This window comes from Microcebus murinus, chromosome 2 (assembly GCF_040939455.1).
Source record: "Microcebus murinus isolate Inina chromosome 2, M.murinus_Inina_mat1.0, whole genome shotgun sequence".
Lineage (NCBI taxonomy): Eukaryota > Metazoa > Chordata > Mammalia > Primates > Cheirogaleidae > Microcebus > Microcebus murinus.
This window is the reverse complement of record NC_134105.1, coordinates 31318740-31555000: the sequence shown is the minus strand read 5'-3', so window position 1 is coordinate 31555000 and position 236261 is coordinate 31318740. Positions and strand designations below refer to the sequence as shown.

Below are 236261 nucleotides of genomic sequence, written 5' to 3'. Positions count from 1 at the left end.
CGGCAGACGATGCCGTGCTCACGGACACAAACCCAGCAGGCACGGAGTGGGAGGGCTGGGCATAGGCGGCTGCTGCCACGTTAGACAGGAGGCCAAGGAAGGCCCTCCTGATCGGAGACCGGAAGGAACTGAGGGAGAAAGCCACCTAGGTATCTGGGTGAACCTTCTTCCTGGCGAGAGGAAGAAGCAAGCGTAAAGGCTTTGAGGTGGGAGCGAGCCTGGGCGTCCAAGAAGGCAGCCTGGAGGCTGGGGTGACCCAGGGCAGGGCCTAGGAGGGGGGGGGCAGCTGGGGCACGTTGTGAAGGGTCCTGGGGATGCCAGCTGCACTCATAAGTGGGACTGGAAGCCTCCAGAGGATTTGGAGGAGTGTCCTGAGGTCTGACCCAGGTGTTTTTTTATTTGTTTTTTAATGTTTTTCTGGTCTATGACCCCATCTTCGTGGACTGCGTGAGTTTGATGCTGACTGAACCATTCCCTACTTTGCTCTCTAGGATTCTGTGATGTCCCCCTTCCTGGACTTGCCACCTCCTTGACTGGTCATCACTTTTATGTCCTTGGCCTTGCTCTGAAAGTGTGGGTGCCCACCCTCATCTCTCCACAAGCGCTCCTTGAGTGATGGGATTTATCCGTGACCATCTTGGAGCCACCGGATGAGTGGATAAGTGTCAAACTCTAGGCGCCAGTCCCGTCTGCCTCCAGCACACTCTTCGGGGAGGCTCCAGGCACCTGACTCCACCCAGCGCTGACCAACAGCCCCTCCCCTCTTTGTGCGTTCTCTATTCCAGCAAATGACACCGTGTGCATCAAAATTCTGCAATCAGGCTAGACTTGTCCCCCTTCCTCATCCCTGAATCCAGCTAGTTGCCTGCATCTGTCAACTCCATTTTTGAAAACATCTCACATTTGACCCTCTTTCTTTTTTCTTTTTTTTTTTAGACAGATTCTCACTTTGTTGCCCAGGCTAGAGTGAGTGCTGTGGTGTCAGCCTAGCTCACAGCAACCTCAAACTCCTGGGCTCAAGCGATCCTGCTGCCTCAGCCTCCCGGTCTACAGGCATTTGCCACCATGCCCGGCTACTTTTTTCTATATATATTAGTTGGCCAATTAATTTCTTTCTATTTATAGTAGAGACGGGGTCTCACTCTTGCTCAGGCTGGTTTCAAACTCCTGACCTCGAGTGATTCGCCCACCTCGGCCTCCCAGAGTGCTAGGATTACAGGCGTGAGCCACCGTGCTCGGCCTTGACCCTCTTTCTTACCGCTGGGTTTCCAGTCCAGGCCTTACTTTCCTGGACTTTGGCAACAACATTCCAATGGGTCATTTCTTTTCTGATCAAATCCTTTTGCTGCAGAGTAATCTTTCTAAAATGAAAATCTCTCCTCTATTTAAAAATAATCCAGAGTCCGTATCCGCACCTCCTTGGCCCACACAGTGCAGAATTAAAGTGCAGGAGGACTGGACAGCTGCCCAGGGCCAGTCTGCAAAAGGTGCAAAAACACCACTGGGTGTCCACTCAAGGCGGTCCACTCACTGTTCCGCAGCACTCAGAACCTAACAACCTGCAGGGATGTGAGCAGCCCCTCCTCCGCCTGGAGCAACCACCCAGAGCAGGATTGAAGGGAGGAGCAGTTCCCAGGAAGACCGCTCCTTCCCCGGTCACAAGCCAGCCTCAGCCCTGAAGTGCCAGACACTGACCCTTCCACTGGAACCTCAGGACTAAGCCTGAGCCATCACGCTTGCTTGTGCACATGTGTCTCTACAAGGCCCAGCCAGCTGTCACCACCTATGAATTCTCCTTAGCTGTCTCAAGCTCCTAAATGGAGCCAGTACAGCTCCCTCACCAACCCTTCCACGGGGCCCTCTGGAACTCAGCCACAGCCTCTTCTCTGAATGTTCCTGTTCAGCTTCTTACTCTACCTCTAATCACACTCACCCCAGGACACTACTTTCCTTGGAGGCTGATTTGTTTTTTTCTCCCATACCCCAAATACCATGGTGCCTGGTGCTGGGCTGTCTCCTCCATCCACACCATTGCTAATTCTAAACCATTTCCTTCTAAGCCCTCAAAATCTCCTTCTTTGAAGCCTATGCCTTTGAAGTAAATTTTTTGTTTGTTGTTAGAACTGGGGTCTCACTCTGTCACCCAGGTGGCTGGAGTGCAACAGCATGATCACAGGTCACTGCAACCTCAACTCCTCCCACCTTAGCCTCCTGAGTAGCTGGGACTACAGGTGCATGTCACTAATTTTTAAAATATTTTGTATACACAGGGTCTTGCTATGTTGCCCAGGCTGGTCTTGAACTCTTGGGTTCAGGTGACCCTTCTGCCTCGGCCTCCCAAAGTGCTGGGATTACAGGTATGAGCCACCGCACCCAGCTAGAACTACATTCTAGCTCAGAGTAGTCCTTGAAGATTTTTTTTTTTTGAGACAGTCTCACTGTTGCCTGGGCTAGAGTGCTGTGGCGTCAGCCTAGCTCACAGCAACCTCAAACTCCTGGGCTCAAGTGATCCTTCTGCCTCAGCCTCCCAAGTAGCTGGGACTACAGGCATGTGCCACCATTCTTGGCAAATTTTTTCTATATATATTAGTTGGCCAATTAATTTATTTCTATTTTTAGTAGAGACGGGGTCTCGCTCTTGCTCAGGCTGGTCTCAGACTCCTGACCTTGAGCGATCTGCCCGCCTCAGCCTCCCAGAGAGCTAGGATTACAGGTGTGAGCCACTGCGCCCGGCCAGTCCTTAAAGATTTTAATTCCTGGGTCACCATCGTCATATTTTCCACACCCACCAACCACTTCTACACATCACTTGTGGCAATCTGAACAGCCACACATACTATAACTTACAACAATAAACTTGGGGCCGGGCGCCATGGCTCACGCCTGTAATCCTAGCACTCTGGGAGGCTGAGACAGCAGGATCACCTTGAGCCCAGGAGTTTGAGGTTGCTGTGAGCTAGGCGGACACCACAGCACTCTAGCCTAGGCAACAGAGTGAGACTCTGTCTCAAAAAAAAAAAAAGATAAAAGGCAGAGTTGCCAGATGAGGAAACCATGCTGCTGTTCCCACTCCAAAGCACAGCTGACAATGCCACCACCCCTCAGCCCCCACAGCAAGATGATTTCTGTGGTCTCCAAAGTCTCATGGTGGTGTATTTGATTGGTGTACCAGGCTTTAAACCTGCATCCTGGCTAGGCTTACAGAAACCTAGATTCTGCAATCCTTAAAAATAACCATTGAGTAACAAGTACTCAAAGAACTGGGCAACAGAACACAAGAAACACAAGAAAGATATATATACTGCATTTCAAAATGTGTATTAGTATTCTCTGCAACACTGGCAACAAGACTGCCTCTGGCCCCCGCCCCGCAAATTTCCTCCTTGATGTGTTTTCAAAATCACATTTTGTTAGGTACTTAACCAATATCATCAGCCTTCCCATTTCCATGTTCTGTCCCTATACTGATACTCAATTTAAAACTGGGATATGTCCCAATAAACTCATCAGTTAAAAAGTCACCAAGTTACGCCTGTAATCCTAGCACTCTGGGAGGCCGAGGCGGGCGGATTGCTCGAGGTCAAGAGTTCGAAACCAGCCTGAGCAAGAGCGAGACCCTGTCTCTACTATAAATAGAAAGAAATTAATTGGCCAACTAATATATATATATAAATATAAATTAGCCGGGCATGGTGGCACATGCCGGTAGTCCCAGCTACTCGGGAGGCTGAGGCAGAAGGATTACTTGAGCCCAGGAGTTTGAGGTTGCTGTGAGCTAGGCTGACAACACGGCACTCACTATAGCCTGGGCAACAAGCGAGACTCTGTCTCAAAAAAAAAAAAAAAAAAAGTCACCAAGTTGAAATGCAACTCATCCTGGCAGCACAGTCCAGTCTGACTATGGCTTTATTTTCCTATGATACAATGGTGTGAAAGTGATGTTCATTCACTAGTGTTCATTCACCTGGCGGTCCCCAACCCCCAGGCCATGCACCAGTGTTGGTCCACGGGCCTGCTAGGGGCTGGGGGAGGGGAGGAGCAAGGCTTTATCTGGGTTTGCCTTTGCTCCCTATTGCTCACATCACTGTGCGGCCTCTGCCTCCTGTCACACCAAGTGGCATTAGACTCTTATACCGTGTTTCCCCGAACATAAGACAGGGTCTTTTAATTTTCCTCAAGAAGACACTGTAGGGCTTATTTTCAGGAGATGTCATTTAAGTACGGTACAACAATCTATGTTTATTCAAATATAGTTAAGTCGTTTTCTTCTGGAACATCATAACTCTCCAAACCCCAAATTCCATCCTCGATTTCTTGCAACTCTATTTCCTTTAGAACTATTGCCCCCATTTCTCATGTCGAGCAACAGAGCTCTCATGGGGCAGATGAGAAGGGCTGCTCCTTTGTGACAAAATGCATGGGTTGTGCAGATATGCTGCGTAGCCACGCCATTCACTAGGTCTTATTTTCTGGGTAGGGCTTAAGTTGCGCAAATGTTTAGATATCCTGCTAGGGCTTATTTTATGGGTAGGTCTTATTTTCAGGGAAATACGGTAGGAGCACGACCCTACTGTGGACTGTGCCTGCAAGGGATCTAGGTTGTACACTCCTTGTCAGAGCCCAGTGCCTGACGACCTGGGGTGGAGCTGGTGACGGGGAAACAGCTGCAAGTGCAGATTGCCATTGGCAGAGAGGTTTGACTGCAGTTAACATGGTGCGCTTGGTCATCCCAGGACCACAACAACCACCCCTTGTCTGTGGAAGGATTATCTTCCATGAAGCCAGTCCCTGGTGCCAAAAGGGTCGGGGGACTGCTGCCATAACCCCATCTTACAGTCACAAATATAAGTCGAACTATTTTAATTCAGGGACCATCTATATCTGCAACCAGTAACAGTTTAGTCAGGCTTGGTGGTGGCTCCTGCCTGTAATCCCAGCATTTCAGGAGACTGAGATAGGAAAATCACTTGAGTACAGGAGTTCAAGACTAGCCTGAGTAACATTGCAAGACTCTGTCTCTACCAAAAAAATAAAAATCAACAGCAGTGTCACAGTCTTGCCAACACTGGGTATTTTCATAAAGCACCAGCAAGGAATGGGCTAACATTAATATACTTCTGTAGGATGAATATTTATACTATGCAGGACAAAAGATTTTCAAAAGTTTCTTATGAAGTTCTATTGCAAACAGTTGGCCCTAAATTTAAGTAAGGCCTTTTAAAACAGGTACCACTGCCTGGACTTTCATAGTGCTGCAGGACTCTTGAGGTGCCACTTCCATCTACACCACACCCCTATATTGTTTTGTTTCCCGTGTGCTCAGGATGATCCAGAATTGGTTTCTGGACAACAGCCACTTTCAACTAAATGACTGGATTATTTCACAAGTCAGGTCAAAGAACAACTAACAAAACATTAAGAGCCAGACCAGGCTTAGGCTGCAAGGTGTGGAAATCCTAAAGTCACAATTTCACCAGCCTCCCCATTGAGCTGCTTTCCCACGGGCATTCCTTATCTGTTACCATCTCTACCACATAAGGATCTGAGCCAATGTCTGCCAAGCAAACGGATCTGTGGAAGGTTCTACAACACTCTAAGGTTTGCATCCTCACTTGCCAGGGTGAAATAATTCTCCCAAGGTGATAGAACTAAGTGGAGCAAGGATTAGAATCCCTGTCAGTCTATTCTAGAACATGTGTTCTCCTCTCTTACAATGACTTACTGCAAAAGGAACCTATACTAAATGAAAAATGGCCCGAGAGTACATAGAGAGTATTATAGTACATAATTTTCTAAGTTTTAGTAGGAACCCACAGGCATGCAACTTAATAAAGGATTACGGGAAATTTTCCTTTGAGGGATAACCAGTGTCACCTATTTGCACACTAATTTAAGCTAAGGCTCCTAAACACCTAAGAATAAACTAAAACAAAAGTAGGCAGAAATATACACAAAGATAATTATTTAAGACCTTTATTAACAGGTGCTTGCAGTTTGTTGACTTTTTTCAAAAAATCAAGTTTGTGAACTTTTATTACAAATTAAAAATGAAGTTCTTAAAAATCTCAACTTGACCAGATATGAAACAATTTAAAAACCTTTAAAGGCATAGAGAAAAACCAGGCTTTTTTTAAAAAACACGTTTGTTATTACCAAAAAAGACATCTTTAGGTAAAAATAATAAAAACCCCATGCTGCATAGATAATGCAGATAGTTCTAGTTATCTGGTCAACGGGCAAAAAGCAAGCACTTAAGGTCTTCAGTTCCAATCTTTTCTTCATTTCTTATTGCTGGAATTTCATATTCATTTCTTGTTGGATGACTAAACTATAAAGAAAAAAAGAAATTAAAATTATCACACAGGACCCATTGCAATCTTCATGTAGTATATCACATGCTCCAGATCACATTAACCATGTATAGCTAGACATTAACAAATCTATTGGTCTCACCTAAGAGAGTGATTTACAACAGGAGTGGACACCATTGTGACATGAATAGCTAGCTACATGTGGGTTCTGGCTTGCCACCCAGAAACTAGTATAAAGGGGACAAAACCTCCCAAAGTACCACCAGCTGCAACAATTCTAGAGTTAGAGACAATTACTTGCCTCTCAGTATCATGTATAAAGCTGAATGCAAAGGAATCCCTTAATTTTTTAGAATTTATGGGCAACAAAAGTAAGTGAGCAAATAATAAGTTACGAGTAACAGGAACATAAATGTATCATTTGATCTGCCAGAGAACTATTAACCTACAGGTACTTTAACATACTTCTCAGAGGGAGGCTGCCCCCAGCTTACTGGTGAAATCACAGAATTCAATCAGAAAAGCTGACAAATAGTTCTAATATTCATGATTCTCCAGGTGTCAGAGAATTGGCTGAGAGATCAAATATGGCTCTGATAGTCAACATTCCTAAAATTGAATATTCAGGTAATTTTAAGACTAGAGTGGAAGACACTGAATAAAATGTCTTACTCTTTAACTGATAAACTACCCCTCCCCTTGAATAAAATTAGACACCCACCACTCAGGAATTCTAGGCTAAGGTCTGGAGGCCATCTCGGCATGCTTACCCGGACGATGGTAGAGATGGTAAGCCGGCATTTACTCAGCCCCGCCCTGCTCAGCCTCGGGAGCGGACGAATTCTCAGCTGGTGGATCGGCTGCTTTTGTCTCTTTGCCATCTTGTGGTTTAGGGTTTTCTGGGCGTCTGCGTCGGTAATTGAAGTTGCGGCGGTACCGACGTTGAGGCGGCTGCTGACCTTGGGTCTCATCTCCTTGATTCTCTTTATCCTCTTCATTGCCGTCCTCTCTGGGCTGTCTTTGGCGAGGAGGGCCCCTAGAATGAACGTTGTGTAAACTGAAGAATGATAAAACATTTTTGTTCTACACATCCAGTGTTAACATTCAGTTCATTCAACTAAATCACCATATCTGGCCATTCTCCACATCAAATGCTCTACAGGCAATTTAGCAAAAACAAAACTTGGTCCGTATTTTACAAATAGTAGGATGATTTTATATAAGGAGATGGGAGTATAAACTGGACAATGAGTACTTAACACTGGTTTTAACAAACTAATAAACTCCTGCCCACAGCATAATACAAAAGTAATCACAAAATACCTAATAGTGAAACTTAAGATCTTAAAATGGGCTTAATGGTAACCAGCTTTGAGAACAGTATATTAACTAACCTTTACCACAGATGAACACTTGCTAAAAATGCCCAAAATCAAAAACAAAGTAAAGATGCCCCCATACAAATAAAAGCACACAGCCATCATTTTATCATTAAGCAAATGCAAATTAAAACCACAATGATATACCTCTTCACTCCTACTAGAATGGTTATATGACAGAAAATAACCAGGGTTGGCCAGGATGTGGAAAAACTGGAACATTGCTGGGGAAATATAAAATGGCCCAGCTGCTTTGGAAAACAGTTTAGTAATTCCTAAAACGTTAAATCGTTACCATGATCCAACAATTCCATTCCTGGATCTACACCCAAGACATTATTCACAAAAACTTAATACATATTATGTGATTATTCACAATAGCCAAAAAGCGTGAACAAACCAACTGTCCATCAACTGAGGAATAAGCAAAATGTTGTACACCCATACCATGGAATGTAATTTGGCTATGAAAAGGAACCAAGTACTTCTAATGTGTTAGGACATGAAAAATCTTGAAAACATCATGTACTAAAGTGAAAAGAAGCCAGACACAAAAAAGCCATATATTGTATGATTCCCTTTATATGAAATGTCCACAATAAGTAAATTTATAAAGACACAAAGATTAATGGTGGCCAAGGACTGTGGTAGAGAGGAACAGGGAGTGACGACTAATACAGCTTTGATGGGCTGATGAAAATATTCTGGAATTACAGAGTGGTGGTGGTTGCACAACTTTGTGAATATACTAAAAGCCACTGAATTATACACATTTTTTTAAAAAAAGTTAAGTGATAGATCCCACCAAAATATTATTACCAATGAATGGCCTGAGATTAAAAGATAACCAAGACTTTAATCACCAAGATACTAGGACTTTTTTTCTTGCTGGTGCTTAGAATTGTCAGAATAATAATGTATTCTTGGCCTTTCCTCCAGTTATCATAGCACCCCAGAAAGCCCAGGAACAAGATTAATATCAGGGGTGTGGCCAGGCGCGGCGGCTCACTCCGGTAATCCTAGCACTCTGGGAGGCCGAGGCGGGCAGATTGCTCAAGGTCAGGAGTTCGAAACCAGCATGAGCAAGAGCAAGACCCTGTCTCTACCATAAACAGAAAGAAATTAATTGGCCAACTAATATATACATAGAAAAAATTAGCCGGGCATGGTGGCGCATGCCTGTAGTCCCAGCCACTCGGGAGGCTGAGGCAGCAGGATTGTCTGAGCCCAGGAGTTTGAGGTTGCTGTGAACTAGGCTGACGCCATGGCACTCACTCTAGCCTGGGCAACAAAGCGAGACTCTGTCTCAAAAAAAAAAAAAAAAAAATCAGGGGTGGGGCAAAGGCAATGTATGTAACCTAACATTTGTACCCCCATAATATGCTGAAATAATAAAAGATTAACATCCGGCCTTCTACATCTCTTGGTCATCATGGGCTCTAATTCACATTTATCTCTGTACATTCCATTTTTTACCTCCAAATCCCTCAGAACTGCCACAACCCATCTCCCATCTCATCTCCCTCTTCCCCTGACACTCTTTCCCCACATCTTTTGGAACTCGTGGTCAATCTTTAGCAAAACTGCTCTGGCTCTTCCTTCTCTTTAGTCCTCAAGTGTCCTAACTGCGGTTTCTAAGGCAATGATAGCCATGCTATTCTAAAAACTGCAGACTTTCAATTGTATGTTAGAGTCTGTCCTATTTCTATCTTTTTTCTGTTGCAGTTACAAGATCCCAGGTAAGAGTTTCTAAAAACCTAGGCTTTAAGATTGTTGCCCTCCTGTCCATTGTTTTCTATCCGGGTTTTTCTCAATTGTAAACATGACTCTAAAGTACACCTCTTCCTATTTTCCTAGATTATTCCTTCTTATTCTTCTGGGACTAATAGTCCAGTGATCTACCAAACTATTAATCTCATTCCCTCCTAACATTCTTCTCCCTTCTTTATCCAAGTGTAAAATCCATCATTAACAATATGATCAATCCCTACCCCAGTGTCTTCATTTGGATAAACCAATGCCACACAAATCCAACTCTGCTCAACTTGAGCCTGCTGCTCAAATGGCTGGAAAAATAGGTAAGCCAGGTAAACTCACTTCAAATTTCTAATTATTACCTCGTTACTTATACATTTCCCTTGTCTATTTCTCTTCTAGAGATAATTCCACATCTTTGCCACAAACTTCACAACACCTCCATCCCTCTTTTTCCTTTCCTTTTGACTCAACTGAGCAACCAAAGACTTCTGGCAAAGTCCCACTAACACATCTGTGTCCATATACTGGGGATCAGGCATCCTCAAACTATGGCCCGTGGGACACATGCTGGTGTTTTTGCCCGTTTGTTTTTACTTCAAAATAAGGTATTTCTGAAGTGTACATAGGAATTTGTTCATAGTTTTTCTTAAACTATAGTCCAGACCTCCAACAGTCTGAGGGACAGTGAATTGTCCTCCTGTTTAAAAAGTCTGAGGACCCCTGCTCTGGATGCTTACACATGGAAGTGCCCTCATTCCTAAAGGCCAACACCTCCACCTGTGGACAAAACTCCATCTCAGCTAAAGAATCAAGATACTTCCAGAAGTCACTTTCCTGCCATCAACTGTCCTTTTCTATTACATTTTTTTAGCCTACAAATATGCAAAAAAATCCTTTTGACCCCAGTTTCCCCTTACTACCATCTGTCTCCTTTTCAGCTAAACTCCTGCAAACTCCCTACTGATGTGATCCCTGTCTTAAGATGTCTTTCAATGTGCTCTTAAACCCACAACCAGGATTTCATCCACAATGCCATGCATCAGGAGTAGCATGCTTCATTCACTATTCATGTGGACAAAAGATTCTGCTGTTGGTACTCACAGACTTAAATGGACAGACTGCCATGAGAGCCTTTTTTAAAAAATGGTATTGTGGGCTAGGTGCAAGGGCTTATGCCTCTAGTCACAGCTACTTGGGAGGTGGAGGCAGGAGGATCACTTGAGCCCACACATTCAAGGCTACAGTGAGCTATGGCTGGGCCACTATACTCTAGCCTGGGTGACAGAGTTAAGACCCTATCTCAAAAAAACAGAAAATAGAAAAATAATCTATGTCTAGGTTTAAAACAGACTGAGCCACTGTCCAAAGTCAATAAAATCCAAAAATTTGTCAGCAAAGCTAATCTCCACTGGTCAGGGAAGAACCCATCAACCTCCAACATCCAGGACCAGGCTAATATCCTCTGGTGGTGAGTTAGAAACCTTTAATTGCAGTGTATTAGCTAGAACCTCAGCTCTGCTTTTTTAATAAATTAAAAACTTAGGAGAGGACAGTTACAAAGACACTGGCTGTTCTCAATATAAAAAATTCTCAATACACATATACTGATCTATATTATTCTATAAGAAATAGGGAACTCAACTAAGTTCCCTAGTTCTTATAGCTCCAATGACTGCTCCAACTTTGGTAAACTATATAAAAACTGCATGTAGGATCCCTCTTTCTTGTAGAGTCACAATCTATTTTGGAGGTTCTGAGCAACAAACTTGTTCCTTAAAAATTATTTGGGCATATTGGCCAGACACAGTGGCTCACGCCTGTAATCCTATCACCCTGGGAGGCTGAGGCGGGCAGATTGCTCAAGGTTAGGAGTTCGAAACCAGCCTGAGCAAGAGTGAGACCCTGTCTCTACTATAAATAGAAAAAAATTAATTGGCCAACTAAAAATATATAGAAAATATTAGCCAGGCTTGGTGTTGTGTGCCTGCAGTCCCAGCTACTCGGGAGGCTGAGGCAGAAGGATCGTTTGAGCCCAGGAGTTTGAGGTTGCTGTGAGCTAGACTGACACCACGGCACTCACCTGGGCAAGGGAGTGAGACTGTATAAAAAAAAAAAAAAAAAAAAAATCATATGAAGCTTGCTATGTAATATGTAAGTGGTCATCAGTTAAGTATTACTACATGGGTTTGATTCTTGAGTGCTACCTGTCAACTTTAAGGATAACAGGGAAAGACTGAATGCTTTGATCTAAGTCTCTTAAAGAAATAACTGTTACACCATTTTATCCTGTCACTGTGGTACTAGGAACATTGCCTCAAATGCACCTACCCCATAAGGCACTAAAATATGCTTGGCTCATGGAGCCTTTTCTCAATTACTCTAATAATTATCTTAATAGGCGTATTAGTTGTTTTATATCTTGGGATTGGGTCTCTTTCTAAAAAGAGAATTCTTAATGGTGTGATGATTTAATTCTGCAACTTTAGGGTGACCAAAAAACCCCAAAAGTACATAACTAAACTGAGAAGTAATAATGGAAAATTATGTCATCTCAGAGATAAAACTTACTATTGATTCTTTACTTATGCCATGGTGGGGTTCAGATACTCCTAATAAAAGATTATCTTTACCTTTCTCTCTCCCAAGGAAAAGTTTAAAAGATACGTGGTTTAAACTATTCTCTTACCTGTTTATGGACAGAAATTTTGAAATTCCATACCCTCATTACAAAGGAATACATAAAGTAGACCTCGTCTATTATGAGCTGTTTTAAACAAAGCCAAAGATACAAAAAACACATTCTCAAAGACAACTGACTTCAGGTTCAACTCTTAGGTATGTGATGAAGAAAGTATTGAAAGATAAATGGCTCAAAAACTGCAGGAGAAGCATGATGCTGTTGAGTCCTAACATATGTTTGAGGAACTTTTAATAGAAACAGGTTACTATGGTCCATACCTGCGGAATCGTGGTCTATAACCCCGATACATATTCTGTCTTACTGGTGGTCTACCTTGTTCTCCTGCACCCTGGTTGTCAGCACCCTGAAAAGACAATGGAAATCAAGCTTACTGGATCATTAACATAATAAAAACTCAAATGGACAAATAAAAAGTCTGAATACTAGAGTTAAATAAAAAACCACAACAAAATCCCCCACAAAAGTCCAATCATCTAGTAATTATGACTACGCTATAAATTATTGATCCTTTTGTTAGTTCTTATTAAGAATCAAGGTGTCTTCCATGATTTTAGTAAGAAGCTTCACTATAGGGGAAGAACTCCAGAAAATGGTTTAAAAATATAGTCCTATGAAAAGTTATCAGCTATTATTGATCCTTTTCCTTTTGGTGAAACTTACCTCCATCACTTCTCCCTGTACAGGAGGGTTGGAATACTGTGGTCGACGCCCATAGGGTCTCCGCATGTAGTAAGGTGGGAACCTTCGCCTGCGGTAGGGCCGGCGTTGTTGGGCCTGGCCTTCAGGAGCACTCTCCGATCCCTCATTCTTTTCCCCACTCTCACTGTTCTGGTAATTTTGCTGGTAATTGCGTGGAGGACCCCTGCGACGTGGATAGCGTCTATAATGGTTACGGTCTGCTGCATATTTACTGCCTTGAACTGGAATTCCACCAGGGCCTGTAACATTTGCTGCCTCCGCACCCTACAAAAGCCATTATATATTGACAGTGACAAAGGAAACCAGAACACATTCCACAAATTTCACACAATGCCACAGGAAAAAAAAAAGACAAGAAAAAGAAAAAAAGTGGGGGCAGGGGAGGTCTGCGTAGCCAGGGGTGCATAGGAATGACTAAGTATCACCTCCTCACTGTTCTGAAGAGATTGCTCTCTAACTGCAGCCAACACATTAGGCTTGATGCACCAGTGTTCATGTGGTCACCTGAACACATCCATCCACATTAGAGCCACCATCCTAACGGATGAGATCTCCAAAATATTTCCATACCGTAGTCAAACCTTTACACAAAAAGCATCCTCACCTTTTCTCCTTCAACAACATCAAACTCCACAGTCTCTCCATCTCCTACACTGCGAAGGTACTTCCTGGGGTTATTCTTCTTTATGGCAGTCTAGTAATATCACATTCCAAAAATAGATTAACAGGGGAGAATAATGTGCTTTTGCATTTAAAATGTACCAGAGTCAATATTATTTTAGCTTGGATATACACTTAAATCTTAAGATTTACTTTAAATAAGACCAAACTGTCAATAAATCTATGAATGCAGGGACCATGCTACCCCATCCTCAACCAAAATACTCCAATATTACAAGGCCCCAGCATTTTACTGCTATGTACAAAATTAAAACATGTAATTTAACACCTAAGGCAGACACAACAATGTATTTTTTAAAATGCTTTTTGCAAAAGCATCATATATGGCTTTGAACAAAATGAGGATATCCACCTATCCCCCAAAGACTGCACTTAATAGTAGAAGCTAGCCCCACACAGGGCCAGTTTAGATGACAGGCGAGTTTGGTTTACATGCTTCAAAGTTGACCAAACCAACTTTGTCCCTGTTACCATATCAAACTCAATTACAAATGTCAACCAAAATCCCTTCCGTTCTGTGATAATACTTCAATGGAATTGCAATTCACATATATTAACTATGTCATCCTTTAAATTATCTGATTGCACGGGACTGTTGGTTATTACCGCCCCAGAAATACAATAAATCTTAGAGATCTGTTACTTCTACTTCTCCAGACTGTTGAGGGCAGAGTAAAAGGGGAAGAGTAACACCTCACATTTTTATGTAATACTTACAAAGTTCTTTCACATATTACCTACTCAATCTCCTTATGGTAAAAGATATGAGGTATATTACTCCTTATTTAAAGATACAGGCTTTTAAAAAAATTATGTGACTTGCTGAAAAGTCACACAGATAATAAGTAGCACAGCAGGGACTTTTTCTAAACCTAGGTCTTGGGACTCCTAATCCCATGTTCATTCCACATCACAGCAATATCTGTTACAGGGTCATTCATGCATTTCCATTCCAGAGGCAGGGAAACCAACAAATCTGAGGCCAAATAAGCTAAGTTGCCCAGAACTGCAGTCTCTTTGATACATACACCACTAAGACCTGAGCAGCCAAAGTCCCAAGAAACAACTACTTGTTGAAACCACTTCCAAAATAAAGAGGAAAGCATATTGGTGACACCTTGTGAATCAGTACAACTGGGTGAGTCAAATAAATGATCTCATCTGTCATCTAAACTGTCACATAGTTTTCATACCTTTCATATATAGCCAACTATCAATTACCTGCAGTCATAGGGGATAGCATAAGTATGGATAATTAACAACCCAAAACTCTTATTTCAGTTAACACCTCTAACCCACTCACTCCCCACCACCCTTGAAGGTTGCCAACAGGCAGCAAGACAAGCCTTGCTGTCTCTTGTTCCTATGTCTACATATTCTTTCAAACATGAGAAGGAAAGTAAGGAACAAGTGAATTGTCTTTACCCAAACAAGAATACCAACTTTATATAGCAAACATTTGCTTTAAAATAACATTTTATCTTAGTAGTCTTGTATTTGTTTACATTGAGAATTTAAATGTTTTTACATTTACATTTGACCCTGGGATTATCTGATAGGGTTTTGGATGTATTAGAAATTGATCTGGCTTCCCCCTTGATTGTCACTGAATGCTGAATAGGACACTTCAGAGAGCTACAAAGCACCAACCTCAGACAGACCTTCCTAAGAAGCATGCTGTCATCCAAGCTCATATGCTTGAATAAACAGGTGAGTATGGAAATTGTCTTTAGGTCTTTTGATTTCTTGATTGTAGTATTAAAAATGTGGTTAAAAAGTTCTTAACATAATTTAATACAAGTTGATAGTATTTTTGTCTTATTTAAAAAAAAATTGTACATACATACAAATGTGTTTTTCCTACTCATTTCATCCCTTTGAGGCTGAGTAAGTCCAATGGAGCTTATATTATGTTCACTTGGCAGTGGCTTGCTTTAGCAATCTTAATTCCTTATCATCCATGCATTTGCAAAACACTGCCCTTAAATGACACTTGAAGAGAAAGTTCAGCATGTAGCACTTAACCCTATGTTATAGTTTTCTCCTCCCAAAACACTGGAAGGCAATCTAAAAATTATCTCATGAGTAATTATCAACTTTGCTGCACTCACTACCTTTCATTTAACCTTAAACTTGTGAGGATTTTTTTCATATTTCAAGCCAGCCAAAACTCTTCTAAGGTTTGGGGGGGATGAGGGGGTGAACCACTATCCATTCAAAGTGCTTTAGAATAGCAAGACTGATACACTCTTTTGCTAGTTCTCTAGTCTCCACTTCAATTACTGTTTTACGGCTCTGTCCGATTTCCCACGATTATGGTGATTTGTCCCTACAGGTAGCCCTAACAGCATCTGAAAACTTATTGCCAAAGTTAGTATTTATGCAGCATCAGTTCAAGTACAGAATCATAGAGGTTATTTGTTTATCTGAAATTAGGTAAGAAAATTTAGTGAAATGAGTAAACAAATTCAACATTTTACAAAGCTATAGCTATTAAGAAAATACCAATTTGAAACAGCTATTTTCTTTTTAACTGAAATCCAGTACAATGTATGTTTCAATGTATACACTTCAAGTATGCTACTACTCTTACTGTAAGAACTAAATTAACTAGTGGTTGGACTTAATAACCTTTTGTAAGGAACAATAGTTGAAAAGACACACCCCTTTCTTCTCACAAACCTTGAGTCAGAAGCTCAAATATCTACATAAGCACTCACCTGGTGTACAAATACATCTTCCTTGGTGTCATTCCTGCAAGACAGAACCAGGTTGAACAAGTTAGAAAATGGAACACATTTCATGTTGCCGAAGATTAAGAATACGCCTGATCGCTGGCACATCTTTTCCCCAGACTTTGATTGCTGACTAGCTACTAGGAAATCTGGAAAATAAACACACAAAACAAGCTACCATGATCTCTCCTTTAAAGACTAAAAACTAAGAAAGTGCGCCTATTGAGCCATAATTAAGAGGGCAGTAGTGACTAGTGATATATATTCTGCTACTCCTATTAAACATTAACAATGTTGCGGCACACCCCACTCTTGCCCTCTAGGGAGAACATGGTTACCAACAGGTAGGAATTACTTTCTCTTTTCACTCTTAACCATTTCCTCTTCGCCATTTCCAATTCCCAACTTTCCTTAAGGTTATTAACAAAACTCCCTTAGAATATGAAGCACAAAGTGAACCCTAATGTAAACTATGGACATTGGGCAATAATGTAAATTTGAATGTGAGAGAAGCCTAGGCAGTTATAAAAGGTACTCCAGAAGGCAAGACCAGAAATGATGATGGCCTGGATTAAGGGGACATGTATGACGGGAGATATTTGAGGTGTCCTTCTTGAGGCATAATGGCAAAAACTTGTGCATATAACTGCACCTTAAAAGTGAGGAGAATCATCTGAGGCTTTTTTTTTTTTTAGCTTGAAGACTGAGATTAAGGAGATGATACCAGGAGAAACACTTCTAGGCCTTTTAGTGTCTTGCCTGACAATGAACTAGACTGATGGGCTTACTATGAGCTTCTTGCTGATCTATGGAACAATGTACACACTAAAGGAACCTCACAAAATTAACTTTAATTCTGACTTAAAAGTTATAACTTGGACTATTTAATTTTTGTGAACAGGATAATTTTAAATCTTTTATGCTAGAGACAGGGTTGCTTTGCTGCCTGGGTTAGAATGCAGTGGCATCTTTTATAGTTCATTGCAACTTCAAACTCCTGGCCTCAAGTGATCCTCCTGCCTCAGCCTCCTTCATAGCTGGGACTATGTGCATGCATCACCATGCCCTGCTAATTTCTCTGTTTTTTGTAGAGATGGGGTGTTGCTATGTTGCTCACACTGGCCTCGAATGCATGGCCTCAAGCAATCCTCCCACCTCAGCTCCTCAATGTGTTAGGATTACAGTTGTGAGCCACTGTGCCAGCCTGGATTTTGAATTTTAAAACAGAACCTTGCAAAAGCTACTCAAAAGCAGCTGAATGAAAACTCATCTTTCGAGCTAGATGAATATTAACCCATCTGTCCATAGTTTCATAGGCACCACAGAAATAAATTACAGCCATCATTAATTAGATATAATAGTGATTTTCAACAGGAGTATAGGGCATTTAAAGTTGTTCCAAAGATGGAGAGTACTATTTGTATTAATGGAGGCGAGGACTTGCTAGATAAGTAAACTTGTTTACTATTTGAGTTTTGAATGTAGTATTTTTGTACTGTATTAATATGCATTTTCTTTAGGGTTGTAAAAGGAATATTAGAAAATTTACCAAAACAATTTATCTGGTCAGAACAATCTTTTAAAAAAGTAGTACAGGGTTGGCAATACACACAAAAGGTAACGTCAATGCCTCAAAAACAGCTTAAGGAGATATTTTGTGGGTACACAGATATATGGAGACCAACACAGGCTCACTGATGTCATGCCGGACAACAAAGTACTCATTTTGTTGACACTAAACCAGCCCAATATAGAGTTACCATGACCAAAGTGCATCTGGATTTCAGGAGGAAACTTGACAGCTCAAAAAAATGCAGTTTCCACCAAGACAGAATACTATGTTTTGGGCACATTAAATCAATCTAATTGCAACTTGTTAAAGGACTACCCAGAAATTCAAGGCACCACTAACAGGCCACCTGATTTTTTAGTCTTGATTCTACTATTAACAGCTATGGAACACAGGAAAGCTGCCTCATCTTTTTCATCACCTGCAAAAAGATTAGACATATAACAGCTTACATTACCGTGTTTTCCAAAAAATGAGACAAGGTCTTTTATTTTTCCTCAAGACGACACTCTAGGGCTTATTTTCAGGGGATGTGTTATTTTTTTAAGTACAACAATCTACATTTACTCAAATATAGTAAAAGTAAAATGGCAGCCACAGATTTTCTTCTTCCCCCTGGGGACACATAATAGCTAAAGTGAGTGTCCCACTCCTCACTTCACTGAGGAGACTTTCCCCTCAAAGCCTCAGCTTGCAGCACTCACAGAATGATGGCCGGGACCTGATGGGGGGGGGGAGACCTTATTGGTGGGGCTGCTGGTACCTTTCCAGTCACCTCTGGGATAGTAACTGTCACGATGGGGCATATGAGAAGGGCTACTCATCTTCTTTACCGCTCCAAGACGAAATGCATGGGTTGTGCAGATAAGCTGCGTAGCCATGCCCATCACTAGGTCTATTATGCTAACTGCTTCAAATACATTATCCAACCCCACATTCCACAAATTAGGGAACTGAAATACAATAGTAATTTGCTTAAAGTGGTAGACTTTGATTCTATAGGTCCTGGTCTTTGAAATGTGTACATTTTAGCTTTAGAGAGAGAGACTAGAGCATATGGTTTCTCCTATTTTAGGAGAGGGGCAAGAAGTAACAAGCATCCTTACTCCCCTGCAGTACTCAAAATTATTATATGCAATTAGACTAGGACTCTGCAAACACTTCTGGCAAGGGAGCAAACAGTAAATATTTAAGACTTTGTGGGCCAATAAAAGGTCTGTTGAATATCCCTCCTTCCCCTACTCAATAACCCTAAAAAAAAAAAAAAGTAAAATCTAGGCCATGCACAGTGGCTGGCGAAGTGTAATCCTAGCACTTTGAGAGGTTGGGAGGCTGAGGTGGGAGGACTGCTTGAGGCCAGGAGTTGAAGATCAGCTTGGGCAAGAGTGAGACCCTGACAACTAAAAACAGAAAAATTAGCTGGATGTGGTGGTGCATGTCAGTTGTCCAAGCTACTCAGGAGGTTGAGGCAAGAGGATCACTTGAGCCCAGGAGGTTGAAGTTGCAGTGAGCTAATGATCCTGCCACTGCACACCAGCCTGGGCAACAGAGCAAGACCCTGTCTCTTAAAAGAATCACATTATTTTAGAATTTGTGTGGTCACATATTCTGCTGCCTATGCTTCCCCCCCAATCCTAAACAATGATTTAAAAAGGTAATACCCATTCTTATCCTGCAGGCCACATATAAACAAAATAAAAAAGATTCTAAAGTGAGATATACACTGTTTTTTGAGACAGAGTCTGGCTTTGCTGCCCAGGCTAGAGTGAGTGCCATGGCGTCAGCCTAGCTCACAGCAACCTCAAAACTCCTGGGCTCAAGCAATCCTGTTGCCTCAGCCTCCCGAATAGCTGGGACTACAGGCATGCGCCACCACGCCCGACTAATTTATATATATATATATATATATATATATATATATATATATATATATTAGTTGGCCAATTAATTTCTATTTATAGTAGAGACAGGGTCTCGCTCTTGCTCAGGCTGATTTTGAACTCCTGACCTTGAGCAATCCGCCCTCCTCGGCCTCCCAGAGTGTTAGGATTACCAGCGAGAGCCACTCCACCTGGCCTAGATATATACTCTTCCTGGACTCAAAAAGAAATATAAAGAAATAAAAAAGTAAAAATAAAATAAAATAATTAAAGAATTTTTTAAAAAATAAAGTGAGATAAAGTCCAATGAGCAAGTCTTTTAATTTGTAAAGCTGACCTGCATGCTAAAAACCAGAACTTTCAGCAATCCTAAACTTCATAGAATGTAAAAAGTAGAAAGCTTTTCACATCTGCATAACTAGCAGTCAGCACAGAGAAGCGCCAGAGACATGCTAGAAACCATATAAGAAAAGCCTCTCAATGACTAATGACTAAGAATAGCCATCCTAAAAAATCATCTATAACTATGTGGACAACAACCAATTTGAAGATGACTAGGTCTATTTCAGAGATAGCATAACAGAGGGGGAACACAAATGCCAGAATCAGAAAACTTGGGTTCAAATCCCAACTCTGCCACTTACTAGCTATGCTTACTAGGCAAGTAAACAACATATTCGTACCTCAGAGTAACAATATGGATTCTTTAAAGGTTTTCTAAGGATTAAACGAATTAGTTCATTTAAGCAGTGACAACAGATCTTGGTATAAATACGTGCTAGGTACTTCTATTATCAATGTGAGAAGGAATCACCCATTAGTTATATATAGGTATGGAATCCCCACAGGGAGCCCCCCCCCCAATGGAAACTAAACTTGACAGGCATGACTAAGTATGTTTCTAAAGAGGAAATAGCTAAGGCTTTCCCTGGCTTGGTTTATTACATCTTTCTAGACCCTGGGTAATAAACTTAAATGCATACACAAGGCCAGGTGGGAAGGGCAGTCATCAAGATAACACAACTAAGTGTGACAGACTGTGGTTAAAAAGAAGAAAAAAAGAAATGTATGCACATCTAAAGGTAGTGATTATTCCAAGGGTCTTGACATCTAATAAAAAAAAAATAAAAAAAAATAAAGGTAGTGATTATCAACCCAAATTGCCATCAAAAAAAATAAATAAATAAAATAAAGGTAGTGATAATTCACAGGGCCAGCTGGTTTTTATTTATGTGGAAACACAGACCCCTCAAACTAGCTAAAGTTCAGATCTTAAAAATATGACAATCTAAATTATTTTTGGTGTTATCTCTTAAATCTTTAATGCTAGTAATTAATTCCAATTCTTTTAAAGACACTGTACCGTCCAGTCAAAACATCTTGGGGTAGGATTTAGCCAGTAGTTCACAAGTTTATGACCTCTATTTATTCCCTTTGCTCCCAATTCCTTGCTCACCTCAAAACTTCAGAATGATTAATTTAGGCTTTTAAGTCAGAATACAAAAATGTTCTTATTCTGGTCATTATAAAAGATGCGTGCATGTCCCATTGAAAAAAATAAATCATTGCCAAGCGATTCATGGTTATCTCTCATGGGTTTAGTAACTATGGATTAATCCTTAACAGCTAATAAAATCAAATATTAATGGGGGGGACTAATAAACCCCTCTAGTCACATAGTCCAATTATCTTTTTTACGGACACAGCATGCAAAGGAATAACTCAATGAGTTTCTCACAATTTCTAGATCACATAGTCTAACAAAATAAAGCAAAAAAAATTTTGCTATTTTAAAGCTTTGTGCTTCTTAGTTTCTCGAACACAATATAATCATCTGGGGAAACCCTTTAAAGAAATAATTTTAACAAGGCTGTAACAATTCACATAGGTGGTGTAATTTAGGCTGGAATAAATGTTTACAATTAAAATGTCTTTAAAGGCAGAAAATTTACATAAAATACCCCCAATTTTAATTGTAAAAATATCTTAAGTGCCTAGAACTAAGAGTTACAGCAGTCATCTCAAATCCTGCACTCTACCCTTTATACAGAAGCAGGGTAGGGCATGTTACCTCCCGTCTCCCTCTATCCCTCAGGAGAGCCAAGTGCCCCCAGCCTTTTATGTTATCTTATCTGTTCTACTACAGGAAGTATATATGCAACCCACTGCTAGCTTCCAAGCTGCATTTAAGCCCTACATTTTCCTTGATTAAGGCAAACCTCCCCTGATTTAATTGGAGTCAGATTTTTACAGTATCTTATTAAAAAGTCACAATCATTAAAGTGACCAGTTTAGAGACATAAAGCACACTTAACCAGTTAATTTGACTAAATAGAGGTTAGGATAGTCCAAACAAGGATGATCAAAAGCCAATTTACATTTAACTTGCCCTGGAGGATGACCAACTGAGTCCAAGTCAGAAGACAGATATTCAACAAATGGCATCTCATGGAATACTTATAAAATATAAAGAATTACTTTTTATCACCATAAAACTCACTTCAAAAAATGTTATAACCTAATGTCCACTTAACAAAATACAGTATAGCAAAGTACATGCTAAAATTTCTTAAATACAAACCACTCTATCCACTGAAGAAGCTTCAAGCTACAGTCGCCTCTCATATGTATAGAGTTGCCTTATTACAGTGGGTCAAGGATTAAAAGCAATGATTTTGAAGGTTTGACCCAAACCATGAAGCGGAAATTCTTGTTAAAAATGTACTGAGACCTAACAAATTCAAAGCTTTGTAGGAGGAACTAAAGAGCTTGCCATTTGCAACATTCTTCCACAGTAAGCACACTTCAATTTGAAAGCTATTGGTTTAAGAATCAGAACTAAGATGGAAATATTAACTAAACTAAATCACTAATTCAGATAACTTAAAAAGCTCCCAGTAAACCAATCATATACAGGCACCAAACCATACCCTTCCTTCCTCACTAGTAACCCACCATCAAAAACATTGATCAGAAATGTAGCTCTGGCCTATAAGGAAGGCAAACAGACAACTGGAATATCCTAAGGATTTTTGAAAGAAACAAAATGTTTCCCTACAATTGCAAATGAGAACAGATCATCAAATGCCTATAAATCTCTGGCTTTGCATGTTTCCACAATACTGTACAGCTGATCAATGAATGGTTCTTTTATCAGTCAATTATGTCTGTCTTTAAGCTTCATCTCACCCATTTGTTGTCCATTTCACAAGTATTAAGTGTTCTCTTTTAATCACCTGTTTAACATCTCCAAAAGAAAAGACTTAGAAGAGAAAAATGCTCAAATTGTACCAAGTATTCTACCTGTAAGGGCAAGATTGCTATTGGCATGCGTAAGCCGTGCTCTACACCCATGTAACTGTACTACTAGCCTTGGCAGCCATCTTGAAAATGATGCCTGGCTCACAAGGGAACCCATGGAGAGTACAGTGAGTACACTGCACGTTATCACCACTATTGAACAATTTAATGAATAATTCCTAAAGATGCTGTTTGTAGCTTTACCTTCAAATAAGAGGAACAATGTTAAATTTCCTGGGGCTATGGCCACTCTTATAAACTATAGCCAGGGCTTTAATAAAATTGATTTAACCAGTATGATTTGGGGACGAGGAAGTGGGAGAATACTGAGGAAGGGAAAGGACCGTTTTTTCAGATATATCATTTTCTCTATAAGCAAATGATAACAGCTCTCTGGTCAATATGAAATATATCCGACGTATTAAGACAGTATATTTGAAACGTTAAACAAAGGCAATATTTAAGATTAATATGACAAAAGCTCACATACTTGACATGTCAAATCATGTTACCCCCAAAAGGTCAACATGTGTAAATAGCCTATGTTAATCAGCAGACCCAATAAAGTATAAAAGCATGACAAGAATGAAAACGCACTGGACTGTAGTTTCCCCAGCTTGTCATAACATTAAAGTATGGTTCATTCACTCCACTTGCCTTTTAAATTACTTTGTACCATAACTAAGCCTTTGAAATTAGCTTCAAATGAATACTTAGCTGGAAAACAAAGACAACCTCTAGTCCCAGTAATTCCTCCAAAGGAAACAAAATCACACCAATACAACTAGAGTAGCAACCGCCCTCGAACACGGCAGTGTACCTACACACTGCCCGAAACAATCCCAAGCCCCGCAAAGCCCCAGAGCGGCAAACGTGAGAAAATGGGGATGAAGGCTTCAGAGCCGGGCAGCTCACCTGTTGATGAAACCATATCCGTTTCTTACATTGAACCATTTTACTGTCCCCAAAACCTTCGTTGCTGGAAAACAAAGCAAAACAACCCACGATTACCAGACATCCCTTTTAAAACAGCCCGGCTTCTGCATCCGGTCCCTCGCACGCTGCCGGCCGCAGCCACCTGACAGCCTTTTCTCTCCAAAGCCCGTCTGCCGGGCCGCGCCGGGGCCACTACGACGCCCTCCCCGTACACGTGGGTGAATTCGAAGCCGCGGGGCGCCCCAGGGCAGGCCCGGGGCGCGGGACCAAGATGGGTGTGTGCGCAGGCTGCGGGCGGAGAGCACGTGAGGGAAGGGGAAGCCGCCCCGGCCCACTCCGGCCTGCGTAGGCGGCGCGCCGCGCCCTCGGGGCACACGCGGAAGGGAGCTGGGTGGGGGAGCCGGGAACAACGGCGTGCGGGCCCGAGCGCACGAGGCCGGCCGGCGGGGAGGGGACCCTGCCGCACACGCGGTCGGCGGCGCGCGGCCGCAGGGGGAGGGGCGCGCGGGCCCGCGGGGTCCACAGGGGGCGCGGGAGGTGGCGAGCGCGCGCCTGCTGGGCGGGCGGGCCCCCGCGAAGGCGAGTGGGGGGGCCGGGGGGAAGGGCAGCCGCGCCGTGGAGTCGGTGCCCGCCGGCCGCGCGCCCGCCGGCTCGCCCCGCTCGGGCTAACGGTTCCGCTGCCAGGCTTCCATACGGCCCCACCCCCGGCACTGCCCGGCCCTCACCGATGACCTTCTTGTCCCCGCCGGCAGGCGCCGCCGATGTAAGGCCGCCCGGGCCACCGCTCCCTGCGCCGCTGCCCGTGGTGCCGGGCTTGGTGTCGGCAGCGCTGAGGGCGGGGGCGGCGGGGGGGGCGGCGGGCGGCTGCTGGGTCTCGGCCTCGCTGCTCATAGTTGCGGTGATGGTGACTGGGGCCGGCTGCGGCAGCTGCGGCTCCTCCCGATGTGTGATGGTAACTAGGCCGGCGGCGGCGGTGGGGCTGCACAGGGCACTCTGGGGTCCGCTCTCCGCTCCCGCTACCGATCGAACTAGCGAGAATGGCGGGACAGGCGGGATAAGCCCGATGATCGACCCGCCCTCGGCATTGTTGACTGGCCAGCCTTGCTGTCAATCTCACCACCTGACCCCAATTCCTGGCCTATATTGGTTAATACTTTATCACTCCTCCAGTCTCATTGGCCCTTAGGCGGCTAATTCAGCCGACCTACAACCGTTCCTGCCTCCGCCGCCGCCATAGAGACCGGAACTAGAATTAGAGTAGTCACCACGAGAACCATAGAGTACCCGAGAGGACGAGCAGAGCGAACGTGACTTTCACGAGGCCGCTGCTCGGGCGGGCTTCAGGTTCAGGGTTGTGTCCCTGCTGAAGGAAAGGCACGACCAAACGCTGGGCAGGGATTACCTGGTCTGACCGGGGTTTAGAAGGGGGCCGGGCACCGTCTTAGCCCCTCGTGGAGAGAAAGCCTCCTCCCCTGTTCCACGCACGGTCCTTGTGATCTCAGATCATTACCACGGGCGTACAGTCGTCTTTTCTTTAACGAACATGTACTCGCAGCACAGCAAGATTTCTGCAATTGGCTTAAACGTAAGCGTTGGAAGAGCTTATGCTTTTGGCAGAGTAGTCACCCTGGAGGGACCACACAAACGCTCAGGCCGCTGGGCCCAGTACATTTGGGGCGGGGATGTGCTCTGTGGGGACCTGCCTTCCGATCCGTTTCACCAGGCATCTAAGAAATGTGTCTTCCTTAAGTATTCGCGTCTTTTTGTATTGGCCACAAATCAGGCATAATAGCAAATCACGTGTATTGAGCAAGGTAGACATTTCTCCCCCGCATTTTATCCCTACAACATCCATGTTAAATAGGGATTACTATCCACGTTTCACAAACGATAAAATTGAGGCTGCCACCTGATGTTTCTAAAATCCACCCACCTTCGTTTGCTCTTTAGTAAACGTCTACTATCGGTTGGTGATGGAATAGTCAATTTCTGCCTTCTGATGGAAGCAGAAATGTAAACAGCCAACACTCACTCCGGAGCTGCAAAAGCACAAAGCATTTTGGGAGTGGAATATGAAGATGGTGAAAAGCTAACAACTTTCCAAACACTGAAAGGTTTATGCAAAGGCATACAGGCAAAAAGAGATGGGATCTCGGGGGAAATGCAAGTAAAGTGTCCAGGAAGATTAGAATGAAGCATTGGATTGTAGAGGTAGGGAGGGTCAATTAGACATACTTAATTTGAAATTTATCCTAAGGGCAAGACATAGAAGGGCAATTTTAGATTTGAACGGAGAATGGGTTGTAGAGGGGCAAGGAATGGAAGTAGCGAAACCAGTTAGGAGGTTTGTGCGGTGTCCCTCACCCCTATAGGTACCGTCAATTCCACCTCCTAAAGTCCTTCCTGAGTCCTAAAAACTTTCTAAATGTCCATCTAGAGTCTCTTCATTCCTGCCACTATTCTAGGCCATCATCATCTATTGCTTGAGCAAGGGTGGGCAAACTTTTTCTGTAAGGGTGAAGTAGTAAATATTTTAAATTTGGCAGGCCATTTGGTTCTGTCTTACTACTTACAGCCTGAAAGAAGCTGTTAAGTGTGCCTGTTACAAAAAATCGTATTGACACTGACATGCATTTCACAGAATTTTTACATGCCACGAAATATTCTTTACATAGCTTCAAGTATTTAAACATTTAAAAACCATTCTTGTTCTTAGCTTACAAGCCATAGAAAAACAGGGAGTGTTGTTTTGCTGACCTGCAGTCTGGCTTAGAGCACTGCTGTGGCCTCTGAACCATACTCTCTACCTATTTCTTACTCTAATATTCCCCACCAAGATAGCCAGAATTTTTTTTATTTTTTTTGAGACAGAGTCTCACTCTGCTGCCTGGGCTAGAGTGACGTGGCATCAGCCTAGCTCACAGCAACCTCAAACTCCTGGGCTCAAGCAATCCTTCTCTCTCAGCCTCCCGAGTAGTTGGCACTACAGGCATGTGCCACCATGCCTGGCTAATTTTTTCTATATATATTTCTTAGTTGGCTAATTAATTTCTTTCTATTTTTGGTAGAGACAGGGTCTTACTCTTGCTCAGGCTGGTTTCCAACTCCTGACCTTAAGCGATCCTCCGCCTTGGCTTCCCAGAGTGCTAGGATTACACGTGTGAGACACTATGCCTAGCCTCGCCAGAAAGTTTTGAAAACATCTATCTGATCACAACATTGTCTTACTTAAAATCTTCCAGTGACTACCATTACCCTTAGGATAGTCCAGATTCTTTAATGTGGTTTACTGGACTCTGTATGACCTCTCTAAACTTACTTCTCTACTCTTGTTTTCACACTCCTTGTCTAATCTCCCAGATGCTCTTTCAGCCATTGCTTCCTTTGAACTATCTCATACTATCCTCTCAACTGGTAACACTTTTTCTTTTTCCCCTGTGCCTGCATAATTCTTTATCCTTTAGGTCCTGGCTCAGATGTTACTAGGTTAAGAGTCCCTGCCATACTAAGACACTGTATTGCTCTTATTAAATCTTCCCCACCAGACTGCAAGTTCCTTGAGCATCTAGCCATAATACCTTAAAGCATTTGTTAAATGAATAGCGTGGTGTAGAAAATGAATTGCAGAAGGTGGTACTGGAAGCAGAAAGGTCATCTGGGCAGTTGTGCCAGTAATCCACATAAAAAAGACTTCAGCAGCAATGTGCATGGAGAGTAGGTGGATTCCAAGAGCTGCTGTTCCAGCACCAGATGACTTTTGACTGTTAAAAGGGAAATCTTTACAGCTCTGCCAAAATTGAGGACATTTAAAAGCATGCCCTATAGGCTTGAGAGCTTTTTGTCCCAAAGCTGGGTTACAAAGACACTTAGAAATTGCAGCAGTGCCCTAAGGATAAGTGAGCAACCTCCTCACTGCTTTGAAGAGAAGGCTTCTCAAGCAGAAATACAGATTCTGCAACATTTGTCTTTAAAATGTTACTTTAAAAAGTATCATTACTTATTCATTCCATCACTTCATTCAGCTGTCTTCATGCTCAATGAGCATGAAGATGAGCTATTTAAAAAGGAAACTACTTTTCTTGTAGCCACATCTCTACCACTGCAGAGACTGGCCCTGAAGCACATGTTGAATCTCATCTACGGTTCAAAAGTGGGAGCTCTCCACTCCAGAGTTCTGCTAGTCTCATGCTGACCTGGGAGCTTGCACCACCCAGCCCTCCATGGTAACCACAGTACAGACAACTCCAATGATGTAAGGGGCAAGGAGATTCCCAAGCATCTCCTTTGTGAAATAACTCATCTTGTCCCCATCTCTAACAGAGTCTGGCCTAAGAACATAGTTCCCTCTTCTCAGAAAACCCTCCCTTACGGGTGATCTGGCCAATCCCAACCAATCTGTCAACACTTACCTCAAGTGTCGCCTCTTCCTCTCACCCCTAGTCTCTCTACTCTGCTCCCACAACACCTCTGTCACTCATTCATGCAACAAGTATTTTTTGTGCATTTATTACTGTCCCCCTAGGTGCTGGGGACACAGCAGTTAAAACAAAAACTGACAAAATTTTCTATCTTCATTAAGGGCTCATATTCTAATACCACCGTGCAATGAATCTATGCCTGTCTCCTGTCATTAGCACGGGCCACATCTTACTCATTTTCAGCTTCAGCCTAGGTCAGAGACTGACAGAATACAGGCTGGATGCCAGGTCAAACGGATTCAACTGAAGGAACAATCCATCACAAGAACATCAGCTCAGAACCACAGCTGTTCATCCTCTTTCCTGTCTCCTTATAATTCCAATCTGTCTAGTTACTTAATGTTCTCTCCTCTACTAGATCACAGTCCTTTCTCACATGTGTCCCCTGAAGCCTGTTTACCTGGCTAGAGAGAGTTGCAAATATCTACACTATAGGGCCCTTGCATATCTCACCATCTCCCTCGTCTCTGATACACTGAAATGACACTTTTAAGCAAGTCCTATTGTCATAGAATTCAGCTGTTTGCTACCTCTGCTGCTGCAGCGTGCTGCTGCCAGTAGTTGTGAGGCATCGCCAGCCACTGGACAGGAGAAAGTAATCTGCAATGGGAGAACATAGAAAATGCCTCCTGAAAGGAACATGAGCGAATTTTCTTCTTTCCTTTTCTAACAATGCGTTCAGTGGGGTCTTTCCTTTTAAAACTAACATTTTACAAGGCATGTTACTATTTATAAATTACCTTCATATCCATTCTCTTATTTAACTCTTTCGACAATGCTATGAGGCAAATAGATAGGTATTATTATTCCCTTTTACAAATGAGGAAACTGAGGCTTTGAAAGGGGGAGTGAACCTCTCAAGACCTCAACTGTTTAAATAAATGACCACAGATTGAAACCAAGATTTTTGACTAAATTATTCTCACTTCATCACGATCAAGACATATTCTACTAAATGGTCTCCCTCCCATCCCCAAGACATCCCAAGTTAGTGACACTTTTCCCACAGGCTCCATTCAGAACTAACCAAACTGAAACTACTGGGAACATCTTTGGAACAAATAGTATCATAAGACTCTGGGGTTTTGCTTTCTTTGCCCATTAGCTTGAACCTATGAGCAGCCTGCTACAACTGCTTGTAAGTCAGATGCATCAACTATACATAGTGAGGGCTTGGCTCTGGGCCAAGCTGTTCTCTGGGGAGTGCCAGTCCTCCTAGCTGAAGCTAGAAGGAGCCAGGGCTATCATTAAAATCATTTAAAAACAATACACATACCAAAACAAACAAACAAACCCACACATAAAAAACTTTATTTACAGTTGAAAGGTTAAATGCAGACAATCTTGGGTTCTGAATCTGTGCTACTTCCAGGGTCTCTTGATCAAATGGGCAGCAGCAGGCAGGGAAACAAACACAGGGGCCAGTCCAGATTATCTTACTCAAGAACATCTTCCAGAGCAATGGAAGGCCTACAATGGCAGAGACGGGAAGTCAGTGAGGAATGGGGAAATAAACAGCTCAGAGGAACTGGAAGGGAGCATCCCATGAGAGATGATGCTCCCAGCTATCCTCTCCACTCCTAATCCTGTTTTTCCAAAAGGGTAGAACAGGTTTGATTCTCACCAGAGATCAGACCTTTGGCTCCACAAGAACCAAGAAGAAAGAATCTAACATATATGACCAAGCATATTGTCTCTTTTATTATTTACCCTTCATAGTTCCATGTGGTATATATTATCTCTAATTATGTGAAGGAGCCAACTAGGGTTCCCAGGGGTTTAATGGTTTGACTAAGTTCATAGAGTTAGACAGTGGTGGGGGCATCCTGGTCTACCTGGCTCCAAAGCCTGTGTTCTTTTTGTTAGACTTCGATGGCTCTCTGTGAAGCTCAAAAACAAAGAGCAATCCATCTTCCTTTCAGGTTTTGATTCCAGGGGTAAAAAGAAAGGGAAGTCCACCCTCTGTTTATGGCTTTCAAGTTAGTTATACTAAAAGAACAGAGTGCATACACTCAGATACTGCTGTCCCCCTTCCCCTACCATCCCCCAAATGTGGCCACACCCTCCTCTAGAGTCCTGGTATCATAGTGCAGGCCCAGACAGAAGTTTAACTCTTGGCCCTAAAGCAAAATGTATACAAATGTATAAATGTACTTTGTGAATTGCATGGTGCATCAGGACCTAATACCTATTAGACTAGGCACTATGTTACTCAACATGGTCCTTCCTTCAAGGAGGTCTCAGTCCAAGGAAAAGCAGATGATACATTATGTTACATGCTGTAATGGAGAGATGAACCAAGTTCTGCCAGAGCACCCAGGTGGGAACCCCTGATTCAGCCTAGACCTGGGAGGAGGAGATGGAGGAACTAAGTAAGGATTTGCAAACTAATGTCAGCCACAGCTATGGCATACTCCTGAGACATGTTGGAAGGAATTAGGATTAGTTAAAATTACATATTAAACAGTATATATTTCTATTATAAGATACATGCTTAATGTAGAAAATTTAAGCATAAATAGGACAACATAAACTAAAAAGAAAGTCTGTTTGCTACCTCTACTCTGCAGAAGTAACTATTATTAACAGTGTGCTATATATTGCTTTAGAGATTTCTGAGACAGTTACTCAAAATAAATAGTACCATGCTGATACAATGTACTACTTCTTTTCCTTCCTTCTTCCTTCTTTTTTTTTTTTTTTTTTTTTTTTTTTTGAGATAGGGTCTAACTCTGTTGCCTGGGCAACAATGCAGTAACATCATCATAGCTCACAGCAACCTCAAACTCCTGGGCTCAAGTGATCCTCCTGCCTCAGCTTCCCAAGTAGCTGGGACTACAGGCATGCACTGACACACTCAGCTAATTTTTCTATGTTTTGTAGAGATAGGATCTTGCTATGTTGCCCAGACCTGTCTCAAACTCCTGGCCTCAAGTGATCCTCTTGCTTTGGCCTTCCAAAGTGTTAGGATTATAGGTGTGAGCCATCACACCCAGTCATGTACTAAATCTTTTTTTTTTTTTCATTTTTAAAATTTTTTTTATTTTTCTACCTGGTCTGTGTCCTACATGTACTAAATCTTGACTATGACTTAATTTACCTTAAAACTCTTGCCAACACATATAGATCTACTTCTTTCTTTCTTATCATTCAGGCTATATAGTATTCCACTGATGAGATATATGTGTATAAGACCTGGCTACAATGTAGGCAGCTTTGCCTTTGTACTGGATTGGAATGAAGCCAGACTCCCCTCCCTGGCCAGAGAATGAAGCCATTCTCCCCTCCCTGGCCTTTTCAGTGGCTCCTACTGGTCTGGTTCTTTTTGGAGGGTCAGGATCCTCTTTGAGAATCTCAGGAGCAAAATGGACTCTCTTTCCAGGGGGGAAATTACTTATTGCCTGAAGCTCATCCCCTGCTGTTGGGATAACATATGAACTGCTTAGCTTGGCACTAGCTCTCACAACTGGTCCTGGCCTCCCTCTAGCCATTTGTTTTTCATATTTTCCTTACTTGGCCATATTGCATTATTTGTAGCTTCTCCTACACTTTCTGCTGTTTCCTGCTTTTATGCCTTTGCACATGCTGTTCCCTCTGCCTGGAATGCCCTACCCAGATTTAGCCACTTGGCAAGTTCTATTATTTCTGTACTACACTAAAGCATCACCTCTTCTACAGTCTTCCCAAACTCCAGGCAGATCCAGGCATTCATACTTTCTTTACCTTGTTCTAAAACCTCCAATCCAGTGCTTTATTGTACTATAACTGTCAGTTTTCCCAAGACATTATTAAGTTCCTTGAAGGAAGGAACTGGGCTTTTCCAATCTGCAGTGTTATATGCAGCATGGGACATATCTTAATTAATTAGTGCTTAGTTGTAGAACAAATGGACGACCAGCCCAACTGCCACCAACATGTCTTTCATAATCTTCCCCTACAGGAATGTATCGCATCTACAAGTAATTCCAGAATGAGAGATAATGTTTCCTAAATCTTGGTCATTCAAATAGTATTCACAACTGTTACAACAGATATCATGCACAGGTACAATTTACTTTTCAACCTAATCTTTATTTAAACTTCAATATTACCTCATTGTAAGCTATAATAACTGTAAAATTATATAATGTGCTAATTATATATTTTTTTCTAAGATTCAAATATGCAGTTATTTATTTATTTTTAAGGGGGGGAAGGGGGGAGGTGTGTTCAGTTTCCTTGTTTTGTTTTTTTTTTTGAGACAAAGTCTCACTCTGTTGCCCGGGCTAGAGTGCCATGGCGTAAGCCTAGCTCACAGCAACCTCAAACTCCTGGGCTCAAGCGATCCTTCTGCCTCAGCCTCCTGAGTAGTTGGCACTACAGGCATGTGCCACCATGCCCAGCTAATTTTTTCTATGTATGTTTTTAGTTGGCCAATTAATTTCTTTCTATTTTTAGTAGAGATGGGGTCTCGCTCTTGCTCAGGCTAGTTTCAAACTCCTGACCTTGAGCAATCCTCCTGCCTAGGCCTCCCAGAGTGCTAGGATTACAGGCGTGAAGCACCACACCCAGTCCAAGATCCAAATATTTAAATAAGAGATAGTCATCCTAGCATTACCTAAAGTTGTGTCTCCCACAATTCTCTATTAAGAAGCACCTGAGGGGCCAGGTGCAGTGGCTCACACCTGTAATCACAGCACTCTGGGAGGCGAGGGGGAAGGATTGAGGCAAGGTTGGAGGATCTCTTGAGCTCAAGAGTTCTGACACAAGCCTGAGCAAGAGTGTCTGTACTAAAGATAGAAAAATTAGGCCAGGCACAGTGGCTCACACCTGTAATCTTAGCACTCTGGGAGGCCAAGGCATGAGGATCGCTCAACGTCAGGAGTTCAAAACCGGCCTGAGCATGAGAGAGACCCCCATCTCTACTAAAAATAGAAAGAAAATTAATTGGCCAACTAAAATATATAGAAAAAATTAGCCGGGCATGGTGGCACATGCCTGTAGTCCCAGCTGCTGAGGCAGGAGGATGGCTTGAGCCCAGGAGTTTGAGGTTGCCGTGAGCTAGGCTGATTCCACAGCACTCTAGCCCAGGCAACAGAGTGAGATTGTCTCACCAAAAAAAAAAGGCAGCACCTGAGATGCTTCTTCCCAATAGCATTTCTGGGTCTCACCCTAAACCCACTCAATCAAACACTCCAGGGTAAGGACCTGGAAATTAGTAGGTTTAACAAATGTCTCTATCTGTAGGCGAATTTGAGCAACAATGAACTGAGGAAAGCTCCCTACCACTTGGTACTGGTACCAGGCTTGGGGATCATACCAGTAGGGCAGCATATCAGACGAGCAGGGCTCTCATACCTAGTCCCTTTTCAAGAGTCTGAGTCTCATGGGGGGAGGAGGGGTATGAGCAATATATGTAACCTTAACACTTGTACCCCCATAATACGCTAAATAAATAAATAAAAAGAGTCTGAGTCTCAGACTTTCCAAGCAGAGGTCCCACCATCCCTCCCCCGCCATGTATATATAAGTAGAGAAGAACCCATTCCAGACCACAGCAGGAGAATCCTGAGGGTAGAAGTTCATTTATGCTATTCCTAATGAAATCCGTCATAAAAAGCTTTCCCAGGACCCACTGAGATAAGGCCAAGGTTTCTACATCTATAGTAGTGCAGAAATCTTCATTTTCACTAAAACTAAAGGAAGGCAAAACTCAGGAGCTTTAGAAGGAAGTGCTCCATGGGGAGGTACAGTAGATCAAGTGATCTCACCTATCTCATTCCCAGCTCCTTCATCTTATATTCCCAGTACCTGGGCATAAGGCCTCAAATGCATGATTAGGTGACAGCTTGATGTGAATGCAATAGATTCCTACTAGACCAGTGCCACCAAGAGATTATGTCCTCCTGGGTCTTTTCTCTGTTTAGAATATGGTGGATTCTCGATTAAAGGACAGACTCTTATTCTCTATATCCCTGCCTCTCAAAGTCAGCATCAGATCACCCGGGAGCTGATTAGAAATGAAAAATCTCAGCCCCTATCCAGACACTGAATCAGAACCAGCATTTATGGCCGGGCGTGGTGGCTCACGCCTGTAATCCTAGCTCTCTGGGAGGCCGAGGCGGGCAGATTGCTCGAGGTCAGGAGTTCGAAACCAGCCTGAGCAAGAGCGAGACCCCGTCTCTACTATAAATAGAAAGAAATTAATTGGCCAACTAATATATATACAAAAAATTAGCCGGGCATGGTGGCGAATACCTGTAGTCCCAGCTACTTGGGAGGCTGAGGCAGGAGGATTGCTTGAGCCAGGAGTTTGAGGTTGCTGTGAGCTCAGCTGACGCCACGGCACTCACTCTAGCCTGGGCAACAAAGCGAGACTCTGTCTCAAAAAAAAAAAAAAAAAAAATCCAGATCTCCTGGAGATTTATATGCACATTAAAGTAGAAGCACTGCTCATTAAAAACATCATGTAGAGTGGCTGTCAATGATAATTTTGCTCCCTGAAAATACTGAAGGAGATGAAACACTCCTGTAAGATTAGAGATGCCTGTAACTTTCTAGCTGGGAAGGAAAATGATGGGATAATACCACCTCCCCTTGTGGTTCAAGTTGGTGTTTGGGGGGAAAAATATTAATATCACCTCCCCTCCCTCCAGACCCCTGGCTCCCGGGGGAATTAATCTCCTCATTTCCTTACTTTCTCCCAAATCACATTATTCAGAAGCCCAAAGTGGGGATCCAACTTCAAAACCCCTTTTATGCCAGGCATGGTGGCTCACGCCTATAATCCTAGCACTCTGGGAGGCCAAGGCAGGAGGATCGCTCAAGGTCAGGAGTTTAAGACCAGCCTCAGCAATAGTGAGACCCTGTCTTTAAAAAATAAATAAATAAAATAAAACAAAATCCCTTTTATCCGACTGCCACCCAGATTCTCTAATACCTTAAAATCTATGATAGCGATCTTTGGTAAAATAAAATGCTATAATTCAAGTACAGTTCTCAGTTCAATATTTAGGCACAAGTATTTAATAAATGATAACTGCTTTTATTATAGTGTCCCTAAGTATTTGCCATGAAACTCAATTTTAAGCAAGTCAGGTTATGGAGAGTGAATTGTAGATACTTAAGTTCAGAGCTCACTGTCTAATACAGTAGCCACTAGCCACATGTGGCCCTTTAAATTTAATTTAAATAATATTAAAAATTTAGTCCTTCAGTTGCACCAGCCATATTTTAAGTGCTCAACTATGACATGTGACTGGTAGCTGCCATACTGGACTGTGCATATGTAGAACATTTCCATCATCACAGGACTACTAGACAGTCCTGGCCTAGAGGGCCTCTGGAATGCAAGATGGCCACCGAGGAATTTGTTCTGCTTGGGTTGCAGACTGAGAAGCGAGGGTTTCACAAGAGCAAGAGTTCACATAGCATTTGCTAAAAGTGGGGGAGGTGGGGAGGGTTGATGATCCCACCCTCAGAAATAAAACCTCCAATAAGGACTTCTTGGTAACTTTCTGTAAAGGACTCAGAAAAATATACAAAAGAGGTCCCAAACATAAAGATTTTCTACTTTATTTTTTAAAAAGCTTAGGGTGTCAAGTGGGCCTGAGGAGGGACCACTTGGCTGGATAAGAGAAGTCCATGTGCAGCTTCCAGCACACACTTGTGCATTCCTGCCTCAGCATTTGCTCAAACCAGTTACCAGCCTAAAATGCCTGACATTCTCCCTCTCTGCTAACTCATGTGATGAATTTTTACTGAATGCCTGTAAGTGCCAGATACTCTGAACACAAAGTCACAGATTAAGGTATGTGCAGTCATTAAAATGGTCTGGTATTTAATTGGATCTCCATTTGGAAAAAAGACAAGAGTTCCCTTTTAACACCATACAGAGAAATAGATTCTAGATAACTTTTTAAGTATACCAATAAAACTATTGAAATATTAGGAAAAAATACAGAAGACATCATGATCTGAGGTAGTAAAGACATTCTTAGGCTGGGGCACAGTGGCTCACACCTATAATCCCAGCACTTTGGGGGACAAGTCGGGAGGATCACTTGAGGCCAGATCACTTGAAACATGCCTAAGCAACATAGTGAGATCCCATCTCTACAAAACCCAGAAAAATTAGCTGGGCATGGTGGTGCATACCTGTAGTCCCAGCCACCCAGAAGGCTGAGGCAGGCGGATCACTTGAGCCCAGGAGTTTGAGGTTGCAGTGAGCTATGACGGTGTCCCTGTCTACCCCAGGTGACAGAGCAAGACCTTATCTCAAAGAAAAAAGACTTTATTAAATGAGAGAAACAGAAAAGCCATATGAGCAAAGTCTGATTATTTTGACCTCAACAAAATTTAAGACTTCTGTTTAACAAATATCACCAAACTTAAAGATAAACAACACAATACCAATTTTTTCTTAAAAAAAATATTCTGTAGAAAAGTCACAAAATATAAAGAACTAATATCCATAACGTGTAACTATTCAAATCATTGAGGAATTGGCAAAATAAACCATATGATACAAACGATTCACAGAACATTATATGGGGTGAGTATCCCTTACCCGAAATGCTTGGGACCAGGGGCATTTCTGATTTCACATTTTTCAGATTTTGGAATATTTGCATATAATGAGATATCTTAGGGATGGGACTCTAGTCTAAACACATAATTCATTTATGTTTCATACACTTCTTATACACATAGCTTGAAGGTAATTTTATACAATCATTTTAATAATTTTTTGCGTGAAACAAACTTTTGACTGTGACCCATCACATGAGGTCGGGTGTGGAATTTTCCAGTTGTGATGTTATGTTGGTGCTCAAAAAAGTTTCAGATTTTGGAGCATTTAGGATTGCAGATGTTCCGATTATGGATGCTCAACCTGTATCAGTTTTGTTCTGTTGTGATTTTTTAATACAAGGTAGTTTTACACGAACTAAGAAAGAAAAGTTTTCAAGGCATAATGCCAAATGGAAAATAAATGAATAATATAGTATGATCTCATGTAAGAAAAACAAAACCTCCCAAAATTAGACGGGCAGGGCAAAGAAAAGACGGACATACATCAAACTGATAAGGAAATGACTTCTAGGGAGGGGAGGGGAATTGGAGGTAGGGTCCTGTCAAGGGGGACTTTCATTTTTACTGTTTGCTATGAAAGTTTTCATGATGAGCATGTATTATGTTACTTGTGTAAATAAACATAAATAAATGAAATATGGGAAGGAACTTTCACTGGATCATGGTTTTTTTTTTAAAGCTACAAAAGTTACTTTTGGGACAAGTGGGAAAGTTCAAACATGTACTGTATGTTAGATATTACTGTGGTTATGTAGGATGTTCTTATTTTCAAAAGTTCCTTGCTGAAGCATTTAAGGGTGAAATGTCAAGAAGTGCAACTTTCAAATGGGAAACAAAGGGAAAGGAAGGAAGGAGGAAAGTAGGATAGGAGGAGGGAGGGAGGAAGGGAGGAAAGGAAGGAGGGAGGGAGAGAAGGCAAAGGGAGAGAAGGAAGAAGAGGAGCAGGAGAGAGGAAGAAAGGGAAAGGGAATGGGAACAGGAGGGAAGGGAAAGAAAAAAAAACAAATGTCATGGCAAAATAATAAAACAAGAATGTTAATCGTTAGTGAATCTAGGTGAAAGGTATATGGGTGTTCAATGTACTAATCTTCCAACTTTTCTGCAAGTTTGAAAAGACAAAAAGAAAAAACATCACTACCCCTCACCTAGCTAGGAATGATCAATTTCTCCTTTTAATGTTGTAACACTTAGCAATGTCACTAACATTACTAGTGATCACCTCTGAGAATGTGTCTTATTTCCCGTGAGCTCCTGAAAGGTAAACCCTCTTTTAACTCTTTGCCATCCTCTCCACAGCTAGCATGCTGCCCAGCACAGAGCAGGCAGTGGCAGGTATGAGCAGGAAGTGAGTCCATGCAGGCTGAGAGATATGAGGCTGGCAAATAAAAAGCCAGGGCCTGGAATTGCAGCCTAAGTTCTGATGAGAGGCTGGTCCCAGCAGAGTTACCCAGGCCTGCAGCCAGGTCTTTCTAGTGGGACTCCTGAATGGAACTGCCATCTGAGAGTCCTGTTACAAACTGTGTGAATGGTTTTCAGGTTGTTACTTTGTATACTACAAAGCAGTAGAAAAGTAAAGTGCTCTCATAACCCTTTCTCTCTTGATCCTTATAATGACCCTAAGAGACAGGTATTACAGAATCTCCATTTGATGGATGACAAATCTCCATTTGATGGATGACCCTAAGAGACAGGTATTACAGAATCTCCATTTGATGGAAACAGGCTCGGAGAAGGAAAGTAACTTCTTCAAGGTCACACAGAGAGGAAATGGGTTTAATCCTATGTCTTCAAGACTAAAGTTCTTTGCACTAGACCATGCTGCCTTCTCTGGGGGCTGACTCCTAACCAAATAGCAGAAAGACATACTTACCTGGTTCAGTCTCAGTTGGGACTACATCTCCCCACACTGTGAGATCACCACAGGAAGCTTGGGCTTATTGTTGGGGCCCGTGGGAACATTCTGGGAAAGAAAGCACAGTGGAGACTCATCCACTCAGGCACCTGGTCGTTCCCTCATGGACCTTTGCTTTACTGATGCCTGCCAGCCCTGTGCTAAGAACCCAGGACTCAGGACGGATATGAAAGTCCATGTCTTGGCAGACAGGTAAAGCACATAGCACAGAGCAAAGAGAAAATGCAAAATGCTTAGCAAACAGCAAACCTATGATACATAGCAATATAATAAGTTATAAGAGAGAGTTGGATAAAAAGTAGACGAGGCAACTAAATTTTAGCTGCTTAACCAGGTCAGGGAAGGATTCACAGAAGAAGGGATGTTTGAGCTAGGCCTGGAAGGATGAATGGGATCCTACCAGGAGGAAAAGAAAGAGCATTCCAGGCAAAGGAAACAGCATGCCCATTCTTAGCTATTATCTCATCAGACCCTCTTACTAACTTTAGGAACTAACTTTCTTTCCTCACAGGCAGGAAAGAGCAAGAGGCAGGGACATGTATGGCGTATTTAGAGAAGATCTAGCAGCCTGATGTGACTGGAACATGGAGGAAAGCAGTGAGTGGCAGGAGAAGGGTCCAGGGAGAGGTAGGCAGGGGACCAGATCATGGAGAATCTTGAATGCAATGCTGAGAATGTTATCAAGTAGGAAACAGGGTCATCAGAGGCCAAGCGTCAGCGTGGGCCAGACAGGCTAACTTATGGGGCCAAGAAAACAGGGGAGGCACGTGGTCTCCCCTCCCTATTCCTGAAGGAGTCTGTGTAACTGGAGGCAATGAAGATTAGGCCTAACAAACCGGAGCCCTTCTCCGCCTCCTCAACACTAGTCAGATGGCACCAGAACAGAATGGCTGAGAAAGAGGAAATCAAAGCAGGACTTACCTCAATTTTTCTCATCACTAGAAGTCCATCAATGATTTTTCCTATAGGAAGAGTATGACCTGGACTTTATTCTTCTTGTTTGCATAGCATTTTCCAGCTTCCAAAGCCCATTCTTAGCTATTATCTCATTAGACCTTTTTAGTAATTTTAGGAAACTGAAATTCAGTGGAGGTGCAAAGACATGCCCAAGGTCACAGGTAATAAGTAGCAGAATTAGGTCCCTAACCTAGGTCTGAGTGATTCCAAAACCTCACTGTATCATTTTGTCTCTGTGGCATTTGTTTAGTGCTAGCATCTGGATTTTCTCCCTGAACACATATTGCCCAAGTAGTTCCATACTACATCAAATGGCCCCTTTGTCCTCCCCTCTAGTTGTCTAACCACACATTCCCCATCTCCCCACCATCTCTACTTTCCCTACTACTACCAAGAGCAGTTACACATATTGAGTACTCTTGGCGAAGAGTTCGAAGACTAGCTTCTCTGAAGTCCCACCCTGGGTGAATGAGGCCTAGATGATGGGGTAGGACTAGGACTTACCAAACACTACGTGCTTCCCATCCAGCCAGTCGCACTTAGAGCAGGTAATAAAGAACTGACAACCATTTGTACTGGGACCGCTGTTTGCCTGATGGAAACCAAACATACCTGTAATAAGTTTCCCTGGCCATGTCAGATGAAGGGCAAGATTCCCAAAAAAGCCAGTACCCCTGATCCCCCCACGCTTTCTTTCAGCAAACCTGAGCACCTATGATGGGCCTAAACTAGGATCCAAGCATACAGAATGGACAGGACACAAAATCCCTGCTTTCAAAGAGCTAGATCCTCTAATAAATATAAGTTTCTCCTACAGTGTGAGTTTTTTTAATGGGAACAATTGTTTATGAGACATAATTTGCCGTAGTTAGTCCAAAACTGGTTAAAACTGGATTATACAAATTAGCTACCAGTTGGGAAAAGGCCTGCTTCCTTTTGTGTATCTGCTATAAGCTGTTTTGTCTGAATAGCTTTGTACTGTATCATAGCTATAGTAACAAAAATAATTTAAGAAGGTGGCTGAAGGCTGTCGGGCACGGTGGCTCACGCCTGTAATCCTAGCACTCTGGGAGGCCAAGGCGGGAGGATAGCTCAAGGTCAGGAGTTCAAAGCCAGACTGAGCAAGATCAAGACCCCGTCTCTACTAAAAATAAAACTAAATTAATTGGCCAACTAAAAATATATAGAAAAAATTAGCCAGACATGGTGGCGCATGCCTATAGTCCCAGCTACTTGGGAGGCTGAGGCAGGACTGCTTGAGCTCAGGAGTTTGAGGTTGCTATGAGTTAGGCTAACGCCACAAAAAAAAAAAAAAAAAAAAAAAAAAGAAGGTGGCTGAGTGCAGTGGCTGGCCGTAAACCCAGATTTTCGTACATCAAAAAAACCCAAGTTAAGTTTCAGCAGCACTGCCTTAAAACAGTGTCTGTGTAACTACGTACATATTTTATTGCATACTTCCCTTATTTTGGAAAAAAATGAGTAGAAAATGGAAAACTGAAAGTACTAATACTAAGGTAAATATGGGTATCGTAACATTAGTACTACTGAGACAAAACTGTCAACTATATTAGATAGGTCACTAGTCTTAATCAAATGCTGTTGGATTTGAGTTGTTTGACTCTGTGATCAATTGTAAAGGAAAGAAAAATGTTTATGAAGTACTGCAAATACATTAAAGACAATGTCTAGCTAGGTATAACTTCTAATTAGGGATTTTATTCAAGAATATTTTATACATAAAAGTAAGGACTGCCTGAGCTGGCCAGAGGAGGCCCATGCTTTGGAAAAAGGGATAGAATCCCCAGGTGCCCCAATTCATTCTATCTTTTTTTTTTTCTCTTTTTGCTACTCATGTATAATCATTTATTAGCAAGTGAGCTCACAAAATAGTCATACATGTTTTTATAGCTTGGGGACACTTCCTGCCCTTACGCACTCATTTGTTTATTCTACCCACTAGTATAGTATAGCTTATGAATGCAGAATAAGCTCTGGAGCCAGATGACCTAGCTTGAACTTCAGCCCCACCACTGCGTGACTTTAGCTTAGTCCCGTAACCTCTCTGTGCCTCAGTTTCCTTATTTGTGCCTATTTCAAAGGGATGTTGAGAATTAAAATGAATTAATGTATATAAGGAGCTTATTGAATAAGTGTTCAATACATGCCAGCAATTATTCTGAATATTATCCAGTCACTCATCAACATGTGCCCTGCAGCCTTGTCTGTTAGGTAGTAAGGCCAGTTCCTATCCTTGAAGAACTCGTGATTTAGTGGAAGATGGAAGCAAAAACAACAGTGCTGCAAGTATGTGACAGCACAGCTTAACCAGTGCCAGCCAGATGGGGATGGATAAAAGGGGCAGAGATCAGGGCTTCCTTCCATTTTCCTGACTCCTCCATGGATACTAACACTGTGGCATGCACATGAATGGCTCTAATCCTCACGGTGAAGACATGTGCCCACCTAAGCTGCCTCTGCGCCCTTTCCCTGCACTTGTCCAGCCTCGCTTTCCCAAAAGTAGGCTTGCTAGTCTCACCCCATTATTATGGCAGCCTCCTACATGGCATCTCTGCTCCAGACTTCCTATCCCCATCTGCCACTCACACTACAGCCAGGGTCTTCATTCTAAAACACAACATTGATCAACCCTGCTCAAAAAAAAGGCGTAGTATGGCTCTCCATAAACTGTGAAAGAAAGTCCACACACCTTGTCCTTATTCTGGCATTTAAAGCCCTTCAGGAGCTATGCCCACCTGCTTCTCCCACTGTCTGTACCAGCCACTCCTTCCCCATACACATTCTATGTTCTCATCACCTTGGTCACTTTCTGGTCCCTGAGTATGCCACCCTGCTATTTCATGGTTGCAGATCTCTGTATAGCCTGTTAGCTGGAGTTGAAGTGCTCTTTCTTCCTATGTCATCTGGTACAGAATTCCTCCAAGAACCCAAATGTCCCCTCCTCTGTGGTGGCTTCTCCAGCCCCTAGCAGCACACCCTCCTTCCCGTGGGCCCTCACACTCCTTTTACACCCACTGAGGTGCATTCACCTTAATACACTGGTGGCACACATTACACCACACTGGACTGGCTGTTTCACAGGTGGGTTTCCCCCATTAGATGTTAGGTGTCATGAGGGCAGGGATCATGTCTGTATCCTTATGCCTTACCATGAGGTGGGAAACACAGTGGCTGGGAACAAATCCTTCCTTGATGAATGTCTGACTGGCAAGCAGGCCAGAGAATGTGATGTGAATAGTGGGGCTGGGGAAGTGAGAGATGGAACACTGATGGAGGGAACTGGGTGATGGGAGTGGGGAATGAGAGGACTGGAGAGTGAGGGAAGCAACGGGGGTGGGAAAGGAGGAGAAGGTGGGATAAAGGGATCTAAGTGAGGAGGGGAGGGAGCCTGTGAAAGGGAGAGAGATGTGTGAGTGGGGTTTATAGTAGGGAGGGGTGCCGGGAATGGTGGGCAAGAGGTGAGTGAGCAGCCAGCAGGCAGTGCCAGTGGTCGGGTGCCCTGCGTGTCATGGTGAGTGGGGTGATGAGCAGGGACACTGGTCTTAAAAGCACAACTGGCTGTATTCGGAGCAGTAAGGCTGAATGCCCAGCTGCACATCCTGGTTCAAAAGGTAAGGAAGTACACATCAGAGCTCGGTTTTAGTTCCCCAGCCTGTTAGTGGGCCCTGCCCAACGAAATCAAATCAGACTGAGGAAGGAGGTGGTAGAGGTGAGTCCTAGGCCAAACAAGAGAAGAAAAGCATTTGCTTCCATCCTAAGAGAGAGCACTGGGCCTCACGAAGGGCCCAAAAACAGCTGGCTATAAGTCTAACTCAAAATCCTGATTGGATCTCACTTACCATGGAAAGCAGGCCTGGAGCAGAATGCCTAAGTTTAAAATTTTCATCTGCAAATGGTCCCCGGTAAATACTGGCAACTCCAGTACCATCTCCCTGAGGAGAAGAGAAGGGAAGTGTTAGTAATTCAGAGTGCCAGGCCCCCTGGAAAACAGAGGAAGACACTGTTACCCTAAAGCCTAGGTTTTTAAGTCTACTTTTACTCTTATTGGTCACCTTGGAAGCCACACCAATTTGACCCTACTGTGCAATCAAAGCAAGGCTCATGCAAGGTGCCTGCAGCCCACAAAGTCTGCCCAGGGCAGCTCACAGATTGGACAGAACAGGTCATAGCTGAGCCTCCAGAGAGATCGATTAAGACACAGGCAAAGTAGGGAACAGTAGCAGTACAGTGATTACATATATCGTCCTTGTCATTTACAAAGACTTTCATGCCTGCAGTCACATAAAAGTACCCCCCTTAAGTAACTACCACCCTACTCCCCCAAACATCTATGAGGGTAGGTGGGGTCTTGGCAGTCTGGTCTCTACAACACGATACTGCTCTCCTGGTATCTCCCAGCTTCTACCTTGGCTAATCTGGCAGAGCTGGAGCCTTTCCTTACCTAAAGTAAGGAAACTGACAGGGAAGGATGCCTGACTCACGCTGGGCCAATTAGAGTTCCTTCTCTGGGAATCTGGAAGTGGGATAGATGCTCTCTTTGAAGTTGAATTTGTATCATGTGAACCTAGAAGCTGGAGGTTACTTATTCTGCAAGGTAGGCTACAGAACAGAAAGAGAATGCAGCACAGATGTGCAGAGAGCACTCGAGAAACAGAGATAAAGAAATGCCTTGGTTCTACATGGCTTTCTAGTTCCTAGTTCTACTTCTTCCTTTGGCTCCATGAAACACCCAACTTATCACAAATTCCCAATCTCTGCTTACACTAGCTTTATCTAAATATTCTCTTTGCTCTTCCAACAACCCTATGGAATAAAGATTTTCATCTTTCCCAATTTTCAAGTGAGCAAACTGAAGTCTTGGTAATAAAACTTGACCAAGGCCATATTTTCAGTAACTTAAATAGAAGCCCTGGGATTTAAAGGTAATATTGAGGGGTATCAAAAAAATCAATCTCCCCATGCCAATTAGTAAAGAGAAAGAGTGCACATTAAAGAGAAGGTGCACAGTAGAAAGGGAAAACACTGACCTAGTGTAGAATCCAGGGTCCCTATTTTGGGGCAAAGACTACCAAAGGGGATTAATATTAATATAAGCCATGACAGAAAGGAAAACTATCTAAATTCAAATATTTACTTGGCTAAAAATTATCAAATAAAACCAAGTTTGTATAATGGAAAGATTTGGATTTGAGTTCAAGACCTATCCCTTGAAAGCAGGGAAAGTCATTTCCTATCTCTGAGCCTCAATTTCCTCATCTAGCAAAAGTGAGGATAAAGTCACCTACTCTTTTTTTTTTTTTGAGACAGAGTCTCGCTTTGTTGCCCAGGCTAGAGTGAGTGCCGTGGCGTCAGCCTAGCTCACAGCAACCTCAAACTCCTGGACTCAAGCAATCCTCCTGCCTCAGCCTCCCGAGTAACTGGGACTACAGGCATGCACTACCATGCCCGGCTACTTTTTTCTATATATATTAGTTGGCCATTTAATTTCTTTCTATTTATAGTAGAGACGGGGTCTCGCTCTTGCTCAGGTTGGTTTCGAACTCCTGAGTTTAAACGATCTGCCGGCCTCAGCCTCCCAGAGAGCTAGGATTACAGGCGTGAGCCTCCGCACCCGGCCAGTCACCTACTCTTTACATGAAGAGTAGGGAAAAATTTGTGAAGATTCAATTAGATAGTGCCTGTGAAACACACTTTGCAAATAATACAGTATTATATAAATAATCAAATAAGCTATTATATTATTAACTACTTCCACATAAGAAGGAAGAGAAAATAAGTTCATTTCCAATTTCCCAATGAACCCAAGGGACAGATCAGTTAACATGCCATTCTCTGTAATCACACTATCATTCTCCAGAAGGAAGAGTAGGGAAAATAATTAATTAGAATAAACAATGGAAAGCAACTTAAACCTTCAACTCTAATGGATTGATCAAATAAATTAACTGTCTATTCATAATGGAATATTATTTCTAGTTATTAGAAAGCATGTTTTAGAAGAAGATGTAATGATAAAGGAAGTATAGGCAATTAAGTACAAAAAATTAAAACATATGTATGATCTTAAGTCTGTTAAAAACACCAGCAGCTGCAAACCAGAATGCCAATAGTATTATTCCTTGGGAGATGAGATTGAGGGTGATTTATTTGGTGATTTATTTTCTTCTTTGCACTTTGCTTTTGTGACCAAAACAAAACAATAAAAACTATTAAACAAATAAATGAACAAATAAATATTCTTGGTCCAACTTTGGAAAGTCTCAAATCCTGCTTCCCCTGGCTCTTGCTCATTCTATAAGCTCTAAGCAATTCCTTCTGAAGGAGACTGAGCAACTATTGTTTAACTCTGGAGCTATCAACAAGTGATCGGATGTGCCTAGGTCAAAGACCAGTAAGAAGTTGGTCCTGCCCTTGAAAGACAATCAGACAATGTAGGAGCCTGTGGGAAGAAACTAAAGAAGGCAGAGGATAGCTTCTCAGCCCTTCTTACCAGCTAGCAAGCCCCACTACCATCAGTTGTGGACAGGTGTTGCAAACTTAAATGCCTACAGGAGCAGGCAACATAAATAAGTAATTTTTTGGTGACATTTCCCAGTTTTCCAATACCATGCATAAAACAAAACATATGTGAAAGCATGATTCAGCCTAAAACCTGCCACTCTGCAACCCTACATAGGATAGGAAAGAGGTCTTAAAAACTCATGCATGGGGGGGGGGGAATGGGCATTTATTGAAACCTTAAAATCTGTACCCCCATAATATGCCGAAATAAAAAAAAAAAAAACTCATGCATGTCACACTAAACAAACACGTGAAGGAAAACAAATGTCTCCCAGACCCAAGAAAATAGCAACATGACTAACCAAATGGTATTAATAAGAGTAATTAAATGGTATTAATAAGACCATGCACAGAAGTGAGTGGATAAGGACAAAAGCAGGTTAAAAGAAGAAAAAATGTGGCTTATTTAGCACCCTCCAAGGTTAGGATTGGGGGAAGGCTTGATATATGGGACACAGCCTACTCATAAGAAAGTCACAGTTAGCAGGTAAAAAACAATTCCATGGGGCTCTCCCAGTGAATACAGCAAACATCCCTCCAGAACTATCTACCTCTCTTGCTCTGATTCCTGGTCCAGTAATTAACTTTTGGTTAAAAACTCAGCTTTCCAGGCACTATGAAACCAGAAGTAAAACAAAAAATAGGACATAAGCATTTAGCTCACTGGAAAGAGACTTATATTCATTCAGTAAAAACAAATTGCATCGAGACCAGCCTGAGCAAGAGCGAGACCCCATCTCTACTAAAAATAGAAAGAAATTAATTGGCCAACTAAAAATACATAGAAAAAATTAGCCAGGCATGGCGGTGCATGCCTGACTCCCAGCTACTCGGGAAGCCGAGGCAGGAGGATTGCTTGAGCCCAGGAGTTTGAGGTTGCTGTGAGTTAGGCTGACGCCACAGCACTCTAGCCTGGGCAACACAGCGAGACTCTGTCTCAAAAAATAAAAATAAAAAAAACAAAAACAAAAAACAAATTGCAGCTAAATTCTAATTAAGTTTCATGTGACTAATTAGTGCAGGTCTGTCATAGACCATCTATATAGGTATGATGGGAAAGTCCGGTTTCTGGCCCAAAAAGGCTGAAGTTTGGACCATGGAAGTTAATGACTCAATTAAAGTGCTAATGTCTGTTATTGAGTGGTACAGTCAGTTGTATCCAGCAACTCTGAAGGACTGCCCCATCACCCCCAAACTTGACTACTGTTCTCAAGTCTCAAGACTGGATCCCTGTAATAAAAGTGCTAAGTCTGCTATCTAGTGATAGTCAGGAGTAGCCACCAACTCTAAAGGACTTCCCCACCCCCATAAAACATGGCTATTGTTTTCAAGCCTCAAGACTGGGTCCTTATAATGAAAACAACAGCAGTAGCAGCAATACCAACAAAAACTTAACCTATAGGTCTTTGATAGGAAAGGAATAGTACTTACATTAACAAAATCTCCACCCTGAATCATGAAATCCTTTATAACCCTGAAACAGACAGCAAAGAATCCTGAGAGAAGATTCTATGGTCTAAAAAAATTGACTTTGTCATTGTATAATAGTAATAGATTAACACTGATTGCAAAATATACTGTTTATTATTTTGGATTACAAAATGATTATCCTTTCCTGGAATGATTAGGCTGAAAGGATTATTAACCATGAAAAAGGGTTTCAATTATAAATAATGGTATTTTACTGTTGATCTAAGTGCATGATCTGGTACCTGAACAAGAACAGGAAGAAGGGGCTAAAATGCTGCAGGAAGAATTACCAAAATATTCACCAAAGCTGAAGGCAGGTCAAGGACTTGGTGGAAATTTGGGGTAAAAAGAACTACAGAGAATATATATAAAATGGACTGCTACACACATGAAGACTCAATAACTACTAGCTATTACCCCTAGGCAGGATCCTAATTTTCTTATCCTCAGTTTCCTTCCGTGTAGAAAATAGATAAGAACACATACCACCTCACAGGAGTATTGCTGAGAATGAGAGACCATAGCTCTAAAGCTCTTGATATAGTTATGTGCTAACATTGTTACTAACCATGTAACAGTGTGAGGCAATGAGGCAGATTCTATACTGAAATTAGACTGAGCAGTCTCACACTCCACTTCTAGTAGACCCAGGGAGTATGATTATCCTGAGACAATCATATATGGTCATTTTAGGAACTATTTAAAAATAACAACCAGTGGGATATATTATATGCACTTTAAGGACTACAACTATAGTTTTATTTAATCTATATTGAGACAAACAAGGGCATGAAAAGGACAGGGCATTGGAATGATAGTTTCTTTCTCTTTTAAATACATATAAAGAGTAAGTAGGAGACTATAAGTAGAGCTAAAACATTTAATAAACCCTCAAGTTAGTTATTGAGTCCACAAAAACATTTCTTCTCAAGATCTAAGAACTAGCCTCTGGTTTTATTTTCCTCTATAGAGCCTAATCCTACAAGTATTTCTGAAAGCTCCCAGGATGGCTTACCTGTGGAAGGTACTCCCTTTGTATCCTATTGGAACCCCATCTTTTCTATAACCAAAAAGAAAGAGACTTGGAATGATGACAGGCAATCATAGGCCTTTCAGTTACAACACACTAGAGCCAAAGGGGCTCTCCTAAAGATGGTCGACAGAAGAGACATAAAGAAGGCAAATGAACTAAGGATAGACCCCTGCCATATTACCTTCTAAAGCTATCACCAGCATTCAAGGCCTGTGGTTTCCCAATACTCTCACTACAGCCCCATGACATCCCTCAGAATAGGCAAAAAAGTCAAACACGTCTGAGACTGACCTGAATTCTCCAGTGCAGAACTGCCTGAAAGGGAAAAGAGTAAACGATTCAGTCACCGTGACATCACAGCTGTGAGCATCTCTAAGGAGGGAAGAGTACAGATACTGGAGCCAGCAAGCCCACCAATGGGCCAGCTAGATGTCCAGACACGCAGGCATACAAACTAACAGCATAAACTGATACGGGAATAATCAAAACGGTAACCATTCAGACAGAGCAATACCAGAGGAATAAGATCTGAAGGACAGTGGAGAGACAGAGGCAGATAGACGATTCGGAGGACTGACCGGGGCCCAGCTTCTAGCTCAGCTAATCCGGCAGAGCTGGAGCATTTCCTTACCTAAAGTTCTCCGCCGTTTTAGGCACGACGTCTGCAAATAACTCAATCTTCATGCGGCCAACTTCCTGCAAACAACCAGACATGGCTGCTCAGAAGGCCGAGCCCAAGACCGTGAAGACCTCACGGGGCAGAGAGCATGACTGGCTGACCCACCCCTCGTGCCGTGCCGCTGGGTATCTCCCACCTCCGCCCCCCCTAGCCTACCCTTTCATTCCACCCAGTTCCTCCTGAAGTAGGGCGCCAGGATGGCCAAGGCTCCTCCTCCTCCCTGCCCCTCGCCCAGCCGGTCGATAGGTTCTGGTGCAATTTCACTCCTGGCTTCCTGAGTCTGCTGTGTGGGTTGGCGAGTTCCGCCTGCCTAACCCCATACAGTTCCCGCTTGGCGCGGGTCTAGGTGCCGCCTGGTTCTCACCTGGCCACCGATGCTGACATCAAAGAACACCACGGGGTTGACGGGGCTTGAATTTGCCACCGCCATGGCTCGACCCGGAAGCAGAAGTAGGGAGCAGGCGGTTCCGGGGAACCTAAGCCCAGCCCCCATGAGAGGTGCCGGGGCGGGGGCGGAGGCGCGGTTTGTCCGCGGCGCAGGCGCAGTAGAAGCCGAGCGAGGCCACGCCACGCCCCCGGAACCATTCTCCCTTAGTGATGGGCGCCCGGGCTGCTACGGAGCTAGAGCTGGCAGCTGTGGACGAGGGAGTAAAGAGGAAAGCGTCGGCCTCTTTTTGCTGAAAGTCAATGGGCACCCCACTCTCAGGGCTGTACTAAGCGCAGTACAAATTAATCTTGCTCCGGCTAGGGCGTTAAGACTAGGCAGTACCCAAGGTCCTCATCAGCTCTTGCAGCTAAGCCTTCTGAACCATCACACGTGCTATTTCTTCTGCCCACTAGTCGGGGAGCCCCATGAATGCAGGAACTCTAGTTCATCTTCGCGTTTACAATAGGTTGGACATAAGGCTTGCTCAGTAAATACTTATCCCTTCTTTGAAGTCAGGACATTAGAATTTGTTTCTGTTCTGCCACAAGTTTTATCATCAATTTATTTCCCACAGAGCAGCTAAAGCTTTTAAAATAACTCTGTGCTTATTTAATAAATCACTCCTGGCTTCCCATAATTTAGAATTAAATCCAATTCCTTATATACAAAGCCCTATAGTGCAGTAATCTGGCCATCACGTTCTGGCCTCATCTTGTACCACTCTCCTTCGGTTATGCTCTGGCCTTTCTGTTCCTCGAGGTCATTAAGATCGCTACGCTCTTTAGGGCCTCAGCAATAGCAGGTACCTACGCCTAAAATACTTTTCTTCCAGACCTTAATGGGAGAGGGAGAAGGCATGATCCCTCTAGTTTATAGCTCAACCCAGATGTCACCTCCTCAGAGGCAACATTGCTCCCAATCTAAAGTAGCCCTTGGTCACTGGTTGGTTTTCTTCATGCCACTTATCATCCCAAATTATCTTATATGGTTTGTCTCCACCTCTCATTCCCTGCCCCCCACACATATACTCTACTAATAGCATATGAACTCCATGAAAGTAGAGACTTTAGGCCAGGCGCGGTGGCTCACGCCTGTAATCCTAGCACTCTGGGAGGCCGAGGCGGGCGGATTGCTCAAGGCCAGGAGTTCAAAACCAGCCTGAGCAAGAGTGAGACCCTGTCTCTACTATAAATAGAAAGAAATTAATTGGCCAACTGATATATATATATAAAATTAGCCGGGCATGGTAGCGCATGCCTGTAGTCCCAGCTACTCGGGAGGCTGAGGCAGAAGGATCGCTCGAGCCCAGAAGTTTGAGGTTGCTGTGAGCTAGGCTGACTCCACGGCACTCACTCTAGCCTGGACAACAAAGCGAGACTCTGTCTCAAAAAAAAAAAAAAAAAAGTAGAGACTTTAGTCTGTCTTATTTACAGCTATAGCTGCAGTGCCTACTAATGAATAGCACATTGTAGGTATTCAGTAAATACATTCAATGAACTTAGTGAAAGAAGGTAACCTTAGGCAAGGCACAGAGTAGGAGCATGCATTCAATATAATATCTATTATTTCCAAGGCCGAGCTCAGTGGCTTATGCCTGTAATACCAGCAGGTCGTTTGAGCTCAGGAGTTCCAGGTTACAGTGAGCTATGATTGTGCCACTTCACTCCAGCCTGGGTGATAGAGCAAGACCCTGTATCAAAAAAAAAAAAAAAAAAAAATCAGTGTGTCTCAATTTAAGGGGTCAGTTTTATTTCTGGTTACTTCTCCTCTCTTCTTGGCCTCTATATCTCCAACTAAAGAAAAAGAAGAAGAAAGAGGAGGAGGGGAATAAGGAGAGAAAGGAGGAAGGGGAAAGGAACAGCAGCAGTTGCCCTTCAGTATAGTTTTATACAAACTACTTTAGAATAAATCTTTAAAATTTATATTATCCAATGTTGATGAGGTTGTGGAAAAACTAGTACATTCAGAAACTGCTAGTGAAAATAAATAATAGCTAGAATTTATTAAGCGGTTACTAAGTGCTAAATACACGCTTCCTTTCATCTGGTTCTCATAACCTCTGGGATAGCTACTATTACTGCTCCAATTTTATGGATCAAGAAATTAGAGGAAGTTGAGTGACCTGAATATGGAAACAGATATTTTGGCACAGCCCTTTTTTAAAACAATGCAACAAATGATGTCCTAAAGCCATATTAACATTTATATCCTTTGACTTAGGCCAGTCTTGCAAATTTGTTTTCTGGAGTAATTCAAGAGAAGAACTACATGCATAAAGACCTTCATCACAACATAATCTTAAATAGTGAAAAGTGAAAACAACTCAAGTGTCAAATAAGAGGATGTTTAAGTAATTTATAGAACATCAACATAATATAATATCAGGTGGCTACTAAAAATGTTTTCATGGTATAATAAATTAAAAATCAGACTATGAAAATGAATACATAATATGGTAATAACCATTTAGAATATATGTACTTGAATAAGGACCAAAAGGGAATAACACTAAAATGAAAATGGTTATGTTAAGATTGTGGGAAAAACAGGCTGGGCAAGGTGGCTCATGCCTGTAATCCTAGCACTCTGGGAGGCCGAGGTGGGAGGATCACTGAAGGTCAGGGGTTCGAAACCAGCCTGAGCAAGAACGAGACCCCATCTCTACTAAAAATAGAAAGAAATTAATTGGTCAACTAAAAATACATAGAAAAAATTAGCCGGGCATGGTGGCACATGCCTGTAGTCCCAGCTACTCGGGAGGCTGAGGCAGAAGGATCGCTTGAGCCCAGGAGTCTGAGGTTGCTGTGAGCTAGGCTGATGCCATGGCACTCACTCTAACCTGGGCAACAAAGTGAGACTCTGTCTCAAAAAAAAAAAAAAAAAGAAAAGAAAAATACTCATGATAATGGGAAAGAATGCTGAATTAATATGTGTACTCTGCTGAAGACAGACCTAATTAAATCATTGAACTATAGTCAATATAGTGATCAGTACAAGGCATTTAAGGATACCAAACAAACTTGAGAAATCCATTTTTAGAACTGCTTTAATGAATTCATCAGCAATTTGGAAGACTCCTGGTTGATATGGAGTGGGGATCTATGGTAACTCTTCTCTGTGTCATGGTCCGCCTTTGTGTCCAAGCTTTAAGTTAGCCGCTTTGATCAGGATAGTTTTAGACATCAGTGATTTTATAGTTCTGACTTTTGGTCTTGTTCTTGTATGTTGTGTGTCTCTTTCAGAGAAGCCACATTTATGTATCCAGCCTCGGAATTTTGTGAACGGGAAAGAGACTCGGGGGACTTTGGGATTGGCGTTGTTTCTTCTGACTTGGGATCTTTAGCCTCTTGAAGACTTGCAACTGACTCTACCAAATCTGTTCCTGAAAAACTAAGAAAGGCCATGTGTGAGGACATTGTATAAATAGAAGTCTTGGTAGCAGTTTGGGGTTACAGGGATATGGCATCAATAGAATTTCAATTTTTTGCAACTGTCAAACACAAAGAACACCAAATAAAATTTACCTTAAGCCTATGTTCATGGATGATCTCCTACCTTAAATCAGGAGTCTATGGAGTATAGAGGTAAAGGAGTGGCAAGTAGAGAAGGGATTGGAGGAAGGTTCAGTATAAATGTCAAAAAAATTATCCCAAAATGCTATGCTTTCTCAAGCCAGCAGCTCAGGACCAGTTAGGTAGCCATGACTCTCAGAAATATAGATGATTGTTTTTGTTTTTTTTACTCTCTGCCAGAGCAAACATGGACAGATGATTGTCTTAACTTTACTAACCTGGAATATGGTAAAAGCAGTATTTTATTAAGTGCTTCAAATTCAGGAGTGTCACTAATTGTTTCCTAAAAGGAAAGAAAAGATGACTATTAAAAATTATAATGAAAAACCATTGCAATGAGATCCTAGAACTAATAGTGTATATATATATACACATATAAATATGTAAATAAATAAACATATTTACATATATATTTGTATTTTTATATAATATATATTTTATATGTCATATATTTATACATAAATAGATATAACACTTACTTATATTAATAGTATAAATAACAAAAAGCCTAAAAGGGATAGAATAAAAAGCTGGTTGGCCTCCCACCCATCAGTGTGTCTGGCTGTCTCTCTCTATATATACACATACACACACACACACACATCATCTATCTATCTATATGGTACTATATACACTATCTTCACCTTATCTTTACCTCACTTCTTTCCTTTGTTAAATATATTTTGGATATACTCTAGAAATGTCATATTCTTTTTTTTAAACAGCAGCTTTCTTGAGAAGTAACTCATATGCCATAAAGTTCTCCCTTTTAACATGTTCAATTCAGCACTTTTTACTGTATTCACACAGTTATGCAACCATCACTAAGTCTAGAACATTTTCATCACCCCCCTAAAAAAAGCCCATACCCATGAGCAATCACTTCCCATTTCTCCCTCATTCTAGTCTCTGGAAACCACTAATATACTTTCTGTCTTTACAGATTTTCTTATTCTGGAAATTTCATACATATGGAATCACATAACATGTATCCTTTCATGTCTGGCTTCTTTAGAGTGTTAGCATGTTTTCAAGGTTCATCCATGTTGTAGCAAATATCAGTACTTCATTTTTTTTTTTTTTTTTTTTTTGAGACAGAGTCTCGCTTATTGACCAGGCTAGAGTGAGTGCCGTGGCGTCAGCCTAGCTCACAGCAACCTCAAACTCCTGGGCTCAAGCAATCCTTCTGCCTCAGCCTCCCGAGTAGCTGGGACTACAGGCATGCGCCATCATGCCCGGCTAATTTTATATATATATTAGTTGGCCAATTAATTTCTTTCTATTTATAGTAGAGACGGGGTCTCGCTCTTGCTCAGGCTGGTTTCGAACTCCTGACCTCGAGCAATCCGCCCGCCTCAGCCTCCCAGAGTGCTAGGATTACAGGCGTGAGCCACCGCGCCCGGCAGTACTTCATTTTTATGGCTGAATAATATTCCATTGTTTGGATACAACACACTTTATCAGTTTTTCATGTGATGGAGAGTAGGTTGTTTCCACTTTTTAATTATTATGAATAATGCTGCTATGAATATTTATGCACAAGTTTCTGGTAGGACATATGTTTTTATTTCTCTTGGATATTGCTATGGTCTAAAGGGTTTTTAAAATTCTATATTTAATACTGATAAATTATAAGAGTATATATTTATGGGGTACAAAGTGATGCTATGATATATGTATGTAATGCAAAATTATTTAATCAAGCTAATTAACATATACATCACCTCATTACTTATCACATATTCCTCCTGTCTAATTAAAACAGTGTTTCCCTTTGACTAGACTGCCATGGACTTCTCAGAAATGCCTGACTCAAACCTGACCCCCGAGTCTTACATGCTCACTGAAGATAATTCTCGAGACAATTCAGTCTCATAACTTCTCTGAAACTTTAACAAGGAACCTTAGTAAATTGTCTATCAGCGCTGGCACCACTATCTGTTCCCTTCCACCAGAGGATTTACCCCAACCCCAACCACCGGCTAGAAGAGAAACAGTCACCCAGGCTATGAAAGGTGGCATTTTTATGCCTTACAGGAGAAGAGGAGTGAGGATTCTGTTATCTGAGCAGAAAAACAGGCTGGCAAGACTGCGATATATTATAATCAAGAAACTTCAGTGTGAAAGAGAGGAAGAAGAAGAAGACAACGACGACGACAACACTGGACTTGAGGAAACTCAGGGTAAATCAAGAAGTAAACCATTCAGATGTAGGTGTAATTTCTGCGTGCTTTACAAATAGGATCCTTCAGAAAATGCTAAAATAGGGATGTGATGATGACATCCTGCCCATTTTACCATGAACCTTATTCTTATGCTTTTCTTTTTTTGCTGGTAATTATATGAAGCAAGTTGAAAGCTTTGTTAGGATAGATTGTAGCAATAATCTTGAGAATTATATAATCTATAATAATCTATGATTTCTGATATCTGTTTCTTGTATCTTTTCCCTATTACCTTGATACTAGTAATTTATAAGGGATGTGTGTAGTTTGAATGTATTTGAATAACTTCGGTATACTTTAGCTTTACTTTTTGATTTTACCCAAAGAATCCCCAATAGGTCTGAAGTATTCCCATGTGTTTTAGTAACCTAAAGTCAGTGTGATAAAACTCAACATCAAGAATTTGCAGCCGTGACTTGTGGGAGAAGAATCTGAAGGAAACATTGGGTAGTTTGGGCTAGAGATTAATTGATTAGATTTTCTGGTTTTCAAAAATTGTAATGAAAGGAAATTTTGATGTGCTGTATTTTTACTTCCTAGTAGCAAATAAATGTGTGCCGAAGCAATAAAATTGACATTTGAGTACCTTTAAAAAAAAAAAAAATCCCCCCATCGCCTACTCTCTGGTAACCACCATTCTGTTTGTTTGTTTTAGATTCTACATATAAGTGAGAACATGTGGTGTTTGTCTTTCTGTACCAAGCTTATTTCACTAAGCATAATATACTCCAAGTTCATCAATGTTGTCACAAATGATAGAAGTTCATTCTTTTTAAAGGCTAAATAGTATTCCACTGTTTATATATATGACACTTTCTTTATCCATTGATCCAATGATAGACACTTAGGGTGATACCATAACTTGGCTATTGTGAATAATGCTTTAATAAACATGGGAGTGAAGATATCTCTTCAACATATGGATTTCAAATCCTTTGCATATATACCTAGAAGTGGGATTGCTGGATCACATAGTAATTCTATTTTTAGCTTTTTGAGGAACCTCCATATAGTAGTCCATAATGGCTATACTAATTTACATTCCAACCAACAGTGTACAAGAGTTCCCTTTTATCTACATCCTAACCAACATTTATTACCTTTCACCTTTTTAAAAAAATATTTTAAAACATTTTTTATCTTTTGTTCTTCTTTTTCTTATTGTTTACCACTATGATGAAACATGATGGGTATTTATCATCTTTTTGATAATTGCCATTATGACAGATGTGAGGTGATATCTCATTGTAGTTTTAATTTTCATTTCCCTAATGGTTAGTGATGTTGATCATTTTTTTCATATACCTCTTGGCTATTTGTATGTCTTCTTTTGAGAAATATCTATTCTTGTCCTTTGCCCATTTTTTTTTTTTTTTTTTGAGACAGAGTCTCATTCTGTTGTCCAGGCTAAGAGTGTCATGGTGTCAGCCTAGCTCACAGCAACCTCAGACTCCCATGCTCAAGTGATCCTCCTGCCTCAGCCTCCCGAGTAGCTAGGACTACAGGCATGCACCGCCATGCCCCACTAATTTTATATATATATATATATATTTTTTTTTTTTTTTTTTTTTTTAGTTGGCCAATTAATTTCTTTCTTTTTTTAGTAGAGATGGGGTGTCACTCTTGCTCAGGCTGGTTTTGAACTCCTGACCTTGAGTGATCCTCCCACCTCGGCCTCCCAGAGTGCTAGGATTATAGGCATGAGCCACCTTGCCTGGCCTTTGCCCATTTTTTTTTTTTTTTTTTTTTGAGACAGAGTCTCACTCTGTTGCCCAGGCTAGAGTGAGTGCCATGGCGTCAGCCTAGCTCACAGCAACCTCAAACTCCTGGGGTCAGGCAATCCTCCTGCCTCAGCCTCCCAAGTAGCTGGGACTACAGGCATGTGCCACCATGCCCGGCTAATTTTTTCTATATATATTAGTTGGCCAATTAATTTATTTCTATTGATAGTAGAGACAGGGTCTCACTCTTGCTCAGGCTGGTTTCGAACTCCTGACCTCGAGCGATCTGCCCGCCTCGGCCTCCCAGAGTGCTAGGATTACAGTCGTGAGCCACCGCGCCCGGCCCTCCATTTTTTAATTGGGTTGTTTTCTTGGTATTGAGTTGAGTTCCATGTAAATTTTGGAATTTAACCCCTTATCTGGTATATAGCTTACAAATATTTTCTCCCAATCTATAGGTTGCCTTTTCACTTTGTTTCCTTTGCTGTGCTGAAGCTTTTTAATTTGATGTACTCTCATTTGTCTATTTTTGTCTTTGTTGCCTGAGCTTTTAGGGTCAAATAAAAAATATCATTGCCCAGACCTATAATTTTACCTATGTTTTCTTCTAGTAGTTTTACAGTTGCAGGTCATATGTTTAAGTTTTTAATCCATTTTGAGTTGATTTTTGTACGTGATGGTAGATAAGTTTCCAATTTAATTCTTTTGCATGGCAGTTTTTTCAATACCCTTTATTGAAGAGATATTTTTTCCCCATTGTGGAGCCTTTGTTAAAAATCAATTGACTGTAAATGTGTGGGTTCATTTAGGGGCTCTTTATTCTGTTCCATTGGTCATTGTGTCTATTTTTATGTAAATACCATGCTGTTTTAATTACTATAGCTCTGTAATATAGTTTGACATCAGGTAGTGTGATACCTCCAGCTTTGTTCTTTCTGCTCAAGATTGCCTTGGCTATTCAGGGTTTTCTTGGTTCCATATAAATTTTAGGATTGTTTTTTCTATTTCTGTGAAAAATGACATTAGAATTTTGATAGATACTATATTGAATCTGTCAATTGCTTTGCGTAGTATGGATATTTTAATAATCTCAATTCTTCCATTCCATGACTATAGGATATCTTTTCATTTATTTGTGTCTTCTTTGATTTCTTTCATCAATGTTTTATAGTTTTCAGTGTATAGATCTTACACTTCCTTGATTAAATTTATTCTTATACTTAGATATTTTGTTTCTTTTGTAGCTATTATAAATGTGATTATTTCCTTGATTTCATTTTTGGATAGTTTGTTGTTAATGTATAGAAATACAACTGATTATTTTGTATTGATTTTGTATCCTGCAACTTTACTGTGTTTGGTTATTAGTTCTAACAGTTTTTTGGTGGAGTCTTTATGGTTTTCTATATATAATCATGTTATCAGCAAATAGAGACAATTTCACTTCTTCCTTTCCTGTTTGGATGCCTTTTATTTCTTTCTCTTGCCTAACTGCTCTAGCAGGGACTTTCAGTACTATATTGTATAGATGTGGTAAGAGTGGACATCCTTGTCTTGCTCCTGATCTTAGAGGAAAAGCTTTCAATTTTTGACCAATGAATAAAATGTTAGCTCTGGGCTTGTCAAATGCTTTTTCTACATCTAATGAGATAATCATATGGTTTTTATCCTTCATTCTGTTAATGTGGTATATTATATTTATAGATTTGCATGTAATGAACCATCCTTATATTCCTGGGATAAATCCAACTTTATCATGTTGGATGATCCTTTTAATGTGCTATTGAATTTGTTTTGCTAGTATTTTATTGAGGACTTTTGCATCTATGTTTATCAGGGATATTTGCCTGCAATTTTCTCCTCTTTCATTTCTGATTTTGAGTCCTCTCTCTCTCTCTCTCTTTTAAAATTTAAAATGTGTCATCCTTGCACAGGGGCCATGCTAATCTTTTCTATATTGTTCCAATTTTAGTATATGTGCTACAGAAGTGAGCACAAGTCTTTTTTTAGTCTAGCTAAGGGTTTGTCAACTTTGTTTATGTTTTTAAAAAAACAACTCTTAGTTTCATTTATTTTTTCTATTGTTTTTCTAGTCTCTATTTTATTTATTTCTATACTGATTTTTGTTATTTCCTTCTTTCTGACAACTTTGGGTTTAGTTTTTTCTTTCTCTAGTTCTTTGAAGTATAACATTAAATTGTTTATTTGAGATCTTTCTTCTTTTATGATATGGGCATTTGTTGCTATAAATTTCCCTCTTAGAACTGCTTTTGCTGCATCCTATAAGTTTTGGTATGTTGTATTTCCATTTTCATTTGTCTCAAAAAATGTTTTTATTATTTCCTTTTTGATTTCTTCTTTGACCCTCTGGTTGTTCAGGAGCACATTGTTTAATTTCCACATATTTGTGGATTTGCCATATTTTCCTCTCACTGATTTCTATTTTCATACCATTGTAATCAGAAAAGATAGTAGATATTATTTCAGTCCTCCTAACTTTATTCAAACTTATTTTGTGGCCTAACACATGATCTATCCTGGAGAATGTTCCATGTGTACTTGAGAAGAATGTATATTCTGATGCTTTGGGATGGAATTTTCCTATGTGTCTGTTAGGTCCATTTGGTCTGTAGTTAGTTCAAGTGCAATATTTCCTTATTAATTTTCTATCTTAATGATCTGACCATTAATGAAAGTAGAGTACTGAAGTCCCCTACTATGACTATATTACAATCCATCTCTCTGTTCAGATCCTTTAATATTTCCTTTATATATTACTGTTCTAATGTTGGGTACATATATGTTTACAATTGTTATGTCCTTTTAATGAATTGACCCCTTTATAATTATATAATGACCTTCTTTGTCTCTTTTTATAGTTTTTGAATTAAACTCTATTTTATCTAGCATATGTATAGCTACCCCTGCTCTCTTTTGGTTTCCACTCTTTTTCTTTTTAGAGACAGGGTCTTGTTCTTGCTCAGGCTAGTCTCAAACTGCTGAGCTTAAGCAATCCTCCTGTCTCAGCCTCCCAGAGTACTAGGATTATAGATGTGAGCCACCACACCTGGCCCTTTGGTTTCCATTTATATGGTCTTTTGTGACTGGCTTCTTTCACTTTGTACAATATTTTTAAGGTTCGTCTATGTTATAGCATAGGTCAATACTTCATTTCTTTTTATGACCAAATCATATTTCATTGTATGGATATACTGCATTTTATTTATCCATTCATTAGCTGATAGACATTTGGGTTATTTGTACCTTTTGGCTATTATGAATAATGCTATGAATATTTGTGCATAAGTTTTTGTGTGGAACAACCATCTTTTGAATGTCATTATTTCATTTTCCTAGATGAGAGAACTGGAAGATAAATCAACTTACCCTTATTCATATACTAGTAAAATGCTGAGCTAGGATTTAACACATAGAGTACAATTAGAAAACTTACCAATGACAGAAAGCCAGGTTTTAAAACAGCTTCCTGGAAAATGAGATATTTAGATTGAGTTTAAGGGACAGCAGGACCAGCCAAGGAAAACTTTGGGGAAAAGTAGTCATAGGAGAATGCATTCGAGGGAGAGGGCTTTCCTAGAAGAGCCTGGACCTGATGACAAGTAGGATCCAGGGACCTGGACAGTGTGGGACATATAGTGGAAAGAGGAATCAGTGAGGGATGAGATGGGTAGGACTGGCAGAGGCCAGGTCATAGAGAATATGACGACTGTCTAAAAATGTGGGTTCTATCCTGAAGACTACAGGAAGCCATTGTATAGTTTTGAGTCACATTCTCAAGTTGTATTTTTTTAAATGCCCCACTGGCTACAAACTCTAAGAACTAAAGGACTTTGAAAGGGAAAAGCTGGGAAGATGGAATAGGGGAGACAGTATGTGTTGTTCCAAGTAAGGGAAATGCATGATACAGAGGGAGAAAATTATAGAGCATTTCGGGAAACAGTGAGTAGACTGCCTTCATTTAATCAGGCTTGCTTGGTGTCAGAAAGGTATTTGGAATATGGAGAGTTCTTATGTGGCTTCAGTTTCTTCTGGCTTAGACATCAACAACTCTGGAAACCTTCCTTAACCACCTCAGGCAGGTTTAGGCATCACTCCTCTTGCTTCCACAGCACTCTGGGCCTACTGCCATTGTAAGAATTTATCGGAAGGTATGGCAGTGGCCAGTTATGTGACTGTCACTCTCACTCGGCTGAATTCTGTGAAGGCCGACTCTGTTTCTTGTTCATTTTCATATCCAAACTGTATGGGAAAGTTTGGGGCCTAGCACACTGTATGTGCTCAATAAATATTGGAGGGTATCGTTGTGGATCTCAAAGCTCTTGGTCCTAGCATATACTCAATTAAGTGTTCTAACTCAGCACTTGTAATACTATTGTACTTATTTACATATGTGTCTGTCCTTTTTTTACGAACTCTGTAGGCCTAGGGACTCTTTGTATTCCTAGGACCTAGGTCAGTTTCTGGAATTGATAAATATTTGTTGCATGAATGGTTAAGTAAAAGAGTGAATGACTACACAATTGAGAATAGCTGTAGCTCAAGAAAAAACATAAACTATAGGAAATCAGGCCACATATTCTGGCAGTTCTACTTTTGACAAAATTGGCAAAATAATTCACATAGCTTAGAAATAATCCCCTTTCTGCAAGCAAATAAGATGTAGGTCTTATAGCAACAGTGCTCAACAAGCAGGATGTATGGTAAAGTTTCTGGGAAAGAAATGTTTAGCAGGTGATATAAACCAGGAAAAAAAGTAAGCAGCCTCTACCTGGGATTCAGAATACAATTCTGTTCCCTGAAGTCCCTCTTGCTGATGTGCTTATCAGCCAGACTCTGGACCTTGTCTAGACCTATACTGTTATCTGCATCTCTCTGTATTTGGCTACTTTTCTGCTTGGTTTGGGGAATATAATTGCTTTTCTCTGTCTCAGACACTCTCTTAGGCTTGACTCCTTGCCAGACCAGATTAGCTTCACTCTACTTCTCTGAGCCCCAGATTTGCACATCTTTCAGATAAGGCTAGAATAATACATGGCCAACAGGGCTGTTGAAAATGAGGCATATATGTGAAAACATTTAACATTTATTCATTCTCAAATATCTATGGAGAACAGAGAACCTGTCCATAAATATTTGAAATATCACTCATACAGTGATATATGAGATACAATCTCTGACTTTCAGGATCTCACTGTTGAGCTAATGAGATAAAGGAAAACAGCACTGCAATACAGTGTGCTAAGGAAGAAGCTACAAGGTATACACAAATTGCTCTGGGCTGACACAGGAGGAGATAGTTTAACAGAAGTTGACCCAGTGAAGAGCAAAGCTGGTCAAGAGCAGACTTGGGGTCTGCTGCCCTGGTGTGCAGCCAAGGAGCCTCTTTGCCACAGCTGAGAGCAGGGAGGCAGCTATATGAAGATGAAGGGAAGAGGGAGCGCAGCAACCCTAGCAACCCAAACTTCAGATTAAAGACCCAGTAGGAAGTATACATCTTACCTCTCCTCTGCGAATCTGGATGCTCCTTATGATTCGCTCTAACAGGCCAATGTGCTGCATGAAACGGAGACTATTTTCCTGTAATTGTTTATTTTCTTTATCCAGGAAAAGTACTCTAGGAATGGCATAAATCAGTGGCATGACTAGAAATTTCTGTGTCATTACTCAAAACCCACCTCCCATTAGCTCTGGATCTTAGACCACTGTCCAGATTTTAGAAGCAAATTTGGCAGAATAATTCCCACCATATTCCAAGGCCACCTAAAAGTCAATAAGCTTCTGGGCTATACATGATTATTAAATACATGTGCAAGAGTATTCGAGGCACAGTGAAAAATTCAAGGAAGGATATGATCCCATTTAAAAATGGGACTGAAACAAGAGATTCTGTGTCCCTTCAAATATTGTAGCTACTTAATTAGTATCTGCTTCTGATTTCTCACATAAAAGTAAAAATAGTAGCAGCAGCAGAAGCCGCAACCATTTACTAAGTACTTACCATGTACTTAGGCAATGTAACCCACCTATATGGTAAGCACCTAAAACTTCTCATGTATTAGCTTATTTTTATTTATTTATATTTATTTTTCTTTTTAAGAAATTTTTAGGCCAGGCACAGTAGCTTACACCTAAAATCGTAGCACTCTGAGGCTGAGGTGAGAGGATTGCTTGAGCTCAGGAGTTTGAGACCAGCCTGAGCAACAGTGAGGCCCTGTTTCTACTAAACATAGAAAAATTAGCCAGGCATGGTGCCACATGCCTGTAGTCCCAGCTACTGGGGAGGCTGAGGCAAGAGGATAGCTTAGAGCCCAGGAGTTGGAGGTTGCTGTGAGCTAGGCTGATACTATGGCACTCTACTCGGTAACAGAGTAAGACTCTGTCTCAAAAAAAAATTTTTTTTTTAATTAAAAAAATTTAATGTTATTTTAAATTTTTATTTATTATTTATTTTTGTATTTATATTTTTATTTAAAATTTTAAAAATTTAATTTAATTTTTATGTATTTATTTTTATTAATTAATTTTATCTATCTATCTTTCTATCTATTTATTATTTTTTTTTTATTTTTTTGCTACAGGGTCTCACTTTGTTGCCCAGGCTAGAGTGCCATGGCATCAGCCCAACTCATAGCAAGCTTAAACTCCTGGGCTCAAGCAATCCTCCTGCCTCAGCCTCCCGAGTAGCTAGGACTGCAGGCATGCACCACCATGACCGGTTAATTTTTTCTATATATTTTTAGTTGGCCAATTAATTTCTTTCTATTTTTAGTAGAGACAGGGTCTCATTCTTGCTCAGGGTGGTTTCGAACTCCTGATCTTCAGCGATCCTCCCACCTCGGCCTCCCAGAGTGCTAGGATTACAGGCGTGAACCACCGCGCCTGGCCTCTATTTATTTATTTTGAGACGGAGTGCAGTGGCATCATTAGCTCACTGTAACCTCAAACTCCTGCGCTCAACCGATCTTCCTGCCTCAGCCTCCTGAGGGGCTAAGGACTATAGGCATATGCCATCATGCCTGACTCATTCCATAAAAAAGACATCTGCACTTGAATGTTTATAATTTTTCTATTTTTTGTAAAGATGGGATCTCACTCTTGCTCGTCCTGCCAAAGTGCTGGGATTACAGGCATGAGGCATCACACCCAGCCTATTAGCTCATTTAATCCTCACAGCAACCTCATGAAATATATACTGTTATGAAGTCTATTTTATAAATGAGGAAAGTGAGGCTCAGAGAAGAGAAGATAACTGGTTTAAAAACATAAAAATAGAAATTCATAGAGCTAGGATACCAACCCAGACCTTTCAGATTTCAAGTCTTAGCTCTAAACCACTATATAGACTCACTTTCCAGGACTACAGTTTATTTGGGAGACATGACAGTATAATAGTTTTTTGGTTTTTTTTTTGAGACAGAGTCTCACTTTGTTGCCCAGGCTAGAGTGAGTGCCGTGGCGTTAGCCTGGCTCACAGCAACCTCAAACTCCTGGGCTCAGCAATCCTACTGCCTCAGCCTCCCGAGTAGCTGGGACTACAGGCATGCGCCACCATGCCCGGCTAATTTTTTGTATATATATATTTTTAGTTGGCCAATTAATTTCTTTCTATTTTTGGTAGAGATGGGGTCTCGCTCAGGCTGGTTTTGAACTCCTGACCTTGAGCAATCTGCTCATCTCCGCCTCCCAAAGTGCTAGGATTATAGGCGTGAGCCACCGCGCCCGGCAGTATAATAGTTTTGATCAAAGATTTTTGTTTCAGTTTTGATTCTGCCACTGTGTGACCCTTAGCAAATTATAAATCTGAGCCTTATCTGTAAAATGAGGAACTACCTGGTGGAAGAAACTTACTCTAAGGAAAATATCTAAGTCTAATCCGGGTGACCAGATTGTGTCACCAGGAGAACAAGGCAGGAAGATAATTAATGTTCAGGCAAGGGTAATGAGTCAATTGTGTTGGGCCCCAATGGTCAGAAGCTATATGATTCGAGATGAGCAATGATTTATATGAGATATCTATGAGAGGGAGACGCAGACAGTAAAAGATAATCAGATTCTCCAAGCCTGTCCAGAGGACAGTGTGTCCAAGCAGTGGACAGGAGAGTTTCAGTCTGCTTGGCAACCTCTACCTAGACTGTGGTGCTGTGGTCTAGAGCCAGGCTGCTGAGGTCTACATGCTGCTCTGCCACTGACCAGGCTGGGTGAGTTCCCTAACCTCTCCAGACCTTTGCTTCATATCCATAAAATAAGGCTAGTAGTAATAATGGCTCCCTGCTGGGATTGGTGTCAGGATTAAATGAAGAGAGAGAGAGAGAGAGAGAGAGAGAGAGAGAGAGAGAGAGAGAGCGCGCGCGCATACGCCAGCACTTAGAACAGTGCTTTGCATATACTAAGTGCTCATACAAATGCTAATCATTATAGTTATTATTGGTGACATTACCTATTAAGATCAACCCACTCTCTTTGCTCTGATTCTTGCCCTAAGGAAACTTTGATTGTAATTAAGAAAACTTTTATTGTAATCCTACAAAGAAAAGAATGCTCAGGCTGGCTGATATATGAATTATTTTCTGTGTGTAATGTTAATATTTCACATTAAAAATTAATACACTGGTATCCTGTGAGTTTCCTGAATGTAAGTCACTTCTGCGAGCTTGATTCTCTCTTGGTCTGCCTTGATTCCATAGTTATCAAATGAGAAAAATGAGTGTCAGCACATACAAAAGTAACAGGCCAGGTCCTCAGTGAGGCAGTGCCACTATGAAAGAGCCTGTATAAATAGCCAACCAGCCTCCTCCATATTTTTCTCTCTAATTTCACAATTTTTGCCATTTGCATGATCTGCTGGAAACAGCAGACAGCAGAGCAAGAGTCATAGGATAGGCCACAAACTCAAAGGACAATCTCTTGAACCATTTCTTTGTTGAGAGAGAAACATCCTCTTTATGGAGTTCACTGGACCCCAGGCAGGACTACACCTACCTGCTCTGGATTGAAGATAGCATCCATTTGTTGCTGTGGATCAATTCTTCCTGCTCGGTGAGTTGCTCCAGAAGTTTCCTTTTCTCTAGAAGCAGGATATCATTTTGGGTAGTGATCTGGTCCTGGAATGCCTTTTCCTAGGAATTAGAAAGTCCCCTAATTATCAGAGCAGGAGAAAGAATTATAAATTTAAGAGCACCATCCTGTTTCTTAACTCTAACAGCAAATTTCCCTTGTTTCCTTTTTCATTCCTGTCCTCTAGTCTAGTTACACTTGTATGCTAACACTGTCAATTCATGATCTAATACCTAGATAGTTCCTCTATTTATTTTGGTTATTTTATGTCATGTATTTTGTTTGGACAGTTCATCATTCCTTTGCATTAACATTTAAAAATATATGAGCACTCAACTTCTAGTAAGATCCCAATGCTCTTATCTGTATTCTAATTCTATAGGTATCAAACCACCAACAAGTACAACTAAATTCTCTGAAACCCCATATTGAAAATTTTCCCATTTATTACATTTCCATCTGCTTTGTAACTATATTCTCTTTAAGGCAAAGGGAGGAAGATGAGAACATAGCCACCTCATTTGGCAATCACTGTCAGGAACTCAGTTGGCATGGCAAGTCAAACTTGTAAGCTGAGTGCTGAGACTATTCTTGCAGTGATGATATTGAAATGATTTCTAGCCTGACACCATGTTTTACTTTCTACCAGTGATTTTTCCCAAAAGCAGTAGCCACTGAAGTCACAGCTAAATGATAAATGAGTGCATTTTGTGAAAAAACACCAACATTTTTGTATTGAAAGAATCAGTAGATATTAGTAAATATCACTCTTGGTGAGGGGTTTAGAGCTCAAAGGTGTAGAACTGCCAGTGTCACTTCACTAATGACTTGTCAATGGTAACAGGCAAGTGCCTTCACTTTTTTGTGTTTGTTCCTCACCTGCCCATGGTGAGAGTGAGTGGGTGTGGGAGAATAACCACCTATGGCAGATGGGTGGCTCACAGGGTTAAGAGAGGCAACTTTAGATGTTTCTCTTTTTTTTTACACCCAAAAATCATGGCTTGTTGAAAGATGTTTCTTTTAAATAAGATATCAATGTAGATCGTTCAGAAAAGATGGTCCCATCTATTATTAAAGAAGTATAAGGACAGAGATTAGATTATGTTCTGAAACAAATCATTCCAGATTTTAAAGTCATTGTCCAGGACCCTGAAATGTCTAGTAATAGCCTCACCTGCTATTATTTAAAGATATTTAGGCTGGGTGCGGTGTCTCACGCCTGTAATCCTAGCACTCTGGGAGGCCAAGGTGGGTGGATAGCTCAAGGTCAAGAGTTCGAAACCAGCCTGAGCAAGAGCAAGACCCTGTCTCTACTAAAAATAGAAAGAAATTAATTGACCAACTAAAAATATATATGCAAAAAATTAGCCAGGCATGGTGGCACATGCCTGTAGTCCCAGCTACTCGGGTGGCTGAGGCAAGAGGATCACTTGAGCCTAGGAGTTGGAGGTTGCTGTGAGTGAGGCTGACACCACGGCACTCTAGCCCGGGTGACAGAGTGACTCTCTGCCTCAAAAAAATAATAATAAAAAAAAAATAAAGACATTTAATCAATAATGTGTTCATAAGAATTGAGAATAGAAGCAGCCATCCCACAGATAATATATTTTCTATACAGATAAAACTGGATTAGAAAGGATAGTAAATGGGGAAGGCTATTGATACCCTGTCCTTTGGAAATACCATATATTTTTGAACCAAAAAAAAAAAAAAAAATTCAGGACACTTGCTGTGATAATAGGATACAATATCCAGGAAAACCTAGTTTGGATGTTCACAACAGTTGGAAGACTCAGCTGGTTCACTATATAAAGAGAAAGTTGAAGGAATGAAGCCAAAGAAGTGGCATTATTTTTTGGAGAATTAGAAAGCAAGCCCAGCTTTTTAATGCTCAGGGATCTGGTTCATGGGCCCTAAAATAAAGAACCCCAAGGTTTGTGCCTCTGTGGCATTAAAAGCTCTCACATTAAAGCCTGGTGCAGAGCCTGGTAGTGGTGGCTCATGCCTGTAATCCTAGCACTCCAGGAGGCTGAGGAGGGAAGATCGCTTGAGCTCAGGAGTTTGAGCTCAGCCGGAACAAGAGCAAAATCCTGTCTCTACTAAAAATAGAAAAAATTAGCCAGGCATGTTGGCACATGCCTGTAGTCTCAGCTATTTGGAAGGCTGAGGCAGGAGTATTGCTTGAGCCCAGGAGTTTGAGGTTGCTGTGAGCTAGGCTGACGCCGCAGCATTCTACCCCTGGCAACAAAGAGAGACTCTGTCTCAAAAAAAAAAACCTACAAAAATTTGTATGTGCCAGGTAACACTTTAGGAATTTCATGTTGCCCAGGCTAGAGTGCTGTGGTGTCAGACACTATAGCTCACAGCAACCTCAAACTCCTGGGCTCAAACGATCCTTCTGCCTCAGCCTCTCCAGTAGCTGGGACTACAGGCACATACCACCATGCCTGGCTAATTTTTTTTCTATTTTTGGTGAAGATGGGGTCTTGCTCTTGCTTAGGCTGGTCTCAAACTCTTGAGCTCAAACAATCCACCTGTGACGGCCTCCCAGAGTGCTAGGATTATAGGCCTGAGCCACCTTGCCCAGCCAGAAATTTCATGTTTTAATCATTACAAAAGGTTTGTGTGTGTGAGGTAAAGATTATTTTCCTCCTTTTACAGATGAGGAAATGATACACAGAGCCTTGTCCAAGGTCACAGAACTATTAAGTGGCAGAGCTATAATTTGAATCTGAGTCTGTCTAAAGCCAAAGCTTATAGTGCCCTTCAACGGCAGTGAGCACAAGCTAATTTGGGATTGCCAGCATATTTCTTGGAGGCCTGTGGTTCTTTGGATAGGTGCATTAGTTTCCTGAAGCTGCTGTAACAAAGCACCATGAAATGGGAGGCTTAAAACACAGAAATGTATTTTCTCACAGTTCTCAGGGCTAGAAGTCTGAAATCAAGATGTTGTCAGATGTTCCTACCCCTGGCTCAGAGGGAAATTCTGTTCCATGCCTTTATTCTAGCTTCTAGTGATTGCCAGCAATCCTTGGTGTTCCTTGGCTTGTAGCTGCATCATTCCAACCTCTGCCTTTATCACCACAGGGCATTCTTTCCCTGTCTTTGTCTGTTTGTGTGTCTTCCCCTATTCCTAAAAGGACACTAGTTATACTGAATTTAGGATTCACCCTAATCCAAGATGACCCCATCTTAACCAATTACATCTGGAAAGTCCCTACATCTGGAAAGGTCACATTCTGAGGTTCCCGGTGGGCATGATTTTGGGGAGGACACGATTCAACCCAGTACATTCAGGAAGAAAGAAAGCATGCTTGTTGAAAGTGGGAGGCTGTTTTTGAGGACTAGAAGTAGCAGTCAGGCAGTATAAGAACTTTCTTGTACTGCAATGTAAAAGTAGGTTGCTGATATGTCTTGTGGGCCCATGAACCTGGATTGCTATTTTCTTCTGTATACTTCCATAGTCTTTCCTAGTTATAAGTCTAAGCTGGATCTGAATCTCTAACAAATTAGAGTTAGAGATTCAGATCTGAGTCTGACAAACTAATGACAGAATAGAGGGATACTGCAAAAATACAATTTATTTTTCCTATCTCACTACAGTTTATAATATCAAGAAGATTTTTTAGGCCAGGCATGGTAGCTCACACCTGTAATTCTAGCACTCTGGGAGGCTGAGGTGGGAGGATCGCTTGAAGCACTCAGGATTGCTTCTAGCACTCTGGGAGGCTGAGGTGGGAGGATCGCTTGAAGTTAGGAGTTTGAGACCAGCATGAACAAGAGTGAGACCCTATGTCTACTAAAAATAGAAAGAAATTAGCTGGACAACTAAAAATATATATATATGTAAATTAGCTGGGCATGGTGGCGCATGCCTTTAGTCCCAGCTACTCGGGAGGCTGAGGTAGGAAGATTACTTGAGCCCAGGAGTTTGAGGTTGCTGTGAGCCAGGCTGATGCCATGGCACTGTACTCAGGGCAACGGAGCCAGAGTCTCACTATGTTGCCCAGGCTGGAGTGCAGTGGCTATTTACAAGCACAATCATAGCACACTATAGTCTTGAACTCCCGGCCTCAAGTGATCCTCCTGCCTCAGCCATCTGAGTAGCTGGGACTGCAGGCATGTGCCATTGCACTTGGCTCAAAAGTATTTTTTAAAACTAAAAATACATTGTTAGTGACCCATCTGTTATAATTGTCAAAGGATTTAGTGTGTATAGTCTACGAATTCTTTACCTGATGTTCCAGGATATTCAAGGGAATGAATGAAATACATAAATGGTTTTAGTATCCTTGGCCCATATTGGTGGTACAATAAAAAATTTTTCAGGTGTAGAAATGAGTATTTTATGAGTGAGGACAGAGTTTCCAAAATTCTGAAATGGATTGGGGATCTTAAGAAAGAAGGGAAAACCTTATTGGCCTAGTCAGTGGCTCTCCACCTTGAATTTAAGTAGTTTAATAATCCCAAGACCGTTCTTTATCTGATTCCATTCATCTGTCTCATTTCCTTCTTATTCATACAGCAATAAGTCACAAGGGCAATAAGTCAAGCATAAAGAAGCTATGCATATAACACTCTGGGAGGCTGAGGCGGGCAGATTGCTCGAGGTCAGGAGTTCGAAACCAGCCTGAGCAAAAGTGAGACCCCATCTCTACTATAGATAGAAAGAAATTAATTGGCCAACTAATATATATATAGAAAAAATTAGTCAGGCATGGTGGCGCATGCCTGTAGTCCCAGCTACTTGGGAGGCTGAGGCAGGAGGATTGCTTGAGCCCAGGAGTTTGAGGTTGCTGTGAGCTAGACTGACGCCACGACACTCTCACTCTAGCCTGGGCAACAAAGTGAGACTCTGTTTCAAAAAAAAAAGAAAAGAAAAAAAGAAACCATGCATATTTAGAAAAAAGCTTGAAGGCACTAGTCAAGGATTGATAAAGGAGTAGGGATCACCTGTTTTCCCTACCATTTGTAAGTCACCCTGAAGTTTGAGGCAAAATTCAGGTAACAAAAAGCAGAAAGGAGTTCCTGGGGATAGTTTAGAAGTCTCTGCTGAAGGATGTTTAAGAAAGGCATTGTTTTCCCCAAACTTTTCCTGCTTTGTAAAAAAAGAAAAGGCATTTTTGGCCAGGTGCAGTGACTCATACTTGTAATCCCAGGACTTTGGGAGGCTGAGGTGGAAGGATCATTTGAGGCCAGGAGTTAGAGACCAGCCTGGGCAATATAGCGAGACCCCATCTCTACAAAAAATTTAAAAAATTATCCAGGCATGGTGGTGCACACCTGTAATCCTAGCTACTTGGGAGTCTGAGGCCAGAGGATTGCTTGAGACCAGGAGTTCAAGGCTTCAGTGAGCTATGATTGTGTCATGGCACTCTAGCCTGGCCACAGAGCAAGACCCTACCTCTTAAAAAAAAAAGCATGAAGGCAACACATGGATCATAAGTTGGCAGTACAGGATATTTTCAGTGTCCAATTTGGTTTAGCAACACTATGTGTCTTACATACACATTTTTTGGCAGGGCATAAAGAATTACGCATATTGAAAGATGGTGCAAAGAAAAGAAATGAAAACAAGGTCTATGAAGGGGCTACAGATAATTCTAAAAATGAGTGGGTCTTCTCTAAATGGCCAACCACTAACACCATTGGTGAATTCTTCACCTTTATTTTTGTTCTCACCTTTTCCACTTGTTGTTGCAGTGTTCCAATTTCTCTTTCAAGTTGTTCAATTCTCTCATCTCGTAGTTCCACTTCATGAGTTAAATGATCCTTGACTTTTCGAAGCTTGGCTTTGTGCTGGTGATGTCTCTCATTGTAGTTTCTATAAAAGTAAATTTTAGTATAGGCACACCTGAACACAGTTAAAATTTATTTTGCCTCCTCAATATGCACCTTTCTTGGGTTTCCTCTTCTTATTTAACTCAGTGAATACTTGTCTTGCCTTGAATCTTCTTGTCCCCACGTTGGGGAATGGACCAAGGATATCTCTCTACATAACACCAGCTTTTATCACTCCTAAGGACTCAAATATTTGGCTTACCTTGGTCTTGAACTGATGGTTGTGATACAGGTTTAGCATCTGAGTTTAGTTTAGGAAACTCTTTGACTTCTGTCCCCTGTCATCTAAATTCTTAATCCTGCCCCACTGATTCAGTCATTAATTTAAAATTCCCTAGTTCTTGGCTATACCCTTGGATAGTGATATACCCACTTCAATCTTATCTCATTTCCAAATGACTGGGTCTGCTCTTAATCCTTGCATTGAGTCCAACTTCTAAATGTCAATTTTATATAGGTCCCTGCTCAAGAATCTCATTCTGACATAAATCTAAGTTACCACCAATAGGCACATGAAAAGACACTTAATATATCAGCCATTTTGGCCGGGTGAGGTGGCTCATGCCTGTAATCCTAGCACTTTGGGAGGCCAAGGCGGGAGGATCGCTCGAGGTCAGGAGTTCGAAACCAGCCTGAGCAAGAGCAAGACCCTGTCTCTACTATAAATAGAAAGAAATTAATTGGCCAACTAATATATACAGAAAAAATTAGCTGGGCATGGTGGCGCATGCCTGTAGTCCCAGCTACTTGGGAGGCTGAGGCAGGATGATTGCTTGAGCCCAGGAGTTTGACATTGCTGTGATCTAGGCTGACGCCACAGCATTCACTCTAGCCTGGGCAACAAAGTGAGACTCTGTCTCAAAAAAAATAAAAATAAAAATAAAAATAAATTTAAAAAAAAAATATATATATATATCAACCATTTTAAAAATGCAAATCAAAAACACAATGAGACAGGCCCTAATGAAGAAGGCATAGGATGAAATATTTAAAAATTAAAAAAAAAGAAAGAAAAACACAATGAGAAACCACTTTACACCCAGTAGTGAGACAGAGCAGAGACCCCTGTTAGGAGTCTGCTGGGCCCCCCAAACATGGAAATAGAGGAAAAATCTTGAGTTCCTTTAAGGGAAATTCCAGGTACCTGCTAGCTTTGAAAAGTAAATGAGCAAAACCTGACAAGCAAGACCAGGGGTCCTCAAATTACGGCCCGCGGAGGACATTTATCCGGCCTGCCGCGTGTTTTTGCCGCGGCTGCCTGTCCTGCTTAGCAGCTGACTCGTCCGGGGCCCACGGTGCGCATGTGTGGAATGTGCGCCGCACTCTCCAACGGCCCTCCAACGGTCTGAGGGACGGTGAACTGGCCCCCTGTTTAAAAAGTTTGAGGACCCCTGAGCAAGACTATAGTAACAACAGTCTCCCAGCCTGAGCTGAGTCACAAGGTGTTTTGGTTCTCTATAAATACCAAAAGATAACACCTTAACATATATTCCTGAGTTGTTCTTCAGAAACCCCCACCACATGGAAAATGCTATCAGGTTGACCGCTGATAAGGAGGAGCTGAGGACTGAACTCTGGACACATTCTTTGTTCTAAATTTCTTCCTGAGGGGCCTGGAAGTCGCACCCACAGGAATCAAAGAATCTCTGAATCTACCTATAACCCATAAGCACCCGCTTCAAGATATCCTACCTTTCGGGGCCAAACCGATGTATAACCTCCTGTATTGGTTTACAATATTGCCTGAAATTTCTGCTTTCCTGAAATGTACCCCTTCTTTTAAAAATCCTTGCCTGTAAGCCATTGAGGAGTCTTAAGTGTTAGCTGCCTGCGCTTCTTGCTTGGCACCGTGTAATAAATGTCCCTTTTCTCCCACTGCAAATCTCAGGGTCAGTGTTTGGCTTTACTGTACTGTACTGTACAGGTGAGTTGACCTCAGTTTGGTTTGGTAACAATGGGCACTGGTGTGCCCAGTATAAGAACTACATTTTCTGGCTTTCCTTACAGCTAGATGAGGCCATCTAAGTTCTGGCCAACAGAATGTGAGTGAAAGTAGTGTGCCTTAAAAGAAAGTAGAATTCCTTGCCTTCCCCTCTTTCTTCTTCTTATTGGCTGGAATGTGGCTATGGTAGTGAACTATCTTGAACTATTAATATTTGGCTAAGGGTAACATGTTAAAGATGCTGGAGCAACAACAAGATAGAAGGAGCCCAAGCTTTTGACACATGGAGGTACCACCAGCAACCACTACGTAATATGAGACACATTCTTTTGCAGATTTTCACAACTACCACTGTGACTTAGATTATTTCTAAGAAAATATTTCCATCTCATAAATGTACTCATTTTCCTTTAACTAGGAATGGTTGGTAAAAGATATAACTGGGTTTCAGCATCCTCCAGTCCATAGCTTCAGAGATGTAAGATCCAGCAGTGTACAAACAACCTACCTGTTGTCCTCTGGGTTTCCCAGCTGTTCACAGTTGCTTTGATGTTTTGGCATCATTTAACACATTGACTTCCACACAAAAAATAACCAAAAAGTTTTCCTCGGGGCCACAGTGTTTTATTACAAAAATAGAATAAAAACTTTGAGTATAGTTTAAAGGTAAATATAAATAGAAAAATGAAATGTATTGACTTCTATTCGTTTAATCCACATTTTTAGAATTGTCAATATTAACTGTAACAATAAGATCATAGACAAGATTTTATATATGTTTCACGTGGCCCTGGGGTCAAAACTAGAATTAAATACAACTCTCATGGCAGTTAATATGTTAAAACACAAAATGTACTTCTGGGCCGGGCACTGTGGCTCACGCCTGTAATCCTAGCTCTTGGGAGGCCGAGGCGGGCGGATTGCTCAAGGTCATGAGTTCAAAACCAGCCTGAGCAAGAGCGAGACCCCGTCTCTACTATAAATAGAAAGAAATTAATTGGCCAACTGATATATATATAAAAAATTAGCCGGGCATGGTGGCGCATGCCTGTAGTCCCAGCTACTCCTCGGGAGGCTGAGGCAGAAGGATCACTTGAGCCCAGGAGTTTGAGGTTGCTGTGAGCTAGGCTGACGCCACGGCACTCACTCTAGCCTGGACAACAAAGCGAGACTCTGTCTCAAAAAAAAAAAAAAAAAAAATGTACTTCTGAAATTTCTTTTACTTATCCTGTACTGGAATATTACAACCCAAGTCTCTAGCTTCCCATGCCAGACAGCTGCTCTATTATTCTGCCATTTGGATAATTAAAAAATAAATGTGTTCTTTAAGAGGATAAGTTATAGAAAATTTGGGAAAATCTCTAACTCCCAATATGATCAGTACTATGATATTGTTGTATTTCCTTCTATTCCTTTTTATAAGTATCTTTTGTTTAAACATTGTCTACATTAAAATGTTACTTTACACTCTTTTATTATACCACAAGCATTTTCTCATGTGATCTAGTATTCATAGCCATCATCCTTTACAGCTATATTATGTCCCATTACGTGAATGTTCTAATACACTAGTTATAATAACTAGTCTCCTATTATTTGGTATTCAGGTTTCTCCCTGTAGTGTTATGCTTGGTTAAAAAGTATGTTGATGTAAGACAGCTGGAGAGAACTTAGAGCCTTTCCTTGTTGCTGGCTGGTTATTTGGCACAGCTATTGGTTTGGTCTGAAGTTCTGTTGGCCAATATCCCCAAAGAACCTGTAGATTTGCTATGTTTATTTGTGGCTTTTTTCTTCTTCTTTAAAAAAAATTTTTTTTAATTTCTCCACCTTCGAGGGAGCTTTTTGTTAACTATTAGTGTTATGAGACAGCACAATACTTATGTTCCAAAATTTAGGGACAGCCTTTAGCTGTGTTTAAGTATAACCAGATTGTTATTACTTTGATTTCAAAAAGGAAAGGAATTTGTTGCTCTGAAAAAGTGGTTGGGAAAACATGTAAACAATAAGCATTGTCTGTAAAGGTCAAGACAGGGATTAGGGGAATGAAAACAAAAATGAATTTAGAGTTTTGACAATTCCTTCCTTTTTCTTTCCTAAATCTGTCATTTTCAACCCTGGATGCACATTAGAATCACATGAGTTGGGTAGTACTAAGAGCAAGAAAAAAAAAAAAAAATAGAATCACATGAGGACGCTTTTAGAAAAATACTGATCTACAGGCCCTGTGTCCACAGGTTTTGATTTAATTCATCTATACTGGAGCCCAGGCATGTACACCCAGAGTAAGGATCCACTGCCCTAAAAGGCTGTGTACAAATAACATAGAAAATATTGAGCCTCACTGGCCATCAAACAAATTCAAAATAAAGTGACGAGCAATTTCTGACAATAAGTACACATGAAAATAATAGAGTACGTTGAGCAAAAGAAGTCAAACATAAAAGGTTACATGCAGTATGATTCCATTTAGATGAAATTCTAGGAGAGGCAGAAGTCAGAAAAGTGGCTGCCTGGAGGGAGGTGGGGGGAGCAGGAGGGTGGAACAGGAAGGAGAGGACGTGAAGGGATAATGAGAATGTTCTGTATCTTGATTGGGGGTGGTGGTATTGTGGGCACATATATTTATCAAAATTCATCCACTTGTACATTTAAAAAATCTTTGCATTTATTATATGCAAATTATACTTCAATTAAAACATAGAATATTGGGGTAAATTTCATCAGAGATCCCTCTCCATCAATAATATTATCCAGCACTAATGAGGATGTGGTAAAATTGCTACTCTTATATAATGATGGCAGAACAATTTGGTAGGATACTTCCAAATGTTTGTCAACACTTTTTAAGATCCATAGTTCTAACTCAGGCAAATCACCAAGAAAAAAAATCAAACAACTCCATTAAAAAGTGGGCAAAGGACACGAACAGAAACTTTTCAAAAGAAGATAGACTAATGGCAAACAAACATATGAAAAAATGTTCAACATCTCTAATCATCAGGGAAATGCAAATCAAAACCACAATGAAATATCACTTAACTCCAGTGAGAATGGCCTTTATCAAAAAGTCCCAAAACAACAAATGTTGGTGTGGATGTGGGGACATAGGACCATTCATACACTGCTGGTGGGACTACAACCTAGTGAAATTCTATAGAAAGTAGTATGGAGGTACCTGAAAGAACTAAAGTAGAACTACCATTTGATCCAGCAATCTCACTACTGGGTATTTACCCAGGAAAAAAAGACATTCTATAATAAAACATCTGCACTTGAATGTTCATAGCAGCACAATTCATAATTGCAGATGTGGAAACAGCCCAAGTGCCCATCAATACATGAGTGGATTAATAAAATGTGGTATATCTATACCACGGAGTACTACTCAACCATAAAAAAAATGGTGCACTAATACCTCTTCTTTTTTTTTTGAGACAGAGTCTCGCTTTGTTGCCTAGGATAGAGTGCCCTGGCGTCAGCCTCGCTCACACAACCTCCAACTCCTGGGCTCAAGCGATCCTGCTGCCTCAGCCTCCCGAATAGCTGGGACTACAGGCATGCGCCACCATGCCTGGCTAATTTCCTATTAGAAAATTTTCTATTTAGACAGAGTCTCGCTGTGTTGCCCAGGCTAGAGTGCCATGGTGTCAGCCTAGCTCACAGCAACCTCAGACTCCTGGACTCAAGCAATCTTCCAGCTTCAGCCTCCCGAGTAGCTGGGACTACAGGCATGAGCCACCATGCCAGGCTAATTTATATATATGTGTTTTTTTTTGTTGTTTTTTTTTAGTTGGCCAATTAATTTGTTTCTACTTTTAGTAGAGATGGGGTCTCGCTCTTGCTCAGGCTGGTCTCGAACTCCTGAGCTCAAATGATCTGCCTGCCTCAGCTTCCCAGAGTGCTAGGATTACAGGCGTGAGCCACCGTGCCCAGCCAAAATGGTGAACTAATACCTCTTGTATTACCCTGGATGGAGTTGGAGCCCATTCTTCTAAGTGAAGTATCATAAGAATGGAAAAACAAACACCACAGGTACTAACTGGTACTAATGGATCAACACTTGCGTGCACACATGGAAATAACATTCATCAGGGATTGGGCCCTCTTGAAAGGTTACTTCAGTGGGCACCCCACTATTTAGCCCTGGAGCAGGCTCAGCAAGAAATAATTACTAGTTTTCTTCCAAAGGGAACTTGTTTTTCTTTACCTCACATGGACATCGAGCTGCTTCAAAAATTGCCCATATTCTTCATGTAGAGCTTCCTTTTCTTGCTGTAACCCAGACAACTTCTCTGACAATTCCTTATTGCTCTGGATATGCTGAAAAACATTAAAAAATAATGAGAATACTCTGTGTTGGCAAAGGTATAATGTTAGGAAATGTAAATTGGCAAAGCCTTTCTGCTGAAACAAGCTTCTGACTGTAATCACTCTAGCTTCTGAGATCACAATAGCTTCATGGGATTTTTGTACTTACAGATTTCCTGAAAGCCAGTAGCTATTTTTCTTTACTTTTGCTCCCCAAGCCTTCCTAATAATTTTGTAAACCTTGAATTCACTATATTAAAAATATTCCAGCTTGGGTACATAAAGAAAAAGCTGTCTCCTGCTTAAGCCTGACAAAGTATTAGAAGTGGCTGCAGTGAATAGAAACTCAAAGTTGGCTATCTGACCTGGTGAGATTGGAAGGTGGTACTTATCACAAGTACTAGCAATCCATGTCAAAAGTGTTGATTATATCATCACGGATAGTTGCTGGTAATGAAGTGCTTTGGAAGATCACCTGACTGATGCAAAGAATGTTATAGTAGAAGTGAGAATAAGGATTGTGAGGTGGGCTAGCCACATCTACATTGATGAGCTTAGAAGAAAATGTCTGACTTGGGGATTTAATTACTGGAACAAGGTACAGAGAACCAGAGAGCTTCTGTGAGTGCCCAAAAAGAACTCTTGTAGCCAAAAGGCCAGTGTGCCCCCAAACCAAATCCCAAATATCATCAAGTGGACTGCAGAATTACAGCACTAAGTGATTTCATAGTCTTGCCAGGTCTCTCATGTGAAAAACAGGGCTTTGAGAACGCATGAAAACCTGCGCATTGGGAATGAAGACATCTGAGGGACTCCAATGATGTCGAGCTCCCTGGGGCTCTGAATTTCACTGAGCCTCTCTTGCCAGCATAAGCAGTCCTTCCTCTGCTGTCTAAGGAGAGGGATCTTGAGGATTCTGCATTGCTTTCAACTGAGGCAGTTACCGTGTAAGGGGAAGTCTATTGTCCTCAAGACCCAACTCTCTACTACCACTTCTCATTGCCTCCAATCCTATAACCACAGTTGGATCCACCTCAGGCAGTGGGGGGTTGAGTGTAGGGACTGACCTAGGGACTGTCACATTGAAAGAATGGCAAGATTTTGCCAACTTAAATTGGCAGAATCCCTAGGAGTATATATAGGAATGTATTTGTAGGGAATTATACTCGGGAGGAAGGAATACACAGTTGACCCTTGAACAACATGTGGGTTAGGGGTGCTGACCCCCACGCAGTTGAAAATCTGCATATAACTTTTGACTCCCCATAAATGTAACTACTAATAGCTTACTGTTGTCTGGAAGCCTCACCAATAATATAAACAGTCTATTAATACATATTTTGTATGTTATATATATTATATACTGTATTCTAACAGTAAAGGTAGAGAAAAATTCAGAAAATCATAAGGAAAAGGAAATATATTTACTATTCATTAATTGGAAGTGGATCATCATAAAGGTCTTCATCCTCATCATCTTCACGTTGAGTAGGCTGAGGAAAAGGAGGGGTTGGTCTTGCCGTCTCAGGGGTGGCAGAGTTGGAAGAAGTGGAGGAGGTGGAAGGGGAGGCAGAAGAGGCAGGCACACTTGGTGTACCTTTACAAAAACACATGATAATTTCTGTCTGACTTTCTTGCTTTTTCATTTTTCTAAAAATGTTTCTATATAGTAACAATCCTTTCATTGTTTGCTATAGTGTCAGGGCCCATATCATAGAGAAGGCTCCATATGTTGTAAAAAAAGTCAAAAGCAGTCTTGCATAAGAGCCTTTCCACCAAATTGTCTAATGTCAATCTGTTTTCTTGCATTGCTTCTTCTATATTTTCTTCCTCATCATCTGACACTGGTTTGGAAGCACTCATCTCCATCAAGTCTTCTCCTGTTAATTCCTCAGGTATGGGTCTATTAGCTCTTGAATTTCTCTAAGATCTTTATCTTGAAACTCTTCACCTCCCCTCCCCCACCTTTTTTGCCATATCCATAATCTCTATCATGATTTCCTTGATTGATTCTGTCATAAATCCTGTAAAGTCATGCACAATATCTGGACACAGTTCTGTCCAATAGGAATTTATTGTTTCAGGCTTGATGGCTTTCATGGCTTTTTCTATAAAAATGATGGCACCTTCAATGGTGTAATCCTTCCAGACTTTCAAGATGTTCTATCAGTGTTCTCCCCAATATTGTTAACAATTCTCTCCATAGAATATCATGTGTAATGAGCCTTAAATGTCCTATTCATCCTCTGATCTGGGGCAAGTAGACTACTTCAGTGCCTTTGGTATTGAACTCAAGGGGTTCCGAGAGGCCAGGTGCATTGTACAATATCTAAAGAACTTTAAAAGGCAGTCTCTTACTGGCAAGGTACTTGTTGACTTCAGGGACAATAGAACCAATCCAGAATAAGGGTTCTCGTTGGCTAGGCCTTCTTCTTGTACGACCAAAAGACTGACAGTTGGTATTTATCTTTTGCCTTCAAGGCTCAGGGTTTAGCAGCTTTAGATTAGATAAGGGCCATCCTGATCATAAATCTACTGAATTTGCACAAAACAATAGAGCTCCTGCCTTAAATCCTGGTGATCACTTCTCTTTCTTACTAATAAATGTCCTTTGTGGCATTTTTTCCAGAATAGGGTACTTTTGTCTGCATTCAAAAACTGTTTAGGCAGATATCTTTTCTCCTTCAATGATTTTCTTTTCTTTTCTTTTCGTTTCTTTTTTTTTTTTTTTTTTGAGACAGAGTCTCACTTTGTTGCCCAGGCTAGAGTGAGTGCCATGGCATCAGCCTAGCTCACTGCAACCTCAAACTCCTGGGCTCAGGCAATCCTCCTGTCTCAGCCTCCCAAGTAGCTGGGACTACAGGCATGTGCCACCATGCCCGGCTAATTTTTTGTATATATATATTTTTTAGTTGTCCAATTAATTTCTTTCTATTTTTAGTAGAGACAGGGTCTTGCTCAGAGCTGGTTTTGAACTCCTGACCTTGAGTGATCCGCCCGCCTCAGCCTCCCAGAGTGCTAGGATTACAGGCATGAGCCACCGCGCCTGACCTACCTTCAATGATTTTCTTAACAGCATCTGGGAACTCTTCTGCCACCTCTTGGTCAGCAGAAACTGCTTCTCCTGTTATCTTGACATTTTTTAAGCCAAGCTTTTTCTAGAATTATCAAACCATCCTTTGCTGGCATGAAATTCTTCAGCTTTACATTCTTCACTTTCCTTTTGCTTTAAGTTGTCATATAATAACTTCTTTTTCTTGAACCATATTAGAGTCTATAGGTATGCCTTTTTTATAGCAAACCTGCACAGATATAAAAGCTGCATTTTCAATATGAGATAATAAAAAGGTATTTCATAGAGTGTGCAAGGTTTATGTGCCAACTGGCATAGTTACAGTGATGGCTTCATGAATTTCCTTTTCTTTATTTATAATGGTCCTTATGCTGGATTCATTTATCTTGAAATGGCATGCAACCACAGCTGCAGACCTCATCTATGGTATATATAAAGCAATTCAAGTTTTTCTTGTAATGTCATAATTTTTCTCTGCTTCTTGGGAGCAATTCCAGCATCACTTTGTATGGGTCTCTTGGTGTTATTATAGGTTTATGGTATTGCACTAAACATGATGAAAAATACTTGAGAACCACGAGAGATCACTTTTTACTTCAATATGCAATTTACTGGAGCAATGAACTGTTCATGTGGAGATGATTAGCATCACATAGTGTTTTAAGTGGATACTTGCAACACTTGAGCTCACTGCTATAGCAACAGGTGGTGGCTACAAAATTATTATAGTAGTACAGTACCTACTACACTTACTATGCAGTTATGATTTAATGCTGTATCTTTACTTTTGCAGTATTAAATGTAATTTCTCTTGACTGCAGATGGGGCCATGTACATCTGTGTTTGTGTGTATATTTTGATAAATGTTAACTTTTTATAATAGATTTGTGTATATTTTGTTAGTAAATGATAAAATAGACTGATATCTACATAGATTTCATGCATTCATGACATACCTTTTTCTTAACTTTTTTGACATTTCTAGGCTACAGGGTTCATCTGTGAGTTTTTTCAAATTATGGAAAATCTGCAGAAAGTTTCCCAATATATTCATATTTATTGAAAAACATCTGCATATAAGTTGGCTCATGCAGTTCAAACATGTTGTTCAAGGGTCAGCTGTAATGTTGAATAAGATGAATTTATTGATATGAATTCACTTATCAGAAATTCAGGATTTAATGTGTTTAGAATATCTAAGAATGACTTTGCTTGTTGGCTGACTGAAACTTGGACCCAACAGTAACCTATATTAAATGGCATTAAAGTGCCATACTTCTTTAGCATAAGGGGAAGGAGGAATCCAAAGCTTAAGTAGGTAGAAAATTTGGAGTGGATTTGTCATGGGTGACCTGCTCACCAACATTATAACCATGGAAATCCTAAAGGCACTCTCTTCAGCAAGGCTTTACCAAATACCCTGATGAGAAAGCACCAGATTCCTTGAAATGCTCTATAATGCTGAGGATAATGGTGGGAGGTGCCACTGTTGGAATGGCTCCCTGATTTTCATGCAGATGATGGTACCACAGAGTGTCAGAGGTCAAGTGGCAGTGCTTAACCCCCAGATACAAGGTGGTCATTGTTACTGTTATTGACAATAGGGCCAGATATAGAATCAAAGGATTTGACTCACAACAATCTGGTTGTAGTTAATTGATCACAATGATTGTAGAACTAAAATAGATGAGCAACTACTCTAAGTCTTCCTAGAGTTACATTTTTAAATAAATAAAACCCTTGGGTCTGGTAAACAGAGGTCCAATTTAAATGACAAGAATGGAAAGTAATGAATGGCTCTTCTTGCTCAATCCCTAGACCTGAGCCAGTTCATAGACACACAGTCCTTCGAATGATGAGCATGTTGGAGTTTTTTGTGTTTTTTTTTTTTTTCAGGAAAAACCCTGTGATACTGCCACAACTATGTGATTTTCTCCCAAACCTTCTGCAAAGAGACCTGTAGCCTTTTATCAAGGTCACTGGGCACTGGAGAAAGGGAATTATATAGACTTTTGGGGGATTACAGTACAGTGATTCTGACACTAATACTTTGGAACACAAAACAACATTGAGGGCCGGGCGCGGTGGCTCAAGCCTGTAATCCTAGCACTCTGGGAGGCTGAGGCGGGCGGATCACTCAAGGTCAGGAGTTTGAGATCAGCCTGAGCAAGAGTGAGACCCCCGTCTCCACTAAAAATAGAAAGAAACGAATTGGCCAACTAAAATATATATAGAAAAAATTAGCCGGGCATGGTGGTGCATGCCTGTAGTCCCAGCTACTTGGGAGGCTGAGGCAGGAGGATTGCTTGAGCCCAGGAGTTTGAGGTTGCTGTGAGCTAGGCTGCCGCCACGGCACTCTAGTCATGGCCAAAGAGTGAGACTCTGTCTCAAAACAAACCAAAACAAAACAAAAACCATGTTGTTTTGTGTTCCAAAGTGTTAGTGTAAGAATCACTGTACTATAATCCCCCAAAAGTCTATATAATTCCCTTTCTCCAGTGCCCAGTGACCTTGATAAAAGGCTGCAGGTCTCTTTGCGGAAGAGACCTGAAAATTTGCTTTGTCAGTCCATATTACTTTTGCCAGGACCACCATCTGTGGAATTACCAAATTCCTTGTTTCTTGTCATGATATACAACTCAACATTGTTTCTGACCAAGAAAATGAATTTACAGTAAGAGAAGTGAAACAATGACTTATGTATGTGATTCATTGGTCCTACTACATCCCATGAGGCAGAAAAAACTAGGCTGAAAAACAGTGAAATGGTCTGTTGAAGATTTAGCTCTGATGCTGTCTAGGTGGCAACACCTCATAGGGTTTAAGGTGCTATCTTTTTTTTTAGAGATGAGGTCTCACTCAGGCTGGAGTAGAGTGGCACGATCATAGCTCACTGTAGCCTCAAACTCTTGGGCTCAAGTAATCCTCCTGCCTCTGCCTCCCAAAGCCCTGGGATTATAGGCATGAGCCACCATGCCTGGCACGAGGTGCTGTCTTATAAGATGATGTATAAGCTTTTAACTGTGATTAATATATGATGTTGTTTCTCTCATAGCTAGAATATGGAAAAGAGACAAGGCATGAAAGTGAGAGTGGCTTCTCATGTCAATACCACTAGCAAATTGTGTGTTATTGTATTACTGGTGGTTAACTTCACCACTTTGATATTTGACAAAATTTCTAATACCAAAATCCTAAATTCAGTCTTTTTGACCTCAAACTGGCCTTTTTAAATATTAGAGCCACTGAAAGTCCAAGAGAGACATATTAGGCTTATTTGGCATATTAAAACAAATACAAGAAACAGGCCGGGCGCGGTGGCTCACGCCTGTAATCCTAGCTCTTGGGAGGCCGAGGCGGGCGGATTGCTCAAGGTCAGGAGTTCAAAACCAGCCTGAGCAAGAGCGAGACCCCGTCTCTACTATAAATAGAAAGAAATTAATTGGCCAACTGATATATATATAATAAAAAATTAGCCGGGCATGGTGGCTCATGCCTGTAGTCCTAGCTACTCGGGAGGCTGAGGCAGAAGGATCGCTCGAGCCCAGGAGTTTGAGGTTGCTGTGAGCTAGGCTGACGCCACGGCACTCACTCTAGCCTGGACAACAAAGCGAGACTCTGTCTCAAAAAAAATAAATAAATAAATAAATAAATAAATAAAACAAATACAAGAAACATTGAGAAACATTGTCAAATATGACAGGCTGGTCTTGAACTCCTGGCCTCAAGCAATCCTCCTGCACTGGCTTCCCAAAGTGGTAGGATTACAGGCATGGGCCACCTTGCAGGCCTCATTTTTTTTTTTTTTTATGCTCATTCATCAGATGAGGGTACGGCAGGGGATTGAGAACTGCCAAACTCTTCGCATGTAACAACTCCATCCAAACTTCTACTCTAAGAGACAACCCAACTGTAGCATGCCTTCAAGTAGCATAAGTCATGTCCCTATTATTCCCACCCACCCCCGGCCCCGTCCCCCAATTAAAATGCCTGCCTGAGAAAGCTCAATGTTGCCAGAATTTAGTTTGTTCTAGGCAACATCTGTTGATAGGCTCCAGACCTCTCTCTTTTTTTTGGGGGGGGGACAGATTCTCCCTTTGTTGCCCAGGCTAGAGTGAGTGCTGTGGCATCAGCCTAGCTCACAGCAACCTCAAACTCCTGGGCTAACCAATCCTTCTGCCTCAGCCTCCTGAGTAGCTGGGACTACATGCATACGCCACTATGCCCGGCTAATTTTTTCTATATATTTTTAGTTGGCCAATTAATTTCTTTCTATTTATAGTAGAGACGGGGTCTCGCTCTTGCTCAGGCTGGTTTGAACTCCTGACCTTGAGCAATCCATCTGCCCCGGCCTCCCAGAATGCTAGGATTACAAGCTCAGACCTCTCTTTCTTAAGAGCATTTACCGTGTTTCCCCGAAAATAAGACCTACCCATAAAATAAGCCCTAGCAGGATTTCTAAGCATTTGTGCAATATAAGCCCTTCTCTGAAAATAACACCTAGTGATGGGCGTGGCTACGCAGCATATCTGCACAACCCATGCATTTCCTTGCAGAGTGGTAAAGATGAGCAGCCCATCTCATCTGCCCCATGAGAGCTCTATTGCTAGACATGAGACATTGGGGCCAATGGTTCCAAAGGAAATAGAGTCGCAAGAAATTCAGGATGGAATTTGGGGTTTAGATAGTTATGATGATGTTCCAGAAGAAGACAACTTAACTATATTTTTATAAATGTAGACTGTTGTACTGTACTTAAAAAAAATAACACATCCCCTGAAGATAAGCCCTAGGGTGTCTTCTTGAGGAAAATAAATATAATACCCTGTCTTATTTTCGGGGAAACATGGTACTAAGTGCTTACAGTTATGAATTCTTCCTTCATCCCTTTAAGATGTATATGGGCCTCTATCTCCCAGACTTAGTGGGAGAATAGCACAGTATCTTAGATAAATCTGCCAGCTAGCAGACATCTCTGGCCTAATCTCATTTACCCTAATCAACCCTCTGTAGGTTTTCACTTCTTTGACTCTACTGAGCCCCATTCACTTTCTCACCTTCATTCTTCCTTTATTTTATTTTATTTTTTGAGACAGAGTCTTACTTTGTTGCCCAGGCTAGAGTGAGTGCTGTGGCATCAGCTTAGCTCACAGCAATCTCAATCTCCAGGGCTCAAGTGATCCTACTGCCTCAGCCTCCCTCAGCCTCCCGAGTAGCTGGGACTACAGGCATAGGACACCATGCCCGGCTAATTTTTTGTATATATATTTTTAGATGGTCAATTAATTTCTTTCTATTTTTAGTAGAGACAAGGTCTCACTCAGGCTGGTTTCAAACTCCTGACCTCGAGCAATCTGCCTGCCTTGGCCTCTCAGAGTGCTAGGATTACAGGCGTGAGCCACCACGCCTGGCCTCATTCTTCCTTTAAAATGCCCAATCACCTCTATACAAATGGAATGGAGCTCAGCTCTTTCCTTGACTGTAAATGATTACTAAATAAAATCTGCTTTTACTGTTTTAATTAAAGTTGCACTGTGCTTATCTTCCACAGGATCCAAAGAGAAGGGGGAGAATTCAGTCCATTTGCCTTCGCTAGCCCCAGGGCAAACCCTGAGTTGGCTCTAAGGAAGTTAGGCCTTTTGTAAAATCAAAACATCCACATCCTTACGAGAATTGTGCTGCCATAAACATTCGAGTGCAGATGTCTTTATTATAGAATTCATGAGTGGATTATTAAAATTTGGCATGTATACAATGGAATATTACTTAATTTAAAGAAATGACAGTGACCTAGCACCTCTTATATTTTCCTGAATAGAGCTTGAGCCCCTTATCCGAAGTGAGGTAACACAAGATCGGAAGAATAGGCTCCACATGTACTCGCCATCAAATTGGCACTAACTGATCAGCACTATGGTGCTCACACAGTGGTAATATTCCCCGGGGATTAGGGGATTGGGGGGTGGTAACCTCACAACTAATGAACATTGTGAGCATTGTAGAGGAGAAGGGCATGCCTCTAATCCTAGCTTAGGTGAGGCAAAGACATAAAACATAACCAAAATGTTTGTACCCTCATAATATCGTGAAACAAAAATAAAAAAATAAATATTTACTTCCAAAAAACCTCCAAAACATCCAAGCCCTTCCCCTTAGTCCTAGGCCCCCTGCCTTGATGGGCGAGCGACACCTAGAGGTGACAACCAAGTTGCTCACTCATTGAGTTAGGTAATGATAAACAAGGCCATGCAACAAACTCCTCGAGGGTATTTGAGCACTGAGTGTATTGAGTTAAGCTGACTATGTTCCTAATTAGTATTCACAGTGTAACCGGTGACCTCACTAAAACCATGTTCAGGGTGACAGGTCCTGGTTTAGGAGAGGCAGCACTGGTGCCACAGCGCCCCCAGGCTTCCAGGAGAGGGATTTACCCATTGAAGCTGTCTGCTTACATGCTGTTTGTTCTAAGGGTCCAGCTGGCTTCACTGGAGTGAAAAAGTCACTGCTGGGACTCTGCCTCTTGTCTCAAAAACAGAATCCACGAATCCCCTAGCCTGAGCGGCCCAGACAGCCGCGGCTGAGCGTTCACAAGCTCACTTCCGGTGTTGTGCTATAAACATGTTATTAATGTGTTCCAAAATTGTATGAGATTCCTAAAATTCTGACAGGTTTTGGTGTACGTTATCAATAATAATTACGGTTATGTTAAATTGTTATGTGACCAAAAACCCAAATTTCTTTGTCAATTGTCTCTTTAACCATGGCTATTCTAAGACTTTTGTCATCCAAAGGCAATTATCATTTTACTTTGATACTTTTCAAAAAAGCAGTTTTTAACTGCCTAGAGTCCAAAATTTGCTTCTTCAAGAAAATTTATGGAAAGGACTGATAGGTACTATTAAATAGAGGTGAAACTGGCTAGTGAGCAATAGCTCACGCCTGTAATCCTAGCACTCTGGGAGGCCGTAGGCGGAAGGATTGTTTGAGCTCAGGAGTTCGAGACTAGCCTGAGCAAGAGTGAGACCCCGTCTCTACTAAAAATAGAAATTAGATGGACAAATAAAAATATATTTATAAAAAAAATTAGCTGGGCATGGTGGCGCATGTCTGTAGTCCCAGCTACTCAGGAGGCTGAGGCAGAAGGATTGCTTGAGCCCAGGAGTTTGAGGTTGCTGTGAGCTAGGCTGATGCCCCAGCACTCTAGCCCAGGCAACAGAGTGATACTCAAAAAAAAAAAAAAAAAAAAAAAAAAAAAGAGATAAATACAGTTGAAACTGATAACTTTGGAGATCATATCATTTGGACTAAGAAAGCTTCCAAGACTTTAATTAAAAAGCTAGTGTATTCATGAAGATTGCTAACCCAACCTCAAACAGAACAAAACTTAATTATATGGTACTAAACTAATTTTTTAGTTTTTGTTTAAAACATTACTGATTCTTTTTCTGTTTTGTTTTCCAGGAGCCAAGAAAACATTTTTCTTCTTTTGAGCTATTTATAGCTTACACAAAATTGGTAAAGCATATTTTTGTGAGCAATTTGAAGAATTTTTTTTCTCTCTGCTTGATTTTTCTAGAATTTGTAAACTATATATAAGTATTGTTATTTTATTGTTTATTGTTATTTTATGACAATATAGTTATCTGTGTAAGTTCAATGAAAATTTATCTTCTTTTACAATATGACAGAATTGGAGACACTAGTTATTTTACCAAGGCTTTGACTGGATTGGCATATTTTCAGAAAGGCCTATGTTACAAAAAACTCTGCACTTGTCCCCGAGGCCACATCAGAAGAACAAGGACAAATGGTTTGAGGAGATGGAAAGGGAAGTTCACTAATTTGTAGGAAAATGAGGAGGTTGACAGACTCCTATGTCAAAGTACCAACATCCTGTTTCTGAACAGGTATACAGAACTTTTAAAGGGAGGGTTAGGCTGGGCGCGGTAGCTCACGCCTGTAATCCTAGCACTCTGGGAGGCCAAGGCGGGCAGATCACTCGAGGTCAGGAGTTCGAAATCAGCCTGAGCAAAAGTGAGACCCTGTCTCTGCTAAAAATATAAATAAATTAATTGGCCAACTAAAAATATATAGAAAAAATTAGCCAGGCATGGTGGCACATGCCTGTAGTCCCAGCTACTCAGGAGACTGAGGATCGCTTGAGCCCAGGAGTTTGAGGTTGCTGTCAGCTAGGCTGATGCCATAGCACTCTAGCCCAGGCAACAGAGTGAGACTCTGTCTCAATCAATCAATCAGTCAATAAATGGAGGGTTATCAGCTTCAGGCTATTGCTGTTCAACTATAGTTGATGGTTCTGATTCATCCCAGCTTTGGCTAAGACAATCTCATGACTTCCACCTAGACAATTCCCTTGAGCCATGTCCTATTGTACAAAGAGTAAAGGACACTCTTTGGCCCCTTCTGACCACTGGCCTTAGTCAGGGATGCAGGTTTTAATTCCCAAAGGAGCAAGGGAGGTTTAAGAGAGACAGAAAACATTTTTACCCTTTTTCAAGCCATTTCTCCTGTTATACCTAGACTGCTTTGAGGGATTAAGGTTGACTTACAGAGCCAATAAAAAGCCCTTTTTAAAAAAAAAAAAAAAAAAAAACTGATCTGGTACCTCATCTATGACATTTTGAGACCTGTGGTAAGCAAAGAATGTCACTTCTGACAGGTCCAGGAACCCCAAGTTACCTTGGGACCTCCATAAAAGAGGAATTTACCCAATTCATACTGGTACTGACAGGCACAGTTAAATCCTTGGCTTGGCTCGACAAGCTTTTAAGTCTAACCTGAGATTCCTTATGAAAAAGTTCCAGCAAAGCCAATTAAAAAAAAGGAAAGCTGATGTGGTCAGTAACCATTCTTGTTGCACTGTATGCAAATAACCAGGCCAAATATAATGAAACTAAAATTTATTTTGCAAATAAATTGGTCCTACTATGATTTGTCTTTAGTAGAAAAGAGAAATTGTAGACAGAAAATTATATTTCAGAAGAAATTATAGTAAACCCACCCATTATTAGATTCTAGCCTGAATCCTGAATTTTTTCCTGGCTACGAGTCTCCAAATAATGTTTTCAAATTTTTCTTCCATTTTTTTTTATTTCAGTATATTATTGGGGTACAGATTTTAAGGTTTCAATAAATGCCCATTTCTCCCCTCCCCCCACAAGTCTGAATATCCAGCATGACCATCCCCCAGATGGTGCACATCTCACTCATTATATATGTATATACCCGCCCCCCTCCCTTTTCTTCCATTTTTATGACTGGGACTCAGAGAAATTGCCACTACCTTTTCCTGAGGCCCTGCAGGTATACTTTGTGACATACAAACTCCAGGCGAGAAAAATAGGTCAGATTGCCACTGCCTATTTCCACTTTAACTGAAGATGATTTGAGTTTAACATCTAGACACCTCAGCAGGACGCCCTCCAAACTCTATGAACAGTCACAAATATTAACTTTGTTTTTCTTCTGTTTGAAAGCTCATCTGCAATGCCAGCTTCTAGGATGCGATAAAGCTGTTTAACGGAACTGATCTATTCATAGGACTAAAAGACTGACTAAAGAAGACATGGAACATTATGTTTAAATTTGCTCTTTTCCATTGATCCCATTTTTTTTTTTACTCCTTTGTATATCTCTAACAACCTCTAACTCAAATTTCTCCAAAGTTACCAGCTTTGCTTTTAATATATGAAACTTTTTAGTTTCAAAGTGTGCACTGCAGAAAATTAGAAATATTTTGCTGCAATATATGACATTTTGACATGCTGCACTGACTGAAAAAGCCTTAAGGTCTCTTTGACCTTCCCCTCTATCCTACCAAGGGGCACTCCCCGAAAAAATTAAAGTTTTTTTATATGCCTAAAGATCCAGACCCACCTAGTAGGACAACTGTTCTTTTCCTCTCCTCCCTGTAAGACCAGGTATGTGACTACACCTGAATATACTCTTTAAGAAGATAATGTCCTGCCTCTCAGACTAATTCAAATTCCACAGAGAACTATTTGCTAGTTACTCTTTGTTCTCCATCCATTCATGCTCCCTAGTAATCTTTTATTGCCAATCAACAGAATCCCTTTCCCCACCATCCCCATAACTTATTTTACCAGAAAGGCATATATGCTTCTAAACCCCATTTCAGAGTTGAATTTTCATTCTGAAGGCTCTTGTGTATACACGGTAAAGTAGTATCTTTTTCTCCAGTTAATCATTCTGCCTCATGTCAGTGATTTTTCAATGAACCTTTTGGGAGCCTACAGCGAGTTGGAAGTCTGAAACTACATTTCCCAGACTCCCCTGCTAGCAGGGTTCAAGTTTAGTTCCCACTAATGAGGAACTTGCACACAATTTGGAAACCCTGTGTGAAGTAAAAGCCATTGTTCTTGTGGTTTATATATATATATATATATATATATATATATATATATATATATATATATATATATATATTGGTCTTTGTTCTGGCACACTGCTCCTAAAACCTTGGAATCTCTGAAGTGGTAAGTGTCTTTCTGTATGCTAATGAGCAAATGGGTGGCTGGGAGCTCCTGGATAGCCAGGGGCTTGTGGGCTGGTTGCTGGGGGTTCTTGGGATGTGACTAGAGAGTTGGAACTTTCAGGCTCACCCAGAATTCCTGGGAGGGGAGACGGTTAAAGGTTGAGTTAATCAGTAAGAGCCAATGACTAAATCAATCATGCTTACATAATTAAGTCTTCACAAAACCCCAAAAGGACAGAGTTTGGAGAACCCCCAGACTGTTGAATATGTGGAGATGGTGGGAGGGTGGTGCGTTCAGAGAGGGGAAGGAAGCTCCACATCCCTTCATACATACTTTGCCCTGTGCATCTCTTCCATCTGGCTGTTCCTGAGTTGGCTCCTTTGATAATAAACCTGTAATCCAGTAAATAAACTGTTTCCTGAGTTCTATGAGCCATGCTAGCAAATGATCAAACTCCAGGGGGGAAATGTGGGAACATCTGTTTTATAGCTGGTTGGTCAGAAGCACTGGCAAAAACCTGGACTTGCAGTTGGCATCTGGAATGGGAGCAATCTTGTCTGACTGAGTCCTTACTCAGATAGCCATCATCTGGTGCTATGTCTAGGTAGATAATGTCAGAATGGACTTCAGTCTTTGGGTTGTCAATGGAAAAGAATTTAAAATAATTTAGAGGTTTATTCTGGGTCTGGAGAGCCATACCCAGGAGGCCTTAAGCAAGTGGTCCCGCCATAGTTAGATTACAGTTTGGTTTTATACATTTTTAAGTTAAGATAATGAAGTTTGTTAATCAGAGACAAGCTACAGGACATATACCAGACTCAAGTGGTCTGTTAAGTAAATTGATGACCTGCAGGTGTGCTTTAACCTTTGTCTTACATGGCCTTAGGTCCTAAGCCTAAGTCCTAAGGTCCTAATGATTTAGTGTCTTATTATTACAAAGAGTAACTCCAAAAGGGAGAGGGCATAACTAGGCGTGTCTGACCTCCCTTCTGCTCCTCGCTGGCAACTCAACTTTAAGGTTTTTCTGGTGTTCCATTGGCCAAGAGGGGGACCCTTCAGTCAGCTGGGGGGCTTAAGATTTTATTTTAGTTCACAGGACACCCAGTTGGTATCACAGAGAATTGGAGACTTGCTTAAAGTGGGGCAAAACCCCACACAACTGGTATCAGAAGTGAAGTATTTGGCCGGCCGCAGTGGCTCACACCTGTAATCCTAGCACTCTGGGAGGCCGAGGTGGGCGGATTGCTCAAGGTCAGGCGTTCGAAACCAGCCTGAGCAAGAGTGAGATCCTGTCTCTACTATAAATAGAAAGAAATTAATTGGCCGACTAATATATATAGTAAAAATTAGCCGGGCATGGTGGCACATGCCTGTAGTCCCAATCACTTGGGAGGCTGAGGCAGCAGGATTGCTTGAGCCCAGGAGTTTGAGGTTGCTGTGAGCTAGGCTGACACCAGGGCACTCACTCTAGCCTGGGCAACAAAGTAGCACTCTGAGAGTGGTTTTTTCTTAGAAAGAAAAAACAGATTTGTTTGTTTCCCCTAACAGTTCTCCTCTGCCACTAGCAGATAGATGAAAGGACAGACAGAAAATGAGACATTTGTAGAGACCTCTGGGAGAATTCCTGCAAATTCCTCACTTTGGTGTTGCAGGAGGTGGCTTCTCTGTGATTTCTGATCTTACGGATTTATTCAAAGCCAGCAGAAATCCTGACTTTCTACTCTCCCTCAGTCCCTTCCCTCTGTTTTGTAAGCATCGAATTCAATGTGTTAAATCTCTTATTGTTTGAAATACCTAGGGTAGATTCTGTTTTCCTGACCGAACCCTGGCTAAACTTTTTATGCAAAGTGGTAATCACTCAATGATTAACAGTAATAATAATTCCCTATTACTCAGGTTTATGACAAAAGGAAGACTGAGAAGCATATCTATTTACTTTCTTACCTCATCATATTTTCTTTTCTCATTTTCCAGTTGTGTAAGGAGGGTCTCTTGTTGCTGAATCCTGGATTGCTGCTGAGAACAGGTTATTTCCAGTAGATTTTCTTTATCTTGTAAGGTTCTCACTTGCCTGTGTAACTCATTTACGTTCTGATCCAGGAGTTCCCTGAGGGCAATTAATGTATATTAAATCATACTGTGATGCAAAACTTTGCAAATTAAAGCCAGACCTAAAATTTTCTTGCTATCCCAGGGATTTTTTGTTGTTCAATGAGGTATGGTATGCGGCCACAAGTTAAAGGGACAAACACAAGAACCTCCTTTGTAACAGATGCTTTTCTTAGTTCTCTCTCTCACTCATCAAAACAACCCTATGAAGAAGAAATAATTGTCCTTATTTCAGAGATGAAGAAGCTATAGCACAGAGAACAGTTAGGACAAGGTAGAGGTGGGGCTCTAATCTGAATCCCATATCTTTTCTTCCTCACTACTTTACTAGTTGAGCCCTTGATCTTCTGGATTCAATTTAAGGTTGTTAGTTACAAGCACTCTTTTTGTTGTTGTTTTTATTTATTGAGACAGAGTCTCACTGTGTTGCCTGGGCTAGAGTGTCGTAGTATCAGCCTAGCTCACAGCAACCTCAAACTCCTGGGCTCAAGTGATCCTCCTGCCTCAGCCTCTCAAGTAGCTGGGACTACAGGCACATGCTACCATGCCCAGCTAATTTTTTTCTATTTTTAGTTGTTTGGCTAATTTCTTTCTATTTATAGTAGGCACAGGGTCTCGCTCTTACTCAGGCTGGTCTTGAACTCCTGAGCTCAAGTAATCCTCCCGCCTCAGCCTCCCAGAGTGCTAGGATTGATTACAGGCATGAGCCACCACATCTGGCCTACAAGCAACATTGATATTAATGCACACGTGTTAATATTGCTATAGCTGAATCACGAATGAGCCTGCACTTGATGAAGAAATTCACCATTTCCAAAAGAGGGTGAAGGAACTCAGGAAATTTTACCCCCAAATATGGTACCCTAGCACACTTAGTATTTTGAATTAAAGGCTTTTAGAGATCAGCAGATGTTGGAAGAGGCTTTCACCTTACCTACATAAAGACTAGACCTACCCAGGAGAACAATTTATTCTCATCCCCATCCCTGAAATCTCATTATCTATCTGTATTCAGAAAAGAAGACTGAGGAATGTAACCACACCTGGACGGACCTTTTCACAAGATAATGATGGCTCCTTTAGACTTATTCAAATTCCAAGGAGAATCATTTACAAATTAATTTCTGTCCATTCATTCTTCCTATTGATTTACTGACCCTCAAAAGAATTGTCTACGTTCCCCATCTCCCCACTAACATATGGAAAAGGGTATATGAGCTTCTGTAACATACTCCAGTATTGGGTAATCACTCTGTGGTTTTCCCCAGTGTGCATTAACACAATTTTATTTGCCTTTTCTCTTGTTAATCTGCCTTTTGTCAATTAATTTTTCAGTGAAACTTCAGAGAGGGAAGGGAAAGTTTTCCCTTCACTCCTGCAAGGGCACTTAGCACTTTGCTCCTTGAGATTATATATAAATATATTTGGCTAGTCAAGGGAAGAGCAGTGGGAGTGGAGAAAGAACAAAGGATTAAGTAACTGGTGGTGATCAACTAGTTGTACACACCACTGCACTCCGACCACCCACTTTGTTCCTTCAGAGTCTACAGTTTGTGGAGGGAGTTTTCTGAGGATTTCAGACCAACATTGTCTGGACTTAGGAGATTCATCTTGAAGAACATGATGATAATGATGATGTACTGGTGGGCAAAATTCTCACCTACATGCTAGGGTAGTAAATATACTAACATTGGACAAATAAATTTGCTTTCTCTAACTTCAGTATTCTGAGAAACCAGTGAGTTATTGGGGGAAGATTTATACTTGAGACATGAGCTCATATCTTTCCATCTCTAGTTCTTCTCCTTATATTTCTTGGTTATAAGTCCAGGTTGTCCAAGCACTGGTATAGCTTATTTTCTGTCACTCAAGCCCATTTCTACACGAACATCCTCTCTTTCACCTAATTCACTGTTTTGTTTTGTTTTTGAGACAGAGTCTCACTCTGTTACCCAGGCTAGAGTCCCTTGGCATCAGCCTAGCTCACAGCAACCTCAAACTCCTGGGCTCAAGCAATCCTCCTGCTGCAGCCTCCCGAGTAGCTGGGACTCCAGGCATGCGCCACCATGTCCGGCTAATTTTTTGTATATATATTTTTAGTTGGTCAATTGATTTCTTTCTATTTTTAGTAGAGACGGGGTATCGCTCTTGCTCAGGCTGGTTTTGGACTCCTGATCTCCAGCAATCTGCCCGCCTCAGCCTCCCAGAGTGCTAGGATTACAGGCGTGAGCCACCACGACCAGCCTTGATTCACTGTTTATCTGAACAATTTCCTGCTATTATTGCCTACTTTTTTTTGGTTCCATTCTCAATTTCTGATCAAAGGACTAGACTTGGAAACAAAAAGGAAGTTTTACTCTGCAGAAACTAAAAAACCTTCAGTTATCTGCAGTAAAATTTGAGAGTTAAAAACTAGAATTGAAGGACAGGCGTGATGGTGGCTCACACCTGTAATCCTAGCACTCTGGGAGGCCGAGGCAGGAGGATCGCTCAAGGTCAGGAGTTCAAAACCAGCCTGAGCAAGAGCAAGACCCCGTCTCTACCAAAAATAGAAAGAAATTAATTGACCAACTAAAAATATATATAGAAAAAATTAGCCGGGCATGGTGGCTCATGCCTGTAGTCCCAGCTACTTGGGAGGCTGAGGCAGGATGATTGCTTAAGCCCAGGAGATTGAGGTTGCTGTGAGCCAGGCTGATGCCATGGCACTCAGTCTAGTCTGGGCAACAGAGTGAGACTCTGTCTCAAAAAAAAAAAAAAAATTCAAAATTCAGAAATATTGGCTGTTTGCCCTGGCTAAAATCTGATAATAAGAAATGTAAAAGGATCTTTTTAAAAGAGCCCTATATCAAAAGTTGATTTAGGGTGGGTGTGGTGGCTCACAACTGTAATCCTATCACTTAGATAGGCCAAAGTGGGAGGATTGCTTGAGGCAAGAGTTGGAGAGCAGCCTGGACAATAGCAAGACCTTGTCTTTACAAAAAAAACAGAAAAATTAGCCAGGCATGGTGGTATGTGCTTATAGTCCCAGCTACTCCTGAGGCTGAGACAGGAGGATCATTTGAGCCCAGTAGGTTGAGATTGCAGTGAGCTACAATGATGCCACTGCACTCTATCCAGGGAGGCAGAGTGAGACTCTGTCTCCAAAAATAAATAAATAGATAAAAGTTGACTTACTTTAAACTCATATTTAGCTATATATGTGTGTGTATGTGTATATATACATATATATATGTATGTATATATAGGTTTGTTTTGTTTTTGTTTTTTTTTTTTGAGACAGAGTCTCACTCTGTTGCCTGGGTTAGAGTGGCGTGGCATCAGCCTAGCTCACAGCAACCTCAAACTCCTGGGCTCAGGCAATCCCACTGCCTTAGCCTCCAGAGTAGCTGGGACTATAGGCATGCACCTCCATGCCTGGTTAATTTTTCTATATATTTTTAGTTGGCCAATTAATTTCTTTCTATTTTTAGTAGAGACAGGGTCTTACTCTTGCTCAGGCTGGTTTAGAACTCCTGAGCTTGAGTGATCCCCCCGCCTCGGCCTCTCAGAGTGCTAGAATTACAGGCGTGAGCCACTGCACCTGGCTGAATTCCTCTCTTCTTAAACCCCTATTCACTATATGTACTCTCTCTGTCTGATTTCCATTTACTTCTGGCAGTTCCTCCTTCCTCTTGCCTAAAAAAAAATTTTATTTTTATTTTTTGCATTTTTATATTTATTTTTTCTTGTTTTTCTTTATTACCATCCACTGGACTCTACTTGATAAAAACATTTTTTTTTCTAACAACCTAGGATCCCTCAAGGAAAACAGAAAAGGTACCACAGATTTCTCTTTGGGGGACAAAACTCTGTTTTTCCTTCTGGAATCTTGAGAGTTGTAAGTGGACAGATTCCTCTCAAGTCTAATGCTCTACTCTCTTTAGCAGAAACACCTTGATCTCTTTGGCTTTTAGATTTATACGTGTGTGAATATGTATGTTATACGCTGTGTTCTACATATATGTATGTGTATACATGTTTATATATTGTCTGCGCATGGTACCAGATTAACTTACAGATAAATGAATAGTCATAAATTAAATAACTAGCCCAAATACTTTTCAAGTTCATGTGACTTTAGTGATCTTTCTTCTTTTCCTTTTTTTTTTTTTTTTTTATTTTGGCATATTATGGGGGTACAGATTTTAAGGTTTCAATAAATGCCCATTTCCCCCCCCTCCCCCCAAAAGTCTGAGTCTCCATCATGACCATCCCCCAGATGGTGCACATCTCACTCATTATGTATGTATATACCCGCCCCCCTCCCCCCTCCCACCTGCCCAATACCCTATTACTGTAGCACCTATGTGTCCACTTAGGTGCTACTCAGTTAATACCAGTTTGCTGGAGAATATATCTGGTGCTTGTTTTTCCATTCTTGGGATACTTCACTTAGTAGTATGGGTTCCAGCTCTAACCAGGAAAATATAAGATGTGCTATATCACCATTGTTTCTTAGAGCTGAATAGTACTCCATGGTATACATATACCACATTTTATTAATCCATTCTTGGATTGATGGGCACTTGGGCTGTTTCCACAGCCTTGCAATTATGAATTGTGCTGCTATAAACATTCGAGTGCAGGTGTCTTTTTTGTAGAGTGTCACTGGATCATTTGGGTAGATGCCCAGCAATGGGATTGCTGGATCAAATGGTAGATTCACTTGTATCGCTTTAAGGTATCTCCATATTGCTTTCCACAGAGGTTGAACTAGTTTGCAGTCCCACCAGCAGTGTAGGAGTGTTCCTCTCTCTCCGCAACCACGCCAGCATTTATTGTTTGGAGATTTTTTGATAAAGGCCATTCTCACTGGGGTTAAGTGATATCTCATTGTGGTTTTGATTTGCATTTCCCTGATGATTAGAGATGTTGAGCATTTCTTCATATGTTTGTTGGCCATTCTTCTGTCTTCTTTAGAAAAATTTCTGTTCAAGTCCTTTGCCCACTTTTTAATGGGGTTATTTGATTTTTTCTTCCTAATTTTCGTGAGTTCTAAGTATATTCTAGTTATCAGTCCCTTATCGGATGCATAGGATGCAAAAATTTTCTCCCATTCTGTAGGTTGTCTGTTTACTTTCATGACTATTTCTTTGGCTGTGCAGAAGCTTTGTAGTTTGATCATGTCCCATTTATTTATTTTTGTTGCTGCTGTGATTGCCTTTGGGGACTTCTTCATAAACTCTTTGCCCAGGCCGATGTCTAGGAGAGTGTTTCCAACTTTTTCCTCTAGAGTTCTAATAGTTTCATATCTTAGGTTTAAGTCTGTTATCCAGCGTGAGTTGGTTTTTGTGAGAGGTGAAAGGTGTGGGTCCTGTTTTAGCCTTCTACAGGTGGCTATCCAGTTTTCCCTGCACCATTTATTGAAGAGGGATTCTTTTCCCCAGCGTATGTTTTTGTCTGCTTTGTCAAAGATTAGATGGCTATATGAGGATGGTTTTATATCAGGATTCTCACATCTGTTCCACTGGTCAATATTCCTGTTTTTGTGCCAATACCATATTGTTTTAATTACTACAGCTTTGTAGTATAGTTTGATATCTGGCATATTAATGCCTCCCATTTTGTTTTTGTTGCCTAGAATTGCTCTTGATATTCGGGGTCTTCTTTGGTTCCATACGAAGCGTAAAATTATTTTTTCTATATCTGTGAAGAATGCTGATGGGATTTTAATAGGTATTGCATTGAATCTGTAGATCAGTTTGGGTAGTATAGACATTTTGATGATATTGAGTCTGCCGATCCACGAGCATGGTATGGATTTCCATCTGTTTACATCCTCTGCTATTTCCTTCCTCAGTGTTTCATAGTTCTCCCTGTAGAGGTCTTTTACGTCCTTGGTTAAGTAAATTCCTAGGTACTTTAATTTCTTTGTTGCTATTGTGAAGGGAATTGAGTCTTTGATTTGGTTCTCAATTAGATTGTTGTTGGCGTATATGAATGCCTCTGATTTCTGTGTATTGATTTTGTATCCTGAGACTTTACTAAATTCATTGATCAGTTCCAGGAGTTTCTTGGTTGAATCCTTGGGGTTTTCTAGATACAATATCATATCATCAGCAAACAGTGAAAGTTTGATCTCTTCTGCCCCTATTTGGATACCTTTGATTCCATTTTCCTGTCTGATTGCTGTAGCCAAGACTTCCAGCACTATGTTGAACAGAAGTGGAGATAATGGGCAGCCTTGTCTGGTTCCAGTTCTAAGTGGGAATGATTTCAATTTTTCCCCATTCAGTATGATGTTGGCTATGGGTCTGTCATATATGGCTTGTATCATTTTTAGGTATGTCCCTTCTATGCCTATTTTCTTAAGTGTTCGTATCATGAAAGGGTGTTGAATTTTGTCAAAAGCTTTTTCTGCATCTATTGAAAGAATCATGTGGTCTTTGTTTTTGCTTCTGTTTATGTGGTGAATTGCATTTATAGATTTACGTATGTTGAACCATCCCTGCATCCCTGGGATGAAGCCCACTTGGTCGTGGTGGATTATTTTTTTGATAAGTGTCTGGATTTGGTTAGCTAAGATTTTGTTGAAAATTTTTGCATCTATATTCATTAGGGATATTGGTCTGTAGTTTTCTTTTTTTTGTTGCATCCTTTCCTGGTTTTGGTATCAGAGTAATATTCGCTTCATAAAAGGTGTCGGGGAGGTTTCCGTTCTTCTCGATGTTGTGGAATAGTTTCTGCAAGATAGGTACTAGTTCTTCTTTGTAAGTATGGTAAAATTCAGGTGTGAAGCCATCTGGACCGGGACTTTTCTTTTTAGGGAGATTTTTAATTGCTGTTTCTAGTTCAGCTGTTGAGATTGGTCTGTTCAGGGAATCTATTTCTTCCTGGTTGAGCCTAGGGAGGCTGTGTGTTTCTAGAAATTTGTCCATTTCCTCCACATTTTCCAGTTTGTGTGCATAAAGATTTTTGTAGTATTCATAAATTGTATCTTGTATCTCTTTGGGATCAGTTGTGATATCTCCTTTTTTATTCCTGATGGAGCTTATTAGAGATTTCTCTTTTCTGCTTTTCGTTAGCTTAGCCAATGGTGTGTCAATTTTGTTTATTTTTTCAAAGAACCAACTTTTTGTTTTATTAATCTCCTGAATAGCTTTCCTGTTTTCAATTTTGTTTAGTTCTGATTTGATCTTGTTGATTTCACTTCTTCTGCTGGGTTTGGGGTTGGTCTGTTCTTCTTTTTCCAGCTCTTTGAGTCGTTTCATTAGATTGTCTATTTGTGATCTTCTTGTCTTTTGGTTATAGGCATTTATGGAGATAAACTTTCCTCTCAGAACTGCTTTAGCTGTGTCCCAGAGGAGTTGATAACTTGTCTCTCCATTGTCGTTTTCTTCATAGAACTTTTTTATTTCCGTCTTGATTTCTTCATTTACGAAGTAATCATTTAGTAGGAGGTTGTTTAATTTCCACGTTTTTGTGTAGAAATGTGTGTTTCTGTTAGGGTTGATTTCTAGTTTTATTCCACTGTGATCTGAGAAGGTACATGGTATGATTTCTATTTTTTTAAATTTCTTGAGATTTTCTTTGTGTCCTAGGATATGGTCAATCTTAGAAAATGTCCCGTGAGCTGATGAGAAGAACGTATATTCAGTGGATTTTGGGTAGAATGTTCTGTAGATGTCTGTCAGACCCAATTGTTCTAGAGTTTTGTTTAAGTCCATTATTTCCTTATTAATTTTCTGTTTGGAGGATCTGTCTCGTGCCGTCAGTGGGGTGTTGAAATCTCCGGCGATTATGGAGTTGCTATTAATCCATTTGCTTAGCTCCAGTAAGGTTTGTTTTATGAATCTGGGTGCACCTAAGTTGGGTGCATATATATTTAAAATTGTTATCTCTTGGCCGGGCGCTGTGGCTCACGCCTGTAATCCTAGCTCTTGGGAGGCCGAGGCGGGCGGATTGCTCAAGGTCAGGAGTTCAAAACCAGCCTGAGCAAGAGCGAGACCCCGTCTCTACTATAAATAGAAAGAAATTAATTGGCCAACTGATATATATATAAAAAAAAAATTAGCCGGGCATGGTGGCGCATGCCTGTAGTCCCAGCTACCCGGGAGGCTGAGGCAGAAGGATCACTCGAGCCCAGGAGTTTGAGGTTGCTGTGAGCTAAGGCTGACGCCACGGCACTCACTCTAGCCTGGGCAACAAAGCGAGACTCTGTCTCAAAAAAAAAAAAAAAATTGTTATCTCTTCTTGTTGGACTTTGCCCTTCACCATTATATAATGACCCTCTTTGTCTTTTACTACTTTTGTTGGTTTAAAAACTAAATCGTCTGAAATTAGAACTGCCACACCAGCCTTCTTTTGGCTTCTATTTGCTTGGAATATTGATCTCCACCCTTTTATTTTTAGTCTATATGCATCCTTGCAGGTTAGATGTGTTTCCTGAAGACAGCATATACTTGGCCTGTATTTTCTTATCCATTCAGCCAGCCTATGTCTCTTGAGTGGAGAGTTTAAGCCATTCACATTTATTGAGAGAACTGATAGGTAAGGTAGATTACTGATCATTCTGTTGGGTTGGATGTTGTTGCTATGATTTCTCTCTTGAGCCATTGTAATATCTGGCCTTTAATATCTTTGGGTTTTGGTTGTTTTTATATTCGTGGGTTATTATTATGATGTTCTGTGCATAACGCTGTTTTAAGTACTTCTTGTAGGGCTGGTCTTGTCTTGGTGAATTCTCTGAGCCTTTGCTTGTCTGAGAATGTTTTTATTTCTCCTTCATATACGAAGCTTAGTTTTGCAGGGAATAATATTCTAGGCTGGGCATTGTTTTGTTTCAAAGGAGTCAGAATGGGGCCCCAGTCTCTCCTTGCTTGTAAAGTCTCATTAGAGAAGTCTGGTGTTATTCAAATTGGCTTTCCCTTGTATGTTACTTGCTTCTTTTGTCTTACAGCTCTTAGAAGGGCCTCTTTAGTTGATACTTTGGTCAGTCTGATGACTGCATGTCGTGACGTCTTCCTGTTTGCGTTGAATCTCCCAGGGGTCCTCTGAGCTTCTTGAACTTGTATACCAAGATTTTGAGCAAGGCCTGGGAAATTTTCCTCTATTATATCTTCAAACAGCTTGTCCAACCCTTGAGTGTTGTCTTCTTCCCCTTCTTGTAACCCTATGACCCTCACATTAGGTTTCTTCACATAATCCCACAGCTCTTGTAGGCTTTGCTCTTTTCTCTTGTTTCTCTGCTCTATTTCTGTGACTGATTTATTTAATTGGAGGGTGTTATCTTCAAGCTCTGAGATTCTTTCTTCTGTTTCATCTACCCTGTTCTTGAGACTTTCCACTGTATTTTGTAGTTCCCTGAATTGATTCTTCATTTCCAGGAGTTCGGTTACACTTTTCTTCAATGTGTCTATTTCTTTTCCCATATCCTGGAGACTTTTTGTGGTTTCTTTGTGTTGGTTATTGAGTTGTTGTTGCAGCTGGGTGAGTGTTCTTATGATCCACATACGAAATTCCTCTTCTGTCATATTGGTTGCCTGATTTTGGTCGGTGTCCGTTTCTAGGGGGCTGGTGCTCCTCTTTGGGGGTGTGTTTTCCGTTTGGTTCTTCATATTTCCTGAGTTCTTTCGCTGATTTCTTCCCATGTCGATCAGTTGTTGTTTCTTTCCTTAGGTTATTGTTTGGGTATTCACACACCTTGTTTAGTTTCTGAGGCGTTAGGTGGTGCCTGTGGGTGAAATTGGACCACTCCCTGTATATTGAGTCAGTGGGTGCCATGGAAAGGCTGTGCAAGATGCCGTCCCTGTCAGTAGGTGGCGTTTGCTTGGAGGAACAGGCTATGGTGTTGATTTTGAGTCCTTTTATCAGCTCTCGTTCTGGGCGGAGCTGGGTTGGGTAAGCCTGCTCTCAGGCCGTTAGCAGGGGTCAAAGTTCTGTTCTTTGCTTCCAGGGAAAGCTGTCAGGGCGGGGCTGGAATGGTCCCGCTCAGCCAGAAAGTCTGCTTGTGGGGGTAGGGCTGTCTGAGACCCGCAGTCTGGAGCGGGCCTCGCTTCTTTCCACCCTCCCCAACTCCGCAGCTACTCCTGGGCCTCTGCCAGCAGGCCAGACCACAAGCCACCAGGCCTCCCCGGACTGTGATGCCGGCGGGGAGGTTCCCTGCACAGGAACGCCACCTGGGTTGGGCGCACGGCCTCCTCCTGGGAGGAGGGTTGCCCTCTAGGACGCCGATCCGCCCCTGGAGGCACACACACCTCAGTAGGCTGTTCACGTATAACCCTTCTGTGCCCCGGGCAATGCTAGCCCTCGGTGCAGGGGATCTGGTCTGCAGGTCCGACCTCTGGGTCCCAGAGTTCAAACTGTATTCCCACCAGGGAGAGAATTTCCGGTCCTAATTCACCCACAGGGAGCCCAAGCTGGGTCTATGTCTCTTAGCCTCTGAGTCGGCACCGTTTTCCTGGGAACACGGTGCCAGCAGCACCTGGGAGGGCGGGCGGGGTCCCAAACGGGAAGGTCCCGTTCCCTGGAGGTGCCTCTGGCTGGTGGCTGTATTGTCTCTCTGGGCAGCCGCGGGTAGGGTCGGCGGAGGGGAGGAGGGGGCAATATGGCGCCTGCGGCGCGGCTCGGGTCTGTGCACACGGAGGTGCCCGGAGGAAGTTGGGAACCTGGTGCCACGTCTGCTACAGGCTCACCGTTGGCAGGCGGCGGCGGTCTCTGGGCTGGTGTCCGCAGGTCTCTCCACCCGCTGGGGAGCCTACCAGCAGTCCCGAATGCAGGGGAGGGGAAACAGCAAATCCACCTACCCTTGCCGCTGGTCTCTGGGCTGCTCCGGTCAAAATATACTTTGAATATATAAATGTAGCATATTTTGGGCTGAAGTATGGCTGTATAGAAAGGCTGTATGAACACAGGACTTGGTTCCACAATTCAGATCATTTCGAAGAATTTGACGTGCCCGGGCCAAGTGGTTTCTTCAGATCTGTGTCGTCTGATGTCCGCGAGCTAGGACGCGTGGCGCTGCACCTTGCTGGACTCCTCTATCACGGCGCGCAAACTGCAGCTGCCTGGGACAACCCGGGGCCTCGAGGCGGTGGTTGGCGACAGCACCTCTCACCTCCCCCAGCCCCTGGGCTGAAGACTCTCTCTCTTTTCCTTTTTTAACATCACCCAAACTTTATCAACCAAACTTTAGTAATCTTTGGTAAATAAAAATAGGTGAAAAATTGTTGGTAAAATAAAGTCTTCAAAGTTTAATTTTGACATTTTTGCCTGTGTCTACTGGGCAGACAGGTTTAGGTTGATTCTCCTAAATATTTGAAGGTCATAAAACTGTTGCTGCTGTAGTACTTTTGATACTTGCTTAATTCATGAGTTTAAGCTGGGCTCCTCACAGCAAGATGTGAGCTTGTCTTTAGTTTTAAGCCTCTAAATTCTGGGGTTTGGACAAGTGACTATGGTGAGGCCTGGGAAAAACACCCAGGCCCCATCCTCCCTGGCCCAGCTGTGGTCATGCTGGGAGAGATTAGATCCTCCAGCTTTTGTCTCCACAACTCTGCCCTTTGTCCTGGACACTGCATCTGGTACACAATTAAGGTTGCTTACTTCCTACATTTTTCACTAAAAATAAGGGTTACCAAGAGTTAAAATTATAATTAATATATGTAATTAAAACTGCTGGAAGAGTTAGCAACAGGGAGGGCCACGTGCCACGGTTTAGTTGTTGGGGAGGAAGTGGCCAGTTTGTTTGTTTGTTTATTTGTTTATTTATTTATTGAGACAGAGTCTCACTTTGTTGCCTAGGCTAGAGTGAGTGCTGTGGTGCCAGCCTAGCTCACATCAACCTCAAACTGGGCTCAAGCAATCCTGCTGCCTCAGCCTCCTGAGTAGCTGGGACTATAGGCATGCGCCACCATGCCCGGCTAATTTTTTCTTTTATATAAATTAGTTGGCCAATTAATTTCTTTCTGTTTATAGTAGAGACGGGGTCTCGCTCTTGCTCAGGCTGGTTTCAAACTCCTGATCTCGAGCAATCCACCCACCTCGGCCTCCCAGAGTGCTAGGATTACAGGCGTGAGCCACTGCGCCTGGCCGAAAGTGGCCAATTTAGAGTCTAAAAAAACCCCAAACTGCTGGATATAAGAAAAACACATCTATATACAGAGTGTGTAAAGAAAGTAACATGGGCCAGGTGCAGTGGCTCACGCCTGTAATCCTAGCTCTCTGGGAGGCCGAGGCGGGCAGATTGCTCAAAGTCAGGAGTTCGAAACCAGCCTGCCTAAGACTGAGACCCCCACCTCTACTATAAATAGAAAGAAATTAATTGGCCAACAAATATATATAGAAAAAATTAGCTGGGCATGGTGGCGAATGCCTGTAGTCCAGCTACTCGGGAGGCTAAGGCAGTAGGATTGCTTGAGCCCAGGAGTTTGAGGTTGCTGTGAGCTAGGCTGACGCCACAGCACTCACTCTAGCCTGGGCAACAAAGTGAGACTCTGTCTCAAAAAAAAAAAAAAAAAGAAAGAAAGAAAGAAAGTAATATGTAAAGAAAGTTAAAAATAGAGAATATTCTAAGGTAAAATAACAGGACAAAGCTGTGAGCTTAAGCAAGTTTTAGAAAGTTTGTGGAAGATTAATATTGTGAATGGAATTTTGTGTGATGATCTAGTTGGCTAAAATTAAAAGGGGATTAGTTTTTCTAAAAATTGAACATTAATATCAAAAGAAACACTGATACAGGGCCAGAGTCTGGGCCCCTGTATCAGAATAACAGGGTTTTCTTAAGCATTAATCTACTCTTTAAAAAAAATTATAAGAGGTTATAATATTTTTATGGAAATATTGCCTATGTGGTCAAAGCTGATTGAGATTGGATAGACTTCTTTATAAGTAAGGCTTTATTAAAATTAGCTTTAGCATTAATAATATACTGATGCAAAGACAGAATTTAGTTTTCTTTTGAACAAGATTTGCATATAATATTAATAAAAGATTTTTGTTTACCTTTTGAGCAAAGCGCAAAATAAAAGGAGAGAGAGAGAGATTTTGTTTGCCTTGTGGTATCTTTACTAGGTCTTTGAGGTAAGCATTATCCTAATACCAAAACCAGATACAGATATTATAAGAAAGGAAAACCACTGACAAATATCTCTCATGAACAGGTCCAAACTCCTTAATGTGGTTTGTTAAGTTCTGCATGACCTAGGAATAGCTTGCCTATCTAGCTTTATTTTCTTGCCACTTTCCTTATCTAAACATTTTGTTTTAGCCAAATGAACTTATTTCACCTTATTGAAGATGATGATGATGATGACAAGAGTAACAACAACATCAAATATGATAACAATAAAACATTTTTTTTTTTTTTTTAGTGTAGTAGCTTTGTAATATGTCAACTTAGCCAGGATAAACATTTCCTAGAATTCCCTCCCTGTATGTTTCTGGTTAAAGTGGGCCAGAAGAGATATATTTGTGCAAGATTTAGAGGGCAGAAGTGAAGCATTGTTTTTTATACTTGGAAGGCTGGAGCACACATTTTTATAGTTCATACATGTTGCCACGTATCTGCCGCTGACCTTGGGGTGAGGCAATAGCCGGCCCTTCAAGTGCTCCAGCCTCCTTGGATCCTCTTTAACCGTTTCCATCTCCTGGCCAGGTGTCTGTTTAGCTCCTTGATCAAGAAGCCTGCTTCTCCTGTAGGATACCTACTTTATCAAGGCTGGAGAGGCAGTGAGAATTGACATGGGTTACAGTTCATTCTCATAGGTTGCACTGTTGTTGCTCTCCCTGCTTTACATCCAGCTTCACTTCCTGATTGCCCTGCAGACTTCAAGCTCCTTCATCAGATGCAAGATGACAGCCATACAGACTGCATAACCAGCTCCCACACTGCATAAGACTAAGTCCCTGTAACAAATTTCATTAAATATATACTCCTCCTACTGGTTCTACTGCTTGACTGATATAAATGCTCATTATGCTTCAGGATATATATTATACATCATTATTTATAATAGCAAGAAACTGGAAAAATATAAATGTTCAACAATAAAGGATTTATTAAATAAATCATGGCATATCATTAAAATAATGGTCTAGAAGAAAATTGAATATTAGATAAACAGATCATAACATTTTAAGTGAAAAAGTAGAGCACAATCTAATTCTCTAAATTAGGGTTACTTTCCTCCAGGTTATGAAACAATTATATACTATATAGTTCCCTTTTGGTGGAAGAATTTCCCTATATATTTCATTTTCCTACACTTTGTTGATTTATTTATTTATGACAGAGTCTCTCTCTGTTGCCTGGGCTAGAGTGCCATGGTGTCAGCCTAGTTCACAACAATCTCAAACTCCTAGGCTCAAGCAATCCTCCTGCCTCAGCCTCCCAAGTAACTGTGACTACAGACACTCACCACCCAGCTGATTTTTCCTATTTTTAGTTGCCTGGCTATTTTTTTCCCTACATTTAGCAGAGAAAGGGTCTCACTCTTGCTCAGGCTGGTCTTGAACTCCTGAGCTCAAGTGATCCTCCTGCCTCAGCCTCCCAGAGTGCTAGGATTACAGGTGTGAGCCATCACACCCAGCCTAACACTTAGTTTAAATATTGCTTCTATGTATTTCTTCCCAGAAAATCTTCAAGAATGATATATAGAATAGGTACTACCATTCCCCCTTTAGAGATAATGACACCAAGTTTTGGAAAAACTAAATAGCCTTTTTCATTGTTTAAGTCTTTAATTATATCTTTTGTTTCTTTAAAAAACTTAACATAGTTTTTTTTTTTTGAGACATAGTTTTGCTTTGTTGCCCAGGCTAGAGTGAGTAGCATCAGCCTACTTCACAGCAACCTCAAACTCCTGGGCTCAAGCAATCCTTCTGCCTCAGCCTCCCAAGTAGCTGGGACTACAGGCATGCGCCACCATGCTTGGCTAATTTTTTCTATGTATATATTAGTTGGCCAATTAATTTCTTTCTGTTTATAGTAGAGACGGGGTCTCAATCTTGCTCAGGCTGGTTTCGAACTCCTGACCTCGAGTAATCCGCCCGCCTCGGCCTCTCAGAGTGCTAGGATTACAGGCGTGAGCCACCGTGCCCGGCCAACATAGCTGTTTTATAATCTCTTCTTCATAATTCCAACTGTTGAAGTTCTTAGGGATTATGAATCTGGTGCTTATTGTTTCTGCTGACTTTCGTTCATGATAGCCAGCTTCCTATGATGTTTGGTGATTTTTGAATTGCACATTTATATTTGATTAAACTTAATATATATGGGGATCCTTAATATTTTGAGTTGGGGTTGCTTTCTTCCAGAGATAATTTGGATTTTCTTAGTTCAGCTATTCTACCTCATGGCAAGCTTCTCCCCCCTCCCCTGCTTCACCTGAACACATGACTGATATTGTTATTTGCCTCTTGACTTAGAAATTTGTTCACTATTCGTCATTTTTGTTTTAGTTCACTATACATTTGCCCTTGGGACTTTCTCTTGCTTTCTTGTAAACAATGCTTTAAACGGTATGCCTATCATCATTTATTCAGGATCTAGTTGTATTATGACAGGACAGTCTGCCATCCTGATAAAAGTGGCAGTTGAGAAAGTATTTTTCCATAGCATTTCATTGAGTGAATTCATTATTTATTCATACATTCATTCATTTACTCAAACATTCATTCAATAAATATTCATTAAGTATCTACTGAGTGCCAGGCCTCAATATGCTAGGGCTTTCAATAAAAGGTGAAAGTAAGTTTCTGTTTCTTTCTTCTTTATTTTTTTTATTTTATTAATTTTTTATAACTTTAAATCTTTTATTTAAATTAATTTATCTTCTGTTTATTAACCTCTCTAATGACAATAAGTTTCTGTTTCTGAGCTCCAAAAAATATGGGAAAATCAGCATATCTTTTTATTGGCTAAAACCATATTTTTCTTAAAATATATGTGAACCACAGTGGAATACTGTTGAGTCATTAAAAAGGAATGAAATCCTGTCATTGGATGACAGGATTGGATGGAACTGGAGGTCATTCTGCTAAGTGAGATAAGCCAGGCACAGAAAGACAAATATCACGTCTTCTCACTCCTATGTGGTTGCTAAAAAAATTTTTTTATTTTAATTTTTTTAGAGATAGGGTCTCGCCCTGTTACCCAGGGTGCAGTACAGTTGCATGATCACAGCTCACAGCAACCTCAAACTCTTGGGCTGAAGCCATCCTCCTGCCTCAGCCTCCTGAGCAGCTGGGACTACAGGTGTGCACCACCACACCTAGCTAATATTTTCTATTTTTAATAGAGACGGGGTCTCACTCTTGCCCAGGCTGGTCTCAAACTTCTGACCCCAAGCAATCCTCCCCCTCAGCTTCCCAGAGTGCTGGGATTACAGGTGTGAGACACCATACCCAGCCAGAGTACAATTATTATGGATTAATAAAGAATAAAGAAAATAATAAAAAAAGTGAATCACTCTGAGTATCACATAAATAAGAAGCAAAACGTTGGTTAATAAAGTTTAGGGCATCCGAGAGGATGCTTTACAAAGGAATCATCATAAAAATCATAATCATTTTAGAAAAAACATATATGACAGCTGCTATCTGGTAGCAGTTTATTGATAATTAAGATGCCTGTAAAATACCTGGAACTACTTTGAAGAAAATCAGCTGATAAATATAAAATACCAACTTCACTGTAGTCTGAATGTTTTACCAATCATGTCAGAGAGTTAAAAACACAAATCCCAGAATATCATATTTCACAGGCAATCCAGTCATTCAAGAAAATTTACCAGTGATCCAGGTATGTCCCAGAACAAGAAATAAACTTGGACTTTAAGAATTCCATACTCTAGTGCCAGAGGCAAACAAGAAAGTAAACAATTAGAATACAGCGTGGTAAGTGCCATACATAAAAAGTTGTGTGACTGAGTTTACTTCAGTGAGAACAGAATGGAAATACTCTCTGATACTCTCTTAGAGTAAATTGAGGCTGCTGATGCACTCAATCATAGCTAAACCCACGGGAAACTGAGATCTCTGCTCCTCTTACCTCCTCTGTCGTTCTTCCTGATATTGTTGCTTCATTTTGGCTTCATTTTCTGTTGCTTCTTTTATCTTTTCCTCTAGTTGTTTCTTCCCCCAAATACAACTATCTGTGAGACAGACTTTATGAACATTTTCTAATTTCTGCTGCAGGTCCAAAATCTTGAATGAAAAAAGTTTATAAGTAAAACATTAAGAATGTGGCCTTTTTTCAATTTATGGAAATAACATAAATACCAAACTTAACAGTGCTAACATATAAATCTGATCTAAAGTAAAAGAGTGTAGCTAGATTTATGTACTTTTTTTTTTGAGACAGAGTCTCACTTTGTTGCCCAGGCTAGAGTGAGTGCCCCCGTGGCATCTGCCTAGCTCACAGCAACCTCAAACTCCTGGACTCAAGCGATCCTCCTGCCTCACTCTCCCGAGTAGCTGGGACTACAGGGATGTGCCATCATGCCCAGATAATTTTTTCTATATATATTAGTTGGCCAATTAATTTCTTTCTATTTATAGTAGAGACGGGGTCTCGCTCTTGCTCAGGCTGGTTTCGAACTCCTGACCTCGAGTAATCCGCCTACCTTGGCCTCCCAGAGTGCTAGGATTACAGGCGTGAGCCACTGCACCCGGCCAGATTTATTTAATTTTAAAATAAATTATTTAACTTTTGCAACATGTAATACATTCATATAATTCAATACATGGGTATAAAAGAAGCTTTATAATGAAAAGTCTGTTTTCTGTCTCTATCCCATTTCCTCCACTTTCCTCCACCAAAAAGGTAACCACTGTTATTATCCTTCCAGAGAAATCTGGATATGAATATATAAACAAATATTAAATAGTACTCACCCATACACTCAAATTTTACACAAATAATGACATGCTATTGTATATGTAATCACACACCTTGCTTTTTAAAAAAATAACAATATCCTTGGTGGTTTATTCATACTATATGTGCATATGAGTTGTCTTCTCTTTTACTCCATTATAAGTATGTACTATAACTTACTTAACCAGCCCCCTACTGATGAATATTTAGGTTGATTCTAATCTTTTGCTAGTATAATAATACTCTTACAAACATCTATAGATTATGAAATGTGGATTTGATAGGGCAAAGGTTATTACTATTTGTTTGTTTGAAAGACAATGCTAAACTGTCTTCATAGGTATTAAGACCAATTTATACTTCCAACAGCACTGTGGGAAAGCTCCTAGTTTCTCCACAGAATGGCTAGATTTATGAATTATGTCTCAAAATAAAAGTCTCTTACAAACAAATACCTATTATTAGCATATCGCCTAGCACCACCAATAGGTTCTTTAATGTTCTGGGAGAAATAAAAATATGATTTATGAATTTGAAAGAGATATACAGTTATATTTTAGAATTTACATACTAGAATTAAAGTGTCATTTTAAAACATTTTTGTTAGATAAATCTCCTTTTAAATTGGTTTACTTACTTTTTATAAACCTTTGTGCCACCTAAAATTGTACCTGGTGCATAGTAGGTGCTCAATAAATATTTGTTGCATGAATAGATTTTAACAGGGTAGCTGATATCCGTCTAATGTACTACTGACCTAACAAGGAATCCTTTACAATGGTTTGGCACCACAAACATTCAGTGAATGTCTGTGGATGACGGTTCTTTTCTAAGGGCATCAATTCCAAGCGTTGGCATCTAGATCCCTGAATAGCCCACATAGCATAAGAGAGAGGAAAATGCAGAATGACTCAAGAACGATGGCGGTAGGCCGCCAGCCATGCGAGGCCAGCTTCAGTTCCTTGGAATTGCTCCATTTAGTTCTGTCTAGGGAGAATTTTTAACTTCAGTCTTAATTACACAGACAAAAGCATCACTTCATTGGCTTCTCTGTCAAGGACACATGCCAAGTTCTTGAAGCTGCCACCCAATTTAAGAAAAAGCATTGCCAGTACCTTTGAAGCCCACTCTGGGACCCTCCTTGATTATCCCCTTCCCTCACCACCAGAGAAAAAAACCAATAGCCTAAATTTTATGTTATTTCCTTGCCTTTTATTTTAGGTCATTAAATATGAGATGTCTGATTTCAAATCAAAAATGTAGTTTTTTACATCTCAAACAAGAAGCAGTTCAATTAATCAAAGGATGTGCCTGAGCTCTTGACAAAGTTTTGCCGTCTTAACGGTAGCTTGTTTATGCCAGCAGTGAAGAAGCCTGCAGAGCGAGTGGCGATGAAATCACGAAAGGCGTTTTCCACAGCTTGTGGAGAATTGAGTATTTTTCCTTGCAAGAAGGGGTCCAAAGCCTGGAAGAAGTGGTAGTCAGTTGACACAAGGTCTGGTGAATACAGTGGATGACAGAGAGTTTCCAAGTCCAGTCTCTATAGTTGGAGCAGCGTTGTTTGTGTGAGCTGTGGTCGAGTATTGTCTTGCAAGAACATTGGCCTGTCTCTATTGACCAATCTCAGCTGTTTAGTCACAAGCATCCTCATCATTTCATCCAACTGGTTGCAACAGACTTTCACTATAATCAATTGACCAGGTTTCATGAAGCTGTAGTGGATGATACCAGCACTGGACCACCAAACAGACACCATTAGCTTTTTTTGGATTCATATTTAGTTTTGGATTGTGTTTCAGTGCTTCATCTTTATCTAGCAGTTGTGCCAAACCCTTGTGATTGTTAAAAAGAATCCATTTTTCATCACTTGTAATAATACAGTGTAGAAATATGTTTTGCCTTTATGTCCTTACAGCAAAGAATGACAAACTTCCAGATGATTTCTCTTCTGACACTTGTTTAATTCATGCCGTACTGTACCATCTATCCAGCTTCTTTACCTTGCCCATTGTTTCAAATGGTCCAGTATTGGAATCGTAACGTCAAACCTTGCTGCTAATTCACGTGTAGGTTGAGATGGATTCGCTTCCACTACAGCTTTCAGCTCATTATCCACTCTGGTTCTCAGGTCCATGTGGCTAATTTTCAAGATTAAAATCACCACAAGGGAACTTCTCAAACCACCGACGTACTGTGTGTTCATTAGCCACATCCTTCCCAAACACTTCATTGATATTTTAAGCTGTCTGCATTGCATTCATTCCACAACAGAACTCATATTTGAAAATAACATGAATTTTTGACTTATCCATAGTTTCACAAAAATGGCTCTAAATTTTTTTTTTTTTTTTTTTTTTTTTAAGACAGAGACTTGCTTTGTTGCCTGGGCTAGAGTGAGTGCCATGGTTTCAGGCTAGCTCACAGCAACCTCAAACTTCTGGGCCCAAGCAATCCTCCTGCCCCAGCCTGCTGAGTAGCTGGCACTACAGGCGTGAATCACCACGCCTGGCTAATTTTTCTATATATATTAGTTGTCCAGCTAATTTCTTTCTATTTTTAGTAGAGACAGGGTCTCACTCTTACTCAAGCTGGTCTTGAACTCCTGACCTCAAGCAATCCTCCCACCTCAGCCTCCCAGAGTGCTAGGATTACAGGTGAGAGCCACTGTGCCTGGCCTAAACAAATTTTTGAAAGATAATAACAAGGTAAAATATGGGTTTGGGCCGGGTGTGGTGGCTCACGCCTGTAATCCTAGCACTCTGGGAGGCCAAGGTGGGCGGATTGCTCGAGGTCAGGAGTTTGAAACCAGCCTGAGACCTTGTCTCTACTAAAAATAGAAAGAAATTAATTGACCAACTAAAAATATATATACAAAAAAAATTAGCCAGGCACAGTGGTGCATGCCTATAGTCCCAGCTACTCGGGAGGCTGAGGCAGAAGGATTGCTTGAGCCCAGGAGATTGAGGTTGCTGTGATCTAGGCTGATGCCACGGCACTCACTCTAGCCTGGGCAACAAAGTGAGACTCTGTCTCAAAAAAATAAAATAAAATAAAATAAAATGTGGGTTTGAAAGGCTGAGGATGTACCTTTACAATAAAAGTAAAATAAGAAGTGTCAAAGTGAAATGTCAGAGCAATCAACTGTCAAACTTAGTACTTAAGGATATCGGACATTTCATGCTTAATAACTTAATATTATATATGTATATATCTATTTTATTTTACACTATTTTGGTCTTTTTATAAATGGAATCACACCATGTTTTTGGCAACTTTTAAAAAATTCAATATTACATTGAACTATAGCAATATCTATAGTTCATTCATTTTCACTGCTGTAGCCTATTGTGCAAATATAATAACTTATTTATTCCATCTTGTATCAGGGGACATTTGGGTTGTTTCTAGTTTTCTGCATTTTGGAACTATGAACATGATTGTATTCCTATCTTCTGTTACATATTGCAATATAATAGTTTTTCTAGTTTTATGCCTAGAAATGTTAAGTAGTATGATACATACATCTTTAACTTAACTAAATAATGACAAATTGCTTTCTAAAACATTTATACTGATTAGTTCTTTGAACTGAAGTCAGTATATAAGAGTTACTGTTGTACCAAATCCTCACCAATATTTAGTACTGTCTAAATTTTAAACTTTTGCCAATTTTTATCAATTTTACCAATTAAAAAATTATAGAGTGATAACATACATATAGTAAGGTAACATACATACATGTGGTAAATAACATACATATCTTAACTGTACTCAATAATGTTTTACTTTAAAAAATATAGACAAATATTTGTTTATTTTAAATTTTTATTCTTAGAGATGTGTTGGTGTGTTGCCCATGCTGGTCTTGAACTCCTGGCCTCAAGCAATCGTCCTGCCTCAGCCTCCCAAGTAGCTGGAATTACAGACACAAGCCACCATGCTGCTTAAGTTTTACTTTTATACTACTTCCCAGACCAAGATATAGAATATTTTCAGCACTACAGAAGATTCCCTTATGCCCATTCCCAGTGAATATCCCTCACAAAGATAACCACTATCCTATCTCCATAGCTTACTTAGTTTTATCTATTCTTGAACCTTATATAAATAGAATCATATAGTATGAACTCTTTTGTACTGGTTTCTTTCATGCAACATTAGGTATTTTAGTTTAATTCAGATTACTGTCATCTACTTTTTGATGTTTGCTTTATATTTATATGGTTTGATGAAATTATTTATTTTTTATCTAAGATTTGACTCTTAAACTTGCACATTAAAAATTTATTGGACTGAAGGTTTCATCAAAGGAAAAAAAGATTAAAAAGTAAAAAAAAAAAAAAAAAAAATTTGTAACTTACATACTACTGCCACCTGGTGGTAGGCAATCTAAAATGCAGGGGCAATATTTCAAAACGGTTCGTTTCACAGCACAAATCCCTCTACAAAATTACAAAATAGGAATGATGTAAACAGCAAAACCAAATGAGTAAAGAATAAGTCCTTTAAAATTTGAAAGTATAAAACAAAAATCATATGGGCCCATTCAGTTCTTTAACTTCATGTTATAGCTTTAATGAAACTTACCTTTTTAAGTTCATGCAGTTTTATTAATAAAAAACAAGATTTACTGGAATTGTAGGAGGAGACCAAATCAAAAGAGAAGACGACATGGGGAGAGTAAAGAAAAAAACTTGTAATTCTATCAAGTTTGCATCATATCTATTTCTAATTTTTTTTTTTTTTTTTGAGACAGAGTCTCGCTTTATTGCCCAGACTAGAGTGAGTGCCGTGGCGTCAGCCTAGCTCACAGCAACCTCAAACTCCTGGGCTCAAGTGATCCTCCTGCCTCAGCCTCCCGAGTAGCTGGGACTATAGGCATGTGCCACCATGCCCAGCTAATTTTTTTCTATATATTTTTAGTTGCCCAGCTAATTTCTTTCTATTTTTAGTAGAGACAGGGTCTCACTCTTGCTCAGGCTGGTCTCAAACTCCTGAGCTGAAACGATCCACCCACCTTGGCCTCCCAGAGTGCTAGATTACAGGCATGAGCCACTGCGCCCGGTCATCATATCTATTTCTTAAAATCCTCAGGGAAACAAGATTTCAGTAGTAGTATTCAGTGCATGCTATTTATTAAGCGTGAGGATAATTACCTTTTCCTCTGCATCAGCAACTTTAGATTTCTCCTGAGCCAGCTTTTCCTGCAGGTTGTTCTGTGATTTAATGCTCTGAGTCTGTTTAAGTACTTCCAGCTCCAGTTCCTTGATTTTCTGCTGACTGTGCTTCCACTCTGCCGTGAGTGAAGAGCACATCTTTGCACTGTCTAATAACTTTTGCTGGGCGTGCTTTAGTTCAATTTTTATCTAGAGGTGGAGAATAAACAAAAGTGATAAAAATAAGCATGGAACGAATGTGAGCCAGAATAAGCAGCTTTCAAAGGAGTGCAGTCCCCCCAAACCTGACAAATACCAATGTCACATGGCTAATTACCTCTCTGGAGTTGCCATGTGTTAGTAAGGTTTGCCAAAATTTATTTACACAGATGGCAACTGGATAAGGAAATTTCTAAAAGTTTCTATATATGTGGGCTAAACATTTCCCATGCTTTCTTCAATCTACTCCAATCTGGCTTTCATCCCCACTACTCCAATGAAACTGAAACTGTTTTTGCCAAGGGCAAAACTGACCTCCCCATTGCCAAAATAAACCCAATGGACAATTGACCTCTCAGTGGCATTTACTCCTTCCATCTCAGAAGTTCTCCTCTCTTGAAGTCTGTGATACCAAACTCTGCTGGTTTTCACTTACGTCTCTGCTGTTCCTTCTTGGTTTCCTTTGTAGATTCTTCTAATGCTACCCAACCTCTAAATATTATTGGACTCCTTCAGGCCTAGGGAGATGATAATTCTTTCCCTAGGTTCATTCCTATGATTTGAAATGCCATCTTATATCAATAACCCATAATGAAACTCCTTGATTCTGCCTGTATCTTCTAAGTCCTTTTTCTCTATCTTCCTGATTTCAGTAAATGATGTCACCATCCATCCTTTTGTGCAAGCCAGTAACCTGAAAGTCATCCTTGAGTCTTTCTTTTCCATCATGAGCCAATTCCAAGCATTTAACACATGCTGTCACTCTACCTCCACGGCATATCTTGCATAAATCCATTTGTGTCATTTTTTTTGCCACCACCCTAGTCTAGGTCACCATCACTAGCCTTGGTTATAGGAACAGCTTTTGCACTGGTCCTACCACTTCCATTTTCGCTCCCTTCTTATCTATTCTCTATGCTGTAGCCATAGAGAATAGTGTTGTTTTAAAAACACAAATTGAACCACTTGACTCCCTTTCTTAAAATCTTTCAGTGGCTTCCCATCACTCTGGGAACAAATCCCAGCAGCTTGCTGGCCTTGTATAATCTGGCCCTTGCCCACCTCTTTAAAACCATCTTGCTATTTCCCCTTCTCCCACTAAACTCCTTTCACTCTGGTTTCTATTTAGAGTTTCCACACTTCTCTCTGCCAAGAATGCTTTCCCTTTTCCCTCCTCATTATATGGTTGCCTGCCTGTTCTTCAGGTCTTAGCTTAAATGTCACTTTTCAGGAGAAAATTTTCACGATCATTTAATCTGAAGAGGTATCTGTACTTATCACATCACTCTTCCACATAGATGTCCTTCATTAAACTTATCACAATTTATAATTAAGCATGCATTTATCTACTTATTATCATTCTTCCCCATTTTAAATTTCAAGAAAGCAGAGACCAGGTTTTTTATTCACTTCTCAATACCCAAGGCCTATCAAAGTCCCAGAGAGTAGTAATCAATATTTACTGAGCAAGTAAATGAATGATATTCTAAGGAACATCAGCACCTGGTCAATGTATGTATCAGGCAGGAAATGCTCACAGAGAAAAAAGGTGAGAGAATTTACTTTATCCTCATGGAAAACAGAATTCCTTGGTCCCAAAGTTTTTCAACTGAATTAATGGGGATTATAACTATTAATATAATATCCTCCACCTCTGATGTCTGTGTGTTAACCAATCAGATTATATCAAGTGAATCTAAAAGTTAATAGTGTTCAATCTCTCTGAGTGTTGTTTTCTTTGTTTTTTTGTTTGTTGGTTGGTCTGTTTGTTTTCTGAGAGGGTCTGTTGCCCAGGCTAGAGCGCTATGGAGGCAGCCTAGCTCAAAGCAACCTCAAACTCCTGGGCTCAAGGGATCCTCCTGCCTCAGCCTCCCTAGTAGCTGGGACTACAGACATGTGTCACCATGCCTGGCTAATTTTTTCTATTTTTTGTATAAATGGAGTTTTTCTCTTGCTCAGGCTGTTTTCAAACTCCTGAGCTCAATCAATCCTCCTTCCTCAGCTTCCCTAAGTACTAGGATTATAAGCGTGAGCCACCACGCCCGGCCCCTATAGTGTTTTTTTAAAAACTAAAAAACAAAACAATCCAACATGTATTTATCATAAAATATTGAGCAAACTAACATTAGAAGGCAATTTCCTTAATGTGATAAAGAATAGCTAGCATTTAGAAGGAAAGAGAGAAATTATTTTTATTCTCAGATGATATGATTGCTTGTACAGAAAATCCAAAATAATATAAAGATAAATTACAAGAATAGAAAAGCATGGCAAAGTTATTATTAGAAAAGGATTAATAACATTCTTATATATTGGCAAATCAAAAATGAAATTTTAAAAAAGTTAACATTTGTAACAGTATGGAAAATATCAGCAACTAGGAATATGTCTAACAAAAGATATAGACCGAAATATAAACACTTCATAAAATTATAGTATTCAATATTGTAAAGATTTAAATTCTGCCCAAAGTGACCTATAGATTTTATGTAATTCCAACTAAAATCCCAAAACTTTATGTGTGAATATATGTGTGTTATATTGTGAGTTCATGTGGGTAGGTGTGTGTAACTTGACAAACTAATTGTAAGATTAATACAGGAATTCGAAAGGCCAAGAATAGTGCAGTTGAGATTTGACTAAACCAGTAATAATGGATACATCTATTAGGGATAAATAAGTCTAGTGATACACAACAAGGGAGGACATCTAGGCTTTTGGCTCAGGTCATTGAAATTTAGTAAGTGCTAAAAGTTTTAGGTAATGATTTCAAAAAATTGTGTAATTTAAAAACTTTTTCTGATTACAGTTGATAGCATATACATCCCTTCAGCAGCATAGAAATCACTGAGCTCTGTCCTTACTTAGGGAAAAGTTAAAGGAAGAAGTTACCAGATAGTTCACATTATACACCCATCTGTAGATCCTATCATGAATTATAAAGTTGAAGAATTTTGATTCATTTACCCCCAGGGGCAAACTGAGACTCTTCAATAAAGGACGTGCCCACAAGAGTTACCTTAATGTTTTCTTCCTGAAGTAAGCTATTATGTTGCTTTAAGTCCAAGTTCTTTCCTCGCTCATATCGAAGCTCTTTTTCAGCGGAGTTGCATAGAACCTGGAGCCGGTGTAAATTCTGGCGAAGTTGTTGAACCTCCTCTTTCTGCTTGTCTTTTAGTTTTTCTCCAGATGCTGGATACTAAAGCAAACATTTTAAAAGAAAAACCATGGACAATTTGAAAGAATATTAGTAAAACAGGTTCAAGCTGTCAGAACCAGAATCATTAGAATGTGATGATTCACATGTCAATGTTTTTAGAGTTAGCTTATCTACACAAAATTACTCTTTTACATTTATGGCTAGCTGATACATGTTCATATAATTTAACTCCTGTTATGTTAGAGTGAAAATACCAGGAAAATTATGTGAACAAAAGCAGTTAGGTACAGACAACTAACCTTATTTTTCACATCGATGAAGGACAACAGAAACACGAACAATTTTAGAGTAAAACACATTTAATATGGAAAGTTCAAAGAATCAGTATGTGAAGAAGTAGAGTATGAATGTGTGTGTGTGTCTGTGTGTGTGTGTGTGTGTGTGTGTGTGTGTGTGGTATCTTCTGGCAAGAAGAAAAAAAGAGAAAACTTAGTAAGAGACTTTAAGTTCCTAATCTTCCTCATCACTTTCCTTTTACTACCTGCTGATGCTTCTCCAATTACTACTCCACAATAATACTCTCTTTTAAGGCTGGACAGTATTCCATTGTATGGAACACACTTCATCTTTATCCTTTCATCCACTGATGGACATTTAGGATGATTCTATAACCTGTTTTTTGTAAATAATGATGCAATAATATGGGAGTACAGATATCTCTTCAAAATACTTATTTCAAATCCCTTGGATATATACCTAAAAGTGGAATTGTTGGATCATATGGTAGTTCTATTTTTAATTTTTTCTTTATTTCTCTCTTTTTTTTCCCCATTCTCACCTCCTATTTTTAATTTTTTGAGGAACCTCCATACTGTTTTCCATAATGGCTATACTAATTTACATTCCTGCTCACAGTGTACAGTGTTCCATTTTCCTCATATCCTTGTCAACATTTATCTTTTGTCTTTTTGATAATAGCTATTCTAATGGGTGTGAGGTGATATCTCATTATAGTTTTAATTTGAATTTCCCTAACAATTATCAATATTAAATGTTTTTTCATATACCTGTTGGGCCTTTTTTGTATCTTCTTTTTTTTTTTTTTGAGACACAGTCTTACTCTGTTGCCTGGGCTAGAAAGCCATGGCATTAGCCTACCTTACAGTAACCTCAAACTCCTGGGCTCAAGCAATCCTCCTGCCTCAGCTTCCCGAGTAGCTGGGACTACAGGTATGCAATACCATGCCCCACTAATTTTTTCTACATATATTTTTAGTTGTTCAGCTAATTTCTTTCTATTTTTAGTAGAGACGGGGTCTCACTCTTGCTCAGGCTGGTCTCAAATGTATCTTCTTTTGAGAAATTCTATTCAAGTCCTTTGCTTATTTTTAAATTGGGTTGTTTTCTTGCTATTATGTTGTTTGAGTTCCTTATATATTTTGGAAATTAACTCCTTATCAGACATGTGGTTTACAAATGTTTTCTCCCATTTCACAGGTTGTCTCTTTACTCTGTTAATTGTTTACTGTACAGAAGCTTTTTAGTTTGATGCAATCTCATTTGTCTATTTTTGCTTTTGTTGCTTGTGCTTTTGGGGTCATATCCAAAAAATCTTTACCAAGACCAATGTCAAACTTTTTCTATAAGTATCAATCAACATATAAATGAATAAAGAAAATATGGTACACCAGAACACACACAGGAATACTGTTCAGCCTTAGAAAGAAATCCTGTCATTTGCAACAACATGGATGAACTTTTACTTTACTTAGTAGAATAGGCTAGAAAATAGAAAAAAAAAATGGGTGAACTTGGAGGATATCATGCTAAGTGAAATAAGCAAGGTACAGAAAGACAAATACTGCATGATCTCACTTATATGTAGAATCTAAAAAAGTTGAACTCATAGAAGCAGAGAGTAGAATGATGGTTGCCAGGGACTAGGGAGGGGGAGGACATAGAATGAGAAGATGTTAGTCAAAGGGTACAAAGTTCAGATAGGATGAATAAATCCTGGAGATCTACTGTATAGCATGGTGAATGTAGTTAATAATAATAATGTATCATAAAAAAACAAAGAAAATTGCTAAAAGAGTATATATATATATATATATATATTTTTTTTTTTTTTTTTTTTTTTTTACCTGAGAGATTTTTTTTTTTTTTTTTTGAGACAAAGTCTCACTCTACTGCCTGGGCTAGAGTGTCATGGCATCAGCCTAGCTCACAGCAACCTCAATCTCCTGGGCTCAAGCAATCCTTCTGCCTCAGCCTCCCAAGTAGCTGGGACTACAGGCATGCGCCACCATGCCCGGCTGATTTTTTTCTATATATATTAGTTGGCCAATTAATTTCTTTCTATTTATAGTAGAGATGAGGTCTCGGTCTTGCTCAGGCTGGTTTCGAACTCCTGATCTCGAGCAATCTGCCCGCCTTGGCCTCCCAGAGTACTAGGATTACAGGCGTGAGCCACCGCGCCCGGCCCAAGAGTAGATCTTAAATGTTCTCACCACAAAAAAGTATGTGAGGTGATAGATATGTCACTTAGCTTGATTTAATCATTATACAATGTATATATATATCAAAACATTGCATACACCATAAATATATACATTTATTTATCAATTATACCTTAATAAAGCAGAAAAATAGAGGCACATGTATGAAATAATAGCAAAACACTCTACTATCTGGCCTCTCCGGTGTAATAAGAGAGGTGATTTGGATTTTCTACAAAAGGTAGGAATGCACAGGTGTGCTGAGGAGATAAAGAATTCAATCTTATACAATTCAATAGATAAGATATATTTAGAATTTCCTTAGTCCTGGTCCAGTATGCTTTCTGTCTACAACTCTCTGAAAAGCCTAGGTCATTATGTTAGTTTTATTTAGTTTATGTTCCTGAAGCAACCTAGAACTCCCCAGATCCTGTTAATCCTTCAATTCCTATTTTGGTTTAGTTAGAAAGGCAAATCTAAATCCAATTTGCAGCCGGGCGCTGTGGCTCACGCCTGTAATCCTAGCTCTTGGGAGGCCGAGGCGGGCGGATTGCTCAAGGTCAGGAGTTCAAAACCAGCCTGAGCAAGAGCGAGACCCCGTCTCTACTATAAATAGAAAGAAATTAATTGGCCAACTGATATATATATATAAAATTAGCCGGGCATGGTGGCGCATGCCTGTAGTCCCAGCTACTCGGGAGGCTGAGGCAGAAGGATCACTGGAGCCCAGGAGTTTGAGGTTGCTGTGAGCTAGGCTGACGCCACGACACTCACTCTAGCCTGGACAACAAAGCGAGACTCTGTCTCAAAAAAAAAAAAAAAAAAAAAAAAATACAATTTGCTTCTCTTAGAGCTGCAAGACTCTAAGATCCCTTAGAGGATTAAAGAGAAAATTCTTTAATGGATTATAATATAATTATTAAGAACCCCAGCTTTGGAATTAGATGCACCTGGGCTTCAATCCTGAATCTACCATCTTGGAAAGATTACTTATCTCTCTACATTTTGATTCCTTGTCTTAAAATGTGGATAGCAATGATAACTGCTGGATGGAGTGAATGGTAAGTAAGGTAACATGCAGGCACTTAGCACAATGCCTGGCACTTAATATATACTCAGTAACATTACCATTACTCTTGGTGCTACAACAGTACTTTAACTGCCTTCATCTTCCACCTGCAAACAACCTTGAATACCTTGATTACCACTCTACCTTCTTGTTTAACCATGTTACAACAGCTTTTTAACAATTAATCAGCAGCCTATAGAACCACTTAACATACCCAAACAGAGATACCGTATATAAGAGAAGTACCCCACTTATACCAATGGGACAAAGGCACAGAACTTTAAGTCTGTTTTGAAGACGGGGAAAGCCAGAACAGTAGTTCTTCCTTCTACATTTTTCAGTCCATTCACTTTGCCAGCATAGAAATGCAAATTATTTTTCAAGGAAGTCAACTGGTTAAGCAGCTAGCTGCTACCTGACAGCCAGTCAAGCAGTCAATGTAAAGAGTCTCTATTTTTCCCACCATATAAATTACTTTGCCAGTAGAAAGTTATTGCAGAGGCATATATACTCAATTAGGCTACTAGGAACCATGTAAGAGTGAAAAGTAAGTATACAGAGATCTTTTTTAAATCGATCAATAGATTTATTAAGACAATTATCCTTTCTGAATCTTATTTATCTACAGATTAAAGGCATAAGACCAAATGATGTCTAACATTTTTTCCATCTGAAACAATTATAAATTCCTTAAGAATTAAAATAAGTTAGAACTAGCATTAATTGTCTTAACTTTATAAGCTTTTACTATTTTAAAGTAAAATGATCATTCCTACTGTGGAAATAGAATGAAGACTATTGGCTTTAAATATTCCCATCCAGTGAATGTGGATGGAAGGGGCTATCAAAATCTGGTGCTGTTACATGTATGAATCATCAAACTTAGTCCACTTGTTCTGACTCCATACTCATCAAACAGCCTTCAGATTTTGATTTGTCTTTCTTAGCTCTCTATAGGAAGAAAATGCACTGTTCATCTAAACATTTTCACGTGATATTTAAATTAATTATTATAAAAGAATAATTAATGTTCTGATTTTATCCAATAGCTTTGAAAGTTTGGTTACTGTGAGTTTAACCCTAAGACATAGGTCTATTCTAGGTAAACTAAAACATCAAGTTTTAGAGCCTGAAACCCTGAGGGACAAACCTTGGGTAAATTTACCATGATAATCAATCTATGACACCCTAGGAGGGCTTCTGGGAACCAGTGTGCCAGCTTTCCTTAGGAAATCAGCTTGAGGCTGGGCATGGTGGCTCATGCCTATAATCCCAGCACTTTGGGAGGCTGAGACAGGAGGATCACTTGAGGCCAGGAGTTCAAGACTAGCCTGGGCAACATAGCAAGATCCTATCTATACAAAAAATTAAAAAAATCAACCAGACATGGTGGCGCACCTCGATACTCCTAACTGCTTAGGAGGCTGAGGAGGATCACATGAGCCCAGGAGGTTGAGGTGGCAGTGAGCTATGATCATGCCACTGTACTCCAGCCTGGGTGACAGAGAAAGACTGTGTATAAAAAAAAATCAGCTTGATTTGAGAACTATATACTTTATTTGAATTTTTCAGTCAGTGGAAGCAAAAGACATAGCAGTTACAAGGTCACGCTATAGAGCAGATAGACCTGGGTTCCACCACTTCTCCAATGTGGGTGAATAATGTGCACATTTTGGATATATTATTTAACCTCTCTAATGCTTCAGTTTCCTCATCAACATAGTGGCAACAATAATAATCCTGACTCATTGTATTGTTTAATGCACACAGGGTATTTAGTTAAAGTGCCAAGAACATAGCAAATACTCACTAATGTTTGGAAAAAATAAGAAGTTAGGTTTTAAGCCTATAAAATTAAGATAATTAACATTGGTTTCAATTTGTTTCAAAAATATTGGAAGAGTAGTACCTAGAATTCAGCTGTCTGGCAACCTCAGCTGGAATACTGATGAATAGCAGAAATTAAGTCCCAAAGGCCATAAGAAGCCACGTGTCACAAAATACTTAACGCCCAATACAGCTCACACACTTACTCATAAAATAGGCTTTCACAGTTTTTTTCAATGTATTTACCTTTATAAGCACTATTAAAAGTTTGATATCTAGCTCAGCCTGTAGCTGCTTAAATTGGTACATTATGAGGGCTAAGAAGACACAGCATACACGGATAGCTGCTAGGTACTAGACACTATAATCTGACAACAGAAGTGAAAACCAAAAACATACATACACACACAAATAAAAAAGCAGAGTAATCTATAGTCATCAGTTGGTCAAAGAACCCTACACACAGAAAGAGGTTCTAAAATAATTGCTGCACAGCATATAGCAGAAAAAACAAATCTGTCTAAAATGCATTCTCTTCCTTGCCTTCCTAAAGAAGTAAATGAAATAATATGCACAACAGTGCTTTGAGAAATGTAAAATTCAAAATACAAACATGTTATTTTTTTCCATGAGGTCCATATCTATCTTGATTATTGCAGTATATGTCTTAGCACAGGGCCTGACACAGCACAGATACTCAACTAATATTGGTTGAATAATGAATAAAAGCAACTTAAACTTCTTTCAATAATTTAAAGTCATTATTATGGAAAAATATTACTGAACTATGCTAGAATTCAGTACAACTCTAAAAGGCTATGTGGCATATAGGACTATTTGCCCCTCTACAAAGTGGCAATTCTCCTGGGTTTCCTCAGAATTTTTATATATTTCATAGTTTTTCACTTACTTACTGGGTGGGAATACCCTATGAATCTGCCAATCAGAACTTTGTGCACCAGCTGCAAAAGAATGCAGAGGACTCTAGCCCATAGGCCAACCAGCATGGGTATCATAAAATCTGGAAAGTGACTTAGAATCCACATGTGCAAGGCTCAGGTCATGTGACTCCCAACTGTCCAATCAAAGTGGTTCCACGGTGACCTCTGAACCACAAGCGAGGTCTCTATCATCTATCAGGCACTATAAAATAAGACACAGACCATAGCCAATCTCTCTTTGCCCTTCCTTTGGCTCTCCCTTTGCGGTGAAAATGGGTCTGGTTGTCATCTGTGGCATAAGTATTATGCTCTATAAACCTATATCTTGCCCTACAATCCTATCTTTTTTTTCCTCAATAAACCTCATTTTCATGCTTGCCTAAAAATAAAAGAATCTCTCTACAAATATATTTTTTACTTTCTTTACTATTACTCTTTCTTTTTTCTAAATGTATACCTGAATCAGTTTTCAAATGTGTATTATTAATATCAGCCTTCTGAAGTTGGTTTACTTAGGAGTACGAAAGCCTCCCTCTTTGGATCTCAAAATAATTTCTAGAAAGGTATATACAGGGAAATCTTAATTTATACAAGAAAGAACCTATAAAATTGAGGTATAAAAACCAAAGTATAGCTAGTCCTCACTCCCTTTATTTTTCCTACAGGCAAATCTCTAACAAGTAGCAAAATCCATATTTAAAATCATTCCAGGCCGGGTGCGGTGGCTCACGCCTGTAATCCTAGCACTCTGGGAGGCTGAGGCGGGCGGATTGCTCAAGGTCAGGATTTTGAAATCAGCCTGAGCAAGAGCGAGACCCCGTCTCTACCATAAATAGAAAGAAATTAATTGGCCAACTAATATATATAGAAAAAATCAGCCGGGCATGTTGGCACATGCCTGTAGTCCCAGTTACTCGGGAGGCTGAGGCAGTAGGATCGCTTGAGCCCAGGAGTTTGAGATTGCTGTGAGCTAGGCTGATGCCACGGCACTCACTCTAGCCTGGGCAACAAAGTGAGACTCTGTCTCAAAAAAATAAAATAAAATCATTCCACATCTGTTGACTTTTCCCTACTAAAATGAAGTACTTTGTCCATTAAGCTATATGCCAGAAATAGAAAATGTGGCACATCTTGCCATTCCCAATTCCATCTAGCTATGGCAAATGTCAATAATTAATCAGTATTTTTTCCTGCTGAGCCTAGATGGAGCTTAAGATCCTTTTACAATAAAGTGCCTCAACTGATGAGCTTAGCTCAGATTTTAGTTGCTATTTTGTTACTATTCAGGCCATGGTTATATTGTTTAACAAATATATATGAATGATGATATTAAAAATGATGCTTATATCTACAGCCAATCTGAAGGAATGGACCCAGTCAGGGCATGTGTTTATAGCACCTACCTGGGCACTACTGTCATCTGAACTATCCTCAGAGTTCTGAAACCGAAGGAGACTCTGATTTATACGGTTCAGCTCTTCTCTAAGCCTCAGAACTTCCTCAGGCTTCACTGTCAACTGCTGTTCTTCATCTTTCACATCTCGATTCTGCTGTGAGTCCTCCTTCTTCTGCCCCTCTCTTGGACAACTGCCCTCCTTTACTGACTCCTCTGGAATTTCCTTCTGCTTACTCTCGCCTAATTCCGGACTTGGTGCAAACATAACAATAAAAATCTATCAAAAAGCTGATTACAGTAGTAGAATAGGGAGGAAAAAACCTGTAAGTCAAGAAAGTTCCGCAAGCAAGATTTTCAACTTGAATTCTATAGCAGAACAGTCATCTTAGTCTTACGAATAAACTTTAAAAACAAACGAGTCATACTTTTTACTAACATTCAGGGAATGAACCATCATAGATGTTTTTTTCTTCTTTTTTTGAGACAGAGTCTTGCTCTGTTGCCTTGGCAAGAGGAGGGGATGCAACTTCAATGGCTACAGAGTGTGGATGAAAATGAGAAAGAACACAAACATGCTGGTTTTGTTTTTATTCTCTTAATCTTTTTTTTTTTTTTTTTTTTTTTTGAGACAGAGTCTCACTTTGTTGCCCAGGCTAGAGTGAGTGCCGTGGCGTCAGCCTAGCTCACAGCAATCTCAAACTCCTGGGCTCAAGCGATCCTTCTGCCTCAGCCTCCCGAGTAGCTGGGACTACAGGCATGTGCCACCATGCCTGGCTAATTTTTTCTATGTATACATTAGTTGGCCAATTAATTTCTTTCTATTTATAGTAGAGACGGGGTCTCGCTCTTGCTAAGGCTGGTTTCGAACTCTTGACCTTGAGCAATCCGCCCGCCTCAGCCTCCCAGAGTGCTGGGATTACAGGCTTGAGCCACCGCGCCTGGCCTATTCTCTCAATCTTAAATTTTGTTTAGGTACCTTGAAGCCTAGCACAGCATGCTTCACAGATTATAGTAAGTGCCCAAATTCTTTAACAAGGCAGCTTGGCAATACAGATAATAAGCGATAAAAATTTCAGACTCCTTGACTAATTGCATACCAATGAATTTGCTGCAATAAAATAATTCATAAGAAGAAAAAAGTTAAATGTACAATAATGCTCATAGAATATTATTTAAAATAGTAACTAAATGAAGACAAGAAAATGGCTAAAAGGATGAAAGATAATTTGGCTTGAAAGTGATATAAAGACTATTCGCCTACATGAAATATACTTACCAAAGTAAAATTGTGGAACTAAAGGACAATATATATGCATGTGTGTATACACATATCTACCACAGGAAGATATATATTTAGAAAAATCTGGGAAAAAATGGAGAAAAATTGTGTCTAAGGAGTGTTTTTCCTTCTAAAATTCCTCTAATACTATATAGAAAAAAATAAATATATTATTTTGAATTCAGCAGTTTTTAAAAAGTAATACATTCAAATGATACGAAACAGTATGAAATAACACACGGAAGCCAAACACATGTTAAGATTGGGAAAATGTAAACATATACCTCATATTTTTTAAAATGGACTTTTCTTCCATGAAGATGAAGTAGACATACTTTCCTTCTATTTTTCCCACTAAGTACAACTAAAACCCCTGAATATTATATATAAAACAAATATTAAAAGACTCTGAAAAGTAGTGAGAGGAAGGCAGATCAGCTAGGGAGCTCGGGACCTGAGGAATGACACAGCTGTGAGTTTCCTGGGTGTTCTTTTTGCCTCACACATCCCAGATTTGGACCTGAAGAAGACAGCAACCCAGACAACGCCAACAAGCACAGACAAAAACAAAAAACAAAAAAGCCCCAATGAAAGCCTGTTATCTTTAGCCAAAGCACCAGGAAAAGGATAGCCAAGCAAGAAATAAGACTTTTGGATAACATCACAAACTCCAGCAGAACACCACAGAAAAAGCTATGTCCCCACCACCAGCCATGACAGCAAAGGCTGAATTGGGAGCCTAGATTTCCACCCTTACCAGGCTATAATTAGGGACCCCAACTCCCCCACTGGGGTGGCGTCAGAGAAGGCCAAGTAGGGAGCAGGGACTTTTACCCCTGCCAGGCAGTAGCAAGCTGCCCTACCCTGCAGTGAGTGTCTGGAGAGACAGACTAAGTGGTGAGTCCAGCATTCTACTCCCACCTAACAGTGAGGAGGCACCCTTCTCCCTTTCCACTGCGGTGGTATCAGTGGAGGCCAAGTGGGGAGCAGTAACAAGGTACTCCTCCCCCTCTCCGCCAGGTGCCATACGCGGAGGCCTAGTGGAGAGTAGGACCTCCATTTCACCAGCCAATATAAGGAGCCCTTACTTCCTTGGGTGTCCATGGAGGCTGAATGGGGAACCTGGACTTCGGCCCCACCTGGCAGAAATAAGGCAGAACTCCCACCCAACCCTTCCCCTGCTGGAGTAGTATCAGAAGCAGCCAGCTAAGCAGAAGGGTTAAAAAAGATCTAGTGGCCAGGCACAGTGGCTCATGCCTGTAATCCTAGCACTCTGGGAGGCCGAGGCAGGAGGATCGCTCAAGGTCAGGAGTTCGAAACCAGCTTGAGCAAGAGCGAGACCCTGTCTCTACTATAAATAGAAAGAAATTAATTGGCCAACTGAAAAAAAAAGATATATATATATATATATATATATATATATATATATATATAAAGAAAATTAGCCAGGGATGGTGGCGCGTGCCTGTAGTCCCAGCTACTTGGGAAGCTGAGGCAGCAGGATCGCTTGAGCCCAGGAGTTTGAGGTTGCTGTGAGCTAGGCTGACGCCACAGCACTCTAGCCTGGGCAACAAAGTGAGATTCTGTCTCAAAAAAAAAAAAAAAGAAAAGAAAAGAAAAGAAAAAGAAACTGTCTTAGAACCCAAGTGTTCCAGTACCTTCTTGCCCTTAGGATATTTGTGACTATGTGCCCTCCAAAGCAGATAAAGGAGTAACTTCTTCTGACTCGGAGTCAGACTTGGGTCCTCATCCCAGTCCTACTGATAACCTGCTGTGTATGTGATGGTGACTGACATAGTCATTCCAGTTCTCTAGGTCTCAGAGACCTCATATATGAAAAAAGAAGACTTAGCTAAATATCAGTGGTTTTCAAACTTATTTTAACTGTGGACCCTTTCTCTTCTATTTTTTTTAAAATTTTTGCACAATGCTATTTATTTTGAGCACCTGGGTACAGATGGGTGGAGGCTGAAAAAAGGTATCCACCAAGTGGACCCTTCCTTGAAGTAAAATCTTACACAGAACACTACATTATGAAACAGATAGAAGTAGAGCTTCTCTGGCTGAAATGGGAGTAGAGGGTTCACAGACTCATCAGTCTTCCTTCACCTTACAGGTAATTTCTGAGGCTTCTTTGAACAACTCCTAAAGTTTTGGAAAGAGAAATTTGAAAACTACTAGGTTAGAAGATCTTCTGCAGGTACCCCTGTTCTAAGACTCCATTACTCTATAACAAAAGTACTATAAACAACAGAAAAACAAGACAAAACCCATTACCTCAAAGGAGCTTAAAATCTAGAAGGATGTACTATAAGAATTGGTCAATTTGGCTTTCTGAGGAGCTTCTATGTGTATGAGACCATGCTAGGTGTGCTGTACCACTCTCTACTTCACTTCAGTTGAAGATTTTGGCTCATGGCTTTCTGTCATCTTCTTCACCCCAAGTCCTGCCATCAACCTGGAAGACTGCAAGGTCCATGGAGATCACTCACCAATGCCTTGGCATCACTTCCTCAGTCTCCTTATCTCCAACTACCTTCTTGTCTCTCCCATTATGCCAACTACTTGGGTGACCACACCACAGGTTGTATCATCATCAGTAACTGCTTCACTTCTGAAATACTAAAATTAGATATCTGGATTCCAGCGTTTTCTTTTAATATAATTTCCTCCCAGTGCAATTGTAAATGTCTTCAATTCCTTGTTTCTTTGTCTATCAGCTCCCTTTACTTGCTTTCTTATCCAATACAGACTTTGGTTGGAATTCATTATTTTAATCACTGTCTAAATAAAAGGTCAACTGTCTTACACCACTGTCCTTCCACTATGCTCAGATGGCAAAACCTCAACCCCGGATAAACCCAACTGTCTCTTTGTGTCTACACTAAACTACTGAATGTTGCTAAAGAATAGCACAAATTCTCAAAGATAGATGCCATATAAGTTCAAGTTCTCTAGCCTGAACTTGGCCTTCAACACTATCTGCCCTCTGCAGTTAGCCTTCTCTTTCATTCTCCACATTGATTATTTCAAATCTTTTTTACTCTCTTATAAATTCTAATATTTCTAGTCCTTTCTCACTTTCAGCAGATGTCTTAACTTTCCACTTCACAGAGGACACAGAAACCACTGAACAAGTCTTTTGATTTCCTCTCAAATTAAAAACTCACCTGCATCTCTCTCCATCCTTTTTTTCTTCTTTTGTTACAATGGACACAGTGGCCCACCTCCTGGCTAAGGCTAATTCCCCTATGGATGACCTGAGTCCTTAGCCTGTCAATTTGGGGACACTTTCCCATCAGCATTTAAGCATATGCAAATTTCCTCCTACCTCAGCTCCATATTCTCTTCTCCCCTTCATAACCAAGCTTTTTGGGAAGCATTATCTCCACTCACCATTTTCACTTCCTCCTCTCTCCCACTTGCTCCTCAGTTCACTCACCTCCACCACTCCCATGGGCTGGGATCTAGAAAGTAATCTGTCTTCTGCCCTTCTTTAGAACTACTCTTACTAAATTCTTTAACCACTTCCTTCCTAAATTCAGTAGTCACTGTTTGTTCCTTAGTTTATTTGACTTCTTGGCAGTACTTGACATTATCAACTACTCCTTTCTTTCTGTAACACACACTCCCCTGATTTTTCTTCTGGCTGCCTTGTCTCAGTAACTTTGAGTGGGGTATATTCTTTTATTTTTTACTTTTTTTTATTTTTTTACTTTTTGGAAACAGAGTCTGTTGCCCAGGCTAGAGTGTCATGGTGTCAGCCTAGCTCACAGCAACCTCAAACTCCTGGGTTCAAGCAATCCTTCTGCCTCAGCCTCCCAAGTAGCTGGGACTACAGGCATGCACCACCATGCCCGGCTAATTTTTTTCTCTATATATTAGTTGGCCAATTAATTTCTTTCTATTTTTAGTAGAGATGGGGTCTCACTCTTGCTCAGGCTGGTCTTGAACTCCTGACCTTGAGCGATCCTCCTGCCTCAGCCTCCCAGAGTGCTAGGATTACAGGAATGAGCCACTGCACGCGTGCACGGCCTAATCCTTTTTGTCTCCTACAATGAGGTTTTCCATAGGTTTCTGCCTCAAGTGCTTTTGTCAAGCCATTTCACACAAGGCCATTTCATCCATTCACATGACTTCTCCTACCATCTACGTGTTGATGTTTCCCAAATTTACCCCTAGCCTAGGCCTCTCTCCTGAGCTCCAAATCCATAAATCCAACTCTCTGTTGACCATCTCCACTTGCGTGTTCCAAAGACACTTCAAAAGTCAATGTGTCAAAAGCTAAAATCCTTTCCTTCCTCCAAAAATGTTCCGTAACTCAGTGAATGACACTATTAAATTAGAAACTCAAGCTATTTCTAACCTCTTCCCATACCCAAACCACTGCTGACTACACCTTTTTCCTTACTCCTTATATTCATTAATCGCTGTGTCCAGATATTCTTCCTCCCAATTCCATCCACTTTTCTCTATCCCTACAAATACCATCATCTCTCACCTACATTACAATAACAGCCTCCTGACTTATCCTGCTTTCTTCCTTCTTGTGCCAACAATCTATTTTACATACAGCAGGCAGAGTAATTTTTCTGAAGCACAAATCTGTATTTGTCTCCCCTATGCTGCTAAACCCTGCAGTAGTTTCCTACTGTACAAACTCCCTTATACAGGCATCCACGGCCCTTCATGATCCGGCCTCTGCCTACCTCTTCATTCTCATTATCCCCTTCTCCTTTCCTGTCTTCACACTCTATGCTATACATGCATTGAGGTCACTTTCAGGACCTCAAACACATCATGCTTTCTCTTGCACGTGTCATATCCCTCCTGAAAATTATTTTCCCATATTTTTGCTTGACCCTTGATTACTCATATTTCAGGACTCAATTTAAGTTTTCAGTTCTTTAAGAATATTTTCTGATTCATTAGCTTGGGCCTGGGCCCCTGCTTTGTGCTCCCATAGTATCCGGTACTGCCTTATTTAACTATCTTGTTTAACATCAGACAATGTGGACCATGAGGATAGGAACTGAGTCTTATTTTGTATCCTCAGTATCTACCTATAGTACCTGGCCACATAGTAGATACATAGTGTGTGGTTGAATGTGATTGTGTTATGGACCTGAGATAAGTGGAGGCTGTGAAGAAGGGCACAGGAGATAAGCAAGCAGGAAAACATTGTGAGAAAAGGAAAGAAAGAGGCATATGGCAGATACATATACTTCTCACAGTCTTAGCTATGGGAAGCAGACTGGACCAAGTCATGGAGACATGCAGCAAGGAGCTCTTTAGAGGGAAGCCCGGTATCTTTCTCATGGCAAGGTTCCTCACCTCTAGATGAATTAAAACCACAGCCTTGCTCCCTGTGGCAAGTATCCCTGCCAATTGCCCCAAATCAGCTGGGTAGATATTTGTCAGCTTTGATCATTAATGTCAACTTCTTCTGGGAAGAGCTTTCAGAATGACCATTTCACCTCCATTGCCACTTATTCAATCTAGGTCACTATCTCTTCATGTGTCACTCGTATATGGATTAATTGATCTGTCTTCCATCTCCAATTCATCTGATATAGACATACCAGAACGATCTCCCTCAAAAACCCTGTAATGTACCACTGCAGCGCGCAAGAACTAGATTTTCTTTTTCCCTACAGCATACCTAAACACCGTGACCTAGCTTCTTAGCTGTCTGCTCTAGGGACCACTGTCACCCCTTCCCACCATCTCTCCAATGAACTCTATTCACTTCTGCAACCAGGTTTCACGATTGTGAATCCTGGACTCAAAGCTTACTCTAAAGTTAAAAGCAACTTTCAAGAGAGCATAAGATTCAAAGTCCCAAACTGTGAAAACAGTCTCCTTCTACCTTAGAAGATTTACAAAGATATAAATTTGGCTATGGTTAGACTGTATTTCCCCAGTTCATTGATAAGTATATACTTTAATATGGTATATATGTCAAAAATGACATCTATTGTTTCCTTTTGATTTAGTTCTAGCCTTTTGCCCATACAAAATTGATTGCATCTATTATTGTGCCAAAGCAGGGTAGTGCATTTGCTCAAGGCTTCAAAAATTTCTGTGAAAGAAAGGTACTTTTGGTGAAAAAGTAGAAATATAAGAGTTAGAAGGTAAGATTACAAAACAAATAAATAAATAAAAGAGAAAGGTTCTCAAAACTTAATTATCAGATACAATGTTAAATAAAAACAGCAAAAACCAAATCTCTTTGCAGAGTATAGTCTTAATTACATAAAAATATACATATATATGTACATTTACACAAAAAAAGAAAGAAAAATTAGAATGTTAATATCTCTCCCTGGTGGGGAATTAAGGGTTATTATAATCTCTTATACTTTTCCATGCCTTCTAAATGTTCTATAAAAAGGATATGTTTATTTTAAAAAGCATGAAAAAAAGTTTTAAAATGTAATAATACATCAAAAGATAAACTCTTTGGAGAATTCTTATAACTAATTTTCAACTCGTATCATTTGGAAATCAATGTCAAATTCTTATAATGATCAAGCCAAACAAAATGTACCCTGCCAGTAGTCAATGTCATAGGGGATTTTGTCAATTTACCAGAGTTCCTCTCTCTCTTCCTTTGGGCTTTGAATCTCTACTTCCAAAATTGGTACTTTAGACACAGGATCTTTACAGATATTTTCACTTGAAATTAAATTGTCAGTTGCAGTTTCCTCCCCTACAGTAAAATGATTTAATTGTTCAAATTCTTGTAAAAGCTTCAAGACCTGTAAAGTTAAGTGAAAAGACATTCTATTTTGCAAACTCTTCTACATAGCTGTGAAAAAAAATACTGATTCCACTAAGTGTTTAATTATTGACTTAAATAATATTAATTGACATCCTAATTGAAGTCTTATTCCAATTTAATTTAATAATTTGCAGTTGTTATATAACTTAATCCATTTTTACCATAAGCATAAGGGTGTTCAGATTCATAATTTTTTTTTAAAAAAAGGTATTTTTGGTTTCAAGTGCTGTTTAGAATTTTTTTCTACCTTTTAACAAGCAAAAAGATCTGATCTATAGAGTTTTGCACTATTAACACACAGTTTTGTTCTCAAGTTTTGAATGTATTTCATTGATTCATAAAAGCAATATTTATATTGCTGCAAGAAACCATTAGAAAGAATATTAGAAATATATTACAGAGAACAACTTTCTTCCAGTCTGACCCTATTTATTTGAAAACACTTAAACTTGTAAAGGCTTCCAGACTAACAGTGGTTCTCAACCTTTAGCATATAAAAGCATTACCTGAGGAGTGTATTAAAAATGCAGTCTTATGTTGCAGACCCAACTCTGAGATTTAGAATCAATGGTCTCAGTTGAGAAATGAAAATTTGCATTTTAAATAAGCCTTCCAGGTAATTCTGATGCAAGTAGATGCTTTGAGAGTCACTGCCCTGTTGTATGATTTGGTAAAACATTTGTTCAGGTGTTTTGTTTTGTTTTGTTTTTCAGACAAACAGATTCTGAAGATTTCCTTTCTTAAAAGGTTACTCTTTATATCTTCGTGTAAAATCAAAGAACACCTCCCTCATGGAGTAGAAAGAGTGGGTGGGGAATGGTTCTAAGAAAGGAAGATGGATCCCCATCAAAGGATTGCACTAATGTAGATAATAGCCCCCTGACTCACATTCTGAGTCTCTCTGAAAATGCAAATCTTCTATAGTAACTATGGTTTGATTCTGAGAACACAATGAATTTAATTCTAAAGATCAATTTAAGTTTACGTTAAGAGATCCCTTTGTTTGGTTTCCTATGCCTTTTCAACTCTCTGAAGAGAAACTATAGTGTATGAGATGGATTCTAATCTCATAAATCCATACAACTCCAATGTACTATAAACTTTCCAGGGAAGAAGGCTGGCCTTGAACTGGGCCTTTGGGGATGGATGGATGTGGATGAGTGAAGAAGAGACTACCTATAGTACATTTGAAGCATGGGAGCAACATGGTCAAAGGCATTGACATAGAACTGAGTATAGAGAAATTTGTGGAGAAGTGATAAGGATGGTCTTACTGAAGTAGAGGCTACAAAACGAGGAGCTGAGGAAGTAAGGCAAGATTGAGGGGGAAAGTCACATTATGAAGGAACTTGAAAGATGATTTTCTTAATGAGCTTGCATCATTTTTGTAAGCAGGAACAAACATTCCAAAATGCTACTTAATCACTGATATTTATGACCATTGTAAAAATGTAAGCATCACATATAATAAATGCTAGTTTCTTAAGAAGTAAAGAAATACACAACAAATCTATGTCTGGTGGCTTATCTCCTATGTTAAAACATTCCAAGCCTTTAGACAAAGTTTCATGTCTTTAACCAATTACAATCCAAAGAATCTTTAAACTCACCTATAACCTGTAAGCCCCCCGCTTTGAGATGTCCCACCTTTTTGGGCCAAACCAATGTATGCCTCCCACGTATTGACTGATGACTTTACCTGTAACCCCTGTTTTCCTGAAATGTATAAAAACCAAACTATAACCCAGTCATATCGAGTCCACTTGCCCAAGGCCTCTTGGCAGTGGCTCTGGGTCATGGTCCTCAAATTTGGCTCAGAATAAAAATTAAAATTAAAAAAAATTAAAATTTTAAAAATTTTAAATTTTTTAAAATTAAAAAAAAGAAGTAAAGAAAGGTAAATGGTGGAGTTTAGATTTGATGTATAACAAACTGAGAACTGCTGAAGATTTCTAAAGAGGATAGTGACACCAACATTGAGCATTTTCTAGGTATTCTGGATTCTCGCACGACAAACTTGGCAAATATCCTAAGTGGGTGAAAGCTTTGCTCTTTATCATGAAGAAAGTTAAAGCCATAGGACCATCCATGACATGGATATTGTAGAGCAGGAACAACTCTCTTCCACCGCCTTCTCCCTATCAAAATTTTATCTTAGTGATATAGCTTAATCTACTAAGCAGCCATATTTAACACACTGCTATACTAGAAAAAAAATTTTTTCCTTGGGGCCATGGTGTTTTATTATGAAAATAGAATAAAAACTTCAAAAACAAATAATCCTTTCTAATTTAATGAAAAATTTGTTATTTTTTTATTATTTTCTGTGTGTGAGTTATATGCAACTTGAAAAATATTTCTTGTGGTTCCCAAGGTGAAGAGCCGTGTGAGTTGCATATGCTCCATGAGGCCCTGGGCTCAAAACTAGTGTGAGTTAAATACAACTCACATGGCAGTCAATTTGTTAAATACCATAGGAATTAGCTGATTGTTTCACTTTCTGATTGAGGCCTTAGGGTAGGATAGAAAGAGCAGAGGCTGAGAATCATCAGGTACTTGGAGTAGTTTAATATCCCTGGGCCTTGGTGCTCTTTTGTGTAAATTGAGGGAACCTGCCTACATGATTATACCCATTTCAGCTCCTGTGACTAGGAGTCAAATAAAGTCTGTGAAATGAGAGCTTTAATAAATACATTATTCTGATGCAGGTATAGGGGGAAAAACAAAAACAAAAATACCCCAAATACATAAGATCCAACTTCTTCAGCCATTCTTAGCAAAAAACTACCTTTGTCTAAAGCATTCTATAGTCTGAAGAGAAACTGAAATCTAATTAAAGAATCAAAGATTCAAAACAGAAACTTTTAATGAGTTAAAGCTTGACAAGAAACAGAAAACATGGTCTCAAAGTATAATATCACTCCACAAAATATTTTTAATTGCAATGAGAAAAGTAATAACTTCACAGTGGAGAAATCTAGCAGATAGTACCTTAACCAAATAATCAAAATTAATATCACGAGTAATGGAACAAAAAAGGTCACATCTCCTGATAAAGTGAAAAGGATATAATATCATTTCTGTAGTATTCCTGCCAAAAAATGGGTAACCTTAATTATATTGTGAAGAAACATCACACAAACCAAACTGAAGGACCATCTTCAAAACAAACGATATGTACTTGTTATGCACTGCATGTTTGTGTTCCTTCAAAATTCATATGTTGAAACCCTAACCCCAGTGGGATGGTATTAGGAGGTGGGGCCTTTGGAAAGTAATTAGGTCACAAGAGTGGAGCCCTTATGAGGGGATTAGTGCCCTTATAAGAAGAGACAGGAAAGAGCTTGCTTCCTCTGTCTCTGTTCTTGGCCATGTGATGATACAATGAGAAAACAGCTGTCTGCAAATAAGCAAGAGTGTCCTCACCAGACACCAGATATGCCAGCACCTTGATCTTTGGCTTCCCAGCCTCCAGAACTGTGAGAAATAAATGTTTGTTGTTTAAGCCACCCAGTCTATGGTATTATGTTTATAGCAGCCTGTACTGATTAAGATAGCACTCTTCAGCCAGGCACAGTGGCTCACGCCTGTAATCCTAGCACTCTGGGAGGCCCAGACGGGTTGATCGCTCAAGGTCAGGAGTTCAAAACCAGCCTGAGCAAGAGTGAGACTCCATGTCTTCTAAAAAAAAAAAAAATAGAAAGAAATTCATTGGCCAACTAAAAATATATATAGAAAAATTAGCCGGGCATGTTGGCACATGCCTGTAGTCCCAGCTACTCGGGAGGCTGAGACAGAAGGATTGGTTGAACCCAGGAGTTTGAGGCTGCTGTGAGCTAGGCTGACACCACGGCACTCTAGCCCAGGCAACAGAGTGAGACTCTGTCTCAAAAAAAAAAAAAGATAGCACTCTTCATGAGTGCTATCATGAAAGTCATGAAAGACAAAGACAGACTGAGGAATGGCTGCAGATTAAAGGAGCTATCGAGACATGATAATTAAATGCAATGTATGATCCTGGATCTCAGACTAGAAAAAAAAATTGTTCTTCTTTTACTATAGATTAGATAATAGCACTGTGTCAATGTCAATTTCCTGACAAGTCTCTACTTGTACTGTGGTAATATAAGATGTTATTGTTTTTTGTAACACACAGAAATATTCAGGGGTAAAGAAGATTATGTCTCCAACTTACTCTCAAAGTGCTCACAAAAAAGTACTTCTGTGTGTGTGTGTGTGTAGAGGGAAAGACAATGATAAGGCAGACATGATACTATGTTAACATTTGGAGGGCGAAGGTATATGGGAATTCTTTGAAAAGTTTCTTTTGAAACTTTTCTGTAAGTCTGAAATTATTTCAATATAAAAAGTTTAAGAAATAAGAAGAGATCTCCAGATTACCAGGGTAGAGTTCTGGATCTCTTGATTTTATATTATATTCTTCTTACCTCAGTTCATTCTTTGTGTTACCTTTTCCAACGATATTTTGAAAGACATGGTCGTCCTTTAATTGTATAATGTGATGATAACTCACATTGCTGACAAGGTCCCACAAACAAAGCTTAGTTGTAGGCTATGCCCACATATCTACCCTACCTTCCCAGGCAGCAAATAACTACATCCTGTCCCAATTCCTCAGCAATCTGCTCCGTTTCCTAGAGTAACAACTATGCATAGGATAAATTAGGCTTCGATTTAGTTCTTTACCTCACACATGGTGTTAAAATATAACCTAATATATTTTTACTGCTGTGTTCAAGCTTTTGCTCCTTAATCTTTAATCTAGATCAAAAGAGTGATTAAGGAAGGGAATTTTCAGTGAGGAGAAGATGGTTATAACCTAATAGTTGGGAGCCTAGAAATTACACTACAGGCAACCTCTTCATCTAGTATTGTACTAACCTTGGTCTGGCAGCCTTTTTGGTTTTTGTTTTGTTTTGTTTTTGTTTGTTTTTAAAGAGAGGAAGTCTCATGTTGTTACCCAGGCTGGAGTACAGTCGATATTCATAGGCACAATCATAGTGTCATAGTGCATTGCAGCCTTGAACTCCTGAGCTCGAGTGATTTTTTTTTTTAGACAGAGTCTCACTTTGTTGCCCATGCTAGAGTGAGTGCCGTGGCATCAGCTTTGCTCACAGCAACCTCAAACTCCTGGGCCCAAGCAATCCTCCTGCCTCAGCCTCCCGAGTAGCTAGGACTACAGGCATGCACCACCATGCCCGGCTAATTTTTTCTATATATTTTTAGTTGTCCAGTTAATTTCTTCCTATTTTTAGTAGAGACGGGGTCTCGCTCTTTCTCAGGCTGGTTTCAAACTCCTGACCTTGAACGATCTGCCCGCCTCAACCTCCCAGAGTGCTAGGATTACAGGCGTGAGCCACCGCGCCCGGCCAGTGGAAGCCATTTTTGAACTAGAGGAACACACTGAGGTCAGGACATTTAAACATTTTTGTAATTCTAAGTATAAACTCAATTCTCAGTGTAACTGAGAAAGATGCTTTGATCCCAAGTTTTTAAGTTAGAGACATTACAATATGTGCTCCATACATTATGTGCTCCATACATTATTGTGCTCCATACAATATGTGCTCCCAAAATTAAATTGGTAGGAAGTTGATTTAAAGTAAAAAATTCACAGATTAATCCTAAGTGCCAAGTACTGGTGGAAGTCTGAATATTTATCCTGAAATAGAGCTTGATTTATAACCCATACTAGATGGCAATTTATTCTATAATAATAAAAAGAAACTTTAATTTCTAAATCATCTCTTACTTAAAATTAATTTCATTTTATTCTATGCTCATAAAAGATATGTTAAATATTACACATTTAAATACTTAATAATTCTGTCTCACCTTTGTTTCTAAATGAGAATTCTCTCTTTGTAGCAAGTCATATGCTATTAAGAAATGGTCTCTGCTTTCCACTGTTCCGGAAAGATTTTGAATTTCATTATATAGGGATATAAGTTCTGACTTTGATTTTTGTAATTCCTGATTAAGAAATGAAGATATTTAGTAGAATAAAATAAGACTATATCCCCATATTATGGGGAAATATTTCTAAAAAGGAATCTTGAAATGGTCCTGACAAATTTTTTGTTTTAAATATTCCAACCTATCCTTCTGGCAGACAAATTCCTTTTTTAGTAGTTAAAACAAAGTTTTAAATTCACATAGCTAGGAAGTCATACAGCTGAGATTCCAAACCCATGTCTATCTGACTTCAAACTTTGTGTTTGGCTTTTTATTTTTAAAGATGAGATCTCACTATGCTGCCTGGCTACTCACAGGCATGATCAGGCTACAGACTCGAACTCCTGAGCTCAAGCATTCTTTCTGCCTCAGCCTTCCGAGGGGCTAGGACTACAGATGCACAGCACTGCATTGAGTTTAAACTCTGTGTTCTTAACTACAAATTATGCTGCCTTACGTAATAATGTATATCCAGTGACTTAATCATCCAAGGTTTCCTCTAGTCCTCTGATTTTTTTCATATCCATGAGAGAAAACACTTTGGTTAGATGTGGATTTTCATCAAATTTTTACATTGATGCCATGGAATATTCAGTGTTTGATTGGTAGAAGACTAGGGGCTGAGAGTCAGTCTGTGGTACCCAATGAGGGGAACAGGTTATGTACAATTTACTTTAGGTGAGGAGCTACTTGGCATTTTCCCAAAGCCTTGAAAACAGAGGGGGAGCTAAATGCTGATGACAAAGGCTTGGCCAAAAAGGCAAGAAGGTATGGGGAGTGCAAAACCATAGGAAGAGGGCAAATGGTATTGATCTTCTATCTCATTTCACTGAAAATTACTGTAGGTCATTCAGATGTGATTTGGGTCCATTGCATTGGCAGCCACCTACCCTGAAAATTAATTGTCATTGTCCTCTAAATTGCTGATCTAGACTTTTGTGAACTCACTTCCAAGTCTCTCTTCAAAATATAGGTTGATTATATCTCCTGATAATCTTTCCAAGATGGCAGGATAAGAGGTTAAAATGAGAGACAAGTCCATGACACCATATGAATACCATAACAATCAAACATTTGCTACTTAAAGGACTCTTTGGCTCGTGCTGGTACTCAGCTTGGGAAAACAACAGAGCTATCCTATTATTATTACTAGAAACACATATTCTATAGTGCTATGGACTTAATTGTGTCTCTCCTCCCTCAAAATTCATATGTTGAAGCCCTAATCCCCAATATGACTTGGAGATAGGGTTGATAAGGAGGTGATAAAGGTCAAATGAGGATATAAGGGTGGAGCCCTAATCTGATAGGGCTGGTGCCTTTATAAGAAGAGGAAAAGACACCAGAGCTTGCTCTCTCTGTCTGTCATGTGAGGACACAACCAGAAGGTGTCCATCTGCAAACAAGGAAGAGAGCCCTCACCAGGAAGTGAACTTGGCAGTACCCTGATTTTGGACTTCTCAGCCTCCAGAACTGTGAGAGAATAAATTTCCATTGTTTAAGCCACACAGTCTGTGGTATTTGGTTATGGCAACCCAAGCTAAGACATACAGTTATAATTTATTTTAAAATGATAACATGAAATCCCTAAATTAGAACTACACCAAGAAGAAAACAAAACACTACATGGCAATACCTCATTTTTAACTTTCAAGGCCGTCTGTATAGTATTAAGATCAGATACCAATTTCTTTCTCCTCACTCTCTCTTCTGATGACTCACTTTCAAATATTTCAATTTTTTGTTGGCTCATTTTCAATATCTGTAAAAATCATTTTATATAATTAATTTTATATACAATAGCAGTGTTTCCTATAAATTTTGATAATAATTTTCTGCCCAACTCAATCATAGAGTCATCTAGGATATTTATGAACCTATAAAAATTAGTTCATGCTATCATAGCTCATAAGATATGTGTTTTTCTCCAAGCCCATTTACACAACTGTAAAATGTAGTAATATTTGTCTTACTTCTAGCCATCACAGTAGGAATAAAATGTGATTTTGAGAGTATTTTATAAAATATAAGTACCTACAAAATATAAGGTATTATTGAAATCTTTCCAAATTACTTGATAATGATTGGAGTAATAATGAGAGTGGTTACTATGTGTTGGGGGTTTAGCATGTCAGACACTATGGTAAGTGCTCTACACGCACCATCTCATTCTGTCTTTCCAGGAACCCTATGAGATTGGAATTATTATTACATTCTTTTTACAGAGAAGAAACATGAAGCTTGGATGTGTTAGGTAATTTTCTCAAGGTCACATAGTTAGCACTGGGATTCAAACCCAAGTCTAACTTAAAAGCTCTCACTTTTAATATCTACTCTATTCAGCCTTCTAAAGTGCATTTTCTCTTGTGTACAAAAACCTATCATGTAATTTAATTGATATCAAAATGCAACTTAGTGAACACAGAGTGAAAATTGTGCCAATTCCCTTGATGATCATTCTGTCATCAAGTGGTGGACCCCTCTCCACTGTAAAAGCACACCTGTCAAGTGCACTAACTGCATGCGGTTTGCTCAGTCAGAAAGCAGCATGAAACTGACACATCTATACTCTGTAAATTGGGAAACGCAGAATGATATGTTGGAAAAGAGCCCTAGTAGTCCTATTCTACTGTTTACCAACAGTGGGATCCTGAGCTATTTACTTCACTTTTCTTAGCCTCAGTTTCCTCATATGGGACATATATGGGTACCTTGCTCATAGAAAATGCTCTGTAATGGTAGTTTATGTTATTATTAGATTATTCTGAATTTTCACATTTATTCTTCAGTGAGTCAATACCTTTTAAATCATCCTTACAATTTCAACATATGAGTTTTAGAGATAAGGTCTTGCTCTGTTGCCCAGGCTGGACTGTAGTGGCCCAATTATAGTGCATTGTAACCTCAAACTACTTGGCTCAAGTGATCCTCCCACCTCAGATTCCCAAGTAGCTGGGACTACAGGTGTGTGTCACCATGCCCTGCTAATTTTTAAATTGTTTGTAGAGATGAAAGTCTCACTATGGTGCTCAGGCTGGTCTTTTTTTTTTTTTTTTTTTTTTTTTTTTTTTTTGAGACAGAGTCTCTTGCCTGGGCTAGAGTGCCGTGGCGTCAGCCTAGCTCACAGCAACCTCAGATTCTTGGGCCCAAGCGATCCTTCTGCCTCAGCCTCCAGAGTAGCTGGGACTGCAGACATGTGTCACCATGCTTGGCTAATTTTTTCTATATATTTTTAGTTGGCCAATTAATTTGTTTCTATTTTTAGTAGAGAACGGGGTCTCACTCTTGCTCAGGCTAGTTTCAAACTCCTGACCTCGAGTGATCCGCCTGCCTCAGCCTCCCAGAGTGCTAGGATTACAGGCATGAGCCACCGTGCCCGGCCTAGGCTGGTCTTGAACTCCTGGTCTCAAGCAATCTTCCTGCCTTGGCCTCCCAAAAGTGCTGGGATTTCAGGCGTGAGCCACTGCACCTGGCTCTAAATACATATTTAATGGGTTCCTTCCTGACTGACTACTCCTGGGAAGCCTTATTGTAACCATGGATCACAATCATAGGATGTAGATTTGTCCTTCCTGAAAGTGTGCTTTCCTTTGACTATTTTCACTAATTCTTGAGCCCCCTTTTGGAGTTTGCCTTACCTGTATTAGAAAACGTAACTGAAAATTATCTTTTTATTTCTTACCTCATTCAAATCTTGTACTTTAATTGTCTCTTGACTTTTCATACCGGTTTCTCTTCTGTCTTCCTATATTACTGATAACTCAGGCTCTAGGATGGAAATCTTCATCCAAATAAATCACCAGTTAAAATACACGCGTGTTATTTTTTTTTTAAATACTGACAAAATAAGCTACATTTCTTAAGCATCCTTCCCTGAGGCTATACCTCAGAAATCTCTTCCTACCAACATGTTTTCCTCCTATCTTGTCTTGGATCCGTTGGAGAGTTGCTTTATTATGGATTTGAGCCTTTGCTGTTGTTTGGCAGCTGGCCCAAAGGGAACAAGCATTAGAAAAATACACCACAGAATCTTGATTATTCTGAATTAATCAAATTGCTAATTAATCCTTCTTATGTTCAATGTCAATAAAACAAGAATAGCAATACCAAACTGATGAGTTGGAAAGAATGGGGAATGCTACTAGAAAAATGGACACTAAAACCCTAGTGTAACTTTTACAGTTTCTCCCATCCAGTGGTACAGATAAAAGACCTAGTGAAGAAGCATGCCAACTTCGCAGCACTGCACAGGATATGGGGACAGATACATTTTTCCTCAGAGCAGCTTCTTCCTCTTCATCAGCCACCATTTGCACTGGTGAGCATTTTTTCAAATCCACACATGACGCTGATGCGTGCAGCACTCAAGGCAAAAATTCCCTCAGCCCCACCCTGAGATGCTTCAGTATAAAGTAGAAGAAACACCTCGATTCTTTAAAATTAAAACTCCTCTTGTTTTCCTTGTGTTCTTTTGGTATAAGAATGCCATATATTTTAATGCTATGACTTTTAAAAGATAGCTTTTCTAAAAAATATATATTTGAAATTTACCATAACGTGTGCCATACTGAATACATTTAGGACTTTAGGCAATGTATATCCTTCATGAGACCAGTGACCAAAATTTAAAGCACAAAAACACAGGAAAGGGGCAGCAAATAATTTAAGAAATGGGCAATGGGATATAGAAATCTCTGGGTGGCTGAAGGGAGCCTACCTTACCTGTCAGCCAGCAGTAATTAAAGGGCTAATGAATGCTTGTTAGTGAATTGTCTCATTAGCATAGGGTAGCCACCAACGACTCCGGAGAGCAGTGTAACAGCTCAGAATTTTCCATTTTCAATGTTCTACTCTCTGAACGGTGGGGGATCATCTAAGGCTCTGAACTGTGCCTGCTAGGCACAGCATGACAAGTTTTATTGCCACCCCCCACGTGCTTGCACGGTGCTGTGCCCTCTCACAGGCACAGTCAAATGCAGGCACTGTTAAGAATAAAATAATGCCCAGTCATCACCTCCAGGTGGAGGCAGTTTATGTGCTCAGTGCTGGGCATGCTATAGTCCCCAAATAAATCCCCTGCATAAATCTCCTCTATAAATCTCCACAAGAGTTGGTATGGTGTAGAAAATGAGCTCTAGGCCCAGATAAACCTGGATCAACTCCAAGCTCTGACTCTTACCTTAGTCAAATTCTCTTAAGTTCTGATAAATATGAACTAGGAATACTCCTATTTACCTTGGGTGGGGGCGGCTGTTACAGGGATTAAATAGGACTATGTTTAAAGCGATTATAGGACTACGTTTGTAAGACTCCTAGAGCAGATCACACAGCACATCATAGATGTTCAACATATTATGGCCATTATTATTCATGACAGATACCTGGCATGTCTTCCATTTTAAGCATTTTCTCTGAGAACATGCATACTAACAGCACTTATGGTCTATTTGGTGATAAATCTGTCTTCATATAGAAATGGGTAAGGAACACAGTCATATCTTAAGGAATCTGCTTGATATAAAGGAGTGATTTTCGAGATTATTTTTCCTTTTTCAGGCACTCCCTCTCCCTTTTATTTTCAAAAGAATTCTTATGGAAAAACCCTCTACAGAGTACCCAGAACTAGAGCTTTCTCTGATTAATATGGAGGTAGAAGACCTAGAGCTTTGCATCTGTGGAGCATCAGGGATCCTTAGAACACTATATGAAAACACCACTGGCAAAAACATGGGTTTTGTAGTCAGGTTGAGATCTGAAATCTTGACTTACACATTTATGAATTTGTGATCTTGGTTTCCTCATCTCTAAAGCAGAGTGAACAACACCTACCTCACAGAATTTCTGTTAACATCAAATGAGTTGTTAAACCCCCAGCAGAGTCATTACAACACTGTTGATACTCAAATATTACTTTCCATCTGTATTAGACAGGGTTCTAATATAGAACCAATAGGAGACTTTATATATATATGACATATATTCTAATATATATGTGTATGTATGTGTGTGTATATATACACATATATATACATATATGTATACATATATATGTATACATATACATATATATATATTCCCAGTCCAAAGGCAGGGAAAAACTAACAGCTTAAGCAGTCAGGCAGAAAGAGTGAATGCTCCCTTCTTCCACCTTTTTGTTCTATCTAGGCCCTCAACCAACTAGATGATGCCCACCCACATTGGGTAGAGCAATCTGCTTTACTCAGTGGATTCAAATGCTAATCTCTCCTGGAAACACCTCACAGACACACCCAAAAATAACACTTAATCAGATATCCAGGAATCCCATGGCCCAGTCAAGTTGACATATAAAATTAACCATGACACCACCCTTTTACTTCCTTTTAGTAGGAAATAGGAGAAAAAAGTACAGTAGTTCCCCCTTATCTGCAGGGGATACCTGAAACCATGGACAGTATCAAACTCTCTATATACAGTTGCTCTTTGGTATCCAAGAGGGATTGGTTCTAGGTTCCCAGCAGATACCCAAATCCATGGATGCTCAAGTCCCTTATATAAAATGGCATAGTATTTTGCATATAACCTATGTATATCCTCCCATATACTTTTTTTTTTGAGACAGGGTCTTGTTCTGTCACCCAGGCTGGAGTACAGTGGTGTGATCATAGCTTACTAGAGCCTAGAACTCCTGGGCTCAAATGATCCTCCTGCCTCAGCCTCCCGAGTAGCTGGGACTATAGGCACACATCACCATGCTAATTTTTTTATAGAGACAGGGTCTCACTATGTTGCCCAGGTCTTGAACTCTTGGTCTCAAGCAATCCTTCCACCTTGGCTTCCCAAAGTGCTAGGATTACAGGCGTGAGTTGCTGTGCCCAGCTCCTCCCATACATTTTAAATCACCTCTAGATGACTTACAATATCTAATACAACATAAAAGCTATGTAAATAGTTATTCTACTGTATTTAAAAATGTATACTATTTTTAATTGTTGTATTGTTATTTTTTATTGTTGGTTTTATCCCTAATATTTTCAATCCATGGTTGGATGAATTCATAAATGTGGAACCTGCAGATACAGAAAGCCAATTGTACTGTTTTTTCCTATACATACATCCCTATAATAAAGTTGAATTTATAAATTAGGCATAGGAAAGATTAATAATAAACAATAAAAGAGAACAATTGTAACAATATACTATAATAAAATTTATGTGAATGTTGTCTCTCTTTCTATATCAGAATATCTTTTGTACTATACTCACCCTTCTTCTTCTTGTGATGATGTGAGATGATAAATATCTACATGATAAGATGAAGTGAGGTGAATGATGTAGGTCAGTGGTCCCCAACCTTTTTCACAACAGGGACTGGTTTCATGGAAGACAATTTTCCACAGACCTGGGGCAGGAGGATGGTTTCAGGATGATTCAAGTGCATTACATTTATTGTGCAGTCAAACCTCTCTGCTAATGATATCTGTATTTGCAGCCACTCCTCAATGCTAGCATCACTGCCTCGGCTCCATCTTGGATCATGAGACATTAGTAGTGCAGTTTATACTAGGGTTCGTGCTCCTATGAGAATCTAATGCTGCCCCTGATCCGCCAGGAGGCAGAGCTTACGTGATGATGCAAGTGATGGGGAGCAGCTGTAAATACAGATGAAGTTTTGCTCACTTGCCTCCAGCTTATCTCCTGCTGTGTGGCCCAGTTCCTAACAGGCCATGGACCAGTACCAGTCTATGGCCCAGGGGTTGGGGATGGACCACAGATGTAGTTATTGAGATGCATTAGGCTACTACTGACCTTGTGATGATATGTGAGAAGTAGGATCATCTGCTTTGGGTGATCCTGGATCACTGAATGATGATGTCAATGGTTGGGTGTCAGGAGCAGAGGTATTGATGACTAATAAGCAGGTACTGTGTACAGTGTGGATATGATGGTCAAAGAGATCATTGATGTCCTGGCCAGAATGGCAGGAGATTTCACCATGTTACTGAAAATGTCATCCAATTTAAAACTTATGAGTTGTTCATTTCTGAAATTTTCCATCTAATATTTTCAGACTGCAGTTGAATGCAGGTAGCTTAAACTGCAGAAAGTGAAACCCAGAATAAGGGGGAACACTGTGGTCAGTAATCAGGAAGGAATGACTACAGGTGGTGACCAAGTACCCGTCTACAGGCTGAAGATCCATGTCAGAGACAGCATGGTACTAGGTCAACATCTGGAAAGAAGCTCATGGGAATAGGCTGTTTATTCCTTACCTACTGACTACAGCACTTAGTTCACTTAATTCCTCTGCTGAGAATGATCCTTTAGGTAATAGCTATTGATATCACCATCATCTGGCTGCCAAGTGTAATCAAGGAAGCTCAAGGCTTCTCCTTCAGGAAAGATTAAGAGAGAACTTAGAGGGTAAAATCTGTTTAGTTATCTTTTTTTTCCAGGAAATGACTTTAAAAAGTCATTTAACTCTAATTGATTAATATTCACTGAGAACCTTTTCCAGTTTTCAAGATTTCTACTTGTTAACACCTTTAGGCCGGGTGCAGTGGCTCACACCTGTAATCCTAACACTCTGGGAGGCCGAGGCTGGTGGATCGCTCAAGGTCAGGAGTTCCAGACCAGCCTGAGCAAGAGCAAGACCCCCGTCTCTACTATAAATAGAAATTAATTGACCAACTAAAAACAAACAAACAAACAATATATATGTGTGTGTGTGTATACACACACACACACACACACACACACACACACACACACACACAAAGAAAATTAGCTGGGCATGGTGGCACATGCCTGTAGTCCCAGCTATTCAGGAGGCTGAGGCAGAAGGATTGCTTGAGCCCAGGAGTTTGAGGTTGCTGGGAGCTAGGCTGATGCCACGGCACTCTAGCCTGGGCAACAGAGTGAGACTGTCTCAAAACAACAACAACAACAACAAAAACACCTTTAAAAGGAAGAAACATTTATTTACAAAGTTCCTCATTAGCCCATTTCAGATGGCTTTATGTGGGAAAGTGAAAGGATCATCAGAGTCAATATAAATCTTTATTATTTTATAGACATATTTAATGTCTTGATGATACGGAAAAGAAAACTGGTTTGCACCACAGCCTAGAGGATTGAGATTAGACACAGAAAAAAAATTCTGATAATTAATGTTAAACATTAGAGAAAACAGCATGATCTTTTCTGAATATCATTTAAAATAAAAAAGAAGCCAATTTATCCAGAATCTCAAAGATAGCATTTATCATGGAGGTAGATTAACCAGATATTCTCCAAGGATTTTCTCCAAGCTCAAGAATTCTTTAATACAAAGGGCCACATAGACAAAGGTACACCTCTGATATCTCCCTTTAAGCGAGTACTTGCCAGACTCATCCCAGGCAGCCTCTAGCAAATGACTGAGCATGGTGGGAAGACTAAGACCTGGCCAACATAGAATTCCTCTAAAAGTTATCATTGTTCCAAAACTTGCTGTTGGGCTGGCTGAGACTTTCTCCGAGCTACAACACAGTCTGAGGCTCTTCCTATCCAATCTTTCTTCCTCCTCTGTCTTCCTTTGCAGATTTCACACCTGCATTGTGATCTGAAGGCTTTCCCTGCCCATGTCTGCTCTTTTCCTTCATCCTTCACAGGTACCACCTGTGTAGCATCTGGCAATTATAAGTTCATCTTGGGGCCTGCTTAGCAGATCAGCCTCCTTCATGTGGACATATGGATGACAGAACAAGGTGTGGGCCACAATCATGGTCACCACAAAGACACACACACACAATGACCATATAAGAAGTCAAAGAGGATCAGGCATGATGGCTCACACCTGTAATCCTAGAACTCCGGGAGGCCAAGGTGGGAGGATCGCTTGAGCTCAGGAGTTTGAGACCAGCCTGAGCAAGAGCGAGACCCATCGCTACTAAAAATAGAAAAATCTATCAGCATCGTGGTGTGCATCTGTAGTTTCAACTACTCCGGGGCTGAAGCAAGAAGGTCACTTGAGCCCAGGAGTTTGAGGTTACAGTGAGCTATGATGACACTACTGCACTCTACCTTGGGTGGCAGAGTAAGACTCAATCTCAAAAAAAAAAAAATAGTCAAAGACTTTAAGCCATTCTCACACAGGTAAGGTCTCTAGAAATATATTTCTGTTTTGGCAGACAACTTATCAGAGCAATCACACCTCTCCTATCCTGCAATCAGTTTGTTCTAGACTTTGTTGTCACTTGAAAGGGTGGAAGAAATGGGGTGGAAGGATTAGCTACCATGATTACCCTCCTTCCCAGACACAAAAAGAAAAGGCAATACTGGACATCATTATCTTTTTCCTAGAATGTCAGAAGGAAGAATGGAAGAGTGAGATTTGCGTGAGAGATTCACTCTGCTTTTGTTTATTTTTTCAAAATATTAAGGGGGTATAAATATTTTTATTACATGATAGCTTTTATAATGCTTAAATCAGGGTTATTAGTGTGCCCAAGACCTGATGAGTGTTCATTGTACCTATCAGGTAGGTTTTTACCTCTCTTATTTATGTTTTGTATGAAAAGTTTTACCTTCTAAAAACTATAGGGTTTCATGTGTACAATACTTCCTTTCAATTATTTTTAACAAATTATTATCCTATCAAATATTTAAAATCACCTTTCTTCTTATTGATTTGTATATTCACTCATTCATTCAACAGACAGTTATTGAGTACAAAATATGCCTTGGTGCTTTGCTGAGTCCTGGGAATATTTATTTTTTTATTTTATTTTTATTTTTTATTTTCCTCTTCCCTATTATCTCAGAGTCCTGGGAATATAACAGTAAATACTACTCCTTTGAGGTTGAAACTGCTTCTAAAAAAAAACAAGAAAAAAAAAAAACAGTAAATACTACTCTTATTCCTATTTTATAGATAAAGAAGTTAAGGAACAGATAGTTAAATAATTGTTTAAGGTCATAATGTAAGTGACAAGAGCTAGGATTTGAACTTAGGCAGACTGGCTCCAAAGTGTGCTCATAACGTCTAGACTGAACTTCTTTGATCTTCTGTGTTGCAAATAGCTCTGTGGTCCTGTCCTAGTACAGTGTCACAGAGAACAAATAGGCAGGCAGAAAAATTACACTGTAAAGTGATCAGCTCTGTGGTAGAGATGTACACTGAGCACTGAGGTAGTCAGAGGATATTCTTTATGTCATTACCCAAGTTCTTAAAATTGTAAGAAGTTTTAATGTAAATACCTGTATTTATTTTCAGGTGAACTTTCCTGGTGAGTTTTATACCCTTCAGAGTAGTTATTTTGAAAAATGATGCACATAAAATATGATAGAAATCTGTGTTTAAAATCACCTTGTGTTCTCTGTAGTGTACAATGCTATAAAAGAAAAAAAAGTATAATAAAATAAAATAATAAAAGAAAAAAAATTTTAAATAAAAATAAAATCACCTTGAGAAATGGTGAGCACATGAAAAAAAGATAATCATCTTTGGGGAACAGTTAACATCTATTCAGAGACAAGTTTGAAAATTAACTTGCATAACGGTTTGAGGCAAAAAATGTTTCATTGTATAAGTCAAACTATTTGTCTTGTGTAACTATGCAACCAATCTATGAAGAGGAATTTTAAAGTAGTTTTCATCTAATGCATATGGCAAAAATGATTTAAGCCTCCCAGGAAAACTACACTGAAGGATATACACATTACAATAAATTTTTGGTATACTTACTTAAAAATAAAAAATAATTGATTTCAAACACTCCATAGAACATGTGTAAGAAATCATTCCCTCTAATAGAGGAAAAATCCTTAGAGATCCATAATTAAAGGACCAATTTCTTTAGTTACTATGAGCACCTGGAAAATAGATCCAAATAAAAACAAGAAGAGCTAAAAAAAGGATATCAGTTATTCCCATAGTCAAGCACACGGAGTTCTGGGATGGTATCTATCACTCGTATGATTTGACAAAATGAGCCAGAACTTAGAAATTTCTAAAGGAGAAGTAAAAGACTCTCAAAACTCAAGCCTCCAACAGAAAAATATGCAATGGACATGAAAAACAGGTCATAGAAAAAGAAATAAATGGTCATGATGGAATAATAAGAATTAGAGTTTTCTTTACCATTACAAGTAGAAAAGTGGAAAAAATATAAAACAATTCTCAGACATTTAACAAGAGACATTAGAGAATTTTGATCCATTAGAGAGGGGGAGCACTACAATGGCCAAGAATTTCTGCTTGGAAGCACTTTCCATAATGTAGTGTTATGAGGGGAATCCTATATAGAGTATAGCACTTTTGTGGAATTGAGGAGACAGAAAAGGAGTTCAGAAAGGTAAAATGGCAGACATATGTGGGGAAAAATACCAGAGAAAAGGGAGCCACACAGAGAAGAGAACTGCTGAAATCTGCAGAGGATTTTCCTGAGTCATTCCTGAATACTAAGCCACACACGAGTAGAGCAAAACTCCATAAAGACAAGCAAAGAACAATGAGAGAGTTATAAGGACAACTCTCAGAGCCCAACGGAGTTGGGAAATGTTTGAGTTCTGACCAGCCAGATTAGAGAGTCCTTACTGAACATCAACATTCACACCTTAAGAGTAGGACTATTCTAGCCCTAACACAAAAGCTTCTATATATACAAATCTGCCAAAGAAAGCGTAAAAACAATCCAGAAAGAATCAAGCTATTCAGCAAATAACTCAATCCATTGTGAAAACAATTTTCATTTTGAGACAAAGTATCACTCTGTCACGAGGGCTAGGGTGCCATAGCGTCAGCCTAGCTCACAGCAACCTCAAACTCCTGGGCTCAAGTGATCCTCCTGTCTCAGCCTCCCAAGTAGCTGGGATTACAGGTACATCCCACCAAGCCTGGCTAATTTTTTCTATTTTTAGTTGCCTGGCTAATTTTTCCCCCTATTTTTAGTAGAGATGGGGGTCTCACTCTTGCTCAGGCTATTCTCAAACTCCTGACCTCAAGCGATCCTCCGGCTTCGGCCTCCAAGAGTGCTAGGATTACATGTGTGAGCCACTGTGCCTGGCCTGGAGAAATTCCTAAAAACAAAACCTACCAGGACTAGATTGCAAAGAAATAGGAAATTTGAATAGACTATTAAGGAGATTGAATAAAAATCTCCCAACAATCTTTGCTTTAAAACACTACTTCATTGAAATAAGGAAAAAAAAAAAAAAAAGAAGAAGAAAAAAATTAAAAAAAAAAAAATCTCCCAACAAAGAAAAGTCCTGATGGTTTCACTAATGAATTCTACCAAACATTTAAAGAAGAATTAACGCCATTCCTTCTCAACTTTTTAAGCCTAAGGAATACTTCCTAACATCACCATTATCCTAATAGCAAAGCCAGATAAAGATACAAGAAAAGTAAACTATGAATCAATATCCTTTATGAACATTGATAAAAAAAAAAAAAAGTCCTTAACATACTAGCAAACTGAATTCAGTAGCATATTAAAAGGATTATATACCATGACCAAGTGGGATTCATGCCTGGAATGCAAGGATGTTTCAACACATGAAAATCAACTGATGTAATATATTACTATATTGATATTAATTGTATTGATGTAATATGTTAATACCATATTAACAGAATGAACAAAAAGAAATGATCATCTCTATTGATGCAGAAAGAGTATTTGACAAAATTTTTGGCATGCATCTTTCATGACAAAAACGCTTAACAAACCTAGAATAGACAGAAGATGCCTCAACATGATAAAATTCATATATGAAAAACCAACAGTGAACATTACATTCAAGGGTAAAAGACTGAAAGCTTTTCCTCTAAGATCAGTCAAGGATACCTGCATTTGCCATTTCTATTCAACATAGTACTAGAAGTCTTAGCCAGAGCAATCAGACAAGAAAAAGTAATAAAAGGTATCCAAATTGGAAAGAAACAAGTAAAATTACAGTCATGTGTTACATAACAATGGGGACATATTCTGAGGAATATGTCAGTTGGTGATTTTGTTGCTGTGTAAACATCATGGAGTATACTTACACAAACATAGATGGTATAGCCTATTACACACCTAGGTCATATGATGTATTCTATTGCTCGTAGGCTAGTAACCTGTATAGCATGTTACTGTACTGAATACTGTAGGCAATTGTAACACAACAGTAAGTATTTGTGTATCTAAACATATCTAAATATAGAAAAGGTAACATAAAAATACGGTGTCATAATCTTATGGGACCACTGTTGTAAATGCAGTCCATTATGTGTCAGGCACATGACTGTATCTCTGTTTGCAGGTGATATGCTCTGATAAGTAAAAACTCTAAAGATTTCACCAAAACAACAACAACAACAACAACAAAAAACTCCAGTAGAGCTAATAAACAAGTTCAGCAAAGTAGCAGGACATAAAGTCAAAACACAGAAATCAGTTGCATTTCTGTACACTGACAATGAAAATACAAAAAGGAAATTAAGAAAGCAGTTCTAGGGCCGGGCGCTGTGGCTCACGCCTGTAATCCTAGCTCTTGGGAGGCCGAGGCGGGCGGATTGCTCAAGGTCAGGAGTTCAAAACCAGCCTGAGCAAGAGCGAGACCCTGTCTCTACTATAAATAGAAAGAAATTAATTGGCCAACTGATATATATATAAAAAATTAGCCGGGCATGGTGGCGCATGCCTGTAGTCCCAGCTACCCGGGAGGCTGAGGCAGAAGGATCACTCGAGCCCAGGAGTTTGAGGTTGCTGTGAGCTAGGCTGACGCCATGGCACTCACTTTAGCCTGGGCAACAAAGCGAGACTCTGTCTCAAAAAAAAAAAAAAAAAAAAAAAAAGAAAGCAGTTCTATTTACAATAACATACAAGAGAATAAAATACTTAGGAGTTAATGATATAGGTAACAGAGTTGTACAATGAAAGCTATAAAACATTGCTGAAAAAAATTAAAGGAGATGAAAATAAATGGAAAGATAGCCCATGTTCATGATCAGAAAACTTAATATTGTTATGATGTCAATGCTACTGAAAGCTATCTTTAGATTCAACACAATCCCTACCAAAATCCCAACATTATTTTTTGCAGAAATAGAAAAGTCTGTCCTAAAATTCATATGAAACCTGAAGGAACCCTGAATAGCCAAAACAATATTGAAAACAAAGAACAAAGTTGGAGAACTCACACTTCCTAATTTCAAAACTTACTGCAAAGTAACAGCAATCAAAACAGTGTGGTATTGGCATAAAGACAGATATATAGAACAACAGCATAGAAAAGACAGCCCAGAAATAAACCCTTGCATATACGGTCAAATATTTTCCAACAAGAGTGCCAAGACCAATGAATAGGTAAAGAAAGTCTTCCCAGCAAATGGTGCTGGGAAAATGGAGCATTTGCATGAAAAAAATTAAGTTGTACTCTTACATTACATTATACATAAAAATTAACTCAAAATGGATAAAAAAAGACAAAAAAGCTAAAATTATAAAATTATTTAGAAGAACACTTAGGAGAAAATCTTCATGACAATGGATTTGGCAATGATTTCTTGGATATGACACCAAAGACACAAGCAACAAAAAAATAAAAAATAAAAATTGAACTTTATGAAAATTAAAACCTTTGAGCATCAAAATAACAACATCAATAGTAAAATGTAAACCTACAAAAAAAGGAAATATTTGCAAATCATATACATGCTAATAGATATTAATATCCAGAATATATAGATAATTCCTAAAACGTATAACAACAACAAAAACCCTGATTCAAAGGACTTAAATAGACATTTCTCCAAAGAAAATATACATATGGTCACTAAACAGCTGAAAAAAATGTTAACATCACTGATTATTATGGAAATTCAAAGCAAAACCACAATGAGATACTACCTGCATTAGTCCATTTTGTGTTGTTATAACAGAATACCTGAGGCTGAGTAATTTATAAAGAAAAGAGGTTTATTTTGCTCATGATTCTGTTGGCTGGCAATTTCAGGATTAGGTCGCTGCATCTGGTGAGGGCCTCATGCTTCAACTCATGGTGAAAAATGGAAGGGGGGGCAGGCATGTGCAAAGAGATCACATGGCAAGACAGGAAGCAAGATAGAGAGAAACTGAGAAGTCAGGTTTCTTTTAAACAACCCACTCTCAAGGGAATTAATTGAGTCTTTTGAAAGCAAGAACTCACTCACCCCCGTGGGAGAGCATTAATCTATACGTGAAGGATCCACCTCTATTACCCAAACACCTCCCACTAGGCCACACCTCCCAATACTACCACATTGAGGATCTAATTTTAAAATGAGTTTTGGCGGGAACAAACCACATCCAAACCATACTACCATCTCACACACTTAGGATGACTACTATCAAAAAACCCCACAAAAACCAGAAAACAAACAAATGTTGGTGATGATGTGGAGAAACTGGTACCCTTCTACATGACTGGTAGAAATGTAAAATGATATAACCCTTGTGGAGAACAGTATGGCAGTTCCTAAAAAAAATAAACATAGAATTACCATAAGATCTGATAGTTCTAATTCTGGATATATATGCCCAAAAGAATTGAAAGCAGTGACTTAACATATATTTGTATACTCATTATTCACACTAGGTAAAATGTGAAAGCAACCCAGTGTCCACTGAATTCCATAGAGAGCTGCAGAAGCTCTCAATGTATTTTGCATATTAGTCTTAATTATGGGTTGAATTGAATGGATGAGCAAATTGTGGTATATACATGCAATGGAATAATACTCCACCTTAAGAACAAAGGAAATCTTGACACATGCTACCACACAGATGAACCTTGAAGACATTATTCTAAATGAAATAAGCCAGTCACAAAAAGATAAATAGTTCATGATTCCACTTACGTGAAGTACCTAGAGCAGTCGAAATCATAAAAGCACAAAGTAGAATGGTGGTTGCCAGACACTGGGGGCAGGGGGCATCTTAGTCTATTTGTGCTGCTATAACAAAATATCATAGACTGGATAATTTATAAACTATACAAATTTATTTCTTATGTTTCTAGAGGCTTGGAAGTTTAAGATCAAGGTGCCAGCAGCTTTGGTGTCCTATGAGGACTTTACTCTCAAGATGACACTTTTTTGATGCGGCCTGGGGGGGGGCGGGGTGGAGGGGACAAATGCTGTGTGCTCACATAGTCTCTCTTCAACATTAAGCCCTTTTATAAGGGTGCTAATCCCATTCATGAGGGCAAAGACCACATCTCTTAATACTGTTGCATTGGGGATTATGTTTCAACATTAATTTTGGAGGGAACACCATTCTGGAGGGAAATTTTGGAGGGAAACCATAGCATTCTGCCCTTGGCCCTCCAAAATTTCATATTTCTACCAACAATCTCTTCAAAGCAATCTAGGCATTTTATATCAAGTGCCTCAAAATTCTTCCAGCCTCTATACATTATCCAATTTCAAAGTCATTTCCACGTTTTTTAGATATCTGTTACATAAGCACCCTACTTTCATAACAAAATCTGTATTAGTTTTCCAGGACGACCCTAAGAAAGTCCCACAAACTTGGTGGCTTAAAACAATAAAAATTTGTTCGCATACAAGTTCTGAAGCCTAGAAATCTGAAATCAAGGTGTTAACAGGGTCATATACCCTCTGAGACTATGGGCAGAATCCTTTTTTCTCTTCTACCTAGCTTCTGGTGGTAGCTATCGATTCTTGGTGTTCCTTGGTTTGCAGCTGTATCACTCCAGTCACTGCCTCTGTCTTCACATGGCATTTCTTCTTGTCATAATTGCACCAGTCATATTGGATTAGGGTGCCCTCTAATGACCTCATCTTAACTTGATTACATCATCTGCAAAGAACCTATTTCCAAATAATGTAATACTCACAGGCCCTGGGGGTTAGGACTTCAACATATTTGGGGGGGGCACAATTCAACCCCAAATAAAGACTAATATACAAAATACATAAAGAGCTCCTGCAACTCAACAATAAAAGGACAGATAACTACATTAAAAATTGGCAAACAACTCAAATGTCCATCAATTGATAAATGGAAAAACAAAATATGGTATATCCATTCAGTGACATATTGTTTGGCAATTAAAAGGAATGTAGGCCGGGCGCGGTGGCTCACGCCTGTAATCCTAGCTCTCTGGGAGGCCGGATTGTTCCAGGTCAGGAGTTCAAAACCAGCCTGAGCAAGAGCGAGACCCCGTCTCTACTATAAATAGAAACAAATTAATCGGCCAACTGATATATATATATACAAAATTAGCCGGGCATGGTGGCGCATGCCTGTAGTCCCAGCTACTCGGGAGGCTGAGGCAGCAGGATTGCTTGAGCCCAGGAGTTTGAGGTTGCTGTGAGCTAGGCTGATGCCATGGCACTCACTCTAGCCTGGGCAACAAAGTGAGACTCCGTCTCACAAAAAAAAAAAAAAAAAAAAAAGGAATGTAGTACTGATACATGCTATGACATGGAGGAACCTTGAAGACGTTATGCTAAGGGAAAGAGGCCAAACACAAAAGACTGCTTATTGTATGATTCCAATTATGTGAAATATCCAGAATAAGGAAATTGATAGAGACAGCAAGTAGATTAGTGGTTGCCTAGGACTGTGGTGGGGTTAGAGAGAGAAATGGGAATGCTTATTAATGGGGTGATAAGATGTATTAAAATTGATTGTGTTAATGGTTGCACAATTCTGTGAATACACTAAAAGCCACTGAATTAAACACTTTAGTAGGTATTTGAATTATATCTCAATAAAGCTGTGATTAGAAAATAAAAAAAATTGGCAAAGGATTTGAATGAACATTTTCCAAAGAAGATATATAAATGGCCAATAAGCAAATGAAAAAGATAGATGCTCAATATCATTAGTCATTCAAGAAATGCAAATCAAAACCATATTGAGATACCACTTCACACCCACTGGGATGGCTATAATAAAGAAGATAGAAATAACAAGTGTTGGTCATGATATGTAAAGAATTGCAACCCTTATACACTGCTGATAGGAATGTAAAATGGTACCTCTGTATTGGAAAACAGTCTGGCAGTTCCTTAAAACGTGAAATGTAGAGTTAACATATGATCCTGCAATTCCACTGTTATGTACATTCCCCAGAGAAATGAAAACATGTCCACACAACTTGTACACAAATATTCATGGAATAATATTCACAATATCCACAAAATGGAAACTACCAAATGTCTAATTGATGAATAAATAAACAAAATATAATATACATCCATACAATAAAACTCTTCAGCTATAGAAAGGGATAAAGTACTGATTCATGCTACAATATGGATGAACTTTGAAAACATTATACTAATTGAAGGAAGCTAGAGACAAAAGGCCACATAGTGTATGGTTCCATTTATTGCCTTATCCTGTAAAACGTGCAGGATAGACAAATTCATAGAGACAAAAGTAGTTTAGTGGCTGCCAGGGGGTGGGGAGAGAGAGAAATGGGGAATGAATACTAATGAATATAGAGTTTCTTTTTGGAAAGATGAAAATATTCTGGAATTACATAGTGGTAATAATTACATAGCATTGTGAATATACTAAAAACCACTGAATTGTACACTTTAAAAGGGTATGTACGGCTGAGCGCAGTGGCTAGGATTACACTTGTAATCCTAGCACTCTGAGAGGCCAAGGCGGGCGAATCGCTTGAGGCCAGGAGTTCGAAATTCGCTTTAGGTTGAGCAAGAGTGAGACCCCGTCTCTACTATAAATAGAAAGAAATTAATTGGCCAACTAATATATATACAAAAAATTAGCCGGGCATCGTGGCACATGCCTGTAGTCCCAGCTACTAGGGAGGCTGAAGCAGGAGGATTGCTTGAGCCCTGGAGATTGAGGTTGCTGTGAGCTAGGCTGATGCCACAGCACTCACTCTAGCCTGGGCAACAAAGCGAGACTCTGTCTCAAAAAAAAAAAAAGGGGTATGTAAATTTTATGGTATATAAATCATATTTTGATTTTTAAAAAGAACAAATTTAATTAAAAATGTGTAATATCTGTGCACTAAAAGATACAAAACATTGCTGAGATAAATTAAAGAAGACCCAAATACCGTGTTTCCTCCAAATTAAGACCTACCCATAAGCCCTAGCAAGATTTCTAGGCATTTGTGAAATATAGGCCCTACCCTGAAAATAAGACCTAGTGATGGGCGTGGCTACACAGCGTATCTACACAACCCATGCATTTCATTGTAAAGCGGTAAAGAAGAGGAGGAGCCCTTCTCATCTGCCCCATCGTGATAGCTACTATCCCAGAGGTGACCGGAAAGGTGCGGGCAGCCCCACCAAAAAGGTCCGCTTCCCCTGTCAGGTCCTGGCCATCCTGTGCATGCTGCAAGCTGAGGCTTTGAGGGGAAATAACACATCCCCTGAAAATAAGCCCTAGGGTGTCTTCTTGAGGAAAAATAAATATAAGACCCTGTCTTATTTTGGGGGAAACACAGTAAATAGAAAGATGTACAATGTTCATGAATTAGAGAGCTCAATATTGATTTTTTTGTTTTGTTTTTTTTTGAGACAGAGTCTCACTCTGTTGTCCTGGCTAGAGTGCTGTGGCCTCAGCCTAGCTCACAGCAACCTCAAACTCCTGGGCTCAAGTGATCCTCCTGCTTCAGCCTCCCGAGTAGCTTGGACTACAGGCATGTGCCACCATGCCCAGCTAATATTTTTTATATGTATTTTTAGTTGGCCAATTCATTTCTTTCTATTTTTAGTAAAGCCAGGGTCTCGCTTTTGCTCAGGCTGGGTTTGAACTCCTGACCTTGAGCGATCCACCCGCCTAGGCCTCCCAGAGTGCTAGGATTACAGGCATGAGCCAACATGTCCGGCTGCTCAATATTGTTAAAATGTAAATTCTCCCTAAATTGATCTGCAGATTCTATGCCATCCCAATCAAAAACCTAGCAGGCATGTATATGAAAACTGACAAGCTTATTCTAAAATGTATATGTAAATGCAAAGGACCTAGAATAGCCAAAACAACTTTGAAAGAAAAAAACCTACAAAGTTGGAGGTGTTACACTTGCTGATTTCAAGACTTACAACAAAGCTATAACATAGATAGTCCTACGAACAAACATACAGATTAATGGAAAGTCCAGAAGTAGACCCACATAATTGATTTTTTTTTTTTTTTTTTTTGAGACAGAGTCTCACTTTGTTGCCCAGGCTAGAGTGAGTGCTATGGCGTCAGCCTAGCTCACAGCAACCTCAAACTCCTGGGCTCAAGCAATCCTTCTGCCTCAGCCTCCCGAGTAGCTGGGACTACAGGCATGCACCACCATGCCTGGCTAATTTTTTCTATATATATTAGTTGGCCAATTAATTTCTTTCTATTTATAGTAGAGACGGGGTCTCGCTCTTGCTCAGGGTGGTTTCGAACTCCTGACCTTGAGCAATCCGCCCACCTTGGCCTCCCAGAGTGCTAGGATTACAGGCGTGAGCCACCGCGCCCGGCCTCACATAATTGATTTTTAATAAAGGTGCCAACATAATTCAATAAGGAAATAACTCTTTTCAACAAATGGTTCTGGAATAACTGGATATATATTTGGAAATGAATGAACTTCAACCCTTACCTCACAGAATATATGAAAATTATCCGCAATAGATCATAAACTTAAATATAGAAGCTAAAACTATAAAATCTTTAGAAGAAAGGATAAGAAACATATTTTGTGACTTCAGGGTAGACAAAGATTTCTTAGATAGGTATTTTGTGTTCTACCACAAAATTATGAAAGAAAACATTGACGAATTGGCCTCCATCAAAATTTTAAAACCTCTATTCTTTATAAAATACTGTTAAGAAAATGAAAATACATGGCATAGACTAGGAGAAAATATTTATAATACATATATCTAACAAATGACTGGTATTCAAAATATATAAAGAACTCTACTTAATATAAAGAATACCTACCATCCAATTAAAAATAAGCAAAAGTTTTGAATAGATGCTTCACAAAAGAACATATACAAATGGCCAATGAGCACATCAAAACATATTCACTGTCATTAGACACCATCAAAGGCAAATTAAAACCACAATGAGATACCACCACTATGTAGTAGATATACATTGGCATTTATATCAGTCTGTCCTGGGTTTGATTGCTTTGCCTACTACTTCAGAGGCTGATCATGCTGATGATACTAGATACTAAACACACTGGGGCCTACATTTTATTAGTTCTCTATGATATTGTATTACATTTAGCATGGTTCCAACTACCCATCCAAATACCACTGGTTGATTCTATAAATCAACTCTATTTGATGATTTAAAATGCTCAAATTGGTTATATATTCATAATTCTTTTTCTTCAAAGAAACAATCTACTACATTCTTCAAATTAATTTTTTCTGTGGGAAAGAACAGAAACATCCTCTGTATCTCAATTTCTTCTTCCACTTTAATTAGCTGAGCAATAGAAATTGCCCAATAAGAAGAGAATAGCAAATGATTAGTACCAATTGTTCTAATATACTCTGTAAAAATGCAATTCCCTTAAAAATTAGAAATCAGCAGAACAGAACTTTAAAATACCTGTACTCTTTGTTTAGCATCTACAGTTCTTTCGGGAGAGTGGTTTCCAAGTTGCTTATTCTCTTGAGATTCATGCATCTCTCCTTTAAGTCTTTCAACCTTAAATACAAAAGTAAGCATCTTGTAGACTTTTCCATTTTTCTTAGATACATTATTGCTTTCATTAAAAAAATTTTTTTATATTGTCCATGCCCTCACTCCCCCCATATTTGTACTCCCATAATATGCTGAAATAAATAAAAAAAAAATTACTCAAGAAGAAAAGGAAAATCATTGGAGGACAAATAGAATGAAAATAAATAAAAATATTAAAAATTTTTTTTTTTTTTTAGAGAAAGTGTCTCGCTCTGTTACCCAGATGGACTGCAGTGGTGCAAGCACAGCTCATGGCAACCTCAAACTCCCAGGCTCAAGCAATCCTTTAGCCTCCCGAGTAGCTAACACTACAGGCACACACCACCATGCCCAACTATTTTATTTTTTTTTTGCAAAGATGGGGGTCTCACTGTTGCCCAGGATGGTCTTTGAACACCTGGCTTCAAGTGATCCTCCCACCTTGGCCTCCCACAGTGCTGGGATTACAGCTTTTAGCCACCACATCTGGCCTATTTTTTAAATATCCAAGCAAATACATGAATATATTCTCCCTGTAAAACTTTAACAACACATAGGTATATAAAGAAAAAAGTGATATTTTCCTTCTTTTCACAATCCTTCTTCCCTTTCTAGAAATAACACTGCTTATGATGTACCCTACCCTAAACTTTTTCACACATACATGCATTAAATAAAACATATAAAAGTATTTATTATATAAATTTACAAAGACGAAGACAACATGAACAATCTTCATTTGTTCATTCTTTTTTTGATTGCATTTTTACTGTGGTAAAATATAATAATACAAAATTTAAATGTACAGTTCAGTGGCATTAAGCATCATTTAGCACAATATTGCACTACCTTCACCACCATCCATCTCCAGAACTCTTTTCATCTTGCACTGAAACTCTATACCTATTAAACAATGATTCCCATTACTTTCTCCCCCCAGCTCCTGAAAACCACCGTTCAACTTTCTGTCTCAAGATTTTGACTATTCTAGGTACTTCATATAAGTGGAATCATATACTATTAGTCCTTTTTTAACTGGCTTATTTCATTTAGAATAATGTCTTCAAGGTTTATCCATGTTGTAACATCTAAAAATTTCCTTCCTTTTTAAGGCTGAATAATATTCCATAGTATGTATATACCACATTTTGTTTATCCATTCATCTGTCAATGGACACTTAAGTTGCTTTTGGCTATTATGAATAATGCTGCTATGAACATGGGTGTACAACTGTATGTTTGAGTCCCTGCTTTCAGTTCTTTGGGGAATATACCCGGAAGTGGAATTGTCAGATCATAGGGTAATTCTATATTTAACTTTTTGAGGAACTGCTATACTGCTTTCCACAGTGGCTGCACTATCTTACATTCCCACCTGCAATGCACAAGGGTTCCAATATTTCCACATCCTCATTAACATTTGTTATTTTCTATTGTTTTGACAGTAGCCATCTTTTTTTTTCTTTTTATAACTTTTATTATGGAAAATATCAAAGGTACAGAAAAGTTAGAATAGTATAATGAACCTCCATGAACTCATCACCCAGCTTCAACAGTGTTGCAAATTTGTTTTCAAGCCCCCACTTAATTTTTTTTCCTTCTAGAAAAGGAGTCTTGATATGTTGCCCAGGCTGATCTCAATTTCCTGATCTCAAGCAATCCTTCCCTGCTTGGTCTCCCAAAGTGTTGGGATTACAGACATGAGCCACCACATCAGCCTTGTTATGTCTCTTTAAGTCTGTTTTATCTATAAAAGTTCACCTTAGTTTCTCCCTTTTAATTGTTGAAGAAATCAGATTGTTTTACATTCTGTGTGGTGATTATATTCTTGTGGTGATGTTTCGCATGGTCTTCCTTTGTGTTTTCTGTGATCTAGTAGTTAGATTTAGAGGCTTGATTAGATTCAGTTTCCATTCTTTTGATAAGAATACATCATAGGTTATATTTCATTGTATTATGGCAAGAGATTGTGTTGTCCCATTTTTTATAATGTTTAGGTTGGTCGGAGGGTTCCAGATCACCCTGATCCATCCATTATAATAGGTTGTGCCTTGGTCTTTCACCTCATGGTTTTAACAACCATTGATGATAATTGCCTAGATTTATTATTTCATTAAGTGTTGCTAATTGATGTGTTTCTTCCCTAATTCTATCATTCCATCTGTCATTAATAAATTAGAATGCTTCTTTAAAGAAAAAATTTTCTTTTAAGTATTGGTTACCCTGAAATACAGTTGGCATAAGAAAAATGGGATAATTGCTTGATTTTTTTCATTTGTTGTTTTTCAGAGTTTTGTGTTGTTTCCTTAACAACCCTGCAAAAGTTGACTAATTTTTAAAAATACCATTTTGGGTATTTCATGTATTTGCATTTCAACTGCATTATTTATTTTTAGTGCTCATATTATCCCATTTTTGGCCATTGGGAACCTCTTCAGGTTGGCTCTTGTGTCCTTTGATATAACTCAGTAATTCTGACAGTTTTTTGGCTATTTCCCAGGCCCATCTTGTATATTTAAAATTGTGTGGTTTTTTCCTCTAGTTTTTATATTGGTTATGTTTTTCCTCAGTATTAAAAATCTTAGTTTTTAGTAGCATTTATATAACTTTTTATTTCTCTCTTGTCCCCTACCAGACTATGTATAGTTTATACTATGTATAGTATATACTATATATATGTATACTATATATATATAGTATATACTATATAGTATATATATAGTTTATACTATGTATAGTTTATATAGTTTTTACATAATAAAGAAATAAAATCAAGGAATTGCTCAAATAACACAAACTCTGCTATCTTAGGGACCCAGTCTTTTTTTTTTTTTTCCTTAATATTTTGTTCACCAAATTCCTGTTGGGTGCCTCTTTTAACATAAAAAAACAATGGAAGAGTTTGTATAAAAATAATACTTGGCCGGGCGAGGTGGCTCACGCCTGTAATCCTAGCTCTTGGGAGGCCGAGGCGGGCGGATTGCTCAAGGTCAGGAGTTCGAAACCAGCCTGAGCAAGAGCGAGACCCCGTCTCTACTATAAACAGAAAGAAATTAATTGGCCAACTGATATATATAAAAAAAAAAAAAAATTAGCCGGGCATGGTGGCGCATGCCTGTAGTCCCAGCTACTCGGGAGGCTGAGGCAGAAGGATCACTCGAGCCCAGGAGTTTGAGGTTGCTGTGAGCTAGGCTGACGCCACGGCACTCACTCTAGCCTGGACAACAAAGTGAGACTCTGTCTCAAAAAAAAAAATAAAAAATAAAAAAAAATAATACTTGATTAAATGACCTAATGTAATTTACAAAGGGTTGGACAGCTCTGGAGGCAGAGAGCTTTTACTAATGTTAGCAGCAGCAGCAGTGTGTAGAGTAGCCCATGTCTAGTACAGTATTATATACTAAGTAGACACTCAGTAAATATTCTATTTTTTTCCTCCTAGGTTTGGATAACTTTAAGAGTATGGTTTCTGTAGGCTGGAATTATAAAAGAATAGTATCTCCCAAAGTCTTTGTCTTGGTAAGGAATGGAATGACTCATGTTTACTTTTTTTGTTTGTTTGTTTACCCTTCTCCTTCTTTAATGTTATTTATTTATTTATAATAGATTTAGTGTATACAAGTTGAATTCTGTTACATGTATATATTATAGATATATTGTATAGTGGTGGAGTCTGGGCCACATTTACTTCATAAAGATTTGTTTTTGCTCCTGCTGGAGAGAGGGTTAAATTCTCCAAGCAATGCTGATTGAGTTCTACTCTATGATTAAATTTGAATATGAAAATGGGTTATATTAATATAGAATAAACATGTAGTTATTTGGTGCTGATGTTTCTTCAATACCAATGAGAAATTAACTGGGTTTACTTTTTTTTCCAGATGATGGGCATAAGAAAGCTCGAAATGCTTATCTCAATAAATCAAATTATGAAGAAGGAGATGAATATTTTGATAAAAACTTGGCACTCTTTGAGGTAATATTTTTTTTAATTTTTTTATTTCAGCATATTATGGGGGTACAAATGCTTAGGTTACATATATTGCCCTTGCCCCATCCAAGTCAGAGCTTCAAGCTTGTCCATCCCCCAGATGGTGCACACTGCACTCATTAGGTGCATATATATACCCATCTCCTTCTCCCCCTCAACCTGCCTGACACCCGATGAATGTTATTATATATGTGCACTTAAGTGTTGATCAGTTAATACCAATTTGATGGTGAGTACATGTGGTGCTTATTTTTCCATTCTTGGCATACTTAGTAGAATGTGCTCCAGCTCTTTCCAGGATAATACAAGAGGTGCTATATCACCACTGTTTTTTCTGGTTGAGTAGAACTCCATGGTATACATATACCGACGGTAACCATCTTAATGGTTCATCATGGCAAAAACATTTCTTGTGCACCTAATATTATGCCAGGCATTTTATTGGACACTAGAGATATGACTGTTCAATGAATATAAACTAAAATTGAAGAGACATATAATATACCCCAAACTTGGAAGTATATATTTAAAAAATCAATAAATTGTTAAGAAGAAATGGTTAAAAAATAGAACACAACTAAGGGTTTAGTATTAATAATCTCAAACTTATCCAATATAATAGAGTAATATTTTCTATTTGGTCAATATGTTGACTGTAAACTATTATCTAAATCCTTATTGAAAATAAAAGATTCTAGATTTACACAATAGCAATGTTACTGTTTGACATAGGTAGTTAAAACGTATAAAACAAGTACTGACAGAATGCATCCAGGTCAAAGTACAGCATCTACTTGAGGTGTTATAGCCACCAATCCTCACTAATGACTAACTTAGTTGATGAATATCTATGTTGCTCAAGCTGCTGGTTGTTACTGCATACACTTTTTTTTTTTTTTTTTTTTTTTTTTTTTTTTTTTTTTTTTGAGACAGAGTCTCGCTTTGTTGCCCAGGCTAGAGTGAGTGCCATGGCGTCAGCCTAGCTCACAGCAACCTCAAACTCCTGGGCTCGAGTGATCCTTCTGCCTCAGCCTCCCGGGTAGCTGGGACTACAGGCATGCGCCACCATGCCCGGCTAATTTTTTTATATATATATCAGTTGGCCAATTAATTTCTTTCTATTTATAGTAGAGATGGGGTCTCGCTCTTGCTCAGGCTGGTTTTGAACTCCTGACCTTGAGCAATCCGCCCGCCTCGGCCTCCCAAGAGCTAGGATTACAGGCGTGAGCCACAGCGCCCGGCTGCATACACATTTAAATAAATTCTAAGAACAAACTAAACTTACCATTTCGCCAAGCACCTTTTTTTCTGAGTCAAGCGATCGAACCCGATTTCTTAAAGCCAGAATTTCCTCATCCAGTCTCTGATTATGTTCCTTTGCTTTCTGTAGGTCAATTGCATCTAAAACAGAAAAACAGTTTACTCAAATGGATCAAAGTTTTAGTTTTGGGGGCATTAACTCTAAAACTAAGGAAGTTACAATTCTCCATCCTACCATGTCTCTGCATATGTGGCTCTCTGCATAGGACAACCATTAGACTCTCAAGTCCAGTCCTGGAATATTCTATTAATCTAATGAAACAGAACAGAAAGTTCTATATTTCTCATACCAGAACAATGAGTTGGGCTTTTTTTTTTTTTTTTAAGACAGAGTCTCACTCTTTTGCCCTGACTAGAGTGCCGTGGCGTCAGCCTAGCTCACAGCAACCTCAAACTCCTGGGCTCAAGCAATCCTTCTGCCTCAGTCTCCCGAGTAGCTGGGCCTATAGGCATGCGCCACCATGCATGGCTAATTTTTTCTATATATTTTTAGTTGACCAATTAATTTCTTTCTATTTTTAGTAGAGACAGGGTCTCACTCTTGCTCAGGCTGGTTTTGAACTCCTGATCTTGAGTGATCTGCCTGTCTCGGCCTCCCAAAGTGTAAAATATTATTATTATTATTATTTTTTTTTTTGAGACAGAGTCTCGCTTGTTGCCCAGGCTAGAGTGAGTGCCGTGGCGTCAGCCTAGCTCACAGCAACCTCAAACTCCTGGGCTCAAGCAATCCTGCTGCCTCAGCCTCCCAAGTAGCTGGGACTACAGGCATGCACCACCATGCCCGGCTAAGGATTACAGGCGTGAGCCACGGCGCCCGGCTTAAAATATTATTTTTAATTTGTTATTAATAATTATATATACTAGAATGAATTACCATTTTCTTTCAGCTTTATTAAATTTTCTTTCAATTTCTCAATTTCTAGTTGAGCCTTCTCAAGTGCAGAATCTAAAAAAGAAAATATTTGTGTAAGAAGAAAATAATTAGTGTAATAATCAAATTTCAAATGACTCTGTTTAGAACACTTTCTTCCATCTGGATAACTGTCCTTTAAGTTTCTGCATCAATGCCAGCTCCTCCACGAAGTTTTTCTAGACTTCCCTCTTAGTGTTCCTATTACATCCTATATTCATCCCTATCCCTAGTTATCTAATCTTGTAATTGTCTTTCCCTGTTTCTCCTATCAGATTCCATGACGAAGAGTTTGGACCATTATAAACAGGAGGAACAGCTAGAAGATTTTTAAGCATGGCACTACAAGTTTAGTAAAAAGAAATTATACTCAGAAAAAATGAAAATTAATTCCTGTAATCAATAATATTTAGAATTTTGGCACTCTAGCCCAGGTAAGAGAGCGACTCTGTCTCAAAAAAAAGAATTTTGTTGATAGCTGCTAGAAATATCAAAATAATAAAAGTTCAGGGAATAGCTTTTGGTACTATCCAAGAAATGTATGAGGATGGCAGAATAATATTTAGGAAGACATGGGACATTAGAGTTGATTGGATTTGGGTTCTCTAATCCATGTTTTATCTCTTTGCTTCCTGTGGCCTTCTCCTCATCACCAGTGATATTACTGATAGGTCTCCTATATTGTCAGAATGAAGAACCTCCTAGAAGTAAGACTAAGATGAATTTTATAAGAGATCATTCCTCACAGAGTTAGTACATCAGCACAACTGTGCATGTTTTATTACTATGTCCATAACATGCAGTTCTATGGAGTAAATCCCAGTATAATCTATAAGAGTCACCTAAAATTGTATTCCTAACTATAGCGATATTAATACTGCTATCAGTGGCAGCGGCTACTAGTAGAAGATATATTAATCATCATAACAAATCTGCAAAATAGGTATTAATATTCCCCACTTATAGATTATATAAGCAAGGCTCCAAAAAGTTAAGCAACTTGCTCAATGTCACACAAGTAGTAACGTGTTGTTGTGATATGAACCTAGGTCTGTTTACACTGTGCCAGAGAGAGGAGAATAGCTTCCGTTTTACTAAAAGAATAGTTTTCCAATGTATTTCTCTATTGTAGGAGGAGAAAGAGTAAAGTCATGGCAGGTGGAAAGGATTTCCCAGAAACAGGGAATAGCATGAATAAAAGAGAGGAGGTAGGACAGAACAAAGGAGAGGAGGTAGCAGAGAACCCTGCATGTTCTTGGAACTACATGCAGTCTCAGACTGCTTGAGTCTACAGCACAAAGAATTAGAAAACGTGTGGGATATGACCTGGATAGATAGTCAGGAGCCCAACCAAAGAGGCCTTGTTTGCTACAAAAGAAAGTTCAGAATTTCTGATGTAAGCCAGGGACTTTCTAATTGTATTCTATGAACTTTAAAGTTCTGAGGAGGTACTTCAGGTGTCCTGAAAACATTTGATTTAATTTCCACTTTTTAAAAAAAACAACCAGGCCGGGCGCGGTGGCTCAAGCCTGTAATCCTAGCTCTCTGGGAGGCCAAGGCGGGTGGATTGCTCGAGGTCGGGAGTTCGAAACCAGCCTGAGCAAGAGCGAGACCCCGTCTCTACTATAAATAGAAAGAAACTAATTGGCCAACTAATATATATAGAAAAAATTAGCTGGGCATGGTGGCTCATGCCTGTAGTCCCAGCTACTTGGGAGGCTGAGACAGAAGGATCGCTTGAGCCCAGGAGTTTGAGGTTGCTGTGAGCTAGGCTGACGCCATGGCACTCACTCTAGCCTAGGCAACAAAGTGAGACTCTGTCTCAAAAAAAAAAAAAAAAAAAAAAAACAACCTATTTTTAGAATAATACATATAATCAAATATATTGTATGTCAAATTTAAACAATATCACAGACTACTAAATTCATTAACTTGTACTGCCAGGTTAGTTTCTTCCACATTCATGAAGATATTTGATAATTGTAGCTTTCCATTATTCCTCTTAAACTAATAACATTTCTAAAACTGTATTTGATTATAATTTGGGGGGACCTCTCTGCTATATTGACAGTTTTACTTTCTATTTGTTTAGATATTTTGTAAAAACTTTTATACTTATGGAAAATTTCAAACATATTTAAAAGTAGATAGAACAGAATTATGGGAACACCTGTATCCATCACCTAGCTTTTAATAATTATCAACTAATGGCAAATCTTGTTTCATTTATGCTCTTACATATTGTAATTTTCTAATGTTACATAACTACCACAAACTTAGTATCTTAAAACAGCATCCATCTATTAGCTCACAGTTCCGTAGGTCAGAAGTCCAGGCATGGCTTAGGTTTAAGTCTGATAAAGAATAAAAAAAATTAAAAGAGAGAGAGAGAAAATTAAAAAATAAAATAATACAAAATAAAAAATTCAAAAAAAAAAAAAAAAAGAAGTCCAGGCATGCATGGTGAGGCTGGGTTCTCTGATCAGAGTCTCCCAAGGCTGAAATCAGGGTTTGCCCAGTCTGTTTCTCTCTGGAGGCTCTGTGTAAGAACCGACTTCCAAGCTGATTCAGGTTGTTGGCTGAATTCAGTCCTTGAGGTGTAAGACTGAGGTCCCTGTTTCCTTGCTGTCAGCTGGAGGTCTCTCTGGGTTCTTGGAGGCCACCCACATTCTTTGCCACATGTTCTTCTCCATCTTCAAAGTTAGCAATGAAGAATTTCCCTCATGTTAAATCCTTCTCACACTTCAAATCTTTTTTTCCAGGAAAAGCCCAGACCCTTTTAAGAGCTCACCTGATTAAAACAGGTTCATGAAGGATGATCTCCCTTCCTTAAAGTCAACTGATTTGGGATCATAATTACTTTGGTAAAATCTCTTCACAGCGATATCTAGATTGTATTTGATTGACTAACTGAAAAAATGTATGTATATACCAGAGGGTGGAGCTCTTAAGGGCATCTGAGATTTCCACCTAATGTATTTATTTCTCCCAGGTCTTATAATATTTTTAATAGCTTAATGAAGGTACAATTAAATACCATAAAATTCACCCATTTTAAGGGTAAATTCAGTGATTTTTAGTATATTTACAGGTGTGCAGCCACCACAATTTAATTTTAAGACATTTCCACCACCACATAAAGAAAACTCACACCCATCTAGGCAATCCCCATTCTCATCCCTAGCCCTAGCACTAATCTACTTTCCTTTTGTTTCCTTCTTCTTTTTTATTTTTTCCCAGAGAGATAGGTGCCCAAGCCAGTCTCAAACTCCTGGGCTTACATGATCCTCCCACTCAGCCTCCTAGGTAGCTGAGTTGGGACTGCAGGCCCATTTCACCATGCCCAGCTATATTAATCTACTTTATATCTCTATGGATTTACCTTTTATGTACATTTTACATAAATGGAATCATTATATGGAACAACAGATGATCTTTTGCAACTGACTTCTTTCACTTAGCATGTTTTTGATATTTATCCATGTAGCAGGTATAAGCACTTCATTTCTTTTACTATCAAATAGTATTAATAGTACTCCATGGTATGAGTGTCAGGGGCCTCCAAGATCACTCTCAGGTTTGGTGATTTGCCAAGAGGATTCATTAGGACTCAGTGTATGCTCATGCAGCTAAGAATTACTACAGCAAAAGGATATAAAGCAAAATCCGCAAAGGGAAAAGATTCATGGGGCAAAGTCTAGAAGAAACCAGGGACAAGCTTCCAAGAGTCCTCTCCCAGGGGAGTCACATAGGATGACTCTCCAGTAGTGAATTGTGACAACACATATAAAATGTTATCTACCTAGGAAATTCATTAGAGACTCAGGTCCTATGGTTTTTTGTTTTGTTTTGTTTTGTTTTTTGAGACAGAGTCTCACTTTGTTGCCTAGGCTAGAGTGAGTGCCATCACATCAGCCTAGCTCACAGCAACCTCAATCTCCTGGGCTCAAGCTATCCTCCTGCCTCAGCCTCCTGACTAGCTGGACTACAGGCATTCGCCACCATGCCCAGCTAATTTTTTCTATATATATTAGTTGGCCAATTAATTTCTTTCTATTTATAGTAGAGACGGGTCTCACTCTTGCTCAGGCTAGTCTTGAACTCCTGAGCTCAAAAGATCCACCCACCGCGGCCTCCCAAAATGCTAGGATTACAGGTGTGAGCCATCACGCCCAGCCCCAAGGCTTTAAGTATTAGCTATATGCTGATGACTTACAAATTTCTATCTCCAGCATGCATTGCATTCCAGACATATACACAATTGCCTACTTGACTTTTCCACTTGGCTATCTAATACATACATCAAAATTTACATGTCCAAAAGCAAATCCTTTACTGTCTCTCCCAAATTGGGTCTCCTATAATCTCCTCCCTCTGAGCAGTTGGAAACTCCAATATTCTAACTGCTCAGGCCAAAAAAGTTTGGGTCAATAGTGACTTCTCTTCCTTACTCCCACCCAACATTAAATCAACCATCAAATTGTATTAGGTCTACTTTCAAAATATATCCTTTGATTATATTGTAATATGTGGTAGACATATGTGCTCCTAAAAGAAAAAAAAATCCAAACATATATTTTGCAAAATTGCTCACTGAAAATAATAAGGCATATTGAAAAAATATGTTGGGATAAGCCACTCAGAGCCTTTGCTTTGAGTAACTGCAGTTGTGCTATAAAAACCATTGACAATCCCAATAATTATATTGGTACATTTAAAGAGCTATGTCAAATTCCTAAAAAATAAAGGAATTCTGAAGTAAATAGAAGAAATTTCATCTTTTTAAAAAAAGGAGTTGAGATTGAAGAGTTATGGAAACAAATGCAAAATGCACAAGATTGGGGATATCTGTGCAATAAACACTTCCAAAGCAAAACATGTGGCTGAACTGAGCCCAGAGGAAGAACATGGGATGAACAGGATTCATGGACAGACTCTGAGGCTTGCTGGTAGTCCAAATCATTCACGTGCTGGGAAAAATTGTATATAAACCTCCACATTATAATTATATCATTCCCCCATTTGCTAATCCCTCATGAGCTAAATTATGTTGTAAAAACACATGTTAGCCACAGAACATACAGTGTCTTCTGCTTCTTGAGTTATGGCAGATTAGAACTTTGTAACAACCCTCTTACTTAGAATAACTAAAAATACTGGAAGAAATTAAAGAAAACTCTTAAAATACAACCACCAAATGACCAAAAACAGAAGGTGAACTTTCAAATCATCAGAAGAAAACTCAACATATTCAATGGAAAGCAACAAAGGAAAAATAATAAAAGTGAGAGTGAAGTACATGTGAAATATGTCCTGTAATTAACTCAACACTCTCTGCACCTGAGGTTCAAAATAAAGAAAAAAATGTTTGCCATTAACAGATCCTTGTAAAAGGAAGCTCTAAAGGGAAAAAAAAGGGAAATGATCCCAAATGGAATATCTGAGTTGCAAAAAAAATACTGAGTAAATAAAATAATAAATATGTGGTAAATATAATCACTGACCATATGATAATAACATCTAATTTGTGGAGTTAAGGGTAGAATATTCTAAAAGGGTAATTAATATCTGTATTTTCCCTTGTAACTTTGAAGGGTTTAATAAATATTTTCTAAGTTCTTATTATACTAGTGAGGAGTTAAAAATATACAACTCTAGCATATTGACTATTTTAAGTTAAAGGAACTTAAAAAATAGCAGGTGCCAGATCATTCTGACCTTCCTTCTTTCTGTTCCTTAAAAGTAGATGAAATTCCCTTGTTGAAAGATGCCCTCCTTATACTATAAGAAAAGTAACATTCTTCCCATCAAAGACAGGAGGTTGAAAGTGAGAAATTTCTAAACAGACCTTGCTAAATAACTGTTATCTTTTAAGTCTCTCCATACATTTAGTTGCTTTTTCACAACTTACTGTTCTTTTCTAATTCAGTATATGAGTGATTGACTCTACTTCTTTGGGTCTTCATTTCTTTATGAAGGAAGGTTCCTGAGTCACTTAAAACTTATATTAAATAAATCTGCATGCTTTTTCTCCTGTTAATCTGTCTCATATCAATTTACTTCTCAGACCCAGCTGGAAAAAAACCCTGAAAGGGAAGAGAGAAAGTTTTGCCTCCCTTACTCTAGGTACTTTACAAGTTAGGTGCTATGGGGGACACAGAAACTAAGAAAACAACATGATCTCTGCTCCAGAGGAGCTGACACGGATAATTATGATACAGTGTGGTAAGTGCTGTAATAGACACTGAAAAAAACAACCACTCTGCCTCTCTCACACACACATTTCAGACTATTTCAGAACATATACTTTAAAAAAAACAGGCAGAAAATATACCTAAGACATTAGAAGTACTTTTCTTGGGGTGGAATATATATATAGTAGTTTTCCCCGCTCCCTTCTACTTTTATACATTTCCCAAATTTTCTGTAATTGTCACATATTAATTTTTGGAATTAGGAAAAAAATTTACATTTTCACAAAAGGAAAAATTACCCTGTTTGAGTTGGAGTGCTTTAAACGCGTGTCTAAGCTGTTCGTTTTCCTTGTCATAACCATGAGAAAATGCTTCTCTTCCCTCTGTTAAGTTACAGACATGGTTTGCATAATTTTCCACCTAAAAAGAAAATAACATATTTTCTTACTCTTAGTCTATGGCTCATATTGTAATCCATATTAAAAGCCCAGTAAATGAAAGAGCCATTAAGAGATCACCATTCTATCATGACTATAATCTGAGAAATAAACAGAAAACTCAGCTTTCCTTAATCATGGGTCTCTCTCCCTAAACTTTCTTCCAGCTGTCTCATGTTATCACACACCATGTTTCCTGTTAGTATGATGACACACAACCACAAATCTATGGGACAAACCCAATGGCTAATATTTTTTTCTATCAACATAGCATGTTTCAAATCAAGTCTCCTTATCTGTGGTTTAGGAAATATGGTCATAATACCCATGAATAGAGGAAAATCTATACAATAATTAGGCTTATACTGCTTTGCTAATACTGATGATTAAGATGTCTTAAATGTCAATAGGAGTTTACATTAAAATAAATTATTGAGTATTCTTTAAAAATAGTTTCTAGTTAATATGACAGGTTCACAAAGGTACTTTTATGCGGCTAATATTAATAATACATGGAAAGCTAACCATTATACTCCAGGGACTGTATTAAGGACATCAATACTTACTTATTACCACAACCATATAGGACTGTTATTCTTCCACTTTACAGGTAAGGAAGCAGGCTTAGAGAGGCTAAAAGACTTGCCTTGTCATACAGGAATAAGGGAAGAGCTAGAATTCACAGTCAGGTGGACCAAAACGAGAGACTGAGCTCTTACTATGTCAAATGGCTTGGAAATAAACCACCAGAATAACTGAATTGCATTTTGCTGAATTTTTTGGAAGACTATTGGGAAACTCCTCAAAATATGCACAAAAATCTGATATATATAATATCAGATAATAGTATAATAGAAGGAACACAAGAATTGCAGTCCAACTTTATCACTTCTGGTAAGCTTCAATTTCCTTCTCTTTAAAATGGCAGGAACAACATCCATTTGTAATAACAGCAGCTACAATTTGTTGAATACTTGCTAGGTGCCAAGGACCTGTGTTGAATACTTGCTAGGTGCCAAGGACCTGTGTGCAATGTTTTATACACATTAACTTGTATAAACCTCACTAATCCCTTTAAAGAAGCTATTCACATCTCCTTCTTACAGATAGGAATTTTGAGCTCAAAGAAGTGGAATAACTTGCCCAATGTTACACAGAAAGACAATGCTCACGGCAAATTTTTCACCCCATATGCCTAATGTTAAAATTCTTGCTTTATTATGTTATACTGCTTTTTGTTCTACAGGAGCTGCATTCTTCAAGAATTTGGAAATTGGGTTGTCCTTTAAGAACTAAATTTAAAAATCAGTCAGTTACCTGCATGAGCTAAGATATGGAAACACAGCAGAGTGATTTCCAGGCAACCTGAGAGAATTCATTAGCTCATTTAAAGAAAGAGTATGCCAGAAAGTAGGTTGATCATTGGAAACATCAAAAAGAGATAACAGAGTACAAAAATGGCATTATTTACCCATCTGAGCTCTAGGTGCCCTGGTCCTAGGACATAAAAAGTCCAGAGATGAAGGTAGGTATTGATAGCCCTGTTACAGAAATCCAGCTATCTCAGACAGTGCTATAAAAATTTAGAATCATTTGTTCACCAAATAACCATCTAATTAAAATTTGGCTTTCCATGTAAAGTACCTGTAAGAGAATGCATCAGCCAAAAGAAACATGTGTCTGGTTCTTCTGGCAATTATATTTCTTTTTGTCAATGAGTAAGTGGTTGTCTGTTTTTCTACAAACATCTCTATGAGTTTGGTAAACACAAGCCCATCTTTGAGGAGCAGACCCTCTGACAGTATGCTGACTGATTAGGTTTCTAAGTCTTGAAAGAGTCACCTGGAAGGTCAGCTCCTGAGACAAGGATGACTTTACCAAGATAATGAAAGCTACTTTGAGCAGACCTGTTTGGATGTTCAATCAGTCATCGGTGGGCAACATCTAATACACTCTACTGGAAACCAATACAGATTGTTGCCATGTTTCATTTTAAAAAAAAAAAAACATACATATGAGTGTTTTGCAAACTATACAATGGTGATATTCAAATGTTAGTTTTTAATGTGTCAATTTAATGAAAGACAATTAAAAAACCACAGGCATCTTTAGAACTTTGCTATTAGCTCTTACTTCTCTTGTTTTTTCCATGTGCTTCCTTGTAAGCTCTTCTACATTTCTGGTAGCAGTCCTCAGTCTGTCTTCACTGTGCTAGAGTAAGTACCAGAGAAATGGAGTTTTCTTCTGTAGTTGCCAGGTTCAATTCCTTCTTTCTCAAGATGGCGAAGTATGTCTTCTAAATGAACTTTTACCTTGATAGAAGAGATAAGCACATGTGTATGTACACATACACACATACGACTGAGGAAACAAAAAATGTAATATGTGTATATGTCTAGAGTTAGACTCTCCACAAAGTATATTATAGTTTTCCTATTAATTGCTGTTATCCAGTTATAATGAGCACTTAAACAGCTGACAGTATCAACAAATTTAAAGCTTTGAACAACTTTATAATATCTTCTAAAATAACAAATGAGGACATGATATATTTAATGCAAATTCTGTATAACAGAGTGTTTGAAAAAATACAAGCCTTTCTGTCTATGCATTCTGAAGTTTGCAATTTAATAATCTGAAAATCTCCCAAAGGTATCTTGTTTTTTTTAATAAAATCCAAAGAAGGCTTTGTTCCTCTTATTGAAAACTTAGAAATAAAAGGACTCCTCTGGGAGTTGGAAAGCCCCCAATTCTGAACTATCAACAAATGATTTTACTTGCAAAATATATTATAATTTATGTTGACTTCTAAGTCATTTAGCTGTCTTCCAAAACTTCTTGATCGAAGACTGCCATCAATATTATGTTTAATTTTCTTAGGTTGCAAGTAATCAATCATGCACTATAACAGCTTGCACTATGACAGTATGTGAAAGATAATTATCTGCTGATTAAAGTGGTATCTGTGTTACTAGAACCACTATGAATAGGACTTGCTGTTATAATCAAATGCAACTTTTAATCAAGTTAATCTGACACAAATTATAGTGATAGATAAAATTGTTATTGTACAGCAGAATCCACATAAAATATTTGGTTTTGCTTTTTGAAAAGCAAAACCATATTTTTATTATTTTTCTCCTTTGATTACTAAGTTTTCCAGAGTCTAACCATTTTCACATCAACAGTTTTTGTGGACAATATATAAAGTTTTAATTATCATCTGATATTCATACTGATGAAAAGAGACCCAGGTTTGAATACTTGCATTCCCATGGGTCCTCCTTCTGATTTACAACTAAAAATCTTCTCTCATGCTCCCCCAGCCCCCATCATCTGGTTCCCCACTCATATCCTTCTCCCAACAAGGACTGTGAGCATCATATAAAAAAAACTTGTGGATTTTTTTTGGGGGGGGTACTGTTTTTTCTTTTTTGGTTATTTTTATTTTTATTTTTTTGAGACAGATTCTTGCTTGGTTCCCCTGGCTCAAGCAATCCTCCTGCCTCAGCCTCCTGAGTAGTTGAGACTACAGGCATGTGCCACCATGCCTGGCTAATTTTTCTATTTTTCGTAAAGACTGGGTCTGGCTCTTGCTCAGGCTGCTCTCAGACTCCTAAAGGGATCTTCCCTTCTCAGCCTCCCACAGTGCTAGGATTACAGGTGTGAGCCACCATGCATGGCCAAGTTACTTGTGGTTTTAGTCCTGGGTAGCAGAGAGCCCAATACACTAAAAATATGTAGCATCCTACGAGGTCTACTTGGCAATATGGGAAAATGCTTATGTTATAATCACAAGAGAAAAAGTAGAATGCAAAAGTATAACTATGTGAAAACCAAATAAAGACTGGAAGCAAATATATCATAGTGTTAAAAAACATACTTTAGGCCGGGCGCGGTGGCTCACGCCTGTAATCCTAGCTCTCTGGGAGGCCGAGGTGGGCGGATTGCTCGAGGTCAGGAGTTCAAAACCAGCCTGAGCAAGACCCCGTCTCTACTATAAATAGAAAGAAATTAATTGGCCAACTGATATATATATAAAATTAGCCGGGCATGGTGGCACATGCCTGTAGTCCCAGCTACTCGGGAGGCTGAGGCAGTAGGATCGCTTGAGCCCAGGAGTTTGAGGTTGCTATGAGCTAGACTGACGCCACGGCACTCACTCTAGCCTGGACAACAAAGCAAGACTCTGTCTCAAAAAAAAAAAAAAAAAAAAAAAAAAAAAAAAAAACATACTTTAAAAGTTGATAAACTGATAAGATTGTGAGTGATTAGAAAATAAATGCTTAATTTAATTAATGTTATTATAAGTCCTGTAATATGGGTTGTTTGCACACACAGAACAGCATAATCCCCATGCTGCAAGGGTGGAGTGGGAGAGTCTTAGGTTGGATGAAGTTGAAAGGAAAAAGGGATGGAGAATATTGAAAATACCCTTGGATCCTTGGCTTCTGGGAGATTTAGGGTAGCAGAGTGTAAGCTGGGATGTAGGAATAGGGGGCTTGCTGCTCAGGACAGTGCAGGCTTCAGGTCACTATCTAAGTGCACAACTCATCCAAGCTCCTCCACTTGATCACCCTCCTCCCCAAACCAGTGATCCTTAGTCTGCACTCTATTTAGCCACCCACCCCATGGCTACATGTGACCCCTTATCATAACCAGAACTAATGTTGAAACCCTGCAATCATAAATTCCAACATCCCTCTCTGTCCACCACCTTCTATGCTTCCTGCCCCTTCTTTTTTCTTAATTGTTGTAAAATATACATATTCTAAAATTTACTATTTTAACCTTTTTTTTTTTTTTTTTGAGACAGAGTCTCATTCTATTGCCAAGGGTAGAATGCCCTGGCATCAGCCTAGCTCATAGCAACCTCAAACTCCTGGGTTCAAGCGATCCTCCTGTCTCAGCCTCCCAAGTAGCTGGGACTATAGGCATGCGCCACCATTCCTGGCTAATTTTTACCCTATATTTTTAGTTGGCCAATTAACTTCTTTCTATTTTTAGTAGATACGGGGTCTCGCGCTTGCTCAGGCTGGTTTTGAACTCCTGACTTTGAGCGATCCTCGCGCCTCAGCCTCCCAGAGTGCTAGGATTACAGGCGTGAGCCACCACGCCTGGCCTACTTTAACCATTTTTAAGTGTACAATTCAGCGGCATTAAGTACAATCACAACACTGTCCAACCAGTACCACTATCCATTTCTTGAACTTTTTCATTATCCCAAACAGAAACTCTGTATGTATTAAACAATAACTTCCTATTCTCCTATTCCCCAGCCCCTGGTAACCTCTACCTTTTGTCTCTATAAATCTGCCTATTTTTGGTAACTCATGTAAGTGGAATCATACAATATTTGTCCTTTGGCTTATTTTACTCAGCATGATGTCTTCAAAGTTCATCCATGTTGTAGCATGTATCAGAATTTCATTTCTTTTTAAGGCTAAATAATATTCCATTTTACGTATACACCTCATTTTGTTCATACATTCATCTGTTGATGGACATTCTATTGTTTCCACCTTTTGATGATTATGAATGATGCTGCTATGAACACTGGTGTACAAGTATCTGTTTGAGTCCCTGCTTTCAATTGTTTGGGGTATGTATTACCTAGGAGTGGAATTGCTACATATATAATTCTACGTCTAACTTTTGAGGAATGGTCATACTATCTTCCACTGCAGCTGTACCATTTTACATTCCCACCAGCAATGCAGAAAGGTTCCAATTTCTCCACATCCTTACCAATACTTACTATTTTTTGTTTCTTTCTTTCTTTCTTTCTTTCTTTCTTTCTTTCTTTCTTTCTTTCTTTCTTTCTTTCTTTCTTTCTTTCTTTCTTTCTTTCTTTCTTTCTTTCTTTCTTTCTTTCTTTCTTTCTTAATAGCCATCCTAATGGGTGTTAAGAGATTGCTCTCTTCAACTGTACTTACTCAACAATTACAGTGAGACCTCCAGTCTCTGGACCATTACATCTCCTTCAAACTACAAGACACTCTTTGGCTTCGTTTCCTGCTCAAGCCTAGATCCGACTGTTGATCATTTCAAACAATCCCTCACCAATGTCCCCAGTTATCTTACCCCTCGTGCCACCTTTCTTGCAAATCTCAGCCCAGGAAAAGTTCAACCATTTGACTACTCCCTACCTATTTTAGGTTGCTGAGTTCTGGTAAAGAAAAATCAAACAAATATGCAGACTAGAAACACTACAGATTCATGGTCTCCAGCCTGAGCCAAGTTTCTCAACTGCTGGATCATTTATGAGTTGCCAGCTTCTGCTACCGTTTCACTCAACAACTATTCAGAACTTTTACCTCTCTCATCAAACTGCAAATCTCACCTTTCCCCTCACTCTTGGCAGATGAACTTGTCTCTCACAACACTAATAAAACTAAGGTCATAAAATTCTGTCAGCTTCTTCTCCTACTACCAATGTATCAGCCTTCATCTTCACACATTCTGTCCTCTTTCCCTTCTCAGTGGAAGAGCTTTCCATCCCCTGATCAAAGCTAATCCTTTTACCTGTGTTCTAGGTCCCATCCCATACTGATTCCTCAGGGAAGCATTTGCTTTTCTGTATGCTTATTATCTCCCTCTCTGCTGGTTTCTTGCCCTCAAGCTCAAGATGCCTCTGATCTTAAAAATAAAGATACAAAAACAAGCTCCCTTGGCCCCACCATATCCCTCTCTAGCAATCGTCCTCTTTTGGACAATCTGTCTACCACACTTACTGCATTTTGGCTCCTACTCTTAACACTGTACTCAAATTATCAGTCAACAATGAACTCAAAATACCACCTCCAACTGGCCCTATTTCTTTTCTTTTTACATATGATCTCTCTGCAGAACCTGTTCACTCTTTTCCTGAAAATGTTTCCTTTCTGTTCTGTGATAGCAGTTTCTCCTGTTTTGACTCCTCTAGCCTTTCCTTCTCAGTGTTCTTTCTGGGCTCCTCCTCTTCTGCAGGCCTTTCAAATGCTGCTATTTGCCTTAGGCTCTCTGCCCTTCTCACTACCATGGTGATGAACAGCTTGGCCATAGGAGTCTGATATATCTCACTCTGGCTTCACCACTTTGTAGCTATGTGACTTAGACAAGTCACATAACTGCTTAAAATTTTCATTCCCCCCTCTAAAAAATAGAGGTAATAGTTATGCCTATTTCATGAGGTTGTTAGGAGGATTAAATAATAATCTATCTCTGCTATGCTCCAGATCTATCTATAAAAGTGGCATGAAACAGAAACACATTGAAGTTGGAACAAATACAGGTGAGTGTGGCAGAGACTGTCAATTGTCCTTTAATACTTATTCTGCTCTTCTTCCACAGAAACAAGACATTTAGTTTTTTGACAGATCACAATACAAGGCTGCCTTCCTTACTGTTAGGTGACTAAGTTCTAACCAACGGGATGCACATGGAATTGTGTGCTGCTCCTGGAAAGTGTCCTTAAAGAAACAGGGTGTCCCCTTCCTTGCTCCTTTCTCCTTTCTACTGGCTGGAATTCAGACAATATAGCTAAGGTTTGAGCAGCCACCCTGGACACCATATGGTGGAAAAGACATGCATGGATGATATAACATCAGGAGAGAAGAAACATGGAACCCTGACAATTTCAAGATGCTATCCTACCAGTTATAGATTGCCTTCTTCTTGACTTTTCTGTGAGAGAAATAAATTTCTTTCTTTTTCAAACTATTATTATTTTAAGCTTTCTGTCCCTCACAGCCAGTCAATCCCAACTACTACAGGAAGGTTACTGAATAGATAACATACAAGGACATGTGCTGGAAACTAAATGTGACTACATAGGAATTGGATATGGAACTAGACAGCCATTACTGTCTCTCCTGACCCATGGAGTCTTTTGTCTCTGGGTTTCCCTGTGAGTCTGCTCCTCTGGCTTCTCTACAGGGATGGACCTTATCTGCCTTACTCATCAGCAAGGCTGAAAACAGCCATTCAAGTCCTAAACCTATGTGACTTTTTGGATTAAGCCATTTCTTTGTATCTCTTGTTGGTTTTTTTGTTTGTTTGTTTGTTTGTTTTTTTAAGGCAGAGTCTCACTCTGTTGCCCTGGCTAGAGTGTCGTCACAGCAACCTCAAACTCTTGGGTTCAAGCAATCCTTCTGGCTCAGCCTCCCGAGTAGCTGGGACTACAGGCATGTTCCACCATGCCCAGCTAATTTTTTTCTATATATTTTTAGTTGGCCAATTAATTCCTTTCTATTTTTAGTAGAGATGAGATCTCGCTCTTGCTCAGGCTGGTTTTGAACTCCTGACTTGAGCGATCCACCCGCCTTGGCTTCTCAGAGTGCTAGGATTACAGGCGTGAGCCACCGTGTCCGGCCTCTGTATCTCTTCATTCAAATTTTTGAAAGAGAAACCATTATTTGTTGCTTACCCAATAGGTTGTGCCCCCCTCTCTGAAGTTAGTTATGTATATTCCTCATTCAGTAAGTTGTACATGAAATGGGTTGGAGGTAGGGGTGTAAATATGACCACTGAAGCCTACTCTTTAAGCAAAGATTGGTGGAGAGATGCAAGTTCCAGAGAAGAGGCTATAGGCTAGGAAGGCAATATAAAACGAGTTGCTATTTAAGACCAATGCATGTCCAACTGTCTAGTGAACAACTCTGCTTGAACAACCCATTTGTCTTTCCCTCTTCCTCCTGTATTCACAGTTAAAATCACCATCAATATAGTTTCCCAAGCCAGAAATCTAGAAGCCATCCTTGACCCCTTTTTCTTATTCATCCTACTCTCATACACAACCAGTCACTGAATTTGTAGTATCTCTTTTATCATTTTCTAATTCATCCTCTCCATGTCTACAGTTGCTGCTTTATTTAGGCTTTCCTCACTAGTTGCTCAGTTTAGTGTAATAGCATCCTTAACTGATGTTCCTGCTGCCAGGCTGGCCTCCATCCAATCTGTGCTGAGCAAAGCTCCAGACTGATCCTTCTGAATGCAAATCACTTGCTGCTTAACATTCTTACTGCTTTCAGGCAGAGTTCAAACTCCTTAGCTGGCACCAGAGATTCTTCACGGTCTGGTTCCTGCCAGTCTCTGTAGCCTTATCTTCTGCCACTCCTTGACATTAGCATTTCATGTCAGTATACTTACTGATCCCCATGATGCTGCTTATATATATTTCTGTGACTTTCAACAGTCAGTTCCCTCTGTCTGGAATGGTGCCATGACATAGTAGAACAATTTTTTTTTTTTTCTTCCTGTCTCTCAGCAAGTATTTTTTTTTTTTTTTTTGAGATACAGTCTCACTCTGTTGGTTGGGTTAGAGTACAGTGGTGTCATCATAGCTCACTGCAGCCTCAAATTCCTGGGCTGGACTCAAGCAATCCTCCTGTCTCAGCTTCCAAGTAGCTGGGACTACAGGCATGTGCCACCATGCCCAGCTGACAGAACAAACATTTTCTGGTGGATTTATTGAGATCTAATGGTTGAGGAACTGGAAAATTCTAATAAAGCAGATCTTGAGGTAATATAAATCTGTTCTTTGAATTATACGTGATCTGACATTTAAACTGTACCTGTAATTGCCCACATAGCAAAGTATACAAGAATACTATTCCCTCCAAAGTAGATACTGAATAAATGCTCATTAAATATCTTAAAAATCCATTCTGTGGAATGAAGTGAATCCTCTAGTGTTTTTAGGCCTCCAAAAACTTCGGGATGTAAAGAATAAGGGGGTAAAGCTGTCAAAACAAACTGAGACACGGACAAAGAATTTTAAATAGGAAGAGGGCAAGGAGAATGGATGCAACCATTTCTACTTGCTCTTTTTTCTGCTAGCAGGTGCCCTCCAACTAGAGCATAGGGGTCAGGACCATATCTCATGCCACAGCACATCTCCTAGTTCTGAGAAAATGATAAGTTTTGGATCCCATGGTCTTTGAGTGACGCTAGGGAACAAAATAAATAGCATGGCCACAGAAACTGAAATATCCAGTCACGTGACTTTTCACCCTTCTTTCTTCCATCTACACAAATATAATTTAAAACTTACAGACATCTTAAATACAATACATATTATGCACAGTTTCTTCCTATCAATTCCCAAATAAAATGAAAAATATACCTTTTAAAGAAGTTGAAAATGTTTAAAATATAAAATTAAATGAAAGAGAAAAGCAAAATGCACATTATAACTATGTAAAAACATACACATGATCAAGGACTGACTGCCATAGAACAGAAAAATGACCTGTTGCTATGTTAGGACAGTTTCTCAACCATGACATTGTTGACATTTTGGGTTGGATAATTGTTGTGTGGGTGGTTCTGTGATAGTAGGATGCATAGCAGCATCTCTGGCCTCTTCCAACTAGATACCAGTAGCACATCCCCAGTTGTGACAACTAAAAATGTTTCCATACATTGCCAAATGTCTCTTAGGAGGCAAAATTGCCCCCTAGGTTAGAACAGTGCTAGAGTAAGGGGAAAATATTTTTTAAGTTTATGTCAACCTTGCTATTCAACAAATACATATTGGGAAAGGAAAGCTCTTTACAATGTAATATCTAACAGCCTCTTTTTTCAAGAGTTAAAATCTATTCAGTTCCCATTTAATGCACAAAACTGAAAAAGCTGCAGTACTTTTCTTTTCCAATCTATTAATATTATAGAAGAGAAAGCTGAATTTCTTATTATTTGGAAACTTGACCTGGCTCTAAGCATGAGACATCACAAATAACTGCTTCAGTTGGCCCGAGAAATAAAAATATCCAAATAATTATATCCCCCCAAAACTTGTTATAATAAAACTGTACATTTTGTGTATCCTCAAAATAGGTTTATATTTATACCTGAATACTGAAGAAGAAATAGTAAGACTCAACAAGGAACACATATTTTAAGACAAATTAAATCAAGCTGTCCAAGCTAAAATGAAATCGCACTGGATCTAAATTAATCTTATTCTGTATTTAAGGCCCTCTGTTCCAGTCTTTTTAGGGCTATTATGCCTGTTCCCTTGCCAAAAATATTTATTTTCTATCAATCTTCCCTATTGTTTTTGTTTTCTTGGCTCACATAACACAGATTGTCTTCTGATTCAGAAACGAACGTGAAAAGAAAGCACAAGAACTATTTCAAGGATCTTCTCTCCAGAAAATTCTATCATACCCCTGGCTGTTGGGTTTATATGGGCTTCAAGTTGAAATTCTCTCTTACACAATCATTTTGAATGACCTTTTCATATGTATAAACACATCACTAAAATTTATGCCTAACATAGTATTCACTTAAACAAGGAACAACCCTCTTTCATTATATGACCACGAAATGGGCCATAAACTGCAATTTTTCTCCTCCATTTTCAAAATACACTAGGCTTGCAGTAATTTAATGTTAACATTTACCAAGGTGCACTTCTCCATTCTAGTCTCTAGTTTACCTAAGACAGAAACCATGCCATAGTGCAGAGAAACAGAGAAAATCTTCGCAATGATTGTAGGGCTGGAGAATGCAAGATACTCAGCTACACAAAGCACTGCAGCAGGAAAGCAGAAAGAGATGGTCTGCAGATAACAGAGGTGGTAGAGACTAATGGACGTTCAATAACGTGCAGCGTGGACAGTGAAGGGTGAAAATGGCTTTGGAACAAACTGGTGCTCAGAGTGATGACAGAAGTGGATGAGGTGATAGCTTGAAAGGCAGAAGGTAACTGACTTGATGATCTCTGATGTTGAGAAACAAAAGGCCTCCAAAGCTTCATCGGAATTCAAGGTTATGCATGACGAACATCGGCCAAAAAAGCAGAAAATGGCAGTTCTTTGTCCGCGGGTCTACAAGCAGGGCAAAGCTGTGCCTCCGTGGACTTTGTAGCGTCCTGGACCCGGTGCAGTCTGTCCAGGGGTGCGTCTCCTCACCTGTAAAGTTAGAAAAGGAACGCCTAGCCAACTCACTGAGGGTGTCCAAGCTCACTCTAAATAAGAGAAGCACCCTAATACTAAAGGTCTGCGACAGCTGGGTCCGGGGGAAACGGGAGAATCCTTCTTCAGGCAGAATCACTCCAGCCGGGGACGAGAAAGGCCACGCCAGGAGGGGCTCTCCTCCTCTAGTTTCGGGCCATACTGTGGAGAGAAGAGGAAGAGACCTGGAATGCGGAAAAGAGGGAAGAACGCGTGCTTTCCTCCTTGGGGCTGAGGCAGAACCCTTAGGAACCAGGCTGGAAATCTTCTTTTGGAGGGTGCGTCGAGGGTCCCAAGGTCGCTCCTCTCCTAGCCGCCGTGCTAGGAACGACAGGTGCCTACCGAGACCCGGGCGCCATAGCAACCGCGCTCGGCGCAGAGACGCACGGCGTCCTTCCGGCGGGAACCATAGATACGACGCACGCCATTGGCGCCAGGGACTCTTCTTCCTTTGGAGACCATTGTTACGGCTCATACCATTGGCCTTTGGGTGGCGGGGCGGAGTTGTTTCGGCAGTATTGATCGTACGGCTCATTCCATTGGCTTTGGAGATGGCGGTAGCCATGGTAACGGTAAGGCAAGCGTTTGCAATTTGGAAGCCGCATCTTGTCACAGGTCCGTCTCCGTTCTCAAAGTGCTTCCAGCCAGGGCTTATCTAGAGTCCTGGCCCACTATGCTTATATTTGTTTTCTATAAGTTACTTCATTCTTAAAGTGGCAGGGGTGCTAGATCAGAAGTTCTGAATTTTAGGCCTAAATCTGTCCCTAACCACATGGGGCACTTAGAATAAATCACACCACTTTTGGAATCACCCAGCTTATTGAAAAATGAAGAAACTGGGCTTAGCCAGAATTCTCCTTAAGGCTGAAGCCCTTTAGAAGTCCTAAGCACTTAAAATTTGATTTAGTTGAGCCATATCGAACACCTATGTAATGCAAAGTAAAAAATTTCTAGGCTGGGTGCAGTGGCTCACGCCTGTAATCCTAGCACTTGGGAGGCCAAAGCAGTAGGATCTGTAAAGGCCAGGAGTTCGAGACCAGCCTGGGTAACATAGTGAGACCCCCCGCCTGTCTCTACAAAAAATAAATAATAATTAGCTGGGCCTGGTGGCACGTGCCTGTAGTCTCAGCTACTCAGGAGGCTGAGGCGGAAGTCACTTGAGCCCAGGAGTTCAAGGATACAGTAAGCTATGATCATGTCACTGCACTACAGCCTGGAAAAGAGGCCTAAAACATTTTTTTTTTCTAAATGACACAAAATTTAACTTAGGCTTAATTTTTATCATCTTTTTAGATGCTCTTATTGCAAGATCCTAGTTATCAAAACTCTGTTTTACTCATCTTTGGGGAGCCTTTGCTTTGCTCCCAAACACTACTTAACATTTCTTGATCTTATTCTAGCTCCCTAAAAGGATACTTTCCAAATTTTTTCTGGTTTTACATGCATTATCTAGATGGACCTTATCCTTACTTTCTACAAGTGCTTCAACCTCTCCCCACCCCACCCTACCTGCAGCACCAGACTTCTTGCAGTTTTTTTTTTTTAATCTAAAACGTGCACCACTACTACCTGCAGCCCACTTAACTCCTATTTGTCAGCATAGCCTATCCAGGGAAACATCCCTTGTTGCTCCAATCTAGATCAGGTTCCTTCTTACTTACTCTCAACTCACATTCTTTTTTTCTTTCTTTACATACTTCCATTTGCTTTCAACACACACAAACCCTTGGAATTTTACTTGTGTAAATACTCTTAAGTGCTCTACATAGAAATTAAATTTCCATTTAGTGGAAAAAACTTTAAATAATTCCATGTAAAGTAGTGGTTGCTGCTTTTAGTCGTTAACAAAAAAGGATATGAAATGGTTCCTAAGGAATAATTATGGTAAAAACAAACATTAAGATCACTATTTTTGACTCCACTTATCACCATTGTACATTATCATTGTACTGATGACAGTCATCATCCAATTAAGCTATGAAATGTAGGGAAGAAAATTAATCTTTTACTTCCTGCACCATCAGTACTGCAGCTACTGCTGACAACATGCTGTTTTTGAGGTTTCACACATTGGACCTGAAGTCCATATAAAATCTGTTTAAAGGGACTACTACAGTTTTTTTCCTCTGCTCAAGGTCACACTTTCTGATTTAATGAAGTATTTCAGTGTACCTTGGCAGTTCTGTTCAAATCTTCTCAACTAAAATTTACTGTAACTCTTATTAACAGTCAGACACATTGCACTACCCTTCCCAACTCACTCCATCAAATATCATGAATTGTATTTTAAATTTTTTACAGTACTTACTGTGCACTCCCAACCCAATACTCAGGATGGTTAGAGCTTTGAAAGTTTCTCAAAAATTCTAAGATCAAGCAGGGCACTGGCATAGCAATGCCTTGTTAAGTGAGAAGAACAATTACAACCATTCACTGAGTGTGAATTACATGCCAGGCACCACACTAATACTGTTGTTTACTGTTTATTTAATCCTCATAATGAATGGCATTAATTTTCAAAGAGACTTATTATCCCCATTTTATGGATGAGGAAACTGAAATTAAGTCACATAACCTAAATTCATAAAGCTAATAGGTGCCACAGATGGCTAAGTTGACTCCAAAGCCCATACTCCTTACCACACTATAATGCCTCCCTCAGGACAGAGGTCATCAAATGTCCCCTGCCTGGTGCCAGGTGGAAAGCCATGTCAAGTTTACCTGAAGAGCAATCCTATAATATCTGAAAGATAAACTGTTACTCAAATATGGAGTGAATCTCCATATTTGGAAAAAGAATCCAAAAGTAAATGAAGTAGGAAGCTCGCCTTTCCACAATCTATCTTTAGGGAGGTGTCCTTCTCTCCTACTCCTGTCTTTGATAAATTTCCAAATAAACAACATCCTTTCCATTGTGGCAGCTTTTGGGCACACACTTTATTGTATTTTTTTATACATCCATTTCCCAAACAAGACATGTTTATTCATTGTTTTAATCCTCATAGCTCATCATAGGACTTAACACATAGTAGGCACTCAACAAATATTTGATCTTCAAAGCATGACCACTCATGCATCCATAATCCTCTTTTTGTAGTATGAAGAAGGCTGATATTCAGGCCCCCATGTAGATTTTGAGGAATATATAATTCCCAATAAGCTCTTTTGTTAAAGGTGAGAAACAGCTCTAGTGTTCAATTTCAAAATCAAGATGACATTCAGGTGAATGTGTCAGGTGGTTTGGTCATTAAAAGATAAAATACCAAACTATATTTGCACATCACTTTTTCCCTTTCCTTCATTTTCTCTGTCCTTATGAAAGCAAAGGATTTATTATAGTTCTCACCAGCTATAAGAGCCCTGAATAATATTTGACCCTATAAGGGCTTTTACTTCAGTTTTTTTCACATATAAAGGCTGTGTGTCGAGATCGAAGATTATCCACTATCTTCTCTTCTATCTCTATGCCTTTTCCTACTTCTTCCTCTGATAGCAATAACTTGGTTTCTGAGTCTTTGGTTACGATAACCACACAGGACTGTCGTGATTCAAGGATATTAGCCACCACCACTTGATGTTGATAAATTTCCAAAGCGTTCCGAGCACGATTAATTACAATGGAGGGATCAGTCTCCAACTTAAAAGAAATTATAAATGCCTTGGGAGCCCAATCTTTAACCAAAGGAGAAAGCATTTTTGGCACCATCTTCATTGTTATCTGTATTGGGAAAAGAAAAGCTTAATAAGCAAACAATGGTCACTACCTACCAGGTCAATGTCATGGGAAACTATGAAAAGTAAACTTAAATTAAACTTAAGTGGGATTTACCATTGTCAAACTTTTCAATTAAATGCTTAGTTTAAAAAGCTTTGGCTCTGCAGGGTTCATAATGATGCCTAAATTCAAGGCTCCATACATATTCTGGGGCAATCCATTACTTCTGAATCAGCCCTGCTCTGCCACTCCCACCACCATTAAGAGAACTCTAAAGAACAATATTACATTTTCTCAAACATCCCATCCCCCTTTATTTTTTCAACCAAACCCTCAAACAAAGAAACACAAATAATCTGCTCGTGCAAATCTGTTCATGTTACTTTGACAGAAGTTGGGGTTTTAAACCTCTCAGCCTAAAATACTTCTTGCATTGGTAAAATAGCTGTTAGATTCTACTTAAAAATTGTCTCTTGTAACACAGCAGTAAGGAAACTGAAATGATTTTATTTTCATTTGATCAAAATTCCTATTACTCCATTCCCATTCCTTCTAAGGGAAATGATGAGTTGTTTTTGTTACTTTCAAGATAGAACTAGGCCAGGCGCCTTTGCTCACGCCGGTAATCCTAGCACTCTCATAGGCCAAGGTGGGAGGATTGCTTGAGGTCAGGAATTCTAGACCAGCCTGAGCAAAAAGGAAGACCCTGTCTCTACCAAAAATAGAAAAATCAGCTGGGCGTCGTGGCACTATGTCTGTAGTCCCACCTACTCAGGAGGCTGAAGCAGGAGGCTCACTTGAGCCCAGGAGTTTGAGGTTGCAGTGAGCTACAATGACACCACTGCACTCTACATAGGGTAACAGAGTGAGACTCTGTCTCCAATAAAAAAATTAAAAATTAAAAAAAAGAACTAAAAAAAATGAGATAAACTAAAGATTCCAGAGTTTAAGAAGTGTGAAATCACTAATCATCAGGATTTCCCCTTAAAAAGCTATTACAAAATGTGATACAGCTCATATACCAATTTATACTTTTTCTCTTCAGCGTTTATCACTACCATACATAGTATGTATTTGATTCCTTTATTGTCTCCCCTGAAGAGGAAGCAATACAAGGGCATGGTATGTTTCTTTTCACTGCTTCCACCTCCAGGTCCTACAGTAGTGCCTGGCATATAGCAGGTACTCAATAAATATTTGTTGAAGAAATGAACAAAAGAACTATTCTACCAAGGCCTCACAAGTAGAGTTTCTTAAATTTAAACTCTATCCAATAAGTGACTAAAAACTCTCAGGTTCCAAGAAGCTAGATCATCTCAATTACACCACTACTCTCCTCATATCTTCCTTTTTTTTCTTTGAGATAGAGTCTCACTCTGTTGCCCCAGCTAGTCTACAGTGCCATGGCATCAGCCTAGCTCACAGCAACCTCAAACTCGGGGGTTCAAGTGATCCTCCTGCCTTAGCTTCCTGAGTAGCTGGGACTACAGGCATGTGCCACCATGCCTGGCTAATTTTTTCTATAAATTAATTTTTATTTTTTTAGTAGAGACAGGGTCTCACTCTTGCTAAGGCTGGTTTCCAACTCCTGACCTTGAGCGATCCTCCCACCTCGGCCTCCCAGAGTGTTAGGATTACAGGCGTGAGCCACCCCATATCTCTTTCTTAAACAATAACCCCCAGCTAGTCTACCCACTCCACTCTTTTCCTCTCTCTACTTCACCTTTTATAGTGATACCAGAACGTTCTTCTCAAACAAAAACTTTCCCTATCTCTACTAGTTATGTATCCCTTGGCTCCACAAGATAAAGTTCAAGCCCCTTAAAAAGTAATACAAAGTCTTCTGTGAAGAAAGCCATCTTCAGTCTGCTCTCCAGCCTTACCAAAACACTTCGGTACACAGCCCACTCCCATTTCCCAACTTCAACTGCACACTCCACCTAGAATGACCTTCCCCACTTTGTCTGGTATACCCTCTGTTCATCTTTTAAAACCCAGTCCAAGTCATCTCCTGCAGGAAGCCTTCATTGACTCCCCCAAGATTGACTCACCCCGTGATCTGACTGCACTTTGTACGTACCTCCACTAGAGCATTTATCACTCTGTATTGTAATTATGTCTGTGTCCAGCTCCCTCATTAGATTGTGAGGTCCATGAGGGAGGACGGTGTCTTATTCATCTCTGTATCCCCAGAGCCTAGCGCATACAGATGCAGAAAGGCCATCTCCAGATCAAGAGAAAATTAACCCAAGATTGGTTATAGGGGATCAGATCTCTGGAAGAGAAGCGCCCATCACCTGCAGTAGGCCCCCAGATGACTGGATCTTGTGTTCAGGCATTTCAGAAACAGGAACATAGAAATCTGACACGGCCGCAGCCAGGTAAAACATCGCAGTAGAGCCTGCAAAGAGAAGCACACGGTGTTATAAATCTGGAAAGGGAATAGGATCAGCTCGTTTTCAAGTCGGGTTCCCCAGCTGTGAGACCCGTGGGGTAAGAGTAAGAAGTATGGGAATAAGTGGCTGGGGAGAAAGGCTCTGCCTCCAGGTAACCTATGTACTCCTAGGGCACGCACCTAGCGGATTGAGCGCCTGGGCCGCAGCCTGCAACAAATGCAAATAGTCTGCCAAAGTGGTGAACTCTACCGCCATGAAGGTGCCGGCAGCCACAGCCTCTTGGTAGCTCCGCAGAGCCGCAGCGAAGCCCGGGAGTGCATTCTCCTCGGCCTCAAGGCTCAGCAAGCCCGAATGAGCTGGGCCGGAAGGCCGCAGAGCCGACAGCCAGGTCTGGGGTGGGAAGCGGTGGGCAAAGGGGAAAGCAGAGCGAGCACGGTACAAGAACAGGACACCATAGCCGGCGGCCAGGAAGGCCTCGGCCGAGGTTGCACCTCGCCGCCCGCTGCTGAAGTTGTCCAGAAAGCGCACCGGCCGCGCTTCCAGTGGGACCTTGGTGCCGCCAGACGTGACCAACACCACCCGCCGGCCCTGCGCGCCCAGCCTGGCGGCAAAGCGAGCCATAACCTCAGCCCAGCGCGCGGCACCGGCAGGCCGGGGAAACTCGGCAACCAGATCCATTTCCGCCATCAGTGCCGCTGCGCCTGCGCACGCTCCGGGCCGGCGGCGCCACGCCCCTTTCCCGTACCTGGTCCACGCGCCGTAGTGGTGAGTGGGCAGGTCGCTGCCTTAGTTTTGGCAGTAGGCCTGGATCTTGCTGGGTCTGGAAGTGCATGGTAGTTCTGCCCCAGAGCTCAGCGAAGATGACAGTGCTCTGTGAGGACTTCTCGGCTTGGTGGGCATCCAGAAGGATCACATTTTCCTCAGGTTACTTTCCTAGCCTTGGTAAAGAACTGGCCGTATTTGACCCTCACCGGCCGCCGTACAGACCCTGTTGGGCTTGGTTTCCATTGGAGTGAAGCCTCCTGGCCATTTAATCTTTGGGGACTTGTGCGTTGGGTGCTGCTTCTTTTTTTAAAAAAAAAAAACCTCAAAAATAGATCCCACTTGTCAGTCGAGCCACGTCCCTCCCCCCTGACCTTAACATACTGGGAAAGAAGCTGCCCCGTGAGCCTCACGTGACTCCGGGGTTCAGCTTATCCTCGCCCAGCAACCGTCCTAGAGACCGACACCGCGGACTACAACATGAACGTGATTTACCCGCTGGCGGTGCCCAAGGGGCGCCGACTCTGCTGCGAGGTGTGCGAAGCCCCGGCAGAGCGAATGTGCGCGGCCTGCACTGTCACTTACTACTGGTAGGCCCTGGGACGTGGCACCTGGGCGCCTCCCTCCCTCCTGGTCAGGGGTCTGAGTGCTTGTGTGCCCTGCGTTGGCCGTGGCCCCTGGCTCTGCTAGGAACCCTTCATAGTGGCTTCAAGACGGGTCCTTGAGACCCCTGTGGCCTTGTCTGCCTCCTCTTTTGCTTAATTGTCACCACATGTTTTTTGAGGGCTTAGTATGTGTTATGCACTATTCTATTTTTCTTTTCTTTTTTTTTTTTTTTTGCCTATAAGGAAGTGGACATGCATTATTCTAGGTGCTGAAGTTACTGGGGCAGCTCAGAAGATCAGTTCCCTCAAATATCCAACATTCTAATACAGGAGACAAATAAGTAAAGAAATGAACAGAAAACAAGATAATTTCAGAGAGTGATATATATCTTAAGACAAGTAAAGGAAATGTGATGGGAAATTGGGCAGTGTCCCTGAAAGTAGACTGTTGATCTGAAGTCAGAATATCTGGCACTGGAAATGGCTGGAGGAAGAGTGGCACAGATAGGCTATGAGGGAGAAAAGATTGGTGTGTTTGAGAAATAGAAGAGTAGTTGGTCTGGTGCACAGCTAAGATGGTGAGGGTGTAGGGAGGGTGGTACCAGATGAGGTCAGTTTTCATGTGTTTGGTATAATATCCCCTGACTTTTGTTTCAGATTAGACTGTATTTTGGGCCTGAGATCAGTTAGGTTGCCCCATCCAGAAACCTAGTCCAGAGCAGACTGAAATTTTTTTTTTTTTTACATCCTACATAACAGATACTGGGTGTCCTAAGCCCAGGGACCTCTGAGGTTGGAAGCCTGGTGAATAGGGTAGTACCTAGAAAGGTTTCTCTGAGGAAGAAACTTTTGAGTGTGTGTCCTGAGAGATCAGTAAGAACTTAGTATGTGGGGAAACAGTGAAGAGATGTAGGACATTCCTGGCATCCAGGACTGTTAGGGCAAATGGTGAAAGAACAGTTTGCTGAGTGCTAAGTGAAGAAGGTAATAGTGGAGGGAGCAGTCAGTGATTTTCAAACTACAGGCCAGGACCCATAAGCAGTTCATGAAAAAGTTGCAACCAACATTAAAAAAAATACCATAGAACAAAAAGTATCAAAAGTAAATCTACTTGAATTGTTAATTGAAATTTTTGTTTTAGTGTTTTATGCGGATATGTGTGTTTGTACTGATTAAATGTATTTCTTACCATGGGTTGAGTCAAAATAAGTTTGAAAATCATTGTGATAGGTAGTAGGAGTTTAAGAAGATAAAGGTTAACTCCAGGCAGTGACATGAGATCAAGGAGTTTGGAATTTATTCCATGGGAAGCCATGGATGGTTTTGAGTGACATGCTTTCATTTGTGTTAAGGAAAGATGATGGGCAGCAGTGTGGAAAATAGAGTGGAAAGTAAACACTTGGCAACCCAAAATAAGTGACTGAGGCAAAGATTTCAATCAATGCAGGTTTATTAAGCCAAAGTTGAGGACATACCCAGGAAAAACACAAACCACAGACGAACCTGTGGCTGTTTTTTCTGAAGGGAAATTTGGGAATTTCAGTATTTAAGGGGAATAGGGCATGCAGAGAGAGAGAGAAAAAGAGCAGTGGGGTGGGCAGTGAGGCAAAATTGCATTTTTCTGAGGCCCAAGAAATCTACATTTTACATAAGATGAATGTTAGAAGAGAAAAGGGGAGTGAAGGAAGGATGTCCCATTAGTTGGAAGAGTTTGATCTTATCTCTGTTCTGCACTTGGGAAGATAAACTCGTAATTCATTATTAGTGTGGCATTGAACAGACTTTATTTTTGGGAGCTAGATTTAACCTGTTGACCCAAAGTTATAATTGGTATGTCCTTGTTTATGGGAAGCCAGTAAAGAATTTTCTTGTGAATGATCTGTGGGGCCAGTCTTTTGCCGGTACCTGATGCCTTTACCTTCCCTTTTGCGTAAGGAGCTAGGAGGGCTGGGGTGGTCTTGAGATTTTTATTTTCTTTTACACACCGAAGGCTGCAGAATCAATTAAGGAGCTGCTGCAGTGCTCCAAGTGGAGAGTGAACATACCTTTCTCATACTGGCCCAGGTGTCCCTCCTCAGTGCTGTCACAACACTTGTTAAGTCCCCTATCCTAACACTTAGGACATGGACTAAAATCAGTTGTTTAATTGTCTGTTTCCCTCACTAGGCTGCATGCCCCATAAGGGCAGGGATGGCACCTGTATTTTTATTGCTGTTTCCTCTTTGGTGGCTTCATTGTGTTTAGAATACAATTCAGAATTTGTTACAGAAATTACTAAGCCTTGGTTACCTCTCTACCTTCATTTCCCACCACACTTACCCCGTCTTTTCCTTCTTATAGTTACAGAGAACTGAAGTTCTAATTTGCTCAGCCCTTTCCTCCCTCAGTTCCATTGCCCAGGCTGTTCTTCCTGCTGGGAACCTCCCCTTCAACCACAAACCTTCCTGGCTCCCTTTCATCCTTCAGTTCTCAGTTTATGTATCATTTTTTGAAAGAGGCCTAAACCCAATCTAAACACACTTCTCACGCTTTTCTCTCTCACGAATACCTGTTTTTCTTCACCCTTCCTGTATTTTATTTTTAATTTTTATAGAGACAGGGTCTCACTATGTTGCCCAGGCTAGTCTCAAACTCCTGGCCTCAAGGGATCCTCCTGCCTTGGCCTCCCAAAGTGCTGGGATCACAGGCCTGAACCACTGTGCCAGACCTTTTTTCTGTACTTTTGCTGCATTTTCTTATTTAATGTCTGTGCCTTTTAGTAGACCTGATGCCCACACATACCAGACCCTCAATGAACATTTCTTGAATAAATGAACTTATGAGTGGATAAGAAACCTATTAACTTGGGCATGGAGGTGGTGAGTGACAGATTTGGTTGTGGACATAGTTTGACAGGACTTCAGGTCACCTTGGGAGAGATAGCCAGTAAACAACTGCAAGTATAGGCCTGGCACTCGGAGAGATTCAACCCTTTGTTGGTGTGAGTACCCAATTCTTCCTTAAACACCCCTGTTCTTTTCATCCTGCTTCATCCAGAAGTAATTCCTTCTTCCTCGCAATTCACTTTGTGTTTACTCTGTACCTCTCAGATGACTCTTGTTTCCCTCCTTTGTTTTAATTGTGGGCAAGCGTGTTATCTCAGTTTTGTTACAGTCCATTAATGCTTGACATTGTGTTGAATGTGTACAGAAGGACTGTCATGTGTTTGCTAGCTTTTGATCTGTGTCTGACCTGTCTGTGTACGCCCCATGGTCTACAGCAAAGTGTCTTGAAATAGTTAGCACTAATACTTGATGAATGCATGAATAGATTGTCATTTTCTATGCCCCTATCCTCCATTTTTTTCTCTCTCTTCTTTCATGTGCTTTTAATTCTCTTTAAAATCTTCTCCTTTTCTTTTCTCCCCTCTCTTTTCTCCAGATTTCTATGCCTATGTGTCTTAAAGAATTCAAGATTTTTCAGTAAAACAAAACTGAGGTAATTGTTCTATAGGTTTTGATGGTTGAATGTAGCATCTAGTACCCTGCCTGGGACCACATTGGCATGCAATAAATATTCTTTTCATCACCTCAAATTTAAGGAACAGGAAAGACAGTCAATTTTAATTCGTGAAAGTTTCTTTTTGCAAAAGAATTATTTTCTTGATTATAAGTGCAATACATGTTCATTGCAGAAAATTTGCATTTTTTTCAACTTGTCTAAAAGTTGGCTGAAAATTCAACTTGTAAAAGGCAGATTAGAGAAAAGGCATACAAATTTATTTAACCTGTATACGCAGGAGCCTTCAGAATGGAGACACAAAGATACAGGGGAAATTGTCCATTTTTATGTTTAGGTTCAGCCAAATATGGACAGCTATGTAGAAATATGATTGGATCAAAAAAGTGTGATTGAATGCTAATAGATTAAGTGGGGAAACCTAGCAAGGCCTGTCTAGATTCTTCTTGGTCTCTCTGAGCAGCATTCCTTCCTTCTGCGTGTGGAGCAGTACCCTCTCTGGAACGGAGGTCTTATGATATACAGTCAAACAAGGTAGGTCAGATAATTTTTTATAGCCAATTTTTACACAGAAAGGTGGAGGGAAAATTAGAGTAATATTTTTAGGTTTTATGGCTGGCTTTGGGGCAAAGGTGCCTCAGGGAATAGAGATTCTAGTTTCTCGCCCACAGGGAGAATGAGAGTGAGAGACAGGAGGGTAGGAGAAGGTCAGAGAATAACTTCTGCTTCTGAGGCCTTCATTTAGGGGTATTGTATTCTTGAATCCCAACACTAGAAAATATAAAAAATAAATAAGAAAACTGATCCATGATCCCACAACCCAGAGATTAATAACCTGACACTTTGTGAATTTTCTTCTATTCTTTTTCTCTAAATACATTTATTTTATATACTATGTATAATCTTGTGCATATTAGTCTACATTGGTTTGTGAATATGTTCCCAGGGAATGGAACTATTTAAGAATTACTATTTCAGAACTAGTAATAGAAATTACTATTAGTTAATTACTAATAGTTAATTACTAACTAAACTAATAGTTTAATTACTAATAGTTAGTTACTATTTCTGAAATAGTAATTTCATGAAAGTATAAGCAGAAACATTGGTGACAGGTAAAAGAGACTTCAGTATGATAGGTTTTTTTTTTAAATTTGCAATACATTTTTGCCAAAATTTTTCCTTTTGTTTAACATGGGGCACAAATCTAAATGCCTTCACTGGCCAGGAGAAGAAAACAAATGTTAAAGTGATATTCAGTAATAGAAAGCTATAGGATCTCTGGTGAATTATAGGTGTACCTAAAGACATTCAAATTCAGTGTACATAAAACATGATAATGGCCAAGTAAAGCTTGCCTGGTTCACAGGCTACATAATTGTGAGCCCTGATGGAAAACATATTCATCAGCTCCTTCTTTACGCAGGGCCCTGTGTTGGGCCTTAAGGGTGAGACAGATGAATAAAGAGGGAGGAAGCTCACGATATAGAAGTAAAGCTCACTTTGTTTAGAAAGGTGAGATATGTCATAGTCTCTCAGTGGAGCAGAAGTTTAGGCAGCTAAGTAAGTTAACATTTCCATTGCTCACACTATTACTTAACAAGCCCCTGCTTGATAAATTCCCCACGGAACTCAGCTATTTCTGTATCCTGGCTAAGTGCTTTTATTGATCTGTTTATAGTAGTTTTCTACCCCCAGAAAAACTTTTTAAAAAATGCTTTCTGTCATTTCTATGGTAGCAGTCACAGTTATAAAGAAAATACTTTATTTCATTTCTGTTGACCTGGAAGAAAAGAAGAAGAGAAGTTGCTTGAAAACAGCTACATATTGTCTATGGCTGCTTTTGTGCTGCAACAGTAGAGTTAAGCAGTTACAACGGAGACCATATAGCTCTCAAAGCTTAAAATTTTTACTGTGTAGTCTTTTACAGAAAAGCTTTGCTGACCCCTCCCCTAGATTATTGTTACCTGTTTTGAAATATATATAAATAGTATCAGTTAACTCACATTTAAGTGAAAATGTGTAATAGGCAATCGAAATGCAAAAACCCATGATTGCACACACCTAACAAACAAGCCTCAAAATACATGAAGAAAAAACTGACAGAATTGGAGGTGAAAACAGACAATTCAATAACAGTTGGAAACTTCAATATCCATCCCACTTTCAGTAATGAATAGAACAACTAGACAGAAGATCAGCAAGGAAGTACAAGACTTGAAACACACTGTAACCCAGCTAGACCTAACATAGCTAAGAACACCACTCAATAACAGTAGAATACATGTTCTTCTCTAGTGCCTATAGAACATTCTTCAGGATAGACCATAAAACAAATCTTTTTTTTTTTTTTTTTTTATTTGAGACAGAGTCTCACTCTGTTGCCCAGGCTAGAGTGCGTGGTGCCAGCCTAGCTCACAGCAACCTCAAACTCCTGGGCTCAAGCAATCCTACTGCCTCAGCCTCCAAAGTTGCTGGGACTACAGGCATGCACTATCATGCCCAGCTAATTTATTTATTTATTTTTTTTGAGACAGAGTCTCACTCTGTTGCCTGGGCTAGAGTGCCATGGCGTCAGCCTAGTTCACAGCAACCTCAAACTCCTGGGCTCAAGCAATCCTACTGCCTTAGCCTCCCAAGTAGCTGGGACTACAGGCATGAGCCACCATGCCCGTCTAATTTTTTTCATATATATTTTTAGTTGGCCAATTAATTTCTTTTTTTTTTTTTTTTTTTCAGTAGAGACAAGGTCTCACTCTTGCTCAGGCTGGTTTTGAACTCCTGACCTTGAGTGATCCTCCCACCTTGGCTTCCCATAGTGCTAGGATTACAGGCGTGAGTCACCGCTCCCGGCCTAATTTATATATATATATATTCTTTAATTGCCCAGCTAATTTATTTCTATTTTTTTTAGTAGAGATGGCGTCTCACTCTTGCTCAGGCTGGTCTGGAACTCCTGAGCTCAAACGATCCACTTGCCTCAGCCTCCCAGAGTGCTAGGATTACAGGCGTGAGCCACTATGCCCAGCCAAAACAAATCTTAATAAATGTATAAGGGCTAAAATCACAAAAAGTATGTTCTCCAACCACATGGAATGAAGTTAGCAGTCAATAGAAATTTGGTAAATTTATAAATATATGGAAATAACACTCTCTTAAACAAACAATGGGTCAAAGAAGACATCACAATGAAAGTTAGAAAATGCTTTGAGACAGTGCCTTTCAATTCATGAGTGGATAAAGAAAATGTGGTGTATATATACACACACACACATCATGGAGTACTACTCAGCCATGAAAAGGAATGAGTAATGTCATTTGCAGCCACATAGAGGGAATTGGAGACCATTATCCTAAATGAAGTATTGTAAGAATGGAAAACCAGATACTGCATGTTCTCACGGTAAGTGGGAGCTAATAGATGAGTACACATGGGCACAAAGTGAAATAAAGGACATGAGAAACCAAGAAGGAGGGAAGGCAGGAGGGTTGGTGTGGGATAAAAACTTACCTACTGGGTACAATTAACACTATTCTGATGATAGGCACACTAAAAGCCCTGACTTAAGCATTATACAAGATATCTATGTAACAAAACACTTGTACCCCCTTAATTAACATTTTGAAATAAATACACTTATTTGAAAAAAAATGCTTTGAGATAAATGAAAGTGGAAACACAAAATACTAAAACTTAAATGCAGGTAAAGCAGTACTCAGAGGGTACTATATGAATTTAGTACTCATATGAATTTATAGCTATAAACATAGACATTAAAAAAAATATATTTCACTGGGCATGGCTCTTGCCTATAATCCCAGCTACTCGGGAGGCTGAGAAGGGAGTTTGAGGGAGTACTCACTTGATGTCAGGAGTTTAAGACCAACATGGGCAACACAGCAAGACCCTGCCTCTAAAAAAAAATCTCAAATCAATAACTTAGCATTCCATTTTAAGAAACTAGAGAAAGAAGAGTAAATTAAAACATATATCAATTCCTTTATGCGCAGCCCTGTGTTGGTTGTAGACACAAGCTAGCCAAAGAAAGGAAATATTAAAGATTAAAGCAAAGATAAACAAAATAGAGAATAGAGAAACTACAGAGAGAAACGACAAAGCCAAGTTTGTTCCTTAAAAAAAAACAACAAAATTGACAAACCTTTAGCTAGACTGGCCATTAAAGAAAAGAAAATTCAAATTACTAAGATCAGAAATGAAAGTGGGAGAATTACTACCAACCTTGAAGAAATAAAAGACTGTAAGAGAAATCTAAGCAGTTATGTGTCAATAATGTAGATAACTTAGATGAAATGGACTTATTCCTAAAAGACACAAACTACCAAAACTGACCTAAGAAGGGGAAGATCTGAATGGATCTATAACAAGTAAGGAGATTTACCTAGAAATCAAACAACATCCCACAAAGAAAAGCCCAGAACCAGATGAATTTGCTGGTGAGTTTTTTCAAATGTTTAAAGAAGGATTAACACCAATTATTCACAAACTCTTTCAAAAAAATAAAAGAGAACAATTCCTAACTTATTCTGTAAGGCCAGTATTAACCTGATAGCAAAACCAAAGACATCACAAGAAGCCTACAGACCACTATCCCTTATGAATATAGATGCAAAAATCCTCAACAAAATACTAGCAAACCAAATCCAGCAGCATATAGAAAGGATTATATGTCATGACAAAGTGGGATTTATTCCAGGAATTCAAGATTGGTTCAACATATAAATATCAATGTAATATATTAATAAAGGGTAAAAAACCATATGATCATCTCAATAGATGCATAAAAAGCATTTGACAAAATCCATCAATCTTTATGATAAAACACTTAAACTAGGAATAAAAGAGAACTTCAGTAACTTGATAAAAGGCATCTATGAAAAAATAGAGAAACACATACCTAACATCATATTTAATGGTCAAAAACTGAAAGCCTCCCCCCCGTAAGAACAGTAATGCCACAAATATGTCACTTTCACCACTTCCATTCAACATTGTACGAGAGGTTCTAGTCAGGGCAATTTGACAAGACAACGAAATAAAAGGCACCCAGCTTGGAAAGTAAGGAATAAAACTACCTCTATTTGTAGATGTCATGACCTTTTGGTGATAGTTAATTTTGTGTGTCAACTTGACTGGGCTAAGGGATGCTCAGGTAACTAACTGGTAAATGTTATTTCTGAGTTGTCTGTGACAGTATATCCAGAAGAGATTAGCATTTGAATTGTTTAAGAAGATCACCCTCACCAATGTGGGTGGGCATCATCCAGTCCACTGAGGGCCCCCAAATAAAACAAAAAGGTGGAAGAAGAGCAAATTTGCTCTCTTTTCTTGTGCTAGTACATCTATATTCTCCTACTATCAGCTACTGGAGCTCCTGGTTCTTTGGACTCTGGAACTTATACTAACATGCACCTTCTCCCAAATCCCACCCAAGTTCTCAGGTCTTAAGACTCCACTGAATTACACCACAGGCTTTTCTGTTTGTCCAGCTGGCATATAGCAGATTGTGAGACTTCCAGCCTCCTTAATTTTGTGAGGTAATTTCCAATATAACTAAATAAATATTGCTTCTGTTTCTCTGGACAACCTCGACTAACACATTTGTATGTAGAGAACCCCAAGACACTCAGAAAAATATTATTAGAGCTAATAAATGAATGCAGTAAGGTTGTAAGGTACAAGATCAATATGCAAATATTAGTTGTATTTCTATATATTAGCAATGAACAATCTGAAACTGAAATTAAGAAAGTCATTCCATTTATAGTAGCAAAAAAAAAAAAAAAAAATCTTAGGAATCAATTTAACCAAAGAAGCATAAGACTGAAAACTAGAAAGCTTTGTTGAAAGAAATTAAAGAAGACCTAAATAAATGGAAAGATAATCTGTATTCATAGATTGGAAGACTTGATATATTAAGATAGTAACATTCCCCCAAACTGATCTACAGATGCAATGAAATCCCTGTCAAAATTCTAACTGACATTTTTGCAGAAATGGACATGCTGACCTTAAAACTTATGGAAATGCAAAGGACTAACAATAGCGAAAACAATGTTGAAAAAGAACAAAATCAGAGGACTCACATTTTTCAATTTCAAAACTTAACTATAAAGCTAAAATTATGAACGTAGTGTTATACTTGCATAAGGATGGATATATAGGTGAACAGAATAGAATTGAGAGTCCACAAATAAGCCTATACATCAATGGTTAATTGATTTTCAACAGGGGTGCCAAGACAATTCAATGGGGAAAAAATAATCCCTTCAACAAATAGTGTCTAGATAATGGAATATATACATGCAAAAAAAAAATGGATTTGGACCCCACCTTACATCATATACAAAAATTAACCATATACAGAAAGAGCTAAATATAAGAGCTAAAAATATAATAAAACTTTTAGAAGGAAACAGAGTTGTAAATGCACATGATCTTGGATTAGGCAACAGTTTCTTAGATATGACATCAAAAGCACAAGCTTCTATAGGGCTCAGAAAACAAAACCCCAAAATGAAGGCCTCAGAAGCAAAAGTTTTTCTCTGACCTTCTCTTGTACTCCTGCCTCTCAGTCCTATTCTTCCCTGAGGCTAGCCATAGAAACTAGAATCCCTCTTCCCTAAGGTGAGTCATAAAGGCCAGAACCCTTTTCCCAAAAGCCAGCCATAAAACCTAAAATTATTCTGTATAAAAACTGGCCATAAAGAAATTATCTGACCTACCTAGTTTAACTGTAGGTCATAAGACCCCCATTCCAGAGAGGGTCCTGCCCCACACCCAGAAGGAAGGAATGTGTGCTCAGAGAGACCGAGAAGAATCTAGACAGACAGGCCTTACGCAGTTTCCCCATTCAATCTATTAGCATTAGATCACACCCTTTTAGTCCAATCACATTCTACATGGCTTTCCACACTTGGTTGAACCTAAACATAAAAATGGACAATTTTCCCTGTATCTTTGGGTCTTCGTTCTGAAGGCTCCCATGTATACACATTCAATAAATTTGTATGTCATTTCTCCTATTAACTCATCTGCCAAATGTCAGTGATTTTTCAGCAAATCTTTAAGGGGCCAGAGGCCTTGCTCTGTATAAAACTAAAGAGAAAACAGATTAGTTGGACGCTATCAGAATTAAAAACTTTGTGCATCAGAGAACACTATCAAGAAAGTGAGGCCGGACGTGGTGGCTCTGGCCTGTAATCCTAGCACTCTGGGAGGCTGAGACAGGAGGATTGCTTGAGCTCAGGAGTTCAAGACAAGCTGGAGCAAGAGCAAGACCCCTGTCTCTACCAAAAAAATAGAAAAATTAGCCAGGCATGGTGGTGCATGCCCATAGTCCCAAATATTCAGGAGGCTGAAGCAGGAAGATTGCTTAAGCCTAGGAGTTCGAGGTTGTAGTAAACTATGATGATGCCACTGCACTCTAGCCTGGGTGACAGAGTGAGACCCTGTCTTAAAGCAATAAATAAATAAATAAAGTTAGCCAGGTGCGGTGGTATGCACCTATAGTACTAGTTACTTGGGAGGCTGAGGTGGGAGGATTGCTTGAGCCCAGGAGTTAAATGTTACAGTGAGCTAGATTTCAGCACTATACTCCAGCCTGGGTGACAGAGCAAAACCCCATCTTTAAAACAAACAAAGGGCCTGGCACGGTGGCTCACACCTGTAATCCTAGCACTCTGGGAGGCCGAGGTGGATGGATTACTCAAGGTCAGGAGTTCCAAACCAGCCTGAGCGAGACCCCCTCTCTACTAAAAAAAAAAAAATAGAAAGAAACTAATTGACCAACTAAAAATATATAAAAAAAATTAGCCGGGCATTGTGGCACATTCCTGTAGTCCCAGCTACTCGGGAGGCTGAGGCAGTAGGATTGCTTGAGCCCAGGAGATTGAGGTTGCTGTGAGCTAGGCTGACGCCATGATACTCACTCTAGCCTGAGCAACAAAGTGAGACTCTGTCTCAAAAAATACAATAAAATACAATAAAACAAACAAAGAAACTAAACTAAATATGCATGTATAATAGAATAGCAGTGAACCAAACTGTCACAGTGCCTCTTTATGGAGGGCTAAAAATATGTTGGCTTTGGAGTACAGGCTTAGAGTAACTCCTTAATCTCTCCACACCTATGCTTTCTTACTTTTAAAATGGAAATAACAAATTTTGTCTTGTTTATAAAGACTTCAATGATTACTTGCAAGACCACCTGCTGCTCCTCTGGGGTTAGGGGGCAGTCACAGTGCTTTCTATGTGAATGATCCCCATGGAGCACAGAAAACAATACTAGCAGTCTTTGAAGCCATGCAACATGGTGTAAAGAGTCTCCTAGAACCTCATCAAGGTGTAAATTCCTTGCCCTTATCCAAGAAAAAGACCCTTGAATTCATCAGCTTTGGTGTTTAGACATCTTGAAAATGATCTTAGAACAATGTAGTTCCAGTTGTCTTTGTTGTTGTCAATTAAGCACAATAGCCACAGCATCCCCGTGTAACTTTGGAATGTGAACATGCGCCTGCAAAAATGCCATCCTCCCACCAACCCTCCCCAACCTCAACATGGTTTTTACACCATCAAATAACCACATGAAAGAAGAGGTCTGAGTCCGAGAAATGGCTTTGGGCTCCCTGCCTGGTTTGTGTTTGGCTTACTTTGATGGTAGAAGTCTAGGGCTGGGCCACAGAGAGGGTTAATAGAATCTTAACCCTCCTAGGCCAAAGATAAAGATAACGAGGTTCATGTTTTCATTGTCAGTGGTGTGGCACATCAAAGAGCTGACTGGGGCAGCATCCATGAGAAGATATGCCAGCTCCTGATTCCCCTGCGCACTTCCATGCCCTTCTACAATTCGGAGGAGGAACGGCAGCATGGCCTGCAGCAGCTGCAGCAGCGGCAGGTGAGGCCTGTGAGACTGTTCCAGAGTTAACCATGGGTGCAGTGAAACTACCCAGGACAAGGGTTGAACTGTGTTGAGATCACTAAATTGTACCCTTGTTGAGAGCAGGGACTTTATTTTACATCTTTATGTCCTTGCTAACCATTCTGTCAGTTGTTTTCACATATTTACTGAATGCTCACTGTATTAGTTTGCTGCCATAGCAAAATACAACACCCTGGGTGGCTCAAACAACAGAAAATTAATTCCTCACAATCCTGGAGGCTGGAAAGTCCCAGATCAAGGGGTCAGCTGGTTTGGTTTCTTCTGGGGCCTCTCTTCCCGGCTTGCAGATGTCTGCCTTCTTGCTGTGTCCTCACATGGTCCCCTGTGTGCACACATCCCTGGGATCTCCTGTGTGTCCAGTTTCCTCTTCTTATAGAGACACCAGTCACATCAGGATAGGGTCCACCCTAACGGTCTCATTTTAACTTAATCACCTCCTTAATGGGCCTATCTCCAAATACAGTGACATTCTGAGGGACTGGGGGCCAGTCCCTTAATTCAACACATCAATTTGCCGGGGGACACAATTCAGCCTATAACATACACATATGACAAATGCTGTAATAAAAGCCTGGCCACATAATAGGAGGTTTAAAAATGATTCATGAATATGCTAGTTAGTAAGTAAAGGAGATTAGCAAAACTAGCCTGTTATTATTATGGTATTAATAACAACTCAATTAATCTAAAAAAGTGTCTGAGCCATAAATCTCAAAACACCAAATTTATCAATTTTAGTGTTATGAAACTTTGACAGTGCCTTGAACAATGCAGATTAAAGTTGTTTCTGATATTAGCTAAGCAGAATAATTCCAAAAGGAAAAATGAGATGTTTCTCTCAAAATTAACTCAAATAGAAAAGGCAGGAAGTTTTAGATCATCCTGAGACATGATAGCTTTTCTAAACTAAAGTTTTATTAGAACTCTAGGAATAATGTTCATTTATTCATCTAGTAACTTTATATTAAGCATTCAGATATGTCAAGCACTGAACTAAGATGAAAAGACGTGTTCCTAAACCTTGAGGAACTGAAAGTCTAGAGTCTGCTTTTTTATGTCATCTATTTTGGGAGTCTCTTGTCTGTCTTCATACAGGTAGGCTCATTATGTAGGTGTTGGCCTTATCCCCAGATGTATCTATATCTACCTTTGCCTTTTACCTTTAGACTGTCTCAGATGGTCTATTTCTCTCTTCCACAGAAGCATTTGATTGAATTCTGCTACACTGTAGCCCAGAAATATCTCTTTGAAGGAAAGCATGAAGATGCTGTCCCGGCAGCTTTACATTCCCTTCGCTTCCGCATAAACGTGCACGGCCTGAGTTCAGTAGAGCTTGTGCCTGCGTACTTGCTGTTGGCTGAGGCTAGCCTTGGTGAGTGACACTGACTTAAGATCCCCTGGAACCTTTAAAAAGTGCTAGGTTAAGGCCGGGCGTGGTGGCTCACGCCTGTAATCCTAGCACTTTGGGAGGCCGAGGCGGGCGGATTGCTCAAGGTCAGGAGTTCAAAACCAGCCTGAGCGAGACCCCGTCTCTACCAAAAATAGAAATAAATTAATTGACCAACTAAAAATATATATACAAAAAATTAGCCGGGCATGGTGGCGCATGCCTGTAGTCCCAGCTACTCGGGAGGCTGAGGCAGTAGGATCGCTGAGCCCCGGAGATTGAGGTTGCTGTGAGCCAGGCTGACGCTACGGCACTCACTCTAGCCTGGGCAACAAAGTGAGACTCTGTCTCAAAAAAAAAAAAAAAAAAGTGCTAGGTTGGGTCACTCTAATGACCAAAGGGTCCAGCCTTAACAGTGGCATCAAGATACTTCGTTTGGAAGAGCAGAGTTGCTATTGAATTTGGCATAAGGTGGGGAAGGAGATGTCACAGGCTTTTGGCTACAACAGACAGAAATCCACTCAAGCTGGCCTACACAAAAGGAGGACATTTATTAGGGTGCTGGAGTATCCTAAGGGGGTTAAGGCTGCATAAGGGACTAGAATTAGAATACTGTAAGGAATTGTGGCTGGTGCTCTCAGTTTTTCTCTCTTGGGCCTGTCCGTTATCCCTGCTTCTCTTTGGGTATCTGCTTCATTTTCCCTTTCTACAGACCAGATTTTTCTGCTCTGTGCTCACTACAGAAGACATGTCAGATGTAGTTCTTAAATGTATGTGTCCTCTAGGCTTAAGGTAGTAGAAACTAATTAGCATCTGATTTCCAACTACTAATTTCTAGAAGACAGAATCTTGTTGACCCAGCTTGAGTGTGGTGTCTACCTTTCTTCCTTGGGGTCAGAGTCACATGGTTCAGAGACATATTAATAGAACCCACTCCTATAGATGGGGGAGGCATTTCTCCCATCCACGTACTAACCAGGCCCGACCCTGCTTAGCTTCTGAGATAGAAACAGATTGGGTATGTTCAGGGTGATACGGCCGTAGAGTAGACGGGAAGGTATTTCTGAGAGTGAGTAGCACAGGCTTAGCAGATACCTCACATAGTGGCTACTACAAAAGGAAAATTAGCATTTTGAGAGGAATTAGCCTTCTTAAGCAACTGTGGTATTTTAGGCACTATACTACCACTTTATACATCTTAATAGCCACCATTTAAAACAAAAACAAAAATTTTAAAAAGAACTTTTTTACCCTGAGCCCCCTGGGAGTAGGCTGCTTACCTGATGCCCTATCCCTGGACTACTTCAGTGTGTGGCTCCTCCAAAGACATTCTCTTCATTACCATAATGCAGGCTCATCTTCTGTCATCCACTAAGAAGACCCCATTCAAGTTTCTCCAATTTTCCCAATAGCGTAGTTACAGCAAACTGATACAGTTCAGAATCATGCTTTTTCTTTCGTTGTCATGTGTTTGTTAGTCTTCATTCTGGAATAGTTTCTCAATATTTCCTTGACTTTTATGACCTTGATGCTTTTCAAGATTATAGGCCAATTATTTTATAAAACATCTTTCAATTTGGGTTTGTCTGATGTTTACTCATGATTGGACTCAGGTTATGGATTTTTGGCAGGAATAGGATAGAGGTGATGCTGTGTTCTCATCCCATCCTATAAGTTGGCACATGTTTTCAATTTTTTCCATTACTGATGATGTCCATTTTAGTTACTTTATTAAGGTGGTAGCTGCCAGACTTCTTCTCTGTAATGTTACTGTTTCTTTCCTCTGTAATTAATAATTTTAATTTTAATTTCATGGGGAGGTAATTTGAAATATCCCATTCTTCATCACATTTTCAATGTATTTATTTATTTATATCAATAGAGACTCTTGGTTTCCTATTTTATTCAATAAGTTTAAATCTGTTATGATTAATTTGATGCTCAAACTATCCCTGATTTGGCCAATGGCAGCTTTGACTCACACTGGCTTCTGTATCTCCTTGGTACATACCCCATTACTCTTTGATCACTTTCCTGCTTTCTGGAACATACCTCCAAGGAGCCCTGATTTCCTTCAGTGGAAAAGGAAATTCAGAAGCTGGGAAATGTGCACTAGATGTACTCATTGCTGTTGGGGAGTTGCTGCTTCCAGGCCCTCTCAGTGGACAGAATTAAGGAATAAGTGTAAATATAATAATGCATGTATATATGCACACACATCACATCCATGTTTATTTCTATAGCCACATATATATACAGATACATATATGTATGACCATGAGTTTATAAAGGTTTATCTAAATTCAGTACAACACCACAGCATTCAGTCTAATCCACACCCATTCCATATTTGTAGCTCCCTTCTCTGACATTAACTTATTTTCCATTTTATTCATATATTTGCATATTTAATCAGTTACCCTGTATGAGCCAATCCTCATCTCCATCCCTATCCTTTCCCCCTTGTAGGTGCCTCCTCTCCCTCCAGGGGCTCTGACTCCCCACTCTGGGCTGCCTCTTCTGTGGTGCTCTCTCCTCACTTGTCTGGGCTGTGACTCCACATACCGGGCCATTTACCTGCAGGAACGCCCTGCTCATCCCACTCAGCTCGGACACTCAATTTTGGACTGTTCTTCTTCCACACTAGTGGGAAGAGCACTGGTGAAGGAAATACAGCCCAGGTTCTGTTTATCTCTGACACTGACTAGCTATGAGATTTTGGAAAAGTCAACCTAGCCTAAGTCCCATCATCTTTCGTCAGGACCACCACCAGCTAACTGGTCTCCTCACATCTTCTCTGGCTTTCCTCTAATCTGGTTTCCACATAAAAATATTACCAAATCACTCGCCTAGGCCAGGCGTGGTGGCTCACACTGTAATCCTAGCACTCTGTGGGGCCAAGGCAGGAGGATTGCTTGAGGCCAGGAATTTAAGACCATCCTGAGCAAGAGTGAGACCCGTCTCTACAAAAAATAGAAAAATTAGCCAGGTGTGGTGGTGAGCACCTGTATCTATATCCCAGATAATTGGGAGGCTGAGGCAGGAGGATCACTAGAGCCCAGGAGTTTGAGGTTCAAGTGAACTATGATGATGCCACTGCATGCCAGCCCAGGCAACAGAGCCATATCTCCCCCGGCTCCAAAAAAAAAAAAACACCCTCCTAAATAAAGACCAAATTCCTAAAGCAACCTATGAAGCCTTGCTTGTTCCAGCCCTTAACAAATTCTCTTGCCTCAATTCTATCTGCTTATCTCTCTAAAATTCTTTTGTCTCTCCCTTCCAGTTACACCAGCCTTCTCTCAACTCCTCAAAAACATGATGATGATGCTTTGTTCCCGAAGGCTTTTCCCTAGCCATTGTCTCCAATTCTCCTCCTCTTCACCTAATTAACTCCTCAATCATCCTTCAGGCCTCAGCTCAGGGGTTACTACTCCCTGGTCTAGAAGCCTTTTCCAAGCCTTCCAATTAGGTAGGGTCTCTTTTTTTATGCACTCACTTAGAAACCACTTCCTTTGTTCTGAGCACTTACTCCATTAATAATTACATATTCATTGATGAGATTATTTGATTAATGTGTCTTTCTTCCACTAGACCGTAAGCTCAGGGAGAACGGGATGTGTGCCTATTCTTACTCATCACAGATGCTTTCACACCCGGCACAGTACTTAGCACAGAAAAGGCACTCAAAAAATAATCTCACAGTCCTGGACGCCTAAGGAGCACTATGTAAGCATTTGCTGAATCTGTCCTCTTCACAGGATTGTTTTGAGGACTGCATGAGTTCACGGGTTGTGAACGTGAAAGTGCTTTGAAAGCCGGAAAGTGCTGTCTAAATGGAAGATTTTACTAACCTCCACTGTCATTGATTTAAAACCTTTCCAGCCTTCTGGAAAGTCTAAATAAATCACATCCCTTGTGCACTTGCTTCTTTCCTATCTTAGAGATTCCTGCAGACTAGAGTGGAAAAATATCAGATACTCAGCCTTTTCTTTTTCCTTTTTCCTTTTTTCCTTTTTTTAAAGTAAAACTTTATAATTTTTTCCTTTTTTTTTTTTGAGATAGAGTCTTGCTCTGTTGCCCTGGGCTAGCATACAGTGGCCTTATAATAGCTCACAGCAACCTCAAACTCCTGGGCTCAGGCAATCCTTCTGCCTCAGCCTCCCGAGTAGCCTCAGCCCCCCAAGTAGCTGGAACTACAAGGGTGCACCACAACACTGGCTAATTTTTCTATTTTTTGTAGAGACGGGGTCTCACTCTACCTCAGGCTGGTCTTGAATTCCTGAGCTCAAGAGATCCTCCCGCCTCAGCCTCCCAATCTTAGCTAAAAGTCATTTGCTAGGATAGCAGGAGTGAGCCACCGCACCCGGCCCAAAACTTTAGAATTTTAATCAACTAGAAATGACATTTTCAGTAACACTTCAAGGGGGAGCCACCCTACTCATTTCCCCCACTATTGTCAGGGCTTTGGAAGCAAGAGAACCTGGGTTCAAGTCTCCCAGCTCTTTCTTTACGGGTTAGGTGATCCTATGTGCCAAGCTCTTCCTTACCTTGGGGCTCTCGCACATACTGTTCCTTCTACCTGGAATGCTCTTTTCTCCCTCACACATGGCTGGCTTTTGTCCAGCCTTCAGGTGCCTGCTTAAATGTCACCTTCCCTAATTGTCCAAAGTAGGTTTCTTCCCACTTTTTCTTGGTCCCTGTGTTCTGTTCATTTCCTTCACAGCCCTTCATGCTTTGCAATTTATTGTATACCTACCTTGCTTGATCGTAAGCTCCCTGAGGTCAGGAATCACTTCTCAGTGTGCACTGTGCATCTAGCACAGTGGTAGAGACTCAGTTAGGTACACATGTGGTTGAAAGAATGGATGAAGTTTCCTGCTCTGCAAATTCACCATCTGATAATTATTTCACAGGGCTGCTGGGATATTTTTAAATTACTGTTACAAATACACTCGCACAGGACGTGGCCAACAGCAGGCCCTCAGGAAACGCTGGTTCCCTCTTCTTCCTTTGGGCACCTCACAGCCACAGCCCTTGACTCAGCCATGATTGCTGTTATTCTGTGTTCCTTTACTTTCATCACCAACTGCCACAAAATCTTCCCCTGTAATGTCTCTCGGATCTGCCACTAGCCCAGTGTAAGCCTGTCCCCTCACCCTTCAGACAAGTGCCACTGGTCCTCAAGTGGCTGTCTTTTCTCAATTCCATACACTATTAAAGTCACCCTAAGGCATAGCCTCCCTTCCTCCGGCAACTTCATGTCTCCACTACCTCCACTTCGTCCACAAGCCCCTGTAGGCAGGCACGGCGCAAGCGGCTGGCCTCAACTTACCCACTGGCTGAGCACAATCTTAGCTCTGATTGAGAACTCATGGGCTAGTAGTAGCCCACTCTTCTCACCTTACCCCATCCTGCTCTGAATTTGCAGCGTCATAGTTGATCCTCCTAAGAAGACCTTTCCTTTTGGGACTTATGCTTATTTACATGCTGGTTCTGCTCGGCCTTGGGGCCTTCCTTCCATGGCATTGCCTCCCCAAGTGAGAAAGAGACAGTGAAAAATTTAAATTTCCAATATCTGTCAATGCCCTCTACCATTTTTCCCCCATCTAAACAATCTTAGCTAAAAGTCATTTGCTTCTTCAAATCTGAAAGGACTTCAGTCTAAACCTCCTACTTTACAGACAAAGCCTAAATGCAACTTGCCATGCTCACACGAGCTGGGATTTGAGAGAAGCCTCTTTCTTCTAATCGAGTATTTTCCTGTTTTGTTTGTACTTCAACCTTCAGTCAACCCAAGTTACTTGCTTCTTGTAGACTACTCCCTCTTCATCTGCCCTCCTTTAATTCAGTGATGTAGGATTACAACTAGAATAAAAGAATGCTTACATATGAACTAGGGCTGAGAGCAAGGACGAAGAAGAGCAAAGATTGATTTATAAGGGGTCTAATCCTCATCTCCTGACCCTTCATCGGTACCCTTTTTGCTGCAGCATCCATCACACGAATGGGCACGCTGCACGGTGGTTTTCTAGTCAGTTCCGACAGCTTCCCTGGGAGGCAAGCAGGTAGGCAGGCAGCTGTCACCCATCTTTATAGACAAAGTTTTAAGTGTCAAGAGTATCACAAAGTTTTAAGTGTCGAGAGTATCTGAATATTAGAAATAAAGGTGACTTTCTTTTTCTCTTGGCTTCTGCATCACTTAGTTGTTGTTCACGTGTTATCCATCCTGCCTTCTACACGCCTCTTCCAAACCTCCAGCTCCATTCACTGTTTTGGTGCTGGCTCTTATCAGTGCTTGCCTGAACCATTTCAAAAGTCTTCTATTGAGTCTTCTGCCTTTCTTCCTGTCCTCCTCCACGTTGGCTCCAGAGGATCTTTCTAAGTCTAAATCCAATTCTCTCTCCCTTTCTGAAACTCCTCTAATTTGTATCCATATGCATCAATCCTTGGTGTGACTTACTAAGCCCTCCATGACCTTCCCCCTGTCCACCTCTTTCGCCTCATATTCTGCCTCTCTGTCCTGCACACTTTGTGCTCCGGCGTTATAGATCAATGCAGTAGCCTTCCGTCTGCGGCTTCTGCATTTGTGGATAAAACCAACCACAGTCTAAAGATAATAAAAACAAAAACAAAAAATAATACAAGAGTAAAAAAAAATACAAACAAAAACCAATACAGTATAACAACTATTCACATAGCATTTGCATTGTATCATTGTATTAGGTATTACAAGCTATCTAGAGATGATTTAGAGCATATGGAAGGACATGCATAAGTTACATGCAAATGCTATGCCATTTTATATCAGGGACTTGAACATTCTCAGATTTGGGTATCCTGGAGGGGTCCTGGCATCAATCCTCTGTGGATACTGAGGGATGACTGTATATAGTCCTCCAAACATAGCACACTATTTCTTTTCTCCACGATATTGCATATGCTCTTACCTCTGCTTGGGATGCGCTTATTTATCTGGAAAACTCCTATTCATCTTCAAAACCCAGCTCAGATTCTGCTGCCCACGTCATTGTCCCTCTCCACCCCATCCATATAGAATTAAACATTTCCTATTCACTGTCACTTTCAAACCTTATGTTTCTGTCATTGCACTTATAGTATATTATAAATGTACTTGTTTTCATGTTGCACTTTGATTCATCTTATGAATCAAGCACTGAAAAGAACCAGAATCAAGTCTGGTTCTTAGAAGGTAGAATGGACAACACCTTGTACTAAGTGACATAGAAGACAAGAGAAAAGAAGTCACCTTTATTCCTAATATTCAGATACTCTTTGACATTTAAAAGGTATTAAATATGCATCTCTCTCTCTCTTTCTCTCCCCATGTATATATATATATGTGTGTGTGTGTATATATCTATATATATTGATATTTTTTTTTGAGACAGGGTCTCGCCCTGTTACCCTGGCTAGAGTGCAGTGGCGTCATCATAGCTCATTGTAACCTCAAATTCCTGGGCTCAAGTGATCTTCCTTGGCCAAGCGCGGTAGCTCATGCCTGTAATCCTAGCACTCTGGGAGGCCAAGGCGGGTGGATTGCTCGAGATCAGGAGTTCGAAACCAGCCTGAGCAAGAGTGAGACCCTGTCTCTACTATAAATGGAAAGAAATTAATTGGCCAACTAATATATATAGAAAAAATTAGCAGGGCATGGTGGCGCATGAGCTACTCGGGAGGCTGAAGTGGCAGGATTGCTTGAGCCCAGGAGTTTGAGGTTGCTGTGAGCTAGGCTGATGCCACAGCACTCACTCTTGCCTAGGAAACAAAGTGAGACTCTGTCTCAAAAATAAATAAATAAATAAATAAATAAAAAAGTGATCTTCCTTCCTCAGCCTCCCCAGTAGCTGGGACTACAGGCATGTGCCACCACACCCAGCTAATTTTTCTATTTTTTTGTAGAGATGATGTCTCTCACGATTGCCCAAGCTGGTCTCAAATTCCTGGCCTCAAGCAATCCTCCCGCCTGAGCCTCCCAAAGTGCTGGAATTACAGGCATGAGCCACTGTGCCCAGCGTATATTTTTAAATGAGATATAGTTTACATGCCATAAAATTCACCCCTTTAAAGGACAGTGTAGTGGTTTTAGCATATTCACAAGGTTGTGCAACCATTGCCACTAATTCCACAACATTTTATCACCCCTAAAGGAAAACCTATAACCGTTAGCATTCACTCCTAGTCAGCCACCCCTGCCATGTCACAGGCCCCTGACCACCACACCACTAATCTACTTTCTGTCTCTATGGATTTGCCTATTCTAGACATTTCATAGAAATGGAATCATACACCATGTGGCCTTTGGTGTCTGACTTCTTTTGCTTAGTATCATGTTTTCAGGGTTCATCCATGATGTAGTATGTCTCAGTACTTCATTCCTTTTTATGACTGAATAATATTCCACTCATGGATATAGATATACCACATTTTGTTCATCCACTCATCAGTTTGTGGACATTTAAGTTGTTTCTATTTTTTGTCTCTTATGAATAGGCTGCTATGAACATTTGTGTTCAAGTTTTTGTGTGTTAGTAAATACTTCAGTCAATGAATAAATGGGTGATGACTCATATTTCATCATGGGTTCTTGGGCAGGATATGAATTCTAACTTCTACTGCTCTTGGGCAGGTCTGGGCCGGATCGTTCAGGCTGAAGAATATCTATTCCAAGCCCAGTGGACTGTCCTCAAATCAACTGACTGTTGTAATGCCACCCACTCTCTACTGCATCGGAACCTGGGACTTCTCTATATGGCTAAGAAAAACTACGAGGAAGCCCGTTATCATCTGGCCAATGATGTAAACAAGCTAAATTATAACACTTGGGTATTTTTGAAAACAGCTCTTTTAGTTTGTTTGTTTTAATCGAGCATTTCTCTAAAACTTTCTGTTTACAACTGACCATTCGATGGGATATTAGCAAAAACACAATTCTAACCGCCTGAGTTCAAGCATTTCTGCTTCCTGGCTAGGCAACCTTGGCCAGGTCATATCCTCCTCAAGCCTCAGTTGCTCTGAAGATAGGAAAGGGAGACAGAACAGCATGTTGGTTTAAGAGAAGGACTTTGCTTCTAGTCCCAGCTCTGTTGTTTCACAGCCACATAGTCTTGGACAAATTATTTAACCTCTCTCATCGTGTAAGACAGAAATCATAAAATAGTCTGTGCCTCATTGGGTCATTGCAAAGATTAATAATAAGACAATGTATGTATAGTATTTTGGCTATTACTTTAAAAATTAACATTAATATCTCTACTTCAGAGGTAGTTATTAAATTTAAATGAGCTAGATGTATAAAAAAGCACTTATGAACTATAAAACTCTATACAAATGCTAGATAGAATGATAAAGATGACAATTGAGCTATTCTCCCCAAATTTATGAGGTTTCCAGAAATCTATCAGGATTTCAGTATTGGAAAAAGTTACTGGAGAGGAGAAATTTTGAGCCTGAAATCTGGGTCAAGGTAGAGTCAGACTGCAGTCTCCATGCAGGTTGGTTCTCTCTTCAGCCTCTCCACTGGTCTTTCCACTGGGCAACCCTCCCTTGGGTTGCCAGCCACTGCACAGTGCCCATAAATTCATTCTTATGTTGGTTATTCCCTATATCCTCCTACCCCAAATCCATTCTCAGCCCTACTCTACACCCTGGGAGCCTGACCCCTATGGGCTGTACAACCCAGACTCCATTGCTTTCTGGCCTTGGTTGGGTTTGGAGAGTGGAAGACACAGCAGGGAGGTGGAGGATGGGGGGAGAGAGAGGTTGGGGCATTTATTCTCTCTGCTGCCTTTCTTCCCCACCCCATGATCTGGCAGAGCCAGTGTTCCTCGCTGGAGTGCCCGCTCCTGGCAGGTGGCCTTCCTCCGCAGCACTGGCTCTTGCTGGGCCCTGGTGACCCTGTTTTCTCCCCTGCTTTTTCAGGTATAGGGATGGTGATAGTTTTTTTGCTGTTGGTAGTCTCTAGTGTTTCACTAGCCTTTGTTGGTTTCTTAACTCTTCCACATGTCAAATAATATTTAATATTCTATCAAACTATTTTCAGGTAATCTTTTTGATGGTGCCATGTATTTCCACTTGGGACTCTGGCTAATATGATTCTTCATTTGTGTTTCCTCTCTATATCCTCCAACAAATTAAATAGAGGCACGTGTGTCTTGAGCTGAGCCACACAGTTAAGAATAAGCTCAGATTCCCTAGTCTAGGAATCTAAATAAAGTTGAAACACTAATTTATTGATACATACCATAAAATTGACCCGTTTTAAGTGTACAAGCCAATTATTTTTAGTGAACTTACAAAGTTGTGCAACCATCAGCACAATCACATTTTAGAACGTTTCCATGTCCCCAAAGAGATCCCTCATATTCATTTGTAGTCTTTCCCCATTACCACTCCATTCCCAGGCAACCACTTTCTGTCCCTATAGATTTGCCTTCTCTGGACATTTTATATAAACGGAATCATATGTGGTCTTTTGCATCTGACCTCTTCACCTGGCACAGTTATTTTGAGATTCATCCATGTTGTTGGATGTGTCAATAGTTCATTCCTTTTATTGCTGAGTAGTAAGTAGTTCATCATCTGGATATGCTACAATTTATCTATCCATTCCTCAATTGATGACGTTTCAGTTATTTACACTTTTTACCTATTTTGAAAAATATTGCTATGAGCATTTGTGTACAAGTCTCTGTATGGACATGTTTTCATTCCTAGAAGAGGAATTGTTGGGTCATATAGTAACTCTATGTTTACCTTTTTTTGAGATAGAGTCTCAACTCTGTTGCCTGGGCTAGAGTGTGTGCCATGGCGTCAGCCTAGCTCACAGCAACCTCAAACTCCTGGACTCAAGCTATCCTCCCTCCTGCCTCAGCCTCCCGGGTAGCTGTGACTACAGGCATGTGCCACTGTGTCCAGCTAATTTTTTCTACTTTTAGTTGTTTGTTTGGCTAATTTATTTCTATTTATAGTAGAGATGGGGTCTCACTCTTACTCAGCCTGGTCTTGAACTCCTGAACTCAAGAGATCCTCCCGTCTCACCCTCCCAGAGTGCTAGGATTACAGGCCTGAGCCACCGTGCCTGGCCTATGTTTACCTTTTTGAGGAACTGCCAAACTGTTTCCACAGAGGCTACACCATTTTAGGTTCCCACCAGGAACATCATTGCCAATACTTGTTATTTTCTATCTTTTTTACTCTAGCCAACCTAGTGGGTATGAAGTGGTATCTCATTGTGGTTTCATTTTGCATTTCCCTAATGACTAACAATGTCAAGCATTTTCACGTGCTTATTAGTCATTTGCATATCTTTTTGGAGAAATGTCAGAATGGGCATTTTATTTTTTTATTTTTTTTTTCAAGACATCAGGTACTATTTTAATATACATCAGCTATTATTTTTTTTTTATTTCAGCATATTATGGGGGTACAAATGTTAAGGTTACGTATATTGCCCATGCCCCTCCTCCCCCCTCGCCCCCTGCCTGACACCTGATAAATGTTATTCCTATATGTCCACTTAAGTGTTGATCCGTTAATACCAATTTGCTGGTAAGTACATGTGGTAAAATAGGCATTTAAAAATGGGCTGTTATAAAAGTTTTTTTAAATGTGGTAGAATAGGCATTTTAAATTGGGCTGTTGTAAAAGGTTTTTTAAATGTGTATTCTGGGTACAAGTCCCTTATCAGATACATGATTTGCAAAGGGAACTCAAGCGCTCTCTTTCTGCCTCCTGCTATAGATTTATTTCGCCAGTTGTGCATTTGGAACAGAAGACATCAGGACATCAGGAGGCTACTTCCACCTGGCTAATATATTCTATAACCTTAAAAAGCTGGACGTGGCAGACTCGTTGTACACCAGGGTGAGCTGGGGCATATAGGAACTGAGGCTTGGTATCTTACAACTGATGTCAGACCATCCATGAGAAACACACCATAAAGAGAGGCACAGAGAGATGAAGTGACTTGCCCAAGGTTGCACAGCCTGTTACATGATATACTGCATTTCCTTTCTTCCTGTTTCTCTACTAGCTAAAGAGACTAATCCTTAGCATCCATGGGGTGATTAACAAATGATGAACATTGGTCTATAAGAGCCAAACCTCTCCAAACAGACTGCCCTGTGCTCCGTCCTGCCCAAAGGAACAAGCTAATGTGGGCATATTGAGGTGTGCCACAGAGAAGAGGTTTTCAATGGAAATCTATTGCTACAAGGTCCTATGGAGGGATCAAAGAACATGAGAACACTTTAAGATTTTCAGCTGTACATGTCAATGATTTCGAACTGTTATGTTCACATAGTAACACCTCACTTAGCAAGCCACCATTTCTGTGTGTGACACAGGCTGTCATGCTGTGACTATTGATTCATATTTTAGACTCACTTCTTAGGAAGAAGCATTTTGCTGTAGCTGAAAAGCAATGAGCTTTAGAGTCAGACCTGGGTTTAAATCCTGGCTATGCCACTTAACAGCCCTTACCAGAAGTCAAGTGTGATCTAACTTCTCTGAGCCTCAGTTTATTGACATGTAAAATGGGAATAATAAGAATATTACCTCAACTGGGATGTTGTGAAGGTATAAAGGTTTAGTGTTGTATGCCCTCCACGAGTGATAGCCACTGTTGTTAGACCCCACCGTGGCTGCCCCGGGTGGGCCTGCCACATGCCCTTTGTAGCTCCTCACCTGTCACACTCACTATGGCCAGGCCTGTTGGGGCTCCCAGGGCTCCCTTTGCCCCCGGGCACAGTAAGAGAAGGAGCCTCCAGACTTCAGGAAACCTGGCCAGATGCTCTGCTCTCTACACTTTGCTGGTCCAGTGGCCAGAGCTGGCATGCTTATCTGATTGCCTTCTCCTTTCCCGACAGGTCTCTGAGATCTGGCACAAATATTTGAACGATCACTATCGAGGCCTCGTACAGGCTCGCGTCCAACAAATGGATTTACTGGGCAAACGATTTGAGAATGACACTGGCTTGGGTAAGTGTCAGTTTTCCCTAGGAAGCGGAGCAGTGACTTCATCCCACCTAATACACAGGCCTTGTCCCTAAGAGGGAAAGCAGCTGTCCCTGTCTTGGAGCAATTGGTGCCATCTTGCCCATTTTGCTGATGGAGAAAACTGGGACATGGGGATCAAAGAGATTTTACCAGTGCTGGGAAGACTTCAGATCCCTGTAGTCATACACAGCCTTTCAGGAGGTTAATAAGGGACAGATATGGAGGAAAAGAAGACCCCATAAGAGCCCCCTGTGATTTCTGCAGAGCATCTGTTTCTCATGTTATCCCTCCAGGGCACATAAGCCAAGGCAGACTGTACACAGAAGCTGCATCACTGATTTCTTCTGGCACTGTATCCTCCTCCTTTGCTAGCAGTGAGCTTCTCAGCAGCTGGGCCAAGTTGGATTCCTCTCTATTCCCAGGCTCAGCAAGGGCTGAGTGTTGAGTAGCATTGCAACAGCGTCGTGCCCTCTGAGATAATAAAAAGAGACAGAGGAGCTAGTATCTGCTCAAAGGAGACAGACAGTGCAGTTGGTGATATAGAGCCCCTATGTAACAGCAAAAGAACATTTCTGTGAGTATGAATTACAAGATGAGTCCCAGAAGGAAGAGGTGAGAACAGCTGTATGGTGTTGAAGAAGGAAGGTTTTTCAGAGAAGTGGTTTTGAGCTAAGGTTTTTTTTTTTTTTTTTTTTTGAGACAGAGTCTCGCTTTGTTGTCCAGGCTAGAGTGAGTGCCATGGCGTCAGCCTAGCTCACAGCAACCTCAAACTCCTGGGCTCGAGTGATCCTTCTCTTCTGCCTCAGCCTCCCGAGTAGCTGGGACTACAGGCATGCGCCACTATGCCCGGCTAATTTTTTATATATATATATATATATATATATATATATCAGTTGGCCAATTAATTTCTTTCTATTTATAGTAGAGACGGGGTCTCGCTCTTGCTCAGGCTGGTTTTGAACTCCTGACCTTGAGCAATCCGCCCGCCTCGGCCTCCCAAGAGCTAGGATTACAGGCGTGAGCCACAGCGCCCGGCCTTGAGCTAAGGTTTAAAAGAGTAATAACATTATTAGGTTTTCTCTCATTATGAAAGTGGTTCATGTTACAACAGAAAATGTGGAAATCAGACATCTAAAGATAGCCAGCCCTCACATTATGGTGTATGTCCTTTTTGTCTTTTTCTTCTAAGCTTAGTACATTTAAGTATACGTGCTTTTAAGTACCTGGCCCACAGTAACTACTCAATAAATAGTGTCTAAAGTAGGACCAAAAACTGCTGGGGAAAATAGTAAACAGACTCACACGAGGAAGCAGAAAGGCTACTGCTTACCCTTCTTTGGACTGGAGGAGAAGGATGAAGCTGCTACAGCTGCAGGAAGCCCTCCTGCCCCAGCTCCCTCCTCTCAGCCGTGGAGTGGAAGCTGCATTGGACCCTAAAAATCCAGCTCTGACAAATTCCCTGCATTTGGGAGCCCAAGAGGTACAGAATTCAAGAATCTGAAAGAGAGAAATCTATTTTTTTTTTTTTTTTGAGACAGTCTCACTCTGTTGCCCAGGCTAGAGTGCCGTGGCGTCAGCCTAGCTCACAGCAACCTCAAACTCCTGGGCTCAAGTGATCCTCCTGCCTCAGCCTCCTGAGTAGCTGGGACTACAGGCATGAACCACCACACCTGGCTATATAATTTTCTATATAATTTTAGTTGGCCAATTATTTCTTTCTATTTATAGACAGGGTCTTGGTCTTGCTCAGGCTGGTCTCCAACTCCTGACCTTGAGCGATCCTCCCACCTCGGCCTCCCAGAGTGCTAGGATTACAGGCCTGAGCCACTATGGCCCTGCCTGAAAGAGAAAAATCTTATGCAACTTTGGCGCCTGTGGGCGTGAGCATGGTTTTAGGCTACTTTGATCATGACATGCTAAGCAAAGCTGAAGAACGGCCTGAAACTGTCCTGTGTCCTGCTCTGCTTGTGGCAGCAGTCCTCCCTTTGAAGAACATGCCCAGATTTGTCTTGTTTCCGCCAGTGCCTCTGTGAGGAGGTGTTAGCAGCCCCGGCCCCTGATAGCTGAGTGCTTATGATGGTGGCAGACTGGGCTGCCAACGGCTTATTTTCTTCTTTCTTCTCCTTCTAATGCAGATGAAGCCCAGGAAGCAGAAGCCATTCGGACCCTGACTTCAATCTTGAGCATTCGAGAATCTACATTTAACAAAACCCCCCAAAAAACTGTCTTTGTTCTGAAAACCCTGGTCATGCTTTGCTACCTGATGATGAACTATTCAAAGGCAAGTTTCCCTACAAAAGCAACATGTCTAAAATGAAAGAAGTTTATCCAGTTGAATTCAGCTGTGTTTTGCCCAATTCCACTAACTTTTGCCCTCAGAGCAAGCCTTCACTTTAACACATTGACTGCCACACTAGAAAAAAAAATGTCTTTCCTTGGGGCCTTGGTGTTTTCTCACAAAAATAGAACAAAAACTTCAAAACCAAAGTATCCTTTCTAATTTAATGAAAAATGTGTTATTTTTTATGGTTTTCTGTGCGTGAGTTATATGCAACTTGAAAAATAGTTCACACAGCTCCCAAGGTAAAGAGACGTGTGAGTTACACATGCTTCATGAAGCCCTGGGCTCAGAACTAGCATGAGTTAAATACAACTCACATGGCAGTGAATGTGTTAAAAAAATTCAGATGCTCATAACATTTCTCATTTGTTGAGTCTAGCCTGCATAATGGAAACTGGATTGTCTTCTTCCCTCAAGGGGGCCTTCCCAGGGTTGCATAGGTAAACTGAGGCTGGGAAACCTTGGAGGAATGAGGTAGCAGCACTAACTATCCTCGGTTACTGAATTCTTGTTGCTACAGGGATTCAGGCAGAAATGAATTGTCATGAAATGATTTAAAAGGTAGCTGTTTTGAGTACTTATTACATGCCAGTCACTGGTCTAAGCCCTCTCCATAATTATCATATTTAGTGCTCACACCAACCTTATGAGGTAGGGGTTTTATTATTGCCACTGTACAGATGAGGAAACTGAGGCACTGAGAGGGTCCAGTATTTGCTGAATGTCTTACAGGTAATAAGTGGCACATCTCAGGTTTATGGATTGACTGACTGACTGATTTGCTCATTCAGATATTTATTGAGCATTTATTGCAAGACACTATTCCAGGGACTGAGGCTACAGTGGTGACTAACCAGACATGTTCCCTGTCTCATGTTTTTTGGAGGAGGGGAAGTAAACATATAAATGTATAATATAATTTCAGAAAGTAGAAAATGCTATGTAGAAAAATAAAATGGGGGAGAGAAAGAAGAGGCTGGTTGGAGAAGGACTTCTGTAGGGGTGGCATGGGAAAATTTAACATTCTGTTCCCCCGTCCCTTCTTTTTTTCCCTGCCATCTTCAGCAAACTTTTACTAAGCATCTACTGTATACCAAGGCATGAAGGGGCTCACAGTCAGAGGGTTATAATAGAATGTGAGAGCAAAGTCCAGAGCCCTGTGGGAACACAGAGGAAGGGCACTAACCCTGTCTGGAATAGGGGTAGGAATGGTTAGGAAATAGGGAAATATTTCCATGCAATTTTCAAATTTACATTGGACAAAACCTCTTTACTACGGCACAGGGTCCCTATTCCACTGTGTACTCAAGAAAGTCATTACCCTGAGGTGTGTGAAGAGGCCCACCCCCCACCCCACCCCCGCCCCAAGACAGAAGGGACACATCTATACGTTAAGATAGGCTGCTTGCTTCCTTCAGGTCTTTACTCAGCTGTCTTCTCCGTGAAGGTTTCCCTGGTCTCCGTGTCTCAAACTGCAAAATCTTACTGCCACCCTGCTTCAGCTCCCCATTTCTTGCTTTCTTTCTTTCCTTAGCATTTATCACTGGTTAAGAAACTATCATGCTTTATTGATTCGTCTTGTTTATTGTCTCTCTCCCCTACTGTATTGTAAGTTCCATGAGGACAGGCATGTCTGCTATAGTCATAGTACCTGGAACATAGTAGCCATTCAATAAATATTTATAGGAAGGAAGGGAGGGGAGCCTCTGTCCAAGTCAAAACTTGGGCTGCATGGCCCCCAGGACTGCCCTGGAATGGTAACTTACTTACAGTACCTGTCTCCTCTGTGCCTCCCCATGTTGGCCCATGGGGCCCTGATTAAGATCCTACAAAGATCTCACTTTGCTAAGAGAGTGTACTTAGTTTGTACTTAGTTTGTCAGATCAGGTGGGTTTTTCTAGTGCCCCCCTTCACCCAGCACGTGGGTGGCTAGCTGTAAGGGCCCGGCGTGTGTTCACAGGTTTATTAACAAGAGCTCAGTGGCCGGTGTGAGAAGGTGATGAGTTCTCTCCCATGCTTCTAGAGTTGAGCACAGATGGGGCTTCCCAGGGTTATGCTTTCCTGTGACAACTTCCTTTTGTCACTGCAATTCTGTTTCAGGCACAGGAATATGCCATGAGAGCCCTCAGTCTAGCCGAAGAAAAACAGCTTGATGCCCAGGAGCAAAACGCCATTCAAGAGTTACTATGTCTCATCTCAGCTGAAGATCATCCCATTACTTAGTGACCCTTGAGCTCTGCATCAGGGGATACTGTGTGTCTAATATAGCAGCCTTGCACAATCGCTTTGAGGTACTCTGGCTTGCTGAAGTTTCCACCCTCTTCCCCTGGGATCGCACACATAACCTGCGATTTTGTTCTTACACAGCGTATGTGAAGGCACAGAAATCAGTAAAACTGCTCTTTATCATGACCTTTGTCCTTGCTGTATCATTACTTTGTATGAATGAGTAATGTGTAGTCAATCACCAATATGGTCATTGTAATTAAACTACAAATAGTTTGTCGTAGTTCCCAGAAGTCTCCCAATGACAATGTATGTTTCACAGCTCTTTGCCAAAGGAGGGGGTAGGGAATAGAGCTATATTGGAGCCGAATTTCTCTATTCTTAATACTATCATGGAATTAAGTTAGCATTAATCAGAGATAGAATGTGATAAAAATGTCCATTGTAATTCCTAGAGCAATCACTAAGAAAATAAAAAATAGTTAAAAATCATCAAAGGGATTAAAATGGTATACTAGAAAATATCCACTTAATGCAAAAGGCAGCAGTAAAGGAGGAATAGAGGAACAAAAGAGACATGAGACATATAGAAAACAAACAGCAAAATGCAGACATAAATCATACATAGGGTCTTCATATGCCAGAAAACGCCCCTGGGCCTGCCTTTCAAGGAGTTTCAGTATGGACCGGCTGAGACAGCATTCCAGGTTGGTGTCGTTCTTCTTTCAGGCAATAATTTGAAGCATATGTGAGCCATCTGTACTGTCTAGGGGACAGGCACTCTGAAAGCCCCCCATGATGCAGAGGGCAGAGTGAAGGCCTTGGACTCAGACATGCCTGAATTCAAACTCCAGCTTTCTCACATAATTGCTCTGTGGCCTTGATCTCCCCCAGAGCCTCATTCATTATTGGAGATGGCCCAGATGTGGCCACAGCTGTATCAGCTTGTCCCATCTTGATGACTCAGGTAATTGAGAATATCCTTTTTTCTCCCTTAGTTTCTCTCCAGATTTGCCAAGCTGCGCTTTGCTTCCTGGGTAGATGTGCGTCCAGGGAGAGGATATGCAGCTCAAGAACCTGTCAGAGAGTTTTATGTTCCTTGTTATAAGTTGATTCATTTGGACACATGTAATAAAAGTATGTCAGGTGGGTCACCCTGCCCCTCAAGGTAAAATCAGCCAGAACCCCCATTCCATGCCTTTGGACATTCTTACCTTTCTCTAAGATGCCTATGAAGTCCCAGGGGCTATGAAGTCATTGTCTTCGAGCCATCTCTTGATCCAGTTTTCATCTTCAGTTGAATTCTCACTCTCCAGTTTGCATTGTGTATCTGTTTCTTCTTTTTAGGGACATGGGCCCTTTTTCTTGATTCTCACCCTCTAACTCCAAATATGAGCCAGCTCTTTCAAATAGACTCTTAATGAAGATTGGAGGGGTAAGGAGGAGGATCAACAAATCCTCAGCAGATAATATAAAGGAAAAGATTAGAACTTCTCTATTATAAAAATATCATTAAAAGTCCATTTCATTAAACTCCAACTCTGTTTTTTTACCAAATTCATTGGTCCTTTTCACCCCCCATCTATTCCCTGTTCTTCCCATCTCTGGATTCTTATTCATTAATCTTTCTGCATTGAATATGTTTATAAAGTTATTGTTTAAATTGTTTTATTGTTTCTGTTGACTGATTTTCTTCTTGGTTGTAGGCCATAATTTTCTTGTTGTTTCATGTCTAGTAATTTAATTTTAAGTTTTTCTTCTTTTCTAATATGTATATTGGAGGCTATAAATTTTCCTCTATATGCTGCATTAGCTGATCCTATATATTTTGAGATGTGGTATTTTATTTTTGTTCTAAATATTTCTTAATTTTTTATGATTCATAAGTCATTGGGAAGTATGATTCCTAATTTCTAAAATAAGGTGACTTTACTGCTCTTTTGTTGATTTCTAGCTTAATCTTATTAAGATAATAGAATATGGTGGGTACAGTTTTGATTTTTAGAAATTGGTTAAGATTTGCTTTATGGTCCAAGATATGGTCAATATTTGTAAATGTTCTGTGTGTGTTAGAAAAGAATGGAGTTATTGAGAGCAGTGTCCTGTATTTTCCCATCAAGGCAAGTTTGTTTATAAAATTTTCAATTCTTGTATATCTTTGCCAAATTTTTATTTATTTCCCAAAGAGATACACAAAATCTATCTAATATCATTGTAAATTTATCTATTTCTCCTTATAGTCCTGTCAATTTTTGCTTTATATATTTTGAGGTTTTGTTATTAGGCATGTAAAAATTTAAATATTATATTTTCCTGGTAAATAGAATTTTTGTTTGTTTGTTTTATGAAGTGATTCTCTTTATCTCTAATAATGCTTTTGACCTCAGTGTCTATTTTGGTCTGATATTAATATAGCTACACCCCTTTCCTTTGGGGCTGGATTCTTTTTATCAACTAGGCGTCATCACTATTCCCTTCATCCTTTACCTCTGTGTTGAAGGGGGGAACCTTAGAACTATAGTTCCAGTTATCCCTCTCCTTGTATGATTCTGGATAAGATTCTGCCAATAAAGGCCAACTGTACCAGATTTGGAAGCTACATAAGGAGGAACCATTAAACATCCTGAGAATCATCCACTGTTGTTTTCTTGAAAGTAGATTTCCTGTGAAAGCAGCTTGCTGCTTTTTGCTCCCTGATCTTTATCATCCAGCTGTTTCAAAGACTGTGTAAGCCTTTAGTCCCCTATATTAAATAAATCTCTTTATTCGGAATGCCTAGAGAGGTTTCTGTTTTCCTGACTTAAGCCTGACTGTAACCCTTGATATTTCTTCTTGGAAGCTTTTAATTTCAATCTGTATCCTTATGTTTTAGATGTATCTCTTGTAAAAATAATATAATTATTTTTATATCTGCAATTCTTAAAGAATCATTTAGTCCATTTATATTTTGTTTACACACTAAATTATTTTGTTCTTAAAAATTATTTGGGTTAATCTATGATCTCATTTTATGCCTTCTATTTATTCTACATGTTCCAATTTTTCCCTTTATTTCTTTTGGATTGATTAAATATTTTTTCTTCTTCCATTTCTCCCACCCTTTGCTGTATTGTAGGTTATATCCCGTGTTTCTATTCTGTTAATGATTGCCCCAGAAATTCAAGCATTCATTCTTAACTTAACAAAATTTAAAGTTATTCGCAAAACCCTCATCCTGGACAATACAAAGTCTTTAGAATGTTTTACCTTCATTTATTTTCCCCAAACTTCTGTATTATTACTGTGATTTATTTCAAATCTATCTTAAACTCGTTAAGTCATCACTCTTATTATAAAGTCTTCATATTCCTTCTTGCTTTTCACATCTTCCATCTGGGCTTAAATTTCTAATAAATCTTCTAGTATTTCCTACAATGGAGGTCTACTAATGGTGAATTATCGAGTTTTCTTTCTTTCATTAATCTGAAAATGGGGATTTTTCCCCTCATTTTTTTGACTTCTCAAGGAAAATGTGTTTCATTTTCACATATGACATACTGATGCAGAAATAATCTTAGCTCTAAAGAGCTCTGCAAAATGTGGTTTACTTGACCCCAAAGGGTATAAGCAAGTTGAAGAGAACCAGGAGTTCTGGTGATGCTGTGGGACCCCACAGAGTGTCTTTAAATTCCCACCAGGTGATCACATCTTTCCTAAGCATCTTCAGCAGAATTTGCAGGGGTGGGGCTGAGGGATCATCTCTGAAAGACCTGATTAAATTTTTCTACTAGCAAGTGTATATGCACTGTTGCAAATTATATCATATTGTCTATGAACCTTTATTTTAAAAACTTCACTTTGAGTAGTTGCTCTGCATTCTCCCTATATAACAGTTTATCATTGCACACTAGAGCCCTGTGCTATGCCATGGGATGACCAAGATTAGAACCAAACTTCTCCACCACCAGGAGATCTCACCATACCCCACTACAGATACATACTGTGCAGATGAGCTGTCTCTATATCACAATGACCCTATGAAGTACAGCATCTCTCCAGCACAATAAGTCATATGAAACAAACATTTGAGAAAAAAAATGCTTCAGAAAAGATCGTGAAGCATTATTTGGATGACAGACCATGCCATCCTTTCACTTAATAGAAAAAGTATGTCTTTCCTAATATTCATCAAGATTGATGGCAATATGAGGGAGATAAATATTTTATTCCATGTATATGCATACGCAAACATTCAGTTTCAATAGCTAGCAAATATTTAAATAAACAGTAGCAGGGTTTAAAAGCATATGAGGCCGGGCGCGGTGGCTCACGCCTGTAATCCTAGCTCTCTGGGAGGCCGAGGCGGGCGGATCGTTTTGAGTTCAGGAGTTCGAAACCAACCTGAGCAAGAGCGAGACCCCCGTCTCTACTATAAATAGAAAGAAATTAATTGGCCAACTAATATATATACAAAAAAATTAGCCTGGCATGGTGGCACATGCCTGTAGTCCCAGCTACTTGGGAGGCTGAGGCAGAAGGATCGCTTGAGCCCAGGAGTTTGAGGTTGCTGTGAGCTAGGCTGACGCCACGGCACTCACTCTAGCCTGGGCAACAAAGTGAGACTCTGTCTCAAAAAAAAAAAAAAAAGCATATGAATAAGATTACTATTGAGACCAGGATGTAAAACTAGGATTATATATTATAAGCATTGTCCCTTACTTACAAACCTTTGTTAGGACTGTAGATCTCCCGAAACATTTTAATGAACATGGCAAAAAATTATTTTTTCAATGAAAAAGGATGGTTCATCTTTCATAACTCAAGTTTTATCACAAGAAACAAAATTGGATGTAGGGGTTAAGGAGGAAAGCAGCCACAAATGACTCCTGGAATTTGGGTTTATATTTTTTTCTGGTTTGGGCAAGTGGTTGGCATTGTGCACTCAATTGAGGAGGCCCTGGAAGAGGGGCAGGTTTGTCGGGGAGAGAGAAGAGCATGAATTCAGTTTGGAACATGGTGAGCTTGAGAAACTTACTGAGACGTTCCAAGCGAGATGAGAGGTAGGCAACTGGATATGCAATCTGACATTAAGAAGAGCCGCCCGGGTTCAGAGATAAATATGAGAGTATCACGTAGATGGCAATTAATACCATGGAAATAGAGATCACGTAGGGCTGAAATATAGATAAGGAAGAGAATAGAACCTAACAAAATGCCTGCAGAGACTGAACATTTCATGGAGAAGAGGCAGCCCAGCACAGGAGGCTGAGAAAATTTCAGACTTACTCGACTACTCATACAAAGAATTCCCATAATACCTTTCACTCAGATTCCCCAAATGTTAACATTTTACCACATTCACTTTATTATTTTCTCTCTATAATACCTATTATTTTCTGAGCCATTTGAAAATAAGTTGCAGACATGATATCTCTTTATCCCTCAACATCCAATGTGCATTTTCTAAAACCAAGGACACTTTAAGTATTCTCATCAGTAAAATCACCAATATCAGGAAATTAACATTGATATGATACTATCACACAATACAGTACAGACCATATCATATTTCACCAATCATCTTTTTTTTTTCCTTCAAATCCCCTGCCTTAGCACCAAGTGTCTTAATAACATCCTGTATAGCAAAAGAAAATGCCTGAGCATTCAGTGGCTGCATCTCTTTAGTCAGAGAGTGCCTTTAGCTGCGACACAAGTGCTGCTACTCAAATGTTCTCTGACTTTCAGCCCAAATTTTCTAACAAAAGATGCTGGCCTGGCACCGTGGGCTCACACTTGTAATCCCAGCACTTCAGGAGGTTGAGGAGGGAGGATCGCTTGAGGCCAGGAGTTTGAGGTTGCAGTGAGCTGTGATCACACCACCGCATCCCAGCCTGGGTGACAGAGTGAGACTTTGTCTCTAAAAAAAAAAAAAAGAAAGAAAGAAAGAAAGATTCTAAGGCCCTCTGGGAGCTGTGATTCACTGAGTACAGTAGACCTAAGCTGGTGGAAGAGCAGTAATCCTTGAGAGAAGCCCCTCCCTGAGTTAGGAAATCCCTGCAGTGAAAGCAGCAGCTAGTAGGGGGAGTAGGGGGGGACCATGAAACTGGACATTTCCTAGGCTTATTCTTTGAGAAGAGGAAATCCCAAGATCCAACAACTTGTGAAGATGTTTGTCACCAGCCTGGAGAACACACTGGTGCCCTTACAGTACAGTTTCTGCCAGAGCAGAAGAAATCACCACCGTCTTCAAACTACTTCCTGCCCCACCAAACATGCTGGTCTGCTATGGAGCTAAGTACAGTTCTATTTGAGACAACTGAGGGAATCTGAATACAGACTGGTAATTAGATGGTATCAAGGGATTATTGCTAATTTTGTTACATGTGGTAAAGGCATAAGGAAATGTCCTTTTTCTGGGGAGTTTACCAAACTATTCTCTCTACTTTTGTGTAGTTTGGAGATTTTTCATATGAAAGAAGAAAGAAATACAGGTCACATTCCCAGTGTTTGGGTTGAAGGACAGTATGAATGGTACAACATAGAGTCATACCCCAAATCGTCCCTGGCTGCAGCCATCAAGCATCATCCTTGTGACCCTCTCACCTCAGGCTGGGCTCACTGACCTCACAAGTTGGGAAACAGCCTTGGTTCAAGGGTACTGGGCCTTGTGCTGATCACAAGTTAGTTCCCCAAGGTCTTACCACTGTTTCTCCCAGGAAGCCTCTTGAAATGTCAGGCAAACACAAGTCCCCAAGGGCCTCGCCTGGCCTCCAGAGTTCTTCTGGTGGGAACACAGATTCTTCCAATCCCCTGGGGCCCCTTACTGCACCACACGCAGCCATTTTTAACAGCTTTCAGCTCTCACTTGCTATTTGAATCCTAATTCAAATGTCAGCCCAGGAGAGCACGCTGAGCAGGCCCGTGACAAGCTCACGCCATCTGCATTAGTATTTTCCTCCATCATCTTGACAGTTGGGAGTTGGCAATATTACAATTCAGACAGCACTCTGCGTTTGAAAGGAAAATTATGGTTTTTCAGAATGCAGCTGGTGTGCAAGTGAATAGGGGGAAGTTTCTATGAAGCCTTTTCCTCATTTTATGATATGAAAATAATCAAATGTAGATTCAGCATGTGATTCTTACTTTAAAAGAACAACCAAAAGGCACAGAGTTTGGGGGACAAAGGCAAACAAAGCGTTCTGGTTCCACAGTAATAATTTTAATAAAAAGCAAAAAGAGCAAAACAATCATTTATAAATGTTTCCCTCTCTGTTGGAGAAGTTAACATTGTTATTGCTGTATAAACCACTTGGAAATGA

At 40.1% G+C, this 236261-nt stretch overlaps 5 protein-coding genes and 1 pseudogene across 33 annotated transcripts; 1 reads left to right on the top strand and 5 right to left on the bottom strand.

Annotated features, from left to right (window-relative positions):
* Positions 1-6264: 6264 nt before the first annotated feature.
* On the bottom strand, positions 6265-24997 carry YBX1 (Y-box binding protein 1). Of its 3 annotated transcripts, none has more exons than XM_012748458.3 (8): positions 24676-24997; positions 23930-23993; positions 16250-16283; positions 13453-13542; positions 12810-13112; positions 12407-12492; positions 7082-7368; positions 6265-6328 (listed from the first exon to the last, which is right to left on the bottom strand). In XM_012748458.3, the coding sequence occupies exons 1-7, from the start codon at positions 24839-24841 to the stop codon at positions 7113-7115; spliced, it is 999 nt and encodes a 332-aa protein (XP_012603912.3). In that variant the 5' UTR covers positions 24842-24997; the 3' UTR covers positions 6265-6328; positions 7082-7112. The 3 variants fall into 3 exon arrangements, with proteins under 3 accessions (XP_012603912.3, XP_012603913.3, XP_012603914.3); XM_012748459.3 differs by having other exon boundaries at positions 7082-7347; XM_012748460.3 differs by lacking the exon at positions 13453-13542 and having other exon boundaries at positions 24676-24994.
* Positions 24998-29721: 4724 nt separating this feature from the next.
* Positions 29722-50111, bottom strand: PPIH (peptidylprolyl isomerase H). 2 transcript variants are annotated; one of them, XM_012748461.3, is made up of 10 exons: positions 49994-50109; positions 49582-49646; positions 49242-49265; positions 48933-48977; positions 47879-47921; positions 43726-43818; positions 40373-40460; positions 39833-39873; positions 38870-38959; positions 29722-29898 (listed from the first exon to the last, which is right to left on the bottom strand). In XM_012748461.3, exons 1-9 carry the CDS (start codon positions 50057-50059, stop codon positions 38891-38893), a joined length of 534 nt encoding a protein of 177 aa, XP_012603915.2. In that variant the 5' UTR covers positions 50060-50109; the 3' UTR covers positions 29722-29898; positions 38870-38890. The 2 variants fall into 2 exon arrangements, with proteins under 2 accessions (XP_012603915.2, XP_075853362.1); XM_075997247.1 differs by lacking the exon at positions 29722-29898 and adding an exon at positions 34826-36678 and having other exon boundaries at positions 49994-50111.
* Positions 50112-52940: 2829 nt separating this feature from the next.
* Positions 52941-190445, bottom strand: CCDC30 (coiled-coil domain containing 30). Of its 11 annotated transcripts, none has more exons than XM_012748465.3 (16): positions 147324-149840; positions 146284-146382; positions 144238-144363; positions 142482-142619; positions 136433-136602; positions 128570-128813; positions 120691-120870; positions 117453-117662; positions 111469-111623; positions 94272-94434; positions 78640-78752; positions 72332-72473; positions 66575-66711; positions 63095-63209; positions 53847-53911; positions 52941-53446 (listed from the first exon to the last, which is right to left on the bottom strand). In XM_012748465.3, the coding sequence occupies exons 2-16, from the start codon at positions 146323-146325 to the stop codon at positions 53248-53250; spliced, it is 2199 nt and encodes a 732-aa protein (XP_012603919.1). In that variant the 5' UTR covers positions 146326-146382; positions 147324-149840; the 3' UTR covers positions 52941-53247. The 11 variants fall into 11 exon arrangements, with proteins under 11 accessions (XP_012603919.1, XP_075853320.1, XP_075853327.1 ...); XM_075997203.1 differs by lacking the exons at positions 128570-128813; positions 136433-136602; positions 142482-142619; ... (1 more) ...; positions 146284-146382; positions 147324-149840 and adding exons at positions 165152-165250; positions 170542-170657; positions 171451-171522; ... (1 more) ...; positions 180251-180429; positions 189540-190444 and having other exon boundaries at positions 52943-53446; XM_075997201.1 differs by lacking the exons at positions 128570-128813; positions 136433-136602; positions 142482-142619; ... (1 more) ...; positions 146284-146382; positions 147324-149840 and adding exons at positions 165152-165250; positions 170542-170657; positions 171451-171522; ... (1 more) ...; positions 180251-180429; positions 189815-190444 and having other exon boundaries at positions 52943-53446.
* LOC142869749 (uncharacterized) lies at positions 59479-59570 on the bottom strand (annotated as a pseudogene).
* A 2517-nt stretch (positions 190446-192962) lies between the features above and the next one.
* PPCS (phosphopantothenoylcysteine synthetase) lies at positions 192963-196878 on the bottom strand. 4 transcript variants are annotated; one of them, XM_012748481.2, is made up of 3 exons: positions 196792-196878; positions 196069-196172; positions 192963-193774 (listed from the first exon to the last, which is right to left on the bottom strand). In XM_012748481.2, the coding sequence occupies exons 2-3, from the start codon at positions 196159-196161 to the stop codon at positions 193451-193453; spliced, it is 417 nt and encodes a 138-aa protein (XP_012603935.1). In that variant the 5' UTR covers positions 196162-196172; positions 196792-196878; the 3' UTR covers positions 192963-193450. The 4 variants fall into 4 exon arrangements, with proteins under 4 accessions (XP_012603935.1, XP_012603933.1, XP_012603934.1 ...); XM_012748479.2 differs by having other exon boundaries at positions 196347-196875; XM_012748480.2 differs by having other exon boundaries at positions 196659-196875.
* A 38-nt stretch (positions 196879-196916) lies between these two features.
* On the top strand, positions 196917-229149 carry ZMYND12 (zinc finger MYND-type containing 12). 13 transcript variants are annotated; one of them, XM_075997161.1, is made up of 9 exons: positions 196917-197109; positions 200955-201011; positions 209806-209947; positions 211193-211364; positions 220027-220196; positions 223140-223262; positions 224267-224378; positions 226532-226677; positions 228838-229149. In XM_075997161.1, exons 3-9 carry the CDS (start codon positions 209885-209887, stop codon positions 228958-228960), a joined length of 909 nt encoding a protein of 302 aa, XP_075853276.1. In that variant the 5' UTR covers positions 196917-197109; positions 200955-201011; positions 209806-209884; the 3' UTR covers positions 228961-229149. The 13 variants fall into 13 exon arrangements, with proteins under 13 accessions (XP_075853276.1, XP_075853290.1, XP_075853297.1 ...); XM_075997136.1 differs by lacking the exon at positions 200955-201011 and adding an exon at positions 201496-201566 and having other exon boundaries at positions 197099-197463; XM_012748472.3 differs by lacking the exon at positions 196917-197109 and adding an exon at positions 197438-197519.
* Positions 229150-236261: the final 7112 nt, after the last annotated feature.

Coding starts and splice junctions, on each gene's coding strand:
- YBX1 (XM_012748458.3), bottom strand. CDS start 24,841: ATGAGCAGCGAGGCCGAGACCCAGCAGCCGCCCGCCGCCCCCCCCGCC. Junction 12,493..12,809: donor TACAGGGAGAAGTGATGGAG/GTAAGTTTCACC, acceptor TTGTCTTTTCAG/GGTGCTGACAACCAGGGTGC. Junction 7,369..12,406: donor TATAGACCACGATTCCGCAG/GTATGGACCATA, acceptor ATCATTCTTCAG/TTTACACAACGTTCATTCTA.
- PPIH (XM_075997247.1), bottom strand. CDS start 50,059: ATGGCGGTGGCAAATTCAAGCCCCGTCAACCCCGTGGTGTTCTTTGAT. Junction 49,647..49,993: donor ATGTCAGCATCGGTGGCCAG/GTGAGAACCAGG, acceptor GGTTGTTTGCAG/GAAGTTGGCCGCATGAAGAT. Junction 40,461..43,725: donor CTCCAGGCCTGCTTTCCATG/GTAAGTGAGATC, acceptor GGTTTCCATCAG/GCAAACAGCGGTCCCAGTAC.
- CCDC30 (XM_012748465.3), bottom strand. CDS start 146,325: ATGAAAAGTCAAGAGACAATTAAAGTACAAGATTTGAATGAG. Junction 142,620..144,237: donor CCTTGAAAGTTAAAAATGAG/GTATTGCCATGT, acceptor TTTCTTAATCAG/GAATTACAAAAATCAAAGTC. Junction 128,814..136,432: donor GAAGAGAGAGAGGAACTCTG/GTAAATTGACAA, acceptor GTTTGCACCAAG/TCCGGAATTAGGCGAGAGTA.
- PPCS (XM_012748479.2), bottom strand. CDS start 196,854: ATGGCGGAAATGGATCTGGTTGCCGAGTTTCCCCGGCCTGCCGGTGCC. Junction 196,173..196,346: donor CCAGGCGCTCAATCCGCTAG/GTGCGTGCCCTA, acceptor TTCTCTTTGCAG/GCTCTACTGCGATGTTTTAC. Junction 193,775..196,068: donor CATCTGGGGGCCTACTGCAG/GTGATGGGCGCT, acceptor TTCCCAATACAG/ATAACAATGAAGATGGTGCC.
- ZMYND12 (XM_075997136.1), top strand. CDS start 197,410: ATGAACGTGATTTACCCGCTGGCGGTGCCCAAGGGGCGCCGACTCTGC. Junction 211,365..220,026: donor GTTGGCTGAGGCTAGCCTTG/GTGAGTGACACT, acceptor GCTCTTGGGCAG/GTCTGGGCCGGATCGTTCAG. Junction 220,197..223,139: donor GTTATCATCTGGCCAATGAT/GTAAACAAGCTA, acceptor CTCCTGCTATAG/ATTTATTTCGCCAGTTGTGC.